This window comes from Alligator mississippiensis, chromosome 1 (assembly GCF_030867095.1).
Source record: "Alligator mississippiensis isolate rAllMis1 chromosome 1, rAllMis1, whole genome shotgun sequence".
Taxonomy (NCBI): Eukaryota; Metazoa; Chordata; order Crocodylia; family Alligatoridae; genus Alligator; species Alligator mississippiensis.
The window spans coordinates 89,053,873-89,342,230 of NC_081824.1; the positions used below are offsets into that span (position 1 = coordinate 89,053,873).

Here is a 288,358-nt window from a genome sequence, read left to right on the forward strand (position 1 = left end):
GACGCGCCCCCGGTAGGAAAGGCTGGGCAGGCGCCAGCGCCACCGCTGCAGGCGGGCCTCCACTCCCTCCTCGAGGCCGTCCCAGTTGCGCGCCATGAAGGTCGTCGGCCCCAGGAACACGCCCAAGACCTTGAGGCCCTCGCGGCGCCAGGCGAGGCCCCCCGGCAACTCCGGCGGAGGCCTGCCAGTCCATGCGCCAAGCAGCAGAGTGTCACTCTTGCCCCAGTTGATGCGGGCGGAGGAGGCGCGCTCGTAGGCCCGCTGGCAATCTGCCAGAGCCCGCACGTCTTCCCGGGTGGCGAGGAAGACGGTGACGTCGTCCGCATAGGCCGACAGCCGGAGACGAGGCCCAGCGGACGGGCCCGTGGCCGATGGCAGGGCCACCCCACTCAGGCGGCGGCGCAGCGCGTGTAACAGCGGCTCGATGGCCAGGGCGTAGAGCATGCCCGACAGCGGACAGCCCTGGCGAATGCCCCTGCGCGCGGGGAACGGAGCGCAAAGCACCCCGTTCACCTTGAGCAGGCTGGAAATGTCCCGGTACAAGACCCGGAGGGCCCCGGTGAAGAGGGGCCCAAAGCCAAAGGCCTCCAGCGTGCGGAAGAGGTAGGCGTGGCCCACGCGGTCAAAGGCCTTCTCCTGGTCGAGAGAGAGGAGGCCGACGTCGAGGCCGAAGAGCTCGCTAGCCGTGAGCAGGTCCCGCAGCAGGAACAGGTTGTCTTGTATGGTCCTGCCCGGCACGCAGTAGCTCTGCTCGGGCCCGGTGAGAGAGGCCATGACCGCGCGGAGGCGGGTGGCCAGCGCTTTGGCCAGAATCTTGTAGTCCGCGCACAGCAGGGAGACCGGCCGCCAGTTCTTCATGTAGCCCAGGTCTCCCTTCTTGGGCAGCAGGGTCAGCACCGCTCGGCGGCAGCTGATCGGCAAGACCTTGTCGGCGAGGCTCTCCTGGAAAACGCGCAGGAGGCTGGGGCCGAGGAGAGGCCAGAAGGTCTTGTAGAACTCGGCAGGCAGCCCGTCGAGGCCCGGGGCTTTGCCGGAGGCGAGGCCGGCCGTGGCGGCCGCCAGCTCTTCCAGGGACAAGTCCCGCTCCAGCTCGCCGGCCTCCAGGGCATCGAGACGCGGTAGGCCCTCGTGGAGTTCCCGCGTGGCCTCGGGGCACGACGGCTCGGCCGCGAACAGGTCGCGATAGAAGGCGACGGCACGTTCGCGGACTTCGCCCGGCTCTGTAATGACCCGGCCCTCAGGAGTCTTGACATGGTCCAAGGCTTTGCTCGCTGCCCGCCGCCGCTCCAGGTCGAAAAAGAAGCGGGTCGGGGCGTCGGTTTCCACCAGCTCCTGGCAGCGGGCGCGGATCCTCGCGCCGCGGGCCGCGCTCTCCGCCAAGTCGCGCAGGCATTTCCTGCGGAGCCGGAGGCTCTCGCTCAGTGCCGCGTCGCTGCCGGCGGCCAGCAGAGCAGCCTCGAGCTCCGCCACGTCCTCCTCCAACTCCCGGATACGGCGGCGCGTCTCGTTCGCGGCCAGCTGGGTGTACTGCTGGCAGAAGGCTCGGGTCTGGACCTTGCCCACGTCCCACCACAGCTTCCAGGAGGAGTGGCTCGGTCTCGCAGCCTCCCACCTCCGCCAAAAGTGGGCAAAGCAGTCCCGGAAATAAGAGTCCTGGAGCAGACTAATGTTCAAACACCAATACGGTGCCCGTGCACAGGCTCTCCCCGGCAGGCTCAGTTCGCTGAAGGCCAGGCCATGATCTGATAGACCCGAGGGAGCGATGCGGCTGCTGCGCAGGAGTGGCAGGTGGTGCCTGGTGATATAAAGGCGGTCGAGGCGAGCCATGGTGAGACCGCCGGCACTCGTCTTGGCCCAGGTGTACTGGCGCGCATCGGGATGCAGGGCTCGCCAGACGTCCACGAGGTCTGCCCCCTCCAGGGCAGCTTGCAGCTTGCGAGCGGAGGGCAGGTGGGGCTCAGGCCCTGTGCGGTCGAGGCGCGGGGCAGTGGTGCAATTGAAATCGCCCCCGAGGAGGAGCAGGTCATCATCCTCGCTAGCGTCGCGCAGGAGGGCAGCCAAGCTTTCAAAGAAAGCGACCCTCTCCTGGCCATCGGAGGGCGCGTAGATGTTGACGAGCAGCAGACGGTGTTGCGCGAGGGTGACGCGGACGGTCAGCAGGCGGCCGGGGACGACCTCCCGCGGCACCGCCGCGTCAAGCTGCAGCTGCGGCGATAAGAGTGTCGCGACCCCCGCGCGGAGGCTGGTGCCGTGGCTCAGGAACACCTGTCCTCGCCAGGCAGCCCGCCAGGCCGCCTGGTTGAACCTGTCAGAGTGGGTCTCTTGTAGGAAGGCGATGGCCAGCCTCTTCTGCCGCAGGAGCTCCAGGACGGCCTCGCGCTTCACCGCGTCTCGACAGCCGTTGACGTTGAAGGTGCCAATGGTTGTGGCTGCCATGGGGGTGGGTGTGGGAGAGGAGGAGCAAAGCAGAGTGCGGGTGGAAGAGCGAGCACCCAAGAGCAGAGCAAGGCAATACAGACAGGTCAGGGAAGGCCTACCGTGCCCTACTCTAGTCGAGGGACCCGCCCAGGCCCCACTCCACTCTCACCCTCTGGGCAAGCTTGTCCAGACGGTAGGCCATCTGACGTGTGCCCCGATCTTGCTTCATGAGCTTGACTGCCGCCCTGGCAGCCTTGACAAACACTTTGGGGTCCGTACACCACTGGGTGATGTGCCCCGCTACATTTTTCTGCCCCTTGGTTAGCTTCAGCAAGGACAGGAGTCCCCCATAGTCAGGAGAGACCCAGGGGGGCTCCGCCAGCTTGGGGTGGATGTTGCCTACGGAAGAGCGGCGAGGCCGCACCCCCGGCGGGAGCTCGCCCACAACTGCAGCGTCGACCCCCTCGATGTCCAGGCACATCAGCCGCCTCTCGTCGTCCGAGTCGAGGACCGGCTCCGCGAGGACATTCCCTGTCTTCTTGGGGGGGGAGGGGCCATCCCGCTCACGACGTCTCTTGCGAGACTCCGAGAGCTGGATCTCCATCTCGCTAACGTCCTCATCTGCTCCGGTAGGCTGGGGCGTGACCAAAGGGGCAGCGGGCTCTCCCGCCACCCCCGGGGCCAGGCCACCGGAAGAGAGACATTCGCCACTATCCCTGCTGCCGCCTGACTCCGGAGGCTGGGGGACAGGCGAGGGGAGGGGGACCCCTGAAGGCCCCTCCCCCCCACCCGCTAAGTCTGCCTCGTCGGTGGCTACATCCGACGGGGCGGGTGGTGTGGCAGCCGGAACGGGGTCTGGCTCTGTAGTGGGCGGGCCCTCGGCACTGGCCGAGGAGGGGTCTGTCAGGGATGGGGTGTCCTGAGAGGCCCCCCTCATCTCCCTCTCTTTTTCGGGTGGTTGGGAGGATGCCCGAGCCCCATCATCCGATGAGGCTCCAGCACCGCAGTCCCCGGACACCCCAGCCACTTCGGCCAGGGCAGGCAGGGGGCAAGGGGAGGCGTCCGCCTCTCCACCCAGTGGGGCTGCCGCACCGAGGGCAGGGGGCGCCACAGACGGGGGAGGGGGCGGTCTGGCCATGGTAGTAGCACCAGCCCCTCGGCTGGACGATGGCTTCCCACTGGAGACCCCGGTCCCCTGAGATGGAATGGGGGGGGAAGGAGGTCGGGAGGAAGAGCTCCCAGCCTCCCTGGGCCTGCCGCGTGCCCCAGAGGTCGACGCGCCGTCTTTCGGCGCTGCCGCAGGCGGCGATGGTCCGGCCGCCTTGCTCCGAGGGCACTGCGCGGCCAGGTGGGAGGAGCCCCCGCACTTGAAGCACGTGGTCTCTCCCACAGATAGATAGATAATAAACCGCCGCCCCTCGAGCGTGAGGCTCAGGGAGCGAGGCAGCGACTGGGGGCCCTCCTTGAGGAGCATGAAGACCTGCCTCCGAAAGGACAGGACGTGCTTGCCCTGAGGGTTCTTGTTTCCCATCAGCAGGCGGCGAAAAGGACTCGCAGGAACCCCATAGGCCTCGAGTCCCCTGGCCAGCTCCCGATTGGAAACGTGCGGTGGGACGTTGGAAATCACCACCCTCACTGCCTGAGTCTCTAGGGGCGTGACAGGGTAGTGGATGCCCGCAATGTCCAGGCCCTCCGCACACACCCTGTCAACCAAGGCGGGCTTGCTCAAATAGATCATCGGGAGTGTGTTCACGCGCCCCGCGTAGCGGATGGTACGCCATCCCAGGAGGGCGGCCAGAGCCTCCACGCAAGCCTCGAGCCCCACATGGAGAGGGGCATGAACCCTCAGGCCATGAGACAGTGGGAGGTCCTGAGAGACATCCTCATGCCAGCTGCCAGGCGTAGGAGCCGCCATTCCTCGCCAGGACAGGGTTAAACTGCGAAGCGCAGCAAAAAAAAAAAAAAAAAAAAAAAGCCTCAGGCTGACACGGGGGACTGGGACTGGGAGGGGGCTGGAAACGCCCCAAAATCGGCCTGAGGGGGGGCAGAGCAACCCCGCAGGGGCTCAGGGCAAGCCCCAAGGCAGGGGCAGATGGCAGGGACCAAGGGAAGGGGCCCTGGGGAGGGAGGCAGCAGAAATCAAAGGGACAACTCAGGCGGGGGTGGGGGAGGGGCAGAGGCAAACGAGGCTGCCAGCGCCCAGGGGAAAAAGGCTCAGAAAGTGGGGGGAAGGGGCAGGGAGGGGGTCCCCAGGGACAGGGTGGGGAGAGGCAGGGTTTTTTTGGGGGGGGGACAGGAAAAGGGGGGCAGGGAGTGCGAGGCAACAAGCTGAAGGCACCTGAGCTGGAGGAGCTTAGAAGGGCTTCAGCTGTCGGCGGCCATCTTGAAAGAAAGAAAGAAAGAAAGAAAGAAAGAAAGAAAACCCTGGGCCATGTAAACCAGACCGACTAAAAAGTGTTAGATAAGCAGTAACGCTGCTAAAGTAAAATTATATCTGAGTTGGATTCTCTTTAATGTGATATTAGTACTTAATTGATGTAAACAAGTAGCAACAGTCATGCAAATAGCAAGTTCATTATAGATTCATAGATGTTAGGGTCGGAAGGGACCTCAATAGATCATCGAGTCCGACCCCCTGCTTAAGCAGGAAAGAGTGCTGGGTCTAGATGACCCCAGCTAGATACTCATCTAACCTCCTCTTGAAGACCCCCAGGGTAGGGGAGAGCACCACCTCCCTTGGGAGCCCGTTCCAGACCTTGGCCACTCGAACTGTGAAGAAGTTCTTCCTAATGTCCAATCTAAATCTGCTCTCTGCTAGCTTGTGGCAATTATTTCTTGTAACCCCCGGGGGTGCCTTGGTGAATAAATCCTCACCAATTCCCTTCTGTGCCCCCGTGATGAACTTATAGGCAGCCACAAGGTCGCCTCTCAACCTTCTCTTGCGGAGGCTGAAAAGGTCCAGGTTCTCTAGTCTCTCCTCGTAGGGCTTGGTCTGCAGGCCCTTATTATGGATGTAAGTTTGAATATGGATAAATAAAGAACATTGTTAATCTAAACAATTTAAGACTGTGATTTCAACTTGATGGTCAGCATTAGTTATCCTACACAAGAATTACCAGAAAATAAAGAATAACTCAAGAAGATCCGCTTCCCCACTACAGATTGTCAGATTTTTGCTGCGGTAGATAACAAATAACACCTCCTGATTTATAACATTGTATACTAATCAAGACATGGCAGGTAAGAGTTGGGAAATACCGTTATTATTCTAGACAATGCAATCTGAGAAAAGACCTCCTCACACTTGTATAAACAAGTACTTGTATAAACAAGTATTAAATGATTGCACAGTAAAGACTCTGCAGTCAGTGTCTCATGTAGATACGGTCACTGTCTAACAGAAGACTGAGGGATCTAGGAATTTGGAGATAGTCTCTTAGTTAGGAAAACCAATAGGGAGTGGAAAAGGTCTTCAGAGGTTGCCTACTGATCCATAACTAAAGCCTGTTGCTTAGTTCTTCTCATTCATTGTCTGCCTATATTTACTGAACCGAATAATCACTACATCTACTACAGAAACACCAGAGCTGTGCCATGAAGAACTTTTCTGAACTAAAATCATCTTTAAAAAACATTAGCTTCAGGAGTTTCAGCAGAACAATAACTAATCTTCTGGTAATAAATAGTTAAGAAACTATTCAGTACTGTACAAGTATATATCCTTCCCATAATATGATACTTGATGGACAATGTACATTTTAAGAAAAATATAAGATACTGAATATATATATAAAGCAAAAAAAAGCTAAATCATAGGTTTCCTCCACCTCTAATTTCTATTTTCTTAATCATTATATGTCTCAAAATTATTGATTATTCATTGTGCAATATTCCAGTGTATTCTCTTTCATCCCTGAAATATAACATTAATCAGTTCAAACAATGGGAAGCACCATGTCATACTCATATTTAGTACATTCAACATCAAACTGAGAAATTTAAGTGTGAAAGCTCAATCCTGCAGTGAATATCAGGTTGGCAAATCTGTGCTCTAGGAATGATCAGGGACTAAATCCCTTAATCCCATAAATGGATCCACGGGGGTGGTCTCTTGCAGTTACGGAGAAGCTAATGGGTTCTTTGTAGACACAGGGGGTCAGGCTTTGTAAATCTGATTAATTAAAAGAAGCACAAGGAATGGTAGACAAAAGGAACTGACAGAACAAGAAGGTACAAAATAAAAGGTAAGAATAAATATTCTTCATTTTACATCCCATTTTCTCTTCACTAGTAACATTTCTAACACTCAACGAAGGTCAAGTCAGAGCACTGTCACATGGGATATGTTAGTATGTGGTATTAAACTTAGAACATGTTCTGAGCAGTCTCATGGTAATGTTTACTAAGAACCCTCAATTGACAGCCTATGCTCTACTGCTGGAGGGCCAGTGAGCAGGCCTCCAAAAGTGCCATAATGGAGTAACATTTTTCCATATTTCTGACACCAGCTGAAAACAGCCAAGTGAAGATGAAAGTGCCAATTGGATGAGCTGAGATAAGGACATGAATTCCATTCCCACCTGGACATACCATGTCAGCTGGTATCAGATCTCCAGGATGAAAAAGGATGAGTGGTGGAACTGAGCAAATCCTTGCCATGACCATTGTAATCCACAAGCACTCTGTGCTTTGCTGGCATAAGCACCTGAGCCTGGTGAGGCACTACTTTGGAGACCATGATGCTTCCATAGGCATCATGATGGCCCACCTGCAGAAGTCATAACATGATGCCATGCAAACCAAGGTGCTGAGGTCCTGTATCAGATGCCACCTCCCATATCAAATATCACTGGGCATTAAAAGTGAGCTTGGACTGTTGGGAGTGGTTTGTGTTCAGCATATGGGATGATGAACAGTAGTGGCAAAACTTTAGGGGGCCCCATAACACATCCATGGACATTACACTTATCTGCCCCCCCGCCCCCCACCCCCCGCTCCAGTGCCAGGGAGTTGGACTTCAGTGCCCCCCATACATTAACAGTTGCATGACTCTGGTGATTCAGAAAGTGGCAAATACCAACAGACTCTGTCCCATCATCAATCAGATCATGTAGGACATATGACATAAATGACAGCCACACATGGAGGTGTAACACCATATTTGAGGAGTTGGAGCCTCAGTTTATCTTGGAGAACCACAGGATGGTATGATGAGGTGTGAACAGATGGGCTTCCCCTACTTCATGGGTCCCATGAACGGGACCCACAAACCTCTTCTGTGCCCCTTTCTCTACACCATTAAGGGAGGAATATGAGGTGCTTCACTGACATCAATGTTGTATAGTTGGACTGGGTACATGATGCCCATGTAATCATGAACTCATTTCCCAGAGATGATTGAGCGAGAGAAGTTTGCCTCTGGTGCTCCCACCATGGGTTTTGGTGGGCTGACTGTTCTCCCAATAGATCACCAGGGACCTATTGGTCTCTCTGCTGACTGGGAAGGTCCCTGGGGTGTTGTAGCATGGAAGCATTTCCTCCACCCGCCTTCCCCCCACACACACACAGTCTAAGCTGAATGACTCCAAGGAGCTCAATAGTTGCATCTCCATGGATGGTTCCAACACTCCACTCCACATCTGGGGAGATGGGTGGGAGTATATAGCACCGGATCATATTCTTCTGTGTCATTACCTAAGTTCAGGTATATTTTTGTAGTACTGCCCCTTTGCTGCTGGGTTGCAGGCATCAGGAAGAGAGTGGCATTTCCCATGAGTGTAGGGAAGGGCCACCACTGACATGGTGTTCAGTGGACCTACCACTGAGACCTTCACTCCCTACTTGGTGTCCAGCCACATTGAGAATATGCAAAGCTTCAGGCAGCAAGAGCACCAGGAGAATGGGAATGCATGTACATGCACCTGGTCAGCCTTACTTTGTTCTCACTGGCTATCTGATGGTGGTTGCTTGCTGAGGAAGAGGTGAGGTGAGGGAAGGGTATGAGGCAGACAGTCTTCATGGTAGCCTGAGATGGAATGGATAGATGCCATTGCCTCTGGTCAGGTATGGGGAGGTCGACAGTTACAGGTGTCTGCTGCCTCACTGTTGTGGCATGGACATAGTTCTCCACAGTGGTAGTCACCCTGTCCAGGAAGGATTTACATGACTCTGAAATGGATTGGAGGAACAGCTGGATATGGAAAGCCAATTCCTGGACTCTCTCTGAGCCCCTTACCAGGCCCTGCACTGGTTCCAGGAACTGGAAATCCTGACTCACTGAAGTCTACTGAAGAGTTTTTAGCAGGTCCTCTGACCAGTCCTGCTGGTGCTTTCTGCAGTGAGCTAGCTCTCAATAGTGTTCAGCTGGCATGTGGAGGACTCTTACAAGGTTCTCCAGAATCTGATCTCACTCTTCCTGCTGTCATTTTAAGCTATGGGACATCCTCTGAGTAGGAGTACCCCTTTGTGTCCTTGGGGAAGCATGAGCACTGGAGCCTCCTGAGATATCATGGGCTGACCCTAATTCTGATCAGTAAACATAGTAGAAACTATCTTGAGCATGTTTCCATGGTTAGCAGATAATGTATGTCAGTTCTGGAATCTCATAAATACTCTTACATATATATAATTTATTCACTATATGAAATGTGCATTAATAGCCTCTTTTGCTTTTTTATATATATATTTTTTCCTCCTCAGAGAGGGGGAAGGTACATAACATTTCAGCCACAGTTGTTCCCATGGAAAAGATGAGAGCATTTACCTGATATGACTGTTCTTTCTGAAAAGCCTGAAACCATCTGGAATGGCTCACACCTTATGATTCAGCAAATCCAGCTGCCTGCATTCCCAGTCAAACTTTTCCAGCAGAGCCATCTGTCTTATGGCCTCCATAGCTGCACTGGGCTTTCAGCTTGTCTCCTCCCTGCTGCAATGTGTGCAATCTCTCCCTGACTCTGTCTGTACTCTGGCAATTTGGAGCTCTTCTTTCTAACATTTTCCTTTTATTTCCCTAGAAAGAGGGATCAGGCCTACTTCTGACACCATAAGTGAGACAGAGACACATGCAGCCATATTGTGAGTTGTAATCTGACTCCTGCCAGGCAGTGTCCAGTCCTTATTACACTGCCCAAAATACAGCTTGTCTAGTAGGTTTAGAGGATCAGGAAACTGTGATCATTCCACAGAAGGGAATAACATCTCATGGATGGCTTCTTGAAAAAGGTGGCAATTCCAAGGAACATACATGAGGCTTTGGAAATCATCCTCTACCTGTATTATAACTTCATAGCTCTGTTAGTTCTCTTAGCACTCAAAACAATACTTGATCATGTCCTGAACTAGGATCTCCACACCTTCCATCCTACAACCTGTCCCCTGAAGAATGATATCCTGTCCCATGGTCTTAGCCTACTGTGACCTGGAATCCTGAAGGCTGACAGCCTTAACTGTCACTAAAAAAGACTGAGCCTGATATCTACAGGGTGATGGAGGTGGCTGTAATGGTGGGACTTGAATGATGACAGCACTAGACCCTAGTGCTAGATCCATATGTATCTGGCTCACATATGGGGCTGCCACTGGCCACACCAGCAGTGCCTCTGGGGAAGGGGGAGGGGAGGGGCACAGATGCAGGGCTTTGTCTGCTCTGCCACCTCTCTGCTCCCATTCAGGTACATCTAAATAAAAACATTTGAGTGTGTGTGTGTATTTTGATTCTGCAAAAGCTGTCCAAGGTGCTGAACCCAAGTCATGTGAGTAGGAAGTCTGCTGAGTCCACCCCTCGGTAATGGCATGTGGAATTCAACCCATAGTAACTGATACCTATGGGCCAAGACTTTATAAAGTACCCCAGTGCATAAAGGATATTCAGAAAGGGAGGGCGGAGGGAGTGGGGTATAAGTTGGGGGTGAGCAGGGCAGGCTCTGAACTACCATTGCTAGGCAGGGCAGTCTGGGTGTGGGGCAGCATGGATGGACTAGGTTTCCACTAATTGCTTCACATGAATACATTAATCCTTACAGTGAACTCCCATATAGTTAACTCCCACTGGCCCAACCACTGAATGCTTTACCTGATCCATCATACCTGTACACAATTGCCATGGTCCAAGCACGGGTTTATCACCAATTTTCATGTCCTTTGCATTACATGGAACACAGTGCCCCCTCTCTTCTGATGAATCTCAGAGGCATGGGAAAAGTTATACTTCTTGCTACCTCTATACCTAGACATTTCACTGATCCATGTGTCACCCCTTAGCACTTGCCAGGTGTGTGTGTGTGGGGGGGGGGGGGGTCAGTGCCCCCTAGCACCTGCATTAAGACAGTAGCCCTGCTATGGTTTGCTAAACTGACCTAAATTCCTTCCTTGCCATGGCTTGGATATTTCCGTTTCTTTGTATCTTAGGAAACTGACTTCAGAAAGGGAGTTAGAACTTGATCATCACCAGGCTACTGGTATTGCCTGGTGTTTTGCGCTCAGGACTCTTCATTCATTCCTATAGGCTTCAGGCCCTTTCCTCTTACATTTTTCTTTCCTGAGCTACAGGCCTGTCTAAACAGTCCTTCAGGCTTTGGACCCTCTCTCACTCACTGTCTTCCTGGTTGTGGACCTGTTTACACACTCCTTTGGACTTAACGAGCTCTACCACTTTCTGCCCTCCTGGGCTCTGGACATGCTGCAGACCCTGATCCCCAGTTTGCAGTGCCCCTGTCTTCACTACCCACACAGTGGCAGTACCTCCCTAGATGTCCTGTGGTCTCCAAACCTCCCCTCACAGACAATCCTGGTCTTCCAGATTTACACAATAATACAAAATAAACACAACATTAATGGCTTAACTTCATTGTGTGGCATTGCTGAGTTTCCTTCAGCCCCTACAGACTGAAGGAGTGTGGTGGCTCAGCCATCCTGAGCCTCAGCAAAGGTTCTGGCCTTCTAAAGACTGCAAACACACCTTGCCCATCCTCCCCACACAGTCTCTTGACCCCATCAGGTCTGTCAATCATTGCCACTCTCAATCAGAGCCTGTGCTCCAGGCTCTGATTGCATTTTCTGTACCTGGGGTGAGCAGCTGTCTTTTTGTTTTCTTTCCTAAGGGCCTTTTAAGTCTTAGCAGTTCTTACACAGACCCAGAGCCAGCCTGTTGTTCCCTGTCCTCTCCTCTTCAATAATGGAGTAGGGGCCCCATTACAATGTGGCACACCCAGAGTGAGCCCTGAGTCACTCCCAAATGTAGGGACCTCCCTAAATTGTAGCAGAAGTGCACTGCACAGCAGTTCCTTTAATCTTGATCTTTTTGCTATACGCCCTCCTAACTCCTGATTGGTAGAGGAGCCCCATCGGCCTTGCTGCTTTCCACTTGTTATAGATCAGCTGGGAAGCAAAAAACCGTCCTGTGGTTTTTTTTCTGCCTGGCCTATCAGCAGAGAGTGGTCTGGCCACCAGGATCCCTTGAGTAATCAGCAGCACAAGGAAAAACAGTTGCATATTTAAAACTGTGGTTTTTGCCTCCCAGTCTCAGTCAATCAGCAGTCCTGCCAGGGCCCCTCCACCTATCAGGGGTGGAGAGGGGGGAAACATGTGGCAAAAAGGACAAGATTAAAGGAAGTGATGCACAGTACTCTTCTACCACAATTTAAATAAGTCTCTAGCTATGATATACCCCAGAGTCCTGAGTTACCCCACCCATCACCCTTCCCCACAAATTCTGAAACTTACCAGCCACTGTCAACCTGTTTGATGAGGGTCTTGTCTGAGCTGTCCCTGTCTTGGAGTCTGGGTCTGGGTCTGTGCCTGGGTCTGGGTCAGGCTAACACTTAGCAGGCATACTCATGTTCCTCCATGGCTGCTTTGGTAGCAGACAGCAGTAAAAAAACCTCCCATCATCATTTTTATTATTGTTGTCATACTGTACGACATCCAAAAGTAAGCAGTTCATGGTGTGATGGGAAGTGACAGCATTGTCTTCATTAAGGATTCTTGACAGCTCTTTGTGGTAGAAGACCATAGTCCTTGGTGGTGACCTTGTTCTAAATATACTTGACTTCATGCACTTGATTTTAGTGTGGAAATTCTATTGTTCTCACTGGTGGCCTCAAGCCACCATCCGGGTGGCAATGCACTTGTAGATTGTTTTGTCAGCTGTCCTCCCCACCCTTGATGGTGGTGGTGACAGTTTTCTCCTCACCCCAGATTGCAATGAGATCCAGCACCAACCCAGTTAATGCATCTCCTGGAGGAGTCCAATGAGGACATTTTCTTTGTTTGGTTTAGTTTGGCATTAAACAGCCAATCTGCAGGGGTCCAAAGAAGATAGTTGCATGTTTGGTTTGGTTCACAACACTTGGTTTTCCTGTTTCTGCCTGAGAACTGAGCAAAAGTGGCATTCCTTGATAAACCTTGAGGCTTGCAATGGGTGTTTGGGGTGATGCCATGTAGGTCTCCCCCCATCCCCACCCCTGGGATGAGTGAAGGTGTAGCCTTGATGCTGGTACCAGTTTCTCTGGCCAGCTGAATATACTGAATAGAGTTTAGGCAGCAAAATAGACTTTTCTTGGGAGTGGGAGTAGGAATGGGGGTGGGGTGCATCCTGGGATGGTGAAGGACCATTTTTTTTTTTTTATTCTCTCCATGGAGCAGGGTGACTGTAACTAAATACATATTAGGACAACCTATAGATACTCCTTGTGCAAAAAGTCATGTTTGCTCAATATGAGTGCACTTAGCCCTCATTTTTCTACTTGAATGTACGGATGCTCACATTTTAAGTACATTTAACATATGCTAAGGGTCGCATGTGACATGGCCTCAGTGTAAATATTATTTTATGATTATACACTTTTTCTAACAAACTCATGCTTAGTATACGTCAATATTCTATTACTGCTGAATTTGATCATCTGTTTCTGATTACTGTTCACCAGATTTCAGATGCAATTTGTCCAGGTTAATATAATCAAAAACAACAGTCATGTGTATCTAGAAGTTATACCTTGTTTTGTTTGTAAATATGTATTTTATTCTGTATGATTCTTTCATTATCTGAACACTGGATGTGCATGTCTTAGAGGAGGAATTCATGATTAAATTGTAACTCTTACAGGTATGTTTATTCTGTATTCAGTATTTTAAATTGATTGCAGCAGAAAAATTAGTTCTCATTATGCCAGCTATTTCAGTCATGGAACTATGAAGATCAGCACCATATTTGCCTTATTTCTATTTCTCTGGTAATACTTGAAGGGCTACTGTTCACTAAAGAGTTTTTGAAGTTGACTCATTCATACCTTTTGATATATTACACTTTAACTGGTATGTTCTGATTTTTTTAAAATAAATATGGAAGCAAATAACCTCTATTATTTCCTTTGATCTCTTTCTGATGATTAGAAGATCTTTTGGTCAGAGCCAAGAAAAATATTATATATATAGGCTTATGTTATATATATACACTCATATACCTAAGCCTATTTGTTCCTACATTCATTCTCCTTTGGTCAAGCACATGCTTCCTACTGCCTCTTCCACTTCACTTTCAATTTTGTTTTCTGGTGTTCCCACTGAACACCTCTTGTACAACTCCAAAGTGCACTCAATGTCACTGCACAGCCAGCCCTCACCTCAAATATTGTGTGTAAAATGACATTGTAATGCTAGTTATAAAAGACAGGAAGAGCAACTGGCTATGTACAAAGTTGTATCAAATGCACAGTATACTGTCAAATACATGATGTACTGTCAAAAGCACAAAGCAAATAAATTGACAAGAGAAACATCTTCCCCCTTAAGTTATAGTTATACTTGCAAGAATAGTACCTTAAAATGTTGAATGAAATATGGTTTTCAACATCACAACTTTTCTTTAAATATTTATATTCTCCAAGAAATGCAGTATGAAAAATATAGAACTGTTAAATAAAAAAAGTTGGGCTTATTGGTTTACAGGTGGGCGTTTGAGTTAGATATATTTAACAGACACAAAACCAAGTGGCTGATTCCTTTGCAAATTATTTTATTATAAATCAGTGTTACATGCATAATTTTAAATCTTAGATACTGTCACATAACTAGCATGCATTAATTTATAAAATACTGTACTAAACACATTCACAACTAATTTGGGAGGAGAGAAAAAGAGATTGGTACTACCAAGAAAAGAAGAAATATTCAATAGACTTCACAAGCAGATGCCAAAGACAGAATTCTTAAAAAACATAAATAACTAAGAAATTATGCCTTCTAATATTTGTTTGAATAGCTTGGCTTATACTGATCCATTATATAACTCACATCTGTGTGTCTATGGGACTTGCATTTGAGGTGGACATCTGGCATCATCCATGGGGGTAGGAAGAGAATGGTTAAGACCATCTGTACAGGAGAGAGCAGCTGGCCCATTGGTAAGGGCAGAGAGTATGAGCAGCTGATACCATATAAGAGGAGGAAAGTGAGAGTGAAAACCTTTGTCACTCATGAGGAACCATAGCTTAAGAGTTTTCCTACTTTGAAGCTTTATTGTGGCTAATCATAGTAAACTTTCCTGAGTATGCTAAAATATGCAAAAAACAGTAACTCTTTGAATGACAAAAAACTTTACCTGGGTGTTTAAACTCTACAGGACTCAAGGAATCTGCATTCTTTTTCTAAGCATGGAAGCACCACCTGTTTCCTACTTGAGAAGATAAATATCAAACAGAAGGTACGGTTTTAGACTCCTATGTGCAAATCCAGTCCCCACTCCTGTTGGTGCTTAGGTGTCACTGGCAAAGAATTGTCATGATTCTGTCATCTGAGGAGTGTGCTTCAGATAGTAGGTAACTAGACAAAAGGGACACAGTGGGTGAGTCTACATGTGCACATTTAAAGTGCAGTAACCAAAACTGTGCAATAACTATGGCAACTTACTCTGACTATGGCATCATGCAGGTATCAAATTTATGTCCGATTAGTTACTGTGCAGTAACACACATGTAGACTCATTACTGCACAGCAGCACAGTATGTGCGACTGGCTTGGGACTAACCAAGTCAATCCACACACAGCGTTAATGCTCTTTAATGCCTGCACATTTGTAGACTCCAGCCTATTCCCGCTTACTGTGCAGTAATTTACTTAGCAGTACATATAAATCAGTGTAAATGCATGTGTAGATATGCCCAATCTGTATTATAGATCTGCAGTCCATGGAGGCTATGTAGTATGTAAAGGGGCGCGACAGGGACTAGCTGATGCTGGAGGACTGAGGGCAGGTTTGAAATGTTTTCAGTTGTGCAGCTCCTCTTGTCTTGCTTACATTTCTCAAGAAAGGGCACAATGAAGTTCTTACTGGTTAACTATTCTCAGGTATGATTCCAAAGTCATTTCACAGCTGGAAATGGTGCTCCCCAGAGACCTAAGTGTGCAACTCTTTCATCCAAAGCAAGAGGAGACTGGATACAACCTTACATAAAATCAGCAGATCTCTGAAGTGAAGCTCCCCTTTAACATTATGAAGTCTCAAGAAGAGAAAATGAAAAGTCCATATGCACCATCTAAGCTGTGATCTCTGATCACAGTGTGACCTTTTAAATACACAGGCCCAGGGATTCCTGGTAACATAAGCCCCATAACTTGTGGTTGAGTTAAAGTAGTTTTTAGAAAATAATCTAATATCGATTTAAAGAGCTTGCTTAATGAAGAACGAGTCATGTTTCCAAGTAAACAGTTTCAGTTGCTTAAAATTTTGCCTTTGATAATTTCTGATTAGCACACCTCAGCTTTCCGCCATACAATATCAACAGACCTTTAATTTTCTAGACTAAGCAGCCCTCTACCACCACACATCTTTTCTATATTTATAAACCTATAAACTTGGGTAGGTCATCTAACCCTTTTCATGAATAAACAAAATAGATTGAATTTCTTTAGTCTGCTACTTTGTCTGAACTCTTTGTCAAAATGCTTTTTAAAGCTCAGACCAGCTACAACTAGGTAGAAGCATGTCCACAAAGTAGAACACTTAACAGAGAGACTCAGGGTGGGAACAGACATCACCTATGTGCTACCATAAAAAAAATTATGAAAGCACAAAGGGCAAGCTAGCAGCCATCTATGCCTCTCTCAAACACATTGCCAAAATTTGTGACTGCAACATTGTTGGTATGAATTTTTTGTCTCTATCTTGTGGCAAATATCTGTTTGCTTTCAGGTGAGACAGCGTGGGAATCCCACACTCTTCAACCACCCCAGGCATGTACTCCTGCACCTTCAGGGGCCCAATTCTGCATGCCAAGGGAACTCCCACTCCTTGGACACACAAGATCAGACCCCAAAAGCCCCAGAACCACCTGCTTATATATTTTTTTTTCTGTTTACAGAGATGCTCTCCAAGTTGGATTCCTTGAGTGTGCATCTCTGAAAACAGGGAAACCAAGGGTTACTCCATTTGTAGACATGCACCCCAAGTGTTGTCCTGTAGGATTGAACCCCATGCACTCCCAAGAGCAGTAGAGGCCTGACACTGCAGGACAACAGATGACCTTTGTTTCGCCCAGTGATCCTCTGTGCTGTGACACATCACAGCACAGCTGATCCAGTTCTTTTGGCAACACATGTTTATACCAATAGAGAATCGCATAAGAAGATCCCATGGTCCAGTGAAAAGGACATTAAGCTTGAGGACAGAACACCAGTGCTTGCTCGAAACTGTAATGATCATGAGTTCAGTAAACATATACATACATAAATAACAAAACGTAAATTGGGGAGCAGGAAGCAACCTCTGCAGACCTTTTGTCTGTAACTAACTAGGTGCTGTCTATATGAGAGTCCATCTCCCAATTCAAAACTCTTCTAAATTAGGAAGCATATCTAACTTCTAAATTTTGATCACTACACAAATAACATTTACATGTCTTATATAAAGTGCAATGGTATCAACAAGAAGCAATGAGAACATCTTTCCCCAAAATATACTAGGATAGAACATGCTTATTTGAGATATGGGTTTACATATTTGTTAGCAGAGCAATACTTCAACCTGATTTCCCTAACTACTTGCCAGTCATATAAAATGGGAATTGCTGCTGGTATTTTGAGAACAGCATCTAACTCTAACCCTTCATTCCAAGTTGTTAAAAGGAGTCAAAATGGAATTTAATGGTTTTTGTTTCATATTGAACTCAATGTTTTATCTGTTATAATTCTGTTCTGTTTTGTTTTTCATTTTCATTTTAGTTCAAATTAAATAGATTTTTAAATTGTTCTGTTTAGTGGCTGAAAATGCAAAATTAATAATTTGTGTTTTCTTAAGCACATCTTTCATGTCCAGTAATTCATATTGTTCATGAACATATATGTCAACAATAAACCAGATTTTCCTGTTGTAACTCCATTAATTTTAGAATCAGGGATGGCTCGCATATAAATTTGGAGACTACTACTTTTGAATAGCTAGTAAAAGACATTATGTTGCTGTATTTACATACTTGCTTACCTTTTATATACAAACCTGAAGGAATTTGTAGTATAGATATAAAAGAACCTGTTTTACAGATTGTACCTGTAAAGTCTATACCCTCTTATTCACAATCTACAGACTATACCCTGTAAAGCCTATTCACAATCTCCATTTAAAATATGGCAAATAAAGGCAGTATCACTGTACCAGTAAAGAATCCCCTTGTCTACATAAGTTACCAAGGCTCATTGCACAGTCATGGCCTTATCCAAAGAATACTTGAAAGGGGAGAATTCATGATGTCTATGAACATTTGATGGATATATAAATTATATATATTTATAGGAGTATTAAATCTAAAATAAACACGCACATATTAAAACCTTTCTTCATGCAAATCATGATTACTTTGTAGATGTAATGACATTTAAAGGATGTTATTAAAGATATATTTTGATTATTATAGATTCCCAGAAGTCAAACTCAATGACAACAACATGAAGAAAAAAGCAAAGACCCAGTGAACTTATGTGTAATGACAAAAATCAGGAAACAAGATAATTATATGCAACATGAATTAATACCTATTTACATTCAAATTATTTTCTGTTTGCTTCAGATTACTTATATCTTAAACTGATAATAACTGAAAATAACAGGACACAACATTTTACTTTGTATTATATATGATATATGATAATGCATGATGTTATTGTAGATCATGGATGAAATCCTGCCCAGTGAATTCAAAGGAAACTTTTCCATTGATTTCAATGGAACTAAGCTTTCACTACATACTTGTTATAAGAGATCTGAGGGTTTGAATGAAATATTATTTTCCCACTTATCCAAGAATATTGTATCTTTTCTAAATAATGTTCTAAAGAGGTCATATGATAGGAATAATTTAGGGGTTTTGTCTATTGTACCTGATACAGTGAGACTTGTAATATTGCTTTTTTGTTTAAAAATTAAGATAGAAATTGGTCAAAATAATTGTTTCCTCTCCCTCCAAAATATTAACTTTTTGTCACTACCCCAATCTAAAATACATTTTGAGTAAAACAAAACACCTGTTTTTGGGCAGGGGGAAGATCGAGGTAATTTTATTGGTTTTTGTGTTTCCAATGCAGGGCAAAATATTGAAGAAAGCCCTTTCCAGGAAGTAGTCAAAATGTTTTACAAAGCATTTATATATTCTATTCCTTCTTTCTTTCATTGAATCTTCCTTGATTCTATGTATTTTATTGCTATCCCAACTTCCCCTTTCTCTGTCACTTTTCTGAAATAACAAAACTATTCATCTCATTTATAACTAAAATCTGGATATCATCTTCAGCTTAGCTCCCCCTATCTCATATCTCAACTCAGAATATGCCTAAATCTTGGCGATGATATGTATACAGCATTTCTAAGACTTAGATTTTCCTTCTCATCCACTAAGGTGAAGTGGGCCTGGATGTGAGATTTGTATTGCAGTTTGATTCCCTCATTTCTCTTCCTCCTCTTCATTCACAATCTGCATTTAAAATAATGTCCCTTTGACTCCATCTAAAATGCTGCTTCAGTAGTAATATTTCTTCCTCAAGTTGCTTCAATCACATCACACTTAAAACTTTTATGGATCCTTTAGAATCATAGAGAAGTAGGAACCGAAGGAACCTCCATAGATCATCTAGTCCAGTGGCCACCAACCAGTGGATCTCGATCCACCGGTAGATCTTGGAGCTTCTTGAGATAGATCTTAGAGCCTCTTGGAGTTGATCCAAGGCTGGGGTGGGGGGGCTGAGTGCCTATGTTCATGCACTCATGTGCCCCAGCCCAGCAGGTCAGTCCATCAGGGTGGGAAGGGGCAGGGGCTAGATTGTGGCCCTTGTGTGAGGGATAGTATAGCAGAAGCAGGAGCAGGGTAAGCTGAGTGAGGCCCTGGCTGGGTGGGACTTACCTGCTGGGGAGGTGCACCCAAATGAATTTTACTCCCTCTGCCCCAATCTGAGCCCCCCTCCTTCCCTTCCCACAGACTTACCTGCTGGGTGGGGGGAGGGGAGTGGTGGCAGCAGCACATGTTAGATCTTGGGTTGCTTTTAAATGCCAAAGGTAATCTCCTACTTAAAAAGGTTGGAGACCACTAATCTATTCAACCCCCTGCCTGAGGCAATATTATCCCAGTCCAAATCCATTGTCTAACCTATTAGCAAAATCTTCACAGTCAACCCTGAGACAATCGCAAGACTCTGCAACCTAACTAGCCACAGGTAAATTAGAGGGAACACAGCAACCAACATCCTGCTGTTAGAAAAGGTTGTTAAAATATACTCAAGGGGTGTGTCCAGAGGAGTGGGGACATGCACTGTGCAGCACTGAGCACCTGTCTACAGCGCTGTGCATGACACACACCACAGATGCAGGCATTCCCCACACTACTACATCACTGTTCACGGTGAGAGGGGTTTGACCCCGGGAGATCCAGGAACCAAAAAACCCATACCTAAAAAGCAGGCCAGCTCATGTGGCGGTAGTGCTCACCACCCAAAACCAGTGCCTGGCTAGCTAGAGCCATGCTCCAGATTCTGGCAAGGCTCCCTGCTACAGGATCACCATGGCTGTAGCTTCCAGAAGCCCTCAGGACCCCAGGTAAGGCTTCTGCAGCCATCACTGCTCCCCTACACCACCTAGGGCAACATGCTGCACACCAGAGCAAGTGTGGCATAAGGCATTCCCCAGAAACAAGTAGCAGTGGCACACATTGTGTGCCACTGCTACTTGTCCCTGGGGAAACATGATCCCATTCATGGGGTCATGTCCAAGAGATCCAAGGAAGAGATCCATGCTCCCTGCCACAGAGAAAGGCAAAAAAACTCCACAGTCCATAGCAATCTGGCCAAGGGGTAAAATTCCTTCCTGACCTCAAATATGGAAATTTGTCTGACCCTGACCAGGAATCTCCACGTGTTAGTCTCAGCAGCCTTGGTACATCCCAGTCAAAATTCCTAGCTCTGGCTGCAGCCAACATCCAATGTGTCTGAGGAAGGCAAAATAACAATAAAAAGCAAACAAAAAATGCCCAAACCAAACCAAAACAACCAAAAAAACCAAACAAACCCAAAAACCCCAACAACAACAACAACAACAAACACCTAGCATATTTAGCAGCAGGAAGGGGGGAAAAGTCCTTCCTGGCCCCATGTGACAACCAGCAAAGCCTAAGATCAAAGAAAAAACCCATACCAGAAAATAGATATAGCCCATATCATAGCTTACCAATTTTTGTCCAACTTCTTCTGGAATACCTCCTTCTAACAGAGAAGACTCCTTCACTCCCCACCCCAATATCCAATTTAAACCTTTGCTGCAACTCCAGTCTATTGGTCCATGGTTTACTTTTTTCAGCAAGAAATATAATATGCTTTCCCTCATGTTTATAGCAGTCATTCAGGTATTTGTAGACTGCTATTATGTCCCTTCTGAAGTGACTTTTCCACAAGATGAACATGCCTATTTCCTTCAGCCTCTGCTTATATCACTTGCCTTCCAAACCCTTCATTGTTTTGTCATCTACCTCTGGGCTGGGCATCTTTGTGTTTCAATATTATGCACTTTTGAATGGTTATAGTTGTTAATTCTTCAAGAATTAGAGGGAGACAAGAGGTAAAAAGAAATATATTAAAAAAGGATGTGGAGAAGCTTGAGAGAGTCCAGAGAAGAGCCGCACGCATGATCAGAGGTCAGGAAAACAGACCTTACGACGACAGGCTGAGAGCTATGGGGCTCTATAGCCTGAAAAAGTGCAGGCTCAGGGCTGATCTGATGGCAACCTATAAATTTATCGGGGTGACCACCAGTATCTGGGGGGACATTTGTTCACTAGAGCACCCCAAGGGATGATGAGGTCAACTACTGCAAGACCATTTCAATCTGGACATCAGGAAGAATTTCTTTACTGTCCGAGCCCCCAAGGTCTGGAACAACCTGCCATCAGAGGTGGTTCAAGCACCTACATTGAACACCTTCAAGAGAAAATTGGATGCTTATCTTGCTGGGATCCTATGACCCCAGCTGACTTCCTGCCCTTCGGGCGGGGGCTGGACTTGATGATCTTCCGAGGTTCCTTCCAGCCCTAATGTCTATGAAATCTATGAAAACTATGAAAATATGCTTGCCACCTTATTATTTTTCTGCTAATTTTCTATTTTTATGCTAAGTTTCAAAACTAATTCTCCATTTTTATTTAATTAAAAATATACCATGTTTGCCAAGTGGATTTCCCTAAGATTTCCCAGTTCTAATTCAAATATTATACACCATCATATCTCCATCAAATTTCAAATATGTTTCAGTAATTTCAATTTATTATTATAGAATCTTAATAGCAACATTAGAGTTATGGATGAGATATCTCTAAGTCCTTGTTTTCAGATACAACTTACTAGAAAAAAGTTACCCTCAGAGCTGAAATTTTATAGTTGTACCTAATTTGGAAGTTCATTCACATTCTCAAGTTTTGGAAAAATTCCATTTGGGTTGGTATTTAAATTTGCCAGGTATGTAAAAATGTGCTGACTTTTTCATGCTTTCAAAGAGTGAGAACCAACCTTTTCAGCAGGAGTGCCAAAAATTAGCCACACATCCTCCCAAAGTACCCTTCCTATCTTCATCATCTGCCCAAGCTATTGTCCTGTTTTCTGTTCCCTGCCCTATCTTCTGCTGTGCTGCCTATTCCTTCCTAGATCTGTTGCATACCATGCACAGAGGCTGTCTATGTCAATTCTGTTACATGCACTTCAGGTTGCCCACCCCTGCTTTAAAACATTATGTAAATGCTCTGCAGTTGCTAGAGATATTCACAGCTTTATTCACATGGGCGTTGGCTTGGAATAAAGTAGCCCACACAAATTTAAATCACAATAAATAGGCTATACTAACTCATTCTGTGGATATTCTTATCATATACTAAAAAAGCTCCTTTGCAGTTTAGGTTCATTGATTTTTTTTGTTGGAAATGTCAAAACTGTTAGCATTGAAAAATGCTAGCTTTTGAAAATACAATAAAAATAGAAAATAAGTTATGAATGAATGAAAATAGAATCATAAATGTTGTGATTTGGGTTCAGAAAGTCACAAAAGTCATTCAAAATGGAAAAAAAAAATACTTTATACTTGGACACTTGATGTCAGTCTGCTTATTCCCTAGTTTGTTAACAGTAAGATTAGCAGGTGATGTCATTAGAGTGTGTAAGTGCTTTTTGGAGAGAAAATACCAATTACTAGTAGAGAAAGCACAACAAAAACCAATAGGTAGAACAGGGGTGGCTGAAGTCCAGCTTACGGGCCAGATCAGGCCCGTGGGAAACTCCATTTCCCAGCAGCCCCTGCCTGCATCACTGTAGCCAGTTTCCATGGAGATTGCAGGAATGGTGGGACCATGACAGCATGGGGCCAAGGTTTCAATGAAGATCAGTCCAAGCAATGCTGTGGGGCACAGGGCTGAGCTGGGAGCTGCTCTGGGGTTGGGACCAGGACCTGGTAGCAGTGACAGTGTGGCCCAGAACCAGGGCAGAGATGCAATCTGCTGCCTGCACAGGTATATGTAGGCAGCAGTTCTGTCCTGGCTCTGGACTATGCTGTCACTGCTGCAAAATTCCAGCCCCGGAGCAGCTCCCTGCCCAGCCGTGTGACCTGATAGCACTGCTGAGGTTGGTCTGCATGAACACCCTGGCCCCATGGTGTCATGGCCCTGCCACTCTTGGGGTCTCCATGGAAACTGGCTACAGTAATGTGGACAGGGGCTGCTGGGAAATGGAGTTTGGCCGCTGGCCACGTCTTCCATTTTGCCCACCCCTGAGCTAGAAGCTAAAGCCAAACAAATTCAAATGAGAAATAAGAAACATTTTTAAAGCATCTTTTTTATTTTAATTTTTACATTAAGGGTGATTAAATGCCAGAACAAACTGCCAAGGGAAGTGGTAGACTCTGGAGCTCTTGATGTCTTTAAATCTCTGGATGCCTTTCTCCAACATATGTTGTAGTCAAACAAGGCAATTAAGCCCAAAGGAGCACAACCCTGTGCAAACAGCCTGCAGAGCACATTTCAGCTAGCCACGTTGCAGGTCATGGCTAGGTCCAAAAGTAGCTTGCAGGTGTGTGTGCGGGAGTTGTGTGTGGGGGGGAACAAGGTAAGTGGCTGAATTAGGTCTTCGTGAGTTGGGGCTTCCTTTCTGGGGCAGGGTCAGCAGCTCCCTCAAAAGCACCTTTCCTCACTGCTCCCACATCCAAGCCATCCCAGGAAGCATGACCAGCACTCCCCACATCCCAATCCTAGTCCCAATTTATTAAAACATGAGATCTTTAATTTACTTCTTTATTTCTTTTTCTTTTTTTTTTTTTTATCCTTCAGTGGCTGACTTCTTTCATTTCTCCCATCCCAGTTTCCTTCCTACCTCCCATTTCATTACCCACCCCCATCTCATTAACCCTCCATCTCTCAACTTTGTGTTCTTGCCCCCCAACCCCACCCCTCTCTCTTACAGCTGCACCTAGAGCAAAGATAGAAGCCTGTGGTGGCTCACCAGTCCTGTAGTGACAACCCACAGCTGTAGTTGCTAGTTAGGCCCCTGCTTGCCAGTCCTTTAGTGGCAAGTCACAGTTGTGTAGGCAGGGAACAGCCAGGGAAGGATTTTAGCCTTAAAGTGTGACTGCTGAAAACTCCAGCTAGCACAAACACCAATCAACATTTGAGCAGCTCAAAGTGCAACATGTAACAAGGTCCTAAGGTGCCAAGGAAGTCAGGCTCCTGTGCACCAACCCTGCCTTCTAAAGTTGTAAATTGTATGTAACCTTTCTGCCAGGTATTAGATGGAAGTAGCAAAGGCTGCGTTCATCTTAGGGGTTTTACACAAATTGATTAGCTTGACTCCAAGGTTTCAGGGTTGAGGCTCAAACTGAGATAATCAATTTGTGCAAAAACTCTAAATTGAACCTAGCTCTTCTTACTTCTATCTGGCGCCTGGCAGAAGCGTTACAGAAGCATTGGTAAAGGTTCTGAACTTTGGGGTGCCAACTGCATCCAACCTCCATTTCTTAAGGCAGATTGTGTTTAAAGGATTTAAAGAAGGGACACCAGTGGAGCTCTAGAAGAAAGGAGTAGATTCCTCCCTATATTTCTTCAAAAATCAGCTTTAATTCATGAGCTACATGCTTAGATATATGGCAGATTACACTAGTACAAAGATTGTTTGAGACTGGGTGGGCTGAGGGACACATCACTATGCCTTATAACTGAAAGTGGATAGCTAGGCATAGAGTCCTCATGAAATGATACTTACCCAGTTATAAAGACAAATAAAGTCCCTGGTCTGCTTATGCTAATGAATGTATTTCTCATGGGGTACTTAGAATCGTGAAGCACTGGGCACTTAATTCTGACCTGCCACAAAGTAGTGCTGTGGAAGTGTGAACATAGAAAAAAGTAGGGTTTCATGGTTTCTCATAAGATTGATCCACCCTCACTTCTAAAATAATGAGCATGCTTCTCAGTTTTAATGTGGAGCATACCTCTGCAAGTTCTACAAGGTTAAAAGGCTTATAAACAACAGCGCATTAGCTTTTAACAGAACCCCTGATGGTTTTATACTCATGACTACAGTACTCACTAGCTCAGCAAGTCACATGAACAATAATGCTTCTAATGTTTCTGCCTTATACCCCTGGAAAATTCTCTATTTTATTACCATAAATTACACCAATCTTAAAAATCATGGTTGTGAAATGAACTACCAGAATAAAACAGATTTCATCAACAAAGAAAGCATTAAGCAAAGAGGAAAATAAATAAATAAAGCATTAAATGGGAGGCTTTCAAAGTTCATTTTCTTGTGCCTAATCAAAGCTAGAATCATACATGTTATCCTTAATAACAACAGACCTGAATTTTATTTTTCAGTGCAGAATTTTTTATTCACACATGAATCCAGTGATTACTTGGACTTCAGAAATAAATTTCAGCTGCTGAAATCAGTGCTATATCATGACAGCTTTATACCAAGGCTGGCTTCTGTTGAAATTTCTAAATGTAGCATACATCAGTGTCCATTACTTAGAGCAATGTCATTGTGTTCTACAAAAAAATCACCAGCTAATCAATCTTTGTAATAAGTAAATTAGGCTAAAAGTCATTTTGTGTCACTTTGACTTTTAACTATCTTCACACTGCAATATTAGGGATTCTACTTTTGCTGCAGGGAATGTTTCTCTTTTTATTTCCCATCTAAGGCTCACATTTTCCAATTTAGATTAGGCAAAAGAAAAGTCAGAGATAGAAAAGTATAATTGACTTAATTTGGTTTAATTAACTGCATAAGAAAAAAGCCAATTAATTAATGCATCTTAATGAATTGAATTATGAAATGCATTGGTCCCGATGGGAACAAATGATCCATGTAATGGGAGAAATGGGATAAAAAAGAAATAAAATATATTTTTTCTGGAATTTTAGGGTGACCAATTTAAAGCATCTGGAACGGCAGGTACTTTATATAAGCAGTCCAAAAGCTTGCAGATAAAATGTATTTGGCAAGTTAAGAGTTAATTCTAGCTCTTAAGATTCTCCAATAGGCCTCATCTACCAATCATTTCTGGTAATGATTGGCAGCCTTAATCCAGTTCTCAACCTATCTTTGGCAGTGGTTGTAAAAAGGTGGGCTTCAAAAACTAACTGAAATAAAGGAAGAAGGGACAGATACACATCTGTACATAAACCCCATTTCAGGAACGATAAGCATTGTACAGGTAAACCAACTTAGATATTATAGTAGATATACCTGATTATAAAGTAAGAGTATACATATACAGATTATGTACCATTACAACCCAAAAATCATATTCTCAAAAAATAAATAAATAAAAAAAGTGTTACCAATCTTTTAATTGTAATGCTTCATATTTTCTAGGGGCAATCAATTGAAGAGCTCAAATCACTCTAAGTTCAATGCAAACTTAAATAACAAGTTTCCTTCAAAACTCCTATGTGGTTCAGTGTATCAGTAGTAAAAGGAGATCTGTTCAGTTTTGGAATATAAATGAATTACCTTAGTGTTATTCTCTATTGTTCTTTGTTCACATAATCGTAGTCTACAAAAAATGTGGTTATGTTGATATCACATTTTCCATTTATTTTTCACTGCAACTTAATGTATTTTATTCATTTAACCCAGCAGAAATGATATGTTCACAGCATTCCCTCACTAACTTGATAAGAAATGCATTACTGGAAAATTACAAATCTTGCATTAACTCAGTTGTAAATATTAAACTTAATTGTTACTGGTAGCTAATAAAATTCATTTTGCCGCCACCATCATTTTCCTCAACATGGGGCTTTATGATTTAAAAATCTGCATCATATTGAAAGTTTAAAGGCTTTATTCCTAAGCAGTTTAGGGCTCTTAATGCTCAATTTTTGTGTAATTTCCATGTGAAAATTGTATTATACCTATAATACTATGTAAATGAAATGAAGCTGGTATTCAAGTACTTGGGTTGCATAGTGCTTGATGGAAGAGGGTGCACAAAATGAAAACAAGATTAAGAAACTGAATCAGCACATATACAGAATTGCTAATTCAGAGGTTGAGGGAAACTCAGAAAATCTCTAAAATGCTGGGTAAAATAAACACATGCCAGATAGAAACCTCTTATAAGACTAGAAGACAGAAATATTTAATATTTACAAGACAGACATGGGCAGTGCACAGAGTATAATGCTCCTAAGCAGACCATCCCCATAATTAATACTATAACTGCAACCCAACCTGTTCACCAAGAATAATAGGGCTTGAAAATAGGTTCATATAGACAATACAATCTATGAACTTCCCCCTGAAATGAGCTGAGATTTTTAAAAATACTTTCAGCTATGTGCCCATAATAAGAAACAAGTTTAACGTAGTTTCTCTGAAACTAGATGATAGAAGCAGTAGAGGATAAATGGATATAAAATCTTTAAAACTTTGCTTGCACAACATATTCCAGTCCCCTAGATTCTTTTTGAAATATTTATTGTTCCTCAATACTAAAACTGTATCAATGAAAAAGTGAAAAAGAAAAAAACATTTTGTTTTAAAGTGACAGTTCAGATGCAAGTCTGATCTGTGATGCTTGAGAGAATATCAGTGGCAGCCTGCATTGCTAGTTCTGACAAGAACAGCATCCCACTACCCATCAAGAAGTACACATACCAGAACTTAGTAACAGTGTGATCCTTTTACTGTGTACAGCTTGTCTTCCATACATCCTCCCGCTTGTTACTAATACACATGCTGTCACATCCAAAATTAGACAGTAGACTTTTCAGAGAAAGGACCAGTTCTTCGCTTTTGTTCTGTAAGGTTCCTTGGCATTGGGAAAGGGACCAAAAATAATGATTTGCCAACTATTTCTAGGATTTTTTTTAGTTAAAGGTTAGAATAAAATAGAGCTCTTAGCTTGATTGTTCTCATACTCTGCTTAAAGCAAAATAAAATATTTTAGATGCTAATAGTAATTAAAACAAATCACAGGAGATCCATTCTTTTTGTAGATTTGCTAGTCATTGAAAGAATTGAACAGCTCCTGGGCACTGAAGGGGCAGCTTTTTAAGGTACAGGTGGGAGGTAGGCACCAGTGAAAAATCTTCCGTACATGCCAAAAATAAGACAGTAAGTCTTAAAGGCCAGTTGGAGTTTCCCAAGCAAGGCTCTACAGTAGATGAAGAAGGCACATTCATATCATCACAAATATTTTATATGTGTTTATATGACAATTAAAGTAATTGCAGCTTGAAGGGATTGAGTATAGATGGTAAGAAGAGAAATTAGACCCTTTAAAGGGAGGATTTAGACCAGTTGGGGAGGATTGTGTTTTGGATTGAAAACTGGCAGCTTGCATCTGATGTTGATTAGACCTAATGAACCAGATTCGGACTGACTGGGGAGCTGGAGGTCGGAGACCATAAACATGGCTTTTAAGCACCTGGGGCCTATGCACCCCAAAGAACAGCTTATCTTTGACAAGACCCCGCTGAGTTTTGGGCAGCCTTCCAATCAATTCTAAAACATCAGCTATGCAATGGCAAGCAAGTGGGAGATACCGCTCAGGGGACACAAGGCAGGAGGAATCAAGGGAAGGCACTATCTCACCACTTGACCCAGACCTGTCATGGTGAGGAAAAACAAGCTCACTATTTTATAAAATAAAAATTTTAAACGTATGTCAGTAACATATTTTTTCAACCTATCCTGTTACAAAGTTTTGGCCGAATAAATCCCAAATGTGATAGAAGCCAGCCCAACTGATACTCTGATGACAGACTAGAAGGAAGGATATAAAAAAAAAAAAATCAACATGATAAAATACCTCTTCTGCCTGACATTTCCTACCATGTTGATGCACTGGAGTATTTTTTTAAGGAAAAAATAAAACACACTTTTTTTAATGTTTGAAGAAAACAACTCACTATTATTTTCAATAGCCATATTTCAGCCTTTTCTTCCTGTTCTGGGCCCAATCAATGACCTTTGTAGTGGATGACTGTCAACTTATCTGAATACCTGTAAAATTCATTGGTTTGTACTTCCTCTTTAATAAAAGAAAACTGACCAAGTCTAAAACACCTAGGTCCCTCTTAAAGCTAGCAACCATCAGTAGCTGGATTCTGCACCTCAAATTTTTAGAATCACTAAAAATAGTTCTCTGATCACACTTAATAGGCAACAATTTCTGACTGGCAATCACCAAGTCTGTGTAAGAAATATTGGAAAGTCAATTGGAAGCAGAAGGAACTCAACATCCGGAACTCAGCTGGATCCAGCTAACTATAGGCCCATCAGCCTGACTTCTATCCTGGGGAAGATCTTAGAAAAGTTTATTAAAGAGGCCATCCTTAATGGACTGGCTGACGCCAACATCTTAAGGGATAGCCAGCACGGGTTTGTTGCGGGTAGGTCTTGCTTGACCAATCTCATTTCCTTCTATGACCAGGTGACCTATCACCTGGACAAGGGAGAAGAGATTGATGTCATATATCTTTACTTCAAAAAAGCCTTCGATCTGGTTTCCCATGATCGCCTCTTGGAGAAACTGGCCAATTGTTGCCTTGGGTCCTCCATGATCCACTGGCTGGAAAATTGGCTCCATGGTCAGACCCAGAGGGTAGTGATTGATGGAAGTCACTCATCATGGTGTCCTGTGACCAGTGGGGTCCCCCAAGGCTCTGTCCTTGGACCCATACTGTTCAACATCTTCATTAACGATGTGGACACTGGAGTCAGAAGCGGACTGGCCAAGTTGGCTGATGACACCAAACTTTGGGGCAAAGCATCCACACCAGAAGACAGGCGGGTGATCCAGGCTGACCTGGACAGGCTCAGCAAGTGGGCGGATGAGAATCTGATGGTGTTCAACGCCAATAAATGCAAGGTTCTCCACCTTGGGAAGAAAAACCCTCAGCATCCTTATAGGCTCGGCAGTGCTATATTGGCTAACACTATGCAAGAAAGAGACTTGGGGGTCATCATTGACCACAAGATGAACATAAGCCTGCAGTGCGATGCTGTGGCTAGTAAAGCGACCAAAACGCTGGCTTGCATCCATAGATACTTCTCAAGCAAATCCCGGGATGTCATTCTCCCCTTGTACTCGGCCTTAGTGAGGCCGCAGCTGGAGTACTGCGTCCAGTTTTGGGCTCCACAATTCAAAAAGGATGTGGAGAAGCTTGAGAGAGTCCAGAGAAGAGCCACGCACATGATCAGAGGTCAGGGAAGCAGACCCTACGATGACAGGCTGAGAGCCCTGGGGATTTTTAGCCTGGAAAAGCGCAGGCTCAGGGGTGATCTGATGGCCACCTACAAGTTTATCAGGGGTGATCACCAGTATCTGGGGGAACGTTTGTTCACCAGAGCGCCCCAAGGGATGACGAGGTCGAATGGTCACAAACTACTACAAGATCATTTCAGGCTGGACATAAGGAAGAACTTCTTTACTGTCCGAACCCCCAAGGTCTGGAACAGCCTGCCACCGGAGGTGGTTCAAGCGCCTTCATTGAACACCTTCAAGATGAAACTGGATGCTTATCTTGCTGGGATCCTATGACCCCAGCTGACTTCCTGCCCTTTGGGCAGGGGGCTGGACTCGATGATCTTTCGAGGTCCCTTGCAGCCCTAATATCTATGAAAAACATATACTTGGAAAAACACAGCAACAATGTTTCTATAGCAGTGATTTTCAACTAGGGTGTCATGGCGCTCTGGGGTACTGTGAGATACTTTGAATGGTGCTACTAAGTATGAGGAGATGAAGAGAATCAATCTTGTTACTTCTTGGCCAATACCCTATCCCCACTGCCCACTCCCTCTGAAAAAAAAGGATGCAGTGAAATATATAAATTAGTTTTGAAATTGAGTGTCACAAAAGTTATGGAGGGATTCCTCAAGCCAATGAGAAGTGTCTTGAGTCCAAAAAAATGAGAATGATTAACTATATGAATGATAAATAAAATATCAGGATATTTGCAATTGCCTGTTAACTCAGCTCTCCGCTTCGTATGAATATCTAACAAGCAAATGTCCTTTCATCTTTCTGCAATACCCATGATTTGGTGTTAGTGGCAATGTAGTCCCAGAATCCTAAGATGAACTAAGGTAAACCCAGTCCAATCCTTTTGGAAGTACTTTCTGACCTGGTCATGAGGTTCCAATACCAAACCCAGCCATGATGATTTCAGCTTTATTTAGTGGTTGGGAGGAAATAATAATTATAAGTAAAAAACAAACAAACTTCACACTAGTTGATTTAGTCTTACTGCTGTTCTCTACAGATTCAACAAAAAGGAAACCAGAAGTACATAAGATTCTTTGCTAGTCAGTTTGCACTTATGCAAATTAATCAGTTTTGCAATTAAGGTCACTTGAAAATGGTCAAGTACAGAATTCTGGATACTTCTGCCTGTAAATAAATAGATGGCGCCAGAAAGGCCCTTCCCTTCTGTAGCACAGAGAAAATGTCTTATGCAAATCAACTACATGGCTGTTCTCCCTCTACTTACCAATAGATAGAAGTTGAAAGCTCTTTATTGCTCCAGGTCAAGTGATTTACACTTCTTGATGCAGAACTTTTTTAAAACCATATTTTGTTTCTGTATGGTTCTAGTTCTTATTGCTTTTTAGATCAAATAAGATTTCCATTGAGACTGCTACAGTGGTGTCATTACCAAATATCTGTCTAGCCCCTCTGAAACCATCCACAAGTACTTTTGTAAGTTTGGTGAATCTACAGCATTGCTTGTTGTATTAACTGCATTGCATATAATTTGTAATGCATATAAATCAAATTGTTATCAAGATCCATGCTGTACCAAATACAAAATTTGACAGGCTTATGTTAGTTAGATTGTGGTATACTGGTATACAGCTCTAGCCAAACTGTATTCAATTCAAAACTTACGTGAGAAGTGGAAAAATGTGGGAATCCTTACCTTCCACTTGATCTTGAGACCAGGTCAATCTCATGGCATGTTATAATATTTCAGAGGCTACTTAAGATAGTTCTGGTTGCTTATATCCTTCAGCTTCCATTATGCTACACTTGTTTGGTGCACCTTACTTTCATTATGTACCTTATGTTGGGAGGTGTTGTACAGAAGTTGAATAAAGCCAGCTAAATCAGCATCCATGCTACCAAGAAATTCCTTCATTTCAAGGTATTCTTCATGTGATGACAGTCACTGCTGGTCTCTGAGATAAGTGCTTATGTGAATCCACAACTACCAAAGCTCTTTCTCAGTTCCTCACTTATAAAGGAATTTGTGAACTAGTAGACTGAACTATCAGCTACTGGGGATGTGCCTTTTATTTACCCCACTGCTTAATTTGGGAGGGATGAGTGTCCTCAATGTAGAAGCAGGCGAGATTCTTCAAGTAGATGTAACATCTTTCATTAAACTGCCTGCCTATGTCTTTAGACCAACATCGATACAAAAAAACCCTTCAATATATAATGCTTTTTAGAAAATCTTGAACATATCACTATGTTTTTTCCTCACTAGTGTGTGCAGCTTTATAGCAATCATCTCTTGAAAACACATTTATTATCTTTAGTAACTAGTCACTAATAGATATGAAGTACACACAGATTAAACTAAATGAGACTGATGGACAGCATTAAAGATAGACAAAGACCACTAGTCATCTTGACAGTATTCACACATACCACCACCTTCTTTTTAGATACTTAGGCATGTAATGTCTATAGCTTAGAAAATAATGCTATCCAGACAACTGTAATGTATTGTGACTAATCAGATATATTTAGTGATCATGTCTGCGTTAGGGCAATTTCGATGCCTGCCACTTTAAGGGGCTTGAGCAGGCGGTGGAGCAGCCGGTATATGTGGCCCAATTAGATGTTCACATGACTGAAAGGGGGTCACTGGATTGGAGGAAGGCTGGGCAGCCTCCGTATAAATACAGGCCCTAGCACCAGAGCTGGCAGTTACATCTAGGGAGCCAGAGGAACAACACTCATCCTGCAGCTCCCAGAACACATGGAAGTTAGGGTAGGAACTATGGGGATGGAGGAGGTTCCTGGTCCTGGGTACGAGCTGAAACTGAACCCTGCTGGGGCTGGATGGTGTGGTGGGGCTGCATATGGTGGGGCAGTCTCCAGGAAATGCCACACCCGTGCCTCCCCAGTGAAAGGTGAGGATGAGGTGCTGGAAAGCCTCAGCCCCCACAGCCTGATGGGTAGCCCCATAGAGGGGAAAAGCTTGGGGCCCAGGCACATCAACAGATACCTGAGGCCTGAGTGGACCACAGGTTGAGTTTGAGAAACCCAAGACCAGAGAGGGCCAGGGGTCAGAATCAGCATCGAATATGGGATGGTAGACCCGATGTCCATTTGTAGAGTAGGGTCTGAATTGGGCAGCCTGAAGGTCTGTGAGGAGTCAGGACCAAGAGTGAAAGAGATGAAGCCTTGTGGACTGTATAGAGTAGGGAGCCTGGGTGATCCAGAAGGGCTATACAGAGTAGGGCAGTGAGACTGAGGCCTGAGAAAGGGGCAGAGTGAGTGTGGCTCTGCTAGGGGTAGTATGAGAAGCTCAGCATGGGACTGAGTTGAACCCAGTAAGGGGCCAAGAGAATTGTCACCAATATAATTGTCACCAGTATGTGATGCCATCTGTGAGGCATGGGACATGGTGTAGGAGTGGTTTGGAGCCATGTATTATGCCGTTGGCATTGGGGCATTAAATGGGCAGCCTCCTGCCTATGAACTGCTTTTTAGGTACAACAAAGATGTGGCAGGTGAATCAGGTGGATGAACTGCCCTAGACAGATGGGTGGGCGGATGTGACTGGCCTCAAGATGGCCCCCCTGTCACAATGTCATTCTTCTTAACATTAGCAGATCTCTTGCTTAGTAATACATCATCCAGGTGTTTTTGACCTTACCCACAATATCATGACTTTTCTACCATGACTCAGATACATCAACTTTCTATAACCTCACCATGCTAAACGGATGTTGAGTTCTTGCTTTCCCATATTTTTGGTATTTCATAACCAGAACAAGGCATAGGAGAAAACTGATTTTAAAACCAAATGAATCTATGTGTATATTTATCATTTCAACAGTATTAGCATGCCATAAAAATGGCCTAGGTCATCTAAACTTCATGACACCCTAGCCAGGTCCTGTGTCTGTACGAGTCTCTCTCTTTGCTTCTTTCAACTTTCTTGCAAGATGTATATCCTTTAATTTATCACACGTTTACCCCCTATCTTTCTCAGTTATTTAAAACCGTATTTAGGTGCTGCTTCACCACAAGTCGAAGCTGAATAGGTTGGTGTGCTACTCTGGGCTGCATCCACATAAGCAGGGGCATGTGTTTGCAGCAGAACAAATAGTAATGGCACACATTTGTGCCACTACTTTATGCTGCATATGGTTTGCAGCAGGACACATTGTCATGCTGTTCCTCTTCCCTAGCCTAAGTCTGCCTGCTCCCCTGTCTCCATGCTCTATGAAGCCCATGTGCTGAGTCATCCTGTGCCCCAGTCAGCCACTCCCCAGTTGGCTGTGGTGCAGTGTGCATCAAGATAGGGGAGCAGGAAACCCTGGGCTAGCTGCTTCCTTGTCTCTGTGTGCCTCAATATGAGGGCTCTACTGCAGAGTCCCCACGTTGAAGTATGCAGAGACAGGGAAGCAGCCAGTCCAGAGCTGCCTTCTCTTGCATATCGAGTCACATTGTACCCCTAGGCTGCCAGTGCAAGCTCCCCTTTCTCTGCATTTGTCCCAGCAGATGGCACTCTGACATTCTTTGTGCTACATTTTTCTTTCTATTTGCTACCAGAAAATCAGCTCATAGTTTCACGTGCAACACTGCTCATGGTTTAACATGCATGGCTTAAACATCACATGGTTGAACATGCAAAACATGCAGTTTGTGGCTCCAAAAAAACATTTGCATAGCCACAAATCTCACATGCTTGTACATCTGGATCCGGGCCCAAAGAGCAAGCCAGAGTAATTAAGTCTAAAATAATCTGCTATTATTTTTAATGATCTTTTAATGTTTAAAAAGTCACTACTAGCCTGTTATTAGAATATATTTCCTCCTTCCAAACTTAGGGAGGCAGGCTGGGCTACTCAAACTAACTGGAAAATAACAAAGTTCAGTTGAAGCCTAGAGAGCCCAACAGGCTGTTTAAAGTATACCAGTTTCTTATAGCCAACAGCACAGAAGGAGCATTTCATCCAGCCACCTTTGACTTCCTAGCACAAACAGCCAGGTACCTACTTATTGCTCTACAACTGCATGCCCAAAGCAAATTGCACCTCTAGAGCAGTAATGAAATGTGTAAATCTGTGTGCTACCAAACTCCTCGGGTGAAATATAAATCCCCATAAACCATGCAGAAACACAGTTCTTGTGATAGATCCAGATTCAGTCTAAGCTGAAAGAACCATTCAGAAAAGTACATATGCCTTCTATTTGCAAAGAAAACTGTCTTTAATGTTATTATATACAGGTAAGAAATTTTTCAGAACCACGTGGTAAGAATAATTAGAGAGCAAACAAATAGAACCAATGTTTGCGCTAAAGAAAATTGAGTGACTACATTGTACACTTTTGCTCAAATACCAAAATGATCTTGAAGTTTTGTGACTAACTCCACAGGCTGGTGAAAAGTAGAACAAAAATCATCATATTCCTGTGCAAGAAAAGTACTTTGTGCCTCTGATTCAGTTTTGAGGTCTTCTCAATAGGTTACCTACATATACAGTAGCTCAAGTAATTCAATTATCAGTGCCTTGCATGGCTCATGCAATTCATGGATACTGTGCTGAAAAACAGACCAGCATTCGCTATATTCCAAGGACATATCATCAAAAGAAAGGCACAAGCTATGATATGGCCATATTCCCTAATGAATTAGGAATCATTAACTCTACTCATGTAGCTATTGTGTCAGCTGTAGACAATGAAGAAATCTGTTGAAACAGAAACTATTTTCATAACATGAATATGCAAATGCAAAAATATTATAACAAAAGAAGTTTCAAATTACCTGGGTTCTAGCTACAATCTTTTTATTGCCACAAGTTAGAAGTGAGACAGCATCATAAATATTGGTAACAGATATTCCATAAGGTGTTTACTTAGAAATTCCAGCACTTGGCGAAGTCTGAGAGTTGTTCTCTTGAGGCTTGCCTATACAGAGAAATAAAGTAGAATGAGGTGTTCTGCAAAAGTTTATTCTCAAATAAAATGTGGCCATGTCTAGGGCACAACCTGAATGTGCCTGATAGTGGTGCACTGCGCTACCCCATATGTGCTACCTCCAGGTCCCCAAATCACAAGAATAGCCATATCTACATGATAAGAGAGTAAGTTATTTAGTTCTGCTGAATGACAGTGCCAATTAGTCTACCCCAAGCATTACAAGACATAGACAACACCATAGGTAGAATAATTCATTTTTTCTTCTGTTTCAATAGAAAAAGAAAACCTGAGTGGGTTGGTAGATTTTCTCAAAAGGGAAGAGACATTTACCTTGAGACATCCATATTGTTTTATTTATAGACCTCATGTCTTCAGTTGTGCCTAATTATGTGAGAGACTCCTAAGGGTGATTATGAGCTGTTTGGAGCTGCAACTATCAGTTTGCTGATGATATTGAACTATAGTAGGTCAAACTCAACCCTATCATAAGTGGTTACAACCCTGTAACAGCAGAGTTACACTAAGGCAAAATAAGTTTATTTTTCTTCTTAGACGCAAAGGTGAAACAGGGTGAATACTTGTACCTACAGCAAACAAAGTCATGCCTAAGTTCTGGGAATCTTAGTACATTTGCAATGCATTCAGTTGCTCAACAACTTGTGCCCATTTTTTTTGTTTGTTTGTTTAACAGGATCTAATTCAGCAGAATGTAAATCTAGAGGAGCTCCCCTTAACTGCACCATAACCTAAATTAATCTTTTGTCCATATAGTTATTTTTTTTTTCATTTAGATCCTAGTTGGAGAAAGGCACATCTCTCAGAGTTACTGTCCTTCTCAAAGAAAAAAAAAATATTCTGAAAACTCTCAGTGGGCAATAGGTAATAGACTCCTTGATCTGAAATACAACAGAGGAGAAGGAAGAAAATTTGGGCTGGTTTCCTCTTAATGCTCAATTCCAGTCCCATTCAGTACTCTTTAACTTTCCTCTTTAACTTTAACTTCTCTTTGACTTTCCTCTGGTCACTATGGACAATATATAGAAAGTGAGTTCCTGTGATTAACATTATTTAGAACTTCTGTAGACAATGTATGAACATCTATTGAAGAATAAACTGTAAAGAGCAGAAATAGTTTCCTTAAAAGTCTCTAAAGAAAGAGAAAATCTGATGACATCATTTGATTTTGTCATCAAAGCTATTCTGAGTAATTTCATGAATGAAATCTATGTTCAGTGCACTTACAAAAAAAGCTAGACCTTTAATTACTCTAGATTATGACAAGTAGAGCATAGAAATATGATGAGCATCAATAAAAAAATGACTTTCTTGTCCTTGTTCCATTTGCTTTCCTGGAAATTACATCTCTTGAGATTTGTGTTGGGAAATCAAGACTATGAGTGATTAGACACTATAGAATAGGTTCTGGGTATGTGACAGAGAGTGGATCTGCATTTGGCATTAAAAAGCTATTGGATAAAATTCATAAACAGAAGCACCAAGATCAGGAGCCATAATGCAGGCCTCATTCCATGTCAGGGAAGTGCTCTTTTCACTGGGCTACATAATGAAGATCCTTCTTCCGTATTACTCCTCTTTTGGGCCTACACTCATACACTCACGGCTACCCAGTAGGTCATTTTCTACAAGAGGGATGGAAGTTACTTTCAGTCCAACCCATTGTTTGGTGCTTAGGATAACTTTTTTTCCTGGGAAGTAGGATTCCACGTTTTTTGCTTATTAGCTCCATTTTCCTAAAATCTATCATCAAAATTCTCTATGAAAATTTAGTTATTGCAGTAACAATAATATTGCTTTGTTTTTCTCAGGGAGTAAATTCAAGCTTTACCTTGAATTCCTAAGTAGAGTTAGCAGTGTTGCTTAGTCCTGCTTCTATTAGTATCATAACACACACACATATACCCCAAATAATTTAGCTCAACAGTGAATCTGTATTCAGCAGAAGCACAGAGGACAGCGACAACATTTCTCATGAACTCTAAAGGGGCTGATCCCCGAAGGTCAACACTGCAGTTCCAAGTTTTACAATGTAGACTCTGACAAACTCATACTTTTATTTTTTTTTTTTGGCACATTGTTATTTTATTAAGCCCACGGGATCAATTTTGGCTCATGGCTACACAAGGCAATGTGCCATAGAATTGACTGAGTAAAGTAAGGTTTTCACTTTATGTATACTGGGTTATATTTTAGCTCTTAATCTTTACTAATTGACTTAATCTCATTCCCTTTACCTTGTGAAAGAAATAATACATGAATTTCATTGTAACAATAATAATTACTTGTACAACAAAATAAATTTCCACATAATATGGTTATTCTGACAACAAGAAAGAGGCATTTTTACTAGTAATTACTTGGAAATATATATATATATATATATATATATATACATATATATATATTCTTAATTTTCAAGATTCTTATTTTTTTCACTCTAATAGTCTTTTATGAGTTTTAGGTTCCGCTTTCCAACAGTACATTGATTAGGGTTTTATATTTAATTAAAAAGTGCCTGATGTTTATGTCAGATTACATTGACTGGCTTCATCAAACCTATTTTAGTCGTTAGTGGTGTCTCATTTTAAGTCAGCTTAATGCTTGACTTTTTAAATAAGGGCACTAATCAACTCTCCTGGAGAAACAAGATGTTAGCTGATTCAATTTTTTCAGCTTTCAAAACAGAGTAAATATGAGCCTGAAATGATCTATTCTAGTAGCAAATTATGCTGGCAATTTCCCTTGAGAGACAGCTGACAGGTGCCAATCAGATCTGCAAAATGTTGTTTTTGTTTGGCTGCTCAGGATTGTATCTCTTGGGAATTCACAACAACTAGAGAGAACATTAACTTTGACACATCAAATTACTAATTTTCCTCTACTTTACAGCAAAGATTTTACAAAAAAAAACAAAAAACAAAACAAAAAAAAAAACAGAAAAGAAAAGAGAGAACAATACCAAACAAGTAGTGTTTCAAAGAATTAAACATTTTCCAATATCCTGTTAGGATGCAATGGCTTTGTTTGTACTTAATTCTAGAGCACTGATAGTTTAGGTTGAGACAGAATGAAAAATATTATGGGCAGATATATATTTTATATTTGGTAAACCCACACTGCAATTTATATTTAGCTTTATTGACATCTGGGATAACACAATTAAAAAAAACAAAGATGGAAAAAGAAAAGGTTCACTTCTTTTGTCTACTGTTCTACCAAAAAAGAAAAAAAAAGTGTTAGTGGGAAGTAAACTTATTCAGGAAAATGAAATATTATAAGTATTCTGTAATATCGATTTTGAGGGTGGAAACATTCATCCTGAGAACAGGTCATGCTCAGTTAAAATAACACACATTACTGTGATAATCAGAGTTCTTGTACTGTTTACTGCTGTGGCCATGTTCTACCATCTTTACATTAAGTGGGACACTGTGCTGAGGTCCATTATTTTGGCAGGACACATCTGAAATAAGGCAATATACATTTTGAGTAAAGATGTGTGATCAGGCACTGGATCAGTAACACTTCAGTACCAACACTTGATATAATCTTTATAGGATCATCTAACAAATGCCTGCTTTCTCTTCCTTTGAGCCCTCCCTTCTTCTTCATTATTAATATTCTTTGCTTTCTCCTGCTCTTGGATTGTCATCCTCTGGTTTTGCTCATATTTGTTTTATTTCAGCTCCTCAGGATAGGAACTGTGTCTTTGTTTCCATACAGCACCATTTAAAAATAATAGAAAATAAAGGGAATGATATTCAAAGATTCAGACTTTTATTGATGTTTATTTGGGATTAAATGCCTACCTAATATTTGAAAATCTCCCTCATATGTATTGTAGTAGTTATATCCAATCCTAACCAACCTGCTTGCTGCAATTTCAGAAAATGTGTGAATAATAGGGTTTTTTTTTACCTTGTTCTTTTACCTTCTTTTTGTGTTGTGTGTTCAGTTCACTGAGTCAGGAGCCACTTTAATGAAGTGGTTTCTTTATACCAACAGCACTCAGCCATGAGAATCCTTTCCCCACTCTCTTTAAAACACCACCCATCTCTGGCTATATGTAAAAGGGGTATCCTGAAGGGCAGCTGAGTTACAGCCTACCCCTTAAAGATATACAATCCTCACATAGTGACAGTGGAAATACATCAAGGGATAACACTCTTTCAGTAGCAGCTTTACAGTGTCATTCTGTGGTTGCTGAACATTGGCTCTTCACATGGGGTGGGACAGAACCTTGCACCTACTGAATGACCATATCAGACTAAATGCAGTATATTATGATCCCTAGGTTCACTGAAATGGCACTAAGATCATGATATCTCCTAATCTCACAATATAAAGAGGAAGGGCATTTCTCCTTGCCTAGGTGACATTTAGTCATCTGAGGAAAATTGTAAAGGGGCTATATTGTCAGAAACCATTTTATATATCACTGTGCCAGACCCTCATCTGAGTGTGGAAGAAGCAAGGAGCATCATGACTCATAAAACTAAGGGGGGGACGGGGGGAGATAATTCATCTCAATCACACCGTAAAATCAATAGACAGGAACTGAAAACTTGTCCCCACTCTGTTTTAAATATTATATCTACATTTAATTGTTTTAAATATTATATCTACATTTCCAGATGTTGTATGAATTGCATAAGAGATTCAACAAGGCTTGAAGACTATATTGTCCCAGTGGAGTGAAAGAGTGACCTACAAAGTAGGAATAATGAAAATAAAGCACAGAACTCATCCAGATATTCCCATCTTCATACTCCAGCTGTGATACAGGTACTCACTGAATCAAACTGTATACATTTTACCATCAGACATCAGACTGATGTTTCTTGTGCCTGTGTTTGTGAACAGAACCCATGTCACTCTGAGGTTTAGGTAAAACAAACAACTGTATGCATTTTCTGCTGCATAGTGACACATCAATATAATTTTCTAATTTAGGGGAAAATCAAATAGTAGGTGTCGGGAGATAACAAAACCAAACACTTCAACAATATGAGAATGAGCAGAAAGTCCCAAAGAAAGAAGTTTCTGTACATTCCCTTTTTATTCCAACTTCAGTTATAGAATTAATAAGTAAAGCATATTATCTGAAAGGAGACATTAACCTTTCCCTTTTACCTTGCCAAATGAAAACATACTTATCAAGAAACACTCTCTAATCCTTCATACCTGATACCCTTATGTGCTGCATACAGGCTTTCATTGAACTCTGTATCTTTTTAGCCATATCATCATTCCTGAACTTGAAAATTCTTGGCATAAATCATTGAAAGGATGACATTATTTACATCTGTGCTGACATCTTTGAAGAGGCTACTTAACAAGTGGACTTTGACTTGCTTTTCAATCTAACTTCTGGGGTGTTTTATAAGAATGCAAAGTGACTTTCATCTTGAGATAAGTGAAACAAGTAAATGCCACATGACCATTGATATTACAACTAAATATGTTTGGTGTTTTAGAGAAGGCCACAGCACTTAAATGCTATACAAGGTAGACATGAATGTCTGAACAGTAAACTGAAGATATTGAAAACAGCTGTGCCTTGAAATCAGGTTAGGCAACTAAAATATTTAACATAGCTTCAAGAGGAAAAGGTTCAGTGATTGATTCCACATACAACATGGAAAGTTTGAGCTGACACTACAAGGTTCCCAGCCAAGCTTGCCATTAGGCTCCAACCTCCTCACTTTCACTTTCAGGATCTCTGGGTCCTGCCCCCTCACCGCTATCTTGTCTGCCATGACTTGACATTATAGGTTCTTCAGGAGGCTGCCCCAGGAAGCAGTTGCAGGCTTTGGGGTAGGTCCCTGTCTGAACTCAGGCCCTTCAGGGTTTGGCTCACTTTTACTCTGTCTGGGTCCTGCAGCCTGTGGTCCACCACACAAGGACCCTAAATTATTGAATCCTAGCTCAAGCTGAGTCCTCTGTGGGCTGTGGGCCATTTAGCGCCTAGGTCCCCTTTGCTGGAGTGGAGTTTACATTCCCCCACAGTCTTGCTACCAGATACTCAGTCCCCTGACATGCCTCAGTCTTCCCTGTTGCAATGTATTTGGGCTTGTGCCCACATGTAACACCCCAGAGTGCAAGCCCCCTAGGAGTGCTCTAAACTGAATGCCTCTGTTGATCCCTATTGGCCCCCAATCCAGCCCTTAGAGCCATTCCAGTCCTTCAGTTCAAACATAAATCAAAGTATGAGTATCTTGTCCCAAGCACAAGGCTTTTCAATCACAATCTTCCCTCTCAGGGTTAATTCTCATCCCAGGGTAACACAAATGCAAAAAGGTACAAATTATGTATCAAATGTCACTTGCAGTATAGGGTCTCTTCAGCCCTTCTGTGGTGCACAGTCCTTTCCTTCAGACATTCCTTGCCTCTAGGCTGTCCTTTCTTTCATGCAGTCCAGACTGGCTTTCCCCCAGAGCTCTGCCTCTGGCAGTTCATACAGTCAGACTGCCTCTTCTGGGCTAAGCTTTTGAGCTTCTCTCTGGGTTACCTGACCCTCAACTTCTGCCCCAGGCCTACCATTCACTTTCTATATACTGTCTGTGGTAGGTGGCCATCTAATTTAGGTCCCTGTTACCATTAAGTCTGCTCAAAGAGGCTGGGCTGGCCAGTGGGCCCTGGGCTCCCTCCCCCTTCTAAATAATGAGGCAGGGTCCCTATTACTGTACATAGCAATGTTTCCTTTTGAACTACAGTGTGTCTATTGACACATTAACAATATGCTTAGTAGGATTCCACAAGCATTATGATTTTTTTAAGTGTGATCTTTTGACTAAAAATAGATAGGGTTCAACTGGTGCTGCAGGAGAGATCAAATAATTTTGTAAGCAGTAAATGTTACAAGTAGGCAAGCCTTATTCACGTTTTTGTAATACTTAAGATCTCTTGAAGTTAAAGTTCTACAGGAACTAGGAAGATGTAGTGGCAAACTGAGACATGGTGTAACTTTACATATTGAGAAGCAGTTTTGTAAATAAAAGCCTACAGTGGTAAGAAAGACGGTATGGTATACAGCAAAACCTAACACTTGAACTTACATTGATTTAAATGTAATCTAGGCCAAAAGATACACCATTGTCTGTATTTGTCTCTTGCTTTATACAACACTGAACATCTTCCTGGTGTTCACAAAATAATAATTTTACAAGTAAATAAACATGATATAGCTTATTTATTTTGCACTTATTGATTGCTCTATCATAAAGGACACCATCTTTTCAATTAAGGTAAGTATAAGCATTCCATAAGTTAGGGACATGTAAATGTCCCAGTGTGCAAGTGTTCACAGGGTTTAGGTCATCATAAAAAATGACAAGCCTGATCAAAAGTTAGTTCATGTCAGAGATTAACTCACTTTAGATTGGCTAGGGGTTGACCTGATCTAGTAAGAGTTAACCCAGGCTAGTGAACACTTGCACATATTCACAACAGCCCCAGCACTTAGATAGCTCAGGTGTTTTACCCAACCCTGACACTCTCTGACCCTAACTGGGCTATTTTTACCCCTCTTATTTCTCCTGCCCCCATACTGGATAGCCCCTCTCTCCAGAAACATCCCTCCCACCTAATTCTACCAAGAACATTTACTTGCCTTTGGTGGCTCTCCCCTGCTTTACTTGCCTTTGGATGCCTGAACCTCCTCCTGGCAATCAGTGAATACTTGCATACAGGGATCCCAACTCAGGTCTTTGCTGCCTAAACTAAGCTGCCTAAACCTGAGCCAGGTCCCAGGATGCTTGTCATCACACTGAGTCTGCAGATTTTAGCATGTAAATGTTGTAGTATATTCAATGCTACCATTTTCATTGGTAGCACAGAACACTATATGGGTTGACTAGAAAGTAAAATTAACCTCCAAGTTGTGCAGTGTATGAATGCCTTCAGTGACTTGCTCAAGATCCTACAGAAAGCCTGTTCCAGAACTGGGACTTGCATATGTCTCCGGCATATGTCTTCATCTCATACTAGATAACCATCTCTCTCCATAAAAGCCAGACAATGACTCTAAAGGTCATACCAACTCAAGAGGATGAGGATACTCAACAAGGAGTAGTTCCTGAAACAAGTATGCCTCTGATGACAAAATAAAGAGAGAGAAGGTATGTTGAGAGTATTGGAAGGAAAATTTTAAGGAATTGGAACAGCTAAATATTCAGTAATACAGCCTAGGTCTTCCCCAATCTACTGTTCAGAGTGAAAAAAGAGTCGGGTACTTCCTCTTCCCTGACCCTTCTGAAATAAGTACTGCATTTACATAAATCCAAGACAACTTCAATTTTAAAACAACTAGACAATAATATAAAAATACATGATAAAAACATATATATCATTTTCCATGTATAGAATATAAGTATTAGGGGGTTGTCTTAAATTCATCCTCCAGAGCAGGGCTGGAGCTGGTGCCATGATAGAAGGTAAGCAACAATAGGCGGGGGAGGAAAGGGGCAAAGGGGAGGTTGCAGGGGGGGGGCAGGTGACAAGGGAGGTAGTTGGGTGAGACTGACTCTAACACTGAGCCCAGGTTGGGGCAGGAGCCAAATCTGCAGCAGCTACCTCCCCCTGTCCCACTTGTGCTTGAATCTAAGACTATGGACCCCCAATGTTGAGGGGGGGGTGGAGAATCTTGTCTTTGATTTATGTAAATACTGTACTTCTGATGTAGGTGCTAAACTGACTCCCACGTATTTAAGGGAAAATGAGCAACAGTTCTATTTGACTCTTGTCATAAAACACACAGGGAGGAAGGTCTCTTATGCTTTTCCTACTTCACCAAGCATTTTCTAAGTGTTGAATATGTTCATACATGACATGTTGTAAATTGGATTCCAAAGAAAATAAAAGTAGCAGATTTAGAAAAGGGTATTTCTAACTAGAGCAGTAAAATTGGGCTCTAGGTCAGTGCTGTATTCTAGAGTGGCCACAGTTACTAGTCTTGAAAGGATGAGAGTAGTTAAATAGAAAGGGTATGTTTTTTTTGTCAGTGCAAAAGTGCCCCAGAGAGATGTACCTTCCTTTAAAAAAGGCTCATAATCACAATGTTTACCCAAATCCAAGATGACTTTGAATTTAAGACAACATGTCAATAATGAAATTATATACATGGAAAATTATAAACGTATTACAACTATCCATATATAGAAACTATTTAGTGGAAGATTATCTTAAATTCATCCCCTCATTGCTGTGGTGGGAAAAGCAGCAGCGGGAATTGAGGGGCCAGACCCCCATCCCTTGTCTCTTGCTACTTGCCCCCTTTAAGCCTATCACTTCCCCGCTGCCCGCTGTGACTGTGCCTGTCTCCCCCTAAAGTGTCATAATATGGCTCTAGTTTTGAGAATTTCCCAATAATTCAAAACAGATGAATTTAGAGGGGGGAGAGGGAGAATTTGTGATTAGGAATGCTTTAAATGCAGCTAAACATATGATAAATTCTCTAATAATGAAATTAAGAAAGAAAAAGCCCTCTAAATATCCTCTGCCCAGGGAAATCACAGACATCTTTAATTTAAGAAGGAAAATTAGCATATGTAGAGAATTTTGATATTATAGTTGTAGTAGAAAAGATTTTTTTAAATCAAGAGATTATAATGGGTACCAATGCTTAAGCTTCAGGGTAAAGCCTATCCCTTAATTAATGGGATCAGCAAGAAAATTTTTGTGATTTTTTTTTCATAATTGCTGGATGTTTATTTTTAATACTTTTAAAATAAAACCTCTGGTACTGTTCACTAGGGCTGTGTAAAATACCTGTGTTTCATTTTGGTTACGGATTTGGCATTTCAATGGGACAGTAATTCAAATTGCTGTTTCATTTTGTTTCAGATGAAACTGTTTCAAGTTTTGATGCTGTTTCAACTCTGTTTCGGTGTTTCAGCCATAGGCTATAATAGGGAATAACTAAAATGACTATAACTTTGTCATTTCTTGCCTGCTTCTGAAGAACATTGCAGACGTGGTAGCTCCTGTTGAGGCCATGAAACCTGCCAAGTTTCAAGGAGATAGGTTCAGGGGTTTCTGGAAAAGTGCACCTCAGGGTGCTGACAAGCAAAACTAATGATGTGTGACTTTGTGTGTGTGTGTGTTAAGGTGGAGCAGGGTGAAAACAGCAGGCATGGTAGCCCCTGCTGAGGCCATGAAGTCTTCCAAGGTTCAAAGAGATAGGTTCAGGGGAAACTGCACTTTGTCACAGAGTAGGGTACCTAGAGATGGCTGCGATACCACTACGGCCCTGTGGCTGTGCCTCCTCTGCCCTGTGGGCACCTTCTCTTCTCTCCTGCCACCACACCTTGTTGGAAAAGATATTAGATAGGGAGACTGCCTTTGGGCTTCGTCTCAGTCATGGTCCTGATGGACCCCACTAAACCCTGTAGATTATTGGACCCCTTGCTGGGACCCACTCTAAGTAGGTGCCTCAAGGGAACACACTAAGCCTTATGGACTAGATTTGTGGTTCCAACTACCCCTTACCATTCCCCATGCCTCACAGATAGTATGTCGATATTGTCCCTGTAATGGGGTCTTGGTCTCACACTACCTTCTATTTTTGCTGGGTTCTCTATGCCCCTGTCACTGAGCCCTCACTGGCACTGGGGCCTCTACATGGCACGGTAGTGTGCCCCAATGAGGCCTCCTTCTCTACAGCCTCAGGGTGGTCCACCACTTTAAATAACAAAAAGTAAGCAGCACAGTAGCACTAACATCTCAGGCAGCCAAACTATCACAGAGCCTTTCTTTCCTTTCATATAGGAGCTTCTTCTCCAGCAGCTGCCAGAGAACTCTCCCTGCCAGACCCAGCCCTGGGGCTTAGATGTGCCTAGGACCCTGCCTCCTTCTGGTCAGCTGACTGGGGCAGGTGCTAGGGGTGTAGGTTGTAGCCGTGTTGGTCTAAGGACATGGCAGACAATGTTCTTTGGGTCAATCTGATATCTTTTAGTAAACCAATTGAATAGTTGGAGAAATATATCTTAGCAAGCTTTCGAGTTGAAAACCCTTTGTCAGGCTGAAGAAGCACCTGCAGTTGATGTAGTGCTCTTACTGGATGAAGGAAATACTAAAGAAGCCAGAGGCTGGCATGCAATGCAGGCAAGAAAGACAGCCAGTGAAAATGGAAATGGAGGCATCAGGAGGTGAGAGACAGGCTGAGGTAGGGGGGAGGGGGATATAGCAGGTAAAAGTGGAGAGGTACTTGGGGAGTCAGACGTCTGGCAGGTTGTAGTGTGTCATAATTACAATGTCTATATCGCGTCCATGCGTTTCTGTACCTAGGAGGTTGATGAACTGCATTTCATAGGCTCATCTGTGCCAAGTGGTTTGTAAATTCAAACAAGCACTGAACCTCTCTAATCTCATCACCAGAAGCCAACTTCCTACAACCCAAAACACACCGAATGGATCCAGACCATGCCATAACAAGACATGCAAAACCTGCCAACAATATCTACAGTATGGAGATATCTTCACAATACATATCTCCATCAGGGCACCAAATGCCCTGATGGAAAATATGTAGGAGACACCAAGCAACAACTGTGCACCAGAATGAGCTCACACTGAAAATCTATCAAAGACAAGAACACCCAACTAACTACCTGTCTCTAATCTCTCAGGGATGATCCTCAAAGGGAATTTACAAATTTAATCTGCCTCCCCCCAAACCCAGGAAGTCATAAAAAAAAAGACTGAAAGAAATTTACCTGCCTGCTGAGGCAGCTGTAATCCTGGCTGCACAGGGTATGAGTGTGCACAACCCTCCCCACCCGAAGCAACATCCTGCAGCTGGGCTGTCCTCCATTCATACCTGGTGCTCTGCATTTGGGAGGGCTGAGCCCCGTTAGCTCCCCCCTTCCACCACCTATGGGTAGGGGGCTGTGGGTCAGGAGTGAGAGGTATTAGCAGGGACAGGGGAGCTGTGTGTTGGGAATGAGGGGCACCAGCATGATCTGGGGGGTAGGTAGTGTGAATCAAGAGTGTGGGGCAGCAGCAGGGCGGGGGGTGGGGGTGGGCTGTGGATTGGGAGTGAGGGGCAGGGGCAGGTCATTGGCATATCACTGCCTCCCCCCATCCACAGTCATATACCACTCTCCCCCTACACCTCCTTCCCTTGCACAGGTGTCCTCATTTTTTTAACTGAAAATATGGTAACCCTACCAAGTACAACCTGCCCTTCCCCCAGAGAATGTTTGCAGCATGGTTCCTGTCACTGGAGAAAGTCTGCACAATTCCGGACCTATTCTATGATCACGTGACTTAAAACAAACAGCATGAAGACTGATCAAGTTCCATGAATGTGCACGTGCCCACAGTGGAGAGTTTTTCTCTATCCTCTTCATAAGCATCCTTCATCTATTTGAAGACTATTATCAGATCCCCTCTCAGTCCAGCAGTGTAACTAAGATAGGACAACCAGGACAACAGCCCTGGACACTGACTTGGGGTGGTAGAAAAATAACAGTTGCCACTGCAGCCACATGACAGCACTGGCTGTGAGTTGCCACTGCCCTGGGTGTCCAGCTTCCCTGTTATATCTCTGTCCCAGTCTTCTCTTTACCTGTCCCTGTCTTCTGGGCTCTGTGTCAGCAGCTGGTGCACACACCTCTGGGCAGACAGAAAGGAGGAGGCCAGGGACAGTGCAATCCCTCCTCTGCCATGCACCTGGAGGTGCACAGATAGAAACCCAGCCAAGGGCTCAGTGGCTCAGTCCAGCTGTTTGGAGCCACCTGACTGCCTGCCACAGTCAGTCTGGGCTCTGGGCAGCTATAGCAGGTTGCCAGCAAGTTGAAAAAAACAGCTGGACCAGGCTCCAGCACCATCTTTTTGGTAGTGGCAGCTGCCCAGACTGCGGTATGTTGAGCAAATGACTTCATGTGCCATGCTTTGGCATGCATGCTAGGGGTTGTAAACCTCTGTCCTAGTGTGGTATTGGATTTTTTTGTGTAACAAAAACACACTGTTACCTCATATTCAGCTTATGGTCCACTAGAATTCCTATGTCTTTTTCTGTAGTTCTCCAATTTAATCAAGTCATTCTGCAACCTGTATTGTGATGCAGTTGTTCAATCCCAGGTCCAGGAACTACAAATGTTCATTTGTTCATACCCTTTCTCTCTTCCTCTTAGCAAAACTTAAGTTCCTCTGAGCAGTTGTCAAGGACTAGAGACCCTGGTTTCCGCAAAGCTTCATGTAAGGCTTTAGTTGGACCTGTTTTCCTCCATAAGCAGAGCCAGATCCACAGGGAGTCAGGTTCCAATTAGTGTCATGGGTGGCCATTTTAGAGACAATTTCACCTGTATCATTAGCCAGATTTCTGGACTGGCATCTCTGCTTAAACTCAAGGGTGGGTCTACATGAGATGCTTTATTGAACAGTAGATTAATCTACTGCATAGTGAAAAATCACTGTCTTTATGTGCATGGCATTTACTGTGTAGTAAACTAGTCTACTGTGCAGTTAGCTAGTACCTATAAATACAGATATTATATTAACTGTGCAGTAGTTACACAGTAGCACTTGTGTAGACACTGATTGGGAGCAAATTTGCTCCTGGTCAGCCACAACAGCAGGGGACCTCAGGTGGGGGAGTTCTCTGTCCCTGCTCCTGGCACCGCTCAGCTCCCAGACCCCCACAGGAGCTGGAAGCCAAAGAGTGCTGGGACTGGGGAACTCTATGCTTCCCCACTCAGCAGCACTTGTGGGGCAGCTGCTGGTGAGTCCCCTGCAGGGCAAGGATTCCACACCTAACAGGGGGCTGACTGGGACCTGTCCTGCTCCTGAGGCCAGGAGTGGGACAGCTCCCAGTGAGCCCCCTGCTGGGTGGGGAAGCCCCACTTGCTAGCACCTGTGTGTCCTGATTCTGAAGCTGGCGGAGCTCTCCTGGCCCCCTGTGTATTAGGAGCAGCCCTGTGCCCTTTGCCAGTTCCCGGGCTAGCACCCTAGTGAAGCCTACATCTCTCCCTGGCAGCTGTAGGTTATGAATGAGCAGGGGAAAAATGAATACATGTGGCAGAGAAAGTAAGGGTAGAAAATAAAGTGGAAAGCTAGAAAAATGGAAGGAAAATAGGGCAAGGCTAAAGCACAAAGGAAAGAGAAAGGAAACGGAAAAAAAAAAGACATACTAGTGCAGGAGTCCCTGAAGCCCTACAGAATAATCTCCTCCCTCTATCTATCATTCTTCATGGGTCTCCAAAGTGTTACCTTCTTAATTGTGACTTCCCTAATTATAGTAGTATTCATATCCATGTGATTTCAGTCACACAGTCAATGATGCACATTTGATCTCAGTCACACCAATGTAAATCCAGAATGACTCCATTGAAAGAATGAAATGATGTGCTCTAAATCAGTAGATTCATTCCAATTTTACAGCAGAGCAACAGAACCCACAGTTTTGCTAAGTACAGTCACTGGATAAGGAAAATCTGCTAATTATACAAGTCTATTGGAATATCAGGCCACCAGCTGTCATGAAACAGCTGTTTGGGGTGATCACATGTTTCTTTGGTTCCAAGGAGGATGAAAAAAAAGAAAGTTAAGATTTGTAAACTGTGCTTAATTTCTATATTCTCACATTAAAACAGTTAGTTAATAGAATATAATTGCTTTTTGTTTGATGTGCATGTTCTGTTTTTGTCACTAAATTATACAAATGCAAGCTAGTTCCTCATGATTCACATCCATTTCCTTTATACGATAAAACAAGCACCTGTATTTTATGAAATAATTGTATATGAATAGTCATTAGTACATATAATTCTAAACATGTCTTACACATGACAATCAGAGATAGTACTTATGGTACATGCCTGAACTTGGTTACACCTTTTTGCTCTGCCTCAGACCTGTTTTCTTTTTTGTGATTGTCTCTAAACATGCAGGTCACATCAGCTGAATAAAGACTAAGATGTTTCTCTCTATATCAATCACTAGACTTGTTGGAATTGAGTATTAGAATTTTCTCAGAAAGTGACGTGGCTCTACTGAAATAAGATGTTTGACTAAAGGGTAAGTCCAAGATTTGTCTGGTAAATCGTTTAGATACATAAATAAATAGCATGATTTTCAAATGTGCTGAGCATTTAATAGCACCCAGTATTAAAGTCAATAAAGTAGGTACCTACCACTTTTGAAAAAAAAATCTATTTATTTAACGGGGCCGGGGGATGGACTCAATGATCTTGTGAGTTCCCTTCCAGCCCGAAAGTCTATGAAATCTATGAACAGTCTAACGTGAGTCACCTGATTTACCTTGAAAAGGGCTGTAAATGACACAACATATCAGGCTCAATACAGCAATAAGTGATTGACCCCTCTAAGGTCATAGACATGATTTCCCCCTCCCTTTCTGGCCTTAACATTTCTAGATATATAATCAGGTAACTTTACTGATACACTGATTACACTTAATAATCTTCAATATTCATGTTTAACTTAAAGATTTTGCAAAATATTATAAATGTGAGTGCTCCATAAGTTGAAAGACTCCAGAAGCCTTTTCCTTTATCATATAACGTAGCCAAATGGAGCACATGAAATGCTCAAAAACAGCAGAAGCTGAACTTGGATATTTCTGCAGAAATAAATTAAATACAACTTCTTACCTTGAGAACAGTAGCAGTCTAGTCCAAACCTGTTTGGTATGCATTCAGAATAGACTATAGAATAGTATATAGCTTCAGGGAAAGCAAATGTTGTCTATAGAAAAAAAGACAATAAGCAAGTAAGCCATAGTTTATGCAACTCAAAGTTTATGAGCCTTTTTTACTGAACACACCCCTTGATTCAGTTGTAATAAAGTATCCAGCTAATGGATACTATATTAATGCTTAAAGACTAATACTGAAAAACTGGAAGAGTTGTTTCCAGACAAAACTTAGTAGCAGATGCAATTTACTTTCATAGACATGGAAGAAGCCCAGACTCAATTTCTTTCCCTGTCTGAAAGGATTTGAACAACACCTTCCCCATCCAGATTACTCTAAGCACCAGTTTATAGGGTCTTCGGGATGGTATCTTTTTAATTCCTCCTACTGAAGTAGTCCATATTGCATGGTATATATTAATATAAATTGGATGAGAAAGTGGAAGAAAATACATGCATAATTTTTTAACAATGTTTTGGGCACTTACTTAAAAGAACAGAGACCTGGCTTTCAGCTGCTTCTTCAAAGATTGTTTTACCTAATGACTGTTCAGTGAGCTGCAATTCTTAGAGTCCTTTTGCAGAACAAACTCAGGTTTATATAGGAAACCTATGGTAGAGTTGGAAACTGGAACTTTGCCTCTAGGGATCTTGGCATCTAGAGTCCTAGATTCACTGACTATGGGTACCCTGATTCTCTGCAGTGTAAATTAGCTTATGTTGAAGTGGTGCAACCAGATTTCTACTAGCACCAAAAGTAGCTAGTTTAAAACTACACTACAATGAAGGGCCTGCACTATAGACATAGTCTGTTATTTGTAAGTAGAAGAGTCAAAGAGGGGGATTGCACATCATCCGCTTGAGTGATTTTTTGTATGAGTTAGGCTCTACTGTAATTGACAGCTACAAATTCAAAACCTTCCATGACGAAGAGGGATCTAAATCTTACTGCCCTCCCTCCCTAGTGGCTTAAGTAGAACTATTCCTGTAAAAGTGAACCTTCAGGATATTGTTCATAGCGTGCAGCAGTTTAAAGTGTTCTGTTTGATTGTCTCATCCTGTACATATTGCTTTAACTTTTTTCAATATCTTGTTTCAACTTAGCAGCATATGGAGAGACTCTAGTGCATCAGAGAAGGAATAAGAGGGAGGTAAGAAATGAAAGAAGCAGGTCCCCAGAAAATGGAGAGAACATCTTCAAATCCAAACAAAGGCCTGGCTAAATTAAGAGCAACTCTGCTATAGTCAGTGGAGTAACATGGGTGTAAAACTAGCATAAAGCAGAATCAGAACCTCTTTTAAAAAATGAATACAAATTCTTAAAATATCCTGCAGAAATGTTTCAGTACTTGGTTTGAAATGAAACTGTAGCCTGCCTGTGCACTTTGCCACTTAGTTCCTCTAACCCCAACAGTCTGAGTCACTGTTTTTGACTGCAAGCAGGTACCATTAGTATCACTGGCTGGCAGACAGCACCAGTAGCAGCATGATTTCCCTCCCAATCAGTAGCATAACATGAGAAGCAAGTGGAGCACTAGCCCTGGTCACTGACTATGAGGAGGGTGCCAGACTATTTCCCCACTCCCCGCTTTCACCCAGAGTTTTTGCAATGGCAGGGACAGCACTGCACTACCTGGCTATAGGAGCTGGATAGGCTCAGGACCACAACCTGCACTGTATCTGGAATGGGGCTAGGGAGGAAGGGGCAAGTGGGGCAAATGGAATGGTTTTCCCCCTACCCCAAGGAGTCTTTGACACAGCAGGCTCAGATCTGCACCCAAAAGTATATTTGGAGTGGTAGTGGAGAGAACAAAGTAAAAGGGGTGGTTTACAGGGAGTCTGCTCCATGGGGCTGCTACTGCCTGAGCTGACACTACTACAGCAGCAGCAGCAAGAGCAACAGCAGTAGTTGTCTTCACTGTGGTAGGGCTGGAAGATTTCCCTTCCCCTCACTCTCCCTCCACTCTACAACAATCAGCATACCCTCCTTCTCCTATCCCCTGGCACTCAAGGAACTTGTTATGCCTCAATGGAATATTTATATGGAGTATTTCAATGGAATATTTCTGCAACAAATATGTATTAATTTTAAGGATGTTCCCTCAAGTCTGGCATACTACTTTCTCATATGCTCAAGATATGAGAAAGTATGTTCAGCACAATTATGTTCAGCATAATTGTTCAATGGGATCCATAATTTTATACATATCTATATCATATATACCTATTTGGGTTGAGATGCACATACAAGTGCTGAAGTAGAAAAAAGCCTGCATGCCTTGGCTGTATGAGTTCGGAGGTTTTTTTTATTAAAAAGTTCTACTGACTTTAGTGATTGTTCTGCACACAAATGGATCAGTCTCTGTATGTCTCTAGATAGATAGTATAGCTATGCAAAATGTTGCCAGCTGTTTCATTTTAACACTGTTTCGACTCATTTTGAGCTCAAAACAGCAAAATCAAAATGAAATGAAGGGCTTCAAAACAGCCTCAAAACAAAATGAGGCTAGCTGAAATGTTTCAAAAGTTTTGAAATGTTTTGAGTTCTGAAGCAGCCAGCAGTCAGGTGGTAAGAGACAGGGGAGAACCAGGGATGTGCTCCTAGTGGCTCCAGGCTCAGCCAGGCAGGAAGCACAGCTCTGGCTCTCCTCGCCTCCTGCCAGGGAAGCCAATCACAACTCAGGGGAAGGAAACTGAGCCCGGGCTCAGTTCCCCTTCCCAGCATTGCAACTGGGCTGGAGAAGGGAACTGAGCCATATCACTCAGTTTCCCTCCCTAGCCCTACGATTGGGCTGGGGAAGGTAACTTAGCCCAGTTGGGCTGAATTCCCAGCCCCAGCATGACCATGTGCTGGGGAGGGACTCAGACCAGCTGGGCTGAGTTTGTTTCCTCAGCATGATCATTGCATTGGGGTTGGGAACTCAGCCTAGCTGAGCTGACTTCCTTTCTCCAGCCTGAGGAGGGAAACTGAACAATTGGGCTCAGATCCATTCCCCAGTCCTAGACAGCAGCACCAGCTTCCCTCCATCATCTGGCAGGCAGATTGGGGACCTCAGCCCTAGGAGGACTGGCACAGCCCCAGGAGCCCTCCCAGGGTTGGGCCCTGGTCTCCCTGCTGATGAGAGAGGCTGTTTTGAGCTTCCTCATTATAGCCAATGGACAAAACGTTGAAATAGTATCAAAACAGCCTCACTGTTTTGACAAAGCAAAATCAAACAGCTGTTTCAACTCAAAATGAAATTTGAAACAAAATACTGTTCTGTCTAGACCTCGAAACTCAAGTCAAAATGGAACAGTGCCATTTCACACAACCCTAATAGATAGATAGATAGAATCATTTTTTTTCTATAGTTGAAAACTCTTACATTTTATGATGATGGATTCAGTATATTTATAAAAGAGGTAATCATGCTTTGTATATAATTCATAATAAAATTCCCAGTAGAAGATATCTGGAAATAGAAGATACCTACAAATATCAGCGTGGCCTTACCTTTCCAGGGCTTACAGGCACTCTTCTATACAGCTGGGAGCCTGGAAACTTCAGAAATCTCAGCCTAACAAGTATGGTGCTAATACTGATCTTATACACATTTTAAGGATGTAATATTACATTGCTGTTACTCTTCTTTATGTCATGTATACCAATGACTACCTTTCTGTGGTCAGCTTCAAGATGATAACTAAGCATCTTCATACATATCTATCTATCTATCTATCTATCTATCTATCTATCTATCTATCTATCTATCTATCTATCTATCTATCTATCTATCTCAATAGGATTTATTTAAGCTGAAGCATGGATACTAGTGATTGTTACATGCCTCTTATCATATAACAAATGTATCATAATCATCAAACAGTCACCAACTTATTTGGATAATCTTTCAAATTTAGGGTATGTACAAGTGTTACATTTAGATCACCCTAACCAAGGTTAGGTCAATCTAAATTCCTCATCATGCAGACATTTACAGGTCTTAAATCACCCTAAACTGGCAAGCCTGATCTAAAGTTAGTTTACTTCAGAGGTGAACTAATTTTAGACTGACTTGGGTTAACCAGATCTAAAATGCCTGTATATGCTGGGTTAACCCAGTCTAGTGAACGACTGTATATGTTCACAGCACAGCCCCAGGGCTGAGAAAGCCCAGCCACTCACAACAGCCCTGGGGCTGTGCTGTTCCTACCCCTTACCCTATTTGGGCTATTTTTAGCCCCCATTTATCACTCCTGGATTGGGCAACCTTCCCTTCCCCTCTCCCTTGTGGACCCACCAACCCGCTCCCCAAACCTGCCAGCCTCTCCTGAACCCACTAATACCCCCTGAATTTGCCAACCCTCTCCCCATGGACCTGCTAGCCTCCTTAAATCCTGCCAGTCCCCCTGTCTGGCCTAAGTAACTTACCTTGGGCTACCTACACCATTCCTGGCAGTGGTGAATGCCTACAGGAACTCTTCTGGTTTAGAGTTAGGTGGTAAGCAGCCTAAACTTATACTGGGTTCTCCAAATGCTTGTTTACATCCATAGATGCCAAGTTTAATTGCATAGCAAAGTAACTCCAGTTCCTCTAGACTCCTCTTTAGAACACTCAGTCAAAAATGTGTATTCTGCAGCAACTTCTTTGAGATGATTTTTTAGATTTCGTTGAGAGCGGCAAAGTTAATATTATACTGCTATAATTCCTATCAGTCAGTGCAGTATTCCTTTTGCATCTACTTTTTTGGCATAGTATCTTGGAGTACTCTTGCTTTCCAAACTGCTGTATTTAAAAGTCTCATTCTCTTATTATTTCAGTCACAGCTACTGGTTCCACTGAATTGATACCTGCTGCTAAGCTATCATCACAGGCCTTGGATTCTAACAATAGTGCACAAATTGGATTTTAGTGAAGAAGATTTGCATAAAGCCAACTTTACTCTTTTGACTTCCCTCCTCTGAACCTGGTTGCAGGACAAAATCAGAATATCTGGAAAAGTCACCAGAAGTGGACAGTGTTGCCAAATGCACCCATAACTATTACTTCATCTTTTCCTGTAGCTTGGAGAGATTTACATAGCCTTTGTTCTTTCTTGTCTTGATGAATTGCTTTTGCTAAAATACTTGACTATCTGCTTCCGATATTTGTATCTGGAACAGGTGATTTTCTATCAATCAAGGATTAGTTGTCAGAGAAAGAAAAAATCTTTTGTAAGTAAAGAAGGCAAATATATTATTCTACTTTTTTCTAGGATTTTGATTATAATTAAACTCTCATATAAATCATAATTTGGGAAACTTTCTTATTTAAAAAAAAAAATTTACTTAAATTAAATTAAACCTACTCACATTTGGCTTCCACAAATGCTCATATCATTTAGATATATAGGGCACATAAAGACATTACACTTAGATCCAGTTTAAGTGAACATAGATAGATCTAAATCCATAACTATACAGAAGTTCAGTGCACAGAGACTGGTCTAAAAATGTCATAAGTAATCTAGAGTAGACTGATTCCGATCAGATTGATGTATCAAACTTCTGTACTGTTCCACTATCAATTCAAATTAGATAGCTATCCTCTTGTATCCCATCCTGTTTTACATCCTTCCCTAACTGTCCCTCACAGTGTGGCATGCTAGCACTCAGCTTATGCTCAGCTGTTGTGGCTGAGCACCCAGTAGGTCCCACACCTGGGCTGCACAGCCTCTCTCCCTAGACCTGTTTCGAGCCTCCAGCCACATCAGCACTGTTGCCCTCCCACATCTGATCCAATCTCTGAGGCAAGTCTGTGGGAGCGAGGCAACTCTGAATCTCACAGCACAGGCTGTCTCACAATCAAGGCCTCATCCCAGTCCCAGACAGTGCTGCCCCCCACACAATTGCTGAAAGATAAGCAACCCCTACCTCCATCCCTCCTGGTGCATTTAAAGCAGAAGAACAGTGCTGGAAAGCCAAGGCTAGCTGGGTGTGGGGAACTTCGCTTGTTCAGGTCACAATAAGTTAAGCATCATGTCAATATTTGTAGTGATCACAAATTTATCTGTGGGTATCATATCAGCACAGCAGAGACACAGGTAGTATGAGAGCTGATCTCCCATATTGAATGGCAACTCACGTTTCCCTGCATGTGTTCAAAACAGACAGCTTCCATCCGGATGTCAAACACTGCCCAGTGTTCTATGTCCTGAAGAAGGAGCAGAGTGTATTGGCTGGTGTTCCCCCAGCAATAATGGTAACGCTTATCCTTCTGGGCTCAGTTGACTTACCAAGGATATGTTGGGAGTGATGAATGGATACAGTGCTGAACCATCTCTCATGTAAGAGAAGGAGGGGGGGAGGGGAATGTTTCAGTCCCTGCCCACTCTGGAGAAGGTCTGAGTCCCAGTAGGACCCCAGATGCCTGGACCCTCTAATGGTGCAGAGCATGTGTACACTGCAGTTCCTGGACAGAGACCCAGGTACTTCCTCCCCAGAAGTCCATCCCAGCACCACTGCATGGCCTGCTGCTCACCTGCAGCACAGCCAGGACCCCAGTCTTTGTTGTGCCAGGTGGAGAGTAGCAGTGTGGTTCCCATTCCCATGGCTGGGAAAGGACAAAGATAGTTAAGTTATCATAACTACCTTGCTGTTTCCATGAGTGCCCAAGTGAGTACTGGAAGGGTCCAAAACACTTCCAGGAGCATGGGGAACAAGCAGAAGGAACTTGTACTCCTGCTTGCAAGCAATAACTTTGACTTGGTTGGACTAACTGAAACCTGGTGGGACCCTACTCATGATTGGGCAGTAGGCATTGAGGGTTTCAGGTTGTACAGATGGGACAGAGTGGGGGAAAAAGCTGGGGTGGGGGGATGTTAATCTCTGTGTTAAGGAACAATATGCATCCTCTATAATCAAGATGGGATCTGAGGAGGGCCAAACTGAGGTATTGTGGGTCAGAATACAAGGGGGTCGGGGGGAAAGGGACTTTGTAGTTGGGGGTCTACTATAGGCTGCCACACCAGGAGGATGAGCTAGACCTGGAATTCTCCAGTCAGTTCTCAGAGGCCATATGGTCAAGAGGTATGGTTGTCATGGGTGACCTAAACTACCTTGACATCTGCTGGGAGGAGCAGTCAGTCAAATCTAACTGCTCATGTAGGTTCTTAACCTGTTTACAGGACCTCTACCTAATCCAGGAGGTATACAATCCCACTAGGGGAAATGCTTTCCTGCACTTGGTGTTAGCTACAGGGTATGACCTGGTGGTGAATGTACAGGTACAAGGTAACCTAGGGGATAGTATCCATCACTTAATTAAATTCACTATCCAATGAAGGTTGGGTAAACTAACCAGCAGGGCTGAAGTGCTAGACTTCAGAAAGTCTAACTTCAGTGTGCTCATGAAATTATCTAGTGAGGCATTAAAGCTCAAGAGCACTGGCAAAATGGGGGTTCAGAAAGGGTGGTCATTCCTCAATGGAATGATCCTATGGGTGCAGAAGGAGACAATCCCATTGTGCATAAAAGGGAGCAAAGGGGGCAAGAAGCCCTCTTGGATGAACAGGGAAATCCAGGAAAGCCTAAGGGCAAAAAAAGAGGTATACAGGCTGTGGAAACAGGGTGTAGCTACCAAGGAGGAGTATACCTCCCTGGCTTGCATTTGCAGGGAATCAGATAGGGAGGCCAAAGCAGGATTAGAACTTAGGCTGGCAAAAAAAAAATTATGGACAACAAAAATGACTTTTTCAGGTGTATAGGGAGCAAAAGGAAGGCACAGCGTTGCATAGGACACCTACAGGACAAACTAGGGCAATTGGTGACAGAGAGGGGGAACAAAGCTGAATTCTTTAATGAGTTCTTTGCATCTGTATTCCTAGAAACACACCAAGACAAATCTCCCAGTTGGATCATAGATAGACACAGGAGGAACACAGGCCCACCAACTGTTAGCGCAGACTTAGTGAAAGGGCACTTGGAAGGGCTGAATGTGTTCAAATCAGTGGGCTGGATGAACTTCATCCAAGGATGCTGAAGGAATTGGCCAGTGTCATAGCAGAGCCACTGGCACAGCTGTTCGAACACTCATGGTGCTCTGGTCAGCTCCCAGAGGACTGGAAAAGGGCTTATGTGGTCCCTATTTTCAAGAAGGGGAGGAGGGAGGAACCGAAAAACTATAGACCAGTAAGTCTCACCACTATCCTTGAGAAACCTGTGGAAAAAAATCATTAAGGATCACATTTGTGGGAGCCCAGCAGGGGAAATAATGCTGAAAGGAAATCAGCATGGATTCATTGCAGGTAGATCCTGCCTGACTAACCTTGTTTCTTTTTTATGACCAGGTCACAAAATGCTTAGATACAGGAGTCAAGGGAAATGTCATCTGCTTAGACTTTAAAAAGGCCTTCGATATGCTATCTCATTCTGTTCTTGTATATAAACTGACAGGCTGTGATGTCAATGATTACACAGGTGGAAGGCAAATTGGTTTAGGGGTCGCACCCAGAGAGTGGTGGTAGATGGGTTGATATCAACCGGGAAAGATATGGGCAGTGGAGTCCCACAAGCCTTGGTCCTTGGACTGGTGCTATTCAATGTCTTCATCAGTGACTTGGATAAGGGTTTGGGGAGCACCCTGTCCAAATTCATAGATGATACCCAATTATGGGGCAAAGTTAACACCCCAGAGGGTAGGACACAGATCCAGGGAGATCTGGATAGGTTGGAAAAATGGGCAGAATGAAATAGGATGCAATTCAACAAAGATAAGTGCAAAGTGCTGCACCAAGGCAAAAAGGACCACTTACAGACTGGGGAATGACCTCAGCACAGCTGACTCTAGAAGATGAGGGAGACTTCAGATGTAAAGGGGAGACATCCTCAGGCTGGGAGATGCCTAGACCCATGCTGGTGAAGTGCAGGAATGGGGGGGTCAAGATGGCTACCTGATGTTTTAAGAGGCAAACTGCACCTTGGTGGAGCTGGCAGAATCCCAGTGCCAGAAGGGGGAGTTCATGGACCCATTTGTGAACCATTTTTGGCCACCTACAACACACCTGACTGGTGACAGCTCTGCCTCCTTCAAAGTCCATAACCCCTTGTGCCAGGAATGGTAAGAGAGGTTGCTACACAGCCCCCTGATGCCATGCCTTGCCTCGGTCCAGGGAGTCTTCCCAAGGGGTGACATGAATTGGGGCCCTGTGGGAAGGATTCCTAGTGTACCCTACATGCCAAGGTGTCGGGCGGTTGGGGTGGGGGGGGAGATGTCCTCACTATTAGCTGACTGGGAGCAAGTAGAGTGAGAGACAGAACCCAGATATGAGGAGTGGGGCTATAGACCTGGTCACCCATGGTCCAGGGAAGCTAAAAGGCCCCTAGCAGAGCCTACTCTAGTGTGAAGTGGTGGGAGAAAGAGAAGAGACTAGTGTGCCTTTGTCCCAAGGCCAGGGCCATCCAAGACACTTCTCCCTGCCCCAATCTTCATCTCCCCCCCCCCTCCCGAGTCCTGGCACTGGCCCCATCTATGCAGGCCCCTCAAGTTGTTCCAGGACAATCTCAGAAGAACACAGGGACACTTGGAACAGTGGAAGAGTGCAGCCCATCTGCCCACCATGCCAGGTAGTTGCTGGGCCAGCAGTTGGCACTGGAACCTGCCTGCCTCACCTCATTTACCTGCCAGGTGGGAATCCAAATGGAGAGCTTTTCTGGTTACTGCAACCATTCCCCTAGCTTGGATCCCATAACAGAGGGGTACCCCAGCCATGATGGGGATGGTAGCCCCTGGACTCTTTCTTACCATGTGAGGTGAGCCCCAGGTGTGACCAAGGGTCACAGGGTCTGAGGCTCTACAGAGGGTGACTGGGACCTGGGAGCAGGGGGCAATGGTGTGGAGATCCCATGAGGGAGCACCAGGAGTCCACAGCCCCTGCTATGGTGATGCCTTCTGCTCTACAGCCATCTGCTCCACCCATTCTGTAGCCCTATAACAATGATGCTTCCACACAAGATGCTTGACTCAAAATTAGAGCAAATTACTGTGCAGTAACTGTCACTGTCTCCACATGCATATGCTTACTGTGCAATAATTTGCTCTAATCATGAGTAAATTTGTTACTGTTAGGGTGACAATATTTGGATCTTGGGGAGCACTGGATTTGCAGCTGAATAAAAGGCATGATCTGTGGCCTATCAGAGCTAACCACAAGGCAGAATGATATCTAAAGCAGCCATTTGCTTATGGTAAGTAACCATCTTAAATGTCAACCATTTTCAAGTGAGTCTGTGTGCTGGGAATGAGGTGAAGTTTTACGAATGTGGAACATGGTACAAACTGAGACAGAAAAACAGTGGAATGTGAAAAACAACACATAATTGGTAACAGAATCCAAGATGAACATATGCAAAAAAGGTGAATGGTGATTGGTGAAGAAGCCTCCAGAAGCTTTCAGATTTTGGTTAAAGTCTACCCATTGACTGAAGAAGAGAAGTCAAGATCTTAGACATGCACTCATAATAAAAAGACATGTAACTGAATAAGATGCATAGGCAGTTCCATGCTAATGAAGCAAACAGTAAAAAGAGGCAGAGCTTGAGATGGGAGGAGAAATGGGTGGAATAAAATGAGGGACAGAGGTGCAATAAATGTTAATGAGTATAAACCAAACTGTATACATGTGGAAAAACTATTGTTCAATGCGGCTTCCCTGTTTGTTTGTTTTTTGGGAGCTAGTCTGAAGCTGTCTTCATTCTGAATAAAGCTGTTGTGAGCAATATGTGCTGGTGTTTTCTCCCTTCTTGCTCTGGCTAATGAGTAACAGGATCCATGAGCGATTGGATTGTTGTCTCCCTAGTCTTTGGGCACCACATGGAGTCAGGGTCTAACAGTTACCTGTAGCAAATTTACTCCCAATTACTTGCTGCTCAGTAATGCATGTGTAGAGGGTTGAGTAAGAGCAAATGTGCTCTCTGTCAGCTGGGCCCCAGGGGGCAGGAGATTGCTTCCTTCCCCCAGGAGCTGCCTCTGCTGGGGCAGACTCCACAACCAGAGCTTGGGCAGGGAGGATGTCCTCCTACCCCAGCAGCATGGAGCTCCCAGTCCCTGCTTTGAAATCACAATAAGAATCTCTCATCCCCGGTCCTGTGATGATGAAGTGGGGGCTGAGAGTGCCCTGCTGCTGGGGCTGGGGGACATTGTCCCTGCCCAGGTTCTGGTGGCAGGGCCTGCCCTGGTAGCAGGCAGCTCCTGGGAGCAATATCCTGGCTGTTGCAGGGGGCTGGTACAGGGCATGAGGGGATGGGAACAGACTGCTGCCATAAGCAGTAAATTACTCTACAGTAAACCCACCCCAGAGCATTTGCACATGTAGATGCACCCAGTGGGTTCATAATCACCAATCTGTCCAGCTCCTACCTAGAGAAGTTCCTGGTTTTCAATTCTGAGTCTGGAAATTAGTGTGCAAGATCTAAAGCCCCCTTCCCCATGTTTCCACTCCAAGTATCTGTGTTGAGTTCTGCTCCTACAGCATTCCCTTGATCCCAAACCCCTACCCACTCCCTATCTTAACTGCCCCTCCAGGTTATTTTGTCCCTTTAACACACTCCGCATGTTTCAGCAGCAGGGCTCCGGTGCTGGTGAGTAAGGGGTCGGGGGGCTGAAGGAGGGTGGAGGGGACCATGGCAGGGACCTCTGATGGCCCCTCCCACTCCCCCAGCCCCCCCAACCACTGCCACAGCTGGCCCCTCCCCCCACCAGCCCCCCAGAAGCCCCCTCCCACTGCTGCAGCCAACCCCTCCCTCCACCAGCCCCCCTGAGGCCCCTGACCCCTGCCGCAGCTGGCCCCTCCCCCTGCCAGCCCCACCAAGGTCCCCAACCCCTGCCCTGTCTGGCCTCATCCCCCCAAGGCCCCCCAATCCCTGCTCCCCCACCCCATAGTTAAAAAAAAACAAAACAAAACAGAACTTACGGGCAGAAGGTGATGTCTAGCTCACTGGGGCCCCGCAGACTGATAGCCCCAGTGGCCCCAGCCCAGGCCCTCCTGCCCACCCCACTCTCCTGTGCTGCCCAGGGGGGCTCTTCCAGGAACCCCTGGAGCCCCCACCCCTGCTTCTAAGGTAAGCAGAGGCTTTTTTCCCCATTTTTTTTCTGTTCTTTTTCTGTTTTGTTTTTTTTTTAAGTGATGGTGCCTAGAGTTGTGGGGGTAGCCTTGGGGGCCTGGGGGTGCAAGTTGGTGGGTGAGGCTGGGTGGGCAGCTATTTGGGAGTGTGGGAGAGCAGGGGTGGGGCTGGGTGAGGCAGCCATTGGGGGGCTGCAGCAGCTGGTGGGGGTGGGGCTGGGTGGGGCAGCAATTGGGGGGCTGGGGTGAGACATGTGGTCCTTGCAGCGGGGTGGTAGCCCCTGCAGGGGCCATTTGGCCCCCATTGGGGGCTGTAACACTTGTGTGGGAGCCAAACCCCCTGTTGGGGGGCTGTAGCCCTTGTGTGGGGGAAGAATCCCCTGTTGGGGGGGGCAAACCCCTTGTGTGGGGGCCATTGCACTGTAGGAGGGCATTGTCCAACTGATTGCTGTCTGTGTCTCACTCTCTCTCTCTCTCTCTCTTTATAGTGGTCTTTTGTTTTACTTGTGGAGGAACATGGATTTGGGGGTATTTTACAGAGTGACTTTGGGATTTTTTTTATCAGGAATTTTTCAGTTTTCCAATAGGGAACACCAGAATTCCTGCTAGGGAAGCCAGTGGCAGGACCCTGCCTGCTCAGAGCTGGCATCTTGGACCCATCTGGTTGTGGATGACCTCCTGGGCAAATGGGGCCAGGAGGACATGCTTTGACAGTTCAAAGCAGGCCACCACATCCAGAACATCTTCTGGGCAATAGCTGCCCAGATGGCCAGGCAGGGGGCACATGTGGAGGCACACTAGGCCAACCCTGCAACCACAGTCCACTGTCAGCTGGCCCAGAGGAGCAGATGCCTCTACTGGCTGTGCAGTCCCCATCCGGGTCTGGCAGGTGCACAGCAGGTCACAGCCAGGCAGCAGCCCCCACTGCCAGACTGCTGCAGTGGGTAGAGCGGGCAGGGAACTTTCAGGGCTGCTTCAGCAGTCCATCTGGCACAAGGGGTAGTGTCCCCAGGTACCAATTGGCCTGGCCTCAGAAGCTCCTGAGAGCTAGTAGCCCTGAGCTACTTGCCAGGATCATTTTTTTATATTGCTGATTCCAGGACAGGGCAACTTTTTATATTGCTGGGGACAGCACAGGTGCTGGCCCCAGGCTCTAGCTCCCCCTGGCTGCAGATCCAGGAGGAGCCGGGCAGGGTTATTTTGCCACAAGTGGCACAATTTGCTTTACACCAAAGTGCATGTCCAAGCACGTGCACTGAAGCAAAAAGCCCCGGCTCAAATTTTCACCACTTCTATTTGACCTGCTGCAAGCGCACGTGCTTACATGTGTGGATGTGCCCTAAAGGTGCTTCTTCCTCAGTTGTAGATTTAGAGGTGGCAACAGAATGGTGGCCCCCCCAGGAAATCCATGCTCCCCCAGACTCCTAAATGGCTGCCCAAACATGCTAAAGGCATGTGGAGATCCCTCAAGGCAGCAGCCCAACCCTGCCATGGGAATCCACACAGCCTCTTTGTGCAGTATTATATTTGACATATTTGATTCAGGGCATAAATACAACTCAAGAGAACAATTAGTATTAATCATGTATAGTTTAGGCTTGAAATCCTGTAGCATTATTTCTTGATTTGGTACTGGTGACTAGTATGGGCATACTGCCCTTTGTGAATGTAATACATATTTGGTTTTCAAATTTCATGTTTTCTTCCAAAATCCAGAGGTTTGGGTTCCAGTCCAAGTTCAGTAACAGATTTCCTGGATTCTCCTTTTCAAAACATTATCCTTTTTGTTCTAAGTTTCCTTCTCTTTCTAATGGAGACAATGATTCCTGCCTCTTCCATACATATATGGAATACAAATGAAGAAGACTTATACCAAAATAGCTTGTTTCATACTGTACTATCAGCACTGTTTAGTAATGTACCTTGTTTCAAAGACACACCTGACAACACTAGTGCTGTTTGCTAATTTTGTTTATTTTATATATGTACAGTGTATTTTAACATAAAGTTGAGGGGTTTTTTTTTCCCCCAAAGAAACCCAAATGTGCTAAAGAATGCAGGAAGCAACACTATATAATAACTTTACATCTCGGCCAACTAAAGCAAAGAGATGCTGTTCATTTCCTCAAAACACACAGTAGTTTTCCCAGCAATTCAGATAAATTTCTGTGTTCTTATTCACTAGTATCTTTACAGTTTATAAGAGAATTTACATGAATAAATAATAATCAATAGCCCACAACTTTTCTTCAAGTTACACAAAAACAAAAATGTTGTTGGTATTTGTGTATCTGTATGTGCACATATGTAAGAGAGAGAGAGAGAGAGGGAGAGAAAGAGAGAGTGCCATTCCAGCGTATGAGTAACTCTGAGATAATTCCTTTTTAGTTTGTTAGCAAGTGGATCATAAATTATTGGCCTCAAATTATATTTAGCCCAGGATAGCAGTATTACTTCATAACACTAGAAATCCTTTCTAGATAACAGTTATAAATAACTCACTACCTAGTAAAGTTCTCTGCAGTGCTTTAACCTGATTTCATTAGTTCCTCCCAGAGGAACTATTTATTTCCATGCACTGAATCACATTTTCTGTTTGTTAGATAAAGAAACATTAGTCTGGTCATTTAAATTCTTTTTGAACTTAAATATTGCTGGCAATCCCACCATATATAAAATGAATAAAAAATTGGAATTTGGTCCCTGATATCTGGAATACTGCTCATAATTTATCATCACATTAATTAATAATATTGAATTATTCAAAAAATAAACTAATTCCTAGGATGAAGGAATTCCATTAATAGTTCCTTTGAATTATCCTTTAAATTTCAAATTCTTGAGCTTATTTTCGGAGCAATATAAAATTTTTTCCAGTTATTTCATACTGGGAGTAATGTTCCTTAGAGGTTAAAATTTGAATGGGGAATAAATTAATCTAATTTATGAGATATCTTTGACCCTCCATCCTCAGGGAATTACAAAAATGGTTAGATGAAATTTAAAATACATTAACTTTGTTTTATCAAGATGTTTTTTAATGTTCATGCATTTGATATTTTGACCAGTATAAACCAATAACAGAAATTACTCCTATTACTTCTAACTGAAGTAATTTTAAAGTGTGAAATAAGGTGCATCAGGATTTCCAGAATTCCCCTATCCCACATCCTATCATTTCTGAAGTGAAAACATTTGCTAAATTTGACCTGAATTTGAAAATATTTGAAACTGTTCCTTCAAAAACAGTTTTCATATAATTTATAGTTCCAGTTTGAATTTACAATTTATAACTGCATTAATTTACAAGTGCTGTCAGGGCTCTACCTTCTAAGAGGGATGTAGAGAAGCTGGAGGGGGTCCAGAGGCAGGCAAATAAAATGATGGAAGGTTTTGAAAGAAAGTCAAAGAAGGAAAGGTTGAAAGGTCTAGGTATGTTTAGTTTGGAGAAAAGGAGACTGGTGAGGAAGGAAATGAACATGGGACCACTTTTCACGTTTTTGAATGACTACCATAAAGAAGAGAGTGAACAACTTATTTCCTTTGTCCCAGAAGGCAGGACAAAAGGCAATGGCTTCAGATTGCAGCATATCAAATTAGATCTCAGGAAAAAAAACAAAAAAACTTCATTACTTTAGAACAATAGGACATAAACAGCCCCCCTCCTACCCCTCAAATTGTAGAATCTACTTAATATGAAGTTTTCAAGAAGTAGGAGGGTGAATATTTGATTGAGTTAGTTTAGGAATAGCATGTATTTGTGCATGAAGTTGGACCTCATGATCCTTCAGGTCCCTTTTATTCCTATATGTCTGTGAGAATCATTTAGCTGTACTTCCAAATAGCTTTTTAGCTTTTATTTTTTATATATAAAAAAACATAAAATCACATCTGTATATTAGACAGTTATTTTGTTGTGCAGTTCAACATGGTGATCAAACAGTTCACAAACATCTCGTGCAACATTTCACCAAAAGTTACATTTCCATTTCTATTAGCACTTCCCAAGCTCCTCTGCTCACCATGCCCCATCCAATTCTCCAACCCACAGTTCCACCCAACCCAAAACCCACCCCTCACCTTTCCCTTCCTAGTCCACATTCATGGTGCAGCACAGACACTTTCTCTTCTCATCTCTTCATATCCCATTTCTTGCTCTTCCATGTCTCTTCTGCCTCTCTCTCCACTTCACCTTTCTCCATTCTTAAGAAGTACAGCTTAGGTTGTTCAACTTCAGTTGTAAACAGGCCTCTACTGGAATGCTTGTATCCTCATACAGCAGGAAGTGCCTAATTTTCCACAGACGATTTTTGAAGTAGAAAACAAACTAATTAAATTGGACCATTGAGATCCCCTATTTTTTTTTTTTTTTTTTTGTCAGAGGGTCAAACAACATGGTCTCCCTGGTTGGGTTCATCACCCCTGTCACCAGGCAGAGGAGCCTACTGACTTTCTTCCAGAACTTTCTGGCATATGCACAGTTGTAGAGCAAGTGGTCAGTCATTTCTGGCCCTGGAAAGTTCTCACTGGGGCATGTTGGGAGCCCCCAAACTCTCTCCATGATGCACTGTTAGCATTGAGAGTACTCAGTGGACTATCTGCCAGTTGAAGTCCATATGTTCTTTCTGTAGGCCCTTGTTAAAGATCCTTTCCCACACAGCCTTGGAGATGTTGCTGGGAAGCGCACACAGTGGTGATAATCTCCTTCACCCTCACTACTACTTGCAGCTTGCCGTAGTTCATGAGGGTCACTGGGGCCTCATTTTTCATCTTGTAGCAGTTGTAGAACTTCTCCAAGCTCTGGCAGTTCCCAAGCCCATGGGAGTCTTCTGGGTGCCCTGAAAATATGGAACAAAACATGTCACTTTGGACCATCAAGTATTTTTTCCCAGGTAAACAACAGCACACCTAGAAATTCCTATTTGAGTCAGTTTTGTCTTGTACAGGGTAGTTCTAGTCAGTTTTTGGGTTTTTTTTTTCCATCTGGAGCCCCCAAAGAAGATACACATGTCCCTTTGGAACCTGCAGATGGTCTGCCATGAGGGTAGGAAGACCAGTGTTGTGGAAGAAGCCTTGCCTTCATGAGAAACACACACTTACTGACAAGTGCTGTGAACTCTACAGTCCTAGCCTGTGCTTGATTGTGGTCTTGGTCTTGTCCCAAGTCTCTGGTCTGACAGCTGCGGGTCAAAGTCCAGTCCTAAGATTTTTATCCCCCGCAAGGCAATTACGTTCCTAATTTCTACTAACACCAGGGAGGTTTTCTTGCTCACATTCAGTTTTACCCCTGCTATTGCCCCATACGCCTGTGTGGATAGCTTTGTGCTGAAATGGAAAATTCTAAGAGCACACATAAAGTTAGTTTTAACTCAAGTTTTTAATCAGGACATTTTCTAAGATACCTTTTCAGTTTCATCAAGTTTTAATACAAGCTCCCGTTCTGTTTAAGAAAGTCAAAACTATCTTACTTTTCATATAAAGGTGTTCCTGCTCTCAGAATAGTCTTTTTAAACTCGATTAATTCTTAAAGGGCATCTTTAAACTTAAATAGTCATAAAAGAAGCCATTGTCCTTTTTTTCTTACCAACCTTTAAAAAGGTGGATCTCACATTACAGAGATATGTAGGAAAGATAAGCATTGCCAGAGAGCTGGTTTCACTGTTACTATATCTATTGTATACTCAGATGGCTGGTTTCATTAGCCAGTCTAGCAAGGTCATTTGATTTAATTATATAGCATTGATATTAGGAAGTTAGTACAATACAAGCTTTGCATTTAGAGAAACTATTTGCAAATACACATTAAAAGAAGCAGTGCTACTTCAAGCATTTAAGGAGCAACAGAAGTTTGCACCATCAGGAAGTACCGTGATTTGAAGAGAGGTAATATTATCTATAGTGAGCATCTTTCAACCATCAATATGTTTCTTGGAATGTTTTATGACGTTGATAGAAGGAAAAAAAAACCTTTTAGTGAGAAAATCTTTACCACCTTTTGAGTAGGTTTAGGAGAAAAAATTCTTTTTTAAATAAAAAGGGATGAAAGGAGGTCCACTATGAAGCATAGATTAGGACTTTAATAACTTATTCTTATACTCTTTTTTTTTCCCACTTAAGAGAACATTCTTACTTAAAAAAAACCTTCCCCCGCTTTTCTTTATAAAACATAAATATTTCAAATTTTACTTGAAATGATATCATACTAGCAACTAACTGATGTTTTGTAGAAGCAACAGATATGCTCTCCTTTTAAAAGATAGTTTATTGGTGGTCTGCTTTTTGACCAAATGGCTCTTGGTTTTCTAATCTGCCATTTGTGGTTTATTATTATTGCAACTAGAGGGTTTTATTAAATATTTTACACAATCATGAATCCCAATAACCAAACCTTCTACACATTTCCCAATATAAGACATACAGGGGAGGACTATAAAAAGTTAAAGATAGATGGATATTATAAAAACTACTTTAGAGTCCACATAAACATATTTGGGTGCTTTATGGCTGACTGGGTTATAGACTATGACACTTGAGGCTTGTCCTTGTTTTGCAGAATGCAAAAAATCCTGGAACACCTAAATGATCTTAAACATGTCAGTTAATAAAATAATCATTCAAATATATGCAAGGGTTATATTCTCAAAATGTGCATATGCAATACATTATTTTGATTTTATTAATAAACTTTTGATATCACTAATGACTTTTGTCTCTGAATTGTTTTTTTGTTTTTTTTTTGGGGGGGGGGGGGGAATGCTTCCATTCTCCCACCTGGCCAGTTGGAGGCAGGAATCCAACAGCATGCAGGATCTGAGATTCATCACCCATAAGCAATTAAAATTGAAGTAGTCAACATATCCCCCAGAATTAAACATTGGAACCAATAACTCCATCAGCTAATCTCTTCATCCACAAACCAGGTTCCTTGCAGCAACCACCCATGTGTGTATCCAAGTCTCTTGCCATCTCTCCAATAATTTTAGTAGAATGATGAATCACATCCATTTTATCTGTTCTCTTTTTTTTATTTATTTTTTACTCCAGCAGTAGGTTATGAGTGGCAAGAAGCTAAAACCCACATAATATATTTTATAATATTATATATCACAAAATAGTATGTCTTAAATCAGTCAGTAATTGTTAAAAGGGAGAAACCATATTATATGACAATAGCATGTGAATGAGAAAAGTGGCCGGTATATACATATAGCCACCTTTACCAAAGAACAAGGTACCCCTTTGACCCCTTTGCAGGTATGTCATCCAGGGGAGGCCGTATGCACAAACTAAGAATTAGGCTCAGAAACACACCTCAGATACTTTAACAAGAGCTAACCACTCTGCTAACCTCAGTTACGGCAACTCAGTACGGATAAAACAGCTCTTCCAAAACCTAATATATCAATATATTAAACAGCCTTGCTGTCTAAATGAACTTTCATGCATACAGTTACATGAATTATGACTTATATATTTATTCCTAAAATATATATCTTAAATTTATCATTTGGATATTAAATATAACAAGCTATATCATCTTAAATTATGTTGAAATATTGCACTGTAATCTTACATTTGTCTGGTGGAGACAGAAATGCTTAGTTATCAACTCAACAGTCCTTTGAGCAGACCTTCTGAATTAGTGTCACAAAGGCAATGGCAACCTAAGCTTAAACCTCGGTCTGATTTTGCTATCCCTGGATTAGCTGTTTGTCTGGAAATGTAATATATCTTAGCACTGCAATTGATCATGCCCTCTGGGGACTACTGCCTTCCCAATAAATTGTTGACTTGATATGATTAAATCACTTGACTAATTACGTTAATTTGATAACTTGCTATTAATCAGTTTTCTTTTGATCTGATTTCTTTGGGTATATTTGATGCTTCTGTTTAATTTGTTTTGTTAATAAAATATACAAGCTTGTAGGTATGCAGAAGTTTGTATGCTTCCTTCCCAGAGGTCAAATTCTAAACATGAAGAGCCCGCAAAGTAACAGAATGGTTCAAAACCTTCCCTTTTAGTTCTCATACAACTGGTGCTTGAACTGGAATTCTGTTGTTGGGTTGTTTTTTTTTTGGTGAGGGGCGTGGGTCTGGAAGAGAGAGAGAGAAACAGAGGGGACATTTTTCAATTCTTTCAGTAAACAACTTGGTTTCTAAAATCTTTTAATGACTTGCCATAGTGAACAGGAACTGATCAAAGTAAAAGTTGATACCACAATAAGTCTATACTTTTAACTTTCTTCTTTACAGGGAAGTTCATTCATCCACACTTCTAATTCCAATTTCCAGAAAGCTCACTCCTGTTATAACAGAAGGAGTGGGCTGATTTATTTGGTTGAATCAAGAAACCTGTAGGTCACCCTTTTCAGTAGTCTTCTGATGAATTATCCACACAAATTGTAAGGGTTACCTTAGGTTTAGAAGCCTGTGTTCCATGTAGTACTAGAATATCTGCTTCATTACAACAAAAGTATCAATCCTTGTGTAAAATGTATGAGGGTTTTCAAACTTCCAAACACCAAAGTGCAATAAATATCTCCCCTGCCAAGCCCCCATTAAATATATATATATACCCTGTATTTAAATACAATATTTAGAAAATAGTTGGATTTGGGTGGGAAAATTATTGAACATTCTCAACCCTGAAGAATGTGAATTGGAGTTCATTTAAAAAAAATGTAAAAGCTTTCTTAGAGGGATAAAGTATTTGTTTGTTTGTTTGTTTCCTGAATCCTTATACAATAATATGGCTGTACCCCAGTCAAACACATTTCTTCAGCAAAGCATGGAAAACAGATTTGTGAAGAATGTATAGTGAATGTATAAAACTTGCTAGATAGGACAGTTTCCATTAAATTATAACAAAACCTCATGATCTGCAAGAGTTAAGCTGCTTAAGTTAATTTGTAGCTTGTCCTAAAACATCTGGATCACAAAATAAAAAGTGAGATTTATATTTAAAAAGTGACAGTATTATTTGTTCAAAAAATGCAAAAGACAGTTGCAGTTATTTACAGCTAATATTAATGTGGATTTGCACATATCCATCAGAGAACTCTACTCAGGATGGAATTGTGTATAAATATTCAGTCTTAAAAGTTAAGAGATGTAAGAAAGAAAAGAGGCAGCAAAGGTAAAGCTTTAACTGCTCCAGTTTTTTTACAATTTTGGAGATACCCATTATACTATATGTACAATTTAAAGATGTCTACTTCACAGTCAAATCATTCTGTAATCTCATCATTGTTTGAATCCTGCACAGATAACTGCCAGCTATCATCTGGCATATGGGATTACTATTGCAGTCCATATGCTTTGTAACAGTTGGTGCTCAAATGAGAATTTGCAAAGTCAAATAAGACTGTGGCCCAGGAAACAGAGCCTAATTATTAGCAGCTATAACAAGCTGTAGGTTCTCATTCAAAATATTTTCTTGTTAGTATTTTTAAGTGAATTTTATTGCCCTGCTGTCCAGCTTCAAAATGTGCTAAGAGGACAGCCCTACGTGGGTGCAATATGCTTTTGACGCAGGTAAGATTGAGTTGGTATTCTATACATCAGGTTTTTTATCTAACCCATGTTTTATAATGTTAATTGTACACACTTTCAGTGTATACGATGTGTTCATGAATCTGTCGCCCAGTTTTCAAAGTACTGAGCACCCAGAGTTCTCACCAAAGTCAGTGGGTATAAGATGATCAATATTACAATCCAGTCCACTACAACCATTTATAATTATTAGTAATTAGCAAGCAGAGCCAAGCACCTGGAGTCTCACATCCTGCCAGGTAAACTCCTTCTGGGTAGTCTGCTTATTTTCTGCAGTTTGGGATCTTTATGGCACACACTCACACACATTTCTTCTCCAGCATCATGCTTTTCAAAGTTTGATGCTATCAGTTTTTGATACCTTCTGAGAATCCAGTTGCTTGCACGCATTCCCCCCACTTCACCCACTCTACATTCCTAGTTTAATCACTTTGGGAACAAGAAAAGGAAAAAAAATAATGAACTTGGCAAAGGCATTTCTTAGCCACCAGAACTTTATCCTTAATATATTCAAGAGTTACAGAGCTTTGACAAAACTGAAATCTTGATGTGCACCCCCTGTTCATCATGTTTGATCCAACCCCTTCTTACAAACCTGAGGTTTTTCAGGTTTAGCACAACCTTCTGAAATATCTCCTACATGTACTGATAATGGGTGCCCTAGTCAGAGCAACAGCCCACTTAATGATTTTCTATACCGTGTGCTCCTACCTGTTATGTTTCACTGCCCCCTATTACCCACCTTTTCGTACAACTCCACATCTGGGGATTAAAATGTGTATATGTCACCAACTTGAAGAATATTACAGCTGCATAGTTAAATTGAAATATGATTTTAAAAAATATTCTATCAGCTAAGCCTGAAACAGAGAAGCCTATCAGCATGATCTTATTTTTTTAAAGAAAATATCTCAAACGATATATTTCAAGAGACAACCATAGTTGAGGGCCAGATTGCAGTCTTCACAGCTTCTCAATAATAGTCCTTCCATTAAGCACTTTTTTTTTGGGTAGGAAATGTCTTTTGAACAAATTATAATAGGCTTGTCTCAGACACACATAACTTGATATTGACATATCCCACTGGCACTCCTCTTCCAATCAGAAAATCTTACCATTAAGCTTTAAAGTGAACTCCCCTATGCCTATTGCTACAAATGAATGTTTTAACTGTGACAGCAGGATCAGGTCACTAATCCTTGAAGGAACAGAACATAATGGCTAGGGAAAAATATATCTGTTATCTTCTGTTTTCTTCAAAGAACCAGCTGGCATGATTTGGAGTGTTATAATACCATGTCAGAAAAAAAAAAAAATAAGCAAGAGGCTTTAAAGCTTCCTAAGTAAAACAAGCAGCAACTGAATTGACAGTTACACTCTGATAAAAGGTTTTACATGAACAGTTTGATGGAAAAAGAATTCAAAGTCGGCACCACCTGCATCAGCCATCATTTCCCTTTGCTCCCATGGTAGCCAGAATACAGCCTTGAAGCTCAGGTACTAAAAGAGCACGGCCAACAGTTGCCCAAAAAGATCTGTTCTAACATGCAATGCGAAAGACCAACTGAACAAAAAAGGATTGGATAGAAATCTGATTGATCAAGATGGTACGTTCCACAATGAAACCTACAAACCTTCTTTTTTTTTTAAATAGGAGAGTTACATTTTGTTCCATATTGTTTAGATGTAGATCTTAATCCTCTGGCATGTTATTGGAGTGGTTGAGGCACAGGCATAATGATGTGGCTGTGTTCCTGACACAGTAACCACACACAGGGGTAATGGTGACTTCTGGTTGCCACGAGAGGTGGCATGATCATGCAGCTGCAGCAGCAACCATTTTTTTCTGTCCTGCCTACCCTCCAGTGCCTAGGGGGGTTTCCCTGGTCACTCCACCTTAGTTACCCCACTGCATTCTAGCTTAGGAAGAAAAACAGTTATCACTGGTATAATTAAACTGGTATTTGGTGAAATATATTCACCTATCTAATGATGCCTCTGTTTTCATCTTCATCTGCAAATGTCACCATATTTGTAATATTAAGTTTATAATTTCTCAGAACTTTCCCTAATGTTTCTTGTGAGACTTATTTTCTGGGAAATAGACATAGGATCCTGATAAAAGCTCTCAGATGCAAGGAATCAGCCGGGACATAAACTGCATTGCCTCATCCAGAGGTTACTCCAGGTAGTAGATTTGCAAAGCTTTTCCCCTATCTGTGTGTAGGCATGACCCATTAAAAAGTTAGGTCCTAACTTCAAAAATATAACATCTACATAATTGGATTAAACAGTGAAAACTGGAATAGCTAAATCTGAAACAGAGAAGCCAGTCACCATGGAATTTTTCTTAAGAAATGTCTCAAACTTTATATGCGGTGGACCAATGACAGGAGAAGAATGTGGCCTAGGGACATGTAAATATCTCCACATGTCACTTTTCAGTAAGCCTGCAGGCTAAATGACAATACCAGGCACCTGGAGTTGTGTCGATAGGTTTCTGACAGAAATAAAACATGGCAATGTACATATCTCCTCTGTGTCTTCTCTGTCAGAAGTCCAGTATGTCACTCTGCAAAGGTTGGGGAAGGAAAGCTTTAAATAAGTACCAGCACCACCAACAGCTTTTAAATATGTTCTCTGAAGAATACTCTGAGCAATAATGAAAACAACATGCTTGATTTCTAATGGTTTTATGTTGGCTAGGAACAATTACACTGTAGACTGCATTTATTTGAATGGGATGTATTTTTCTTATGGCAGAAGGGTAGCTCAACTATTTAATGGCAGTCATTTATTCAGTGTCCAGTATTCTAGTCTCAGTGCAACAGCAACCTCATCAATATTTTTAGACAATCATTTCTTTAGTAACATGCAACACCAAATGGATTCCTAAGATTCTACCATTCCCGAAATCAAGAAAGAGAAATGACGAAATCTCTGGAGAAACAGTTCCCTAGTAATGAACACGACTGGGTTTCAGCTTGCTAGCTTTCCAAGTTCTGGTATTAAAGAAAAGAAAATATTATCATTCTGTTTGTTCTGAGGGGCTGCTGGAGAATAAAAACATCAGCTGAGTCACAAAGAATGAGAGTCTGTATTTTTTTACTACAGATGGTAAAACAGTTAACATTGTGTTTTGGTATTATTTTGTAGAATAGTTGCATATACTGGTAGGCCTGCTCTCTATTTATATATATTTGGTATGAAAGATTGGATTTCACAGTCCTTACATACTCCTTTAGCCAAATGTTTACATAGCTTTTAAATTTCTTTTTTGAAGAAGTTTCTTCAATCTTCTGGACCCAATTTCCCCCAAATGCCTTCCCTGTTAGTTTCTTCACCTGCCCCTTTGTCTCCCCAGTACTTTTTGACAAGGGCTAGACTTTAACCAAGGAAGCCCTGATTGGTAATTGCCAATAAAACATGTTTAACTTCATTTGTGTTGCCTGATCTTTATCAGAAGTGTGGGTCCCATAGTTACTTCGGAAACTTGTCTTTACATACCATTAGGTGGTAACTACATCAACAAACAAAGCCAAATCGATGTTTGTTTGTTGATGTAGTTATGTAACATAATAAATGTTGATGCATGTATGTAACAAAGCTATGTTGATGATAATTTTGATGATGTATATACATAAATTCTAATAATAATATATATTATTCAATGTTCTCTTCTTAAACCTGTAAGTTACTGTAAGTTATGTGATTTTCCGAGCTGAGGATCTTTGGTATTATATTTATTAGTTTGTAGAATGTAGATCGATTCTATAGTGCTTACCCAGTTTTCAATAAAATAAATCATTCTTGCTGGGAAAGAAAGATATAAATTCTACATCTCTGCACCAGTATATCCTACTATGTTCTGGATTTAAATCAGCTTTAATTTTCTCTATCAAGTGCACACAAGAGTGCAAGTAAAATGCACTGAATAGAATGACCTTTTGCTGCTTTAGCCACATCCACTCCCCAACCAGTCTATCCACTGTTATAGCAGAAAGATTTCCCGCTAGCTTCACGCTGACATGGCCTCACTTCTCAGGAGACCTTTTGCCCAAGGTTAAATGGGCAGAAGCTTGGATAAATCTTGGCTTTATTCAGGCAAAAACCATTTATATACAAATGTAGTTGTATATGAGCAAGGACTTATCTAATGTGATTAAGTGTTGTATATTGTTTATAACTCTTTTATTATTGTGCAATAAACATCTGATTTAGAGCTCTTAAATATTAAAAGCAGGAGAACAATCTATCCTCATACTTCAGGATATAAACTGTATACTGATTAGGAAGAGGCAATTTTTCCCAATGGTACAGCACTAGGTGATTTACAAGGCATATAATTTAGATGGGTTTTGCTTTCCCTCAAAATAATAACCTGTTATTTTTATAACAATAGAGACCAAAATAAAATGATGGGCAATGTACACATGTGGAAAACATAGGCACTTATTCAAAACTACACCAGAAAAACAAATGGAGATGGTAGGAAAGGAATGCAGGAACTAAATGGCCAGGGTTTGTTCCAAGGGTAACTGATCCATCAGGCTAGAGCAGTGGTCACCAACCGGTCAATCATGGCTGACCAATCAATTGTGATCAACTGGTCAATCATGGAATCTCTTGGAGTCTATCTAAAGCTAGGCTGAGAACACATGTGCATCCATGCATGCACCCTACCCCCAGCCTAGCAGGTCAATCTTTGGAGGAGGGAAGGGGCAGGGGGCAGATCAAGGCACCCACAGTGAGGGACAGAGTGCCACAGAGGCAGGAGCAGGGGTAAGGTAAGTGGGGTACTGCCCAGGTGGGTCATGGGAGGATTAAGCCTGGATAGCTGGTCCAGGGGGCACAGGGGGAAGGGGCATTCCCATCACTGTGTGCAACCTACTGGAGGCCCCTGGAGGCATGTGCCCTGCCATCTGTTTGCAGTGGAGGCAGTTGCCATTGCAGGCTGAGCTTTGTGCCCCATGCCCCATTGCAGCTGACCCAGGAGTGGCCTGGCATCACATACAGGATGTATGGAGATGGTAGGAAAGGATCACATATAGGATCTGGAAAGGATCACATACAGGATCTGGAACCAACTTCCAAGTGAAGTGGTGATGGCTCCTACCCTGGGGGTCTTTAAGAAGCGGTTCGATGCCTACCTGGCTGGGGTCATTTGAGACCAGTTTTCCTCCTGCCTGGGCAGGGGGTCAGACTTGAAGATCTACAAGGTCCCTTCTGGCCCTACTTCTATGATTTTATGATTTTATGATACATCCAGCCTCCAGGCAGACAGGGGATGAGGCTCAGCCCAGCGGTGGGACACATGTGGCATTAAGCCACTCCCAGACCAGCTACAATGAGACTTGGGGTGCAAACCCCAGCCCACAATGGCAGACACTGCTGGCATGCACAGATATGCACATGCCCCCCCCCCCCCAAAAAAAAATGCCTAGAGCATGAGTGGCTGCAGCAGCTGTTGGGGAGGAAGAGGGGATGGCATAGGGGCAGGCTCTGCACAGCTGGGGCAGGGCAGAGCATGGGACAGAGCTGTGAGCAGCTCATCCAGGTGTCATGAGTGCATGCCCCCACATCCCTATACCCCCTGGGTGAGCCACTCTTGGCGCTGTCCCATGCCCGACCCATCCCTGGCTGTGCAGGGCCTGCCCCTGCCCTATCCCCACTCCCTCCCACACTGCTGTGGGGTGGGAATAGATCGAGGCCCCAGTGGTGAGGAGGGAGCAGGGCACAGGCAGGAGCAGGGGATGGGGGTAGTGGAGGACAAGCAGAAAGTCAGGGGGCATGTGGCCCCCAGGTCTCTGGTGGCCACTCCCTACTCACCACTAGGGAATCGATCTGCCCCCGCCATGGGCCTTTCCTCTTCCCCTACCCATTCCCCAACAGACTTACCTGCTGGGGGCAGGTGCACCCCAAATATTTTTTTCTCCCTCTGCCTTGATCTCCTCTCCCCTTCCCTCCCCACAGACTGACCTGTGAGGGTGGGGTCAGGGGAAGACAGTGGCACAGGGTAGCTCTTGGGTTACTTTTTAATACAACAAGCGATCTCCTACTTAAAAAGGTTAGAGACCACTGGACTAGAGTGATAGATCTTGATTGAACTGATTTGCAAATGGTTCTCTCTGCTGTAATCACCCTCAGAAAAATGTTTGGTTTTGTTGAAAAACTGGAAAATTTCAACCCAATATCACAAGCTTCTGTTGGAAAAACCTAAAGAAAACAATTCAGTTTGTTAAACCAAATCCAAAACTTTTAGTTTGGAATCAGTTTGAGGTTATAATATGTTTGTCTACATTAGTAGAGTCCAACCTGGGGGTATGTCTCAGGTTTTTATTATCCTGTTCAGTTTTATGAGCTAGGCATTCTGGCCATATTACATTTTCTGTGTCTACTTCTTAGGAGAAGTAGATCTGTAAGCCATTAATTTTGAGATTGTACATATACTTAAATCTCCATGAATACATTTTATATAGATAAAGTGGAGGGCAGGAAGAACAGAACCATGTGGCCATGGTCCAAAGGCCAAGTATTTGGCCCATGGGCCATTGTGCTTAAGTAAGACATATCAGTTTCTGTAGCCAACTACACACACGGAAGTAATATGGTTAGCATTATGTCCACCTACCTTTGACTCAGAAGCTTGGATGACCAGATGACAAACTTGACCATTCTTAAAAACCTGGGGTGCCCCCGTATAAAGCAGAGGAAAAGGAAGAAGACCTGTCCAAAGGGATGCAGAAAGACTGATCCAAATTATATGAAGAGAACAAGGAGCACAGAGAATCCAAAGAAAAAAAAATGAACATAGTGCCAAGAAGAGTGAAGATGGATTAGACTCCCTGAGATCGATATAGTAGAGTGTCACTAGGAACCTAATTTGTATAGCTCAGTGCTGGTGGCTTCATGCCAAGTGACATGGACAACTGAGGTTTTGCCCTAAAGTAATATGTGAGCTCCCCTCCCAGGTCTGCACATGCTCCTACTTCCAACTGTGTTTTACAATGATGCTGGAGCTTATTAGCATCCCAGCCCTCATTTGAAAATAGTCTTGGAATCTAGATAGCCAGTAAGTCTATAGTAACAAAATAGGAATTTTCCAGATAACCTGCATTTAGTAAAAAAGGATTAATAGGTTATTTATAGCAGATGCACGTAGTGCAGTATGCAATGCTTGCATGCACGTTATTTGTTATGTCAGCTATTCTGTACTAATGCATATGACATTGCATGATAAACTAATTTTCTTCCTTTGAATGAACGCTAGAGAATGTGGATAAAAAAAAAAAATGCATTCTGTATCAATCTTGAATGCTATAGCTATGTTAATCACATTTTATTCTTCTAAGCATTAATGAGCAAATGTATAAACATAACTCCCTATTTTACTGATATGCTTAAATTAAGCTTTAACAGGAAGCAAAAGACTTCCAAATTCCATCAACAAATGCAGTTTAGTACCCCTAATTAAAATGCATATGCTATAAGGAAATTAGCCTGAACATATACATATACACACAATCATATTTTGAAGCTCCTTCAATATAATTAACTCTTAAATCTCTATTAGCAGCAGTAGGCAACTCTGAACTACTTAATGATTCAGTTACTTCACTCTGATCAATCTTGAATAGTACTCTACTTTGGGGGCAGTTCTATTATTAAATCTGCTTCTACAATGCCCTTCCACCCTTTTCCCACTGGTTATTTGCCTCTTCACCTCTCAAGCATGTTCTGTAAACTAACTCTCTTGGATAAAAGTAGTTTATACATCACCTACTGTACTGTTCCCTTTGGGCTGCAACATGCTATTAAAATACAAAGTGAGATTTCACTCAGAGTACTTGAAAGGTAAAAAAAAAGTTGTAAATGAGTAATAGTAAAAGATTTTATTTCTTTGAATAAGCATTGGCAGTTGGGTTTTATTCCTCCAACCATAATTACCTTTTAGAACACTCATCAGCTCCACCCCTGCCTATTTCCAAGTGGTCTCCTTTCAAGCTAAAGAAGTCTAATTCACGGGACATTCTGCTCCAGCAAAGAAGGACCACCACTCATCTGTCTGCTCCTAATAATTCATCATTGGTAATCCTTCACCATTGATGATGACTGTCATCCATGATTGTCTTATCTGTGGGTCAAAGATGGCTGACAAGGCCTATCTGGGATCAACAAACTCTGTTGCAGCTGGGGTACATATTTCTGTGGGGGGTGGGTGGGTTTGAGTTCTTGGTTTGGTCTGTGATACGTTTTTTCTGCCGCTCCAATTTTTCCATCTCTTGTAGTTGTTGTAAGGTTTTAAAGTACTGAGATCCTTGCAGAAGACTCTTCCTCCATTGGGAGTGGTCCTGGATGATAGACTCTCACAAGTAAATGTTAGTGTCACAATATTGGGATCTTAGAGAGCACTGGATTTGCAGCTGAATACAAGGCACGACCTGTGGCCTAGCAGAGCTGCTGATCACAAGGCAGATTGATAGCAAAGCCAGCCATTTTCTTATGCTAAGTAACCATCTTAACTTTGTCAACCATTTTTCTGGAAAAAGCAGCAGTTAAGCCTGTGTGCTGTGAACCAGCTACAGCAAAGAATGAGATAAGATACAGGGGCCCAAAAAAGGGTGGAACATGAGACAGAAAAACAGTTTGGAATGTGGAAAAGAACACGTAATTGGTAACAGAATCCTAGATGAACATATGCAAAAAAGTGAATGGTGATTGGTGAAGTAGCCTCCAGAAGCTTCCAGGTTTTGGTCAAAGTCCGTCTATTGACTGAAGAGCAGGAGTCAAGGTTTTACACATGTGCTGACAGCAAAAAGACATGTAAATGAATTAAATGCATAGGCAATTCCATGCTAATGAAGCAAGCAGTAAACAGAGGTGGAGCTTGAGATAGGAGGAGAAATGGGTGGAACATAGGAGGGGCAAGGGTAGAATAAATGTTAATGAGTATAAACCAAAGTGTATAAATGTGGAATTAAACTATTGTTCACTGCTGCTCCCTGCGTTCATAAACTGGGTGTCTATGAGGGAGCTTGCCCGAAGCTGTCTCCATTCTAAATAAAGCTGTTGCAAGTAATGTGTGCTGGTGTTTGCTCCCTGCTCTCCTCTGCCTAATGAGTGTCAGGATCCATGAGCAATTGGACCCTCATCTCCCTGGTTGTTGGACACTGCAAGGAGTCAGGGTCTAACAGTAAATATCAATGTTGCATTTTTTTAAGTTTGCCTTGAAGATGTCCTTGAAGCACTTTCTCTGTCCTGCTCTTGAGTGTATGCCTTAACTGAGCAGGAAGAATAAAACTTGCTTCAGGAGTCTGGAGTCATGGCCGGCCCAGTGAAGCTAATGTTGGATGATCTTTGCCTCAGTGTTCATGGTGTTTGCTTACTACAGGATGTTAATGTTGGTGCATCTACCAACATACAGCAGACACTGCAAGTCACTAGAGAAATATCATCTATGTTGCCATCAGAAGATCCTTTGAATCATCATGACTATACACTAAGCAATAGTCTATGAGTAAATCAACTCTGAAATCCTAGGACAAAGAGATTACTTTCCTGGAATTTTTGAGGTGTTCAAGATCTTTGCACTCTCTTGTTACCATACAGGCTTCTCTGGGGCCCACAGTTTTGGCCTCACTCCCTGCATGACACTATACTACCCCACAATTCCTAAAGCCAATTCATTCAGATTGATTTGCTCCCAGTAGCTTCTAATTTGCCCACATTTATCTACATTGCCTTTTCAAGAGTCTACTCCTGACTGTTCAAAGTGAGGGTCCACAGACCTCTAATTGATTGAGATATTTCTGTCTTTCAGCACTGGGCAGACCAGTCATCCCCACCTCTCTTGTCTTACCCTTTCTGGAATGCAGCTGAACCTCCAAACATCCTGTGGCCTTGGGCAGTTAGCAGCCCATCTTCCATTCTGTGTGAACTTAAAACTGCCTCATTCACACCTCCTTGCCCTTTTTATCTCTCAGGACCATGCTCAACTAGTGGAAGAAGCACTGGTGATAAAACAGCCTCACTTCAACCTACAGTTTCCCTTGAACTGATGTGAAGGCACTAAAAGAGTTTACTAAGCTCTGCAGGCAAAGAGTAAAAAACAGGTACAATTGATGACACTTTGCAGCCCAACCCAGTTAGCAGTGCCAAGTGGCAGAGAGGACACTGTTACAGTACAGCAGGAATGAAAAAAAATCCCCCTTGCCAAACAACCTCTCTCCCTTTCTCCCAGTCCAAGGAAGGCATGGATTTGATGCCAGGCATTTCAAGTGGGAACTGTTTCATAGCTTCATAGTTTCATAGTTGGTAGAGTCGGAAGGGACCTGAGCAGATCATCAAGTCCGACCCCCTGCCATGGCAGGAAAGAATACTGGGTTGAAAAGACCCTGGCCAGATGTTCATCCAACCTTCTTTTAAAGACCCCCAGGGTAGGAGCCAGCACCACTTCTTTTGGAAGTTGGTTCCAGATCCTAGCTGCCCTGACAGTGAAGTAGTGCTTCCTGATATCTAGCCTGAATCTACCCTCTGCTAGCTTGTGACTGTTATTTCTTGTCACTCCTGGGAGTGCTTGGGGGAACAGGGACTCCCCCAATGCCTGCTAGTCCACCTGACTAGTTTGGAAATAGCCACTATATCCCGCCTCAGCCTTCTCTTGTGGAGGCTGAACAGGTTCAGGTCCCTTAGGCTCTCCTCATAGGGTCTGCCCTGCTGCCCCCTGATCATGTGGGTGGCCCTCCTCTGGACCCTCTTAATGCTGTCCACATCCCTCCTGAAGTGCGGTGCCCAGAACTGGATGCAGTACTCCAACTGCGGCCTGACCAGTGTCGCATAGAGGGGGAGGATCACCTCCTTGGACCTGCTTGAGATGCATCTGTGGATGCATGACAAGGTATGGTTGGCCTTCCTGACCACATCCCTACACTGTTGGCCCATGTTCATATTGGCCTCAATCATGACTGCAAGATCCTTCTCTGCCTCTGTACTGACAACAAGGGAATTCCCCAGAGTTTAGGTGTGCTGCTGGTTCTTCCTCCCCAGGTGCAGTACCCTACACTCGTCAGTGTTGAAACCCACCCTGTTGTCATCCACCCACCCTATAGCCTGTCCAGATCTGATTGCAGCCTATTCTTTCCTTCTAGTGTGCCCACTTCACCCCACATCTTAGTGTCATCTGCAAATTTGAACAGGGTGCATTTTACCCCTTTGTCCAAGTCGCTGATGAAGATGTTGAACGGTGCGGGCCCAAGGATCAAGCCCTCTGGAACCCTACTGCCCACATCCCTACAGGTGTCAAATAAGACCCATCCACCACTACTCTCTGGGTGCAGCCCTCTAGCCAGTTAGTGACCCATCTGACTGTGTAGGCATCGACACCACAGTCTCCTAGTTTTTTTTTTTAATGAGAATGGGGTGAGAGACTGTGTCGAAGGCCTTCCTGAAGTCCGGAAAGACTATATCCACTGTGACACCTGCATCCAGGGATTTGGTGACCTGGTCATAGAAGGCCACCAGGTTGGTCTGACAGGACCTGCCTCTAATGAAGCCATGTTGGTTTCCCCTAAGCACAGAATCCCTTGCTGGCCCCTTGTGGACATGCGCCAGGATAATTTTCTCAAAAAGCTTCCCCAGGACCAAGGTAAGACTAACAGGCCTATAGTTTCCTGGGTCCTCCTTCCTCCCTTTTTTGAAAATGGGAACCACATTGGCCCTTTTCCAGTCCTCCGGCATATCGCCAGAGCACCATGAGTGCTCGTAAACCCATTGCAGAGGTCCCGCAATAACCTCTGCTAGTTCCCTCAGCACTCTGGGGTGGAGATCATCAGGACCTGCTGATTTAAATATGTCCAGTCCCTCCAGAAGTTCTCTGAATAGGTCCTTGCTGACCCTAGGCCTGGGTGTGCCTCCCATGGGACCTATGGGGGTCCCAGTGAGGGGGATAACCAGGTCCCTACTCAGAAAAATAGAGGCAAATAAACTGTTGAATAGGTTAGCTTTGCTGCCTGGTGCGATGACCAGATTTCCTAGCATGTCCTGCAGAGGCCCCATGTTACCCAGTACCTTCTTTTTACCCGCTATGTATTTAAAAAAGGACTTCTTGTTGTCCTTGATCTGAGTAGCTAGTCCCAGTTCCATCTCTGCCTTGGCCATCCTGACTGCCCCCCCTACAGTCCTGAGCAGCAGAGGTATAGTTCTCTCTGGTGATGGTCCCTCCCTTCCAATGGGTGTATGCCTTCTTTTTAGCTTGGAAACATGCCAGGACGCTTTTGGTGAGCCATGGGGGCCTTTACACCCTCTTTCCCCCCTTGATCCATGTATGGATTACCTCCCTTTGGGCTTTTAGGATCATCTCCTTGGACAACAACCACTGTCCTTGGACACCCAACTCTCCTACTCTCCGGGACCTCAGTGTCTTTCCCACTAATCTCCTTACCTCATTGAAATCCACCCTCCTGAAGTCCAGGGCTAATACCTTGCTGCAGGCCTTCATCACTTGAGCTGGATGGTGAATTCCAGTAGGCGATGATTGCTGTTGCCCAGGTGGTCAAGCACCTGCAGTCCCCTCACCAGGTCGTCGCCCATGGCCAAGACCGGATCCAACAAGGCAACTCCCCTGGTGGGGCTGTGCACCTCCTGGGTTAGATGGAGGTCCTGTATCTCAGCTAGGAACCTACGTGAGCAGTCAGACCTGGCTGACTGCTCCTCCCAGCAGATGTCTGGAAAGTTTAGGTCACCCATGATGACCACATCCTTTGACTTAACTGCCTCCATGAGCTGACTTAAGAATTCCTGGTCTAGCTCTTCTCCTTGGTTGGGTGGTCTGTAGTAGACTGCCACCATTAAGTTCCTTTCTCCCTGACCTCCTTGTATTCTAAGCCAGAACATTTCGGTCTGCCCCTCCTCTGACCCAGTGCTACTCACTGGGGATGTGTATTGCTCCTTGACATAGAGCGCCACACCCCCACCATTCCTCCCTGTCTTATCTCTCCTGTACAGCCTATATCCCTTGATGTTCACCACCCAGTCATGCATTGGGTCCCACCACATTTCGGTGAGCTCCACTATGTCTGGGTTGGTGTTAGCTAGCAGGAGGGCAAGTTCCTCCTGCTTGTTCCCCATTCTGAAAGCATTAGTGTAGAGGCATTTGAGGCCTACTGAAGATGCATGCACTGCCCCCCTAATCCCAGTACTACCCAGGCCCCTGTTACTTATGTGGGTATTTGTTCTGCTCATCATCGGTCTAGGCTGGGCTGCTTTTGCAGGTGACGCTTGGTTTGGTGGTCCAAGGCTTCTTCCGCCCTCATCTTCCCCCTCCCCCAATCAGCCTAGTTTAAAGCCTGTTGGAGAAGATCAGCCAACCTAGAAGAGAACACATGCTTACCTTTGGGGGAAAAGTGAAGCCCATCCCATCCGAGCATGTCTCTCATCCTGATGTGTGAGTCATTGTCTAAGAAGCCAAAGCCCACCTTGAGACACCATTTCTGAAGCCTCAAGTTGACCTCTCTGATGCAGATCTCATGTCATCTTCCATGTCCACTCACTGGTAGGACAGAAGAGAATACCACCTGTGCCTCTATCTCCTTCAGCATGCCCTCCAGAGCGTGGTAGTCCATCATCAGGTGATTGGGGCTTCTCCTAGCCATGCCATTAGTGCCCACATGGATTAGGACCATGGGGTAGTAATTAGTGGGGCGGATAATGGCCAGGATCACCCCCATCACATCCTGGATCTTTGCTCCGGGCAACAGTAGACCTCACATATCAAGGGGTCCTGGTGACATATGGGACCTCTGTACTTCTCAGGATGGAGCCACGTATGATGATCACTCAAGATTCTTCCTCCGGGTCTGCTTAGCTCCTTCAGCCTGTTCAGAGTGTGGAGAATGTGGAGTGGCCTGCTCTCCAGAGGTTTCTTCCTCTCCTTCCTTCCCCTGCAGTGTCTCCAGGGCCTCGTACCTGTTCTCCAGCTGGACTGGGGGACCTGGTATTGCTCTGCTGTGAGCAGCCCTGGCTCTGGAGGGGACCATCTTCCACTCTGTTGCGGACAGCACCTCCCAGAGTGCTTCTCCCTTGGACGCATGGCCCTACAGGGAGAGAAAATATCCATCAATTTCATCCTCTGCCTCTCTGATTCCCCTCAGCCTACTAACCTCCTCCTGGAGCTCCCTCACCTGTGCCTCTAGGGCCCTAAGACAGGTGCCTGCAGGACAGGTGTGGGGGCCTCCATTCCCTGCCCCCCCAACCCTGATGGGCTTCCCCCACAGGCCAGGGAGGGAGGGAAATGCCAGCCCTCCCATGGGCTCTGTCTGGGTGGAGGCCTGAGACAAGCCCCGGGTAGGCGGTGCCCCCCGGGCAGGGGCCCTAGCAGTACTCCATGTTGACACCATTATATAAATTGCTATTATTTATATTTCTGTGTGGTGCCTTCGCCCTACCCTTGTTGGAGTCTCCCGTCTGGCCCTTCCTGCTTGCCTGCCTGTGCAAATGCCAGCACAAATGCTGGTGTGCTCTGTTCGCATGCAGGTTGGGAGCACGACTCAGTAAAAAGAGACCCAGGGGGCTTCCCCACTGGATCTGGCTCCGCTGCACCAGTTCCCTCCACCCCCACTTACCTTAGGATGATCAGCTGCTGCTGCCCTCGCTGCTGCCTTCGCTGCTGCTGCCTCTGATCAGGTGAGGGGTCACACATGCGTGTCGGGACCCAGGTGTGCCTGGTCCCTGCTCAGCTCCTGGCCCCTGTTATCTCAGGTGATCCAGTCCCACTTCCAGATGGACTCCTGAGTCATGTATCTGGAGAGGCTTGCAAGTGCCACTCCAGCATTCTTACCCCTCCACATCTGATCTAATCCCTGGGGAAAGTCCATGGGAGCCAAAAGACTCCAAATCTCATGGCACAGGCAGTCACTGGATCAACCCCTCAAGGCAACCCCACCACTCTCTCCCACAATGGTGACTCCATCCTAGTCCCAGACAGTGCTTGCTCCTCCACACCTCAACCCCTGAAAGTATGAACATTGCGTGCCTCCTGAGGCTGGGAGGGGCATGGAGACCACCCTCAGGTGGCAGCGGTGGTGGCAGCAGCATGGTGATGATGAGCAGGGAGCTTCCACAAGTGGCCACAGTAGTGTTGGTGGTGAGGGTGGGGCAGTGAGCACTGACCGACGACCACCTGCAAATACTGCCAAAATGTCAGGAGTGATGCACTGCTCTTGCATGGACACAATGCTGAAACATCTCTCATGTTGGAAAGGACAGGTGAGAGAGGGGGTTTAAGAGCTCTGCCAACATTTCCCAGAGTGGTCAGTCCCTGGCAACTCTAGGGGTAGTCCAAGTCTCCAGGCCCTCTGATGGAATGGAGCAGTTCCTGGGCAGCGACCAGCCCATCCCTCTCCAGAAATGTATCCCAGCACCACTTCAGGGTTTGCTGCCCACTCATAGCACAGCTGGGACCCTAGTCTCTCTTGTGATGGATGCAGAGTAGTAGCACAGTTTCCAGCCCTAGGGGTGTAAAGGGCCAAGACAGAGGACTTACCATAACTACCTTGCTGTGAATGCCCAGGCAAGTGGGGCAGGGGGGGGGGGTTCAAAATGTTTGTCCATATACTTCATATTATCAGTAAAAGTTGCAACATCGCACTATCAAACTGCAGAAACAATACCTGTGTGAGGGAGGACAGTGTATGGAGGATGTGATGGTGGCTCAAGGACAGGGGGAAACACAGCTGCTAAGCACATGAGGGATGCCCATAAGAGGCATTGAAGAACCAAGGAGAAGATGCTGCAGACCTTGATCACTGCTTCTGAGCACAGTTCATGCACAGATGACTCCTGGTACCAAATATAACTCCATATCTGGAGAGGGACATACTCAGGATGGAGAATACCTACACCCAGGCTGATGAGGTTCAGGAATGGGGGCTTCACATAGCCACCCACTGTTTTCATGAAGAAGCAACCTGTGCCTCTGCAGAGCTGGCAGAGTCACAGAGCCAGGAGAGGAAGTTCATGAGCAGGGCCATGGACCACTTTGCTGCCACCTATAGCACCCTTGACTTGTGCCAGTGCTGCCTCCTGAAGAGAGTGCACCTCCTGAACAAGGCTTTAAGCCAGGGGTGCCAGTGTTGGCTTAGAAACAGCATTTAAAGGCCTGTTTTCTGGGAATTGGCTTATAGTTATATGCATTATAAGGGTTCAAGATGGGCAGCAGGGGTTAATTGATTTGTAAGAGCCTGGTTTCACACAGCTTCTCATGGCCCTGAAAGCAGATCAGCTGTCTAGCATGACAAGGTCAACAAATGGACACAGCCTGAAAATTAAGGGGGGCATACCATACACGAGATCATAGCTTTCAAAACAGACACGTTTTCTAACACAACAAGAACACACAGCCTGGGAACCTAAAAAGTATGTACCATATTGTCCCATAATATAACATAAACTAAGTGACACCAGCTACAAGGTCCCAAAGCAGTAGAACGGCTTGAGTCTCAGTTTTGGGGGAATAGACCAAATTAGAAAAGGCCCATAAGGCTACGTGAATGTGTAACCAGAAAAAGACAACCAACCAAAAATAGCCATGGATGAAGAGTCATCAGGAGTCAAAGAGAAAGGAAAATACAAAAGCAGAGACTTCAAATTAACAAAGGGTCCCTCACATGTCCCTCCCCATTTTGTTCCCTAAAAGGGGTCCCCATCCTCATCACCCAGGAAGAATCCACGGAGCCACCACGAACCAAGAACATACCAGCAGCCCGTCTCATGCAACCCACTGAAGAGGGGCTGTAGGTCCCAGCATCCCACCTCCAGACTGCTGACACCTAAGAGAAAAAGCCTCAAAGTAAAACCTGCATCCTAACCAGATGTACTTTGACTCTGATAACAGCCCTAACATTGGTAAATATAAAATTGTTTAACTTTTTGTATTGTTGCTTTTCTGTTATTACTGTGTATCAATAAACTCACCTATTATCAACTGGCAGGTGTTGTAGTTGGTGTAAGGGCTGTGCCTGCCTGAAACAAAGACATAAGGGCTGGGTTCCTAAAATCCAGTGTCAACACCAGGAGAGGCTGCTGCCCAGCCCCAAGTGGCATGAGGTGCTTCACTCCATGGAGTTTTCCCAGGGGTGACAGGAATGGGGGTCTTGTGGGAGGTACCCCTGTATACTGAGTGGAGGAAAATGGCCTCCAATTTGCCCTGACTGAGAGCAAAAGAAGTGCTAGGCAGACCCAGATAGAGAGAGTGGAGCAATAGAGCTAGTGATCCCTGATCTGGGGAAACAGAAAAGCCCCTGGCAGGGCCTGCTCCAACAAGCAGTGGTGACTCAAGAGGGTGAGACTGGGTGCCTGGGGCTGAAGAGCCAGGGCCATGGATGGCCCTGTCCTCCAAGAGCTGATCTGTGCAGTTTCAGGACAGTACCCCCTAACCTCTCCCTTGGACAGGAGCACAGGGCAGGAGATCCATTGCCCAATGCCAGGGCACAGGAACTTGGGGACTGTATGTCCTCTAGCCCTAGTCATCTGGATAATTCCCCCAGTCTTCACTGGCCAGAAGGACAGCTAGGGCTTTGCAGACCCTGGCTCCCTTTCTGGTGTGCAGGGTCTCTGCTTTCAACATCAGTGGGGTGCTCACTCTTCCCAGCCTCCCTGCACCACACATGCTCAGCACGCCATGTCTGGTATGTGTACCATGCCTCGTCTACCTATAATTTCACTGATGTTGTAAAGGATTCATGAAGTGATGATGAGGTACAGCAGGTATTCCTCCTCCACCTCAGGGAACATGCTGAAAGCTTGCCAATGTACCCTGAAGTGGCTGATGATGCACTCCATAGTCATGCATCACCTCTTCAGGTAGTAGTTGAAGTGCTCCTTGCAGTGGTCCTGTAGCCTCATGTAAGGCTTCAGAAGTCAGGGTGGATGGGGTAAGTCAGGTACCTGATGACAATGGAAGGGATAAGAATGGTGCTAATGATGCAACTGGGGACTCTTGGAGCATAGCACCCATCCTCTATCTTCTGGAAGAGGAGGCAGGGGATAGCTGCAGAATATGTGGGCATTATGGGCACTGCCTGCTGATCCATGAAAGGTGAAGTAGCCTCGGTGGTCAACAACACCCTACAGGATAATGGAGAAGTAGCCCTTGCAATTGATTAATGCCCAGACAGGGTGGGACAAGGAGAGAATAGGTATGTTCATTCCGTCCATGTCCCCCACACATTTGGGAAAGTCCATGCAGCAGAATTTGGCTGCTACCTTCTGCAAGTTGACAAGGGAGATGAAGCGGTTGACCAGGATGTTTTGGATGACCAGACGTCTCCTGGATGGCCTGTCTGGTTGTGGACTTGCCCATGCTGAATTGATTGGCCAGATAGTGGAGGCTGCCAGGGCTGGCCAGCTTCAAGATAGTGAGGGCCACTCCATTCTCTGGAGTGAGTGTGGTTGCCTGGTGATGTTCTGGAACATGATGTGGGGGACCACCTTGGCAACGATGTCTGTGATGGTGGGTCAGAACATGCAGAAGGTCTAAAGCCACTGTTCAGTGTCCCAGATGTCCAAGATGATTCACTCCCTCCAGTCACTGGTTATGGCACAAGCCCAAAACTGGTGCTTGGCAGAGTAGAGATGGTGCCTGGATGGCCTCATACTTGTTGGCCATGTGGAAGTCAGCCACTTAATCCAGGATGCTTGGGTGGTGCAGAGTGTGGTAACCCAGTTAGAAGCAATGTCCCCCATTTTTATAATTTGCTTTATCTAACTGTTATCTAATTGTTTTATATATTTGGTTTTTTTCTAATTTGTTTTATCCAGTAACTTTGAAATAAGCAGACTCATCAATAACACACCAGTCTCCTTTAATGAATGACTTGTCAGGAATTGGTATGACTACTTCCTTGGCCTAAAATTCTTTTGTTTCAGGCCACAGACTCTTTAGTTATTAGGCTTTGGATCCAAGTCCTTGGTCACCTCTGCCTGTTGAGTCATTTGATATTCTATCATAGTCTGAAATGGCTTGGAGTTAAGATATCAATTTTCAGTGACTTTGGTTTTATTTTTCATCCTTCTGACATTTGGTTGTCACTTGCTGATTTTTTCTAGGAAAAGAAATAAATACTGTGGGATATATTACTGCATTCAAATAAGGAAGTAATAACTTTCTGGATGGAATCCCATATTGTACTTTCGGAGTGGTGGTATGCCCAATGCATGTCTGTGATACAGTTATGGTCTAGTTATTCTTGTGATTTATCATCTATTTCTGAATTGATGTTGTGCAGCCAGGTATCAGGTGATACTTGAAGATACTCCGGTCTTCATACCAAATGGCAAGTAGCTTGGTTTAACTGGAAAGCTGTAAGAATATGTATGTGCATCGATCTGTCATAGGAAAGAACCCAGTTAATATATGACTTACTGACAGATGGGCCTGCAGAGCCTGGGAGTAGTTGGCTTTGAAGGAGAAAGGAGAAGAGGAAAGGGGCTTGCCTTGTTTCCCAAACATTTGGCCTGTTAAATGTAATCTTATAGGATGGAGACCTGCAGAAGGACCTATGTTAAGGACATACAATTTTGGAAAAATAAATTGAATCCCCAAAAGAAAAGAGTGTGAACCCTATGGCTAGATAGTGTTCTCTGAGATATGGGCTATTATGTTTTCCCACTGACTTACAATGGACATTCATGATGAATGACTTCAGCAGATTGATCCTGTTTTGATTGTCTCCCAATTTGGGTCGCTTTGATTAACCATTTGTCTTGCACCAAAGACTATTTATTCTTTCCTACATTATTTTCTACCCTGCTGATATTTGCATGTATATTTTGCTTGACAGAATGTAAAGTCAGTGTTTTTTAATAGTCAGTTTGATACATCTGGTGATACATGTTTTCAACTGGAATGAATGTCCAGTTTTGAGGCTACCATTTCAACAGCACTTTTACCTTGCTACATATGTAGGTTTCTTCTCCATTGTCTCCATATTTTTTATTATTCAACTTATATATTAAAACATGAGACAAGCAGGTGAAATATTTAAAAGAATTTCATTAACTTCCTCCTCTAATATTTTTTAAGCATGAGGACATTTTTTATCATATGATTTAACTATTTTGTGGTTCCACATAGGCATATTATTTCAAAAAAGAAAACAAAACAAAATGAAAACAATAGCATCTGTGACAAGGACAAGTATTTTCATACCATTATGAGAGAAATCAATCTGTCCATTGAGTTGTATAGGTTTCCATCTTCCCAACTTGATTATTACAAATGTATTAAAACATTGCCTGTCTGGATCAGAACTGAGGCTCAGCAATGTATCTATCCTACTTGTGACAATAGCAAATAACAAACTGGTGTAACTTCAGAGAGAGACTAACATAAGAATCTTGAAGTAGGCCAATGTATGGTAAGCTGTCCTCACCCAAGCAGAAACTTGGACAAACTACCAGGGAGGAGTATAAGAGTATTGCTCAGGCATGCAGGGATGAAATCAGAAAGGCCAAAGTGTATTTGGAGTTACAGGTAGCAAGGGACATGAAGGGTAATAAGGGTTTTTACAAATTAGCAACAAGAGGAAAGTCAGGAAAAGTGTGGGTCCCTTACTGACTGGGGGATGCAACCAAGTGACAGATGATGTGGAAAAGGGTGAAGTACTCAATGCCTTTTTTACCTCAGACTTCACAGGCAAGGTCAGCTCCCAAACCTGCTGCACCTGGTAACACAGTTTGGGGAGGAGGGGAGCAGCCAACCACAGTGAAAGAGTAGGTCAGGGACTATTTGGAAAAGCAGGACATGTGCATGTCCATGGTGCCAGATGCAATGCACCCATGGGTGCAGAGGGAGTTGGCTGATATGATTGATTGTAGAGCCATTGGCCATTGTCTTTGAAAATCCATGGCAATTGAGAGAGGCCCCTCCCCACAAAACAGTGCATATCCATAATGGCACTTATTTGCAAAGAAGGGGAAAAAAAACAACTTGCTACCAAAATAAAATGCTAAAGCTTACTCTGTGTCTTAGCTTACTCTATGTCTTAGCTATAGGGAATAGAGAGGGAGAGAAAAAGTCTGAAATAGTTTGGGAAGGGAAGGGAAGGGAATGCAGCTAGATAGATATAGATATCTTCTATGCATCTATATCTATCTATCTATCTATCTATCTATCTATCTATCTATCTATCTATCTATCTATCTATCTATCTATCTAGCTGCATTCTTTTCCCTTCCCAAACTATTTCTGACTTTTTCTCTCCCTCTCTATTCCCTATAAGTAAGACACAGAGTAAGCTTTAGCATTTTATTTTGGTAACAAGTTTTTTTTTTTTTTTTCTCTCTTCTTCTTTGCAAATAAGTGCCCTGTTATGGAACTTATATCTATCTATCTAGCTAAAAGAAAAAATGGGGGTTATGTTACACTAGCTTTCTCTCCCAGCTCTGCTCTTTGATTTTGCCACCATCTTACAGCTCCTGGCTTCTTCTAGCTCCAACCTCCACTCCCAACCTGTTTCCTACTCTCCCAGCTCCCAGCTCCACTCCTTGCTCTGCTCCTGGAATTTCTCTCTCTCTCTTTCCTAGTCACCAAGCATCCCAAGCACCCCCAAACATTAACAAACTGTTATCTGATTGTGTGTGTGTGTGTGTGTGTGTGTGTGTGTGTGTGAGAGAGAGAGAGAGAGAGAAAAAATCGGTATTTTTTGTATGTGCGTTGTGTGTGTGTGTGCATTGCATATAATTTTGTGTCATGGCCTCCTGCCTAACAGGATACTGAGATCCCAAGCATTGATCTTGATTGTCAAGTCAACAGTTTTGGGCTCCCCACTACAGAAAGGATGTAGACAAATTGGAGAGAGTCCAGTGGAAGGCAGCAAAATGGTTAGGGGGCTGGGGCACATGACTTAAGAGAAATGAAGACTGAGGGGGATATAATAGCATCCTTCAACTCCCTTAAGGGGGGTTCCAAAGAGGATGGAGTTAGACTGTTCTCAGTCATGGCAAATGACAGAACAAGGGATGATGGTCTCAAGTTAAAGCAAGGAAAGTTTAGGCTAGATATTAGGAAAAATGCTCTCACTATGAGGGTAGTAAAACACTGGAGTGGGATATTCAGAGAGGTGGCAGAATCTCCATCCTTGGAGGTTTTTTTAACATCTGGGTAGACAAAACCTTGGCTGGGATAATCTAGTTGGGGATGGTCCTTCTTTCAGCAGAGGGTTGGTTCAGATGATCTCCTGAAATCTCTTATGACCATAATTTTCTCTGATTCTACAATTTTGTGTGTCCCTTTATATCACTTCCTATTTTATAAGCATTAACCATAACTCAGAATATTCTTCTTGTAGAAAAAATCCAGATTCTGCTCAGACCCTTGTAAGAACTTGTTCTTAACCTCTTCATGTGGCCACAAGATTCAATTTCATTTTACATTGTCTGAAATTTTACATTTAAAAAGATTTAATCACATTTGAATTTTTCACCATTCACTTTAATTATGTACCTCCTCCTTTTAATCCTCCTCTTCTGCCTACTACTACTTTTTTCAGTCCATTAGTTTGGACATGAGACATGATTTCCTTTTATGGAAATCATGCTGCTTGGACAACATCTTATCATGTTCCTCCAACTGCTTTATATTCCGTTTCTCTAATTATTTACTTACTAATTGTTTAGGAATGAGGCCACAAGCCCTGAAGAAGTTCCAGCTTCCATTAGTTTGGAATGATAGAGAAGCCCATCTGTTTAGCAACAAAGGTCATCATGAATGCATCACTGGAACTCTCTCTTGTACTGGAACCCTACTGTAGTGAGCATGTTCGTTATTACCCCAAAATAACATAGTTTTCTGATAGCATATTGTTAAGTTAACAATAATTTAGATTATTAAGAAGTATTAGCTTTACAGCTGAATACAAGGCATGACCTGTGGCCTAGCAAAGTTGCTGACCACAAGGCAGAATGATAGCTAAGCCTTTGCTTATGTTAAGTAATCATTTTAACTGTGTTAACCATTTTCTGAGTAAAATGCAGCAAGTGAATCTGTGTGTGTGTGCTGTAAAATCAGCTACAGCAAGAAACAAGATAAGACAAAGAAGCCATTGTTCTAAGTACAGTGATCATGTCCTTAAGAAGTATCTACCACTGTGCAAGTTTTTGCTAACGTATCGTAATGTTACTGTTACTTAACTTTTAGCTTTTAGAAAGTGCTAGTTCAGCTTAATAGAAATATGCTGTTATGAAGATCTGTGAAGCACCTCCCAAATATTGTTTTTTTGTTAACCGTGTAGTCTTGCCTTGTTGTAAAAAGTATAAAAGAATGCCCCACCCTTTAGGGGGGACCATTTTGCCTTTGTTGGCTTAATGGTCATTGCTCGAGCAAATAAACTGCAGTCACTTCTTTATCCGCGTTGCCTCGTCCCTATGCAGCTAGACAACGAACTCCAGGGAGTTTTCTCCCACCACACTACTAAATACAGAATCCATCTCTAAGACTATACCAAAGTCTAAGTTCTTAAATTATATTCACATCCCTGTATGGGGCTGGTCATAGGTTCATGAGAGATGCCTCACCCTACCTTACCATGATTTGTAACTAAAATAATGAAAGCAGAGATACTTGCAACTGCAGAACCAAGAACATAGGTGTAATTATGCATCTGGGTACCTAGGGCAGCTGCCACACATGGGGCCAGTGGCAATTTTTGGTAGCCTTCATGCTATCATTGTGATGTGTGGCTATGGCAACAGCCATTCCCCTCTCTTCACCAAAACCAGCACCCAAAGCAGCTACCTTGGTCACCCCATCCTATTTATAATATTGACAAAGAAATAGAACATTACCAAAAGTACAGCTGGTTGGGAATTATATACAAGAAAAGAGATTTTTTTTTTTCCAGAAGATTTTAAATTTTTTATCAGCCCATCTGTTTAGCCCAGGGGCAGACAAAATACATCCCACATGGCTGGATCCAGCCTGCCAGGCAACTCCATCTGGCCCATGGGCTCCCACCACACAGCCCCTGCACTGTACTAACACCTGGTGCACAGAAGGGCCCCTGTCAAGCTAGCAACCAACTCCTGGGTGGGCCTGCTGCCACTGATGCAGCTGCCAGAGGACCTGCTTGGCTTTCCCAGTGTCCAGCAACTCCTCCTCATCTTCCTGCTTCAGTGCTTACTCCGGGCAGCAGCTAGGGAAGTAGCAGGGGTGGAGGGAGGGGAGCTGCAGCTCGGCAGGGGCAGGGTGCATGAGGCTGGGGCTGTCAGAAGTGCAGATCTTGTGCCCAGCGGAGCAGCAGGAGCAAGGAGCATGGAACTGGTTGGGGGGAAGCAGGGAGTGGCTGCGAAGGAGGGTGGGGGTAGTGGGGATGCCACACACTTCCCACCATGGTGCACAGCCTTTTACAGTTCACCAAAACTCATTAAGTGGCCCTCCAACTGAAATAATTTCCCACACCTGGTTTAGCCTATCTGTAACTACTAGAACTGATCAACACTCATAACTTCTGAAACTTCATGAAAGTGGTATGGTGAAATGTTTTTGTTTTTTTTCCAATCATAATAAAACAGAAAATATTTGAAATTGTTGACAATTCTAATCCTAATTTCATAAAAAAACCCTCAAAGTATATTTTAAAATGGAATTTGTTTCAAAATTTAATTTTTCTTAATACTTTTCATGGCATGCAATAATAATATGTATTTTCAGATAATGTTATACAATGAAACATATTTAGATTATATTTTTTGTATATGTTAGGGAAGATACTACAGAAGACTGATTGAAACATCTTGTATTCCTGCACAAAAAGGCTCTGATCTGTTTTGTAATGAAAGTTTGATGCCTTGACACTTTAAAAACAACTTCCCTTAATTAGTACATTCAGTGCTTATCTTATTTTCTAGATCAAAATGTCAAGGTGTCAAGCTGTTACAACACAAGACACTTTGAACTGGAAAATAAGGGCCCTCAAGGTTTTTAGGAGGGGTGTGTGTGTGTGTGTGTGTGTGTGTGTGTGTGTGTGTGTGTGTGTGTAAAAACTTTAATTATCTTTCCATATGGCATCATGCTATGACATTATGCAATACTGTTGATATGTCAAAGGATAAAGTAAAAATATATATAACAAAATAAATAAAATTGCAAAATATTTATGAACACCACTTTTGGATTTTTTTTTTTTTATTCCAAGTTGATTTTAAGAACTTTTGTTGAAATGTATACAGCTTCGGGAAACAACCAACCAAAAATATTGGTTTTCTCTGTAACTACGTATTACAAACTTAAATGTGTTTGCTTGTGTTTTTTATTTATTTATTTACTAATTGTTAAGTATTTGGTCTTAAAATACTTTACAATTATATTTATGTTTGAGAATACTATTAAACTGCTTGGTTAGTGAAATGGGAAAAAAAAAAACCAAGAGTATATTACAGCCTATGTATTTTGAGGAATTCCAGATATATGTATTTAAAAACTAATACCTTGAAACTTCCTGTCTCTGGCTGAGTTTCATAATCATATAATTCACCATTCATTGACATATATATGATATATAATATTAATGAATGACATTATATGCATTCATAATATAAAATTGAATGTTATATTATATATGATTATATATGATGCAATGCGTGTTAGCATGATATAATGTAATATAGCATAATATATTTCATAGATTTCATAAACATTAGGGCTGGAAGGGACCTCGGAAGATCATCTAGTCCAGACCCCTGCCCAAAGGGCAGGAAGTCAGCTGGGTTCATAGGATCCCAGCAAGATGAGCATCCAGTTTGCTCTTGAAGGTGTTCAATGTAGGCGCTTGAACCACCTCTGGTGGCAGGCTATTCCAGACCTTGGGGGCTCGGACAGTAAAGAAATTCTTCCTTATGTCCAGCCTGAAACGGTCTTGTAGTAGTTTATGACCATTCAACCTAGTCGTCATCCTTTGAAGCGCTCTGGTGAACAAACGTTCCCCCAGATACTAGTGGTCACCCCTGATAAACTTATAGGTGGCCATCAGATCACCTCTGAGCCTGCGCTTTTCCAGGCTAAAGAGCCCCAGGGCTCTCAGCCTGTCATCGTAGAGTCTGCTTCCCTGACCTCTGATCATGTGTGTGGCTCTTCTCTGGACTCTCTCAAGCTTCTCCACATCCTTTTTGAATTGTGGAGCCCAAAACTGAATGCAGTACTCCAGCTGCGGCCTCACTAAGGCCGAATACAAGGGGAGAATGACATCCCGGGATTTGCTTGAGAAGCATCTATGGATGCAAGCCAGCGTTTTGGTCGCTTTACTAGCCGCAGCATCGCACTGCAGGCTCATGTTCATCTTGTGGTCAATGATGACCCCCAAGTCTCTTTCTTGCATAGCGCTAGCCAACAAAGCACTGCCGAGCCTATAAGGATACTGCAGGTTTTTCTTCCCAAGGTGGAGAACCTTGCATTTATCGGCGTTGAACACCATCAGATTCTCGTCCGCCCACTCGCTGAGCCTGTCCAGGTCAGCCTGGATCACCCGCCTGTCTTCTGGTGTGGATGCTTTTCCCCAAAGTTTGGTGTCATCAGCGAACTTGGCCAGTCCGCTTCTGACTCCAGTGTCCACATCATTAATGAAGATGTTGAACAGTATGGGTCCAAGGACAGAGCCTTGGGGGACCCCACTGGTCACAGGACACCACAATGAGTGACTTCCATCAATTACTACCCTCTGGGTCCGACCCCGGAGCCAGTTTTCCAGCCAGTGGATCGTGGGGGACCCAAGGCGACAATTGGCCAGTTTCTCTAAGAGGTGATTATGGGAAACCAGGTCAAAGGCTTTTTTGAAGTCAAGATATATGACATGAATCTCTTCTCCCTTGTCCAGGTGATAGGTCACCTGGTCGTAGAAGGAAATGAGATTGGTCAAGCAAGACCTACCCGCAACAAACCCGTGCTGGCTATCCCTTAAGATGTTGGCGTCGGCCAGCCCATTCAGGATGGCCTCTTCAATAAACTTTTCTAAGATCTTCCCCGGGATAGAAGTCAGGCTAATGGGCCTATAGTTAGCCGGATCCACGTTCCTCCCTTTCTTGAAGATAGTCACCACATTGGCCTTCTTCCAGTCTTCGGGCACTACACCAGAGTGCCAAGAGTTTTCAAAGATCAGTGCTAGAGGCTGGACTATGATGCTCGCCAGCTCCTTGAGTACCCTGGGGTGAAGATTGTCAGGGCTGGCTAACTTGAAGGTATCCAGCTTCTCAAGATGTTCCTTCACAAAGTCAGCATCAATGGAGGGCAAGGGATCACCCTCACCCAGACTTCCCTGTCCCGTAGCAGGCATGGGCGTCCCATGGGACTGATGAAAGACCGACACAAAGTACCTATTTAATAGGTTGGCTTTTTCCTGGGTGTCAGTTGTCAGTTGCCCCATCTGGTTCAGCAGGGGTCCAACGTTGCCCCTGCTTTTCCTCTGGCTCCCCACATATCTGAAAAAGGACTTTTTATTGTCCTTGATGCTCAAAGCTAGTTGGAGTTCAGTTGCAGCCTTGGCTTTCCTGGTCTGCTCCCTACAGGACTGGACCAGTGCAGAATAATCCTCCTTGGAGGTGACTCCCATCCTCCATCCTTTGTAGGCCTTTCTTTTTAGCCTCAGGAGGTCTGCTAGGTCCCTGGAGAGCCAGGGGCGCTGCTGTGCCCTCTTGCTGCCTTTCCTCCGAGATGGAATAGACTTAGTTTGTGCATTAAGGATCACTCCCTTGAGGAACAACCACTCTTCTTGAACTCCCCTTTCTCCGTGGTCATGGTCCCTTAGGGCCTCACTGACAAGCCTCCTGAGCTTGTCAAAGTCGGCTTTCCTGAAGTCAAGGACTTCCGTGTTGCTGACTGACTTGCCAGCTTTTCGACGGATGGTGAAGGTGATCAGCTCATGGTCGCTGTCACCCAGCTTCCCATCGATCACTACGTCGCCGACTAGGTCATCCCCAGTAGCCAGCACCAGGTCGAGCAGCGCTTTGCCTCTCGTTGGCCAATAGACTTCTTGAGTCAGGTAGAGGTCATCCACGCACGAGAGGAAGCTCAGATTTTGCTGAGCGATCCTCCCATGAGATGTCTGGGTAATTGAAGTCACCCATGACAACCATGGTCCTGGAGCATGCGGCCTCAGCCAGTTCCCGGGCAAACTCCTGGTCAAGCTCAGGACTTTGGGTGGGAGGTCTGTAGTAGATTCCCACCATTGTGTCCCCTGTGCCGTGTTCCCCATGGATTTTAACCCAGAGGGTCTCCAGCCATCCACCCTGATCACCAATATTGGCTTGCAGGGATGTGTAGCTTTCCTTAACATAGAGAGCTACACCCCCGCCCCTTTTCTCTACACGATCCCTCCTGTACAGGGTATAGCCATCTATACCCATGGTCCAGTCATGGGCGGAGTCCCACCAGGTCTCCGTTATCCCTATGACATCATAATTATTTGCATTGAGCAGGAGGGTGAGTTCCTCCTGCTTATTCCCCAAGCTCCTGGCATTTGTGTACAGGCAAGCAAGTGCCCCCTGGGGGGCTCCTTCCTTGCCCACAGATTTTGCCAGGGCTGGGGCAGGGGTGGGCTCCCTTAAGTGCCTTGACCTGCTGGCTTTGCAAGGATTGCTCAGTGGGCCAGCAGTGGCGGTAGTGCCCCCGTCCCCCAGCGGGCTTAGTTTAAAGCCCGGTGGAGCAGGTCAGCCAGTCTGGCTGAGAAGAGCCTCCTCCCTAGAGGAGAGAGGTGGAGGCCATCTCTTCCCAGCAGCTCGCTGCCTCTCTCGCCAAAGAGCGGGCTGTGGTCATGAAAGCCAAAGCCTTCCCGACGACACCAGCGCCGCAGTCTTTGGTTGACCATGTGGATCCTCCTGTCCCTTCTCAGCCCATAGCCTGAGACTGGGAGGATCGACGAGAACACCACCTGTGCCCCCAGACTCTTTAGCCCCGCTCCCAAATCCCTGTAGCACCTCATGACCTGGCTGGGAGTGCTCCGAAGCATGTCATTGGTGCCCACGTGAATTAGGAGCATGGGATAGTGGTCTGTGGGTTTGAGGAGCTCTGGGATCCTCTCCGCAATGTCCTGGATGCGGGCCCCCGGGAAGCAGCAGACTTCCCAGGCTAAGGGGTCGGAGTGGCAGATTGCCCCCTCAGTCCCCCTCAGGAGAGAGTCTCCCACAACAAACACCCTATGTTTTGTATTGAGGAGAGCAGGGGCGGTAGCTGCAGTTGGGTCCATGTTACCTGCGGGAGCCGGCAACTCAGCAGGATCTGCTGGAGCGGCAAGAGGTGCATACCTGTTGCTCAGCTCTAGCGGGGCAGGGGCCTTGGTGCGGTGGGCCTTAGGGGCCTTGACCACCGTGGTCCATGCCCTTGGCTGGACAGAGCGGGAGGTCCCGGAGTCCTCCTTTGGCGTGGAGGGAGACTGTGGTCTACCCTCCGCCTCCCGGGGGAGAAGGGCCTGGCAGTAGGAGTCTATCTCCTGCTCGCAGTCCCTGATGGCACGCAGTCTCTGGACTGTGGCCTGGAGCTCCTCCAGTTGGTGCACCAGAGACCCCAAAAGGGAGCAGACCCCACAAGGGGAGGTCACCATGCTCCCAGGTCCCCGAGCCTGAAAAAGGGACAGGCAGCCCCTGCAGCCGAGAGCCAGGGGCTCCGTCTGCGTGGAGCCCAGAACCAGGGGCTCCATCTGGGTGGCAGTCTCTGAGGTGCCGGGGGGGGGGGGCCGCAGAGCCCGAAGGGATCCTCGGGGTGCGGCACGTGCCTATCCGTGTCATGCCTCTGGAGGCTGGCTACAGCTGGGACTGTCTACCCTGGGGGTATATTAGTACTAGCCAATTGCCCATCATGAATGATGGATTTCAAAGGAGTATTTACATGGCCAGTCCTGAAGAGTGGCCCTGCCTCTGCCCGTTGTGTTGCCCCTCGCTGCAAGAGGAGAGGATGGGAGGCTTCTGGCACTCCCTGCCTTGGGATGAGGCTGCCATACCACAGCCTGTCCATGGCCCCCTCCCTGTCCCACTCCTTCCTCTGCCCCTCTCCCTCCCAGCATCTCATGGATGCTCAGCCCCTGTGAGCACAGGCAACGGCCCCTGTGCTGCCCGCCTGGCCACAGAGTTCCCCACTGCCCTCAAAGCCCCCCCCTCCCTTTCCCCCACTGGAGAACAAGCAATCCTCCCCTCTCTCCTTCCCCCCACCCCGCGCTGTCACAGATGCAGCCCCCACTCCCCTGTCCTGACCAAATGTCTGGGTTTTTCTTTTGCTCCATGGTGGGGAGCAGGAAGAGGGTGATCGGAAGCAGCAGGGAGCAATGCATGGGTCTGCACACCTCTGCAGCTGCAGGCAGGTACGTGTGTGCTCCCGGCTGCCTCTGATCTCCTCCTCCTGCTCCCAGCAGTGGAGCTACGGAATATCCCAGACATTTGGTCAGATTTAAAAATCCTGCCCGGATGGAGAGCAGAGGGCTTAAAAAGTGGATGTGTCGGGGGAAACCCAGATGTATCCCTCCTATCTTGGTGGCACATTTGCACTTAATCAAAAGCATTAGAGACAGACAGACTAAGCCCTTTATGATATTAGAATTATGTATATGTTATATTATATTGATAATATAATCTATAATCTATATTCAGATATCTCATTATTTCCTTATGTTTCAAAATATATTTGAAAATTTGATAACAAAATACAAATCCAGTTTATGTATATTATTATTTAAAGGAATCAGCTATATCCATAATTGTAAATTATTAGAGCTGAAAGTCATTTAGTGCTAACTTTGATCCAGGAGAAACTACAAGAATCCCTAACCACTGTTTGAATACCCTCCACTGAAAATACTCACTGTTTCTTTTGATCAAGCAAGTGACAAAAACAACAACTTTGCAATTTAACTCAGGGTATATGATAGAGAAGCAATTACAAACCCTGACAGTTTTTGGCTCTAGATCTATGGTTTTCCTGCCAAGAATATAATCCCAAGAAACAGCATAATTATCCTCAAAATTTATATATGCCAATTGTATTTCCATATGAAAAGTGAATTCTTTGTTTCTTTTTCACTTGTTTAAACTAAGCAAAAACTCAGAATCTGTAGTAACTCAGATAAGGTAACCAAATTATTTATCCATCATATAGATCCTCAGACATCTGATATAGTCAGATGATGTTTATGAAAGTTTGGTTAAAAATACTGTGGATTTCTGAAAAATGAAATGGAAAGTCATTATTTACCTGATGAGGATTATTTACATTTAAAAGGATAATTTACTTTTTAACCATAACATATTTCTAAAGCAATTTACATAAATAGTCATAGCATGATACCAAATGAAAAAGTAAATGAAGGTTTCTTTTTATATATTTTATTCTTAAAATCCTTAAACACCAGACATTTCCTTCAAGGTCATGTAAAGTCTTTTCTTCAAAATATTCATATATTGCAACATATAAATAGGTCAGTAGTTCTCAGCCTTCTTAGACTCAAGACCTTCTTTGTTAAGCTCACAAAACCTCTCATTAACTCAAAGCACTCCTCAGAAAATGCCAGCTCTTAATTTCCACTTGTTTTGTTTCTGGGTTTTTTTACTATGGAAAAATAATAGAGAATTTTTTCTATTGCAAAGAGCTCAGAAAGACAACAATAGGTCAGAAAGTTTTTGACACAATGGATTCCTATTTGAAATGTCTGGGTTTATCTTGTGAATGGTGTAAGTGTTGCATACCTTTAAAGGATCCTTAAAAGGATCTTGTGGCACTCCAGGGATTCTGGCTGGGAATCACTGAAATGGATGTCTCCCTGCAACTTCCCTAGGCACTCTATTCCAGTGTCTCATTGCTATAATAGGTGTAGGCCTCCATCATTTTACTTATCTGACTCTCATAATATCTAACCCCCTCTTCAGGGGGGGGTTTAGATAGTATGGTCATGTCTGGTTTCCTGGGTTTGGATGGTTTGTGGGAGTGCTATCAAGATACCATCTGTGATGCCATGTCCCTTAACAAGCTTGTTATTCCCAGAAAGAGACCACAGGCTTCAGTTCTTAGTAACAAAAGCTCAGTCAGGCTTACTGTCCACAGACAAGCCTAAACACTAGCAACCATGGGCAAGTGATACATGGTGCTAGGCAGTTTATTTGCAGCCATGGTGCACACATGAGCATAACCCCAAAGCCCATTATTCTAAGTTTTCATGCCCCTTTGTGTAGCATGAACTGAACTAATATAGCTAACATTAACATAAAGTGTAATAATAGTAAAATATAACCATGTTAGTCTTGTCCTGCAAGCAACTTGAAAACTGAAAACTCCATTTTGTATCCTTCTGCTTGACATAAGTGAATGAACTCTGCATAGCCTTTATGTATGACTGTGTGTAAAAGGGTGAATGGTGAGAGAATGGCATAGAGATGGGAGAAGATTTAACTGTTTATGTAAGCAACAAAGCGCTAAATGTAAGTTACCAGTCAGTAAACTAATTAATGAATGGCTGAAGAATCCCTTTGAAGCTGGAGGGCACAAACAAAATAACAGAAGAAGAAATTCTGCCAGATGGGCAACAAGAATACTCCAAGTCTAAGATAAACTGAAGACAAAAGAAGAACAACGGTGAAAACAGAAACTGGGTATGGAAGAACCCCAAAGCACTGTGTGAACAGGAGGGAGGTCAGGGTCGCCGTACTCTCCCCTGCTGCCTCCTTTACCGTGTCAAGCTGCCGAATGGCACCCTCCAATTCTCGCCCGCCACGACTTTGATCTTATAGATATATTTTATAGGGAGGCTGCCTTTCGTCTTCTGGTCCACGGTTCTCCTGTTATCTCTAGTTTCTATACGGTAGTGAGTGTTCCTGTATACTCCATCCTTATGTGCTATGCGTGGCTCTAACCACCCCTGTACCACACCCCAAGCCTCATAGATGTAACTGACGTTGTTAGGTCTCTTTCTCACTGTGCCCTCGCTAGCACTTGGGCTCTCCGCAGCCTCGTCTTTCTCTCTGTGCCCTCTCTCCGGGGCCTTCTCCGTAATGCCGCCCTCTCTCCGGGGCCTTCTCAAGCGCTGTCCCCTTCCCTGGGACTCACCACAATGCTGCCCCCTTCTCCAGGGCTCACCGCAATGCTGCCCCCTTCTCCAGGGCTCACCATGTCCGCACTGGGGTTTCTCAGCAATGCCCCCTTCTCTGGGGCTTCTTAACTGCCCCTCTCTGGGGCTGGGGTCTGTGCACCCCAAATGCTGCACCCTTGCTGGCGTTGGGGTTCCCACCCTGCTGTGAGTCCCCTGTGAGGCCTCCTCCAACCCCTATTAGCCTTACCCAGACCACCGGTAACAAACAGCAACACAAACACAAGCTCCTGGGCTATAACACAAACAGAAGCCGCCCGGCTATAATCACTCAAGCCTACCGGGGTTTCTTCATCTCGCAGCAGTGTCAGACGTTGCTCCTGCCTCCGTCTTCTCCTCTCTTCCATGACCGAGAGCTCCTTCCTCCTTGGCTGCTGGTAGGTAACTGCCTCCTGGCCTCCTGCCTGTGATTTATATAGGAGCCAGGCCCTGCCCAATCTTGTCAGTTGGCTACACAGGTGTGGATCATTAGTTCCCTCTAGTTGCCTCAGCAACCGGCACCTGAGGAGTTATCCTGGCTCTCCAAGTAGCAGGCACCTTAGTGCCCTGCTACACACTGAAACAAAGGATGCCAATCCCTATAAAAGAACACTTTAAAAATGCCAAGTTGGGTGAGTCATTTTCTCTACTTCTGTTTCATCGGAGCACAGATGCATCTGTTCACCCTGTTCCAGCTGTTATCTCTAAATCTGCTATCTTCAAATCATCACCATCTACTCAGGAAGCCCGGGTTGGCCACCCTAGGCTGATATTGAGCAACTATTGCTGGTAAAAATATCTGGTGTATGTTTGGATTAAATGGTTGTTTTGTGTATGTGTATGCCTGTTTGAAATGATGTGTATGATGATTTGTATGTTTTTATATGGTGTGCCTGAACCTCTATGTCTAACTCATTTAATCAATAAACATGCCACCTTGCCTTATCCTCCTTTATGAAGTCTCACTCATGATTTGAGCAATTGGCAATTTGTGTAACATTAGTATACAATCATAAACAATGTCATGTTTACAGCATATTACCAATTACTAAAACAGCTTTAGGTAACATCAGCTGCATTGTATTTCTCACCAACTGGTATAAACTTCCCACTAGATACAGGCATCTATGGCCAGGTCACTGATCTTTGTTTTGGTGTTCTGGGCTGGTGCTACCAATTCACTCTTTATCAGTTAGCCTTGAAGGCCTCTCTAAAACCAATGAGCCATTTTCCCAGCACATATGTATAAGCCATATATGGTATGCCTAGTTCTATTCTAACAAGGCCTACTTCATTTGATGTTAGTAGGGCCTCTGTATGGTTTCTATATGCACCAGTCATTAATTATATTAATTCATACTGTAGCTACCAAAGACTACATTAGGATGATGTTGTGAGATGTAAGATCTGGAAACTTTAAAACATTACCTTACTTTCATAAATGTCAATAAATAGAAAACTTCAGTGTGAGGGTTGTGAAGATTAGGTGTATAGGGCTGAAATTTTTAAAAAAGTCCCTTTTAGTTGCAATGTAAACATACTTGCTAGCTTCTTCTTTGCCTTGAAAGTTCTCTGGGAGTTTAGTAATCTGCTTTAGAGTGTACCTAGTTCTTGGAGAATGATCCCAAAACCTCCACCAAGAGCTAGCCAATCACAAACATTAAGCATTGAGGTATGTCTCCAACTCTCTCCCAAACATAAAGCACCTGTGTCAGGGTTGTAAAGAGACACCTCATTTCACTTGGTGTCCATAAATTGCAGTCTGTTGCTGCAGAATTCTGTAACAGGTTGTCCTCCCCTGCAGCATTTTTGTGGCCTATGAGGGGCACCCTTGAAGTCCCTTAATGTTTCACTTCTATCTTTTGTCTTGTATCCCACCTTTGCTTACCTGCCACGTCTTTTTGTAAATATTATTTAGGTGCTCTTACAAGTGGGAGACTGCCTATTGTACTTCTATGTTAGGGTTCTCAGCCACCACGGGCCTTGCCCCCCACATCTTTCTTTAGCTAGGCCTACCAATCTAAACCCACCAGGTAGGGTTTGACTCTGAGGCTCTAGCTCCTTAATCGTCTCTGGGCCTGTGGCCCTCCTTTTGCTTTCACTATGGAGCCAGGCCTTCTGGCCCCCCCTCACCCCATGCCCCCTGGACACCAAGTTGTTGTGTCTTCTGCCTCAGGCTTGGCCCTTTCTTATACTAGAAAAGATCACCCCACTGGGACCCAGCTTCAAAGTCCTGCAGCCAGTTCTGGGCTATTGGGCCTATACGGCTGTACCCACTAATGCACTAGGCCCTTTGGCCTTTTATGACTTCCCCCCAAGGTGCTAATGAGGCCTCCTCTTCCTCTATAGCCTTGACCACAAACCACCGGTCTATCAGTCAAAATACAAAAAGTAACTCCATTGGCTATAACCACACACACACACACACACACACACACACACACACACAGAAAAAAAATTTAAAGAAGGCAGTATTCCAGCTTACATTTTTTTATGGCTCTGTGCTCCTGCTTCCCACCATCTTTTATGCTCCACCTTGTGCGGCTTCCGCAGCTTCTCTGGGAGTCATCAGGAGTTCTCCCTACAGCAGCTGGACAGGCAGTCAAGCATCTCTGTGGAGCTCTTATGCCCAAACTCCTTCTCCCTTGGCTGCTGCCTCCAAACTGCTTCCAAACCCAGGATTTTTATAGTTCTGGCCTACTCCCTTCTGGTGACCTGACTAGCTGGCAAGGCTCAGTGTTTAACCCTTACCCTGCCAGCAGGCAGTGGCTGGAAAGTTCTGGTCTTAAAGGGACTGGCCTGCTTTCTGGTAACAGGGCTAGTGTTCCCTGTTAAAGGTTCACTCTTTCTTTCCACCTCAACTTTCATCAAATACAGTTATTAGGTTAATGCATATGTTATAAGTTGGGTGCAGATATTGATATTTTATGAACACAAAACATCTAACACCTGTGAATTACAATACCTACTCCAAACTGCATTTGGAAGGTCATCAACCAGGAAATATATTCTATATCAACAATTTTTATAATAGTTGACAAGTACTTTGCTAAAACGGAATCTATCTTTAAAAGGAATCATCGTAATCAGTTACCTGCCTTAAATATAGCTACTGATGTTCTTGCAACACCAACACAAAATTATTCTAACCAGATTATTTCTCCAACCCTGTCTCATTTGTAGACAGCTTTAAATTATATATAAAAATGATCTTCAGTTGCCTACAAGAAATAGATAAAAATATGAAAGCCTGAAAAAGTCCTGTCCTTGGTAAATGATGAGCTAAGTATTATTTTGTGATGTTCAACCGAAGAAAAGTAAAAACTAATATAAAGAAACTAATATAAAGATATTTCTTGATATAAGAAATGTATCAAATGAATAGCTGGACAGCTTATTTTGTGTTAAGGTTTACATTGGTTGCACTAATTAACTCAGTGGTTATCCTCTTAATATTGCTAGATCTTTAATTTAAGCTGCATTTTAACATTTAAATCTAAAGAATTACTCTAGCTTGACTATGAAAAAATATTCAAATAAATTGATGTATAGGCAAGCAGGTAAGATAAAAAATAGCATTTTAGCTTTGCCTCATAAAATTGATTTATTTAAATTTACATAATTTAGTGTAATAATTTAGTGTAATTAAAAATAAAATATGACCTGCTAGTCATAAAATGGTGTTCCATAGGACACAAACATCTATTCTCTTTTTTATCACATTAAATAGCAGGAGGGAATGTAACTGAAAACTTTTGACCTTTGCTGGCTCATAGTATTTCACATGGGAAAAAATCTGCTTCAAAATAGGAAAAAAAAAAGTTAAAAACAGCTTTCCAAGATGATAAATGTAATTAAATTTGCAACAGGTAGTCAAGAGCACATCAATAAGATGTTCCATGTATTTTTAAATTCCACCTACACCCCTGTGGTACTTCAGGATTTTATCACAACCATTAATGAAAGATCAATAAATGAAGTTTTGTGCTTCTCTCAAGACAACAGTTCTCTTAAGGGTTCTCCAAAAAACACTAACAAAAGTTCAGTTGGTGGACTATTTGCTATTTAGAGAAATCCCTGATTATCACAGAGATGCTGTCACATTTACCACAGCATATCTGCTACCTTCTTCTACATAGGAAATAACTCAGGATGAAAAAAAAAAAAATATGCATCTGGAAATTTCCCTTTACTCTGGACATGGTTTCCTGGACAGACTCAGAATAACTGGGATGACATATAGCAACTCAAATTTATACTAAGCCTTAGGGCCTTGTTCCACAGTAATTTTGAGGAGCTCTTGGAGCTCTTAACCTCCAGATTGTCCATGCATTAATACCTTAAAGTGGTTTTAAGTACTTGTTATTCAGTTCTCCAGTTACACCTCTCCAGGACAGAATTGTCTTTGATCAACACTACCGAATTCCTATTGGCCACTCCCCACAGATGTGCCACTCATATTGAAGTCCTCCAGTATCCCAAGATCTCCCACACTCCCAGCCACAGAGCAGAGATAGAAGCCTGTCCTGGCTTACCTGCCCTCTAGTGGCAAGTCACAGCTGTGCAGGTGGGTGGCAGTTAGAGAAACTAAGGGTGTGACTGCTCCAAACACCAAGATAGCACTAACACCAACCAACATTTGTGGGGCTTACAACGTAAGATATAACATGGGCCTTAGAGATCAGGATAGTAGCTTATAATAGCTTAAAGCAATCTTTGTACCCCTCTCTTCAATTCACTGAGCACAGCTTACTGCAGTGCAGGATCTGTTCCAGGAATAGCTTCATATTTATACTATTGTAACTGAGATAAGTACTGGGCTCTATCAATCAGCTATTCTTTCAAATAATAATGTATTATTCTAAGACATTACTCTGAAATGCAATGAAGTCTGAAAACTTGCAGGCAATTCACTTCTAGCTACCAGCAATATTCTGCTCCACGACCAGTTCATACAATGAGCTGAATAACTTGAGGGAAGAATCTGGCTATGTCTATAAGATAAATGAACCAAACTTTGAAAAGAGTAAGATTACACACAATAAAAAAGCTGTATGTAAGAAATTATCAAAGGAAATAAAGTGTTTCTATCGTTTAAGGTTCCCTGTAATTAGTTGGGTATGCCTACAGTTTGTTCAAGTTGCAATCTCACCAAGGTAAGATAGTGTGGGCTAAGTTTCATGTTACAGAATCTATACTGCTACTGGCTGCTGAATTGATTAGTTTAAAGAAGTTTTGATATCTCTTCACTCCACTGCAATCTGCTTAGTCTGTTGAGAACCCTCCATGACAGAGCAGAGCAGGAAAGATAAGTGGGATGGAATAGTTGGTCGGCCATAGGATTTATGAATGAACAAATCCTGACCTGGTACAGTACAGGCTACTGGCATTCTGTCTCTTTGTAGTTGCTTACTATATTCAAGATGCTTGATGGATATGTTTTTGCCTCTCTCCGAGCATATCATCTCTATGTATGATCAACAATAGAAAATGTTGTTCCTACATTCATACTATCTCTAACATTGTATCTCATTTCTTCTGTGTGTCATTAAAAGACACCTCAAATTTCCTCCCAGATACACTGACTATAGTCAAAACATTTAAATTATCTAGCATTTCAGACATTTAAGTGTATGTGATGTATTACCAAAAATAGCACCAATGTATCAGACAGAGCTGGCTGGAAAATATACAGCTCAGTATTCTAAGTACTCTCGGTTCTAAATGTTGAGTAATATTTTGTGAATAGGGCTGCCCCCTAGAAACCCAGCCCCATGTCTGGCATCTGCTATTCATTGCATGACTGCTTCTGTTTTATTATACAGTATTCTGAAGTGATTGCATTATGGTTGCTATGTGAAATTAAGTGATTGTCTGACTGATTCTGCCCAGCTCTACTAGACAAAATCAGGCTATGTTAATGATATAGTTGCCAAAGTGAATTCTTTCCAGATTCTAAAAAGGACCTGTTTAATTGAGAAACCCCCACATGATAATTTAAAATTAATGTATTATTTCTGGATGGACAAATTATTTTACTATTTACTACTAATTAATGGGTTTTAGGGGAGGATTTCAGATGAAGATTAAAAACTAAACGGGAACTATTAATATTACTTGAATATAGCATGGGTAGGTGTTTGAAATTTAACAGATCTCTTGACAGCCTGTCATCTGTCAGTTTTGTAGGATGAGGCCACAGGAATAAGATGAAAGGAGAAACTTTGAATAAAATATTGATTATAAACTTCACAGAAGCAATAGATAAACAATTCAGGTTGAGAAAAAGAATGTTCTTATCCTGTTCCAAGCACTTTTTATGTTACTTATAATGCCATAATCTGTACTTTCTTACAGTGATTATTCTATGAGACAGAAGAGCATTTGCGCCTTGGATTAGTATTGCAGACTACACTTATCTTCTGAAGAAAATAAAAAAAAGGTGAACAAGGAGATCTCAGGAAGTTATGTAAATTAATTTCAGGAAAGTGAAATGCTCAGCATCTTTAAGAAGGGGTCTTTCATTACCAACAGTGTCAAATATAGCTCTAAAGATGCAGCCAGAATACATAATCAATAAAGAGCAACTCAAGAACAGAATAATAATATCTGGCAAAATCATACAGAGATGCCTGGTTTTTCTCCCCAATAAATTATGTTTAAGGGGGGAGAAACTTATTTGGAACTATTCCCCAAAAATGTTGGCTCCATTTAATGAAGAGATTGCAATCACTGAGATTAGACTTCATTGTGGTTTTCATATATATAAATAATTCCTCTTTAGGGAAATATTCCTGACTTTTTCACATGTCCATTGGTCAAGTGTGGTTGTCAGTGCAGTAAGCCATGGTGGGTCACTTAAATGGAACTTTACATTAAATCAAGGTATTTCAATATTCCTAGGAAGAGGACATTTTTTTCTCTTTATATCATGTGCACAAAAGAACCAGGGACAAGCATGGTTTCAAAATGAGTATCTCTTAAACTGGTTACCATTAAAACAACAACAACAACCCACACACAACTAGCACTCCTAGCTTGTTTAATAGTCAAATTGGAGAAAACAACATTGTATGTACTGTGTCAAAAATGTTATTTTCTAAAAATGGTAGCAAAGTGAAGTGCCTATGTTTTGTTTTGTTTTGTTTTGTCTGTTTGTCTTATGGCATCCTGTAACATATATTTAGATATGTAACAGTTTTTTGACATTTTACTTTTAAAGTAGGGCTGCTGCCAATTTTTTTCCTGTAATATTGTGTTGCTCAAGCAGATTAGATTACACCATCTAATGGATAAATTGCTCTTATTTCTTGACACTATTTTATGGCTGAAAAAAAAATGGGCTTTTTGGTGTAGAATCAGATATACTTCACTCACACCAGAGGGTTATTTTGGAGTGATAAAAAACAAAGCCTTGCATTGTTAATATCAGTTTCTCATAGTTTTCCTCAATGAACTCGAAGGGTAATAAATCAGCTAACAGTTTCTTTGTTACAGAAATGTGCAAACAAAAATATTACCCCTCCCTTGAACCTATATTGAAAATCCTAAAACAATTGCAATCCATACTAGAAGAGGACACAATTCTTATGGAGATCTTCCCAGAACCACCCATCTTAGTCTTCAAACAAGCACCAAACCTCACTAACCTCATGACCAGAAACAAACTTTCTACAGCCCCAAACACACTGAATGGATCCAGACCATACCATGACAACAAATGTAAAACCTCCCAACATATCTCCACCACCCCCACAATTACAACACCCCACAATACAACCATCAGCATTCCTACATCTAACAGCTGCATCTCCAGAAATGTAATATATCTCATTCAATGCACCAAATGCCCTGATGGAAAATACACAGGAGAGATCAAACAACAACTGCGTACCAGAATGAATGCATACTGGAAATCCATCAAAGACAAGAATACCCAATTACCTGTGGGGGCACATTTCTCACAAGAAAACCACTCTCTCTCCAATCTCTCAGTCCTGATCCTCAAAGGGAATTTACAGAACACTTTTCACAGACGAGCCTATGAACTTCACTTCATCAACCTCCTGGATTAAAAAAAAACAATGGACTAAATATAGACACTGGATTTATGGCGTATTATAACCTGCCTAACATCTGACTTCTCAGAGTCAGGTACCTCTCCATGATTTACCAGCTACATTCACCGCACCCCTGCTTCAATCCTGTCTCTTACCCACTGACTCCTCAATTTACATCTTCACTGACTGGCTTTATGCATGTATACCAGATTCTGGCTTTTTTACTATGCATTCCATCCAGGAAGAGCACACAGCAACTGTAGATGCTTCCTCAGCCTGAGGAAGGGTATTTATACCCAAAAGTTTGCTAAGAAGATTTTTTCCAACTATTTGATTTTGTCTAATAAAAGATATCAGATTTACCAAAAAAACCTTGTCTGCCTTAAATTAACACAGGCATAAAGTAATTATAATTATAACAATCTGCTAAATTAAGCACCTTCAAGCTAACTCTAAACTTAATTAAAACACATTCTATACAAATTATCATTTTTTTTGACAAATTTCAAAGTTATAAGTATAGATACAGATTAACCAAAAGAACAATTTCTAACAATTTCTAACATGAAAATGTCACTGTATGGCAACAACATAACCACAGTGAAGTAATTAGAAATTTCATATTCATTTTCTGTCTCTTCATCTGGCATAGAATAAACAAAGCTCTGAGTCCTACATAATTTATAACATTTTGCAATAAAACACCTGAATAATGACACTATATAAAACAATTCCTGATGCTAAACAGAATGATGAATATGTAGCAAGATATCAATCAATACCACATTTCTGAGTGCCCAGCACTGGGGTGAGATATTTATGTATAAATCCTTAGTACTATGAAAAGTTTCTTTAGATTCAGCTATGATGAACACTGTTGAATTGTCCCACTACTGAGGGATCAAAGACATTTCCATTACAATACTTTTCCCTGTAGTTACCTACTCAGAAATGTTGCCAAATATTCAGGTCTTTTCATTGTATTTCCATCTGTCTCCCCCTTTCCCCTCTTATTTTACCATGAATTAGTGAGTACTGAGGAACATTCACTGAAGCACTGAAACTATTTTTGTCCTTTAGCATATATGGGATTTTGAAGATAAATTTATCACTAAAATAAGTTCCTTTGACACTGCTTTTTTTCCTTACAGTTTTAGATCTTTGAAGCACACTTTCTTTAAGAAGCAACTTTGTGCACTCACTTTTATCATAATGCATTCAAAATGTAGTCATTTCAGTTATGCTTTCTTTAAAAAAAAATGATTACATGCATGATATGTCATTACTGTATTGATCTGCAGTAGCTTCATCCAGTCATGGGAAACAGTAACTTGGATCTGCTTTTATCTGTCTTCTGCCTCAGGTGACATGCATAGGAGGTTGTTTCTCAGACCATTGTGGTAACATTCCGAAAGGGAAGCTAGCTAAATCTGAATTATTACTGAAATATCAACTTCCAGTTTTTTCTGAAGAATTCTAATTGTATAGGATGCCTATGTCTAAAATAAGCATCCTATCCAATGGCAACCCTTTAAGCTAGTGGCTTTCAAATTGTGTTCCGTGGAATCCTGGGGTTCCACAATAGATCCTCAGGGGTTCCACAAAGAGACTAGGGGTAATGATGGAGCTGGCTGGGAGTGCTTCTATGGTTCACCTGGCCCCATGTCCATCTTAAGGATAGTGGTAGGGGTTCCAGAAATAGTGGCAGGGGACAGAAATTACATGTAATGGTTCTCTGTATCTTTAGAACCTTGAAAGCCACCACTTTCAGGGCTCCTATCAACACTTCATAACAGTTTAGTTCTGGAGAATACCCAACTGAAACTTCAGGGGTGGAGAATTAAGCAAAATATAGTTATCCAACTGGAATATAGCCAAACACTAAGATTAAAACTTTAGCTTTAAGTGTCATTAAAACTTTAAAAGACCTCACATATGAACTGAGCTTCACATCTCAGGGGATAAGCAGCACCTCCAGAAGCAGGGGAAACTTTAGTATCCTGTTTAGATGTGTTTCATACCAGTTCTAAAGAAAAAGAACCACACGACAATCAACAAATTGTGACTATGTTCAATTTAGGTGCTCACCCTGTACTGAATTTCTTTGCCTATCACATTAGTACATGTAACCTAGGTGGTATACAGAAGATACCCCCTCTCCAATCGAAGAGATGTCAGCAGATATGTGTATAGTGTGGGGAGTGTGGCTGCCTAGCTGTAGGCCAGCTTGTAAACAGTATGAGTCCTGGCCTGGTCGTGACATGGTCATGCATGCATACGATGGCTAGAGGTTGGAAATCTCTGGAACACATAAACTTCTGACCTTGATGATGCTATGACCTACTTAGAAGGATTGAGCATGTGCAGTTTGGAGCAAGTTATGTAACCACAGAGAGGGAACTTTATGTTAATAAGTTATGATGTGATAATGGATGTGAATGGTCTATGAAAGTGATACTGTTGAGTGGCATTGATTGATTGAGATGTACAAACAGTGATTCGGCCATGAAATGATTGGCAGGTGGTGTAATGTGGCCACTATAAAAACCAATGTGAGGCACCATCTCGGCGCATGCATGCATGCACGCCTGTAGAATGAGTGTCATAACTGGGAGTCTATATGCGACTGGTCTGCACGCGTGCATGGGTGTACACATGCTTTACTAAGTCTGCATCATGACTGGGAATCTGAATTGGTATTTGTTCAGTAACTGTGTGTAGTGTAGAATCTGCTAGAGCATGTTGAAAGTGAGGTATACCTGTGTGACTAAGGAGAGTAAGAGTTGTTTGTGTAGTGTGTTCAGGGATCAACCCAATGGAATTCCCCTCCACCAGTGTTATACTCAGAGACTTACCTGAACTCACCTGCCTCATCCCAACAGGAGGGTAATCTATCACCCACCCTCTTTATGGTGCTGAGTACTCTCTACATGTGAGGAAAAGTTAGAAATCCTCAGGGTGTTAGGGGCTCTACAGCAGGCCTTTCCACCTGCCAGTCCTAGAGTGCAAGGGATCAGAGTGATCCTGCCTGTATAAGTGATGTGAGCACGCGGTAGGTAGCTAGGGTACCTGAGGCCCAAGGAGGGGTCTCCATATTTATTAGATTTCATTGTACAGTTTTCCTTGGTTATTGGTTTTAGGTACAAAGACTTGGGATGCACATACAGTCATTGTTGGTTTGAATGGTTTGAGCGAGACTCACTGTTGTGTAAATGTCAAGGCAGTCTGAGAGATCAGGCATGGACAGTGTAGCAGAACAAGCTGAAACTCCTTCTGTGAACACGGTACAAACATTTGAAGAGTGGCTAGAGCCACAGCTATGGCAAAAGCATGCTTGGTCATTTTTGGCCCAGGAAGTCATGCTCTGGAAAGATACAGACTTATGCGACACAGAATTGGCATATGAAAATTTGTGTAACCACTGGGCTACATGGATGGCAGAGAAAAAGCATGTCAAGAAAGCATGCAAGAAACCAGTGCTGTTGGGCATGTTTGCTGGTGTGAAGAACTTGTCAGTAAAGGTGAACAAAGAGGTAGTGGCTAAGGAAAGTTTAAGTCAGTGACTGATAACCTTGGAAGCTGATAAGGCCACAAAGGTTGAGTGCTTGCAAGGCAAGATTAGTGCTTTGCAAGGGAGTGTGCTAAAGGGTATACAGGAAATTGTTAATTTGAAAAATGAACTGAAGGCCACCCAGAAACAGCTACAATTGGAAGTGAGCAATAGGAAAATGTGGAAGAGAGAGTCTGCTGGGCTGGAAGCAGCATTCAAAGTTATGAGGAAGCAGCACCTCTCAGAAACATGAGAGATGGAAACTTTGACCGTGCAACAGAATGAGTGTCATCTTGAGTGTGAGAAGCAGATTAGTGAGTTAAAGGCTCAAATTAGATCATTGAGTGAGTGTACTAAGGTGGTCAGTAGCCCAATAAGGTACAAGAGTTCTGAGAGCTTGAAGTCTTTGTGCAGCAGCACATTTAGTTTTAAGACAGAAACGAACGGTGAGAAGGCATTGAACAGGTCAAGGCAGCCCACTGCCCCACCTGAGGAGCCAGCACTCATGGCTCCAATGCAGGTAAAGGAGGTCTTTTGGACAGATCCACAAGGGGATCACCAACTAGGGTCAATAGAAATGGCTATAGTTCCCTTAATTGCAGAGCAAGTGAGAGCTGTAGGGAAACAGATAGGATTGTTAAAGAAAGAGACTGCCATTGCTTGGTTAGCTCAGTTAGCCATTCTCAGAGAGAATATAAGATATGCAATTTCAGATTTAATTGTCATAGTCCAAGAGTGTATAGACAGTTAAAATGTCACGGCTATGTCAATGTACATTAAAAATAAGAGAGCACAAAATGCAGCTGTAATCAGGGATGAAGTGCTAAAGCTATTTTCCCTTCAGAGCCAGTTGTAGTGCTATTTCACAAGGAGCGGCAGGCTCACGGGGAAAGACCAGAAGCTTACACAGAACGCAAAAAGCTGTTGTTATATCAGCAGCCCTTGCATGGCAAAGGAACAGCTATTGTGATTTTAATGTACCAGATTTTAAACAACTCTTAATTTGCAGGCTTATTCCCCGGTGGAAGCATCATGGGTGCTATGCCAGATGAGATCCTCCACTGGGCCAAGAGTGGCCACAAACTGGATATGAATAAGAATTTGGATAATAAAAAGGGGGAAACCTCTGTAATCTCTCCCAAGGATACGAGTGCCAAGGAGGAGACCTTAAGACAGCACAGGAGGAACACACAGAGAGCAGTCAATTTTGAAAGCAACAGTACTGAGAGTGACTGGAAGGCCTGGCATGGAGATCAAAAAGCGCAAGTATATGCAGGACTTTATGCATCAAAGGAGGACACTAAAGTTAGTGATAGAGAGAGAAGTAAACCTGTTAGACAACAGACATGGAGTAATATGATAAAGATATGAGGGACCCTAGAGCCTCAAAAATTGAATAAAGAGACTCCATTTGGAAGGAGCTGCTAAGATACACCTCTACAGAGGGGCCCATAACCAGGAAACTACTCTTAATAAACAGGGGCCCTAGATTCCTCTCTATGTCCAAGGGAGAATTGTCCCCCCTTCCTCAGGGGCTTCCCAGTGATTGCCCGCAATGGGGGAAGGCCCCTCCTCCTATGTGGGAATCCTCTTCCCGGGTAACTCATGACTCCCAGAAGCTTTTGGAGGGCTGGGCCCATCTCTACCAGTGGTTTGGAGGTGGGGCATCCTCCCTTGCTGAGGTGGTCATCCCTCCAGTTGCCACACGTGGCAGCAAGGCCTGAGCTACATCATGCAGCCACTGGGGCCTGTCAGCCCTCTCTTGCCCCATGTACCACCCTGTGCACTGAAGGGGTGCCTGCCTCATGCACAGAAGGGGACCCATGCTGACCCATCAGCTCCACTCAGCTCTCAGCCCTGTGCATCATCCTGTGCACTGAAGGGGCTCCTGCCTGAGCCTGGGACTATTGAAAAGTCTCAGTTTGCCATAGGGATCTTGGGGCCATCCCGGTCGGATGGCCGATGGCGGTTCCGGCGTCCGGCTGGTGGCCGGACAGATGACGTTCACAGACAAAAAAATTCTTCGGGGGCCGCCACTCTTACAATTGGGCGGCTGGGCTCCCGAAAGTTACACCCTGCCTGGGCCTGGGGCAGGAATGGAAACCCACACTACCTCATACAGCTGTGGTGTCCCATCATCTCTATGGCCCTGTACACTGATCTGTGCACCAGTAGTCCTGTTCCTGCTTCATGCAGGGTTGGGGACCCATGCTACCTCATGCAGCCATGGCATCCCATCAGCTTTACAGCCCTGTGCATGCTCCATGAACCAAGGGCCTTGCTCCTGCCTCATGCAGAATTGGGGACCTGCACTGCCTCGTGCAGCTACTGCAGTCCCTTTCAGCTCTACCAGCCCCTTGCACTGATCCATGCATTGTGGGACCTCTACTGCATGCAGATTCTGGGACCTAAGATGCCTTGTGCAATCCTAGGGTCCTGTCAGTTCTCCAGCCCTGTGCACTGATCTGTGCAGCAAGGGTTTCTGCTTCGTGCAGGGTTGGGGACCTGCACTGCCTCATGCACCTATGGTGGTCCCTCCAGCTCCACAGGCTCTGTGCACCTATCCATGCAACAAAGGCTCCTGCCTCATGCAGGGTGGGGGGCCTGTGCTGCCACGTGCATCCGCCAAGGTCCCGTCCACTCCTGGACCCTCCATGCACTGTTCTGTGCACTGGCACCACAGCTCCCTCCACAGCAGGGCTGGGAGCTACTTGCTGCTACCCATTCAGTGGAGGCATCTCCTAGGCACTTTTGGGGCAACTGTTCTGCTCCACTGGTCAGCTATATCAGTGCTTCTCAAGCCCCATCTTCATCATTCCTCACCTAAAGCTGCCTGTGTCCTTGGTGCACAGGTTTTTATTCCCTCCGGAGGGTCCATCCCAGGTTGGGAATGGACCAATGAGGAAGCCCGAGGGGTTAGATCCCTCTCAGGTCCTCTCTTTTACCTTGCCCCTGGGTCAGGGTGAGGTTGCCTTTCTTTGGTCTTCTCCTGACTGGTGGGGAAGGAAACTGTCACCACCAATGGAGCCCGAGTCCTTTGGGCTTAAGCTAACAGTCTGGGGCTGCCAGTGAGCCCACCGCCCAGCCTGCCACATATGTAAGGTGGTGTAGCTACTGTGATAAAACTGTGTTAAATAAACATATGTATCCGTTTACTGTGTCTTGGTTTTCATTGGCTACTAAACTATAAAACCAGTGTCATTTTTGCATTAAATCACAGAGGCCATAGAACTACCCTGAATTCATTCAAATTTTAAGTAGAACATTGTTTTTCAAACTGAAGAACACATACCCCTCGGGGTGCATGGTATTTTGCCAAGGAGTACATGCCAAAATTTTGAAATGACAATGAAGCTTTTGATTGGTCAGCACAGAATAAGTAATGGTATTTCTGAGTGCTGACATTGGTGTCAACATTCTTCCTAAGGAATGAACATGCAAGAATGTGTTTGGTGTAGGGGTATAAGACATAATATGTCATAGTTTCATGGTATGGTCAGAAGGAACCTAGGTAGATCATCCAGTTTGACCCCCTGCCATGGGCAGGAAAGGATGCTGGGGTCAAACGGCCCCGGCTAAGTGATTGTCTAGCCTCCTTTTGAAGACCCCCAGGGTAGAGGTGAGCACCACTTCCCTTGGAAGTTGATTCCAGCTCCTAGCCACCCTCACTGTGAAGTAGTGCCTCCTGATGCCCAGCCTGAACCTACTCTCAGTCAATTTATAGCCATTATTCCTTGTTACTCCTGGTAGTGCTAGGGGGAACAGAGACTCTTCCAATGCCTGCTGGTCTCCCTTGGCCAGTATATAGACAGCCATCAGATACCCCCTTAGCCTTTTCTTGTGGAGGCTGAATAGGTTCAGGTCCCATAGCCTCTCCTCATACGGCCTACCCTGCTCCCCCGATCATGCGAGTGGCCCTCCTCTGGACCCTCTCGATGCTATCCACATCCCTCCTGAAGTGCGGCGCCCAGAACTGGACACAGTACTCCAACTACTGCCTGACCAATGTCGCACAGAGGGGGAGGATCACCTCCTTGGACCTGCTTGTGATGCACCTATGGATGCATGACAAGGTGCGGTGAGCCTTCCTGACCACGTCCCCACATTAGCAGCCCATGTTCATCTTGGAATCAATAGTGACTCCAAGATCATTTTCTGCCTCTGTGCTGACAAGAAGAGAGTTCCCCAGCCTGTAAGTATGCTTCTGCTTCTTCCTCCTGAGGTGCAACACCTTGCACTTGTCCGTATTGAAACCCATCCTATTCTCATCCACCCACCTCTGTAACCTGTCGAGATCTAGTTGTAGCCTGTCCCTCTCTTCTAGCGTGCTCACTTCTCCCCACATCTTAGTGTCCTCTACGAACTTGAACAAGGTGCTTTTCACCCCCTTGTCCAAGTCACTGATGAAGATGTTGAACAGTGCGGGCCCAAGGACCAAGCCCTGCGGAAGCCCACTACCCACATTCCTCCAGGTCGAATAAGACCCAGCCACCACCACTCTCTGGGTGCAGCTCTCTAGCCAGTTAGTGACTCATCTGAGTGTGTAGGCATGGACACCACAGTCTCCTAGTTTTTTAAAGAGAATGGGGTGAGAGACCATGTCGAAGGTCTTCCTAAAGTCCAGAAAGACTATATCCACTGCAACACCTGCATCCAAGGTTTTTGAGACATGGTTGTAGAAGGCCTCCAGGTTGGTCTGACAGGACCTGCCTCTAATGAACCCATGGTGATTACCCCTAAGCATAATCTCCCCTGCTGCTCTCTTGCAGATATGCTCCTGGATAAATTTCTCAAAGAGCTTCCTCAGGACTGAGGGAAAACTAATAGGCCTGTAGTTTCCTGGGTCCTCTATCCTCCCTTTTTTGAAAATGGGGACCACATTGGCCCTTTTCCAGTTCTCTGGCACCTCACCAGAGCACCACAAGTGCTCGTAAAGCTGTGCCAGGGGTCCCGCAATGACCTCTGCCAATTCCCTCAGCACTCTGGGGTGGGGATCATTAGGACCTGCTGATTTGAACATGTCTAGTCCCTCTAGAAGTTCCCTCACTAGGTAGATAAAGGCATACATGGGCAAAAAAAGTTTGAAAACCACCGAAACAAAGCATATCTTTTCAGAGGAAAAATCCATTCTTTTTTTAAAGGGTGCCACTGATAGAGAATCCACCTTGGTAAATTGTTCCAGTGGTTAATTATCTTTACCATAAACAATTTGTGACTTACTATTAACTTATTTCTAGCCTGGTTTGTGTATCTTTGTGTTTTAAATCATTCATCCAGCCCTACCAGAGGGTGAGGGCACTTTAGCAGAAAGTATTGTGAATCCTGTTGGGGAAAATCAATCACAGAAATCAGGGGATTGGATCAGATGACCTTGTGAAGTCCTTTCCAGCCCTACTTTCTTATAATCCTTTGATTAAGGGCTAGAGATAAAGCATGTTCAGTTCAGGGGATCTGCCTATACTATGCTCTTGTGCAAAAGGTCCAATGAATCTAAAATTTAATTTCCTTTTTGATAATTTTCCCATATCTTCTTCATTTCTTAATTTTTTTTTCCCATCATATTCCTCGCTCTTTTCCTCTGTCCCTTAAGGCAACCCTACCCCTTTTTATAGCTAAAAAAGGACCAAGGCTTCATGATGTCACTTAAAAAATTTGCTGTCATCAATCTTTTTTACATGGAAGGAATTCATATACTAGAGGGGTATGCAGCAGTACAAACCTTGAAATATATTGAGGACCAATAACTATTTCATTCTTAGTCAATGAAAATAATGCATGGACCAACTTAGAAAATATGATTTCTGTTACTTTCAGTTAGCTTTCATTCTAGGATTTGAGCAAGTTCCAGCTTTGATTAAAGAGTTATTGTAATGTGATAATTTAGCATTCATTGTGATTTATAAATACTGAGACTAGGGACTAAAATACCTCCTATAGAACAATGTGCATTCCATGACTACTTTTTACCTTTAGAAAACTGACAGAGCTGTACTACCTGTAACATAAATTATGCAATGCAGGGGTTCAAGTTACATTAGACCATGTCATTTCAGACTGTCTGACATATGTAGTAATGTGTACTGGTTTGACATTTGGATTAAAATCAAAAAGGTTATTCTTGCTGTACAAAAAGCCCAATGGATAGAGTGAATTACATTCATCCTGTTAGAAAATCTCTCTAATGTGAAGTTGCTTTTCTTTTAAAGTACACTGAAAGCTGCATGCCATTTTCCTTGGTACTTTATAAAAATAGCTTTTCTTTAACCAAGATAATACTGCCATGCTATCCTGGAATACTCATATATTTTTTTAATATTTGATATAAGGCTCTTCCATTAGATGTAATATATCCCCCCCCCCATTTTTAAAACAGATTTCAAATGAGAACTCTGGCCCTAAAATCAAAATTAAATATATACATAACTTCAAATTACATGCAGTCCCAAATAGAAACTACAGGTTAATAGGGGCCAGTCTTTCAGTGGATTTCAAAAAATATCCTGGGAGAGTTGAATATGTGTCCATATGCATGCATAAATCTGTCAGCTTCCTACACTATTTGAACTCATGGCTATCTTGTTTATTGTAGCTGAAACATAAACTAAGGCAGCTCAGAGTGATGCCAGTTCATAGATTCATAGATTGTTAGGGGCTGGAAGGGACCTTATAGATCATCAGGTCCAGTCCCCCTGCATTAGGCAAGAAAAGACAACTGGGGTCAAGTGATCCCAGCAAGGTGACTGTACAGTCTCCTTTTGAAGATTTCTAGGGTAAGTGACTGCACCATCGCTGGAAGTCTTGGGACAAGATGTATCTGTACAAGTGTATGTATTAATCTTGGGAAGAAAAAAATATATTCTAACAAGTTCAACTAAGTTAACCTGTTCCATGTGGTAGATAGGTTGATCCATCCATGCTTCATGTGTGTATTAAGAAAGCTAAATTTTGTTTAAAACAACCTTTCTTTTATCTTCATGGATAGAATTGCTAAGAGATAAGCTAAGCTTTCATTACCCCTGAGTACAGAACTGTGTCTAGATAAGACGTGTTTGGCCTGTCATGATGGCAGAGAAACTGGAAAAGGAACTAACGTTGTCCAGTGGCCACATCCAGATAAGGGCAGATGTTTGGTTCCCTGGAGACAAGTAGCAGTGGTGCACCTTGTGCCACAGCTACTTGTCCCCAGGGAATACCTGTGCCATGAGTGCTTTGGCATGCAGCAAGTTATCCTGGGGGGTGGTAGTAGAGGCTGGGGCTCTACTCTACTCTATGTGCTGGCCCCAGAAGCCTTACCTGGGGTCCTGGGGGCTTCCCAGGGCTGCAGCAGTGGTGATTCTGCCACATGGAGTCTGGCTGGAAGCTGCAGCACAACTTTGGGCAGCCTGGCTCCACTTTTTAGTGGACAAGTCCTGCCATCCTGAAGCATTGGGGGGTGGAGGGAGTGTTCCCTTGCATTGTGGAGAACACCTGACCATACAATATGTGGCACTGTAGATATTTTTGCAGCGCTACATACTGCATGGCTGTGCTCATCTGGGAGCCCAGTGTGTTCTATGGGGAAACAGGAGTGAGTAGGAAAAGACATCATGTTGAAAAAATGACACTTAAAACTCACCAGCAAGCTATAAAATACATATAATTAGGAATCTACCAAATTCGGGATGGCTGCCCTTTGATTTTGCAATCCAAGCATGGTGCCTAGTGCCATTTTTGCACTCAAGTGCTATGCCCCTCCCCCGACACCTTTGATTGGTCAAGGGGACCTGGAACTCCCACCCCTTTCCAAAGATTGACAGATGATGGAACTTTTGGGGCCACTCTGTCAATCAGAGGCATGGGGAGGGGCCACTGGACTTCACGGCAAAAATCCCTCCCCCAGTCCCGCTCCCACGCTCCCAATGCTTCAGGATGGCAGGGCTCCTTTTCTGGTTTTACATGTCTCTCTTTTTTCCCCCCCTACCTGCTCACTACCAATATTTTGTCTTTTCACAGTCCCTGCACTTTTTTGTGGGGACCAGGCTTTTTCCCAGAGACCAACCAAAGGTATGATTTCTGTAAAAATCACAAAATTGTGAATTCAGTAGGTCCCCACAAATAATATGGATATTGCAAGACTAGTTTTACTAGTCTTCAGCTGAAGTCAGTATAAATATGTGAGTGGAACCTGTGACAAACAAAAATAAATAATTTCTGTTTTAAAGATTCAGATGAGGGCTTCAGTAGCTTGAAAATGCTGTGCCTGCAAATAAAGGGAAACCTTTTTAGTGGCCTATTGAAAGATATCATGTTTGGAAATTGTTTCTGTTAGCTTTTTCTATGGTGACATAATAAACATATCTTTAACAAAAAAAGCCTCTCAAACCATCTTATAGATAGAGAAATTGGAGCCTAACTTGATTTTGTTTGATTATCTTAGAACTGTCAGCAGAAAATAGAATGAGGTATAAATGAAGTGCCTTTGGTTCTTGATGATACTGTTCCCCCTGGAATAAACAGCTCTATCGATTGACATTTTCACTCTGATCTCAATTTAGCCATTCCTGCTAATGACAGGCTCCCCTACCTGCACCTGATACCTTTCTGAATGCATTTATTCCACACCTTTGTGAAGATCCCTAAGTTGTCTGAAACAAATTTCACCAAAACATTTGCAACTAGTCTCCCCCGGACTGCCAGGAAAACCAAAACAAAGTACATAATAACAACGAAAACGCAGCTACTGGACTGCTTTCATATGAACTGCTTTTATAAAAAGCATTTCTGACAACCTCCATTCTCATGTGTTCCATCAGAGTGTTCAGATGACTATAAAATCCATTAGGTAAATTTGTTAGCAAAACACAGTGAAGACTGGAGACACAGTTCATGTTAACATAATAAATGCCACACAACTAATCCAGCAAATACCAGCAAATATGGTTTTAAAAGATACCAGCTACATAATGCAGTGTTTCTATAGCACAAGCTGGCAATGTAGTATCTTTCAGCATATGCAATAAAGTGAAAGGACATTTCATTTGTAACCTTTACTCATTTTTTTTCTCAGAAAAAGCTCTGTTTCCCAGAGAGGTTATTTTAAGTGGCTTCTGAAATTGTTGTATATGAATCAGTCATTGGTTTTACATAATCTACAACAAAGATCTAACCAGCTTGGGCTGCCATGCTGATCTAGCAAATTGCTGTGAAGAAAAATAGCCAAGAGTCTCTCTCATTTTTTCAGTGTCTGTAGTATAAAGGTTCAGGCAGACCAATAAAACTGGTGGCATTTGCTTTCACCAGGCTGCACACAAAGAAGTGAATATACCATCATTCGTTCTGAACTCCTAGCTTGTGGAAAGGAAGGAAAAAAGTGATTTTTTTTCTATAGAATAGTCAAATTGTTGAGTCAATTGTGACAAATTGGTATTGCCATGTTGATTGAAACTCTTTGTTTAAATGGGTATTTCAATTCCCTTGTCTCTTCAAAATAATTCCCTTTGGAGGATATTTGAGTAAGTATCTGACTCAAAAATTACTGAAGGTAATGGAAATATTATTATTGATTTCAATGAATTGTGGAAAAGGATTCAGACTTAAAATTCTATTAAGTCCTTATTAAACCGTGTTTTTATTACTCTATGAATGTGAATTGTTGGAATGGAAAGTGCATTGTCATATCTATGTATATTTTACTGTTATTCCCTATTGTTCAGCTATCTGTTCCTCCCCTTAAAGAAGTGACATTTTAAAATCTCTATCTTGATTTGCTATCTGTGTATCAGATTAATGAGCCATATGATGCAGGGAAGGTAGTGTATCATTTCATAATCAGTCCATAAAACAGAGAAAAGGAGAAGAATGCAAGAGAAGCACATTTGGAAAATTTATGGTACTGGGCAGTGAACTAGAAATGGGAAGAGAAACTACCCAGTCAAAGACAAGGTGTTAACTCACCTGTAGTAGACTATTATTAGTTATACCCATGAATAGCAAGACAAAAAATGTTACAGGGTACTGCTGATGATTATTTAAAATTATTTAATGCCTACACTGTGTTAGGCAATTGATAGAGCAAGTAAGGTATATTTTCACATCTCAAAGAGCTTAAAATATTTTATCTACAGTTCAACCCCTTTTTTTCCTCCTTTTTCTAGTTACAAGTCATAAAAAAGAAGGGGGAGAAAGTACATTGTGTCCCAAAACAGCTGGTATAAAGACCAGAAAATGGGTATGGTGCAGAGGTTGTACTTCAAGTTATTTGAAGTAACAAGTATCTAACTAAGCTTGTTACATAAAATCATTTATAAAAAATAAAGACAAAAAATAAATTAGTCCAAAAAACTAATCAGCCTATCAATCAAACAAAAAACTAAAACTACTGAAGGACTGAGACTATGTATAACAAACATATAGAGGATTGGATCAAAAAACGATGAACTATAATGGCTATGTCAGAAATTAGGCCCAAATGATGAATAGAATAATGAGAAGATGTGATATTTCACAGATCATTTATTAATGGGGCCTGTAATATGATGCTGATGCCAGGGAATGGGCAGACTGAAAGGAGAAAGGGAAGCTTTACCACCCTTTATGATACTCCCGCCATACACTGGGACCTCATCATCCATAGTGACACTAATAGGTTTGTCTTTATTACTGTGAGACTGCTCTGGACTCCTCTACACCTCTTGAGTCTCAGTCCCTGGCAAGCTGGAGGGAAGGCACTGGGGATAAGCCCAGATACCTTGTTAACCTGTTGAGGCTAAATCATGCACACAGACTCAGGTGAGTAGGGCATACCTGACACTACAGCTGCCAGGAGCTACTGCTGCACTGGTGTGGAGATGTCCATTGTGACTTTATTAACCTAATCCTAAGACATGATCTCATCAGACTGTACAAGAAAAAGATTCAGATGACATCACCACGTCCCCTGACTTTGGCTTAGTACTGAACACCCCCTTAAAATAGTAAATTGATATTCCTGTCACCACTCCCATCCTTGTCTGTCCTTTACTTTTCCCACCTTATTTCATTTCTTTCTGCCTGTCTCTCTCTCTCTTTCTCTCTCTCTCTATCCCTTTGCCTTGTCAGGACTGTATATTTTGCATCACTGCTATGGGCCTGTGATCAGAGAGCCAGGTCTTGGAAGTGTCTGATAGACCTGTATAGGACATGTTATTCTCCAGCAATTAAGCTATATACAAGAATCACCAGCAGAGACAGAAACTATATTATCTCTCTCAGCTGTTTTTTTTTTTTCCTCTCCCTTTTTGTATACCTTTTATTTTGTTTTATGTTCAAGAAAGGAGGGTCAAATTTTAAGAAAAGCAATGAAAAATATAGTTCATAACTCTTCTTCCCCTACAAAAACAGTTTATCCCATCTTTAATAGGGTAAGATTGTCAGCCAGAAGGGTTTTCCTACTGTGGTTGAAGGGAAAGGGCTAAGGGTGAAGTTATACATTACACTTAGATAATATCAAGGGAATTTAAAATGTGACATCTGTATGTTAACTTGTGCTAAGTGCCCTCTTAGCATCTCAAAGTTATGCCACTTCAGACATGCGTTAATGCTGAACTGTATTACCTAGCTCACGTTGGGGTAACTTTAGTCAGCTTCATGGAGATAAAATGAACAGTTTGTAGTCCTGCAGCATCCCTACATGCACCTCTCCCAGCTCCTCTGCACCCAGAGAAGGAACAGAACCTAGGGGTGTGTCCAGATAAGTGTGCACATGCAAGTCCCTGGGAACAAATAGCAGTGGTATATAGTTGTGCCACTGCTACTTGTCCACAGGGAATGCCCATGCACACATGCTCTAGTGCATGGTAAGTTGCCCCAGGTGGGGTAGGGGAGACTGAGGCCAGCACCTGGACTGGGCCCAGAAGCTTTCCCTGGGGTCCTCGAGGTCTCCTGGGACTCTCACAATGGCAATCTGGGCATACAGAGCCTGGCTGGCACCCAGAGTGTAGCTCTGGCTGGCCAGGCAATGTTTTCAGATAACTCATGTTGCTGCCATGTCTACCACCCCACTTTTTTTTGCTGAGTATTTTTTTACACTGGAATCTCCCAGTGCAAAAAAACCCAAAAAACAACCCTCTGTGCTGCAAATTAGCAGCATGGCAAACACCTGCATTTGTGGCATGTGTGGTTTGTGGTGCCATAGATAGGTCTGTGGCACTGCAAACTGCATGTGCACACCCATCTGGATGTGCCCGATGTGTCCTGGCTCCTAGCCATGCTCCTTCTTGCCAGCCCTCTAGTGGCTCATCAGAGCTGTGCAGGCTAGAAATGGTATTAACTCCTTAATGTGTGACTGTTCACAGCACATTCTAAAGTTCACAGCAGTTAACATTCCACAGACGTAGTGTGGTCTAAGCCTAACATGTAACTTCATCCTAACGGATGTCATTAACATGAAAAACTACAAGTTCTATATTTCAGATGCTTAAAGTGATCCCTCCCTTATTTCTCTATACCCTTAATAAAAGGTTAAATTATTTTTAATAGTGATTGTTTGCCCTGGTACTAAGCCATGTGTTTATACTCAAAACCCTGAATTCTATGGTACGGAAGAATTGGGATCAGGGTGGTGAGGGAGGAGGGTAGGAGAAAAAGCTACAGTATCTCCCTGGTATTATCATATTATTCACATTGTAGGTTATTTAGTACTTAAATATTCACAAAGAAGCCAGATCATTAATGCATTTGAAAGTGGCAGTCCTGTTCATTACCTTCTCCTTAAGATTTATGTGGCTATATACTGAATGTGTTAACAATGTTATAAACCATTTGTTAGTGTTGGTACTCCAAAAGCTTTGTTTGCAAATATGTTTAATTAATTAGATTGATACAATAATTTTCCCCAGGTTAATAAAATGGCTTAATCTGGCAGTATTTCTTTACTGCCATACCAAAAGGTGTATGTACCCAGATTTTCTCTTTTAAATACAGGTTTAAAAAATAAAAAGACGCAATTGTTGTCTGGTGATTCTTAAGTTGTTGGGCTTTTTGAGGGGTAAGACTTAAGTCTTCATTGGGTTAATTTCAGTGTCATTATAATAGCTGTTTTAATTTCATCAAAATATTTGATAAACAAAATAGTGCAATAAATGTAATAATCACCATTATTAGAGTTTGCTTGACTATGAATGTAACAGGCTGCATGATTAACCTGTTATGGCCTTAGTGCTACATATGTTTACTGCAAATACACATATACTATTTTACAGGAGTGTTCAATAGCTCATGAGAGGCTTACATGCAAGACTGGAAGGGTGTATTTTCAGAAGCATTGAACTATTTCTGCTGAAAAGCAAGGCCAGTGTTTTTGAGACTTTCACCCTAACTAGTGCAGGTTTGCAGTTTTTTATTTGTATGTTTTACTTTTTGTTTTTGTAGAAGATTTATGCTAGAGCTGGGAAAACAGTTAACAATGAACAGTCTGTTTACTAAAATTAGCCCTTTTTTCTCTTCAGAAGATATCTGAACAGACTACTCATCTGTCTGCTGTTCAGAATTGTTTTAGAGTTTGTGCAAACAAAATTCAGACTATGGTTTGCTCTCAGTGCCTGCTCCTAATATTTGGTATTTCAAATATATCAAATATTGCAAGTATTTAACATTTACAAATAGGTAGTCAATTCATATTATTTACCCCAAATATGCATTAATCTTGAGTAGATCATTTGTATTTCTAATGAAAAGAACCCAAATGCCCCAAAAGCACCATTGCTTTAAACAAAAAGAAAAGGAAGACATGATACTATCAAAAGAATTAACAGTCTAAAAAAGGTAAGACATTCTAGTATTGACCCTGGACTTAATTAGGGCTAATTAAGCACCCAGTCAGCAGCTGTCAGTGAGTCCAGGCCAACAAGGGGTGGGTTTTGACCCTGGGTTGGTTAACAAGTTAATCGGGGCATATCTGATCACCGCCTAGTTAACCCAGCAATTAGTGAGCTATGATTAATTAAAACTCTCACACAGGATGTAAACTTACATGAATAGAATGGTTTATTAAATCACAACAAACAACAGGTAACTGAACCACACACACACACACAGACACAGACACGGTCCCCACAATGACCCTTAGCAATATAACAATATAATTCCTATCTTATGCTGATCCTATCTAAACCTTAATAACTCTAATCAACAACAATATAATATTCCCTAAAGGATGGGGTAGACTTTATTGAGGGAAAGGGGAAACTTTATTAGGCTCATGTCCTTGTCTCTGGTCTTCATAGCGTGGTCTGCTCCCCAGGCAACGGCTTGGTAGGGCTTACCTTCCCCTCACAAACAAGGACAAGAGTGAGGGAGAAAAGGAATGGGTAATACAATGGGAAGTAGCAGGCCATTGCTTTATGTGATACACATACCCGGAGGGAAAGAAACCCGGGGATCCAACCCTATCTACCTCCAGCAAAAATTCACCACAATGGAGGTATGAGATTGATGGAGCCTCACAGGTCAGAGGAATCCAGCACGGCGTGCCTCCGTGGTACACCATCCAGTAAAACCAGTCACTCTATTCTAACTCTCACTCCATTTTCTCACCCTAGCAACACAATCACCAATTCCCTCACCAAGCAATCATCTCCAATCTCTCAGAGCCTCTCCACACCACAAAACACACACAGACCTCTCAGTCAAGCTCTCAGTCTTGTCACACCTACACCATACACCCACAGTCTCACACACACGCCGACCTGTCAGTCAGAGCCACCTTTTATATGGGTAGTGCACCCCATTCACTCAGGCTCTGCAGCATGTGGGTGTGTGCATGGCACTCTAGGGCCTTTGCAGTAGCTTCCATCACTCTGCAGAGGGTGGGTTAGGTAGAAGTCATCTGCTGACCTACATAGCCTAGGGTGCCATGATCTAGACCTGAATTTGCTCTCAACACTAGAACATTGCAAGCAAAGGATACTGACAACTACCTTATAACTATATCCAACAACATCTCAACTAGAGCTATTAGAAGTATGATTATCTTAAAAAAAATGGAAAATTGGATTTTGAAATACATGCTTCTGTGTGAACATGTGAAATATGTCAATACATGCTTCTATGTGAAATACATGCTTCTTTCTATTCATGTACATTTGCGTGCATTTGTATGGAATATGCTTCCTTAGAGGGGAGGAGGGAAATTCCTTCAAAACTTAAAAATCAAAACCCTAGAATCTTTAGATGTTGGCTGAAAATGGAAGTTTTCAGGATATTTTTTTCTAATGAAACATCAGCATTTTAAGGGGGTGGGGGTAGAGAAGAGGGGAACAGCAGGGGATGTGGAACTAAATAGGATCACACCTATCTTTATTATAGAGTTAAATCACTTGGATAATTAACTTTAAAAGTTGTGGAAAAATAAGTCCTTGGAATTTTATGGAGGAGATGAGTCTAGTAAAGCTAATGGAGTTATTTGTGGGGACAGCAAAGAAAAAAACCAAATAGGGGGTGAGAAAAATGAAAAAATCTAGTGTCATTCACAGAATGAAAAATATGGTGGGTAGGAAGGTAGATATATATTAAGGGCCAAAAACAAATAATAAATTATCAAGGAACCCTGAAACAGCAAATGTCCATGAAGGTTTGAGGAAAGAGCTGACTCTATTGATCTAATAGAAATAAAAGGAGTTAGTTGAGACATTGGGGTTCTGATCTAATTCCCTTCTAAGTTAATAGAGAAGTTAATGGATGTAACCATTAAAATCTTCAAGATTTGCAAGTATTGTTATTTTAACTTTTGTACTGTGCCTCAGACTGATAAGCACAACAAAACTGAATCTGAATGAATAACATCAATAGATAATGATACTACTAAATAACCTGATCCAAATCCCAGTGAAGTAATTAAAAGGCTTGCTATTAATTATAATGGGATTAGTGTATGCTTACTCGGAAGCAGACCTTCAGGCATTCGTCAACGTCTTTACCGAGGCATACGAGAAATTGGGACAGACACAACATTCAGAAGACTAAGGGCCTCCATCAACAAGCTCCTAATGAACAGTCCCCAGCTCTGGTAAGCCAGATCCATGATGAGACTCTGGTGAATGTTGAGTATTTCCTGTACCTTAGATGCCATCTCTCACAGAAGGTTGACATAGATGAAAAAAAATCAACATTGTCTCAAATGCAAGTCTGCTTCAGGGATCTGAATACTTTGAAATTTCACTGTACCCGCCTCCGCTCTAGTAGATGTTCCCGCGCCGCCTTCGCCCGAGCCCTAGATCTTGTGGGCCCCGGGCTTACGGGTGGACCACGAGGGCTACCCCTGGTGAAGTAAGGAGGACCCCTGAACTCTCCTGACACGACTTTGAAAATAACTTCAGTGGGGGGTCCTTCCTTGGGGTAGCTCCTAGAGTTGGCGCGGTCCCCTGCGGGTAGTCTTGGGGCTCCGTCCTCCCCTACACCCCGGCCACTCGCCACCTATAGCTCTGCCTCTTCTTGGCTTCCACAGTGTCCTAGGCCTGCCACTGTCTTACCCCCAACCTGCCGGGCATCCGTAAATGTCCTTGGCTCAATGGGCTGTCTGCCGGGGTCGCCAGCCCAGACCTTCTGCCTCGGCTCCTTCTTTAATCCGGCTGCTGATTTCTTCACTGGCTCTGCTGCTTACCAAGCGGCCGGTTCCTTCACTGGCTCTGCTGCCTGAAATGCAGCCGGCTCCCTCGCTGGCCCTTCTGCCTACAGCGCAGCCGGCTCCTCCACCGGCTCTGCTGCTCAGGATGCCACCGGTTCTCTCTCCGGCTCTGCTGCCTGCAATGCAGCCAGTTCCCTCCCTGGCTCTGCTACTCCAGACGCTGCAGGTGCCTCCACCGGCTCTGCTGTTTGCAGCGTAGTCAGTTTCACCCCCGGCTCTGCTGCTCCCGACGCTGCCGGCTCCTCCACCAGCTCTGTTGCTTATAACGCAGCCGGCTCCTTCACCGGTTCTGCCGACAATGTCAGAGCCGGTTCCACCGCCAGCACGGCTCCCGGTTGTGCTGCCAGCTTTCTTGGAGCCCGCTCTAGCTCCACCCCTTGCACTCGCTGCAGCTGGGTGCAGCGTCTGATCTGCTCCCCGCAGGAGCTCACTCCCCTCGTCTCTCATCAGCCTCCCCACTGCCTCAGCGGGGCCGCTTTTTGTTTCTTCCTGGAGGCGTCCTTCGCCCCCGCTGCTCTGCCGCAGCCGGATAAACACCCAGCTGATCACCCGCACCGGCGTCCTCAGCGTATGCGCCTCCTCCGGCTCTGCGGGAGGTAAGCATGACTCCTTGCTGCCCTGGGGTTCCTTTGGTGCCCCAGCTCCCCTGGGACTTTCACAACAACAACAGAAAATGGAAAAGCAGGAGTGGTAGAAACAGCATGTCATGGACCAAATCAAGAATCCCGCACTGACCACCCCAGAAAAAACAAATGTCTGAGCAGCAATAGAGTCTGATGATCCTGGATAGGCCTCCTCAGCCACAGGTAAGATAGTCATGGAGACAACCATCCTCAACTGTGATGGATTGCCAAAAAAGAAGAGGGTATTAATTACTTGCAAACACAGTCACTGTGATACAAGAGAAGGATACATCTAGCATACAAAATTTTGATCTTAATGCCAGACACCTGCAAATATCAGGGTTGCTTGGACCCCATGATTTAACTCTGTTCCACTTGAAACATAAATGTGCTTATGGAGACTGCACCAAAAGGGGCAGGTAGCTTACACTGCACACTCAGAATTCTGGCTGAGATGAATGGGAATTCTGTCTGTGTATAGACTGCCAGATCAAGTCCCTAATCTGTATATTTGACCTCTAATGTGATCATTAAATAATACCAAAGCATTAAGCCCTAAATTTTAATGCATACACTGATTTGCTCATGGATTTTTATCACTTAGAACATTAAGAAGTGAAAGGATAATTCATCTTGAAGGACAAAGCATATGTCTTTTAACAAAGTGTTATCTTGGGACAAAAAGACTTACTAACAGATGGATTTGTTCATTGTGCACTAAATCTAAAAGGTATTGAGCCACATGATATGGACTCTTCTACATATGTGAGCTTATCTCAAGGTCACATGTGAATAATAAGAATTTATCTCTCACTATCCTGTTCTGAAAAATTAATACAGTTGATAGTAGAGAAACTATTCTAATTTTAAAATAAACATTCTTAAAAATCTTAAAAATTAAGTAGACTTAATTACTTAAGTATGATCCTACTCCATCCTACTGAAATCCCCCAAATAGTGTTAACAACCCTATTTTTGAAACTTTCTTTACCTTGGCTTCAAAGTTAAGTTAAAAAATGCAATAAGAAAGACAAAGACCCATCCACTTTTTGTGCTAAGTGTTTTCTAGTACTTAACCAGGTAGAATACAATGTTATGTGGGCACTAAATAGGTGGATAGGATGTAATCAAAAGGATTGTGGGCAGTTAGATACTGAAGTCTTATTTAAATCATTAAGTCTTGAGGGCTGTATCCACACAAGTGTGGAAGTTTGTTTCCCTGGGGACAAGAAGCAGCAGCACACATGTCCCTGGGGAATATATGTGCCACGCACCCTCTGTAGCATAGCAGATTACCCCAGGTGGGGTAGGGGAGGCTGGGACCAGCACTGGGCTGGTCCCAGCAGCCTTACCTGCAGCCAGAGCGATCCTGCCACTCAGTCTGTCAGGCAGCTGGAATGTGGCTCCAGCTGACGAGGCTCCAGATTTGGGTGGTACATGCTGCCCTTGCATATGCTACCCCACTGTTTTGTGTATGCAGTGTGGAGAACATACGTGCATTTAAGCACAACTAAATGTAATGCACATTAAGCTAAGGTGCATTAAGAGATTTTTAGCAGGTGTCTATGTATGCAGAGGCTTGGCACTAAAGTTAATGCACTTGGCACTTAAGTTAGTGCCAAATTCCTGTAGCCCTGCCATGTTCCCTTTGTGCCTGGGCAGACCTGACACTAAAGTTAGTGTCAGGTCATGTTGACATGTTTTTTAATGCACTTTAACTAACTGTGCTTAAATCTGATACCCACATTTGCAGGTGTCAAATTTAGGTGTGATTAGCCTAATTTTACTGTTGTTAATATGCATTAAGGGCACACACATGTAGCACCTGTAATGTACATTAAATTAGGATAATTCATGTTAATGTGTCTTGTTTAGACACATTCAAAGTGTGGTGTGTGGCACTGCAGATGTGTCTGTGGTGAGTGACACATACCACATGGCTGCACTCATCCAGATGCAGCCAAGGGGTATATCTTCACATACACTTTACTGTGGAGCTGACTAATTACCTCTGCAGTAAAGCATCACCTGTATTAGGGTACAATAAATTAATTAACTCTGCTGTAGGATAGTAACTGTTCAGGACAAGTACTATTCTAAAGTGGTGTAGTTACATGCACTGAAACACATGTATAGATGTTGACTGGGGCTGCTGGCTAGCCCCAGCTGGCTGCCTGCTGGCTACCCCAGCACTGTGGCATCCTCACACTCGCCAAGCCCCTCCACAGCATACTCAGCAAGGGTGCAGCATCCCTGGGCTGGCAGGCTGACCTCCCAGGCCCTCTGCAATCCTGGGGCTGTTCTGCCCTGGCTCAATGTGCTGCAGTCTCAAACGCACATGTAAATACTGTGCCCAGGAGAAATAAACTCCAGCATAAACTGTACCAGAGTTTATTGCTACATGCTAATTGCACGTGTAGATGCACCTTTATGCATCTACATAGCAATTTCTGAGTCACCTAAGTGGCATTTTTGCTACTTAGGTGAAGGTTACAATTTTATTGCCCCCAAAGAGTATTGTGTAATCACGTGCACATAGATTTGGAATGCAGAGTCAACTGTGTACTGTCAGCTACCTTATGTGGCAAGTACCTTAGCATAAGTTCTAGAAAAAGTAGTAGAGTAGTCTGTCCTGTTCAGCCCAGGAAGCTGGAGAATTAGATTACAGTGATACTTTTGAGGCATAGCCACTGTTCCTTGCATTTGATAAAATAGATAAAGAATAGTGTAGAGGAATCATGCCGGAAACTACTCTAGGGAAGGGACTGTATAAAGCCTAATCTGTGATTAAAAGACCACTATGCTGGGTAATTAGAGACAGATTCAAAAATTTCTCTGGGCAAGTGGGAGGTGTGTATGATCCTAACATGCCTCTCTCTCCCATCACTAAACTCACACCAGGCTTGTCCACAACTTCCACTCCTTTAGCAGAACACTACAAGAACACATTATTACCAGGTGGACTTCCTTTACTACTCTTTTTTTTTTTTTTTTAAAGTAGTTCACTTCTCTCTTCTAGCTAAACAAGTACTTTTGCAATCTCATGCATAGTTCAATTGTGTACGTTGCCTACAGTATCAGATCAGATCTGGCTGCCCTTTCATAAAGTTCAGCCACATCCACTTACTTAGAAATAATAATAATTTTTAAAATGCCCACAGCTCCTGTTTCCTTTTTGCTATCTTTATTCAAATCTTGAGACATTGACCCATTCTCCCTGGTGTCTCTAGCCTTATTGAACACATCATTTGTAATCACTGCTTGGAGTTTATTTCCTCCAGTTATATCCTATACTCTGTCTTCTGGTGTTGAACACAAAATCTATAATGACCTCTTCCAAGTCAGATCATAGAATCAGTATTGCATTCTCATTCTCATTGACCTGTCAGCTACCTTAAACATCATCATCATCTTCAAATTTGGTCTTTCTATGGCTTCTCTGACTCTACAGTTTTTTGGCTGTCCTCCTACCACCCTAATTTCTCCCTCAGATAGTTCTTTGGATGATCCCCCTTGTTTTCTCCCAGTTTACTGACTGAGTTCCACCGGACTCTGCCTTGCATTGACTTTTCCTGTTATGTACAGTTTATCTTAACTTACTTATCCTACCTGCAAATCCACACTCAACTATCTATGTTGATGACTCAGATATACCCCTCTGATTCCTTTCTGTTCAAATTAAAATCTCAGGCTTTCTCTTTGATCTACCTTTATGAATGTCTTACCATCAGCTCAAGCTCAACATGACTAAAACAGGGATCTTCATCTCAACCCACCCTCTGCAGCAGAGACCTCCCTACTATCTCCTTTCTCAAGCACTGTGCACAAGAGTATCATGTATCATCCAGGGCTTTAACCTAAGCATCATCTTGCATTCAACATCTTGACATCATGGCACAGTAAGTCTTGCAATTATTTTCCACATAAAAACTCCAAGATATGTCCTGTTGTATTCCACCACACAACTTAGCTCTTCCCTTCCCATATCCTTTTATTCACCACTGGAAAGAAAATCTTCTTTGTCCTAATATCTGAAAAAAAGCTTGAAAATAGCTAGGCCTCTGCTGTACTGAGCCAAATGCTTATCATTTTGACTAAGAATGCCTCACTGCTCCCTTGTATTCCTCCTATCTGAATCAGTTCGTTGACTTTTATTTTCTACTTAGATTTTACGCTATTTGGTCCACTTAGGCCATTTCTACACAGCACAATAAGCTCATTCAGAGATACCTCAGGTCCTGGAAGCAATATAGCCACACTGGAGGGGCCCTCCATCCTGAAAGAGATATTCTGCTTCTCAGAGATTCAGAGTTAGCTTAGTTATCTCTGCATGGGCTACATTGTACCATGCAGACATACCTTCACTGTCTTTTTGTTCTGTGTTTGTACAGTGCCTAAGCTAAGCACAGTAGTGCCCAGTCTTTGTCAAGGCTCCTAAGGAGTACAGTATTGCAAATAATAAATAAAACCACAGAACAAAAGAAGAGCCTTAATTTGCAACATCTAACACTGCAAAAAATAGCTCTTCCTTTTTATTTGTAAGATGAGCAATCTTATTTTTCAAGTATTTGAAAGGAAGAAGTATAAAGCAAAACACAACCACATAAAGCAGGAAATATTTCCAGGATAATTTTTGGAGCTAAATTTTTCAGTGACTTGACTAAAAGTACAAAGAGATAGTGGTATACCCATGTATACCACTAAATATTGTGTGAAAGAAACACTTCTATTATTAATCTCTTAATGAATATAGACCCATAATTAATATGTTCCAAATAGTTAATATAAAGCTTTCTCTAAAGAGGCCACTCTGTCAATACCTATTTTTTCTCTAATTTATATTCAACTCTTTTATAGAATAATGTAACACATTCACTCAAGAAGAGAGGAATATTATTTTCTGAGTCATGGGAGTAAGAAGGTGATAAATTGTGAATAATTTGAGAATAAAATAGAAAGGAGGATCAAATGAGAGAGTTTTGGAAATAAGATATGAAATAAGATGGAAGAAGGGGAGAGGAAAAGATCTAGGATGCCTGCCAATAGGAAAGGTATCAATTATATAATACTTTAAAAATGAATCATGAATTACAGATTGCAGTATTGTGCTTATTGAACATAGCTCCAATCCAAAATCTGGGAAAGGCTATTAAGTAGCAAATCTTATAAATACAGAAGATTCAGAAAAGATAGGCACTGGAGGAACATGTTTGTGCATTTGACATTTATCTGAATATATGTTACATATGTTACATATATTCAGATAAATGTCAAATGCACAAACATGTTCCTCCAGTGCCTATCTTTTCTGAATCTTCTGTATTTATAAGATTTGCTACTTAATAGCCTTTCCCAGATTTTGGATTGGAGCTATGTTCAATAAGCACAATACTGCAATCTGTAATTCATGATTCATTTTTAAAGTATTATATAATTGATACCTTTCCTATGTGTGTGTGTGTGTGTGTGTGTGTGTGTGTGTGTGTATACACACACACACACACACACACACATGCATACATATACATATACTTATACATATACATATATATAACAATTCTCTCTTCCTGGGCCATACTCTGCCACATAATGTTTATACCATGCCTAAGCTAAGCATAATAGTACTGTTAAATACATACACTCATAGAACAGAATCAGAAGTGCACCTGGTGGAAAATTTAACCTAAAATGAAAAAATAAACCTAAAAGGCTAGGGGGAGGGAGGGAGGCTTCAGATAGGAAAAATAACATTTTAAGATATACTTTGGTTCATTTGAACCTACTTATCTCCTAAATTCACACGGAAACAAGTAGAAAAGTAGGAAAATGAACATAGATTTGTGACCTTAACCAGAACCTTAGATAGTATTACTCCTGGGGTGTTTGAAATGGAGTTCTCATACTTAATTTTCTAGCTTCTATCCCTCTCTACAGTTAACTAAAATTCATAGAAGGCCATTAATCTTTTTTCCCCAAACAACATAGTTGTGTGGCTTATGACTTTTGACTTTTAGCAAATTCTTGTTTAGAGAATAATCCATCTACTTTTGCTAAGAGTTTAAAAAATGATATTTTACCATGTTTAGAGTTATAGATTATTTTATTTCATAAAACCCTCATATGTTTCTAGTAGGGCATTTTCAGGTGCTCAAAAATGAGCACCGATGCTAGACTGTCTCAAATGGTATCATTTGACATACTTGTGAGTCTCATTAGTCATACGATGATTCACTTTGTTTTTAAGAACATGATATTTTAATAGCAAAAATACAGAAAAAAATGATTTGCACCATTTGCTTTGTGATAGGTTGTTGGAGAAAGCCATTAATTTAGAATGTAACATTAATAGGAGAGATTATATTTTAAAATAATAAATGAGTTTAAGATTCAAACTAGTCTCAGGACAATATTCTTCAGTAACACTCATTAAGGATCTTTAATATGGAGCTTCAGTGAGACATTCGCCAGAGATTTGAACATTTAAATGTTTATTTTTTCTTAGAGATTTCTCCATTGACATTAATTAAGTTCTCCCTTGACTCGGAAACTTTGGAGCATTATTAAAAGAGCATGCTGGCCAGATGGAGTTTTCCATACTCTTTGAATTTTAACCCCCTGTATACTCTATCAAGTATGCATTTAATGGCCACGCATTCTCCACATATAATAGATTAATTAAATAGAACACAAATATGTTGGGACAAATTTTCAAAATCCTTTAAGGAAATTAGATACAAACTCTCACTGATTTTTAACAGTGAGATTCCTTTTTCAAAGTTTTTTCCTTTCAATTTTCAACAGAAGATTCCTTAAACTCTTTCAAAGTATCTATGAGGCCTGAATTAAGTATATTTAAGGGAAAAATAGAGTTATATAATATCAGTAGAGGAATAGCTCAATAGAAAACTAAAAACAAATTTATATTTACACCTATAAATCAGTATTGTTTATAGAAAACATTTAAAATCAAATTTTCCTTCTAATTCCTGTCTCAATCTGAACTCTTATGTTTTGGAAAGATATGAAACCAAAAACCAAACGTATACAAGATGGTAAATAAAGAATTTAAATAAGAAAATTCCATTTTGCTTATGTGTTCCTATGAAAACAAAAGCAATGAATTTTAAGTGACAAACTACATTTCCTCTTTGTCCTTAGTTATTTTCAACCTTAGAACATTTTCAGCTGTTCCCCAACACTGCTCCATCTGCAGATTAAAGGCTCTGTAATACTAAAAAATATTTTGTTACCCAGTGAGAGAAACAAGCAGTGGATTTCCTCCTAATACTAATATCAAGTCCATATTGTATAATCTATGAAGAGAAAGGAAAGAGAGGCTTTTCAATAAAGATAAGGACTGCATTACCATAAAAACATAGCCTTCTGTGTTTCCTCTGAAAGTGTAGCCAAAATATTTTTACAAAAGCTGATTTACCCTACAGAGCTCACAGTGAGATAATGGTGGGCAGAAAAGCTGGTCAGAAAGTAGGGTTTTCTGTATATAATTACAACTTTTATTCAAAACCACCAAAATATGAACTTTTAGACAAAAGCTAAACATATGCATTGTGAAAAAATTAAAACCAAACCATTTCAGTTTGACAAACTTAATTTAAATGTTTAATTTTGTCTCAAAAAAACAAACACCTTTTTCAGTATTTCATAGGATGACCACTTCACTGATGATGAAATACAGTAGGTCAGGAAGAAGATAACCATGGAAAACATAACGTGGACAGGTATCCTAAAATGGAGGGGGAAACAGACACTTAAACCAAAATTCCTATAAAGTATTGTGACAGCCCAAGAGGAGGTCATTTCATGTCTTGCTTAGACAATATAAAGTGGTTTGGAACATGATGAGATGCTTCTATTGGTAACATCAGAATAGAATGTTCCCACATATGCAAAATGAAATATTCAGGTTGGATCTGGGGGAAAAAATGGCTTATAGGTATTTTATTTTTCCACCTACCCAGTGTATACACATCAGGATACGTTTCTAGGATACATAAAGCATGTATACCTAATAGACCCAAAATAACTCAATTTCTTTTATATTCAACTCCTTACTGGAATTTCAGTTACAACTTGGTTCTTACAGATTGTAATCACTATAAGAATAGGTTTGTGGTGTGTGGTGGGAAAAATTGTCTATTCTTCCTCAAGTCCTGCATAATAGGGATTCCAGGACATTGACATATTTAGTTGAGACTCTTCCAGATCAAACATAAGAGGACATGGAATTTCCCCTGCTCATAAGGGAAAATAAAATTCTTCCTCACTGCTATTGGTGACAGCAATAGCTCAGAGCATGATGCCTTCTCCACTACAATCACTACCTTTATAGAGAGATAAAGATATACAAGTGGTCCCTCCTCAACAAAGGAACCATATGGCTCCATCTGAAACACATTTTATTGAGCCAGATTCCCCATCCTTCCATATTATCTCTTTCATAAAAATAGTTAGTTCAGTCTTAGAGATGTTGATTTTCTTACCCCAACTTCTTTGCTTGGAAGACCATTTCAAATCCTTGCTCCTCTGATATTTACAAATCTTCAATTCACTATTTAAATTTATCCACAGCCAATTTCCAGACATTTGATCTTGTTTAGTGTTGTTTTTCAGGCTAAAAAGCCCTTAACTTTCCTAATATTCATTCCATGGTTGTATTTGTAAAGACTGATCATATGCTGTCTCCATCTCTGTTTTAATAAATTTAACAAATGCAGCTCCTTTATCTTCTTTCGTAAGAAAATGTCTCTGTTCTTTTTACCATCTGAATGGGCCTCCTTTGAATTTCAATTTAAGTTCATCCGTTGCAGACTGGTGACTGAAACTACATATCCATGTCTTTTACAATGAAATTAGTATTACATATACCCAACCTAAGCTACCATATATTTTCATTAGCCTTTTTTCATAGTGCATCACACCAGTTATTCATGGTCAGCCAATGATCAGCTAATAATCCCAGGCTCCTGTCTTCCTCAGGTGTCTTATGACTGTGCATTTCCATTTTATAGCTGATATCCTTCTTATGGCTATATTATGCCCCTCTTGTGTTTTCTTTACTACTGGATGGCTTTGTCTTCTAAACTCCTGGATGTGAAATGTTGGCACTGTTGCAGTGTTACTTGGATGGAGTAGACATGTTTAAGTTGGCAGGCCTGGATAAGCTGCATTTGAGAGTACTGGTGTCATAGCAGAACCACTGTCATGGCTATTTGAGTGCTCATGGCACTCGGGTCAGGTCCCAGAGGACTGGAAAAGGGCCAATGTGGTCCCTATTTTCAAGAAGGGGAGGAATGAGGATCCAAGTAATTATAGGCCAGTCTGCCTCACGTCCATCCTTCGAAGAGTCTTTGAAAAGATTATTAAGGATCATATTTGTGGGAGTCCAGCAAGAAAAATAATGCAGGAGGGCAACCAGCATGGATTCATAGCAGGTAGATTATGCCTGATTAATATGGTTTCATTTTATGACTAGATCACAAAATACTTAGATGCAAGAGTAGAAGTGGATGTCGTTTTCCTGGATTTGAGGAAGGCCTTTCATACGGTATCTCATTCCATTCTCATAAATAAATTAAGAGGCTGTTACTTAGCTGTTTATGTGGTCCAGTGGGTGGCAAATTGGCTTGGGGGTCACACCCAGAGAGTGGTAGTAGACTGATTGGTATTGACCTGGAAGGAGGTGGGCAGTGGGGTCCCGCAGGTCTCAGTCCTTGGACTTGTATTCTTCAATATCTTCATCGGTGACTTGGCTGTGGATGTGATGTGTACTCTGTCCAAGTTTGCAGATGATACTAAATTGTAGGGTGACATGAACACTCCACTGGGTAGGAAGCGATTGCAGGTGGACCTGGACAGGTTGAAAAAGTGGGGAGAACACAATAGGATGCAGTACAACAAGGATAAGAGTGCTGCACCTAGGGCACAAAAATATCCAGCACACCTACTGGCTAAGAAGTGACCCTCTCAAGAGCACAGAAGCGGAAAGGGATCTCGAAATCATAGTGGACTCCAAGATGAACATGAGTCATCAGTGTGATGAAATCATCAGGAAAGCTAACTGCACTTTATCATGCATCAGCAGATGCATGACAAATAGAACTAAGGAGGTGCTACTTCCCCTTTATGAGGCATTGGCCAGACCACAGTTGGAATACTGCATCCAGTTTTGGTCACTGTACTTTAAGAAGGGTGCAGATAGCTTCAAGAGGGACCAGAGGAGGGCCACTTGTATGGTTAAGGATTTATAGGCCAAGCCCTATAAGGAGAGACTAAGGGCCCTGGACCTCTTCAGCCTCTGCAAGACAAGGCTGAGAGGTGATCTTGTGGCTGCCTACAAATTCATTAGTGGGGTGCAGCAAGGTACTTGAGATGCTCTATTCACCAGGGCGCCTCTTGGGATAAACAAGGAACAATGGTCACAAACTGACAGAGAGCAGATTTAGGCTAGATGTCAGGAAAAACTTCTTCACAGTGAAGGCAGCCAAAATTTGGAATGGGCTTCCAAGGGAGGTGATTTTGTTCCCTACCTTGGACGTCTTAAAAAGAAGGCTGGATAGGCATCTGGTTGGGGTCATGTGACCCTAGCACTCTTTTCTGCTCAGGCAGGAGGTTGGACTTGATGATCTGTTGAGGTCCCTTCCAACCCTAGCGTCTATGAATCTATAAAATTTTGGCTTATCCAAGACAAAGTCATCTAGGAAAAAGAAAGAGAGGAATTCTACCCCTCCCCCATACCAACTTTAGCCTGCAACAATACAGTTTGCAAACTTTGGTTTTATAGAATTTTTCAAAATGCATATATTTCTCTATTATGCAGCTCTTTCTACTAGTGATGGAAGTGTATAGGCATATACAAATGATATATGCACACACAGATTTATACATTTAGATATACACATATACCTGTATACACACACATACTCCAAACTCTCTGGCAGACACCACAGGTGGTGGCTAAAGGGAGGGTTGGACCTCAGATTTCTCAGTCTTGTTTCCTTTTTTTTCCATTTCTGGCATTTTTCTTCCTCCAAGGTGAAAAGGTTTTCCCAAAAAGAAAGAGGTATCTTCTCTCACAAGGCATTTCCATGTAGCCCTGTCTTTGGCTAGTGTTTTTCCAATGTGATGTTAATGCCACACTTCTTAATATTTGTCTTGAGCGTCTCCTTGAAGCATTTTCTTTGGCCCCATGTGTCCTTTGCCTTTGTCTGGGTTGGGAGCATAGAAGTTGTTTTGGTATATGTACATCAGGACTATTCACACAACACCCTGTTCACTGCAAATTATGTGGAACAACCAACACTTCCATACTGGTGGTGTAAGTGTCAGTGAGGACACTGGTATTTGTGTGATGATCCTTTCACTTTATATCAAAGATCTTTTGGACTTTGTTCAAGTCCTGATATCATGAATATTGAACATATGATGATTCAGTGTTCCAAAGGGAGAGTGGGCACATTAGATCCTATACTAGATCTCCTCAATGGTGTTGACCACCTTTGAAAGGTGGCTGCCAAGGTATGCAATGTTTTCAACACTCTCCAGCTCCTGTCCATTGATGAGGATCTTTGTTGGGGGGGCGGGGGGAGGAGAGATGTTGATTGGCCCAGACCAGGTTGGTGGAACACCTTTATTTTTCCAATGTTAAGGGTCTGGTCCAGGCACTGGTATGCTGGAGAGAAGCAGTCATGGGCTGTTTGTAGGTCCTCCTTAGTATGTGCAATGACAGCACAACCATTGGCATGCTGAAGTTCCACAACTGAGGCCAAAATAACTTTGGGTGTCTTTGCACATGCTTTTGGGTGTCTTGGGAAGTCTTAATTAGAGAGGCTCTCCTGAGTTGCTGAAATTAAAACACCTGCAGCAACTTGTGTATCCAGTATCCCACACTTCAAAATGTTGAAGCTTGTGTATTCAGCATCCCACACTTCCCATCCATGCATACTTTATGCCAATGTCATGTGGCAGATGGTCGTGGATGAGCATCTTGATGACCACAAGAAAGATGGAAAACAAAACTGGAGTGATCACAAAGCCCTGCTTGATGCCAATTCAAATGGGAAAGGGCTTCATCCACTGCATAGGATGGAGGCAGTCATCTGGACATGAAGGAGTCTTAGGATGGTGATAAATTACCCTGGGCAGTCAAACTTTGATAAAATCTTCCATAAGCCTTCACAGTTAATAAAGTTAAAGTCAAAGGTTTTGGTCAAATCAATAAAAGCCATATACATTTCCTGGTGCTGCTCTTGGCATTTTCCCTGGATCTGCTGGGCTGCAAAAATCACGTCCATGGTGCTTTTCAGTAGTCTGAAGCCACACTGTGACTTGGGAAGGATTTTCTCAGCAAGAGGGAGCAGTCAGTTCAGCAAAATTTGAGCAAGGATCTTCCCTACAATGGAGAGGAAGGAATACCTTGATTGTTTCCACAATCAGGCTCATCTTCCTTTTTAAAATTAGTGACAATATTGGCATTCTTTAGGTCAGTGGGAATTTCCTCGGTGTTCCAGATTTTGAGAAACTGTGTATAGAGCTTGTTAGTTTAGAGTTTCCAGACCAAGTTTGAAGACAGAGTTTCATATACATGTCATATACATATTATATAAGCACACACAGATTTATACATCTAGGGTGCGGACAGATGTGGTGGGCAAAGAGGGGGAAGCAGCACTATACCAGAAGAGGAGTCACATCAGTTTGACTTGGCTCCCCAGCATCTGTATAGATAGTGTGCTTCAGTGGGGCTTTTTGGCACTTCAATCGAATAACCAATTCAGTAATAATTATTTGTCATCCTTATAGTCTAAAAGGCTTGAACATTATGAAAAAGATATGGTATAGAACTGTATCTAAACCTCTAAGATATACTGGCTTTTAATGTCTAAAGAAAGATTTCTTTTTTCCATATTTTCCTCATGTCTCCCCAGTTTATCTATGCAGACAAGCCTCTTTATGAGAAACGAAGCAATTTCTGCAAAATTTTCCATCCCATAGCTTTGTTGTTATGCCCAAGAACTGTTTGTTTCTGCAAGATATATTTCTCTTCTTCTCAAAGAAATTGCTTTTCCAATTACAAAAAACCCAAAAATAAACAAACAAAAACTTTTAAAATTAGGCACCTAAATCTGTAATTTAGTTTCTAAATGAGTAATCTACTAATATCAGAAACATTAGAACATAACATATTTCATTAACTTCTACAAAATTATCATGTTCAAAAGTCAGATGACTTTTTCCACAGCTACATTTTCAGGTGGTGTTACAGGTTGGTTACCTTTAAACAATCATAAAAGACTCTTAAAACAGGAGCCAGGAAGAGGCATTTTTAGGTCTTGCCTTACTATCTACAACAACAGCACAATCAATTGGTGCATTGAAGTTCCACAATCAAGGCCAACATAACTTTAATTTTGGCACGGAAACAGGAAAGATTGAAATGGTTCCCATCCATCCTGTATTTGATGCCAATGCCATGTGGAAGATTGTCATGGATGAGCTTCTTGATGACTGTAAGAAGGATGGAAAACAAAACTGGTGCAATCACACAGCCTTGCTTGATGCCAGTTTGAATGGGAAAAGACTCTGTGGCAGAGTCACTGAATGAAGGAGTCTTAGGATGATGTGAATTTCCCCGGGCAGTCAATCTTTAATAAGATGTTGCATAGACATTCACACTTAACAACTGAAGGCTTTAGTCAAATCAATAAAGGCCATATACAGTTTCTGGTGTTGTTCTCAGCATTTTTTTCTAGATCTGCTGGGCCACAAAAATCATGTTCATGGTGCCTTTCGATGGTCTGAAGCCACATTGAGCCTCAGGAAGGATTCAAGTGAGGATCTTCCCAGAGATGACATTTAAAGGCACTTAAAACAGGAACATTCACCCATGAAAGGATGCTAACTCATACTAATTACCTTCTAAATGTTTTAAAATGATGCCACTACAGATGAGGGTTATCTTTGATATATTTTATTCAGGTCATTCCAGGGTATTGTTAGTCTGTTCTGGGGGAGAGAAAACATTTTCTTTTCATTCCTTTAGCATCCAGGGGGCACCATTCCCAGGCCTTCTCACACCTTTGCTTCATAGGCAAACAAACTCAACCCTTCTGAATTCTACTTCATGGAGTGTGAAGGGATTTGCTGGCCCCAAGCTCCAGGGTTGCAATCCTGACCACTCTGAGCATACAGGTGTAGCTCACCAGTTTGCTACCTGCTCTAGCACCCAAGTGCAAACAGCAACAGCAATCCTACTACCTACCTTCATGAAGAGAACAAGGCAAAGAATTGAAACCATTCTAAGGTGGGTCTCAGCCCTGACCTGATGTGACATGCATGCAGTAAACCTACTGTCTTGCAGCTCCACTCTGGTGTGAGTAGTAATGCAACCCCTGCCCCTGACCCCCTTGAATCCAAATCCAAATTCAGTGAGACACATATGAGATTTTAGTCATGTATTTCTTTTTCATTTCTTTATGTGTACTTCTTTTTACTGCTTTCCCCTGCTTGTTCACCATTTTGTTTTTGTTCCCCTCCCCCACCCCCCCAAGACTTTTCCTTTCCCACCTGTGGCTTCAGCTGGTTCCTGGTGACAGTGCTTCCCCCGGTGGCCAAACGGTCACTGCCTTAACCTGATTCTAGGTCGCCTCCCCCCTGCTTTCTCCTGCCACACCTTGATGTCATTGTTAAATTGTGAAAGAAAAGATAGCTTTTAGTCCTATAACTAGTTCTTATCCTTCCTTTGCCAGTAGATCCCCTTTTGGACCCCACTAGCATGAACCAGGTTGATCCATAGTTGGGCCTGCCTGGCTCATATATGCCTCAAGGCACCTGTTGCCTCAAGGCTTAATAAGAGGCTCCAAACTGCCCCTTACATCACGCGCATGCTTTGCAGGTGTTATTTGTCCAATCAGTTCTTTGTAGGGTTCACAGGCCTCCACCCATTTTCTTTTCCTGGGCTGCTTACCTTAGGTTCCACTGGGCTAGAACTGACTTCTGGGCTCCATCGTTAGCCTTACCCTATTGGGTTCTGGCTTAGCCACTCTTGGGCTTTGGGCCCCTGGCCCTATCACTGCCCTGCTCTGGGTGTTTAGTAGGGCTGTGGAAGGCTTCAGGTGGTGATTAGATTCGAAGGAGATTCGGCCCAATTCAGTGGCCAAATCTCCGAATCCAAATCGTAGCAGGGGACCAATTTAAAGTTCTGAATTGATTCAAAGATCTCCAAATTTTCAGAAAAGATTTGGAGAGCTTTGATGATTCGAGCAGCCTTTTAGACTATAAGGATGATTCAGGTAGTCCCCAGTGGCTGCAGCAGAGAGCTGCAGCTGACTCTGAGCTGGTAAGTACTGGGGGGGAAGCGGGGCTGGGGGAGGGGGGAGAGGACCATGGGGGGACCCCTGACAGCCCCCCTGACCTAGCCTCCACTCCCCCAGCCCCTGCATGGGTGCTCCTGCCCACCCCAGCTTGGTGCTTTAAAAAAAAAGCCCCAGTGCTCACCAGGTGCTGCTCCATTAGGGAACTAATGGGACCGCCAAAAACCACCCCTTACAGTCCCACCCAGACAACGAGTGTGAACTATAAGTTACATTCTGCTGCCTTGCAGCAAGACTTCTCTTACTGAGGTGTAGCAGGACCAGTATCATTCAGAGAGTCATGAGAGAAGCTCTGGGGTCAGCTGGGTGCTTTTCTGTAGCCCTCCTGGATAGGATCTCTTCATCTGGCTGCCTGCAGGGCTAGGATCCCTGGCTTAGCTCAACCCTAGGCTTCTATGCCATCTCCAGGTATAGCATGTTCACAGTCTATCTTCAGCAGGCAGCCCCCCCCCCCCCCCCCAAGCAGGGCTGCTTTTCCTTCTACTTCCAGAGACAGACTGTTGGCTCTGGCTCTGGCCAGGACTCGTATGCCCAGAGCTCTCCCCACTTCTGGTCATATGCCTTATCAGCTGACCTGCCTGCAAGGCTGCTTGAAAACCCCAGCCTGGCTGGCTGCCTTTGTCCAGATTACAAAAACCTTTCCCTTAAAGGGGCCATTCTGTTTTTCTGTCACAGGGGCAATGATCTTTAAAAAAGTCATTATGACAGCGTGCTCTGTTAACAGAATAGTGTTAAACAAAAAGGGTGAACACACTTCTTTGAGGCAATGCTGTTTAAGCACGACTATGAATTCTGTTCATGGGTCAAAAACACAAATGTAAGAAAAAATGAAAACAACATAGACACAGGTACATGCAATCCCTTAAAATGAGCACCACAATTCATTTGTAAGAAATATGAGTGAGAATCTAAATGAAGCTAGCTATATCAGCAGAAATACTATGACATTTGAATTTTCTAGTTTATCCTTAACTGGAAATATTAAAAATACAATGGTGCACATTGTCTTTAGTATTGAAACTTCTGTTTAATTTCATAGACACAACTCTTGAGGGGAACCTGTTCATCTAAGGAGAAGGGGGAAAGATTAAGGTGAGGAAAAAGAGATATTCTCAGTGTGTTCAATACAAATTGATATTTCAAAAGTGAACAACATTGTGTGAAGAATATAAGAGCCAATATAAGTATCAGATTTCATGAACAATTCTGATAGTATGTAATCTGAATGACCATGCAATTGATTTGTAATCAACCTTATTTATTTCCCCCAAGCTTGGCTTCCTTTTGTTTTAGCATTCTTATGGACAGGTTACTTGTGGAATAACCCGTTTGCTTTTTAAAAAATCAGTATTGAAATTCTGTCATAGCACATAGGTTTAAATGTGAAACACGCTGCAAATATAGCAGGTTTTGCCCAGTAAATTAATTGAATAAGCAAATGGACAATTCTATAAGACTCTAGCCATGGTAAGCAAGACAAGAATTCTGTAGTGAAAAGTTTTAGTGAGCAGATTAATTGCTAGAAAGGTGTTCCTATAGTCTGTCATATCACTGATGCATGTATTTATGACTTTGTGCATATGCAAATAAATAATGGAAAGCAATGAATATTAGAGAGTGATTACAGGATATTCTGTTAATAATACATGGATTAAGGATCTCCAGTATGATACACTGACATAGCTGATGGTAATAGCTCAGTAAGGGGCATTACACTCCATGAGATGTTGTCAATGTTTTGTAGATTAAGCACAGGGAACTGTCTCATATATTTTCATTGGGATCTTTGAAAAATACTATTTTAACCAACAGCCACCTTTTGCCATACCCACACATAAAAGAAAATTAAAAAATAAATATATGCATTGGGAATTGCCTGCCACAGGAGTGTAAGAAGAGTGCCTCACCTATTCTACAAACTGCAGAATATACACAAGTTACTAATGCAGTGAGAATCTATTAATCATGCCTTTCTTTGATGTTTTTAGATTCAAGTTAAAAATTACTTTTGTTTAATGAATATTATTGTATGTGTAGTACAGGAATAACACATACAAAATGGTTACCTTTTAAAACTAATTAAATTTTCTTTTAACTTAAGTAGTTCCAGCCAAAACTGCTATAAACTCTACAAAGACTTAGTGTGCTGACAGAAGTGATATTTTTCATGTGATTGGCTCCTTGAATGTGCTCTACAATGTGTCTGACAGAAGTGCATGGCTACAGAGCCCTTTAAAAGTGATTAATTATGTGTCAAATAAAACCTCATTTAATGAGGTTCAGATGAAGGTGCTCCTAAGCAGAGTGCCTTCATTAACTTCTGTCTGATTGGGACTGGGCTGATGCAGCCCAGTTCCACCACCAGTGCTATCTGCAGGATGGGAGAGGAAAAAGGAGCTCCAGGCTGGGGTTTGGCAGGGTGGATTGGAGCCTTCACGGCCGGGGGGGGGGGGTGCCAATACACCCACACCCACTCAAGCACAGACTTGGAAAATCCCAGCCCAGAGCACCTTTGCCCCACTTCTCCCCTGCCATCCTGCAGACAGCACCAGAGTTTGAAGGAGGGGCTAAGGGAGAGAGGCTAAAGACATGCAGCTCTCCAAAGGGGAGCTTGATCCCCCACCCTCCCCAAAACCAACAGTGAATATTTGCAGGGCTGTGATGGTGGGGGTGGTCTCTGTAACTCATGGCACTTTCTGTGAAGTGCCATGAGTTACAGTAAGAGTTGCACTTCTGTCAGTGCCCTTAGTAAGAAAGCTCCTGTTCCAAAGAGCTTAGAATGTAAAGCCTTGGACAATGTCACTTTTGTAGCACTACAGAGTCCAGAGAGTTTTGTAATGGTACAAAAACGTATGTGTCCATAAATACAAATGCCTACACAGTTCCAAAGTCTCCTTAAAAGTATGTTCTACAGCCAGGGGACAGTAGAGAGGCTGGTTTTCAGCTCCCTTTTACCCCACACCAGAAAAGGGGATCACTGAAGCAATATAGAGCTGGATGTGGCAGCTGTAACAGAGATTCTCTACCAAACATCTGATCAGCTGCCAAACATCTGTTTCACTGAGTGGCTCTGTAACAGCTGCCAGTTAGGGCTGCCTTGAAGGGGAGAGCAGAACACTCCGGGATGCTGGATTCTGAGGGTGGAAACAAATGTTGCCTGACATCCCATTTATGTCACCTTAAACATTTTTAAGGTGGTACAAATGCTGAGAAAATAGGTGTCCTTCCCCTTTGTTGGGCCACAGGACAGGAAAATCAGTGGCACAGCAAAAGGTACTTATAGACTGCCACTTTAATGTGGTAGATATGTATTACCTTGTACTTTCCCTGCTCAGCCAGCCCTAGGGGGCTGGCTGGGAGGAAAGAACCCTGCTTTCTCCACTGCCCCACATCTGTGCTCTGGGTCTGGGAAAGGAAGGAAAGCAAGACAATTACATCATCCCTTCTCCTGTACCATCAAAGGTGGGACAAGGAATGATGTGTTTTGCCCAGTGAGGTGGATCAGCTGTGCCAGAACACATTATAGCACAGCTGAATCCCTTCATTCATGAACATCTGTTTCTAGCCTGAGAGAACACTAAAGATAGCATAAGATGTAGTTGTTGACAGGTTATATGTGCTACATTTTGTAGTGCTACAAAGAAGTACCTTTTTGAAACAGGAACTCTTTATGGTGGATCTAGCATCTTTATGGTATATCTGCCATCTTTCTAGTGCTACAAACAGCCTGAATAAGTGGGCACATTTTGTAGCATTATAAGGGCCTATATAGTGGTAAGGTAATGTGTGTCCAAAGCCTTAGTGAACAGAAATTTATGGCATTCACATTTAGAAACAGGGAATTGAAACAGTGGCCACATCTACATGTGCATTAAGGCACTTTTTCTAATGCACATTAAATGTAGTACCTTCAATGTGAGGTACTACAGAAATGTGCATTAGCATAATAGCCCTTTTTTATGAGATGCTTTTATACATAGTAAAATAAGCTACTGTGCATTAAAGCACATGTGAAGATGTGTCCAGTGAAAAGTTAAGAAATCTGCCAAAGTTCATACCTGCAGTTTCTGGTAAAATTCCATTTCAATGCCTTAATTACAAGAACATCTAGTAAATATTTCTTTTAAATACTATAGGCACATCTACACATGGAAATAATGTGGGAGCAGTTTACCCTTGTGCAAACTACTCTAGAATAAACTGTCCCAGGCGGTATTTATCTTTTTATATTTATCTTTTTATCTCCCAACCCCAGCCCTGAGGTCATGGGGCCTGAGCCTGGGAGATTTTTATTTCCTTATAAGAATCTTCCAGTACTGGTCATGTGACTATGGAGCCAGTGCTAGGAGATAAGAATTTCCCAGCACAGGCCCCATGACCACAGAGTTTGGACTGGGAAATAAGAATCTCCCAGCATAGGCCCTGTGACCATGGAGCTTGGACCAGGAGATAATAATCTCCCAACCTGGACCTTGCAATGGTGGGGCTCAGGCTGGGATATAAGAATTTCCCAGTCCCTGCTTTCCAATCAGGAAAGCAGGGACTGGTGCTGGGGTATGGGGACATTGTTCCTGCCCAGGCTCTGGTGACAGAGTCCATCCCAGGAACAGACAGCTTCCAGGGTCAGGGAGCAAGTTCCCACCCCCTGCTGTCCAGCTGACTGGGAGCACATTTGCTTCCAATCACCTGTTTACATGTGCTATACTGTACAATAAGTAATCAAGCAAAAATTTGCTACTTGTATTTAAAAGTAGCAAATTTGTTCACAATTAGAGCAAATTACTGTGCAGTAAGCATCTGTATGTGTAGATGGTGACACTTACTATAGAGTAACTAGCTCTAATCTTAAAGCATCTCGTGTAGACGTGTCCAGTGTATGTGTAGTATGAACCTGGGGAAAACTACATACAAGATTATAGATATTTAATCTGCATCCTGTACACTGTTTTTGGAGCATAGTCTTTTAAACCTATGTACATATGAAAAGAGATACGTTAACTTAGTTTAATTCATGTACTGATTACAGCAACATTTTTTCTGTGGTTAAGGAGGAGAATTTATTTGTGAGCTTTGAATACAGAAAGGGTCTTCCACATTTTGTGAAAACAAAAGCAATGAAAAATAAAAAATCCCACATCATTAATCACAAAGCTGGCTTATAACCATGAATGAAGTACAAAGACTGACTTCCTAGAATCTAGTGAACCAAGTCAATTCTGCCTCCAAACACAAACAAACAAAAATGAGAACTGCTCTGGGATGCCCCTGCTCATACCAAGCATTACTCCTGTCTCTCGCCTTGAACTTTTTAACGTTTCCTTTATCGGGGAAGCTTACAAACTCAGTGGATGTCATAGGCAGGCCAGGTAAAGTTAATATCATGATTCTTGAATGGCAATTGCACCAATCAGAAAAAAAAATGTTCTTTAGCCAAAAACAAGCAAACAAACAAAAACCCAAGCCAAATGCACAAGAGACAAGTTGTATTGCATACACAGAATGCTACAATGCCAAGGCATCAAAGTACAAACACAAATCTAAGCTTCCAGAAATCACTTAGAGTATTCCTGATGCACAAAAAATGCAGAGGTAACAACCACAAATCCTTCACCTGAAAATATTGCTGAACAACAAACAGTAAGAGAGAAAAGCAAAGGTTTGTTTGTTTTTTTCAGCATGTTAAAGCTGGATCTTTGTTTACTCTAAAAAAGCAATGATGTAAAAATAATGCCTTCTTACCCAGACCTGGGTCTAGTCAGACTTATATCTGCTTTTCTTGGAAATAAGGGTATGAAGTGAAAAAACAATGTCATGCAGGCAGAAATGCCAGATCTCTGAGTGTGGAATACATATGTTTTGTGGCCTCAACATCAGCAATACAATTGTTAACTATGAGTTCCACTTGGAGGACTATTTTCAACTCCATTATTTTCTCCATTTTGTCCTCAGTTACACTTATGCAATCCCACTGAAAGCAATCAAGTTACACAAATGCATCTGATGGCAATACTTGACCTGAAGAATCTTTACTATTGGTGATATACAAGTCCAGACAGTGGATGACTAAACTTCCAGATCTTAGCCTGAATTTGTAGATCTGGCAGTTAGGAAAATTATTTCTGGTTTTAAACTGTATACATTTGATTGGCAAATTATCGAGAATAAATAACCATTAAATAGGATGTTGAATCATTGAACAAGATTATTTTTTTCATCAGTTTTCAGAATATCGCTGCACTTAAAGAATCAATCACATCTTGCTATATATTCCATATTTTGAACCAAAATGTTCCTGTTTTATATTTCACAATTGGTTGCTATAGAAATATAATCAGGTCACAAAAAGGGATTATTCTTTCAGGTAAGGAGCAAGAAGCAGATGCAAATGAACCCTTAACAAAGATGTATGTATATATATCACTGACACTTGAAAATATATACACAAATACATTAAATATAAATAAATATATATAAATATATATTTTATATATAAAAATATATTTATTTATATTTAATGTATTTGTGTATATATTTTCAAGTGTCAGTGATAATAGATGCAAAGAAAAAAAAGGGGGACAAATCTGGTATTTTTTATATAGAGCTTATTATTAAATTCTGATAAAATTGCATTCCTTTTAGAAGTAAATAAAAACATTTGTACATATAGGGTAACTTCTACATTTTAAGACCCGAGTGGTGCAAACACTGTGAACAGTTAGGGTCTGTGCACATTTTACAGTGCTGTAATTTAGACTTTTTATAGCACCATAAGGTTATAGTACTCATACATGACAGAAGTGCAGTGTTTGGTGGGGGTGGGCCTCTGAGCCTCCCTGAACTTTCCAGGCTAGGAGGTACGGGGTGCTCCACAGCCTTCTGGGTCTCCTTCACCAGTCAGACATTAGATCAAGGTACAGATGTTTTTTAAAGTGCTATAGGTTGCTAAAGCATTGTAAAATTCAGCATTTCAAATTTAATATCTCATTTAACAAGGGTTAATTTAAAGCACTGCACCCATTTATTTTTAAAGTGCTGTAAAGCCATGCACTTCTGTTAAGTCATGGCAATAAAACACTTTAAATGGCAAAAAAAAGCAACTTCTGTACCCACCCTGAGTTGTCTTTCAACGTTAATGGAATACTCATAGGGATGGCAGCTATTTTTCCCCTCAAGGTATCAGCATACAACATAGCTATTACTGGGTGCATCTACATGTGCCTGCTAAGGCTAAGCAATGAACTCTGGAGCTTATCATTCTAGAGTTTATTGCTGCCAAGCACGGTGTCTTCCTGTGCACCTGGGATCACAGAACATTGAGCCGGGTCAGAGCAGCCCCAACTGGCGGAGGACCCAGAGGTCTCCAGAGCCAGCCTGGGGTTGCTCTCCCTGGCTCAGTGTGCCGTGGAGGGACTGGCTGAGGCATAAGGGTACTACAGCAGAAGGCTAGTCAACAGGCAACCCCCACACAAAAGCACCCTCATGCCCCAGCCAGCCTGGTCCCTGTCTACATATGTGCTACTGCGTGCTAAAAAAACTGCCACAGGATAGTATTTGTATTTACAAGTACTAATCTGTGGCAGAGTTAATTAGTTTTGGGTGCCCTAATAGGGCCACAAGTGTAGACACCGAGACATTTACTGCAGAGCTAATTAGGCAGCTCTACAGTAAACATATTGTGCAGACACACCCACTATTTTTATCTAGGCCTACTTCATAGTGAATTTATCCCATAGGAAGCAGTAGACATACAACAAGTTATCCTAAGCTGGTTTGCTACAGCAGGCACTGGTCATTAGGTAGCAGGTGAACTGGACAGCAATGAGCCAAATCTAGGATGAAACTGACTACAACTGTGGTCATGTGATCCATATTCATGAGTCCTACACTGGTTATGTACATTGCTTATACCAGTCAGTTTCACCTCACTTTCCAAGAGGTAACTATGCTCCAGAATTGAGTGATTTACACCAGTGCATGTATGTGTTGTGCATCCACTCTATTTTAACTAAGGAGTAAAATCAGCTTATGCTGTAATTAAGGTGTCATGTGTTGGCACCTTGAGGTATGTAAAGTACTCATGCTACATTTAGGGTATTCCTGTGGTTATCTCTCTTGGACACAAGCCATGTACTTTACCTTCTTTGCACATGCCAAAATCTGAAATGCAGCAGTAATACCACTCCAAAATGTTTCCCACAGCTAGTCATAGGCATGGCAGAGGCAGAGATTATGAATGTCCTAGGGAAACCCCTGAAGCAGCTTCACTGCTGTATTTGTGAGTTTAACATCTGGATGAATGAGGAGAGCATCCTTGAGAGTAGCCTCCTGCCCCCAGCTTTACCAAAGATATAGCATAGACTACTCTTGTGCCACCAGATGCATACACATTTAGTATAATCACATGTTACCCTCCCTGAGGCTCTGAACTGTATTTCTCTAGGTAGAGGATATTATGCATTGGCATCTCAGGGTATGGACATCCAGCACATTTACTAAGTACTTCTGACTCTATGCACTGGCCTACAATATAGTAAATCATTTGATTCCAGGATAAAGTTAATCTTTGCAAAATATGTAATAACTTTACAACATTGATAAGTTAGTACATGGAACATCATGTGTCTTCCCCCTAATCAGTTTCATTCTAGGATAGTCATCTGCTTAATGAAAATCAGCACCCCCACCACCTAATGGCTAGGAAATGTAACAGTGCTTATTACAGGCACATAGCTTGGGAAATCTGTCCAGGTACCTGCTCCTTACTTTGGAATACATTTACAATGTTTAATATTATTCTGTAATAATGATGGCATATGTTCATACTTATAGGCATTTTAATGAACAGTTCTTATGCAATATAACCTCTTAGGTATGCAGGTTGGCCAATTGTTGTATAAAACTCATAAACATATGTAGAACTCACCAGGAGGACTTTACTGCAACAACCAACAGCAAGCTTGCTGCACATGCTCCTGTGTCATGAGAAAGGGCATAGTCACCTAGTTATAGCTGGGAGACAAATGGGATTTTTGTGGCTGGCAAGGGTGATTGAACCCCTGTAAGAGATTCCTGTGAGTTGAGTCAGGAACTGAGTCAGAGAGGATTTGGAAATGGTACTATCCTTGTTTGTGGGAAGTTGCATTTTTACCACATCAAGCAGAGCAAGTTAGAGCCATTGGGCCAGACCTAAAGTATGTGAGCATTCTGAGCCTGTGTGGATGAACCTACATCCCCCTATGTTAGCTTATGCCCAAGCCTCTCAGTCCCCTTTGTGCCACATTTCAAGATTATCTAGAGACCACAAACTTTGTGCTTTGCACATACCAGCCCAGACAAGTTCAGCACTGCTCCTGTTTTGTTTTGTTGTTTTTTTTTTAATTCTATCAGGTTGCAACCCAGTTTCCAGAGACCACTTAGACCTTGGCCTACACAGTCCTCAGCCAAATCCTAGATGCCTTCATCTGTCACACGGGAGAATATATAACCTTCTTCCATGACCCATATATCTGATTCCTCAGACTCCAAAGAATATTTATTTGAAATTTCAGAACATTACACACATCCCTGGTTTCCTAATGTGAAGGACTGCACCTAGTTACCATTTGTCATTTGCTTCAGAGGTTGCTTGAGTTCTAGAAAGAAACTGATGGTGTTCAGGCCTCCTGACAGCCAAAACAGTTGGCATTCTACTCTGTACCAGACTATAAACAAGTCTTGTTGAAGGGCCTTAGATGCTGACATTTTTATGTTTTATGTCTGTTGATATGACTTGAACATGCCTTTCACACATACAAAAAAAGTTAAATGCCAACAAAAACCCTAAGAAGAATTATTTGGATGAGTAGGGGGGACAACCTGAGGGATGAGATAATAAAGGGAACAGTCAAAGAACTTTTGATGGTTCTGAATGAATTCCAATCAGCATGGTCTGATGAACTTCATTTCAGGGTTTTGAAGCAACTAGCAAAAGAGTGGTAATATGGTAATATGATGATAATATTTACAAAGTACCAGCCTGGAAAGATCCAACATAGTGCCCCTCTTTAAAAAATGCAAAAAAGGAGGGCCTGGGGAACTATAGACCAATTAGCCTTGTTACCAAATTTGCCCATTACTTTGGGGTGTGCTCATTTATTAGGGATATGTTTCTAGGGTCTTGGTGATTCTGTCAATGAGCTGCTTGTGTTACTATACGGAGCTGTATCTCTCCCTTCTGGAAGCCCTCACCCCCAGTGGAGCTATCTTGCAGGACTCAGTCTCAATGGGACTGGGTTCCTCCAGTTACCAAATCAGTCATACACACAAAGACACACAAATTAACGTGACACGCCTGACCTGGCCGGGCTGATCAGCATGGACAGGCTGACACCCTCATATGCCACGAATCAGTTCATAAGAGCAACAATAAAAAGCAGTCAAACACAAGCACACAGGTGAACAGAATCCCTCTGAATCTGGCTGGGTGTCCAGCTGACACCCTCATGGGCCAGCATTCAGTTCATAAGGGCACGTCTGAGTCAAACTGGGTCAATCAGCCTGTACAAGCTGATCCCCTTATGTGTTTCAAACTCAGCACGTCCCAATCTTTGGCCTCTTGATGAGCAGACCCCACAATATTTTTGGGCTTCACAGGGATCTTTAGCTTAGGTAAAAGAAGCATTGCTGCAGAGCATGGGAGGAAAGAGAAGCAGAGAAGGAAAAATATACCCAGTTACTACCAGTTTGACTATAAAAGTTTTTTATTGCTAAGCATATGAAATATATAATGGTACTAGTAGTAATAGATATGCAAAAAGAAAAACAAACACAAACAATTACAGTACTACCCTGGTTTCACTAAGTATTTGGGGAAACTTAGCTCAAGCTTAACTGATACAGTTCAGATTCAGAAGTTTAAGCCTAGAGAGAAAAGAGAGAGAGAGAGTGCTGGGATCTCACCAGTCTGAGGCACTCAGGCTGCAGAGCTGACAGGCACAGTCCTTGAAGGGAGATGATCTGTTCTTCCAGCGTCCCAAGAACAACAGGGGATGGTGTCAGCACAGGAGTTTCCTTCCTTTCTTCCTTCTTCTTCTTCTTCTTGAAGCGCACACACTTTTTACAGATTTTTATACCCTCAGTTCAGCTGCTTCGAAGCACACTCAGTAGTGTAAATCATTGTCTTTTCTCTTGACTGTTGGGAGCCGAGGGCAGTCTAAGGCTATGGCCAGTAGCCCAGACCGTCAGGTGGGGTTTTTCCACAATGGAATAGAGTTAGGCACGGAAGCGTATTGGTTGTATAAAGAAAGCTTTACTTACACTGCCGATGGTCACAGTGCAGGAAGAAAACTTGCTTAAATTACAGTTGCACACAAACACACAGGGGTGAGATCTCTCTTCGAACCGAACCGAGATGAGTCATCAGTGTAGGACTCCACGAGCGCTTCATACGGGGGTACGTCGATATTTCTATGATGACAGGGAGTGGTTAGAGTCTGATCAGGTCCCTAAGTTCTCCTCCAAGACACACGCGGAGTTTGCTAGGCTCCACAGCGCGCTTAGAGTTCCCCACAAGATGGTTGGGGGGTCCTCCAACTTGGGCGGAAACTGCTCTAGCCTTTTATACGGCTAGCAAACCAATCGTTAGCTGCCAGGTAGGAATAATTTAGAATTGACCAATAGTGGGACACAAATTTGCATACGTGTGGCGGGAACTCTTTTACGCCGGGGTTTTTTCTCTGCAGCTGAGAAATCCACCGTGCAAAGAAAGCTCCATGTGGCAGGAAAATTCCAATGTGCTGAGGCACTAAAAATCATTGGGTTATGACATTGACAAGGGGTTATCTGGTTTGGAACATCTCAAGAAACTGATTGATAATCAGGAAATGCATAAGATTAGGGAGTAACCAAATACTTGGGAGCCAGCTTGAGATTCCTATGGATGGCAGATATACTGATGGGATATCTCATGGTTTCTTCAGAAACAATAGATAGCTTGCAGCATCAGGATTTTGGATTTTTACTTGTTGTGAACAAGCCTCAGCTTAGCATGACTTTTCCAGATCTTACTATAGTCTTTTAACAGACTTAAAGCAATTATTGGGGTGCTCATAACCTTTTGTGGAGAGGACTCCCACCAGTCATCTCGAGAAAGGTATGACAACACCTGTGATTAGGGTTCCAATGGGCTGGACGTTGTGATGAACCCTTAACCATTGTTCAAATGTTGCCCATACCCCCTCTGACTCGGTCTCTTGCCTCAGCATTCCCTAACCCGGCAACCGAGTTTTAGTCAATCAAGTTTAAATAGGCCTCCCATAGTGGGACCGGGGAATGTACGGCCCGAGATGCCTATTAAATTTGGGGGGGCGGGGAAGTCCTTAGTAAATCCACATTAGAACTGGTCTGATAAATGCTGAGCTGGGTGTGTGTGAACATGGGTTGATTAGCATTTGGAGCACAGATTCCCCATCATGCAGTGCTCCCCTGCTTCTCTGGTCCCAGAATTCACTGCAGTCTCTGCTTCAGGCTTTCTGTTCTCCATCTCTCATGTAAATGAATGGTCATCTGGTTCCATCCTGGATGCAAATGAGACCTAGGGCAGTTGGTTCACTCTTGTCACCCTTATCTGGAGGGTCTTAGGTGCGTCTCTCACTGCATCTTAATCAGTTTCGTTTAGGTAGAGGAGGGGAGGGAGGGGGGGTGAGTCCTTTGTGAGTCAGACAGACTGCATCCTGTGCCAGGGTTGCCCAAGAACACACAGCTGAGACGAAACAGCCTCGCCTCCCTACCCAGGAACTTACTAGAGCGTAGCACAAGGAGGTTTGCTTGCAGGCATCTGGATTAGAAAAGGCTGATCACATGCAGCCAGCATGGATTTACTAAGAACAAATCATGCCAAAAAGATGAATCTTCTTCTTCACCAAGATAACTAGTTGGGTTGATGAAGGGGATACACCTGAGTAGTATATTTTAGGCCTCTGCGAACCAGCTAGTATTTGCTTAGGATTTGAATTCGGCCGACTCAGGGGACAGTGATTCTATTTGCTGATTTGAATCGGTGCCCCAAATTGATTCAGCTGAATCTGGTTCAGAGATTTGAATCTGGTTCAGCTGACGCTGAATTGGCTGAATCTCCAAATCGGACAGGCACCATCCCCCACTAGCTCTTCCAGCCCCTAAAAAAAAAAAAAGCCTGGCACTCACTGGTTGCTGCCAGGTGGGGACGAGGGGCAATCCCCACTGCCCCCAACTTCCCAGCACTATGTGGGGGGCTCTGTCACAAACCCCCACTCTCCCAGCTGCCCTGCCTGGCCCCAGTTTCCAGCTCTTTAAAAAAAAGCCCCCATTCAATGGATCCCCACTGCCTCATGGTGCATGGGGGGGGGGGGTCTGTCATGAGCACCCAGAAGCCCCGATGGCTGCTGGTGAGTGCAGGGGTTTGTTTGTTTGTTTTTAAGAACTGAGAGCTGGAGCTGGGCAGGGTAGCCATGGGGAGGGGGCTGGGAGAGTGGGTGGGGTTGAGAGGATGCTCAGGAGGGCTGGGGGAGCAGGCAGGGGATAGGGCCTAGTGGGGGTCCCCCCATGGTCCTCTTCCTCTCTCCTCCAGGCCCCCCTCCCCCACCCCCTACTTACGAGCACAGAGTCTGGGTCCAGCTCCTTGAGGCAGTTAGCTGGGAATGCCCAAATCTCTGAAGCTTTCCAAATCTTTTCCAAATTGATTTGGAGAGCTTCAAATTGATTCAGGCTTTTTATTTATTTATTTATTTTTTGGTCTCCTGATTCAATTCTGATTCAGAGATTCGGCCACAAATCACGCCAAATCTCCTCCCTATTGAATCAGCACCCAGAAGCTTTGCACAGCCTTAGTATATTTGTCTTAAGCAAGGTTTTTGCAAAATCTCATGAGCTTCTGATTAACAAATTAGAGAAATGTGGGCTAGACAAAACGTCTATAAGATGGAGAGAAAACTGGCTCAATAGCCACAAGCAGAGTGGCAGGAAATTTCAAGTGGAAGACCATTGTCCTGGGCCTGGTGCTGTTCAATACATTTATTAATGATGCTGATGCTTGAAAGAGAGCTTCTTGAACACATGTTCAGATAACATGAAACTGGGAAGGAGGACAGGACTGCAATTCAGAATGATCTCAACAGATTGGAAAGCTGGGTTGGAGCTAACAATATGAAGTTCAATGCAGTCAAATGTAAGGTGCTACACCTTGGAAAGAATAATCAAAAACACATATAAAAAATGGGTGACACCTGACTAGATGGCAACACTAACAAGAAGAATCTAGGACTCTTGGTAGCTCACAGAATCAATATAAGTCTGCAATGTGATGTAGCCATACAAAAGACAAATGCAGTTTTGGGCTGCATCAATAGAAGCATGAGGTGATAGTGTTCCTTTGAGTAGGCCTAGTCTAAAATACTGTGTGTAGTTCTGGGCTCCACATAATTAAAAGGAAATGAACAAGGTTGAGAGAGTTCAGAGGTGGGTGACAATAATGATAGAGGGCTTGGAAGGTAGTTTGTATGAGGAGTGGTTGAAGAAAATAGGGATGTTCAGCTTGCAAAAAAGATGCTTAAGAGGAGACATGATAGCAGTCTTCAAATATCTGAAGGGTTTCCTTGAAGGAGAAAGAGAACACATTTTCTCTCACTTCAGAGAACAGGCTGCAGACCTATGGGTTAAACTTGCAGCCAAGTAGGTTTAGATTGGATACTTTTCTTCACTGTTGTTATAACAGTAAAACAGCGGAATAGAGTGCCCTGGGAAACTGTTGAATCTGCATCATTAGAGGTGTTCAATTAGATGGTTGATTTAAGAGTGATTATGCCTATGTTCTACTATGGGTATATACCATGCTTCTGGACTTGCTGGTTGCAAGATAGAGCTGGGAAGGGGTCCTCCCCCACAACCCTTCCTGTTGCTACATGGGTCTGGGTTTATTTTTTCTTAATCTTTCCCAGAAGTATTGGGTGTTTGACTGCAGCCAAGTCTGGGGATTTTGATTGGGATCAGCCAATATTCCTGCTAGGACAAAAATCTTGGAGGTTCCTAGCTAGAGGGTCAAGGTCAGTTGGCAGTCTGTGCTCATTTCCATAATGGAAACTTCTTTCACGTTGTATGCTTCCTAATGTCCCTACAATTTCCTGAGAGTATCAGGTATTAGCTGACCAGGTCAACTGGGGAGAGAACCACAGGCATTCTGAAGATGAAGTATTAGTGCTTCCATCAATCTGGTGTCTCAAGAGAGTAAATAGGATTTTTATGACTTGCTTCTTTCTGCACAATATAACTATACAAAATGGAATATCTTCACTTGTGGGGGTAATGATATTGGGATGTTTGGTGAAGGGAGGGCGAGAAAGAGTTGGGTAGAGAAGACAGAGGGCTCAGTTGCACAGAAAGCAATACATAAAGAGGAGGATGAGCATATGACACCCCATGAGTTTGGGCATTTGTGGAGCAGAGGGATTTGGAAGGAAACAGAGTCCAGATTACACTGATTCTGAATATTTTAACTTAGCTATGGAACACTGCACACATTGCCTACCCCACAGATGCTTAACCGCGTGAACTCTGTAGGCTTGATAGTCAAACTGGTTGTGACTTTCCTCCATGAATATCTGTTACCTGTGCTGGGCACAAAGATGCATGTCCCTTCTTTTCCTTCAAATTGATTTAATATCCATTCCTCCCCAACTTCATTCACAGCCTTCTGAAGGTGTGCCCAGAGGCAATCCCATTTGGACAGCTGCTACCACTCAGAACCCACTGAGATCCTAGAATAAATTTGGATTGTAGCATGAACCTTCGCTTTTCTGGGATAGCGAGGACAGTTTGGGTAGGCTTATTACATGAGTACTTTATAGTAAGTGTTTGAATTGCCAACACAGGGGAATCAGCAAAGACAGCTTCTTAAATATTTCTTGAATGAGTCCCAGAGCTGTGACTTCTTGAGGTCAGATGTATGCTTTTGAGTGCTTACCAATCACAGTACAGGTTGGGAATTGTGACTCAGCATGTAGCGGTGATGCATCTCAGTGCAACAGGACATGCCCCTGGGCATAAATGTAAGGTCTGCCTGTTGCGCATGACATTGTAACTTCCAGACACTTAGGACAGTGTTTGGCTTAATGCCCAGAACTGTCTTGGCTGAAATTGCCCAAGGGGGAAGTTGTGAATGTGTTTTCAGTAATTTCTCCTTATCATTGCCTGTTTGCTTTGTCAGACAATGCGTGTCTCCTTTTTGCCACCTGTAGTCAGCAGTTTAACAAAAATGCTGCATATTTACCCATGCCTCTGAGTGTGTGACCTTCTTCCATCTCCTCCCAGTGCCACAAGGGTATAAACACTTGTTCCTTATACCCATCTGAGAAATGCTGTTGGTCCCTAAAGTCTCTGTGCATGTGCAAAGCTTAATCTATCTCTGGCAATTCTAGTCCTGGCATTTTTTTAAGTTTTATGAGCACAAGTTTCTGTATTGGCTATGTTTATGCTTGTAGACACTAGGGTGTGGAGCCTGGACAGCCAATAATGATTGAACAGTATTTGAAACTGACTGCCCTTCTGCAAAGCCTGTTAACTTCCTTAAGCAAGTGACCTACTCCTCCCTGTTACTACTGTGCCATCAGAATGACCACACGTGCCTGTTTTGAGTCCAGTTGTTTGGGGCCTGGAGGGATTTGGTTTCTTTGTTTTTTTTTTCTTTAGGGGGTGGGCTTTTTGGGAAGGGGTTCATTTTGCTTCTTCTTTTTTTTTTATTTACCATGATGTCTTGGAACAGCCATACACCAGTGAAATCTGTTGCACAGTCCACAAAGATGCTGTCAGGAGAGCGCTTTGGGATTCCTTAAATGGAGGAACAGCTTGCCCCGGTGTCCTTCAGTTACGATTATCCTTCCACTACAATATGTGCTAATATTATTTAATATTTCCATACATGATTTTGATGACATGCATGCTTAGTAAATTTCTGAATGGCACCACATTGGGTGAAGTTGCAGACACTCTGGAGGGGAGGGCTACAATTCAGAATGACCTGACCAGACTGAAAAAAATAGTCCTCAATCAAAGACATTCAACAAGGACAAATGCAGACTAGGGAATGACTGGGTAAGTTGCAGTACTGAAGAGAAGGATGAGGGGGGTTACAGTAGACCGTATGGTGAATATGAGCCAACAATGTGCTCCTGTACCAAAGAAGTCCAATAGTATACTGTGTTGTACCAACTGGAATGTCACTTGCAAATCAAGAGAAGTAATTATTCAATTCTATTCATCACTGGTGAGGCTGCACTTGATGTACTGTGTCCAGTTTTGGGCTTCACACTTCAAGAAAGATGTTTGCACACTGGAAAGAGTCTTTTATGTGTATGCTTAGGGTGAGTGGCAACTAAGTCTAAAATGCCTGAAAAGCAAAATAAGATCTCATCCATAAAAGGTCAAATTAATCAGCACATCTAAACCTTTACCACATTGGGCCTTACTGATATCAAATGGATGAAACTTTATTCCTCCTTATCCTGTCCTTCCCAAAGTAAAAAACATGAAAAGTTTTCCTCACAATTAGGCATAGTATTCAATGATTTTTAATCGGAGTAGAAATCTTGGAATATAACACAAGTCACTTAGGATCACATTACTCCACCTTTTAGGTGCCAAGTGTATTTAGGTACCTAAATATGATCCTATTCTACTCTGCTTGAGTCTGAAAAACGCTTTATACAAAAGGTGAATGGGTCCCCTTCTTTTTTTTTTACAACTTAGTTTAATGCTAAGATGACTGTACATTGCAAAAATAGATGTGTTAATGGATTTTAAGGGACTGGAGCAGGGTGGAATACATTGAATTTTAGGGCCTAAGTTCTTAAAAGGCACATACTATGGGGAGTAAGATCTAGTCCTTAATATTCCCCAAGCAGAATAATAACTAGCTCCTATATAGCATTTTTCATCACATTTCTTCTGAGTATCAATCTGCTGCTCTATCAGCTGTATAATATTGCCTGCCTACATTTATACAATCAAGGTATGCTAACACCGTGGCTTCCAAACGTTTCCATACCCTACGCCAGTGATTCTCCCACTGCACCTTTGGGTGGCTTTGAGAGCCTTTCAAGGGTGCCATGGGGTGCAACACAACATTAGTAGTTAGTTGTGCAAACATGAATCATAAAATAAACCCAGGCATTTCTAATATGAATCCAGAGTCAAACCATTCTGGCCTGTTGAGGTATTTCTGAGTTCTTTACAACAGAACATTTGTTCTGTTATTTTTCCACAGTCAAAAAAAGTGAAAACTAAGAGCTGGTTTTTCCAAAGTGTGCCTTGAGACTAGTCAGGTATGCCTTGAGATTACAAAGTCAAAAACCACTTCCCTAAGCTATATATTTAAACAAAAATGCAAAAGTAACAGCAACTCCGAGTTTGAAACCCCCCATACTAACAGTTCCACAAATAAATGCCCTCCTTCTGTGTCCCTGACTCTTAAATGCACTTTTGGCTGTCCAGTTGACCAAACACCATCCAGAGATGGTCTAGAGGGTGCTCTCTACTATGCCTAGCTTATAATATGTGGTTAGGACACTTTCCTGGGAAGTGGAAGAGGCAAGTTCCAAGTTCTTCTGGTTAAAAACTTAGGATCTATGTCCTCCACTTCCTAGGAAATTATCTTATCCCTAAGGCTCTTGGACAACACATGGTTAGGTCCCCCTCCTCTAACAAGTTTCACCTTCATGATTAACTCTATGCAACATTCATCTCACAGTAGAAATACCTAGCTTTGGATCACTGAGAATATCGTAAATGCCATGGTTGGCCTAAAAACAGCATGCTGGCTGTTGTGAATCCCAGTGAAAAGGTATTCAGTGGTGTTCATTTCAGGAACTAAGAATATAATATATTTTATTTTTAATTCTACTTATCGATCTATACAGTTAAAATTTAGGTGAGACAATACATAGAGTTTTCCCATTACTAGGTGATTTCTGAAGTCCTGACTTAGGCACTTAAAAGTTAAGGACTGCAGTGCTCAACACTGTGGCACTTCCTTTTAGGTCTACCCTTAGAACCACAATACTTTGCAACCCCCTAGAAGTTAAGCATTTCATAGACTCAGGAATGTAACGGTTTAGAAAAGCACTTGATTACCCATTGTGCAAAAACATAATAAAGATCCTGCTACATTGCTCAAACACTTTAACCTACATATAATCTCTATTTCATGATTTTTGGTTTTTTCTTTTTTAAATCATCACCTCAAATTCATTTTATAATGATTTCCCTATAGGGCCACTAATATTTTCTTTGTAACTTTCTAAGAAGACAAGGAGCAAATATGAAACATGTTTTCATGATTTACTCACATTTTAATGTTGTCATTAGCTGTTTATATTGAGTTGCATCATTGATGCATCCATGTATCCACTTTCGAATCCATTCAGTTGTGTTTAAATTATACTGTAGTTAATTTTCACTATTAATTTTGCAGCTTACTTCAGAAAATAAGACAATCAAAACATGAATGATTTAAAAGGGAGAAACTTTCCTTCTTTGGAAAGTTAGTGGGCTCTTCTGCATGTGCAGGTGCTCCAGGGTAGGTTTGCTCTAAAGTTATTTACTCTGGAGTTAACCCATCCCAGGCAGGCATCTACACATGTGGAGACAGGAGCAAATTTCCTGCTTATAGCAGCAGTCTGCTTCTGCCGCCACTGGCCCTGTAATGACACCCTGCAGCAGCCAGTGAAAGCTCTAGGCTCCCTCTGGGTGCTAGCCAAGGGGCTGGCAGGGAGTACAGGGCCAGGAGACAGTTGTCTGCTAGCAGGGACTAGGATATTGCTCCCTGCCCCTGGGAACTGCCTGCTGCCAGGGCGGGCTCTGCCACCAGAGCCTGGGTGGGGACAATGTACCCTTGCTCCAGCAGCAGGGAGCCCTCATCCCTTACTTCCAAACTGTGGAGCTGGGACTGGAAATAATCATCTCCCAGCCCCTGTTCCATGATTGCAGAGTTGGGGCTGGGAGTTCCCTGATGCCAGGACAGGGGGACATTGTCTCTACCCTGGCTCTTGTGGCAGAGCCTGCCCCAGCAGCAGGCAGCTCCCAAGGCCAGGGAGGAATCTCCCACCCCTCTTGCCCGGTCAGCCATCTACATATGCCATATTGTGCATTATTTACTCAAGAGTAAACATGCTACTTGTATCTACAGGAAGCAAATTTACTCACAATTAGAGCAAATTACTGTGTTATTAACATCTGCAAATGTAGACAGTGATGCTTACCACTCAGTAATTTGCTCTAATCTTGAGTAAAGTGTCTTATGCCCCCTGAATATCAAATTAAACAGGGCTAAAAATGTTTCATATTATCTGTCAGAATGAAGTTGGATAGCGTTGACACTGGATTTATGACCCAGATACCTTGTTCTGGACAGACCCAAACCCTCAGACAGACCACGACTTTTCCATTTGATAATAAGGAAATTATATTGATACACAGTGATAGCAGGTAAGAATAATACAAGCAATTCTATATCTACCAATCCTAGGGCTGTCATCAGAGTCAAGGTATGTCTGGTCAGCACATGAGCTTCACTCTGAGGTTCTCTCTTGAATGCTAGATGTCAGCAGCCTGGAGGTTGGAGGCTGAGGCCCATTCCCACCAATGGGTTAGATGAGATGGGTTGGTGGTATGTCCTCTGTCCATGGTGCCTTGGGTTCCCTTCTTGGGGACCTTTTGTTGCTCTGAAATCCCTTCTTTTGTATTCTTTTCCCCTCATGGTGACTCTTCATCTGAGGGTATCACTGATTGTTCTTTTTGTGGTTCCATATTCTGTCCTGTCAGCATATTCCTTTGTTTCACAAGCCTTTCACATGGACACATCTTAATTTGGGCTTTCCTGGTTTTCTCCTAATTTGGTCTGTTCCCCAATACCAGAAAGCCCAAAGGCTCTGCTGTTGGGCATTGTGACCTGGCACCAACTTATCCCATGTTAGGGGACAGTGTGGAACATGCCTACAATTTCCTAGCCTGTGTGTCTATCCCTATCTGCCTCAAAGGTGGTGAAATTGTGTGACAATCAGAATTGTAGAAATCAGTAAACCCTTGCTGTTTCCCTGGACCATTATTCTAATGCATATGTACTTTACTTATACGCCAATTCCCAAAAACAAACCTCTAAATCCCATTTTCTAGCCATCAGGTAGTACAGCTCCATAAATACGCATTAGAAATACCCATTCCAATATTTGCTACAAGATAGTAACTGCCCCACATTATATAGCATGATAAACTAAATAGTATTTTAAGAGATAAGTCAGACTCAGCAGTACCTCAGTCAAACAAGATGCTCATTAATTGCTAGAAAATTTCCTGCAGCTTGTTTGCTGATACTTACATGTGTTTTGGTCACTTCAGATCCATAGCCTGTGCAAGACATTCATACAACTCCTTCTCTCTGAGATACTCTATAGTTTCAATTAATGGTGTGAACCATTAATTAGCAAAGCTCTGCTTGTACAGATTTCTACAACTCTTCCCTTTTAAACTCATTCCAGTCCCCAAGTATCTCCTTGGTACAGGAATGTATTGTGCTGCCTTACAAAATATCTTGTGAAAATCTTATCTAGGATGAGGAGAAACTTACTGGCTTGGTGAAGCAACATAGGGCTACGTACTTAAGTGTATTTTTCAGCCACAAAGATTATTGCTTCCATTATTGAAATAACTAAGTACTTGATATGGCTTTACCAAATGATCATAGTGAAAATGTAAGGCTCTTTCAATAGTTCAAATTGATATTTAAAAGCAGATTATGCCATACCCTCATCTGTATAGCTCTGTGGATTGCAAAGATTTAGATATGCATGTTCAATTAAAAATATATTAGGACAATTCTACAGGAGTTCACAAAACTTCTTCCAAGAGTTTTACACATGAAAGTATGCCTTCAGTTTCCAAGGATTGGGGTTTTTAAAAATGTATTTAAAGCTTTGTCATTTGACCTTCTGTGTTAAGAAACAATCCAGGTTTGCTATCATATAACGTTAAAGAAAAGTTGTATGTTATAAGGAAGAGACCAGGAACAGACATTACCTCAAATTGTAAGTAATTAAGGGTGCCTGTAGACATATGGGGATGCTACTCCACCGTGGTGTAATTATAGTGCGTCAAAGCCAACACAATTAATGGAGTCTGCTGGAGCATGCTAATTAGCATGCTCTAGCAGCCTCCATGTTTCATGTATTCAGTGTCCGCACACTTCAAAATGGTAATGGGGGCACTTTAACTAAAGCTCATCAAACAAGCTTTAGTTAAAATGCCCCCACTGTCATTTTGAAGCATGGGATGCTGAATACATGAGACGCTATAAAATGCCCTCCCCTACCCCGAAGCATGTGTAAAGATGCCCTAAGAAAATAATGTCCCTGTTGTCAAAATGTATAAAATGTTTTAAATGTTTATCAAAACATCATTCTCCAATAAGTGTTATAGGGCTCTTGTAAGGGATATATTTTTGCATGTATAATGTATAAAGCATTAAAATTCTCAGCCTAAATTTTTGTATGTTAAATGTGTACTTATAAGACTAAGCTTCACACACTGTAATTTGCTTCTCATTTTGAACTACAAATTGAACCTTTTGTATTACTGTTCTGTATCCTGTGCATGACATTCTGTGAGGCTCTATTAGTTTAGATTGGTTTCCATGGAAATGGGGAAGAGCAAATGTGCCTGTGTTTAACCTAAGTGATTTGTGCCTCCTTCCTTAATTTTTTTAAAGAAAAACTCAATGAGAGCCTACAAAAGTAAAGACAAAAATATTATCTGTGTGGAGGGGTTATAGTACAGAATAGAATTTGTGGAATGTAGAGTGTTTTTAGTGTTCACGAAAGGAGTCGCATCTACACTAAAGGCTTTCATTTATACGAAATACAGTATAAATGAAACACTTGCTACAAGAGCCTAAGCTTGTCCAGACTGTAATCAATAGACCTTAGTAAAAGATGAGTCTGAACGTCTCTCTGCCAGTGCTGCCAAATTGCGTTGCATGGCACTATATCACAAAATATATGTAAGTTGCTGAAATACGACCAACAACTCATTTTCCATAGGCTCTCAGACACCTCTCTGACATTTGGCCTTTACCAACTTAAGTTAGATTTGAACTAGTGATGAAAGGTCTTACATATTTGCCAATTTCACAACAATAACATACATTTCTAATGTTATAGAAATCTTGGTGGCCTCTAGGCTATTTCCTTTGTTATGGACCAAATAGAAGCTTTCTCTGATTACTTTTAAGGGGACATTTTGTGCACATAATTTAATGTCAAACAAAAGATTAGGCAGAAATTTAGCAGTGAAAATGGCATCCTAATTGCTTGTGGTAAACTGGGAGACACATTGGTCAGAACTGTAAGCTTTGTTTTTGTAGAAAGTAACAAAGGAAGTGTATGGAAGAATGCCTGCTCCTCATTTCATCAAGCCAAACAACAGATTTCTCAGTTGGGATTTGATTGGATTCTGGGATGATTGAATTTCTGCTATAGTTTTTTAAATAACATTGTGATCATCACAGCACATGGTAAAACAGGCAAGGAGCAGAAATAGTCCAAAATTATGCAAGAAAACTAAAGCCTGGATACTTTTATAAATGTCTAAGTGTCACTCAGATGGATTTTAGACATCTAAGTGTCTGTGGCTAGGAACAGACATTGTATGTGTCCCTGGACAAGTTGTATCTGAATTTGTCCCAGAAATCCTGTGGTTTTAGCAAATAGCTGAATGCACTGCCGCTTTGTGCCATTAATTCCATGTTTCAGTCCTGGAAGAACTTTTCAGACATGCCGCAACATCCGAGGACACACTACAAGTCTCATGAAACTTTTGAGGGTTGGTCCTGGGACAATGGACATGGGCATTTGCATTTGATCTCACTGGTTTCTCCCACAACAAATGTGATGGCTGTTTGTAGCCAATGTGTAAACTGACCTCATGCTGCTTGTGTGTCTGGAAAATCATTAGCATTCTTTCATCTTAGAATTAAGGGGCATGCCCTAATGAGGGCACACATACAGTTTGTGGAAGAACTGCAACATTCCAGAAAAACTTCATATCCCATGAACCTTGAGGGTTGGTCCTGGGACAATGGACATGGACATTTACATCTTATCACATTGGTTTCTCCAAGAACAAAGCAGACTGAAGCACCTGAAAATAGTTTGAAGCCTTGCAAACTGCATGCAGTGCATATGCACCCATTCACTGAACTACTAATTTGCAGTGAGGCAGGTTTTTTGAATGGATAAGTGGGAGCAAGAAGCAGAACCCAGGACTCCATCCTTTCTAGTATTGCATCTGAGCATGCCCACATGTGTCTCAATTTTGACAATACTAATTAACTTGGCAGCTAGTTCATTTTTAAGTTCCACAAGAATCCATAAAGCAAATGGAGGAACACATATCCTATCTGCAGGGTCTGAGTTGGGTGACATTCTTAGATTGCACTCACTGAATTCTGGCCTTCCCCAGAAGACAAACAGAGAATAGTATGTCCCCAGTTTTATTATAAATTTGCATTGTCTCTGTCTCTCTCTCTCACACACACTCACGCACGCACACACACACAAACAAACTCCCCTGTATGAATTGTCTTATGGCTGATATGGTTCACTTGACAGTCCAAACCACATCTTTACAGTTGCACCATTCTCATTTCCATTACAATAAGTGCACTGTTCACCCATGCTCCTGTGTATACACACACACACACACACACACACACACACACACACACACAAATTGTGTTATGCAAAAAAAAAAAAATGTACATGGCAGGGGAGATACCACAATCTCAGCCTTTTAGCTAAGATCAAACAAGACTGGGGCATCTGAACCTCCAGGCCTCTAGGCCTGGGGCTTACATGAAGGATATCTGCCTGGATTTGGGGAGTATCCGAAGCCCCAGACTATAAGTCAGAGAGGGAGGATACTTGTCTGGTAGTAGGGCCACACAGACTAAGTGATTGAGCTCAGTCAAATCTTGGAACTTGACTATTGGGCTTTTCCCAATTGAATCTGGAACTTATTTGTCCCTTGGGGAGGAAGAAAAAAAAAATATATATATATATATAAAAATGTCTGTACTAGACTGTGAAAGTGCTGCTTAAAATTGTTTTTATGAAATACCCATGTTAAAAATTACAGCAGTTTAAAAAAAAATAACATGCCTGTTATCAGTTCTGAATGAGCTAAGTCTATGGGTACTATATGCAAATTGCTACAATAACCACGTTTAATTTCAAGGTTATTGTTTTCACATTTGCTCCTCACTTCCATGTGCTCAGGAAGATCAGGGTCTTACAGTAAGGATAGTGGGAAGGGGCTGCCAGGGGAAAAAGTTGGTGGGAAGCAGAGAGCAAAGGGCTACCTGATCCTCCAGATTTATTTTCCCTTCTCTAGCAGTAGGAGAGGGACAAATTCAAGGCAAATGTCCAATTTTTCTTCTTTCATATGACTGACTTGGGGCAACAATTATAAGTCCAGTTTAAGGTTAGTTAACCAATCTAATGCTCTTGAGGAAAGGGATTGTATCTCTAAAATGTCACCATCAAATTTCTATACAGGGCAGAGTGTTGTTTTGTGGCCCACAGTTTGATCAGGATTGCTACAGTCACATTTTGCACCACTCCTAATACACCATTTCTGTATTAAGTGACTACAGCTGCCATGCCCAGTTTGGATCTGATTTAGAGTTTGGATCCAATTTAGAGCCTTCTGTGTTGTTCATGGAAGGTCAAAACCAGGAGGCTTTATTGTTGGGTTGGAAATTTGATGTTTATTCTGAATGGTAGTTTCATTCCACATCTTCTTCCAAGCTGCTGCATTATTGTGTCCTACAAGGGCTTGTACATGTGTCCACAGAGGTTTCCAGGAGACCAGGAGGTGTGCTGAGAGGTTCTTTAAATCTATATGGATATGGATGCCTGGGTTGCCATTCATGTAGACAACCTCTCTGTATGTAGATTCATTGTGGTGAATGTCTACAGGAGCAATAATGGCCAGCACCAGTAACCATTGAACTGATGTAGTTTTCAGGGTTCCATTGATAGCATGCATTGCAGAATTTAACTAGAAATTCATGCATTTGATATGAGTGCTAGCAGCCCAGAGAGGTGCACAGTGCTCAGCTGTTGAGAAGACCAGTGCCATAGCAGAGATGTGGAGTACTCTCATGGTGGCACCCTAGCTTGTTCTGGACAGCTTTCACACTATGTTCACCCAACTCTTAATCTTCTCAGCTATTTTCTGAAGATGAGTATGAAAGGTTAAGGTACAGCTGAATGTCACACCTAGGTAGGACTGAGTTGGATCATGTTGTAATTTTTCTCCACAAAAAGTCAAGTTGTGATGAGCATGTGGTTTGTGGTTGTTGAGGTGAAACATAGAGATAACATACTTAGTTGGATTTAGTGGCAGACTCCACTTGCAAAAATATTCTGCCACTATTGACAGGTCTAATAGCAGCATGTCTTCAGTCTCTTTGAAGGTCTTTGCCTGTGTAGTTACTGCCAGATCATTGGCATATGCAAATTTCCTTAAAGAGGTAGCAGGCATATCACTTACATAAATGTTGGAGAGAGTTGGGGCAAGAACACTTCTGTACAGGAGACCATTATTTAGAGTCCTTGGTCTGCTCACTTTGTCCCAGAGGTAGACATCCATTCATTGATTGCCCAGAAATGTCCACAAAAGATGGATCACATGGGAGAAGGCAGGACAAGTTTAGCAACAGACCATACTTATAAATCAGGGGCGGGCAAAATGCGGCCCGCGAGCCAGATACGGCCCACCAGGCCATTCTATTCAGCCCACGGGGCCCCTAAAAAAATTAGAAAATTAATATTTATCTGCCCCTGGCTGCCTGTCATGCGGCCCTTAATGACTTGCCAAAACTCAATAAGCAGCCCTCTGCCCGAAATAATTGCCTGCCCCTGCTGCCCGCCCCTGTTCTAAACAGTATCATATGCTGTGGAAAGGTGAAATCAAATCTATCATCCAATAATTAGATTCTATACCTGGAAAACTGTAACAAATGTTTAAATTTTCCATATATAGAATCTAATTATGGGGTGGGGAGGTCATTTTATAATTACAATCATCCTCTATTCAAGTAAATAAGGTAGTATCCTACACACCATTAGACTAGATAGTCATGCTTGCTCTTTGTCTGGCCTGATGAATTTTAGTTTTTCCATACAAAGTAAGATAGCTTCAACAAGTAGATTTGAGAGTGCTCCTCCTCCAGCATATGCTACAGACATCTTGGTATAATTACTCATCTAGATGTGCAAGTTCAAATCCCTCAGGTGCAATAGGGAATGTGAATGACTGCTCTAATCAATGACCGATTGGATAAAAACCACTTGCCACTTGTTCTACTATTTGTAAGCGAAAACTTATATGGGCTTGGGGCTCTCAATTGGAAATAGGCACCCCTCGAGACCAGAGTAAATCACCAAAGTCCCAAAGGGGGACTTAAAGGATTTAAAGCAGTCCCCCATCCTTTATGCTTCCCACTGAACTTGCAATTTGTTTTACATTTTGGGCACCTAACTTTTCTTAGGCATCTTATAGGAAGTTTAGCTGCTTAACTGTGGCTTGTAGATTCCTTTAGGTGCCTAGTCAACCAGAAGTTATGTTTGGCAATGCCTCTGTGTAAAACACCCAAGGCTTTTCACAGATTTAGTCTTTTGATCTTGCACATACTTACAGAATGACTCTTGTTAACTACAGACATATTGCAGGAGCAGGGTCTTAATTAAATGATAAAAACCTACTGGTGAAACACTGGTTCCATTAAAATAAATAGCCATATTTTCATTACTTCAATAGTCAAGAATCACCCTATATGTATGACTCATTTTCAAATTATTTAGCAGAGATATCTAGTCAGCCATCTGTGTACAATATTTAAGTACTTTAGGTTACCGGGTTAAGAGGAGATTTTTAATTATTTATCCTCAAGGTATAGACTGATACCTGTACAAACATACAAACAAACAAAGTCTACTTATGTTAAATGATAGTTTGGTGGTGGAGAATTTGGTAAAATCAAAGGATACAAGTTAGAGAAATTATGAAAAAATATTTTATTCAAAGCAAAAAAAAATCCAATAAGAGAAACAACTTGACTGTCCTGGCACTTACTAAAGTGAAAAGAACCTTGAAATTATATTTAATAATAAAAGTCCTCTTTCTGTTCCAGTTAGGTGATGTGTATCATCTACAAATCGTTTCACAAACGCTGTATGCATCAGTAAGAAACATTTTAATTTAAAAGGATGCAAAATGGTCACAATGCAAATGGAGACACTGAAAGGATGATTAAGCTATTGAAAACTGTCCAAGTGCTGCATTTTAGAATGGCAAAATGTATGAAAAATCATTATGCAAGGATGACAGTTGAGCAAGACTGAATCTAATGCCCAGTGTAGTTACTGTTATTATCTTTAAATTTCACTTTAAAACCACAAGACTTACAATTCTCACTTATTCGGGTAAATTACTTTGATATTCAAACATATATTTGGGATAAATCTCTCTTTCTACTACCCAAGGCAAGCATTTTTTTTTTTTTATTTCAGCTCAATCATTCTGACATCACTGAGATCATATCAATTTTCAACACCAAGGAACATTAAGAACACTCAAACCATTTTGTGACTATACAGAGTTTTCGATTTCTGTCACCCTTCCAGATTTGGAGACAATACTGCTTCTGATTACATGATGTTTGCCTATAGAAATTTCCTGCAGTGTCTCATTTTTCTCAAGAACTGCAAATGGAATATTCTTGCACTAATAAAAGCTTTTAATGGGGGGAAGGGGGCGGAGGTATCCTATAGAAGTTCTGCTGGAAGCTATTGGTGTGATTATGTTGTGAGAACAGTTTGAATTATACCATTCTGGAGAAGAAAAAAAAAAAAAAAAAGGAAAATATTCAGTAGAGAAAGTGCCAAAAAGAACATGCATTTTCCTAAGTAATTTGACCTTGCCTCACATGTCTGTAAAAAACACTATTTTTAGTAAAGAAAGTGTTATTATCTTATGTTTTAATGATGTGTGTGTGAAATCTGTCCACCCTTTTTGTGTGAGAATGAGTCATTCAAGTACAGAATTTGAGCTAAAAGTCTTGGGTTTTAGATTTTGGTTAGTAACAAACTGTTCTCCGTGGGAAACCAGCTCAAGCAATTTAGTCCTAAAAGAGCTCAGATTTGTTGACCTTCAATTTCTGGTCTGCAGGCTTTTTACTCAGGCATTTAATAAGCAATAAGGATGAACTGGTATGTTATTAGAGACTGAGGGATGAGGAAGTGGTTCAGAAGGCATGATATTATCTTAGATTTATTTTTTATAAAGTACTTTTTTATTTATGAACTATACATTTACCCAGAGTTCAATGAAGGTGTATTAAATAAAATAGAAAAAGCAAGCCAAAAAAAAATATTACCATCCAAGTTAGGCAAGTTTCTTTGAGTAGATGTGATATATTTTATTAGAACAACTGAGGTATCATTTAAGTTGCTGTAGGTCTCTTTGTTTAGTTCTATTCCTCACACCCAAGATTTCTTGCTTTTAATGCTCCCAAAACACCAGTTGTTCATGACATTCACTAATATACCATTTAGAAAGAAATCTGTAACAGGAAACACGGGTTGTGGATGTGAACCAAAGCTACTTTCATTCTCTATTATAGTCTTATACACCAATAATATATAACACATAGCATAATGGATTCCCTTGCTACTTATATTGGAAGAATTTATACTATAGATTGTATGGCACGGACATTTGTACACATGCACATGCCGTAACGGTGGGTGGTTTGAAAAATGTCCAGTGCTGTGGCGCATGCAGTTGTATAAGTGGTGAAATGTGTGTCCACACTAAGAAAATAGCATCAGTGTGCTTTTGAGCTAAAACAAATCAGAGGTGCTTTAGCTCAAAAGCGCGCCACCACCATTTTCTGCGTGCTGACATGCATTTCGTCGCTTATACAACTGTACACGCCACAGCGTAGTTCATATCACCTTGCATGAAGTAGCAGATACCCAGCACATTGCAGAATGAAATGGTATGTGTATAAATGCCTTATATGTCTATTACATAAGTGCATAAGTGACTTACTTGTTTAACATAGTGGTAATCCCAATTTGTCACTTATTGCTTACAGTGCTCATCTACACTATGGTGCTGTAGTGTCCATTGGCAAAAGCTTTGACATCATTGCAGCAATGCACTTCCTCATTATAGTGCAGTGCTATGGTGACATAGTGGCTAAAAATAACAATTTGGGGCCAGCACAATGCAGTACAGCCTGTTACGGCGCTACCTTTTAGTACTTCCAAAAGGAAGGCTACATGACAGCACAGTAACAAAGGTGCTATACGGCCATGTGTAGATGTGCCCATATTGTAACAAATGTCTTAAATATGAGTGATTAGGAACTCTTGATTACCCCCTTTGTACCATGAAGCTAACAGTACTTTGCATTAGATCCCCAACTCCATGCAGGGCCCAACGACTAGGGAGATGACGGTCCAATTGCTCATGGATCCTGGTACTTATTAGGCAGAGCAAGCAGGGAGCAAACACAAGCACACATTGCTTACAACAGCTTTATTCAGAATGGAGACAGCTTCAGGCGAGCTCCCTCACAGACACACAGCCCATGAAACCAGGGGAGCAGCCTTGCACATTAGTTCTTTTCACATTTTATATACCTTGATTCATTCATATTAACATTCGCTCTGCCTTTGTCCCTCCTTCAGTTCCACCCATTTTTCCTCCCATCTCAAGCTCTACCTCTGTTTACTGTTTGCATCATTAGCATGGTATTACCTATGGATTTCATTCAATTACATGCCTCTCTGCTAAGAGTACAAGTGTAAGACTTTGACACTTATCTTCTTTCAGTCATGTGCACTTTCTCGCTGGTTCTTTCTAGTTTTCTTGCTGACTTCAGCACCATCTCCAAACATATTTCTGTTTTGTCTCCTGATGATAGCTGCAGCCTATTTTTACCCAGCACACATATACTATGTACCCTATGCTTTTCTTAAGAATCCAGTTACTTAAGCATTAGCAAAGTTAGTTGCTTTTAATATATCATCCGGCCTTGTGACTAGTGGCTTTTCTGAGACACAGGAAAAATAACTTTTATTCAGGTGCACACCCAGCACTCCCCAAAATCTAGATTATTACCCTAAATACTTTGGTTAAGGTCATAATGTGTCAAAGTGCCAGGGAGCCCTTGTAAAGCACCCTTGAAATTACTAGGGAAAAATCTGGCCTGACTGAAATCAAATGGAATTTTTTCATTGATAGGCCGAAATTTCATCCATAACATTTAAATTATCCCAATTTAGTTAGATTAAATTGGACATACCTAAATGCTGGCAAGAACAAGCCCTGGAGAAGACAAAAGATACTTTTCTTCCTGTTTGGTTGATACATTATTTCTGTAATCCCATTAAAATTGATAGGCCCATGCATCTTTATCTCACTTCTTTCAGTTTCTGCAATCTGGTAAAAATATTGCACTCTGTTTCAGTAAAGTATAAGTCACAGTTTTGGGGGGGGGGGGGTTCCATTTATACATCGTGTCTGTATGCTTTGGACACTTTTCATTCATTTAATTGAGCTTTGTAACATATAGGTGCAGGAATAATTTCATAATGGATACAAATAATTTTAAAAAATCCCTCCCTCATGACAAGGACTTCAAAGTAGGGAGAGTATTACATAGCCTTTGGAGTCATGTAAATTAAGATGAAAGATCACATCTAAAATTGGCATTAACTATTGTGCTCGAATCCAATTTTGTATATTCTATTAGGGTGGCAGTGCATATTAGATCCCTTAAGGTCACTTTTATCCATCTTCTTTAAACATTGTTTGGGATTCCGGTGGCAATCAGTAAACCCAGTAAGCCAACATCTAATAAATTACCTCATGAAATCAATGGTCCTCAACCATGGTAGGATTAAAGTAATAAATATTCCTACAATTACAAGCTAACTTGTGACTTTGTCATAAGCCCTGTAGCCTATGATACCACCTAAAGAATCTTAGCAGGGGAGGAGGAAGAGAAGGGGTAGGAAAATGAGACATGTATGAGCACTCCTTGGACCCTAAACATAATGCAACATACATACCTATATATTGGCCTGCTATGCCACTGAGCACATTGTGGGAAGCATGGTTTCAAAACTTCATAAACTTACCAGATATGAAAGGGCTGGTGGTTCTGAGAAGTCTACTTCCCAATGCCTAACATAATTTCCCTCCCATCTTGCTTCCCTTTTCCTTTCCATCTTGTTTCCCTTCTCTTTCATGGATATACAATATGGACCACAAACTGTCTTGATTCTTGTCAGGGTAGGTTAAGCAAATGAAGTAAATGAGCTGCATTAACTGGTACCTGCCTCCACATTCTCAGGAATCTACATTTTTGCATATGTACGCAAAAATATAATTTCCCCGACTCCTTACATGTCTGTGCATGTACATACATGAGCCTGCACAGGTATTATTTCTCTACTCCAAAAACTAGAACTTTTCCATCAGGAAAATTCTGACTAAAAACAATGAATAACAAATAATCATTTTTATGGATGAATTCTTTTGCTGGCATACAAATCCTTATATACATACACACACACAAGAATATATATTGTATATAGTCTTTTCTGTTCTTTTGTGAGGAAGATTATATATATAGGTATGCACAGCAGATAGTCTTGCACACAAAAGAACCCTGATATACATTTTTACAAATAAGAAATAGGGAAAATGAATATGGTCAAAGCAATAAGCTGTTTAGAATTAAAATTTATGTCTGGGGCACTGAATTTTCAGGGGTCAGTTGAGCACTTCATTCAAAATTACTATTATAAATCTACCCAGTAGTCAGTTGTGAAATAGTAAGCTGGGAGGAGGTTATTTGTTTTGTTTGCTTTGTATCTCAGGACAGTTCTCTAGACTATACACAATGAATGTATGAGTTCTGTCTACTTCCTGTTCGATGGTGACTACTGCAAAAAGTCACCGTTGCAACTGAAACTCCATATGCATTCTAATTTATAGCAGGTGGACAAAGGGCTGAACCATCCAATGGACAGCTTCTCCAGTACAGGCATGCAAGGTGCAGTGGTGTGGAGAAATTTATTCTGTCATTTCACATACTTTGTTCCTTTTGCAAATACAGACCTTTAAGGTCAAATATCTGGGTTAGCACTTTAAAAAGGTCCGCACAGAAGTTAAGTACCCAATTATCAATTCAAAGCCCTTTACAAATCCCAGACCTGGTATATTTACTAAACACTTTTAAAATATCATTTCTGAAAAAAGGCTGGAGTGAATCGGAAAAGTAATTTAATTTGAATGTCAAGCATAATTAGTGCTGATATATTTTTTTTCACAATACAATAAACATTCATAAATATTTTATATGGATAACAAATACTATTCTTTCTTAGGAACAGCTTTCCAGAATGCTAAGCTTGTTGAAGTAAATACAGCTATAGGTCCTGGGAAAGACCATGTCTAATAAAGTGCACCATATACAGAGTTCATCATCTAAGTATGAGGGACAAATATTAGGTATTATAATGTTTAGCTAGTGGTGATTTGGTTACCATGTTTACAACAAAAAGAAGGCCAAATTCCACACACTACTGGCAAAAGTTGAGCCACAACTAAAATTCATCTGAGAATAAAATCTTTTTTTTTTTTTTGTTCCCCTCTCTCTTTCTTAATAGTGATTAGACTGGTAGATTATCCACTCTGGGATTTTTCAGCCAGCAGTAACAGATGGCTAAGTTAGTGATAAATCACTAAGGGGGCTGAAGAGTTGATTAGCAGGACTGACTGAATACATACATCTACAAACTGGCAGAATGCCTAGTAAAGCAGTGACCCATCACTATCCTGAGTCTTTAAAATATTAAACAGACAGTTCTCTGCTAAAGAAAAAGGATGTTTACTCAGCTTATTGTTTGCAGAATGTTTTGATGAGTTAAAAATGGTGTGATCCACTTTTTCTTTACTTTTAGCATACTTTTTCTTGATCCTTATATCATCCTAAAGTCTGCTTTAAATATACCAAAAGGATAGAATTTGATTTCATTAGAAATAAATTTAAAAGTAAAAATACCCTCACAAATCTTGTCTTCAGTTGTGATGACATGAGGTTGCTTTAATCATCTTAAGAGAAGGAGACTGGCATTGTTTGTTTTCAATATTGATTTCAATGAAGCATTTGACAACTTGTTTATCTTTAGAAAGTGCTGTTCTCAATATAAAGTAAAAATGCCACAAGCTGATAAAGAGGTATTCCATAGTTTAAATGGGAAAGGAGGGCTTAGATCACTGGAGTGGTATGATCACCTACTCCTTTAGGTCAGATTCTGCCACCCATACTCATGTGAGCAGTACTTATGGTATATTTACAGGCTCATTAATTTCACATCATAATGTACTACTAAGTTTGAGGCTGGCAGCGTTATATCTTTTGAAAACTGTAATACTTCCTCTTCCTAGAAGAGTTATTTCTGTGGGGACAGGTGATGCGACAGATCTTCAAATGAAGTAAATTGAATCTGCTCAATGGCTTCATGTCTTTGTGATGTTGTGTCATGCAAAGTAGATACAATACACAGTATACAAGTGTTATATAGCAGCAAAAATGTGCAATTTGATTGTCCTCTCATTGGAGTTTTGCCATTGCATAGTGTTCAACACATTAATTAAAGTAGTATATAATGGGTGTGCATTGATTTTGTTGATGTATCAATCACCACATAGATTTTTTACATCTATTGCTATTTTGGGTTTTCATATACATACATTAGAAATACAAGCACATTATATGACTGACCTCATGGTAATTACAAGGAACAAATTTTATATTAACTGATCAGGGCTGATGATTTTACCTAATACAGAAGTACCTTAATATTTGCATGTAGCCTTAGTACTTACTCTCTTGTACTTGGGTTATAAGGATGGGATAAAAGGAGCTGTGCCTATTGAGCTCAATTTTGATTAGGAGGTGGTGGGAATAAAATGATCTGTGAGACTATTCTGTTCTCAAGTCATAAATTATTGAACAATTAAGCAATACCAATATTTAGGCAAATTATCAAACTATCAAGATATTAAAAAACCTTTAATGGTACATGAAGCTATTCTTATGTAAGCTTTTTGAACAATGCACAATGATTCAGCTAGCCAGGCATCATCATGGCACCTGGGGTCATGGTTCCATCCAGCATGGTCTCTTCTTGCTTCGTGACAGCTTCCCAAACTTAAAGGGGTAGGTGAGATATCATGTGAAAAATACAGTCTAAAATTATAGTTCAGGAAAGACTAATTCAAACTGAAAGAGATGCACAGATCTGCTAAAACACTTGGGATTGGAGAGCCTATCATGAGGAGAAACTAAAAGAGCTTGGCTTGTTCAGCCTAGCAACGACTAAGAGGGAATCTAATTGCTATCTATAAGTACATCAGGGAGACATACCAGGGAGGAAAAATAACTGTTCAAGTTCAAGGGCAATGTTGACACAAGAACAGATATATATAAACTGGCCAATAATAAATTTATCATTATCTGGAAATTAAAAGAAAGTTCCTAACTACCAGAATCACTATTTTTTTTTTACTACAGATAGTCATTTCCATTATCATGGGGAAGAATTAATGGGTTTTTTACTATTCCTACTTGGCTCCAGCTTTTGCTGATGAAAATGCCAGCCCCAACATCTCCAGTGAAATGTAAATTCAATTCTAACATTCAATTGGCTCTTTGAAAAAAAACTGAAACAGCTATTTTTACTGCTGTATTGCTCTTTGGCACTGAACCTTTAAAGCAGTGGTTCTCAAGTTTTTTAGACTTGAGGCATCCCTGGATAATCTTGAGGTACGCTTGGATAGACTTAAGGCACCCCTCAGATAATATCAGCTATTCACTTTCACTTTTTAATTTTTTTTTCCACTACAGAAAAATGATGGAGCAAATATTTTGTTGCAAAGAACTCAGAAAAGCCATGGCAGGTCAGAATGTTTTTAACACTATGAATTCCTGTTTGAAATCTCTGGATATATCATGTGAATCATGTGTGCACATCTAATAGAACTAATCTTGTGTGGCATTCCACAGCACCCTTGAACGGATCTCAAGGCTCTCCCTGGTTGAGAATCACTGCTTTAGAAGAATAGGATCATGGGAAACTGTGCACTTAGTCTAAGACAATAACTTAGGGTGTGTGTAGATTAAATGAGTCTCTAAATTGAAGCATTGGGTTTTTAAAAACACCACTTTAATTTAAGGCCAATTAAACCCCTGTGTCATGCACACATCCTGCTAACTTACCTGCCTCTCCAGCGGTGGTGAGGGGAGGGAAAGCTGCCAGCGGGCAGAGCAGTCCCTGAGCTACTTCCCTCCATGGCAGTGGCACACCTCCCACCTCCCACCCCCCCTGCCCCCCTGGTGGCACCTGCCTGCAGGCACCTAGCTCAGGCGGTCCCAGGAAACACCAGGCTCCGTGCAGCTCAGGCAGGCAGGCTGTGGGGGATGGAGGGGAATCAAGCCCACTGCTTTTCTTGGACAGAGTCTGCTTTCCTGGGCTGCTGCTAAGCTCCCTGCAGGGCTTCCTGAAGAGTCATGGACCTGCATGGAGCCCCATGCTTCTCTCTGCAGCTGTAGGGGCAGCAAACTAAAACTCATAATGAAGAGTAGCAAACTGAAATCTGAAAGTGCATTGGGAACTGCAACAGGCAAGGTGCCTGGGATTGTCATTATGCTTTTAGTGACTGCCCCTATGCTGTGAGGCTCCCTGTCCAGTCTCCCAGGGTCTCACCCTGCTTTCTTTCCTGCCATGCCTTGTTATTAAAGTAATGAGGGGAGACCATCATCAGATGATGGAGAGCCAAGGTGCTGTCTTTCTCCATCCATCTCAATATTCATTCTCTCCAGGTCTATGTGTCCAAAAGGCTAAATTCACGACCTTCAGCTACCCCATACCCAAGCCCAAGCCTTGCAGATGTTATACCAAGCCACTTCATGCCTCTACACCTTTGTCAGTGTCTCAGTCTTCCAGGCCTCTGCCCCTTTCCTTTAGCTGGCCCCTTTCCATCTAGACCCCTTTCCGTCTAGGCCAGGCTCCTGGGTTCAAGCACTGGTCTCACCTTTTCAGGTTCTGATTCTGTCCTCTTGGGTTTTGGGCCCCTGGCCCTGATTCCCACCTTCTTGGGTTTCTTTCCCTTGTCTGGGCATTTGGCTCTTGGCTTTGGTTCTTCCCTTCTCTGGCTTCTTACCCTCTTGGGATATAGACCATTGGACCTGGTTCCACCCTTCTTGGGCTTTTGCTCTGTCCCTCTTGGCCTCAGGTCAGCTACTGCCCTCTTAGGTTCTGTGCCTTGCCCCTGGCAGGTTCCAGACCTCAAGTGCTTGTCAGGCACTAAATTGCAGTGGGCCCCTCAGGTGCCCCATGACTGCCTAATCATCACCCCTTTTTCTAGCCATGGCCAGTCCACTGGTATAAAACTCTAACCCAGAAATAAGTCCTCTGGCTATAACACAGCTTCCCAACTAGGTCTTAGCACAAACCTCAGCTCCTTGGCTATATCTCCCCTACCCTGGGTTCTATTCCTCCTACAGGTCAGCAGCATTCTACTTGTGTTACTGCCAGGATACCACTGGTCCTTCCCACAGGCAACAACCTGGTGAGGGGTATGCGGGTACTCAACCACCTGGGCGACAGTGATCATCGACTGATGGAATTTACTATCCAACGCAGGGTGGTGAAAGCAAGCAGCAAGGCAGAGGTCCTCATCTCCAGAAGGGCTGACTTCTGTAAGCTAAGAAGGTTAGTAGAAGAGGCATTGAGGTCTCAGAGTTTCAATGAAATGAGAGTCTAAGATGGGTGGTTGTTCCTCAAGGAGATGATCCTCTGCACTCAAAGGGAGTCAGTCCCAATGTGCACCAAGAGAGTCAGGAGTGCCAAGAAGCTCCCATGGCTTGGTAAAGGCATTCTGGGATGCCCAAGGCCAAAAAAGGAGGTGTACAAATAGTGGAAGCAAGGGGCTACCACCATGGAGGATTACATTGCCATTGCTCAGGAATGCAGGGAGGTTTCCCACCACATTCTCTTAAAAAAAAACCTAGGTGACTGCAGCATTGATGACCACACAGTCAGATTGGTGGCAAATTGGCTAGATGGTCGCACCCAGAGAACGGTGGTGGATGGGTCACTTTAGACCTGGAGGGATGTGGGCAGTGGAGTCTCCCAGGGCTTGGTCCTGGGGCCTGTACTGTTCAACATCTTTACAAGCAATCTGGATTTGGGTGTGGAATGCATGCTGTCCAAATTTGCTGATGACACCAAGTGTCCCAGTCACCTGTGGAGGGTTCGGGATTGAGAGTATGGTCGGGGGTAGAAAGTTAAGAAAGGTTTATTAACTTAACAAAAACACAACTACACGTAGTACAAGACAAACAATGGCAGACGAGAAGAATTCACATCGACAACTTATCGGCAGTCCCCTCTGATGCCTGATGTACAACAAGTTTCTCTTTCCACAAAGTTCAGCCAAGTCAGGCATCCCCGATCAGCACTGTTTGAGAGGTACTGGGAAGGACCCTGGAATTCAGTCCTTGGGCTCCTCAAGGTGCATGGGCCCACTGATCCAAGTCAACAGCTAACTAATCCTTTTCACAGAGCTGTATCTTCCTTCTGAATGATTTCTGGATATTCCAGCTAATTTATAGCTTCTGAATGGTACTGCTAATGTACAACCACTCAGATTCTTTTTACTTCAACTGTCCTTAGACTGACCAATAGCAGTACAAGCCTTGCATTCCTTTGATAAGGTAATTTTAACTGCACCATAGAGCCTTACTATTTCAAGGCTTTGCTAATTTTACTAGGCTTTACTTTATACAAGGCCTCATTACATTTTAAACTTTAATTAGGCTTTTAGCAACAACTTATAACAATATCTAAACAAATACAGAAAAAAAAAACCACTCAATCTAATCTTCATAGAGCCTTCAGCAAGCACCTTTATCACACAGACATAATTCAGCTGTCACACCAAGTTGTGGGGTGAGGTGGGTATGCTGGAGGGGAGGGACAGAATCCAGCTAGATCTAGACAAATTACAAAGGTGGGCAGATGAAAATAGGATGGAATTCAATGCAGACAAGTGCAAGGTACTGCATCTAGGGAGAAGGAACCAGAAACACACCTATAGGCTGGGGAACACCCTTCTTGTTATCATGGTAGCAGAAAGGGATCTTGGAGTCATTGTTGACTCCTGGATGAACATGAGCTGCCAATGCAAGGAAGCAGTCAGTAAGGTTAACCACACCTTGTTGTGCATCTACACATGCATCACAAGCAGGTCCAGGGAGGTGATTCTTCCCCTCTATGTAGAATTGGTCAGGCCACAGTTGGAGTACTGAATCCAGTTCTGGGTCCTGCACTTCAAGAGGGATGTGGCTAGCATTGAGGGGGTCCAGAGGAGGGCCACTTGCATGGTCAAGGGGCAGCAGGCCAGGCCCTACGAAGAGAGGCTAAAGGGCTTGAACCTATTCAGCCTCCACAAGAGAAGGTTGAGAGGGGACCTGGTGGCTGTTTACAAACTCGCCAGGGGGGCCCAGCAGGAATTGGAGGAGGCTCTGTTCCCCTGGGCACCATCCGAGGTTACTAGGAATAATGGCCATGAATTGTTAGAGAGAAGGTTCAGGCTGGACATCAGGAGACATTACTTTACAGTTAGGGCTGCGAGGCTCTGGAATGGTCTCCCAAGTGAGGTGGTACTCTCTCCTACCTTGGGGGTCTTTAAGAGAAGGCTGGGCAGATATTTGTCTGGGGTGATACGATCCCGGCACCAGTTCCTGCCTGGGGTAGCCTGACTCCCTGCAGCCACAGCCAGCTGAGCCTGCTGGGTCTTCTTAAAGGGGCAAGAGCCTCCTGGCTCCCTGCCACAGTTCCCTCTCCTCCCCCTCCCTTACTCTCCAAATAAAAGCGTCTAGATTTTCTGTTACAGATCCAAAGGGGAACCTTGTTCCTAATCTCTTCATCATGTTTACTACAAATAAAAAAAAGAAAAGGATTCAAGAACTGTCTAACATTCATCAAATATTCCATTGCTTGATTTCCCATAACTAGTAAATTGGGGCTAGCTCTAAGCAAGGCAGAAAATGACACAAACAAAATACCCATCCTAAATATATCCCCTGTACAGTGAAATTGAGAATGGCTAAGATTGAAGTGTATGCAAAGTAATTTTCTCACATGCTTCTGTCTAGCTAGCAGCAGTTGAGCTGAGTAGAGATGCACACTTTTGTATCTAATAAAATCTATAGCCAAGCCAGCATAGTGAGGTGAAGATGAGAGCAACCAAAGAACAAGAGATAGTTTTCTAGACAGTCAAGATTTCTAGACATGCCTTATCTTCCTACATGAAGGTAATAACTCAAGTGATCTTCTCTAATACCTTTTAGAACACCTCTTCAACAAGCAAGTCTGTCAAATCTATTATCCTCAAGAGGACTTATTTTTTCTTTTTTAATGTATCTTGCAGTGTAATGAAAACTATGGGCTTTGAGGCTAGGAATCATTCTAAGCCTTTATATGGTATTTTTACACATGATCCTTTTGCTTGACAGGGTTAGTCCACAAAAGTACCTTTCTGACCTTGCACATCTGCTAAAGAGGCTAACATTATAACAGGAATGTTCCAGTGTCTAGACAGGGAGCATCTGAATAATTCCTCACTGTATCAAAGTGTAGTGACCCCATAGCAGCTGTGTGCTACATGCCTACCAAATATTTTTAATTTCCATGTTTGTGTTTCCATAAGTTCCAACATTTGGTCTCAGTTGTGGTCCAAACATAGAATTGTCACTTGCTAAAATCAGGTCTTGCTTGCTGAAGAGTCTATCACTCAGCACAAAAGGAATTAAAGCAGATGAGCCAGAATCATACATTCAAATCCTGATCAGCATGGGGCCATTTCCTTCCTATACATACTGAATTAATCAATCAAGTTTCCTCTAAATGGCTCATGCCATAGCTGTAAATGTGTTGAGGGACTGGCAGATTAATCTGCTGTATTCTGACCAGACCAAGTTTCTTGCCAAAATTCTTCAAGCAGTTTTCCTCCTTCCCCAGATGCAAAAGTATTTTTTGGCTTCAATTATTTCTACTAGCTTTGAGAAGATGCACTGTTACTGAAACAGTCACTCCTGGTTAAGCCAGTCTTACTCAATTATACAGTAATTGGCACACTCCAAATGATATCCACATCCCCTAAGCTATGTACAAAGGTTTAGGCAACTGGTCAGGAAGGAACTCTAAGCATGGTGCTTTACACAAAGTGCCATGAGTTAGAGCACCATTTAACCCAACAGGCATTCACTTGTTGGTGGGGGAGGGTTGGAACCCTCCTGCACTGGCCAAGGCCAGCAGGCAGGAGCATACCAGCAGCCTCCCAGGAAGCTTCTGGATCTCCTGCTCCCCAGTTCCAGTCATGCTGCCAGCTGGCAACTGTTAGCAGCAGCTGGGAGGGAAAGGGAGGATGGAGCCCTGCAACAGTACAGTGGATAGAGCACCCCCACGGTACATTCCCCCTCCCAAATACCACTGCTGCAGTCTTGGGCAATTGAGCCAGGTGTGTGCAGTAGAGGGGGGGCTTCTAAGTGTCTTGACACTATTCCTCTTGTGGCTGTTACACCCAGACCCGGGGTAGGGGGTGGGGCAAAATGGCCTCCCCAATGCACGGACTCAGTTTTGATCATCTCGATACCCCAACAAGGGTATACAGGCCAGGCCCATGATGCAGGGGGTCTCCTTCTTTCCCCCACCCCACTGCCCCAGCTCTGGGTGTGACAGCCATGAGGCTGCCATTATCAAAAGCCTCAGGCAGAGGAAGGAATAGAGCCCTCCCACCACACAGGCCAGGCCCATCTACCCATGTTGGGGTCTTGAAAGAAGCTGCATTGGGCCTGTGAGGTAAGAAACTTCTGTTTCCACCTCCACCTCAGCTCCAGGTGTAGCAGCCACTAGGCTGCTGCTGTTAAGATGCAAGCACAGGGTATGGGGAGGCAGGTGGGGAATGGAATCCCTCCATTGCACAGATCCAGCCTGGCTTCCCCGAGACCCCAAGAGAGATAGCTGGGAGGGCACTCAGGGAACAGGGGGCTCCCTTACCTAACCTCCCCTCCCCCCCAACATAGCTGTGCAGGATAGAGACAGAAGTTTTCTGTCTCCTCTCAGTGAGAATCCCAGGGGCAGGGCTGGGGCAGTGGTTGCCTGCATGAGCACCAGCCCAGCCCTGCAAAGCCACATGGGATGTGGGTGGAATGGCTCAAAATTAATCCTTGTAGGGAACCTGTACATAGGTTCCCTAAGTTGTTCTGCCCTAGAGCTACATCAGACTAGGGCAAAATTTTTTGCATGATTGACCATTTTAAAAGCTCTCTGCAGCCATGAATGTTTCTTGTGTTACAACTACAGAGCACTTTTGAGGGCCTCATCACACAAAAAATGTAACTGCTGCAGTCCTCCCCTCCCCCATCTGGGAAGACACAATTTAGGGGTTCCTCTCCCCCCACAGGTAGGAGGTAGTCACTCATGGTGGGTGGGGCTGGACAGCCTGGCCCAGCCACTCAGGAGGGAAACTCCCAAGGTGTAGTGCTTTTCTCCTGATGAGTAGACCCCAACTTGGGGGGAGACTAGTTCCTGGGTGGGGAGATATGTGCCTTCCTACCCCTTCCCCATGACCAGGGAGCTGGGGAGAGATTATTAGGGGTGTCTTAAATGGGCCCTATTCAATTTGGATTCAGAATTGGCCTGAAACAGGGACAGTGATTCAATTAATTGATTTGGCTCAGTGTCCCTGATTCAATTAAGCCAAATCCAAATCTGAAGATTTGATGCTGATTCAGAGACTCAGTAATTTGGACATAGACACACCTTTAAATTATTTTTCTACATACCTTGAGGTACCAGGCCCAGCTTGTGACTAATGCAATGCTGGTGCAAATGGAACATCCCACATGAGCATGGTGGGGGCCCCTGTACACACAGCGGTGAACCTGGAGTGAACCAGAAGTCTGCCAGGTAGTGCACTGGGGGGCACCTCTGCACCCCCTCATCACAGCAATCAGCCACAGGGTGGCCCCATATGCCTCTCGCAAACCCAGAAGGAACCAGTCACTGAGCCAGGGGGCATGGGGTGGGCCCTGCACGCTCTCTGACAGACCCAGAAGTGGACCGGAAGTCAGCTGCCAAGCACACTGGGGAGCCTCCCTGCACCCTTGTGGGATCATCCATGTGCCCCAGCATCATAGTATTCACGAGCCGCTTGCTACCTAGAGATACGTAGAAAAAAAAATTAAAGATGTGTCTATGTCCAAATTGCTGAAACTTTCTGAATCAATTCAGAGGGCTCTGATTTGATTCAGAGAGATTAAAGTGTCCTCTGATTTGATTTGGAGATTCAGCCACCAAATTGGGCCAAATCTCTACCAGATCAAATCAGGGACTAAAGCTTCGCACAGCCCTAGTAATAATGTAATAGGTCCCCACTCCCTGCAGCTGACAACAGAGGGTTTTGGGCAAGTGCCAGACAGCCAGTCAGGGATGACCCCACTTGACTGGCCTTGGCTGCCCTAGGTAATGGCCAGCAAGCTGGGAGGTGTGGAGGAGTGTCCTCAGGATTCTGACCTTGGCCAATGCAGGCATATGCTTGCCTTCCCCAACTGAAGAGTGAATTTGAGTTTTGTTCATTAATGGTACAATCTACACAGCTTAGAGAAACCTGTGAAGATTGGATTAATTCCCCCTTGGGCTTTTTAACTGTCTGTACTGAGCCTGTATGGGTATTGTTTTGGTTATTGGCTACTACACCCCAATAAATTCATAATTCTATCCCAGTAGGGCAATGCACTTACCAGCACTATATAAAGCCCACATTTCAGGCTCAGACTAGGTTCCGAAGAATCTAAAAAAAAAAAAAAAAAAAAATGCAGAACTTCCCCCAAACCTTTGACCTTTGGAAGAGAAAAGAAGTCCCAGATCCTCTTTCCAGAAAACAAGCAAACAAAAAACCAAAACAAATAAACAAACAAAAAACTTTAAGGGAATCGGAGCTTTTGGCCAAAGTGTTCTCTGAAACACAACCATATATGACGCACTTTTCCCACACAAGAGATCAAATGACCATTGTGTCACATTCCTTATACTCTAACCAAAGTTTATTAATCAACACTACATAAGGAGGAAACTCACTTAGGGAAAACACCCACAATTGCTACCCTCCTCCACTTCTACGCAGGGCAAATAAGGTTCACATCACCTGCTGCCCTGTAAAGGAAAAGCTTGCCAGACTTGCATGTTAGGGTTCACCCCCTGGAGTATATGCTGACATATACCCGCTATAGCTGACTTGACTTCCAATACTTTGTCTGTAGAAATGATTTTACTGCATACCTACCACTGTTCTGCTTGTGTTTCCTAGAACCTTCCAGCCCAATGGGGCCTTCTCTTCTATCTGTCTTGGTGCAACCTTCATTCCTAGGACAGATATGACCTCCTCCTTGGTACTCAGGAATCAATATATTTATGTAATCCTAAATCTGATGAGTTATTAATATTAAAACTGCTTATAGTGTATTTTTTTAAACCTTTTTGTAAAAAAAAAAAAAAATGTTTACATCTTGACAACATGCATCAGTATTTTTGTACTTGTGAAATTATATTTTCCAGTTTCTCCTATTACTGGAAAATGCAGTAAGATCATTTCTGGAAGGTTACTTTGAAAAGAATTGATAATGAATGTGTCTAGTGATTCAGATTTAATAAAGATCTTAGTCTAAATCTTCACACATACTAGGAACAGCAGCTGCAAATTAAATTACACGGTGGACAGACACATGCAGTGTTACTGAGGGTTGCTTATGTTTTATAGATCAAAATGCCTTGGACCTTTCCACAGAATTACTCACTCAATTCTTGTGCATACCCAGAAGTCTCTTACTCAAGTTAATCAGGGCTTTAACTCAACCTAGCAGGCCTGGCAGGTTAACAGTAGGTTGAGCCTTGTGTGCCACCAAGGATATTAGCATGCAAGGAGGAATCTGCTGTCAGTGCGCACACTGAGCTGCTTGAATTATTTCTCAGTGTGACCACTTTCACCCAAGTGAGGCTAATTGTAGAAGAGTTAACCTGAGGGGCAATAACTGGGTAACTCAAACTAAGAGAAGGCAAGCACAGAACTTGGTCAAACTGTTTAGGTAGCATGGTCCTAAGCTAATCTGAGGTCTGCAGTATAATTAAGACAGGTGTTGAGCCCTCAGAATTTCTACAATGCTTTGTGCTGCACACTCATTGCCAATTATTGACATGCTCCTGCCACATATGCCCTAGGCCTTTATATTGAGACATGTGAAGGAGTCCTTGAGATGCACTTTTACAACATTTTTCTTCTCATTTTTCCATTTGAAGGAAAAATCTTGCAACAAGAACTACAGATTGTTATGGTTAGAATGCTGTTGAGGGTTTTTAGTCACTCTAAAAATGTAATGAAGTGATTCAAAGTTATTTTTGGCTGAAGTCAGGCAAAAGGCAGGGCAGGGTGACATCTTAGGGACTAACTCATTCAGAGAGCATCTACATGAGATGCTATGTTGCTTTAGTGACGCGCTACAGTAACGTAGCTCATCACTATGGTGACGTAGCATCGCAGACACTAATTGTGACACCATCACTACTACACAGCAGCAATGAAAATTATTTGTGCACCATCAGGACTGCTCAGTACCCAGGCAGGAGCATGTGTAGATGCACCCACAGAGACATAAACTATTGCAGTCTGTCAGCAATGAAAGTTTATGCCTCTCTGAACAAGTTTGTCCCTAAGATGCCACCCTCTCTTGTCTTATTTAAGTATGTGGACAAATAGACAACAGAAACTGTATTTAAATATTACCATATTATATGTCAATGGAAAACTACAGTAAATGTAAATGAGCCAGAAAATCATTTCAAAGTGCAGTGCATGCAAAAATGGCTATTGTTTCAATGGTGGCTAGCATTACCATATGTGGAACTGGCTTTTTAACTACTGCAAATGAATAAGTCTAATTAATATGAGAGTAAAAGCTTTATATTCTTTTGTAAAACTGATTGTCACACTCAGACTCAGGTCTATGTTAGTGTTAGAGTCTCATCTTCCTATGATTTCTCAATCCTAGAAAATAAAAGAAACTCTAATCTGACCCAAACCTTGCATTTCTAATTTCAGATCTGTAGCAAGTGAATACTTTGATTGGGACTCCAGAATGCTCTTGCCTTCTTGGGATGACATCCTTCTTCTTGTAAACTCTGTAGCTGTACTTCTTCTCTATTGAAATCCTTGGGGTACAGCTAAATTGTTGGCCATTCTGCTTAACTATGGATCCTAGATTCTTTCGGTTTAAAACAATGCTAAAGTAAACTTGGAGTAGTTCAAAACTAGAAAAGAGATAACAGTAGCATCTGTTTCTTTGAGTGGAAGTTAAAAACTAGGGATACAAGAAGGGTGAGCATAGCCTCCACAGAGGAAGAAGTATAGCTGAGTTGCATTTGATGATAAGCTCTAGCCAATGTGGTTACTGTCTACTGCTATCCATGGCTTCATTTCATTTTCTGCTCATATTATGCCCTACTTAGAGGCCTAAATCTGAAATTATCCTCATGAAAAGCTTTCATTTTTCTTAGTGAGAAATGACATTTCTATGTATCTTGCTGCTGAATAATATTAACAACAATTTCATGCCTAAATGTTTAACCCATGTTCTAACTGGCTTCTGACTTCAGTGGGTCTTGAATGTGATCCTTAAACAATAGAAACTGATCAGAAAGGAAAAGAGAAGAATTCAAGAGGCACATTTTGGAAAGGCATGAGAAAGATTGTGCACAGTACTATAAAACATAAGGCGCAGTAGTAGATCATTTAAACATTTTCAACAATTATAATGGGTACTTAAATCTTTCAAGAAAATCATTCAAGTTAATTTGTTTTCTACCTAATTATTCATATTCATGATTTAAGCACCATTTAGTAATCTTTCAGACCCTTTGTTTTTGAACAGTGAACCTGAAATAATTCCATATGGTTCATGAAACTCAGTATGGGCTTGGGGGTATTATAACACAATTGAGTCAGGTACCTTTCCACATGGCATATACTTAATGAACGAATTGCACCTTTTTTGCTTAATTGGTGGGAAAATTAATGGATAGCTATTATTTTCCTTGCAAAATATGACATCTGTCACATAATAACCTAACATTTATGTTGTACCTCTGCATATTGTGAGTGTTCCCTCAGTTTACAGCAACCCCACATTTTGAATTGGAAGACAGCCCAACCATCAACAAAAGAAGGAGAAATATTTCAGGTCCCATATAATGACTTCTTTATTAATAATAATGGAAAATTCCCTTACAACACAAAAGCCAACTGGCTCTACTTTAATCGTAATTATCTTGATTGTAAATTACAAAGAAGTATGGTTTATTTGAATTTGGAAATGCTTAAGCTCATTTATTATTAATTAAATCAATTTCATTATAAATGATTGGAGCCATATGCATCATTTAAAAAAAGGAAATTAGATTAGTTTTAAATGCATCATAAGAGTCAGATTATAGACAGATGGCTGCAAGGTGATTTTCAATTTCTTTGTATTTTGTTGTAAAAAAAAAACAGGGTATGTGATGATGACAATAGTCTTTCAATACAACCATTTCCCAAAACCTCTGAGAGTATTGTATATTTATTTCATTGTAAATTAGTATAATATCTTCCAAATTTTACTAATAGCATGGTGCCCTTGATAGAGTCTCTTTCTCTAATACCTTTTAGGATCAAATATTACTTTTTATTGATTTTTAAATGAAACACAGAATTTGAAACACATATATATCTACAACATATATCAAAATGTCTGTCACAAACAATAAGCAATAAAGAGGAAAGAAGAGCAGACAAAAAGGTGTTGGTGAGGAAGGAGTGAAGAGGTAGGGATAGAAAATGAAAAGAAGCATGCAAGGAGTAAGAATTTAGTTATCAAAATATTCTAAAATATTATAAAAAGTATCTCCAGATTGTAACAGAATTCTCAAAGCAGTTATGCCTGCAAAACATAATTTAAGGATTAGCCAGTTATTTGCAAACAAGTATTTAAAAATATTTAAGTTAGGTATCAGGAAAAAAAGTATCAGTCTTATTACAAAGGCAGCCCATGATCTTGTAGTGAACCTAGCTTCATCCGAACAAACCTCTGTCCAGATGTACTGTGGTCTAGACCTTCACAGAAGTTGACCTTCATAGAGCTATCTCAAGTACTGATGTGTCTCCCATTATCAGAGTGCCTCAGCATGTAGTTTCCTTACAACATTTCTGTGATGTAGAGATATACAATTTTTCCCATTTTACAGCAGAGAACTGAAGCAAGAGTGACAGTTGAGGTCACAGGTCACAAAAAATCTGCAGCATAGCAGGGAACCCTAACCCATCACCCTTCCTCTCATGCAGCACTGGGGTCATAGGCAAAAAAACAAGATTCTGGATACTCCTACATGTAAAATTTGCCCATAAGAGTTTAAAGTTTGCTAGTGCAGACTCATACACTGCTACAGCCATTTGAGCATCTAAATATCCTCACTTAAAATAAAGAAGGCACTCATCTGCTCAAGGTTGGGCATAAGCCTAAATACCTCAATGGACGGAGGGCTAAAACTTTCAACTTTTTTTTTTTTTGAATTATAGGTGTAAAAAGCTTCTATAGACTATAAATGATAAAACAAGGACCTAGAAAAGCCATGTTCATTACTGAACCCAATACCTGCATCCACTGAGCTTCTTTGAATATTAGACTTTACATTTGCCTTACAAGCTCTTTAATGTCATGGCAGTGCACTTGATTTTCCATTAGTTAGAAATTTTATTACTGCTAATTCACTAATTTTAGTAGGTTACTGTATGTTCCTGGGTCTGGGGTATGATGTTAAACTTGACTGAAGGGCTTAGTGGCAATGTAGTGGGGTTACTCATAGTGGGGTAGCTCCTATTAAATACCACAATGTTGCAACTTTCAGTGTAAGGCAAAGAGATGGCACCTCAAGACCCTAGCCCCCACTGCCTTGTAGGTACTTCTTGGTTGGAGAAAGGCTAAGGGACATAACCCTGACAGAAACAGGCCTTCACAGAGGCATTAGGCAGTCAGCAGCAGAAGCTACAACCATTAAGATGCTGAATGTTTAAACTCAGTCTGGCCTTTGGATTCTGTCTCAATGGTCTTGGTTGGGGGGGGAGAGGGTGGTAGGTCTCCACTTCCCCATACACTTGCCTAGGGATACGCATCAAAGGTCTTGGTGACTAGACCTCTTCCACATACACCATAATCCAGAAAATCAATGGTTGCCTGCTACTACATATTCCTGCATTTTCCAGTCCAAGATATTGAATGATTTACTAACTAATAAGAAATGTCTTCACCTTCACTTAAAGTACATACCACATAATCTGTGTCTTAAACTCTGTACATATAACATATATTCTGTACTTGTTTTATATAAGAAACCTCTAGTGAGTGATGCCAGTCAATGTGACACAAGAATATCCTATGAAAGGTAAGAGAATTGCAGTTTGCATTGATGAGAAATGTTCAGATTACTGACTTTATATACATTTTATTTAACCCATGAATCCTAGTTTTAGAGTGGCCACAGCTCACCCTCCACAATTTTCCTTGCACTGTTCCATATAAAAGAATTATATATGCGGAATTTAGATTTGCATGTGCATACAGTGTACCAAGCTGCAACCATCTGCCCTATGTGTACAAACAGAGACAAAAACACCCACAAATTCCGTTTTTTAATGCAGTAAACGTGTGGTAAAATTCTGATTCCATATCATTGACTTTCAACCATATACTGCAGTGTTATAAGACAGCACTTTAAAAAGTGTTTTTGAAACTTCAATAAAATTCCAACAATGTACAAGACTTATAACTGTTAAAGAGTAAGTGAAAATTAATTTAAATAGTATTTGGATTTTTAAATTAATTCTACAACACTGGGATTATCACATACGTTATTTATACATCAAAATGAATAAATACTGCTTATATACAAAGGCATATTCCAGTTATTCTATCAAATATCAGTCTAATAGCTTCAATTCTTTCTTAAAACAGTCAACTTTGTGAGCTGCACTCAGAGATGGAGATGGTCTTCAGATGATTTTCCTTTGCTACTGTCATTACAGCCAAAGGAATGATGTGTCAGCCCATGCAGAATCTTGATAGATAGATAGATAGATAGATAGATAGATAGATAGATAGATAGATAGATAGATAGATAGATAGATAGATAGATAGATAGATTCCATGCCATTTTCAGGTATTAATGAACATGGCCCCCATGGCTAACCAAAAGTATCTGGGAATGTCTCCAAACAAAAAAAGGAGGCGTACACCCGTTGGAAGGGAGGGGCCATCACAAGAGAGGACTATACCTTGGTAGCTTGAGAATGTAGTGGGGCGGTCAGGAAGACCAAGGTGGAAACTAAACTGGGACTAGCGACCCAGATCAAGGACAACAAGAAGTCTTTTTTCAAAAACATAGCGGGGCAAAAGAAGGTACCAAGTAATTTGGAGCCTCTGTAGGACATGCTAGGAAATCTGGTCATCTCACCCGACAGTAAAGCTGACATGTTCAACAATTTCTTTGCCTCTGTATTTCTGAGGAGGGACCTGGATATCTCCCCTAATGCCCCCCCCCCCCCGAGGGTCCTGTGGGTGGCACAGCTAGGCCTAGGGTTAATAAGGACCTTGTCAGGGAAATTCTGGAGGGACTAGATGTATTTAAATCCTCAGGTCCTGATGATCTCCACCCCAGAGTGCTGAAGAAACTAGCAGGGGTCATTGTGGGACCTCTGGCACAGCTCTAGGAGCACTCATGGCACTCAGGCAATATGCCAGAGGACTAGAAAAGGGCCAATGTGGTCACCATCTTCAAAAAAGGGAGGAAGGAGGACCCAGGAAACTATAGGCCTGTGAGTCTTACCAGTACTGGGGAAGCTTTTCAAAAGAATTATCCTGGCACATGTCCAGGAAGGGCCAGCAGGGGAAGTAAAGCTCAGGGGAAACCAGCATGGGTTCTTTAGGGGCAAGTCTTGTCAAACCAATCTGGTGGCCTTCTATGACCAGGTCACCAAGTCCTTGGATGCAGGTGTCGCAGTGGATATAGTCTTTCTGGACTTCAGGAAAGCCTTTGACACGGTCTCTCACCCCATTCTCAGTAAGAAACTAGGAGACAGTGGGTGTTGATGCCTACATGGTCAGATGGGTCACTAACTGGCTGGAGGGCCACACCCAGAGGGTGGTGGTGGATGGGTCTTATTTGAACTAGAGGGATGTGGGCAGTGGGGTTCCCCAGGGCTCAGTCCTCAGGCCCGCACTATTCAACATCTTCATCAGTGACTTGGGCGAGGGGGTAGAAATCACCCTGTTCAAGTTTGCAGATGACACTAAGATGTGGGGGGAAGTGGGTACACTAGTAGGAAGGAACAGGCTGCAAGCAGATCTAGACAGGTTACAGGGGTTGGCCGAAGAGAACAGGATGGGGTTCAACACTGACAAGTGCAGGGTAATGCACCTGGGGAGGAAGAACCAGCAGCACACCTACAGGCTGGGGAACTCCCTTCTCACCAGTGTTGAGACAGAAAAGGATCTTGGAGTCATCATGGATGCCACAATGAACATGGGCCAACAGTGTGGAGATGCGGTCAGGAAGGCCAACCATACCTTGTCGTGCATCCACAGATGCATCTCAAGCAGGTCCAAGGAGGTGATCCTCCCCCTCTACGTGACACTGGTCAGGCTGCAGCTGGAGTACAGCATCCAGTTCTGGGTACCACACTTTAGGAGGGATGTGGCCAGAATGGAGAGGGTCCAAAGGAGGGCCACCTACATGATCAGGGGTCAGCAGGGCAGGCCCTACGAGGAGAGGCTGAGGGACGTGAACCTGTTCAGCCTTCAAAAGAGAAGGCTGAGAGGTGATCTAGTGGCATTCTACAAACTAGTCAAGGGGGACCAGCAGGCACTGGGAGAGTCCCTGTTCCCCCGAGCAATCCCGAGAGTTACAAGAAACAACGGACACAAGCTAGCGTAGGGTAGTTTCAGGCTAGACATTAGGAAGTGCTATTTCACTGTCAGGGTGGCTAGGACCTGGAACCAACTTCCAAAAGAAGTGGTGTTGGCTCCTACCCTGGGGGTCTTTAAAAGGAGGCTGGATAAACATCTGGCTGGGGTCGTTTGACCCCAGTACTCTTTCCTGCCATGGCAGGGGGTCAGACTAGAGGAGCTCCTCAGGTCCCTTCCAACCCTACCAACTATGAAACTATGAAACATCTGTGGTATGAAATGGACTGAAGAATTACACACTGACTCTAAAACCAAAGATCACCCAATGGTTTATGTTTGTTTGCACAAAGACAAGAGATACTTTTGCAAAATACTTGGAGGATGTTGTCCACCTGTGTGCCTTGAATAAGTATGAACAAATATATATACATACACAAATGTATGCATGCATATATATATATTATATATATATATATATTATATATATATATATATATATTATATATATAGTGTGTAAGTATACACACACCCATATATTCATGCATATGTATACATACACATACACTTGATAAACAGTATATGCAACTTATGTGTATTATCTATATTGATATCAATATCAATATTGATATAATATCCTTAAACTATACACACACACACACACACACACTAGTATACAGTTTAAAGTAATTTAAAGGAAGATAGATGAATAGATAGAAAATAATTATATGATTGTCTGATAACCTGCAATAAGAGATGTATCAAATTCCCTTTCATCAGGAATAAAAAAAATAAAGGTTTTAAAAAAACAAAACAGAAGGGAAGGCACAATTTGAAGTATGCAAACGGGCCATGGTACTATTCACATTACCTGGTACTTTCAGCCAAGGTAAAAAAGTTAATTATTGCAGTGTACTATTTCATTGCAGCCACAGTCTGAGCTAGATGGACCAGGTCCTTTATTATACAGCATGAAAGAAAACATTGCTCAATTTTGGAAACTTTGGCAGTTACAACATAGGGTCTAATCAACCTTTTCTAGGATACTTTTCTAGTATCATAGAATGTTCTTAGAGTTATTATTAAGTCTGAATGCAGGATCAATCAGAAAACACTGTGGGGGTTTACAATTACTTTGTATTTTCAAGCTGCATTTTGTAACACGGAAGGGCCAAAACTTCTAATTTGCTAGACTAGTTATGAATGATGTGTTTCACAGTAATACAGAACCAGTATTCTAGCCAAACTAAGAAAAAGCCTAACAGCAGGTGAAAGGCATCCTTTAACTAAGACACATTGCCACAGGAAGCCCCCTTTTCTACATGATGGTCTGTGAAGACCTTATTTCAAGATTTTCATTTCAAGAACTAAGGATTCCACCTCAAACATTTGTATTCCAGATCTGTACAGTTGCCCCATGGTTTTCTTGCTATAGTAGTCTGAAATGATTATTGTGGCTCACCTTAGAGGTATGATCTTAGCTGTTTCAGAAAGAAACATGCACGGTTTTTTTGCTCCTACACAAGGCTAAACATCATAGGAACAAAACTGTCAATTTTTCATAATGGTTGGAATTATTACAACAAACAGTAAAGGAATACTTTTTGTATTAACAGAGGGTGTGCCATCATGTGGAGAACATGAAAATATAGTAGTATTAGTTTGTCAAATATCAAGGCACTGAGTCTAAAAATATAGACATTCACAGGTAGTGAGTACTTTATGATGGTGATGAGTCAAGCTGCTGTTTTATTCTATCTATGGAAAGTTTCATGGCAGTCAAAACTATTAGAATTGAGAAATTTTAAATTTGTAACCTAGCAACATTCCTAATCAATTCAGAAAAGATTTGGAGAGCTCTGGAGATTCGGGCAGCCTCCAGTGGCTGCTGCAGAGAGCTGAACACAGATTCCATGCTGGTAAGTAGGGGGCAGGGAGGGCAGAGGAGTGGGGAGTGAACCATGGGGGGACGCCAGCCAAGCCCCATCCCCTGCTTGCTCTCCAAGACCCTCTGAGCACCCTCCAACCTCCACCTCATAGATTCATAGATTCATAGACGTTAGGGTTGGAAGGGACCTCAATAGATCATCGAGTCCAACCCCCTGCATAGGCAGGAAAGAGTGCTGGGCTTAGATGACCCCAGCTAGATACTCATCTAACCTCCTCTTGAAGACCCCCAGGATAGGGGAGAGCACCACCTCCCTTGGGAGCCCATTTCAGATCTTGGCCACTCTAACTGTGAAGAAGCTCTTCCTAATGTCTAGTCTAAATCTGCTCTCTGCTAGCTTGTGGCCATTATTTCTTGTAACCCCCGGGGGCGCCTTGGTGAATAAAACCTCACCAATCCCCTTCTGTGCACCCGTGATGAACTTACAGGCAGCCACAAGGTCGCCTCTCAACCTTCTCTTGCGGAGGCTGAAGAGGTCCAGGTTCTCTAGTCTCTCCTTGTAGGGCTTGGCTTGCAAGCCCGTAACCATATGAGTGGCCCTTCTCTGGACCCTCTCCAGGTTATCCACATTTCTCTTGAAGTGTGGCGCCCAGAATTGCACGCAGTACTCCAACTGTGGTCTGACCAGCGCCCGATAGAGGAGAAGTATCACCTCCTTGGACCTATTCGTCATGCATCTGCTGATGCACGATAAAGTGCCGTTAGCTTTTCTGATGGCTTCGTCACACTGCCGACTCATGTTCATCTTGGAGTCCACTAGGACTCCAAGATCCCTTTCCACTTCCATGCCACCAAGCTGGTCATTTCCTAGGCAGTAGGTATGCTGAACATTTTTCCTCCCTAGGTGCAGCACTTTGCATTTCTCCTTGTTGAATTGCATTCTGTTTTCTGCCCATTTGTCCAACCTGTCCAGGTCTGCTTGTAGCTGTTCCCTGCCCTCCGGCGTGTCCACTTCTCCCCACAGTTTTGTGTCATCTGCAAACCTGGACAGAGTACACTTCACTCCCTCGTCCAAGTCGCTGATGAAGACATTGAAGAGTATCGGTCCAAGGACCGAGCCCTGCAGGACTCCACTGCCCACACCCTTCCAGGTTGAAACCAACACATCCACTATGACTCCCTGGGTGCGACCCTCTAGCCAATTTGCCACACACCAGACTGTGTAGTCGTCCAAGTCACAGCCTTTTAACTTGTTCACCAGTATGGGGTGCGATACCATATCGAAGGCCTTCCTGAAGTCTAAGTATACGACATCCACCCCTACTCCTGCATCCAGGCATTTGGTAACCTGGTCATAAAAAGAGACTAGATTAGTCAGGCATGATCTACCTGCTACGAACCCATGCTGGTTCGAACCTATGCTGGGTTCGAACCCGTGCCAGGCTCTCGCAAATGTGAGCCTTGATAATTTTTTCAAAGACTTTGCCAAGGATGGAGGTGAGACTGACTGGCCTATAGTTGCCCGGGTCCTCCTTCCTCCCCTTCTTGAAAATGGTGACCACATTGGTCCTTTTCCAGTCCTCCGGGACTTGGCCCATGTGCCACGAGCATTCGAATATTCCTGCCAGTGGCTGTGCAATGACATCAGCCAGTGCGTTCAATACCCTCAGATGGAGCTCATCCAGGCCTGCCAACTTAAAGGCATCCAGTTCCTCCAAGTGACTCTGCACCATCTCAGGGTCTATGCATGGTAGTCTGATGCCTTGCTGCTGCCTCTCTACAATCCCAGTGAGAGACTTGTCTTGCCCCTCACTTAGGAATACTGAGGCAAAGAACTCATTGAGGAGTTCAGCCTTGTCCCCCCTGTCCATCACCAATTGCTTCTGCCCATTTAGTAGGGGTCCTATTCCTCCCTGGGCCTTCCTTTTACTCCCTATATATCTAAAAAACAATTTTTTGTTATCCTTATCTTGGGATGCCATCCTCAGCTCCATGGTAGCTTTGGCCCATCTAAGTGCCTCCCTACAAGTGCAAGCAGAAGAGGTATACTCCTCTTTGGTAATCTCTCCCTGTTTCCACTTTTTATGTGCCCCCCTTTTGGCCCATAGGCTGCCCTGGATTTCTCTGGTCAGCCAAGGAAGCCTCGTGGCCCCTTTCCCTCTGTTTCCTTGCATTGGAATCGTCTCCCTCTGTGCCCGAAGGATCTTTTCTTTAAGGCACAGCCACCCTTCGTGGGCTCCCATCCCTTCAAAACTCCTACTCTGCAGTGCATCCTTGACTAATCGCCTGAGTTCATTGAAATCAGCTTTCCTAAAGTCTAGCACTTTCACCCTACTAGTTACCTTACCCACTTGACGTCTTATAAAGAATTCTATTATTTGGTGATCACTGTCCCCCAGATGACCACCAATCTGTAGGTCCCCTACCATATCATCCCCCGTTGCCAATACCAGGTCCAGTAAGGCATTCCCCCTAGTGGGACCGTGTACCTCCTGCGTCAGGTGGAGGTCCTGTACACAGGATAGGAACCTGCGTGAACGGTGGGACTTTGCTGTCTGCGTCTCCCAGCAGATGTCTAGGTAGTTTAGGTCCCCCATGACTACCGCCTCCTTAGTTTTTATGGTCTCTGAGAGTTGCCTCAGGAGCTCAGAATCTAGTTCCTCCCCTTGGTGTGGGGGTCTGTAGCAGACCGCTACTTTCAAATCCCTTTCTCCTTGCCCCTCATGTAACCTAACCCACAATCCTTCTACTTTCTCATCCTTCGATTCCGTCTTGATGAGGTTCGATGTATATTGCTCATTGACATAGAGCGCAACCCCTCCCCCTTTCTTCCTCACCCTGTCCTTTCTGTACAGCCTATAACTCTCAATATGTACCACCCAGTTGTGGGATGAATCCCACCATGTTTCTGTTAGCCCTGCTAAGTCGTAGGTGTTTTCTGCAAGCAGGAGCGCTAGTTCATCCTGCTTGTTCCCCATGCTCCTAGCATTAGTATATAGGCACTTGAGCTCTGTGACTGGTACCTTTGCTGCCCCCCAGCTCCGATTCCCAAGGGGCCCCTTATTTCTTACCTGCTTATTGCTTACCTGTGCTGTACTGCTGGCTGCCCCATGGCTTGTAGGTTCCCAATGTTCTCCTTCTTCAGGCTGGGCTGTCCTTGTGGGTGCCACATGGTTTGGTGGTCCACAGCTTCCCCCGCCCTCATCTTCCCCTCCCCCCGATGAGCCTAGTTTAAAGCCCACAGGAGGAGATCTGCCAATCTAGAAGAGAACACACACTTGATCTCCCAGCCCCCCTATAGCTGCCCGCGCAGCCCCAGCTCCCGGTTCTTAAAAAAAAAATAAAAAATCCTGTACTCACCAGCTCCTACCAGGTGGGGGCGATCCCCAATGCCCCTCACTGCCCTGTGCTGTGCAGGGGGGCTCTGCCATGAGCCTCCATCCCATTGTCACTCTCCCAGCCCCATCAATAGCTGCCCCGCCTGACCCCAGCTCCCAGTTCTTTAAAACAAAAAAAAAAGAAGCAGCCCCACACTCAGCGGCTGCTGCAGCAGCTGCCGAGGCTTCTGGGGCCTCATGGCAGAGCCACCCATGCAGCATGGGGTGGTGGGGGGCAGCAGAAATCACCCCCCCCATCTGGCAGGAGCCAGTGAGTGCAGGGCTTTTTTGTTTGTTTATTTAAAGAGCCAATGATTTTTTGTTCAATGAATTTCTCTGCATGTGAAAGGCCCCTGGATGTGTAGCTGGGAGGCATCCCAGGTGTGTGTAGGGGAGGCGGGGCACTCAATAAAGTTCTTAACTGTTTCCCATCCCCCTGCATACTGTGGGGGGAACTCTGAGGGTCAAGGAGGAGCTCAGCCAGGGAGGGTGGGGAAGAGGGACAGGGGCAGGAAGGGGAGGGCCCTGCCCCCATGCAGGGTCCAGGTGTGGAGCCTCGGGGTGGGCAGGAGAGCTGGCATGGGCCTGGGTGGCCATATTGCCACCTCCCCCCCACCGGCCCTGACCCTTCTTCCTTTGCAGGGCTTACTGGATGGACATGGAAGGTATTCTTGGCAGCCTAAGTCTTTTCCTGCAGATCGCAAGGAGGTGAAGTTCCTTCCAGTATCCCAGGGTTTAGAGGCACAGTGCCTAGCTGCCTGGGCAGTGGTGCTCTTTGGGGAGGAGCTGGAGCTCATCACGGAAACTGGTGCCACCCCCAAGCTTTACGCCTGGGTGGGGCTGGCCTGGGCTCCTGGAACTGATGGATGAGGCTGGGGGTAGGGAGCATTCCAGGACCTGTGCTTGGTGTCTCAACAGGCTCTCCCTCACAGAGGAATCATCATTGCCAGGCTGCAACAGAGGATCTTGCAGGATGCCTGTGCTGGAGAACATGGAGCAGCTCCATCCACAGTCCCAGAGATCAAGGATGTGATCTGGCTGCTGCCTAAAGGGAATCGTCTTGTGGGCAGCCCCAGAGCAGAGGTTGTAGTTGGTGACATGTACCCACTATGCCCACAGGGCCTTGAACTTTATGCAGAACTGCCATGCTCACCACTGGTGTCTGTGCTATGCATCTCAGCATCACCCCATAGTGATTGGGGCCACAGTCTCTTTTCTCCCCAGGACCAGTTGGAGCCCTGAGACACTGTGGTGTCAGGGAGGACAGGACTCCCCCTGGGACAATGGGTGCTTGTTTCTTGGCACTTGCGTGCAGCACAAGAGCAGAGCACATGGGAGGCAGCCAGGTGGTGGGGCTTGCAGGTAAACTAACCGCACAGTAGACTAATTTACTGTGCAGAAACTGCCTGCATATGTAGATGGTGACATTTTACAGTGGACTTAATTAGTCTACTGCACAATAAAGCATCTTGTGAGGACGCACCCAGCATGATACATTTTCTTCTGGTTACAGATTCAATGTTCTTGGTGTCCAATGTGCATATAATTACTTCTTTCTAATAATATACTTATTTTATAGTTATTCTCTGTTTAGCTGGCGACCATTATTAGCTCTTCTTGTTTATCATAAACTAAATGTGCAAATCACTTTATTCTAATTGGCTTTTATACTAACACATTTTAAGCAGGTTACCAATCAGAGAACCCTGCCCTCATTTTTCTCACTCCCCTTTGATACATCAGAAGAATTCATCGTTATCCATAATAGAGGGAAACACTTTTGCTCATTCCCTGAAGCCTTCTACCAATCATACCTTACAAATGCTTACATGTTATTATGTTTTTGTCCCCAGAGTAATTGTAATATATTTATATTACATTAGGAGAATTTCAGCCATTTTCTTACTCCCAGAAAACAGTAATACCTTTTTCCTTAAATTATATTTCCAAATAGGAAAAAAATATATTACTGTTTTCTGGGTGTAAGGATTTCATTATGCTCTCTGTTACAAATGTGTTAAAGTAGCATGCAACAGCCCCAATTGAGATTGTATCTCCACATTGAAAACTCTGTACAAATTCATTTAAAACTCTTTGGAACAGAACTGTATCCAATGATCTAAGTCAGTGTTTCTTAAACTTTTCAGCTTCATTGCACCCTTCCGTAAGTAACTTTTTGGACTTTAACAGCACCCCATTAAGAATCATTTAGTTAAAATTTAGCTGGTATAGTGCCAGTGAAGGTGGCAGGAGAGGCCCTCACCCCACTTCACCTTGCATTTTCTAGTTTGACCCCTTCCCTCCCTTGGTCCATACCTGAAAGAGAAAACATAGTCTCTGCCACTATAGCAGCTCCTCCAGAGAGTGATATGCTGATGACTGGAGCCATGTACACCTGCAGCCCCAGGAGCATGGGAGCAGCAGGGGGATGGGCCAGGCTGAAAATCGCAGCACTGCATCTAAAGATCCACAGGTGCATACAGCAGAGCATGCTCCTGGGAGCACAGAGGCAGCTGGGGTGGGGGCTGCTGTGGAATGGAGAGCAGCTGTGGTCACTACTTCTCAGCAGTGTGCTGGGGCACTTAGTGCTAGACAGAAGGAGAAGCAATTGCTTTCCTCCTAACACAGGAACCAATCACTGTGGCTCACTTGGAAGGGTTCAACAGCACCCTGGGGTGCCATGCCAACTGAGAATTACTGATGTAAACAGACAAGATTCATTGTAAGGAGTGCAGACAAGAAACTTTGGCCTGTTGTACAGACAGACAGATCCAACCTCTGCCTGGGACTTTGAACCCTGAATGAAATCTGCAAAGGAGTATTTCCATCTACTTGGGTTAGAGATCCTGGAATTCTCTGCTAAGAGCAGATACTTACCATTTGGGAGTCATTTGTTTTGTTTCTCCTATTGAACAACTGAGAAAGGTCTCATGCTGTGTTTTATTTCTAAACACTACAGTAGTTGACAATGAAATTTTTCTATATAAAAAATGGATGATTAGAGTTCTCAGCCAGGAGAAGGGAAACCAAGTACAATACCTTTCTTTACCAGAGGAGGCTCAAAACCCCACCTCACAGAAGTAAACCCAGAATCCCAGGCTGTCTGGATTCTTGGAGCTAACACACATCAACAGGTTGAAGTTGATGAATGCAGTTCTGCATCTCTTGGCCCCCCTTTGTCTAGAACCACCACAGGGAGATGAGGATGTGCCTCTATTTAACAAAGATCACAAGATATAGGGGGCCAGAGAAAGAGCTAATCAAAGGAAGTATGACTTTTATCCAGTGGTTAGGGCATTCATCAAGAGAGGGAGTCCTAGGTTCTGAGTTCCACTCTTACGCTTGTTTTCATAGTTTACACTCAATAGTTAGTGGATAAAATATATAAGCATTCCTTAGAGCAATGTTCTCCCATGAATTGTGCAGCTTCAAAAACAGGGATTCAGAACATCTTCAGGACACTTGTTAGACATGGGAGTTGGAAATTCTTCAGGCTGGATAGATATTGAATGTGGACTTCTCACTTTTTTGTGAGTGTTCCATCTACTAGGTCAGTGGTCTCCAACCTTTTAAAGTCAGACACAACTTTTAGAATTTAAAAGAAATGCAAGATGTACCCTGTGTTGCCACCCCGCCTCCCTTAGCAGGTAAATCTGTGGGAAGGGAAGGGGTTGAGGGAGAGATCAAGGCAGAGGGAGAAAAAATTACTTGGGGGCAAGCCTCCCCAGCAGGTAAGTCTGTGGGGAAAGAGGTGGGGGTCCATGGAAAGGACTGGGGGGAGGGGGGCAGGACAGATCGAGGCCTCAGCCCTAGCCTCAATCCCCCTCTCATTGCTGGGACCTTGATCTGCCTCCTCCCCAATGGCAGTGAGGGAGAGATCTGGGATGGAGCAAGGGCAGATCCTTTACAGCTGGGGCAGGGTGGGACAGAGCCATGAGTGGCTTGTCTGGGGGCGCATGGAGGGGGGGGGCACACAGCCCAGGAGGGCACAGGGAGGCATGTGCCCTCGAATTTCATGGGGTGGGGTGAGCTGCAGCTGCCAGCTGGGGCCAGGCTGTTCCTGGCAAAGGCTGGGGCTGCACTGGTGTTGTCGGGGTGTTGGGAGCAGGGGTTAGGGGGGCTACAGTGAATTTTTGGGTGGCTGCAGCCCCCCGTGGCCCAGCTCCCAACACCACCACCTAGCCTGGCCTGGCCTGAGTGCTGCATGGCCCCAGGCTTTGCTGGGAACAGCCTGGCCCCACCCAGCAGCTGCAGCCTACCCTACCCCACTCCACCTCGCCCAACTCCAGGGCCACGCACCCAACCCATGCCCTCCTGGGTTGTGTGCCCCCCCCTCTGTGCCCCCCGGATGACTTGCTCATGTCTCTATCCTGGACATGCTTTGGCAGTGCAGGGCCTGGCCCTGCTCCAGCCCCACTCGTTCCCTCACTGCCAGTGGAGGGGCAGATAAATGCCCTGCAGTGAAGGACAGAGTGCAGGAGCAGCCCGGTAAGTGGGGCTCTGGCCAAGTGGGTGGTGGGAGGTTCGAGCCTGGGTGGCTCATCTGGGGTAGCAGGGGGCTCTCACCACTGTGTGCACCCTGGCGGAGGCCCTAGGGGGGCACATGCCCCCCATCTGTGTCCAGTGGATGCAGCTCCCACTGTGGGCTGGGTTTTGTGCCCTGAGCCCCACTGCAGCTGGCCTGGGGGTGGCCTGATGCCACATGCGTCCAGCCACTTCCAGGTTGTCTGCAGTGTGGCTTGGGGTGCGACGCCCAGCGTGCAGAGGGAGCCACCTCCACCAGACACAGATCATGGGGTACCATGCCCCCACCAAACACAGAGCAGCACAGGTGGCTGCAGCAGTGGTGAGAGGGAGCTGGGCTGGAGCAGGGGCAGGTCATGCACAGCCGGGACAGGGCAGGATGGAGCCATAAGCAGCTCATCCAGGGGTGCAGGGAGGCAGGGCACGCAGCCTGGGAGGGCATGGGCAGGGTGCATGCCCCTGGAATTGTGCGGGGTGGCGTAGGCTCTCTAGGTAATCTGTTTAAGTGCTTTCACAACCTCTCTAGATACTCTGCTCTAGTGCTTAACCATACAGATATATATAGTTTATTTTCCTAAATGTTCACCCTAAATCTCCGTTGTTACAATTTAAGCCCAGTGTTCCTTGTTCTATCAGGTGAGGACATATAAAGGAGGGTGATCAGATATCTTATAAAAACATGTTTGTATTTGAAAAGGTTTATCAAGTACTTCCTGGTTCTTCTCTTCCATAAAATAAGTAACTCCAGTTTTTCTAACCTATCTTTTTATGCCATTTTTCTTAGACTTTTAATCACTTTTTTGTTCTCCCTTGAACTCTTTCAAATTTGTTCATATTTTTCTTGAGGTATGCTGCCTAAAACCAAACAATACTCTAGGCAAGGCCTTACCAATGCTGAACAGAATGGCAGAATCAGTTCTTGTAACTTTCATTCATCACTCTTATTAATACATCACAGTATGCTAGTAGCTTGTTTTGCAACAATATTCTTGACTCAGATTCAGTTTGTGGTCCACTATAATTCCCGGGTCATTTTCTGTAGTACTACAGCTTAGTCAATTATTCTCTAATTTGTATTTGTGCCTTTGACTGTTCCATCCTAAGTGTAGTACCTTCTAGCTGATCTTATAGAATTTCATTGGATTTATTTCACACTATTTTTTCCAAAGTATCTTCAAACCCTAATCCTGGCATCAAAATGGCTTTCCAATCACATGTTTGGTTTTGGGGTGCAAGTGGGATCTGGCAAAAAGGAGTGTGCTCACAAAAGCAGCCCTCTTTAAGGACCATGGAAGTCAGACTATAGACATTACTTCAAAGTCCCATTCCAGGTTTCTCCTGTAGATGCCTGCACCTTTCCTATTCCAGGTGTGATGGCACTGGTGCTCCCTGCACAGGTATAGATGGGCACTTACACACATGCAGGGAGGCTGCTCTGATGTTCTGTAAATCTATTTTAATTGATTAATTGAGTCTGCTTGAACGTGGAAATTAACGTTCTTCAGCAGCCTCCAGCATCATGTGTATCAGAGTCCCTACACTGAAAAATTGCGGTGGGGTGCTTTCAACTAAAGCTTGTTGAATAAGCTTTAGTTTAAAACACCCTTCTTCCACTTTTTCAGTATGGGGTTGATGAGCCACATGACTCTTGGATGTTTTTAATTAGCTTGGCTCACTAATTAAGGCCCTCCCCCAACACCTCCTGGAGCATGTCTATAAACACCCGATGATATTTCCCCACAGGTGTCCTTCCTTGTCTCATCTGCCAAGTCTTCTCCATACTCAATGCACAAGTCTTCAGTGAAAGATAGTCCAATTATCAGAGTTTTTTTGGGCCTCCCAGAATGGTGCTACTTCTGTTTGAACTATCTGCTTTTGTTTCCATTGCATGTGTCTACATGAGTCGCTGAATGCCCATTGGACTAATTCTATTGTGCATTAGTGTGGCTGGCAAAAACCATGATAATGCACTAATGTGCAGTAGATTAGTCCAATGAGCATTAAGCATCACAGAAAAGTATTAATTTGCGCTCATGCACAGTAGTATTGGTTAGGGCGCATTAAGTTAATACCTATTATTACAGCACAGTAATGAACATATAGATGCACCCATTCAGTCATGTTTAGTCCTTTTGGACTTATTTCTGCCTGCTAAGTCCTATAGTTCTTTAACCTCAGTCCAATGCTCTCTTCTTTATGCTTCTTAATCCTTTTGAATAGACCCAGCACCATGCTGGCCTTCCTTGCACCCTGTTAGGCCTCACTCAGTTTTCCCCACAAGCTTACCCAAAATCAGTTTCCATGTGTCTCTATTTTTTAGGCAGGAAATCTATACCCAGTCAGATCCCTTCTGCCCCTATGCTGCTGGGACCTTTCCTTTATATTTCTCTCAAGGATATGACCTCCACCCTGTCTTGTTCCTCTTAACATGCTCTGTCCCCTTTTCCCTGTCATGGCGGTTGAAGGGGCCATGTTATATAAGGCCACTCATCCTTCGTTGCCTTTTAGGGAGCAACGGAAGATAAAGCAAAGAATAATGATGATAAAAATGAAGAAAGGAAAATGAGACAGACAAAATAGATAGGAGAAATGGGCTTTAGCAGAAAAAGCAATACCAGTTAAGTTTATTTTTTCCCTTTAGCAATTTACCTTTCAGCAGTTTGACATCACTTTGTTTTTCGTTTTTCTTTATTTGTTTAAAATTTGATATTTATTTAAAAGCTCAGTAAAATAATAACTTTGTCATGTTAGCTTGCTAATAGGCATATCCTAATAAACTCGTTTGCCTTCAGCGTCAATGACTAGTCATTCCAGGTTATGGTTATTACATTATAAGCAGCGTGCACCCTCTGGTTATAATTATAGAAATACCATGAATAACTATGTTAGATCATAACTTGAACAGAAAATTTTCTGCAACCAAATGATACAGAAGTCTGAACAACTACATTTAAAGTTCTGGTTCTCAACTGATTCAAAAGGCAGAATTAAAAACACCTCTTTCTGATTTTCAGATTCCCTCCAAACACACATTGGTCTATTTATTGTCAAGTCCCTGAACTCCATTTAAAACAATCAGATGTATTTACTAATGATCACAAAAAAAATCATCAATAAAGTTCTGCAGGACACCAGTCAGAAAAGTTAACAAAGGAATCTCTCTGTGACTGCGTCAGTGGGAGCACGGGTCTTTCTGGGCATGTACAAGCAAGATATATAACTATGACTGATTTCCATTTTAGATGACTGCTTATTTTCATAGTCACCTGTACATAAATGTTCATGGAATGATGAGTGTATTAAGATATTGAGATTAATAAAGCAGATAGTTCTACATTGGTACGGTCTGTTAAAAGCAGCTGGATTCATTTACTGGTCATAAAATCTTACCATCACCAAAAGGCTAAATTTAACCAGCTTCCCCCCTGCCCCTTCTGCATTCTGCTGTTCCTCTCCAGAGAAAAGCTGTCAAACTTCAAGAAGTAATATTTGCAACAGTTTGGTTTACTGCATTCCAAAGACTTTGGGAAGATCTAGTCAAACCAGCATTTTGACATTAAAAGGGGAAAACATAATGCTTTCATTATCCTCAGAATCAGAAATTGATTTTATGGCAACAACAGTAAACTTATCAGCATGAGTGTATGTGCAAACTGTGCAGTAGTGAGCACAATGCAGTCAGCTGTGTTCCCAGCTTCATTTCTAATTGAAGGAATTTAATAGTGTAAAACCTAGTGCATGCCCACAGGTAAGTTGGAAGGTTATTTAATAATTTTAGTGACAGCATCTGTATGCTATAGATAAGAAAGGAAAAAGAAACTTACCACAGAACTTGAAGATGAGATGGTCAGATAGCTTTGCCCCCAGAGGATGGGCTACAAGGCTCCAGCCTTACTGAGAAGAATCACACCTGAGGCTAGAAAAGGACTCAAGCATTCAGGAGTGTTGAGCAGTGCCATCCTAGACTCCTTCCCACTAAAGTATGTCCATAACTATTTGTCTTTTTTAATCAGACTGAGGAGCTAGGAGCTGTCTCCTCTTAGACATTTGCACTGTGTCCAGCTTTATGGGTTTGCAGTCCCAGCTGGAACCTGTGAGTACCAACAGAGTTCAAATTAAAATAGAAATATAAACTGATATGCACCATTAAAGAACTGCTATTAGGATCTTGCCTCATGGATAAAGGCTTTAATAGTTGCCGCCAGCAAGCAATTAAGTGAAAAACAATCACTTGATTATATAATGGAATATTTTGTGTGATGAAAACTGTACTTATTCACATATACAAATATTCTCAAACATATCTCGTGGGAATGTAGCATATAAATATAAGAGATTGCCAAGTGACATAACACTGGACTAGGATAGTCTTCAGGTTTAATTAATATGAGGAGGGATTGAGCAGCTCTATCATAACCAATTGGTTGTGCTGATAGCAATAGAATATTTGAACCAGTGAACTACTGTGTCAAAGAGGTCAACAGAGAATATTCAAGGTTGTCTGGAGGACTTATAGGGTCAGTTATGGTTAATGCTGCTGTGAGATCTAAAATCAAAAGCAATTATGGTTAGCAGTATCTAAAGTGAGTGGTAGATTGCTGTCAATTTTAGCCACTGCAGTTCTAGCTATATGAAAGAGTCAGAATTGAAATTGAACTATTTGAAACCTGTTATCAGGGAGTGCAGTCTAAAATTGCAAAGCACCAATTTATTTCCAATTGTTTTAGAGTTTGATTTTTTAAAGATATAACACAAAAAAATTATTCAACATATCTGCTGTATATTAGTTCTGAAAAAGGAACATGCATTACCCACTGGAGATAATGACAGTGCAATAGTTATCTATAGACATTATTAGAACTGAGTGTTAATTAATCCTGCAATAAATTGCTGACAAAGTACTGAATACACAGTTCTGTGGGCCTAGGTACATGATCAATTTAAAGTCAGTAGCAATTGAAGGAATTCAGTAAAACCAATGTAACTAATGTAGAAGCACAGGGATAGCAGGATTAGGGGCATCAGACTACTAAACTTGTATGCCATGGGAGCCATTTCTAAGGAATCCTTCTATGTATTACTCCCATTAGCAGCAAAGCAAATTAAACACAAATGTCTTTGGGAGGCCACCAGACCATCAAGAACTAAATTCTTCTGTAAGGTATTTACACTGGATAGCAAAGTTAAACAAAGATAAGAGCACCTCCTGAACCTTCTGGGGCTTTTGGGGCTGCAGCAGTGACAATCCTGCTAAGCAGAGTCTGGCCAGCAACAAAGAGCAGCTCTGGCTGGCCAGGCTCTGGCTTTGGGTGGTGCATGCTGCCACTGCATGCACCACTCTGCCTTTTTTCTGCTGTTTTTTTTTAAACAAAAAAACCCTCCATGCTACTTCCTTGTAGTGTGAACAACTGAACATGCAGTATGTGGCACTGCAGACATGTCTATAGTGCCACATAGCACACAGCTGCACTCATCTGGATGTGACCTCTGAGTATGTCTACATGAGACACTACAAGTACAGTAGACTAATTCTACTGTGCATTATCATGTCATGGTGAAAGCCGTGCTAATGTGTTAATGCACAGTAGAATTAGTCTACTGCACATTACCGTCACATAAAAGATGTACATTGGTGCTATTACACGGTAGCACCGATTACGCAGCAATAAATTAGTACCTGTTATTACAGGTACTAAATTTAATCTGCTATAAGCACATGTAGATGTCCCCTCTTGCAGTAAAACTTTAGGAAGGAAGACAAAGGCCTAGGGAAGTCCTTAATATTTAATTTATGAACATTCCTTTTAATGTTTTATTTTAAGAGAAGGAGCAGTTTGAGATCTACAAAAGAGGAAGAATATACCCTGAATATAGCAATTCACCCTACCTACATGAATTCAAAGAAGAATTCACTTGTATAACCGGGGTCTGCAGGTATGAGATATGGAAAGCTAAAGCAGGCATGGGATCAAACTGGCATCCAAAATAAAGGACAACAGAAAGTCTTTCTTTAGGTAAATGGGGAGCAAGAAAAAAAATCGAGCTCCACTGTGGGACCCCTATTGAATATGGAGGGGCAGCCCACAGTGGATCTCCATGAAAAGGCAAAACTCCTAAATGAATACTTCACAGTGGTGTTCCAGAAGGCTAATAGGAGCTGTTCACACATCCAGATGCCCAGAGAACACAGGAAAGCCTACAGAAAACATTAAATCAGTCCTGAACAGGTGAGGATCCTCTTAGAACAATTGGACATTATCAAATACTCTGAGCCAGATAACTTACATCCAAGATCCCTGAAAGAACCAGCTGAACTCATAGGAGGACCCTTGGTGAAGCTATTCAAACAGTTGTTGGACTCGGGAGTGGTCCCAGAGAACTGGAAGAGGGCCAAAGTGGTGTCCATCTTTAAGAAAGGGAGGAGGGATGACCCTGCAAACTGCAGACCGGTCAGTTTGACATGGTCCATGGAAAATACTTTTGAAAAAAAGGGTAAAGAGTCTATCAATCACAAGCTTGTTACTGACAGAGTATTAAGAAACAAGAAGCATGGCTTTGTGGAGGGCAGATCATGCTTGACAAATCTGGTGTCCTTTGGTCCATGGAAAATGAAGGCACACCAGGGGATAGGGTAAAGATCCAGGATGACCTTGACAGATTGGTTCTATGGGCTGATTAGAAACAGATGAGGTTCAACAGAGAAAAGTGCTGGGTCCTTCATTTGGGTAGGAAGAACCTTCACTACAACTATAGGATAGGTGGTTGCCCACACTGACTGGCATGGCATCTGAACAGGACCTGAGGGTCCAATCAACCAGAAGATGAATATGAGCCAACAGTGTGAGGAAGTCATTAGCAGGGCAAACAGAACTCTGGCATGCATCAGCCAATGTGTTACCAGCAGATCCAAGGAGGTGTTTCTCTCTCTCTACTCAGTATTGGTGAGGCTCCGACTGGAGTATTATGCCCAGTTTTGTGCACCACACTTCAAGAAGGATGAGGATAAACTTGAGAAGGTGCAGAGAAGGGCCACCCACATGATTAGGAGCCTGAAGGACAGGTCCTATGAGGAGAGACTCCAGGAGCTGGGCTTCTTCAGTCTGGGTAAGAGGAGGCTGTGAGGTGACTTGATACCTGCCTACAAATATGTTAGGGGGAAACACCAGTATCTGGGAGAGTAACTCTTCAGGAAGGCATCCTTTGGGAGAATGAGGACCAATGGTCACAAACTAATAGAGGGAATATCTAGGCTGGATGTAAGGAAGAACTTCTCCATAAGGGTAACTAGAACCTGGAACACACTCCTGGCAGAGGTGGTGCAGTCGCCAAACTTGGAGGTGTTCAAGAGGAGGCTGGATAAGCACCTTGTTGAGCTAGTTTGAACTCTTTAACCTCCTGCCTATGGCAGGGGACTGGACTTCATGATTTTACAAGTTCCTTCTGGTCCACTGACTCCATGACTCCATGCCTGTATAGTTTAGATCCATCTTTTAACTTAATGTGGTAAATTTCCAAATAATGTTTCCACATTTATTTTTGGCCATTTTATGTTCCTTGACTTAATGCCATTTTATTAGCACCATTTTTTACCTTTTGCTTTAAATCTGGGTTGGTCTGCAAATCTTTCAGTCATGCATTTACCCTATATTAAGTCCTGGAAGCTTTAGAAAACCTTTTTCCAACCAGTTCTTTCAAATGAACATTTGACCTTTCAGTATGAATGATGAATTTCCCCAGATACATGCTTCAGAACACCTTCTTGAATTTGATTTTAATTTGTGATGCTTTTTACAAGGTTTTTTTGTTTGTTTGTTTGTTTTGCAAAGGAAGACCTGGGGAGTATTCCACATTTTCTGAAGGAAATCTCACAAATAAAAAAGTGATGATGTGTATTTTGTGATTGTCAATGTCATGATTGAGACATGAGACCTAAGAACACCTATTTGTCACAGATAGTTCTGGTAACATTGTCTCTTTCCCAGATTGCCTGATGGTTTAGTTGCTTATATGTATGCCAGTCTTTAACTACTTAGATTGAAACTTTACATAAAAGGCTTCCTTTGAAATATTTTCAGAAAATTTAAGTGATTCATTTTTGTGACAGTAAGACTATGGAATATATATTTTGTCATTTTAAATGTATGGTGAGATATTATTTAGGAAGCTCTGATACCACTCATATTTAGGAAAAAGGATTATCTATACATGTGCTCCTGAGGTGGTGGTGGGGCATTTTAATTAGAGATACTCCCAATCTTCTGCATTCAGTGTTGCATATTTCAAAATGGCAGGAGGGGTGCTTTAACTAAACTTGTTCAATGAGATTTCATTTAAACACCCCCAAAACCATTTAAAAATGTGGAATGCTGAATACACAAGACAATGCAGAATGCTGGAGCATGCTTATTAGAACATCACTGACCTACATCAACCTACATCACTGGCACAGAAGAGGCACACCCCGAGAAGGTGATGTAAAGTTTTGGTCATCAGGGACTCCATACTGAGAGGGACTGATGGGCCAATCTGTTGCTCGGAGCCCTGGTCACGGCAGGTCTGCTGCATGCCCGGAGCGAGGATTTGCAACATCACAGAGACCATCCCTAAAATCATCAAGCCTTCTGACTACTACCCACTGGTTGTGATCCATGTGGGTACAAATGATGCATCCAAGAGAAAGCTGGATAACATCATGGAGGACTACAGGGCCTTGGAACACCAACTGAAGAAGATGGGAGCCCAGTTGGTATTTTCCTCCATTCTCCCAGTACATGGACGGGGTAGGCATCATAAGGCCTGCATTGACGTGGTTAACTGGTGGCTCTGGAGCTGGTGCCATGAGGCAGGCTTCAGGTTTTTTGACAACGACTCATGTTTTTGTATGGAGGGCATGCTGGGGTGGGATGGGCTTCACCTCTCCCCTAAGGGCAGACGTATCTTTTCCTCTAGGTTGGCTGATCTTATACGGCAGGCTTTAAACTAGCTTTGCTGGGGGAAGGGGCTGCTTTGAGCAGAGAGGATGCTTCACCAGCACACAGGATGACAAGAAGAAGGGAAGCCCAGATAAGCATCAACGTCATGGGAGTAGGGGGCCACAACTGTCCTGGGTGTGATAGGAAGGAACATGCACCCTCAAGAGGCCTGGGAATAGGGGGCCACAACTGTCCTAGGAGTGGGAGGGAGGCACATGCACCCTCAGGAGGCCTCAAGTGCCTCAACACTAATGCTCATAGTATGGGGAGTGAGCAGGAGGAACTGTGCCTCTTGATTGCAAGTAAGAACCCAGGCTTAGTAGGGTTCACAGAAACCTGGTGAGACCCTGCTTATGACTGGGCAGCAGGCATTTGGGGATACACCCTATATAGAAGAGACAGGACAGGGAGGAAAGGTGGGGAGGTTGCGCTCTATGTCAAAGAGCACCTCACATCATCAAGGATTAGCTTCAGGGCAGAGGAGGGTTGGGCAGAGACACTTTGGGTCAATCTACAAGGGGGGCATGGTGAAAGGGACCTTACAGTGGGTGTCTACTACAGACCACCCAACCAGGGGGAAGAGCTGGACCAGGACTTCTTCAGTCAGCTTATGGAGGTGGTTAGGTCAAGGAATGTTATTGTCATGGGTGACCTAAACTACCCAGACATTTGCTGGGAAGAGCAGACAGCCAGGTCTGACCACTCGCATAGGTTCCTGGCTGTATTACAGGACCTTCACCTTATCCAGGAGGTGCACAGCCCCACTAGGCGTAACGCCTTGCTGGACCTGTTCCTGTTAGGCCCCAGCCCAAGTCTGGGTTCGTGCCCGGTATGCAAAGGCCAATAAAGATACCAGGGGTGAAAGTATAAAAATGATTTATTGCTAGCAATAAAAGGTGCAAGCGGAATAATCTCCCAAGACAAGCACAAGCACATTCAATACTGAGCCCCTTATATACCAGAGGTTGAATCTTCATAAGCATCCTTGTTTGCTAATTGGTTATAAAGGAGTGACGCAAGGAGTTCTTTACTGAGCATGTCTCTATACCTGTGTTTTAGCTATGTATCTCATTAACGTACATATATGTTCCATTAGCATATATCTTCCCCGCCTCAGGGTGTGATTTTTAGTATTTTAATGAGCTCTTTGCTCCAGTACCTCTGATTCTGTTTTTTGTTTTCAAGCTTCCTCTATCTAAGACTGTCTGCCCCTTATCATTGCAGATGGGCATTCGACACACAACATTCACTTTTGCTTAGGCTTTGCATAGTAGTTTCTAGGTCAAACCTTACATTTCCCTCATCTGGAGCATTTATAATTATTATTAATTATGATTGGTCCATTCAATTTGACTTAACACAAATCTAGTATTCTCAGCTTTCTTTTTTTGCAAAATCATTTGATTTACCTTAGGCCTGAAGATAGATGCGATACAAACCGGTATACAATGGATACAGAAACAGATCATAATCCCTATAAAGCAAAACAGAATAACCATACAAAACAACTGCTTCAACCATCCAAAATTGGGAAGCCAGGAAGTTAACCAGGAAAAGTCTAAGCCAGATGTTTCTTTCAATGTCTGTGTCAATCGTTGTAAGGCACCAATTTTGTCTTCAATTAGCACAGAATTATCAGTGAGGTTGAAGCAGCACATTCCTTTTAAGGTTTCACACCCCAGATTGTGTCGTAACAAGAGATAATCAATAGCGGCTCTATTCTCTAAGACAGCGTCCCTTAGTTGTTTTTGTTCAGCATTCAAGGCTGAGAGCGCTCGAGATGTAGCATTTAGTCCTTTTGCTAAAACACAGGCTACTGCATTAAGATTTCTGCTATTACTTACAGCAAGACCCGGAACCCCCACCATAGATGCAGCTAATGCTATGTATTCTGCCTTAGATAATAGTCCAGGGGAATCATTCTCATCACAATCAGCAGTGAGAGTAGTGTATGCTCGTTTAAACCTCCCACCAAGAGGGGTTTGTTCAGTGTGCATTAGGTCAGACTTCCTTGGAAGAGCTGCAGTTACCCGGGCAATGGTGCATGGTCCCCCAGTAGCATTTGCTGGAAAGTATGAATATAACATTCTCCCGCAGGCCAGAAACCATCCTTGAGGAAGGATGGTATGTGTATATACATAGGATATTTGACTGGTCTTATTACAGAAGATTTTTCTACCTTGGTTCAATTTAAAGCAATTACTGGTACAATTCACTATTAAGAAACATTCAGAAGCATTAGCTGTTGCCTGAACCCGTACGGAAAACATGTCTCTGCTTTTCTCTTTTACAATAGTCCCCCACTTATATATATCCTGATATGTATTTTCCTTCTTTACATCTTTCAGCATAGTATAATTCTGTAAAATTTTCAAAGGGGTAGGTACTGCAATTAAGCATGAGGTAAAAACCAGATGAGCATTGATCCCTCCTGCCAAGCAGAAGTCTGTTCTATTTAATATTTCCCGGGCCAGATAAATCCAGACATTTTCCTGAGGGTCAAATTCTTGTGGTAAAAGATTTTCCCCTCCTATAAGTAGGAGTGGACAAATTAGGGTGCCCCACACTAAAACCTTGAACAATTTCATAATAAGGCTTGTAAAACTTGATCAAAGATTGACAAATTATTCAAAGTTCCTTTCTTTTGAATAGGAATTTTAAGTCCCTTATTGGCTCCACCTTCCACTGTTCTCTGCCTCCGGTCCCGGAGTTTGCAGGAGTTTCTTCTTGTTCTGGTTCAGCCACCGGCTTTAGGCGACTGGAATGTATCCAAGTCTTGATTCCTTTTGAGCTTTGCTGCCGTTGGGGTCGTTAAAAGTACTCTATACGGGCCCTTCCATCTGGCTCGAAGTGGTTCCTCATTCCAATCTTTCACAAGAGCGTAACTTCCAGGTAATAATCAATTTTCCGGGGTAGGAGACTGGTTCTGTGTCTGCAGCACGTCCCGTACCTGCTGATGAATGGAAGACAAAACAGAAACCAAAGACCATACATATTCTCTAATCATTCCCTCTCCTAAAACATGTAACTGTTGTTCAGTACTCATGGGCAGACTCAGAGGGTAAGGCTTACCATACATTATTTCAAATGGGCTTAATCCCAATTTAGAATGTGGTGCGACCCTTACTCGCAACAGGGCCAAGGGTAGGGCCTCTGGCCATTTGAGTCGATCTTCTTGGCAAATCTTTGCAAGGTGTCTTTTTAAGGTCTGATTCATACGTTCCACTTTTCCACTGGACTGGGGTCTCCAAGGGGTGTGTAAATGCCAGCTGATTCCCAGGAACTCAGAAACCTTTTGAGTAATTTGTGCAATGAAATGTGGGCCATTGTCTGACCCTATTCCTTTTGGAAGTCCGAAGCGAGGTATGATTTCTCGTAGGAGTGCCTTGACCACCTCTCGGGCTTGGGCAGTCTGACATGGGAAGCACTCAACCCAATTAGAGAAAGTGTCCACAAAGACAAGGAGATATCTCATCCCCTGTTGCCGGGGTAACTCAGTAAAATCCACCTGCCATTCTTCTCCTGGCCCATTGCCTATTCTCTGATGTCCTGAAGTTTCTTTTCTCCCTCCTTTTGGGTTATTTCTCTGGCAGACCTCACATGTCTCTGATACCTTCTTGGCAGGCTCTCTTAATCCCACTCCAGTTACATAGTGACTGATCCACCTTATCAGGGCCCTGGGTCCATAGTGGGTGCCATGATGAGCTCTCTTCACTACCACATGAACCCAGGCAGCTGGGATGATAATGCGGCCATCCTTTGCTACTAGCCACCCGTGCTCCCCCTTCTTTGCTTGAAACTCTCTTATCAATTGTTTGTCTCTTTCCCCGTACTGTGGTGTCACAGGCTGGTATAGGTCTGGGAGGAGAGGTAACAGATTACTTACTTCGGGCAGCAAGTCTGTCTGAGGTTTTTTAGCTGCTTTCTTTGCTGTAGCATCAGCAAATCAATTATCTTTTGTGGATGAATCATCATTTTTCTTTTGATGAGCTTTGCAGTGCATTATCGCTACTTCTTTTGGTTCCCAGACTGCCTTAAGGAGGGCTTTTATCTGCTTGCTATGTTTAATGCCTGTTCCTTTTGAATCAAGTAGACCTCGCTCTTTCCATAGCGCTCCGTGAGCATGTAAAACAAGGAAAACATATTTAGAGTCAGTATAAATATTGACAGTTTTGTTGGCCGCCAATTGCAAAGCCCGAGTCATAGCAATGAGTTCAGCCTTTTGAGCTGAAACAGATGGGTTTAAAGGTCCTGCTTCTATCACATTCTGTGCAGTCACGATAGTGTATCCGGATTTTCGAATTCCATTCTCTATACTCGAGCTGCCATCAGTGTAAAACTCCAGGTCAGCTTTTTCCAGAGGTCTGTCTCTCAAATTTGGTCTTGAAGAATAAACAGTTTCCAATGTTTGCAAACAGTCATGCACAAGATCTGGTGTGTCACCCATAGATGGCAACAGTGTTGCTGGATTTACATTGTGAGAAATGGCTAATTTTATTTCAGGCTTATCTAGGAGGATGGCCTGATATCGAGCCATTCGTCCCGGAGTTAACCAGTTCCCTCCTTTCTGTTCCAAGACTGTAACTACCGCATGAGGAATATATACAATCATTTCATGGCCTAGGGTTAATTTTTCAGCTTCTTGTATTAGCAGACAGGTAGCAGCAACAGCCCGGAGACAAGCAGGCCATCCACATGACACAAAGTCTAATTTTTTTGAAAAATATGCCACTGGTCGTTGCCAGCTACCCAATTTCTGTGTTAAGACTCCCACGGCTACCCCACCTCAGTCATGCACAAAAAGGGAAAAAGGCTTACTCATGTCCGGTAGTCCTAAGGCGGGTGCTTCAATGAGAGCCTGCTTTAACTGGCAGAATGCTTGCTCACACTCTTCAGTCCATTCGAGCACCTTTTCATCTCCGTGTGTTGCCTCATATAGAGGTTTTGCAATAACCCCAAAATTTGGAATCCAAATCCTGCAAAAACCTACTGTACCTAAAAATCCTCGTAGTTGTTTCTTTGTTATTGGGGGTGCCAGCCGGCATATAGCTTCTTTTCTTTCAGGCAACAGGGCTCTCTGACCAGGCTGTAATTCAAATCCCAAACATGTGACCTTCTGGGATATGGGCTGCATCTTTTTCCTGGAAACGCGATACCCTTGTTGACCCAGAAAATTAAGGAGGCAAATTGTTCCTTCCAGGCAGCTTGCTTCAGTGGTGGCTGTTAAAAGCAAGTCATCTACATATTGCAAAAGAGCACAGGACAGTGGCAATTCTAGCCTGTGTAAATCCTTGCTTAATGCATTGCCAAATAAGGTTGGGCTGTTTTTAAATCCTTGGGGTAAAACAGTCCAGCACAACTGAGTCTTAATGCTAGTATCTGGGTCTTCCCATTCAAATGCAAATATTTCCTGAGATCCCTTCTCTACCAGTATACAGAAGAAGGCATCTTTTAAATCAATAACCGTAAACCAATTATGATCTGGGTTCAAAGCAGATAGCAAGGTGTACGGATTAGGCACGGCCGGGTATATACTCACAACCACTTTATTTACAGCTCTCAAGTCTTGGACGAAACGATATTCATTACTCTTAGGCTTCTTCACAGGCAAGATGGGTGTGTTAAAAGCTGATGTACATTCACGGAGAAGGCCATACTCCAGGAACCGTTCAACTAACGGCTTCAGTCCTTTCCTGGCTTCCATCCGCATTGGATATTGTTTCACACATGGAGGCTGGGCCCCTGGCAAAAGTTGAATCTTCACAGGGTCAGCATTTTTAGCCTTCCCAGGTCGGTGACCTGCCCATACCCATGGAACAACAGCATCGAGCAGGGGTTGAGGAATATCCGGTGTACTCTCCTCTTGGAGAAGGCCGAGAAGGCAAGCCTGTAAATGCCACCCCTTTTCAGGAGGCACTGTTAAAAACATTTGCCCATCCTGGAACGACAACGTAGCTTGCAGTTTACAGAGGAGGTCTCTCCCTAAAAGGGGAACGGGGCAGTTTGGCATGTACAAGAATTGATGGGTAACTTCGGCCTGCCCAATATTACAGGTCATTGGCTGTAGGAAGGATCGTGTTACTGCCTTCCCTGTAACCCCTACCACCGGCACAGTCTTTTTACTTAAAGGTTTCAGTTTTTGAGTTAAAACAGAATGGGCAGCACCTGTATCTACGAGAAAATCTACCAATTCATCTCTGTCCCCTAGTTGCATTTTAACCAGAGGCTCGTCAGGGGACACTGGGATCTGGGTTATCTTTCCCTCCCGGGCCTCCGGTCCCCTTCAATCTGAATCCCTTCCAAAAGCGAACAATCCACTGCTCTCCTCTTTCTTCTTTTCACCTTCCCCAACTTTTCGATAAGGGCATTCCCGGTTCCAATGTCCTTTTCGTTTGCAAAAGGCACATTGATCTTTCTCTAACGGACCCCGTCTCTGCGGCTGTCTCCAGGATCCCTCATCTCTAGGTTTTCTCGTGATTGCAGCTGCCACTAGGGCTGCCTGCATTTTTATCTTTCTCTCCTCTTTCTTGTCCTGTTTCTTTTCCTGAACACTTTCTCGGTTAGTAAATACCTGGTAAGCAATGTCTACTAGTTGGGAAATAGGTATACCTGTTGCTCCGTCTGCTTTCTGCAACTTCTTTCTAATGTCTGGTGCACTCTGAGCCATAAAGATCATATTTACCATGCGAGCGTTCGATGCATCCTCTGGATCTTCACGAGTATATTGTCTGAAAGTATTGTAAATTCTTTCCAAAAAAGCACTCGGGGTCTCATTAGCCTCCTGTCGAATCTCATACACCTTACTGAGATTTTGAGGTTTTTTCACAGCATCTCTCAATCCTCGGAGGATATATTCTTGATAGGCACGGATGGAGGTCATATCTTGGTCTGGTTTCCAATCTGGCTCCTGGATGGGGACATGATCGTCTCTATTTCCTTGCAGGTTCCCTGCAATTATTTCCTTTTCCACATACTCACGAGCTTTGTTCACTACCATTCTCCTTTCCTCTGGTGTCAACAAGATATCTAGAAGAGACTGAACATCTGCCCAAGTTGGGTTATGGGTTTTGAAAATCGTTTTAAACTGGTTCTGTACCTTTTCAGGATTCTCTCTCAAGCTGGGGTTATTGTTCTTCCAATTATACAAATCTGAGGTATTAAAAGGAATGTGCACAAAGGTTCGACGGTAGGTTGGCTCACCGTCATCTTCGAGAGGCCCAGGTACTTGTTCTCTTAGGGGAAATACCCCATTTCCCTTCCCACGGCCAGAATCAGATTCCCTGTGATATTTTCCCTTAACCCCAGAGTCTGCTTCTAACTGTACTCTCCATCCTCCTCCCGGGCTTATATCAAGAGAAGTCGGGGAGTTTGGAGATTGCCAAACACCTGACGGCCATGGTTGGCGCTGTTCCAGATCCCTATGTCGGGGGGTATTTACAACTTCTGCCTCAGGGGGGGAAGAAGCAGGAAGAGCAGATGCCAATGAGGAATCAGATGAATCAGGAGGAGGAGGAGGAAGAGGATAAGGTAAAGGCAACACAGGGGGAAGAGCCTCCGGCTCCGGACAGTCCAGGACAGGATTTGCAGCTGGTCGAGCCACAGCCATCTCACAGATCCCAACCCCCTCCCCCAATCCACATTCCTCCAAAACTTTTTTATCTCTACAAAGAGACAAAAACGCTTGCGCATACATCAATTCCTCCCATTTACCATTCTGCCGGCAGAACAAAATCAATTGTAAGATGGTATTATAGTTAACACTTCCCTCCCGAGGCCAATATTCTTTATCATCTAGCTGATAGCATGGCCATGCAGTTTCACAGAAGAATTTAGCTTTCTTCTTAGTCATAGCATCCTCACCAAACTCTGCCCAATGTCTCAATACACAAGAGAGGGGGGTACATTTGCTAACCTTACTGTTAATAGTACCCATTTCAGGACTGCCTTCCCGGTTCTGACCGTCCGACTTACCTGGGATCCAGGGATCTGTTTTTAGTCCTTGTCCTCACAGGGGAAAAATCACTGGTCTTGGACTCGGGCCAGACAGAATACTTACAGAGATAATCCCAGGCAGACGTACTGACGGTAGGCCTTATGCCCTTTCTACCCTCTCACCCAGGTGCCTGTTACTGATACTTTCACTCTATGGTGTTGCACCGTTAGGCTACTGCCGCCTCAGCGATCCAGCTTCTCCTGAAACAAAAGTCTCACCGGGAAAAGAAATCCCGGGGCGCGCTAGACTTTTGATAAGAAAAAGCAGATAAACCGGTCGTCAGTTAGTCCGGGCAAAGCTTATCTACGGCAGTCCCATCTGGGTCGCCAAAAACTGTTAGGCCCCAGCCCAAGTCTGGGTTCATGCCCGGTATGCAAAGGCCAATAAAGATACCAGGGGTGAAAGTATAAAAATGATTTATTGCTAGCAATAAAAGGTGCAAGCGGAATAATCTCCCAAGACAAGCACAAGCACATTCAATACTGAGCCCCTTATATACCAGAGGTTGAATCTTCATAAGCATCCTTGTTTACTAATTGGTTATAAAGGAGTGACGCAAGGAGTTCTTTACTGAGCATGTCTCTATACCTGTGTTTTAGCTATGTATCTCATTAATGTACATATATGTTCCATTAGCATATATCTTTCCCGCCTTGGGGTGTGATTTTTAGTATTTTAATGAGCTCTTTGCTCCAGTACCTCTGATTCTGTTTTTTGTTTTCAAGCTTCCTCTATCTAAGACTGTCTGCCCCTTATCATTGCAGATGGGCATTCGACACACAACATTCACTTTTGCTTAGGCTTTGCATAGTAGTTTCTAGGTCAAACCTTACAGTCCTGGCCATGGGGGATGACTTGGTGAGGGGACTGCAGGTCCTCGACCACCTGGGCAGTAGTGATCATCACCTGCTGGATTTTACTACCCAACGCAGGGTGTCAAGGGCTTACACCAAGGCTAATTCCCTTGACTTCAGCAGGGACAACTTCAATGAGCTTAGGAGACTAGTGGGGGAGGAACTGAGGGCCCAGAAGGTAGAGAAGATGGGAATCCATGAGGGATGGTCTTACCTTAAGGGGGCTATCCTCCAGGCCCAAAGGATAACAGTCCCTGAGAAAAGCAAGGGGGGTAAGAGTGCTCAGAAACCTCCTTGGTTCAGCAAGGGCATTCATCAATGCCTGAAGACTAAAAGGGGGGCATACAACCAGTGGAAGGGAGGAGCTATCACCAAGGAGGAGTACTCCTCAGCCCGTGAGTGTAGGAGGGCTATTAGGAAGGCCAAGGCAGAGATGGAACTCAGGCTAGTGTCCAGGATTAAGGACCACAAAAAGTCCTTTCTCAAGTACATTGGGAGCAAGAAGAGGGCACCAGGCAATGTAGGGCCCCTGCAAGATGCAAACACAAGAAAGCTGGTATTTTTAACAGTTTCTTTGCCTCTGTTTTCTTGAACAGGGACCGGGATATCCCACCTACCAGAGGTAGGGACAATCTTGGGGATAGCTCGGTCAGGCCTTCAGTCAGTGTAGATGTAGTTAGGGATCTTCTCGAAGGGCTAGACATTTTTAAATCTGCAGGTCCAGATGCCCTCCACCCAAGGGTGTTGAAGGAGCTGGCAAGGGTCATCACGGAGCCTTTGGCCCGGCTGTATGAGCATTCATGGTCATCTGGACAGGTGCCGGGGGATTGGAAACTGGCTAATGTGGTCCCAATATTCAAGAAAGGGAGGAGGGAAGACCCAGGTAACTATAGGCCTGTAAGCCTCACCTTAGTGCTCAGGAAGATCTGGGAGAGAATCATCAAGGAGCTCATCTGGGGGGGCCTGCAGGGGAGATTATGCTCAGGGGCAATCAGTATGGGTTCATCAAAGGCAGGTCCTGCCTGACCAACCTGAGTGCCTTTTATAACCAGGTGACTAAATGCTTGGATGATGGTGTCACCATGGATGTAGTCTTTCTAGACTTTAAGGAGGCCTTTGACACTGTCTCTTACCCCATCCTCATCAATAAATTAAGCAACTGTGGCATTGATGCCTACACAGTTGAATGGGTAAAAAATTGGCTGATGGGGCGCACCCAGAGAGTAGTGGTGGATGGGTTGTACTCAACCTGGCAAGATGTGAGCTGTGGGGTACCCCAGGGCTCAGTCCTTGGGCCTGCACTGTTTAACATCTTCATCAGCAACTTGGACGAGTGTGTGGAAAGCACGCTGTCCAAGTTCGCTGATGACACTAAGATGTGGGGCGAGGTGGGCACACTTGAAGGGAGAGAGAGGCTGCAACTAGATTTAGACAGACTACAAAAATGGACAGATGAGAATAGGATGGGGTTCAATGTAGACAAATGCACGGTGCTGCACCTTGGGAGAAGGAATCCACAGCATACATACAGGCTTGAAAGTACAGACACGGAACAGGATCTTGGAGTCATTATTCACTCCAAGATGAACATGAGCTGCCAATACCAGACTGCAGCCAGCAAAGCCAGCCATGCCTTGTTATGAATCCAAAGATGCACCACAAGCTAGTCCAGAGAGGTGATACTCCCCGTCTATGCAACATTGGTCAAGCTGCAGTTGGAGTACTGCGTCCAGTACTGGGCGCCACACTTTAAAAAGCATGTGGCCAGACTGGAAAGAGTTCAGAGGAGGGCCACCCATTTGGTGAGAGGGCAGCAGCACAGGCCCTCTGAGGAGAGACTGAAGGACTGAACCTGTTCAGCCTCGGCAAGAGGAGGTTGAAGGGGGACCTGGTGGCTGCCTACAAACTCATCAGGGGAGATCAACAGCAAATAGGTAGAGCCCTATTCTCCCCAGCTCCACCTGGGATGATGAGGAACAATGGTCATAAGCTGATGGAGAATAAGTTTAAGTTAGAGATCAGAAGGCAATATTTTACAGTTAGGGTAGCCAAAATCTGGAACCAACTTCCCAGGGAAGTGATCCTCGTCCCTACCTTTGGCAAATTCAAGAGGAGGTTAGATGATCACCTGTCTGGGGTCTTGTGAACCCAGCATTCATTCCTGCCTGTGGCAGGGGGTCAGGCTAGATGACCTGTTCAGGTCCCTCCTGACCCTAGCTACTATGAAACTATGGAACTATGAAACTATGAAACACTTCAGCAGACTTGATTAATTGAGTCTGCTTTGAGGCATTCTAATAATAACCTGTAGGAGCACATGCAAAAGTGCCCAAAGACTAGAAATGTGGCTGGGAGAGGCCTGTGCACAGTATGCCTTTTTGCTGTTCTATAAAAATGCCCAGTCTTTGAAAAAAGCTCAGATAAAAGAGAAAAAAAATTCAGATTAACTGTAAAATATCAGAGGATGATGTCCTCCTTAGAATGATCCAACCTGCCGTAGTCCTAATACTGACCAGAGTGCAAATGGGCCATTCTCAGAAAGCATCATAGCATGGTGCATCTCCTCCTGCCTACAATTGAAATATAGAAGGGGATAATTATTTTAATAGTAAATTTCGTGAAAATGCAGTCCCCAAATGATTCTTGAATTCAGGATGAATTTGTCATGTAGTTTGGCTAACAAAACTGGAAACATTGAAATATTGTGCACTGTATTTTCAAAATGAGACAGTGAAATGCTATTTAGAAATGCATGTAAAACTGTAAGCAAAAAAGACAGCAGTGAAGGGATAGGGGTAAGAATGGGTATAACAGTTAAGATTTTTTTAATTTTTTTTTTTTAGTTAACCTGAAATGAAGTTTATTTCTTGATAATTTTTTTTTTTTGACCAGACAGCAAACTGAAAAATCTGAGTGGACTGAGCGTGTACCATCCCCGCAGAGACAATGAGCTTGGTGTTTTCCCAGGCTTCATACCCTGATTGCTTCAGGCCACAGTAGAGTGAGGTACTATAATTGAACTGAGTTCCACAGACTCTTCTGAACTGCCAGTGACTTCACTGCCATTGCCCAGGCAGTCTCATAGCAAAAACCTACTGACTCAAATGCATAAGGACTGGTGGGGAAATAAAGGAATAGATGGAGACAAAATGCAACTGAAATACTGAAAAGACAGAAATTAGGAGTGTGCATTGGTGTGTATGTAGGGAGAGGAGACTAGGGCCAGGAAGTGGTAAGGATAATGGGAGTTAGATAGCAGAGTGGATTTGAAGCCATTCAGTGGAAGGAGGGTCAACTGCAACTGGGTATATTGAAAAAATGAGGCTAGAGAGGAAGAATGGGTGTGGGAAGCCATTATATGTTTGTGGGGCTGGGCGGAGAGGGGGCAAGGGAATATTTGCAAAGGGATTGGGGTAGGAATCCAGAGAGGGAGAGAAGCTGGGACAAAAAAGCCAGTGGGAGGAAAAAACAATATCAATGGGTATAGAAGAGAATCAACAAAGGAAAGATGGGGCTGCTGAATTAACAGATTTAGGACAAGGAATTAGGATTGTGGAGTATGACTACCTGGACAAATAGGGACCAGAATAAGGACCCAGGTAGAGGCTACAGAGAAGACTACAACATAAATCAGACAAAGGGGGTGGGCAGAAGCTGAACAATTAAGATGAAAGAATCTGTGAGAACTAGAGTACACTTTTAGGATGGGACCCAAGATACTCGGGTTTTAACTTTTTTCTGCTGTTATCAAATATCTGTAATCCCTACTATCAAAATATTTGTCTAATTTCCTTTTTGCTCTGGTCCACACAGAGCATAAGAAATTACAAATGCTATCTTTTCCTGTGTTATTGAAAATAACTGAGGGTAATGAAGTACTTGAGAGGCTTCCACTGTTACTCATAGCCCATGTGAGTATCACTACGGTGCTGCATGGCATTTCTACCTTCCTTCCTTCTGGCCACCAGATTCGCCACTGGCCCACCTGGCTTGGCACACATTGTATAATCCGCCAACTACCAAGGAGACTGGCGACCTGAAGTGGCGGTTGCTGCACAGCATCCTAGCCACTGGTACATTTGTGTCCCACTTGGACCCAGCTGCTTCAATGGCCTGCTCCTTCTGCCCCGGGGCCATTGAGGAGAACCTCTTTCATGCCTTCCTCGACTGTCCCTGCCTGCGGCAGCTCTTTCTCACCCTTAACCCACCACTGCGAGCGCTGGGCAGGAAACTCTTGGAGACCACCTAAGTGTGCTTCTACCTGTACCAAGCAGCTGAGCAAGGTACTGCCTGCCTGGCCAACTTTCTATTCGATGAGGCCAAGATGGCTGTCCTCAAGAGCCACCGCAACTGGCTTGCTGGGACTGGCTCAGACGATGCCCTGTGGCTTTTTGACCTCCTGGTATGGGCATGCCTCTCACTGGAGTTCGAGCATGATGTACTCCAGTGGATGGTGACTGCCTTTGAGGCATTCTGCACCCTTGAGGGAATGCCGTACCACATGGAGGATGGCCATCTTCAATACATGCTCTGATGTCATGACCGGTCTGGGCAACCTGGCAGGCTCAGTGTCGGACTACAACTCCCAGCTCATGCTGCATCCTGGGCCCTCACCAGGCTGCTTTTTGTTTGTTTGTTTTTTTTTTTTGTGTGGGAAGTTGAAGGGTTTCTCATGTTTATGTTTGAATAGAGCAGGTAGGAATCATTTGTTTATAGAGGGCTTTGGTCTATACGACCATGTGGCCAGTGTCCCGACTGCATAACAGCATGTTAGGCACAACATGTAATACAGCAAATGTGTCTGTCACGGTGTGATGTTATGAAAATAATGTCATGGTGCTCTTGGTTTAATTGGTAATTTGTTTGTCTTTGCTTTGTATATTGGACCCTGGAGGGGCCAACTTTTTGTTTTGTGAAACCCTGAATAAAGTTGTTAAAAAGTCAAAGTCTTCCTTCCTTCCTCTTTGATTTTTTTTTTTTTTAACCAAGGTAGCTATATTGAGGAAAACAAAGCAAAACAAAACAAAACAAAATCCTCTGTTAAGATTGCAAGGTCAAAAATCATTGTAATATTGTTAATTGCATAATACCATAAATTTCTTTCCTCCAAATCTTTCCTACACTGAGGCCCATTCCTTGCAGATAGCATCCATGATTATAACTGCTCCGGCCAAAAACTGGACCCAATTCTCCCCCATGTTGGGCCTCTTCCACTCACTGAATCATACTGCCTCTCTCACCAGGACTCACTCGCTCCGCCCTCTTTCTTAGGGACTCTTTCATTCCTCTCCTTTTTTGGGCCTTTTCCACTCTGCCATGCTCCCCAAGAGTGGCCTTCAGGCCATTAGGCTTACTCACGTACACTCTGGGTGATCAATCAGGCAGTGCTCTGGGTGCCTCTTGGAACCCAACCGAAGAGTGACAGTCCATGCCTAACCCTAGGCCAAATCTAGTCACCAGCCCATTCCTAGGCACTCAGCTCTTTTTGCCCCCTCTTGGGGCCACTCTCCACCCCTCCTTAGCGTCACCTTTATGCCCCTCCTGGGCTCCACACTACCCACTGTGTAGGGCTCCACACTGCCTCCTCTCAAGGGCTTACTCTATGCCCCTTCATGGGGTTGGGGTTTTACACTTCCACAGGCTCAGGCACCTTTCCTTTAGCATTCTTGGTCCCATAGTTTGTATATTCACTGTGTAGTGGGAGCTGAGGTTTTAAGGTGCCCCTACTTGCCTTTAACTGGGGAGGCAACTGGCCTGGCTTTTTCTGGGGGCTTCCACTCAACCAGAAGCCCCTCCAGGCCACCCTTCCCCAGCAGGGTACAGTTTCAAGTCATACAAGGTCAGGAGCCTCCAAACCATTCCCTGTAGCTCCTACCCTTACCTCCAAGGTGTTCCGGGAGCAGCCCACCCTGACGTTGCCTCCTTGGCTGCTAAACCCCAGACTCCTGCCTTTCTAAACTAAGTTTGAAAAGGGCCACTGTAATCAGCCACCTGGCAGCTCCCTGATCCAGTCCTTAAAGTGGCAGGCACCAAAGGTGCTGTCACACTAACCCCCTGCCAGCCACAGCTGCTCCAACCTGGTTCAACATGCTGCGGTCCCAGGCACATGTGTAAAGGTGGCACCTTGGAGCAATAAATTCCAGCACAATAAACATGGGGGTTTATTGTTTCACATTACACCCATGATAGCTCAAATCCTAAAATTGTCTTTCTTACCTAGTTCAGACTTCTGACTTCTACACTTAGGCAGATGGAACTCTTTGCAACACTTTAAAGAACACCGTGCTTAGAGACAGGCACATTTATCACAATTATTAATTTATGACTATTTTATTATAATGTAAAACAAAACAGAACAAAAGCAATTAGTAATAGGAGCTTAAATAGCAATGCCTTCCTTGTTTCTTTTTTAAAAGAGTTACTCCAGAAATAATGACTTCAAGAGTGCATCTACCCTTGGCAGGGTTCAATGTTGCTTATCTTCTAAATTAGTAAAGCATTTGTTTGGTGTGTCATTCATTAAAGGACTGATTAATTATGTTGATGAAACATGGGTAACATAAACCATTTATAAATAGGAAAATGTTAATAATCTTAAATCAGATGAAACCCAAGGAATCATTTCAATCATTTAAGTTACTTAAAATAAGCCATTCAAGAAGTTGTCTTGAGATAGGAAAATGAATGCACATCAGGAGTGTTAAATCTGAAATTTAAAAAAAAAAATCCACTTTTTTTTCCTTATTCAAATGTTGGAAGTCCTGGAAAAGTTTTGAATAGGAGATTGCTTCCCCTTGATGTTTTTCTGGGGGTTATTTTGTTTTATTTTTCTGTTCTTTATTTTCTTGTTTTTCTTTTCTTAGCTGTTGGGTTGTTGCTTGCTTGCAGAAATACTCATTAATATTTGAAACACAATATTTCCCATGTCTTGAAAATCATTCAGCTTAATATAAAATATATCAAGATATCCAGGTATGAGCCATGTGTTTTTAGTAACCTCATATGCATTTATCCCTTTTTTACCATTTACTACTGTGTCTTTAGTTATTCCTTTATATAAATTGTATTTTAAGAATTCTGTACTATTAAAGATCAAAATAATGTCTTTGTAGTTGCCTGGATTATTTTTTCTCTGCCTTCTTAAATATATATATATAGAGAGAGAGAGAGAGAGAGAGAGAGAGAGGAGAGAGAGAGAGAGAGAAAGAGAGAGACAGACAGAGAGTATATATGTGAATTGTAATCTACTGCCTTTTTAAAAATATGTTTAAGACGACAGAAATATATATATATATATATATTTAATAGTACAGAATTCTTAAAACTAATTTTATATAAAGGAATAGCTTTATATTTTATATAAAGGAATACAAATATATATGTATACATATATATGTATACAAATATATATGTGTATATATATAATATACACACACATCTATACATGTATATATATACGTATACATACATATGTATGTATGTATGTGTATATATAATTTAAAATTGAAAAAAAATCCCCTACCATTTAATGAAATAATGATCCATTTACTCATTCTCTCCTTCATCTACTCATTGAAAGGGAACAAAATCTGTGCTGTACAATACCAATTCTATGTGGATACCTAACTGGACCTATTCTCTATTCTATGGATGTGTACATCTAATTCTATTATTATTAAAAAGAATAATACATGCATTCTGTCAATGTGAGAAAAGGCATGATAACAGTTCTTTAACCAGAAGTGCAGAAAAGACTGTTTCCATTTCTAACCACGTGATTTCTTGTTTTCCCTCATAAAACCCACCCCTAAAGTAAAAATCATTTTCCTCTGCTTTCTAAGGTATGGTATAACATAATCTAACATTAACTTAACACCTTGTTCCTATGATTAAGTGCAACAGTTAAAAATACCACCTGGGAAGTTTTTTTCAGTTGACTCAGTTGGTGTTTATTTGTTAGCTACATATTTCCCGTGTTATTGTTTAATGCAAGTTAATTTTATTTCATTAGTCAAAATAGATTTTCCTTCCCACCTCCATTTTCCTTCTCTTTATCTCCATACTTTTTTGTATTTGAAAGAAGGATAATAAAGGATATATTTTAATATCTATGTCTACAATAAATATTCAGGAAAAAAACATTCTGTATATTTATTCAGCAAAGATAAATATATATTGACTAGGATGATATATTTGGGGCTAGTCCTGCTTTGAACAGGGGGTTGAACTGGACAACCTCTTGAGTTTCCTTCCAACACTAATTATCTATAATTCTATGACTATGATTCACAGAAATAAATATATAATGTTTATTATTATATTTTTGTGCCCCTAACAAATGATTTAACCCAGAATTTTTTGTACATAGAAAATCTATAAATGTATACATTTGTTATAATTTGCCAGTTATAGAATCTAATTATCAGACAGTTGTCTGAAATTCAGAGTCATCTTAGATTTGAGTAAATATGGTAGGGAAGGCAGCTGGCTGGGGGAATCAGGAGACCTCTTTCCTTGTGCCTCCCCATTTCTTCCCCCTGCAGGCTTCCTGTGCCCCTGCTACCTACACCCCCCATTTCCAGCTCCCCACAATTTCTGCTCCTCCCCTCACCCTCCACATTTTCTGCCCCTCCCTCCATATTCCCCATAGTCTTTGCCTCTTCCCCCTGCCTACTGTCATATTCTGTTCCGGCTCTGTTTCCTTCTGGGTAACTGAGTGCAGCACCTGCACTTTTAATGATCTCTCTATCTACCCCTAAGGCACTGGCCTCATCTGTGAAGTTATCCTAAAACCAAAATTGTACATGACATATTTCTAATTCTTCCAGCCTCACAAAGACATTACAATTCACATTTCAAAACTTTTGGGAGGAATTAAGTTGTGGGATAAGTACCCCAACTTCCCACCAGGACATTCACATGTTGTCCTCATTCAAGTACTGTGCAGCTCTTGAGACAAAGAGGATGTGCAAAATATAAAATCAAAGCAAATGTCAATACATAAGTAAACAGGGAAAGAAATATTCAATCAGGTTATTTAGCCAAATTGATAATATGGAATTTCAATTGACATGAAACATTAAACCTATATTAAAAATAAATCTTCTCTCAGGGTGTGGGGGCACATGCATTTCAAAAACCATTTCAAAATAAGAAAAGTTGCAAAAAGGAGTTACTGATTTGAAGCGACTAGCAGCTGCTACATTCTAATATTAACATGTGGAAAAGCCAGAAATTATTCAAACACAGCCAAATTGCTCCAGATTTAACCCTGGAGGAGGAAGTAAAGGTAGGTAAGTAACTGGCTAAAGGGAGAAAAGAGTTGTGTTGAAATTGTACTGGACTAAAGTTATTGATACATTTTTTTAGAAACCAATCCTATTCAATATTCTCCATGTAATCATGGCAAAAAGGTGGGACTGTACTAAGGAACTGTGCTGATGACAGACATTTGGGAGATATTGTAACATAAGGTGCTTCTACACAAGATGTATTAATGTGCATTAGCCTAATTTATAGATCAGAACAGACATGCATCTACAGATGCACACCCTTACTGTGCAATAAAAATGGCTAATCACGACTAAATCTGATACCTGTAAATACACATGTGTAGATGCAATCCAGCACTAAATTTAGTGCCAGGTCTGCTCAGCCACTGGAAGCCTTGCTTAATCCTAGACCCAGGGCTCCTGGCTGGGAGCTTTTCCTGCCCCAGGGATCGGCTGCTCTGTGGCAGCCCCTAGCTGTAAGCTATTAAAAGCCAGCCACCATTTTGTACCCTGGGACACACACACCAGGGACCCTGAAGAAGCCTATACACTCCAGAGGAGCACTGCATGCCCTCCCCCCCCGGATAGGACACAGGCTACCTCTGCCTGCTTTGCCTGTTAGCCAGAGCTACTTCCTGGCCACAGAGGTACCAAAGCACCTCCATCAGGCCAGCTGGGTGCTGAAAAGAGCTCCTGCCTGATACATCCTCTGGCCAGCTCTGGTAGCTCCTCAAGGCTGCTTGCTGGCTGCCTTTAGAAGCAGAGCCAACACCATATCCCTGCTGCTCACCACCGGCAGCCAGACCTGCACCTGCACATGCTGTGGGGCATAGCTACATCGTTCTCAGTCCTTTGCCATGCCCCTGAGCTGGGTACTCCTGGTCATTGTCCAAGGTCAGCAACACAGGGAGAGCCACAGAGGGCCCCAGAGAGCCAGTGCAGGCCACCATGTTATCCTCATACTTACCATTGAGGCCAAGCCACACACACGTATGCACACCTGTGCCATCTATCCAGGGCCTCAATTGGTGCCAGAAGGAAACTCGGGACTTCATGGTACTCTGGGGCAGAGGTCCAGAGGCAGTTTGAATGGGGTGGGTTCTCAAGCATCCACATTTATGAGGCCCTGTTGGAACATGCCAATGCTGGTGGCAATGTCCTCCTCAGTAGCGGGGGGAAGTGATATGTAGAGATGCAATGGGTAGCCCTCCAGCTAGTGGCAGAGGTTACAGAGCAGTTAGGGCTTGCCCCCCTCACTGTTGTAGGATCCCAAACCAGAAGAACAGGTGTTCCTAGGGCAACATGAGGCTCAACAACAGCAAGTTGTAGTGGCTCAGGCACCCCTCAGCCTACACAAACAGCTCATCATTTACCACCTGGGACACATGCAGCAGGGGCACACTGGGGGCACAGGGGTGGTGCATGGGGAGAGACAGCCCCAGGACACTTCCCCAGAGAGGCCCCTTGTAGGGAGGGCAGGGGAAGGGCTATTCTCTTACCCCAGTTGTCCAGGAGCCCCACACACCTTGAGCTTGGGTGCCACGGCCTGGACACCAGGGCAGCAAACCAATTGGACTGCAGGGGGAGAGGGGCGAGTGGGGTCCAGAGTCACAGTAGCAGATGTTGCTAGAAGCCTGTCATGTGATGCCCTGAGAAGGGGGCGGGGGAGGAAGGCTTCCTGGACCCAGCACCTAGTGGGCCACCAACCCCAGGGGAGTGTGCAGGATGGGGGTTCAGTCAGTGCCCACCTGGGCTTGCTCAGCCCAAGTTGGTCCCTGGGCACCTGTGCATGGCTGACTCATGATCTGAAGTCAGGCAGTGCACAGCCCCTGGTGCAGAGCATCTTATTTCTGAAACGTTGCCTACTCTCATAAAAGGCTTCTGTCTCTTGCCTCTGCAGAGCCAACATCTGGGTGCAGGGGAGAGACTGCAGGTCACAGAGGAGATGTTAGCTTAGGACCAATGACAACCAGACCCTGAACACCATCCTGGGCCTGGTGGTCATGTTCATGTCCCCCACTGTTGGGCCCCCATCCCTGGCCCCACAGGGCTCCTGGAACCACCCTCTCTGCCTCAACATCCCCCTGCCTGGGCCTGGGAGGAGGTCCTCTAATGCCTTCTGCCCACAGGAGCTCCTGGCCTACCCTGCCCCAGATCTGCCACCACCCTCCTTGGCCCAGCCGCACCACTCACATTGGCACTACACAGCTGAGGACCTAGAGGCACCAGGAGTAGCACCACAATGTGATTCTGGCCCTGGTGGTCCTGGACTTAGACAGTTGGAAGGGAGCCACCCATCTTGGAGGAATACTGGCTGCATTCACTCCAGGATGAACCTGCCACCTGCTGTGGTTGCTGTGGCACCCAGACACACAGGGGAATGGCCGGAGACCAGGGTGCTGGGCACCTGTCCCCGTCCCCCCCCGGCTCTGCTTCCTAGGTGCCTCCATCCCATGGTCCCTGACTCCAGGAAACTAAAAGACTGAAACTGTTGTAAATAGTTTTCACATTGGGAAGACGATTTTTTTTTTATTGTTGGTGGGTGGGGAGGATGGTGGAGGGGTTCTGTTTGCCGGGAAGGGTGTTGGGAAGGAAGTGATTGTGTGTTATGAGGGGAACAGATTTCTTGTTTCAACATGTACCTGGCATTAGAGTGGTTCTGGGGGTGGGGAGGGGGGAGGGGATGTGTGGGTGACAGGGTAGGTAGTTGTTGGCAGGGAGGGCCACATGATGCCAATGTCCTGATGCAGCAGGTGGTGCCAGAGCTAGTGAAGCAGGTTGGGGAAGGTGCCCCAGGTCATGCAAAAGGCATCAGCCCACTTCTTATCATCCCAGTCATGCTACACCAGGTGCTGCCACCAGTGTTGGTTGGCATGGTGGGCCCAGAGGCAGTGGGGCTGGAGGGCCAGGAGGGCAATGGTGGGTCCAGTGATGGCCTCCTACAATCCCTTCTCAGTGTGTCTGGAAGCAGCAGCTGCACAGTAGCTGCACAGAAGCAGGGGCCCTGGTAGGGCATGCTGTGGGCAGGAAGGTGCTTGCAGCATGTGGGGGAGCGAGGCAGAGCAAAATGGCCATGGACCAGGTGATGGTGAACGTGGTAGCCCAGCAGGGCAACTGAAGTAGCCCGCAGGATCGGGCAACACTGTCCCTTGCTGCTAGGTGCTGGGGCAGCCATAGCACAGGAATGCAGAACTGTTATGAACAGAGCTTCCATGTGCTGTCTCTGTGCATGCCACACTGCTCGTCTGAGCACTGGAACTGGCTGCCCAGACAGCACCAAGCAGGGCTGTATTTTAAAGATGGCTGCCAAGTGCTGGTAGGCAGGTTTTGGCTTCAGTCAAGGCCCCCAAATGCTGGCAGCTGGGGCCAGAGGCTGGATCACTTCCTATCCCCCCTCCCCCCCCCCCCCGCAACCAGTGCCAGGTCCTTGCATGTGTAGACACCTGCCCAAAATCACTTACTGAGCATTAAGCTAATGCGCAGTAAATCTAGTCACAATTAATTGCACGTGTAGATGCACCTACAGAGAAGGATAAGATTATAATTCAAGAAAAAATAGATGAATTACATTTCTATCATACGTGACTTGTCCATGCATAAGTGTTAGAATGAAATAGTAGCTGCATGGTTCAAAGCATGTGTTTGAAGTGGCTCTAAATATATGTATGTCCATGCCCTCAGTAAACCATATTCTTTTATATGACTCAGTTCCTATGATTTGTAAGGTAAACAATTCTGTTGTTAATAGGAATACAAAATATATTTGGGTATCATGAAAAAAAAAAAGGTTCCTATTACCAATACATTTGAGGACCATAAGTGTATACAAATATCTATTTTTAATATTTAATAGTATGCTTTTTATATTTCTCCTAAGAGTATAACTCAATTAATTCAAATAAAATAAGAATGAAAAAAAAATCTTCCATTGTTGTTGTCTTTTTTGGGGAAGGGGAAGTAAATATTTTACTCATTTGCTTTCTGTTTTGCTGAAGTATTTTGGTTGTCTTAAAGGTGTTTCTAGAAACAGAAGTGACTGAGATATTCAAGGGAAAGATTCTTTTTATAAGATTTATTGTCCATCTTTGAAAACTCATGTGTTCTGTAAAATTAAAATGAGATGACATTTAGCGTATAAATTTTACTTATCAGGATTTTATTCTACTGACCTAGACTTCAACAGAGTATGTATTGCAGCACTGACCTTTTATGCATGGAAAAGTTCAATTTGTTTATATACAGGAAATATGTAATTAAAAGTATTTTACCTATCTCGAGGTATATTTACATTTTTCTCTACTTGGAAACAAAGAGGTGGTTTCCATCAGTATTTATCAGACAACAATAGAACTGCTTAATGAAAGGGAAGCAGTGCTCTTCAAATTGGTCACCCAAGATGGTGGCACGTCTTTCAGTTCCAGACACAATTACTTCTACATACATGGTGAAATTCTTATCCCCATTCCAACTTACTGGGTGCATCTACATGACATGTTTACTGCATAGCTGCCTAATGAGCTCTGCAGTAAATGTCTTCACATCTATATGTGCACCCCAATTAGGGCATATGAAACTAATAAACTCCAGAGCAGGCTAGTACTTGTGCTGACCCACTCCAGATTTTTTTTGTGTTCAGCAGCCCACATGTAGATGCTGCATGGCTGGCTGGGGCACAAGGGTGTCTCAGTGTCTGCTTACAACCCCCACACTGAAGCACCCTTATGCTCCAGCCAGTGCTTCCCCTCTCCTCCCACCCACCAATACATCGAGTTTGGTAGGAGCAGCCTGGGCTGTGCCCAGCCAGGGCTGCTCTGACTGGGCTGAATATACTGCACACAAATAAACTCCAGAGCAATATACTCTATAGCAATAAGTTCTGGAGTGTATTTGTGCACATTAATTGCACATGTAGACATGCCCACTGATTCCAAATTAAAAATCAGAACAATATAACATGACTCTTAGTGTCATAGACACAGACTGTAAAATATTTTCCCAGGAGAGGAAAGTTCTTCCAAAGTTCTGTTTGCAAGTCCTCGTATTAGGAAGACATGGGATCTACAGCCTGTACCATTTTCCAGATTCAAAGCAGGCAATGAATTAGACAGCTCAAGACAAGCTACACTACATTAGAAAGTTCCCCACAATTGTTATAGTTTAACTGGTGACACCTCCAGTCCCCAGAGCAGCCCAGAACTCCACAGATGCAAGCATAATTTAAGTCAAGTTTGTTTCTATTTCCATTTTATGCTGTTGCACCTTTTAAAGTTATGATGCAACATCTTACCTCCTTGCTTTGGCCACCACTTTTCAGAAAAAAGACAGTGACATAGCCTAGATCTGTTGTTTCAATACATGAAAAATCTACTTTTAACGTGCTAGATGATACCACAAAATGGTGGGAAAAATTCACATATATTAGAGGTTCTGTTGAAATTTAATCTCACAGTTTAGTCTTACACATGCAGTAAACATGCAGAACATGAGTATAATGATAATTTAACCAAGAACAGATTGTGGTAATAAGACTTGTGGGAAGATGGAAATATTTCAAGAATCAGCTGAGCTGCCAATTTATCTTTCTATCATTAGTGCCATTCCTGCATTTGTCAATATAGCATAAAACCTCTGGCCATGTTTAAACTGCATATTTCCTGGGCATGTCACCCTACCAACAAGCTCATTGCTATGGTGACATAGGGTCAAAAAGACCCATGCACTGCTGGGACTGCACAGACATTTAAAACAGTAAAAATAGTACCAACTGTGCAGTTGGGGGTACATGTAGACTCATAGATTCATAGATGTTAGGGTCGGAAGGGACCTCAATAGATAATCGAGTCCGACCCCCTGCATAAGCAGGAAAGAGTGCTGGGTTTAGATGACCCCAGCTAGATGCCTATCTAACCTCCTCTTGAAGACCCCCAGGGTAGGGGAGAGCACCACCTCCCTTGGGAGCCCGTTCCAGACCTTGGCCACTCGAACTGTGAAGTTAAGAAGTTCTTCCTAATGTCCAATCTAAATCTGCTCTCTGCTAGCTTGTGGCCATTATTTCTTGTAACCCCCGGGGGCGCCTTGGTGAATAAAACCTCACCAATTCCCTTCTGTGCCCCCGTGATGAACTTATAGGCAGCCACAAGGTCGCCTCTCAACCTTCTCTTGAGGAGGCTGAAAAGGTCCAGTTTCTCTAGTCTCTCCTCGTAGGGCTTGGTCTGTAGGCCCTTAACTATACTAGTGGCCCTTCTCTGGACCCTCTCCAGGTTATCCGCATCCTTCTTGAAGTGTGGCACCCAGAATTGCACGCAGTACTCCAACTGCGGTCTGACCAGTGCCCGATAGAGGGGAAGTATCACTTCCTTGAACCTATTCATCATGCATCTGCTGATGCACAATAAAGTGCCATTGGCTTTTCTGATGGCTTCGTCACACTGCCGACTCATGTTCATCTTGGAGTCCACTACGACTCCAAGATCCCTTTCCACTTCTGTGCCACCCAGCAGGTCATTCCCTAGGCAGTAGGTGTGCTGGACATTTTTCCTCCCTAGGTGCAGCACTTTGCATTTCTCCTTGTTGAACTGCATTCTGTTGTTTTCTGCCCGCTTGTACAACCTGTCCAGGTCTGCTTGTAGCTGTTCCCTGCCCTCCAGCGTGTCCACTTCTCCCCATAGCTTTGTGTCATCTGCAAACTTGGACAGAGTACATTTCACTCCCTCGTCCAAGTCACTGATGAAGACATTAAAGAGTATCGGTCCAAGGACCGAGCCCTGCGGGACCCCACTGCCCACACCCTTCCAGGTCAAAACTGACCCATCCACCACCACTCTCTGGGTGTGACCCTCCAGCCAATTCACCACCCACCAGACTGTGTAGTCATCCAAGCCACAGACTCTTAACTTGTTCACCAGTATGGGGTGGGATACCATATCGAAGGCCTTCCTGAAGTTTAAGTATACGACATCCACCCCTCCTCCTGTGTCCAGGCGTTTCGTAACCTGGTCATAAAAAGAGACTAGATTGGTCAGGCACGATCTGCCTGCCACGAACCCATGCTGGTTTCCCCTCAGCATAATTTGTCCTGCCGGGCTCTCACAAATGTGAGCCTTGATAATTTTTTCAAAGACTTTACCAAGGATGGAGGTGAGACTGACTGGCCTATAGTTGCCCGGGTCCTCCTTCCTCCCCTTCTTGAAAATGGGGACCACATTGGCCCTTTTCCAGTCCTCCGGGACTTGGCCCGTGTGCCACCAGTGTTCAAATATTCCCGTTAGTGGCTCTGCAATGATGTTGGCCAGTGCCTTCAGCACCCTCGGATGGAGCTCATCCGGTCCTGCCAACTTAAAGGCATCCAGTTCTTCCAAGTGACTCTGCACCATTTCAGGGTCTACGCATGGAAGTCTGGCACCTTCCTGCTGCCTCTCTACAACCCCAGTGAGAGACTTGTCGTGCCCCTCACTTAGGAACACTGAGGCAAAGAACTCTTTAAGGAGTTCAGCCTTGTCCCCCCTGTCCATCACCAATTGTTTCTGCCCATTTAGTAGGGGTCCTCTTCCTCCCTGGGCCTTCCTTTTACTCCCTATATGTCTAAAAAACAATTTCTTGTTGTCTTTTACTTGGGTTGCCATCCTCAGCTCCATGGTATCTTTGGCCCATTGTGGGTTGGGAGGGCTGGAGACATGCCCATTGTGTCTAAAAGTAGCATCTTCAAATACACTATGCTCTTCTGCATACTCTACCCCTTTTAAGCAGTACCTTTACATGGGGTGCATCTACATGGGCAGCTGACCATGCAGTAGCCTACTAATACTGCACAGTAGAGTGTCACAGCACAGAAAGTGCTAATATGGTACTGTGCAGTGGTGTCACTTAAAAGACATCCGCCGGTGCTACCACACAGTAAATCTGGTTATTACACATTTATTTAGTATTTGCTTATACAAGTACTACATAAATGTGCAGTAACCACTGGGCAGTAGTGTCTTATGTGGACGCACTCACTGGGCATGTCCACACGAGTGCACACATGCCTCTTGCCCCGCCTCAAATCCCTTTGAGGTGAGGCAACAGGCACATGCAGGAAGAAAACTTGCAGCGTGGGGAGAAAATTAGACCCCTGGATATCCAGGGGTCTAAAAAAATCAATGTTTAATACAGTGGGGTAACCTGAGGCTGGGGACTCCATGGAGATGTTCAGGCTACCAAAACATCTCTATGGTTGGCCCCTCACCCTGGTGCTGAAACATGCAGCTGGCCAGGCCACATGTTTCAGCACCAGGGCTCCGATGCCAGGGAGTAAGGGGTTGGGAGGGCTGGAGGAGAGGGGAGGGGACCATGGGGGAACCCCTGATGGCCCTTCCCACTCCCCCAGCCCCCCAACTCCCACCTGCCCCCCCAAGGCCCCTGACCACTGCCAGGGCTGGCCCCTCCCCCCACCAGTCCCCCTGAGCAACCCGACCCCTACTGGGGCTGGCCCCTCCCCCACCAGCCCCCTAAGGCCCCTGATCCCTTTCCTGGCTGGCTTCCAACCCCCTTGACCAAGTCACTGATGAAGATGTTAAACAGTGCTAGCCCGAGGACCAAGCCATGGGGTACCCCACTGCTCACATCTCACCAGGTTGAGTACAACCCATCCACCACTACTCTCTGGGTGTGCCCCATCAGCCAAATGTTTTACCCATCCAAATGTGTAGGCATGAATGCCACAGTCGCTTAATTTATTAATGAGAATGGGGTGAGAGATGTCATGACCCAAAGGTCTGATTTTTTTGTGTGTGCGCTTCGGCACTAAGAATTATCCCCGTGGGCTTACAGCTTCATTGCACGGTGGAGTTCTGCTGCACAGAGCACCCACGTGCAAAGGAGAGAGTTCCCGCCACTTTGCAGTTGTCTTTGCAGGGTGCATTTCCCTTTGCAACACAGAAATGCACGGTGCAAAGGAGTTCCTGCTCTTCGCATGCAAATTCATGCCCCGCAATTGGCTAGTGCTAAATTATTCACACGTGGCGACTAGCGATTGGCCTGCTAGCTGTATAAGAGGCTTGAGCAGTTTCCGCCCAAGCCGAAGAGGACTCCGCATCCATCTCGTGGGGACTCTGGGTGTGCGCGGCAGGGTAATAGAAACCCTGTGTGTTGCTCAGAGGAGTTTGGCGGCCTGATCCACAGCCCACCTCTTCCCGTCTTCGAACGGAACCTTCTATAAGACGTATCGACGAGTTTTATGCGCGCTTGTCCTGGACATCTGGAGTTCTGTCTGCGTGGAGCCTAGCAAACTCCACGTGATTGTTCGTGTTTTCTGTTTGTAACCGCAACTCAAGCAAGTTCTCAGCCTGCACCGCGACCATCTCGGTGTAAGTAAACAATCTTAAAATCAACCATTACATGTCTGTGCCTAATTCTAGCTCGGCGCCCGCCCTCTCCGACCCGGCCTGCCCGGGCTGCTGGCCACAGCCCGCGTGCAGAGCGACGAAAAGGGCCCGGGGTCTGACCCGGCCCGCATATGGCGATGAGGATGGGATCTAGAGAGGGCTCGCTAGAGTTAGAATTAGTTGAGAACTGCCCTTGGAGAAGTGGGAGACGCAGCGTAGCAAGCGTCGCAGAACTGGAGGCTCTCATCGCGTACCACGAGGCGGGTGGAACAGGCAAGAGATGTATTCGGGGACACCTTTCGCTAAAGGGAGAAGAAGGAGCTCCAGAAGTCGGAGCCCTAGAAGGGAAAGAAGTATATTTTCACCCCGCGGCGTTTGGTTGTATCATGGGTGACGAGCGGGTCCTGTACAGGCCCCTCGATGCTGTAACCCTTGCCGAAGTTGACCCGGCGAGCGCAGTAAGCCTGACCCCCACCTGGGAGTGTGTCCATTGCTCACAGTGTGCCCGGGAGATGGGAGAGCCGATGCCGATCGGCTGGTTCTCCCCTTGCATGGTGGTGCCTAGACTGAGGAGTTGAGAGCATCCGTCCGAGCTCCACGAAAACCCGGAGACGGAGGACCGCACCGTAGATGAGAGAGTGGTCCTATGGTGCGACAAGGGGGGAGAACTAAATGCAACTTTTCAGACTATGACTGATCTGATGAATAAAACTTTAGGCTTGAAAACCCAGCTGCGCATGGCCGTTCGGGCGGTCAGAGAAGCGGCTGAGAGAGGGGATCTTAAACTGCCCCAACAAGATGGCGCCGAGCAGAGGGAAGACCGCGTGGAGAAGCCGGAAGAGAGGGATGGAGCTTCAGAAGAGCCCGTGAGGGTTCGGCCGGTAATTCTGCCCAGCGACGCAACGTCGATTCTGCCGACCACGCCCCTCTGCCGAAGGGAGGGGGAGTCAAGCAGAGGAGTGCATCCGCCCCTCCCGCCTGAAACAACAACAACCCCCACTGTAACAATGACTACAGCTCCGACAGAAACAGCAACAACAATGACAACTCGCAAAGAAATTGATCAGCCTGCAGTATCAAGCAGCCCAGTCATCGGTGCACAGAGTGCAGTTCATGCTACCACCTATTACGCTCGTTCCAGAGCCGAACTGCAGAATGTGTGTAGAGAATCCAGGATCCAATCCGAAGAAACTCTGGCTGTGTGGTTAGGACGTCTGGTCGTGGAACTTGGGTCCGACCTCCTGGACCAGGAAGAAGCAAGCTTCTTGGTGAGACAAGCTTCATGGAGTAGGGGACATGTCACTGACATCGACATGGTGGCGTTTAGCGTCCACTGGCCTATTCTGATTCCAGCACTTGTGGCAGGAGTGATCAAACAGAAGGCCCACGCATGGCACGACGAATGACCAGAGCACATCGGTGCAGAACAGCTTGTACTGGCTATTATCGGAGTTTCGTATTGCGCCTGGAACCCAAGAGAATGCACGTTGGGACTAACACCACTCCAACGAATGCAACCATGGCCTCATCGTCACCTGCGAGACCCTGGAACTGTTCCAGTGACTCTCGACAGCATAGATAGTTGTCTTAAACTCTACAGGCAAAGAAACATCGTGGCTTTGCGAATTGTGCTTAACCCAATGGTTGATCATCCAGTGAGTAGTCTCCTTCATCAGTTGTCAAGACTGCGCGTCCTAATGGAGCCAAGGCTGTTCAGCGATCGGGAATGTCAACGCCTGACTGAGGCTCAGAACACGAAACACCACGAATCTGAACGTCCACTATTACGCCAGAGAACGCAAGAGGAGCGATACATGTTTGGATTCCTCCTGCAGCACTCTGGACTTAATAAGCGACAGCTTCGGATTTTGGGAGACGCAGGACAATGGCAGCTAGCCTACTAGTTAGGTTTTCACTATCTAGAAGAAGACAATGATGACTCCTCGACAATTTCGTCGAGTTGCTGAGTGTGAAGAAAAAGAGCTGTCCAGTATAGAATCGTGTTTACATATTTGTATTTAATAGTGATGATAAGTTTAATTGACTGCATTATCGTGTGGTCCTGTGTGATTTTGTAAATAGTAGTAAATAACCATTTTAAGAGAGTTCTTTTACAGATCAGGGATTCGGAGTACGTGGTGGAGAGAGGCCCCGAGAGGGACAACATCACCGAAAGGAACGAAGGCCTGACGCGCAATTCCACCATGACGTCTACTGAAATCATGATCGTCCAGTTTTTTGTTATGAATGTGATTTTATGTATATGTGTGTGTGCCGGCTATTATTTGATTCGATCCCTTGAGGACGAACTTTTATTGTTGACTGATTTTGTTTTTGCTCGTTTAGTTTCGCGAACCATTGACAGAGCTGTTAATAACCCGGATGATAGGTTTGAAGTATAATTCTATTGTGCCTTCAGAAAGGGGGGATGTCATGACCCAAAGGTCTGATTTTTTTGTGTGTGTGCTTCGGCACTAAGAATTATCCCCGTGGGCTTACAACTTCATTGCACGGTGGAGTTCTGCTGCACAGAGAACCTGCGTGCAAAGGAGAGAGTTCCCGCCACTTTGCAGTTGTCTTTGCAGGGTGCATTTCCCTTTGCAACACAGAAATGCACGGTGCAAAGGAGTTCCCGCTCTTCGCATGCAAATTTGTGCCCCGCAATTGGCTAGTGCTAAATTATTCACACGTGGCGACTAGCGATTGGCCTGCTAGCTGTATAAGAGGCTTGAGCAGTTTCCGCCCAAGCCGAAGAGGACTCCGCATCCATCTCGTGGGGACTCTGGGTGTGCGCGGCAGGGTAATAGAAACCCTGTGTGTTGCTCAGAGGAGTTTGGCGGCCTGATCCACCGCCCACCTCTTCCCGTCTTCAAATGGAACCTTCTATAAGACGTATCGACGAGTTTTATGCGCGCTTGTCCTGGACATCCGGAGTTCTGTCTGCGTGGAGCCTAGCAAACTCCACGTGATTGTTCGTGTTTTCTGTTTGTAACCGCAACTCAAGCAAGTTCTCAGCCTGCACCGCGACCATCTCGGTGTAAGTAAACAATCTTAAAATCAACCGTTACGTGTCTGTGCCTAATTCTAGCTTGGCGCCCGCCTTCTCCGACCCGGCCTGCCTGGGCTGCCGGCCACAGCCTGCGTGCAGAGCGACGAAAAGGGCCCGGGGTCTGACCCGGCCCGCACAAGAGACAGTGTCAAAGGCCCTCTTAAAGTCTAGAAAGACTACATCCATGGTGACACCATCATCCAAGGATTTATTTACTTGGTCATAAAAGGCACTCAGGTTGGTCAGGCAGGACCTGCCTTTGATGAAGTCATGCTGATTGCCACTTGCAGTATGCAGTTATTAGGATGAAATGGAAATCAAGCATCTGAAGAAGCACTCTTGCTCCCATTTTCAGGCCCATAACATCTCAGAATGGTAAAGCAACAATTCCCATTCTTTTGGAAAGAGAAGTCAGAACACTTTGTATGATTCCCTTGACACTAACCACTTTAGAAGTGTGTAACTTTTATTTTACATAAGCACACAGTATGTGTCCAACCATTAGATTTGCATCAACAGAATCATGGTTAGTTTGTATGAAATGTAGGTTTACAAGAATTCACAAAGCTTAGTCTGGTGTAAAAATTGTTCAGCAGGGAATTTAACCCTCACCTGATATTTAAGTTTAATCTAAAAAGGGTTAAATTGGTTTAGTGAGTGTTTGTATGGTTCCCTTAGTTCCCCACTGACCTCTAGCATCCTTGTGTGAATCACTTCTGCTTCCTGCCACTCCCCTTCAGAGAGAAACTCTGGCACTTGGGCTGCACTCTACTGCTCCAGGTGAGCATGAAAGAATTCCTTTCTCCTGCTATCTCAGGGCAAAAAAAGCTTATCCCCTTTCTAGCCCCATCTTGTATTCTGGACTTCAGGGAGATGGGGGGGCCCAAGGCATATGTGTTCCTTGCTCACAGTCCAGACTACCAGATATCCAAAACCCTGAGCCCCACACCCACAAGACTGTGTCCTGAAGCATACCAAGCCCCACATGAAAACCTGAAGATACAGACAATCCACCTCCCCAGACCCAAAGATCCAGAACTCCAGGACTTGGACAAAGACCCAAAACCCCACAACCAAAGAAGCAGGCCTAAACACCCAAACCCTGGCATCTACCCATCCCTAGCATGAAGACTCCAGTTCTGCTGCTTCAGGTATGGGACAGGAAGTGGATGGATGGAAATGGGCCATCAAGGAGACAAATTCAGGGCTTAAGAAATTGTGACCAAACCAGCAACTGCTAAAAGATACCTGAACTATGTTATATTTCATAGATTCATAGATGTTAGGGTTGGAAGGGACCTCAATAGATCATTGAGTCCGACCCCCTGCATTGGCAGGAAAGAGTGCTGGGTTTAGATGACCCCAGCTAGATGCCTATCTAACCTCCTCTTGAAGACCCCCAGGGTAGGGGAGAGCACCACCTCCCTTGGAAGCCCATTCCAGACCTTGGCCACTCTAACTGTGAAGAAGTTCTTCCTAATGTCCAATCTAAATCTGCTCTCTGCTAGCTTATGGCCATTATTTCTTTTAACCAACAGGGGCACCTTGGTGAGTAAAGCCTCACCAATTCCCTTCTGTGCCCCCATGATGAACTTGTAGGCAGCCACAAGGTCGCCTCTCAACCTTCTCTTGAGGAGGCTGAAGAGGTCCAGGTGCCCTAGTCTCACCTCATAGGGCTTGGCCTGCAAGCCCTTAACCATACGAGTGGCCTTTCTCTGGACCCTCTCCAGGTTATCCACATCCCTCTTGAAGTGTGGTGCCCAAAATTGCACGCAGTATTCCAACTGCAGTCTGACCAGCGCCTGATAGAGGGGAAGTATCACCTCCTTGGTTCTGTTCGTCATGCATCTGCTGATGCACGATAAAGCACCGTTAGCTTTTCTGATGACTTCGTCACACTGACAATTCATGTTCATCTTGGAGTCCACTAGGATCCCTTTCCACTTCCATGCCTCCAAGCAGGTCATTTCCTAGGCAGTAGGTATGCTGGACATTTTTCCTCCTACACATTTTTCCTCCCACACATCTTGGTGCATGTGTGTATATTGCTGGCACAGGTGTTGGCATGAGGTGGATGCCCCTGGAAAATTCACGGCTTGGTGGGTATGACCAACCAAACTGGGACCAGCAGGTGGATAGCTCGGGAAAGTTTGGGGCTTCAGGGAATGTAGCCATTCTGCTATGGTCATTCTACACATGGGGATACATCTGACCAAACCAAGTTAGGATGAGAGGAAGTCATGGTCCAAGACCCAAACTCATGCTCCGCAATTTACACCCTCTTAGCTAGATCCTCACCTACCTGAAAATAACCAAAGTCCCCCAAAACAAAAATGCCATGTTTTTTAATGACAAAGGGGTTTTCTTTTTTGTTTTTGTTTTGTTTTTCTAAAAGACAAGCCAAAGGTTGGGTTACCATTTGATTGGTTTTCTACCAGTTTTTCACATTTTTTTCACAGAACTAGAAAATGTCTATTCTTTGCCTACCTGAAGTATGGCATTTGGTGAGAAAATGGTGATGAATTTGACTGAACAATTCTGACCGAAGTATTCTGCAACCACAAAAGAAACATTCCTGTAATATATACTCCAATTGATGCTGCTTTCAATTTGGTTAGAAAGCTGTGTCAATCCTTAATAAAATACCATGCTGTCACACAAAATTGTTAAAAAATGAAATTGAAAAATGTTGGTATGAAATCATTCTTCAACTTCTGCTCCAAAATCAAGAAAATATTACTTTATAAGACTGCTTCTCTAGGTCCACCAAATCTGATTCATCCTTTCAACTTTCTTGAAGATATTTAATAGGCTTAATCCTTCAAAATTAAAAGCACTATATAGTAATTTACAAACTCTGATAACAGATCTCTGTTGGCCTGCTTAAGCTTCCGTTCAGCTCCTGGTCTGCTCAGGTGAAATTACTCTTGATGACTGGGTATCTTGACTTATTTTAAATTACATGTTTTTACATTAATCCTCAAATGATTTGGTGCTATAAACAATGATGTAAGGAGAGCAATATAATGACTAATAATATATTTATTATCATACCAATTATCTTAAAAACCTAAACTGCCAGAGTTTGAAGAAACCTTTTTTTTTTACTCTATTCATTGAATACTCTGACAGCATATTGAACATTTGCAGGAGATTAAAGTAAAGCTATATTGTAGCACCCTGAACTAACCTCTCACTAATTAGTTTTGCTGACCTCCGTGACATCCATATAAAGACTAAAAGCAAAAGTATGTGAATTAGAATACATTTTCTCTGTTTATAGGACATCATACTTATTTTCTCTGCTTCTCATTTTCTGAGTTACAAGTATTGGCTGCTTTTATAAATTAAATATAACATGAAACATAACAACATAAAATGATTGCATTAGGATATAATTATTACTTTGAACACAATAAAAATGAACAACCTTATGATTTTAAAGTGTTACTTTAATACATTTGATCTTATGTCAAACCATGGGGGGAAAAATCTAATAATTTAAAAGGCTTTGAAGGCCTCTTATAGAGTGCACAGCAGAAATGATGACCCTGCTCTGCTGTTGTTACCAGCTAAATTTAAATCCCACATGTAAACAAACAGAAGGAGTGAGAGAAAAAGCCTTTATGGAACCACTTAAATCCCAAAGTGTTGGCAGTTGGCAGTATGATTTGAGCAGCAATGCTTTCAGAGCTGGAAAATCTTTCCTCCTGATGTGATTGTATTTATTGAAACTGAATTCTTTATACCCAGCAGATTGTCATATGAAACATATAAAATATACATAGCAGCAGAAAAAGCAAATAAAGTCAGTAAGAATCTGGGTTCCCCTAGTCAAAAGGTTTACCTGATGTGGGGTCTCATTCTTTCAGGCTTGGTCATGATGGAAAATGAACATGTTGGATAACTTTATTTCCTTACTCCATGTAGCCTTTCTGAGTCAGATTCTGGCCACTGATACAATTAGTTTGAAATGCTTGGAAATAAAAACAAATACTTATAAAGATAACACCAAGAGCAACAGAGGTTACCATTCTGTGAGAATTCTCTATCTGGTGAAGAACTGGATCTATTCAATCCTTCCCAAAGATGTTGGGAAGGAACATGTAAGCATAAGATGTAAAAGGAGTGGAGTCCAGCTGAATTTGAAGATAAGGTTTATGACTATTTTAAAATAATAAGTGCCTGAATCACAAATAAATTGGGTCTGATTTTCCAGAATAAAAGAAATATTTGCAAAGTGTTTTGAAAATATGCATTGCTTTTATAATTGTCACTGGTTGTGTCTACACATGCCCCTATGGCACTGTTGTTACTGTGCCATCATTTAGTACTTCCTTTTGGACATACCACTTAGTACAGGTGTTGGCAACCCCCAGCACATGTGCCGAGCATGGCATGGAAGGCCATTTTGCTCAGCATGCCACGGCCAGCCTCAGCTCTGTGTAGCTGCTGCCAGCAACAGAGCCCGGGTTGCTCCCAGCAGGCCTTGCAGCATCCCAGCTGCCTGGTGGGAGCAGCCCGGGCTCCCGGCTGGCAGCAGCTACCCAGAGCTGGGGCCAGCTGCAGGTGGGAGGCTCCAAAAAGCTGTGTCAGGCTCCGGGATCTGGCATCAGCTCTTTACCGGCACATGCACCCGTGCCTCAGAGTGGGCAGTGGCAGAAGCCTGAAGCAGCGCAGCCCCAGTCTCTCCCCTGCTCCCAGCACAGAGCTGGTGACTGGGCTTCAGAGCCCAGAGCAGCTGTTTGTAGCCAGCCTGGGCTCTGGGCAGCTGCAGCAAGCAGTGGGCAGGCTGCAAACAGCTGTGCTGGGTTCCACAGCTCTGGCATCAGCTCCATGCTGGGATTGGGGGAGAGACCAGGGCTACCAAATTTTAGTACTTCCTTCTGGTGGCACATGGCTATTTTTAGCCACTACTTTGCCATAGTAATGCACATTAATGAGGGAGAGCATTGCAACAGAGATGTAGTGGCAGCATCACTGTTTTTGCCCATGGACAGTAGGTCACCATAGTGCGTTGCTATGGTGACATAGCACCACATGTAGGCGCCCCCATTGTGTATTTTGATTCAGACAACTTAGCATCCCATTTGATTAAGCTCTCTATTGATGAGAATATGGTAACTGCAGTCTGTCTCAACTGAGCATGTATAAATTGAGTGTCACAGAGCAAGATCTCCAGGGATGGCTGTGATGCCCCTGGAGGTTCTGCAACCATGCAAGATCTGCCTCGAGGGTGCCCTCTTATCTCACCTGCCACATCTTTGATGTAAAAAAATAACTCGGGAGACTGCCCATGAGCCTTTGCTTAGACCTAGTTTGCTAAACCTTACTCAACCTTTCCGATCTGTAGGCCCTTTGCCAGACCTCTCTTCAGTATGGTGCTGCATGAGTTACTTCAGGCCTTATGGGCCAATTGTGTGGCTCCAACAGCCCTTTTACCATGCCCCATGCCTCATGGGCATTGCATTGCAGTTATGCTTTGTTGGGGCCTCAGTCTACTCAGACTATGCCCCTCTGATATAGCTAGGTCTTCTAGCCTAGACCCAATGTGTTGGGCCTGGTTTTGAGCCCACAAACTCCTCTTATTACTGGGCCCCTGGCCCTTGCAGCTTATGCTCCTCTGGCACTGGACTCTTCGTCCCCTTGTAGCTCACACCCCTCTAGCACTGGGCTCTCCACAGCCCCTAAGACTGCACCCCTCTAGTGCTGGGGAGCTACACAATTGTGTGCCCCTGGTGAGACCTCCTGCTCCCCTGTTAGCCTCTTTCTGGTTCACTGGTCCTAACAATAACACAAACCTAAGCCCCTGGGCTACAACATAACATTAACAATAAAGGCAGCACTCTGCCCCTTTAAGAGGGAAAACTCCCATCTTTAAAACACCAGACCTCTTAGCTCTGGGCACCTTGCGAGCCCCTAGAATTAATTGTGTTTGGAGGTAGCAAAGCAGGCAGCCAGATGCACTGGGCCTTTCCCTTGTGCAGAAGCTTCTTCTCCTAGCAGTTGCCAAAGAGAAAGTGACCATGGTCAGCCCCAGCCCTGAGCTTATATGTGCCCAGGGCTCTGACTCCTGCCAGTCAGCTGACCATCTTCAGGTGTCAGCTAATTAACTTGTTAGCCTGTTACTCAGGCAACCTGCAGCTGTGGAGCTCTGTACATCCTACCAGGCTCCTTTCCTAAGCTGTTTCTGCCCTTAAAGGCTCAGGCACCCCTTGGTGCCCTGAGACACTGAGATTTTACCAAAGCCTCAAAACTAGGCATGAAATGTAATAATGCAAGGTATAAAGGCATTCATTTGAAGATTAATAAAACAAGTTATAGACTATGAAACCATCAAATTCCATTCCCTTAATCTAAAGCCCAAGGCATGAAATGATTCCAGCCCTGGCAATAGCCAGGCGCACAGTGTAGTAGCACAGGACACACAGTGCAGCTCCAACTCTGACTGTATTCCCTCTGACAAAGCCACAACTGTCATTGTCAACATGTGCCTCATGCCACTGGCACAGCTATAGTATTGGCTCTTATTTGCCCTCCTTCCACTGACTGCCATGCCCAATAGAGCTACAAGGTCCTGGATTCTGTAGAAGGCCACTTACCTCCCTGCCATGCCAACAACTTCTAGTGGCCTAGAGCCTGGATTGGCTGGTTCCTTGAGCCAGATTCAGCCTGAAGACCATGCTTCACACCCCTGGTACAAAACATGTGGGCCCTAGTGCTTCACAAAGTAAATGTTACAATTGGTTTGCTGTTAACATGAACAAAACAATAAAACATTCCCACATTTGTTCTAAGTATTGAAGTAAATTCTTTGAACCTGAAATACTTTTAGTTAAAATTTGGCAAAGTCAAATTTGAAGCAAAGTGGGAAAAGATTGGGTAATTTTGACAATGGGTGTTGCTACTTATGCCACTCACTTCTGCTCTACTTACATTTATAGGAAGTTTTACTATGGAACTAGTTAATACAAGAAATGTAGTAATCTCTTATTTCCTCCATGACTGAATACAGAGAAACTTTTGGAAAACTCTAATGTTTAAGTATAAAATCCTCCCTGGATGCACCTACTTCTTTTGAGTGGCCTGAAATAAGAATGCATTCCACTCACCTTGTTTGTATCAGAGAAAAATTAAGTGACATTAGATAATGAATATTTTCTGCTTGTAGACCCAATGCTGAGACTCTTTTCTATCTAATCACACTAGTTGCTATAATTTGGGGGGATTTAGTCCTTTAGCCCTTTTTATTTATCTAAATTCCCAGTGCTTTCACTGAATTTATCAATCTCTTATTTTGCAACTATGGGCCTAATTGAGACTCATGAGACCAAGACAGTTCTGGTGACATAACTAATGGAACTGCCTGAGCAGAATGCCAGGCAGCACCTACCCACAGGCACCCAGCTTGGGCAGCTTCAGGGGGCACCACAGCCATGGAGGGAAGCACTGGGCCCCCATGCAGCTCAGGCAGGCAAGCAGCCTCCTGCGGGGTAGGGAGGAGGGGGACTGTCCCAGGGGAGCTGGGGTTGCAGGAGGGCCCCAGGCCAAAGGAGACCCCCACTTACCTCCCACACAGCCCAAAGAGCCGGAGGAGATGTGCGCGGTGAAACCGCCATCGCGGATGATTAGCCGTGTGTATATTCAGCTGTGGCCGAGCAGCGTGGGTGGGAGACGCCGCCCGGCAGAGATAAAAAGCTGCCCCGAGGATGCGGCAGGGCGGCAGACTAGCAGAGGCTTGAGGGGAGAGCCCTCACCCGGAGGGGCTCAGCTGCCACGTCCGGCAGCATGGAGAGTCAGGGGCGGAGTTTGGAGAGGCCCCGACAGTGGAGCCAACAAAGTCAGCAACAATGCCGACAACATAGCCGGCAGGAAAGCCGGGAGTTACACCGGCGGAGGAGCCGGCAGAGACGTTGGCTACAGGGGTCGAGACAAAGCCAAGAGGGAGGTCAGTGGCAACGCAGGCAGAGGCCACAGAGGCAACACCCATGGCAGAACCGACAGCAGCACCAGCGGAGAGGCCGGTAGCAGACATAGGTAGAGAGCAGTGTCGGGGCACGCCGGTGCTGGGAGCAAAGAGGGAACCACCATCAAAGCTTGGGAGAGGAGGTAACTGGGGGCATGGCCAACGGTGCCCCATCAGGTCGCACTAGAGGGCAGCCAAAGACCCAAGGAGGGACTGGACCAGTGACCTAAGGGGCCCACTGCAGCCCTAGGAAAAGGCTGGGACTCAATACCCGAGTGGGGTGAGCCGCCAGGGCTGTGGAACCCAGGGCCCAGGGGAATCCATGAGGCCCATAGACCAGAGGCACCCTTTGTGGCCTCCTGGCCCAGCAGCTTGGTGCATCAGTTGTCAAGGTGGTGGGATTGGCACGTCACATCACAGGGTGATTGGTATAGGGTGGTAGGGAGTCGGATTGGAGGGACCAGGTCCGAGGACTTCAAGGACCATACACCAAGGCCCGAAGACTCAGGCACGTAGCTGGCAAGCCGTGGGTAGCGACTGGGGAAAGCTGAGAATGCCTAAGGGGCCCAAAGATCAGCAACCCAAGGTGGCAAGTGGCCAGGGTATAGGGAAGGCTGGAGCCCTGTGAGTGCCCGCCGGGAGGCACGATGACCCTGGAGACTGCCCTGAAGGGGAACCCCTCCACTGAAGTAACATTCCAAGTCATGGCAGACGAGTTAAGGGGATCCCCTGACATCAGCAGGGGTAGCCTGTGGGGTCCAACCACGAGCCCAGGACAAGCACAGTCCACAGTCAGGGCTAAGGCCGCTCGGGAGTGCCTAATCGAACAGAGGCGGGCACAGGGACGCAGGGAAAGATCAGGCTCACTGCTTTTGGTTTTTTTTTCCTTCTGTGGAGCCTGCCTTCCCAGACTGTTTCTGGGCTGCCTGCATGAGCTTCCTGCAAAACCCCAGAGCCACACAGAGCCTGGTGCTTCCCTGGTGTAGGGTAGGAAACTAATATTCCTCTGTGGTGTTTTAGTTTGCAGTGCCCCAAAGTCATTTAAGGAACATTACTCCACCGAATGTGCTACAGCGCCTGGAATTAATGTGCAATACACTGCCAAATGTACAACAGCAGTGCCATTAAAGCAGTGCAAGATGCATTTAACCCACTTTAAACCCACTAAAAAGTATTGTCTGCAAACGCTGTTAGGTCTCTAATGGCCCTGATAAAATTACATTAGTTTAACGTCTTAACATAGGCAAAAAGTACAACTCGGGAATAGTTTGAGTCTTGTAAAAACATAGGAACAGATTTAGTATATGTTAGGTGCATAACTGGGACTTAAGCAGGTGTTGGTCACCTAAGTCTTGAGGAGCTATCCAAATTGTACAGGCAGAAGCACCCTAAAATGCAGTATAAGTCTCCATTTGGGACTCCAGTAGTTAGTCAAATGCTCTTACTAGAAGTTAATTTTAATGCCATATTTGAAATAATTTTTGATAATTAAGTAATTTAAAATATTTATTCAAAATGGGAATTATATTTCTATGGCTTTCTTCAAAATACTTTTTAAAGAAATATGATAAAGGGGGCTGTTCTGTTTATACGTTTCTGAATATTCTGGTTAGAATTTCTGAAAAATCTGGAAAACATCTAATATGAAATTGTCCATTGTGAATGAAGAAGGCTTTTTAATTTTTTTTTTTTTTAATAAAGGTCTAATAACAAAGATTATAAGGCAAACAACATCTTGGTCATGAAAAAAAAAATATTCTGTTTAATTTTATATGCCTGTCTCCTGCGATTATGCCATTTTCCATCGTGTTCAGAAACTGAAAGGATTTGTTTGTCTTCCTTCATGATGGTCTGACTCCTTTTTCAGTTTATAGCTATAGCCAGAATGCTGTTTCAGGAACAAAAGCACCTAATATTGTACTTGCTATAATTCTATTTCATGTAGGCCTGGATCATTTACATTTTTTTCTTAATAGGAGTTACTGTATATACATTAATTATCTATAGTCCTTGTTTAAGTTATATATAGGGACCTACAAAATTCACAGTTCCACAGATTTCATAGATTCCATGAAACCCAGGCAATGCCCACAGATTCTGTGCCATCCACAGAAAAAAACAAACCTTAAAAAAAAAACTGCTGGCTCCTCAGAAAAAGCCATGCCCAGTGTGCTGTGGCAGCCTGGTGGCTTAGGGAACTGGGAAAAGAGGACTGAAGGCAAGATGGCTGCTGCTTCCACCCCTCACTGCTGATTGGCTGCAAGGTCTACTCATCATGTGGCCCTGCCCCACTCCACCAATCAGTGGTGAGCAGTGGGGCTGCATGAAGGACATCCCTTACAGCCAAACAGAGGCAAGGGATGGGACCACATGTCAGGTAGCCCCCACAGCCATCAGAAACAAGAGGTGGGGCTAATGGGGTCCCTCAGCCAATCAGAGGCATGGGAGGGGACCCACTACACTCTGCCCTGAAAATGGCTTCCCGGAGCCACGTTCTGCCCATGAAATTGGGGGGCAGCCCCCGCAAATTAGATAAATCCCCAGTTATATATGAGGTTTTCCTGTTCACAGATGTTCACTAAGTCAGTTTCTGTGCACTGTGAATCACTTTAGCATCATCATCAACAACGTAAATCCAAATATTCTTTCAGAATGTTTTGGAAAAAGCTATAAGAAGCAAAAAACCCACAGATTCCTAGTGCTGATGTATTATCTAATTGAATATCCTTAATTCTGAAATGTTAGGTTTCATGTTTCATGTCATGTTCAGCAGATACTCCAGGACTCAAACAAACCCATTTCTAGGTACAAACAGACATCACCAAATGAAGCAGATCAGCTGTTCTGGGGTGTGTCCCAGCACAGCTGATCTGCTTCATTGGGTGCAACAGATGTCACCCATTTCCTTTCAGGGTCAGTCTCCTGCCACTCCCAGGAGCAGCTGCAGCCTGATCCTTCCAGACAATACACAGGCATCCCTCTGCAGGTGAGGGAACCCCACATTTGCCTGTTGGCAAAGAAGTACCAGGGCACTCCTCTTGCAGCAGAGAACCCTAAAGTTTCTCTGTTTGTAGAGCTGCTCCCCCATAGTCTTGAACTCACTCTGCTGTGGTCCCAGGGCTGAGACTGCCAATCAGCTGATTGTTGCCCCCCCTGTACCTGTCTTGACCCAGCTCCAGTGTGGGATCAACAGCTGAGATGAACAATCAGCTGATCAGTGGTCTCTGCTTTGGGACCAAGAATGGGACTGCTAGTGCTCTCCTGCCTTAAAGCAGACAGACATCAGCTGCAAAATAGCAGCACACAATCATACCATCTACAGTATGGCCACAAATATTGTGCATTTCTGGCATGACAAGGGGCATGAACATCTGTTTGTTTGGCCTTTGTGCCACCAGAATAATTGTCATGGTGCCACAAAGGCAACATCTGTTTATACCCTTAGTGTGCTTCCAACTATTTTTCTGTCTTCTTGTAAGCTACATTCTTCTACCTGCTTTTCACAAAGTTTAGTGACTAGCTCTGCAGTCTCCTTGTGACCTTCTAAATAATCCTGAATTATTTTATTGCAAATTGGGCCTGTACCATTGGGTAATTGCGATGTTAAAATCTGGGGAAGAATTAGCTCTGCTCCTTGCAAACTACATGGAGCTTAGCAACTGAACTGGCATCTTTTGTAATATTATACTGCCCAAACATAGGCTGTTTTATTTGCTGTATACAAGCAAGGATATTATTAACATAAGTCTCCTCAATTTTAACTTGCCTATTGTGTGCATTTGCTTTCTCTAAATATTTGTTTGCATTTTTTCAAGGTGAATCTCATTGATATTGTTATATTCAATAAGTTTTAACTATTGTTACTACCTCCCTGTGAATCTAAAATGTGGGGCTTTAGAAAGCTGGCCAAGTTGGAGATTGTCCAAAATACTTATTTTGGAAGATTCTTGAAGCTTTCACATTTCCCTATAGATGTGCCAAAATGAGATTGTTTATAATGAAAACCAAATAACTGTTTTTGATTGATTACACATGGGTTGAATATATTGTCTATCTAATCTTACTAAGATTGGCTCAGCTGAACCTATTTATCACAGGCTTCTTTTTATAGCTTTTGTTAAATTTTTATGGCTTTTGTTCTCTGGCTTCGATTATCTTTGGCTCAAAAAGGCAATACTAGTTTATAAAGCAGGGCATAAAGCTACATTTAGATATATGGGCTGCTTGCAGATTTAAAAAAAACAAACAAACTGGTGCAATACTTTAAATTCAGCGTGTTCCCACGTGGAGCCCAGCGCATGTCCAGAAGAGGCACAGTGTTTTTTGGACCCCACTCACCCAATGTCTGTATAGATTGGGAACTTTAGTGGGGCTTTTTTGTCAACTTTATCTAATAGCTGGTTAATAAGCTTTTGATAAAAGCTCCAAAAAGCCCCACTGAAGCGCCTGGTCTATACAGACAGTGCAGAGCCCGGTCAAAATAATGTGCTGCTTCTTCTGGTAAAGTATTTTGTTGTTGTTGTTGTTGTTTTAATGTCTGCAAGCAGCCTTGGGTAATGCTTTAAAGATAAGGATGGGTTCATATTCTCACACTCACAAAGAAGTGGGTTATACATTATCCAGTTCTGGCTTATAGGTAAATGATTTGTACTTAAAGTTAAGTGCATTCTGCTTCTTAATTTACATTGGGTGCTTCTATATGATACTTTTACTATGGAATAGACTAATTGGCTCCACAGTAAATGTCTCAGAATCTACACATACAGGGCTATTAGACTGGAGTACACTAATAAACTATGCAGCAAGGTAGTACTTGTCCCCCCGGCTGGCTGGGACATGGAGGTGTTTCAGTGTGGGGGCTGCATGCTGGCTAGCCCCACACTGGCGCCTGCTCATACCCAGCCATCCCTTCTGCAACAAGTTCAGCTGGGCTGTAGAAACCTCAGGCTGACAGACTGACCCCCAAAACCCCCTGCCAGCCAGGGATGCTCCAACCCAGCACAACGTGCTGTGGTCCTAGGTGCACATGTAAATGTGATGCCCAGGAGCAATAAACTCCAGCATGATAAGCATTAATAAGCATGTGTAGATATTCCCACTGAGATGAGTCTTAATTAAGAACATTAAAATGCTGTCCTGAACTTTTATGAACTTAGGTCTCTAAATGTGTTAGCTTTATTACAAAACATTTGTACTACAGCAGCACCCAGAGGCCCCAGTAAGGATTGGGACTTAGTATGGTATCATCTGTGCAGACTGACAATTTAATTCCTAGCTAACTTATAAATGGAAATTAGAATGGGCCAGATCCAAATAGACTTTCTAGGTGCCTCTGCTTAGTCACTGCAGTTTTTAACATTTGATCACACTGCCCCAAGTAGGTGATCTAAATTTTCTAGAGTGCTCAATCATTGTCCAATCAATCAGTAGGGAAGCACCTACAGCTAGCCAAATAGGCATGCTATGTGCCTAAAGTTTTCAGGTTTTGGGTTACATATTAGAGGCCAAGTCCTAAATGGCACACATGTAGTCAGATACCTGCAGTTTTTGTCACTTACGCATAGTTTGTGATACAGTTTGCCCAAGCAAGCCTCTACAGGCTTACTAAGCATTCTTATAGGACTGTACTCTACCTGGACAGCAAAAAATAGAATTGCCTAGATACATACATAAAGTTGAGTATGTCCCAAAATTTAAGTTACAGAAGAAAATACAACTAGTAAGTGTTAGATGCCAAGGAGGGAGGGGTGGGGGAAAAGGCTACCCATTCAGCCCAAAAGCCTAGGGGTTTGGGAACTTGCCCAAGCAGTATAAGACCTAGGTTATAGCCCATCCCGTTCCCTTCCCCTGCTTTTTACCCTTTTTTCGGAGGGCCTAGAACTCAGGTTTCCTGTTCCCTGAGCAATCATTCTAATTACTAGACTATTGGACTAAAAGTTGGAGTGACTCTCCTTGTCCAGCAGGGCAATTCTATATCATCACAGGGGGGAACTGAATTGCCAACTGTGCATAAATTCCAGAATCTGCAGTTACGTCTGTCTACACTTGACATCTGCATGAAAAAAAAGAAAGAGGAGCATTGCTTTCACTATAAAAACTTCATGTTCCCTTTTGCCCAACAGCCTAGAGGTTAGAGTATTCACCCAAGGAGTGAAAGACCTGCATTCTAGCTCTTCTAAAATCTACTTATCCCAGTTTGTGGGAAACAGCCATAGTCACCAGTCTTCTATAAGATTTTCTGTAGGGCTCTGTCCCTCTAACCTGTTGAAGTGAAACCATTGGGTACCCAGGAGCAAGCAGCAGAAAGGCTTGAAAGTATAGCCAGATGCTGTCAGCACTTCCTGGCAAGGAGGACGGGGGAGAACTTTTGTTATGTTCCTAGGACTGTTTTAATGTAAAGGGGTGGGGGGGGGGGCATTATTAAAACACAAACAAATCTTGGGACATAATGAGTATCCATAAATATATATATATAAAAAAGGGAACATTCCCCATTTATAAGAATATTTATTTCAGAAATTAAAAATTAAAAAGGTAGATATTCACTTTAAACAGAGATCAATAAAAAAAACAAGTATAATAATGTAAATGATATTTGCTTCCATCAAACAAGATAATACTTTTGTTCTTATATATGGCATGACACCATAGTTTAACAGTTTGGTATGGCTTCTTGTTATGTTTTGTTTTATAGATTATATTTTAGTTAGATAACCTTCCCATAACTTTGTAGATCTTTCCCTGGACTCAACTTCAATAGGTTGTACTTATGCATATCACTCCTTTAATGCTATTGTGTAATTCCAGGTTGCCCATCTATTACACATTTTTATTACTGTAGAATAAAGAATACAGATATCTTTTACTATCCTGTTTGGATCTGCAAGTCTTCACACTTAAAAGACTCACATGTATTTTATTTTTCATTCCCCCTTATAGACCCAAATTAAAACCTGCCACTTGGGATAATTCATTTCTGCATAAAGATCAATTAATAGTTTTCCTTCACTCACTCGCATCTATGGCAGAGGTGACATTGTGTGTGTCATTTGCATATATGACAGAGAAAATACAAAACAAAGTGATTGAAAATAAATTAAATGAACTGTCCATTTTGGACTCTTGGGTAATTAGGAAACATTGTTTTTGATATTTATATACTATGCTTGCACATGTAATGAATTTCAATAGCAGTTCTATTCTGTTAACCATTTTAACTCTAAGTTATTTAAAGCTTGTTTATAAGGTATACAATGAATGGTACAATGCAATAGTGTATTGCATTGACATGAGCTACTCAATTACACTTAAGAAGGAAAAACAGATCCCTTGCCACATACAAATGTTAATGTTCCTGTCTAATCCTTTTTTCAAATGTAGCTCTTGTAAAATCTGACATAATTATAGTAAACTATTACAGAGCTGTATTCAGCATACTATATAGTGTTACTGATTTTTCATAGGATTTGCCAGACTATTTCCCAAATAGAAAATCATTGTTGGAGGTCCTTTTTATGGTTACTTCACTTCTCTAAGCATCAGCTCATTGCTGAGACTAATGTTCTAATCATCCAATATCCCTCATGAAATAAAAACTCAGAACAAAACTATCAATCAGTTTGTTACCCTGAGGAAAAAAAAAATGTTATTATTCCTAAAGACGGTTGAAGAATTTACATAAAATGAAAAACGTATGGGGAGATGTGTCATGCAGATTGAAGAGGCAAATGGAGCCGTGTAATTTGTGGCTCAGAGCAGTAGGTGAAACCTAGTGAAAACTTGGCATGAAGGTATTAATCACCCTATACAAATTTCTTCCCATAACAGGATTTGCTACTATAGTTATTTACACTATTTTGTTTTACAAATATGGCAGGAATCATTCATAACCAAATTACACTATAGCATTGTTTTTCATTGTGTCCCATTAGTTCAATACATGCAACTGACAATACATAAAATAAAGCAGGGAAATAATAATTTCTAAGTGTGGAAAGATACTCTCTGAAAATACTCTCTGAAGAGGATGATAGTAATTTGCAAAGGAACAAGATTTTAAATCAATATTAAAATAGTATAGGTTCCTGCACCATAAGAAACAGAGTGGTCTAGTCAAAGGTTTGGTTTAATTAAAGTTGGCAAAATGATAGGTTGTTCAGTAATATTGTTGTTCAGTGAGAAAACATATGAGGGGGAAGTGGGGAGAAGAAAAGTAGATGACATTTAAAAAATCCCCATTTAAAACTAAATACATATTTGGCTTCAATTTGTTTTGTCAACAATTTGAAAAGTGTCCAAGTAATTTCCCCACCCCCCAAAAATATATATTTAAAGAGGCAGTTATTATCAATTTTACCAGTTTTGAAAATGTGGGACAATGAAAAGTATCTGGCACTTAAGTGTACTGTATGAAATCCTTAAGCCTGAAAAACTAATTTAAATTGTATACGAGCAGCTTCTTGCCATTTTTTGACATTTCACCTGCAACACCTCACAAGTATCAGGACCAAACTTGCCATTCATGTCTGATGGTAGTGTAAGAGTTATGCTCCAGAAATTATATGAGAAGCAAAGATTTTTGTATTAGAGTGATATCCTTTATTGGACCAACTATGTACTTGTGATATACTTAAGACAGACAAGCTTTTGAATGTAAGACATTATAAGTTTGGGGCCTAAAGCCAGCAGTATAACAATATTAAAGTATATGCTCTTGAGTACTCAATTTATTTCATATGGGATGGAGTAGCATAACTGAGTGGGGTGCCAGTACAAGAGTGCAGGGTGCTGCCTTTGTTGTGGGGAAAGACGGGACACAGAAATAACTGCTGCTGCCACTGGGACCAAGGCAGACCAAGACAGCCAGCACTGATTCATGTGTTACAGTTTCCCTAGGCACAGACAGAGCTGCTCTGCTATACCTCTGGGATGTTGCCTGCTCATTAGCAAAGGAAGAAACATCAAATATAATTAAATGACTCAAACAGAAATCTAGCTTTATTCCTTATGGCTAGGATCATGGACACACATAAGGTATCAGAAATAATTAAAGGGTTTTTTTTTTTTTCCTCCAGGTAATTTAGTTTCTCTAGAAATGATACTTAAAGCCAATCATATATAATCTAAAAAAGCAGAAGCTTTAAAATTCTTCATCCTTCTGAAATTTCCTAAACTAATTTAAGTTCTGTTTAGTATCACTTCAAGATTACCTTTTTTTCCTAACTGTTTAGAAAAAGGAATAGCCACCATTGATAAAAAATAAAAAAGCACAATTCAGATGTTGAATACTTGGGACTGAATAGGACTGATCAAAATAGGTATTAGTTTTCACAAATTGAACATTTTACCTATTCCTGATCTTTGCATAGATATTTGGGCTGTGCGAAGCTTTGGTCCCTGATTCAATTTAGTGGCGGTTCAGCCTGATTCGGTGGCTGAATCTCCAAATTCGAATCTAGTCAGAGGACCTTTGAATATCTCTGAATTGAATCAGAACCCTCTGAATCGATTTGGAAAGATTCGGCAATTCAGACATAGACGCAGCTTTAACGGTTTTTTTCTTCATACCTCTAGGTAGCAGGCAGTTGGTGAACGGTGTGATGCTGGGGCACATGGAGCATCCCACAGAGGGCACGGGTATGGGGACCCTCTGCATGCTCCTGGGTGGACCCGGAAGTGGACCGGAAGTACTTCAGTCCACTTCTGGGCTTACCACTGAGCATGTGGAGGGCCCCCCTGAACTCCTGTATGATGGTTCATCCACCCCAGCATCAGTGTTCACAAGCCGCGCTTGGTACCTTGAGGTATGTAGAAAAAACTTTTAAAGCTGTGTCTATGTCCAAATCAGTGATTCTCCAAATCAGAATCAAATCTTTAGATTCGGTCAAATTAAATCAGGGACAGTGATCCAAATCAACAAGTCAAATCACTGTGCCTGATTTGGGCCGAATCTGAATCCAAAATGAATAGGGCTCACTTTGCATACCCATAATACATATTCTAAAAAACCCAGAAAAGCAGAAAGAAAAATACAGATTTTTCTCTGTGAAGAAAGCTTCAGAATTATCTGCTCATCTTTACATTTCTACCTGAAAGTCATTTCTTTACACAAAATCCTTAGGAAACAATCTCTGAAGCACAGAATCATAGAAAATGAGGTCTGGAAGGGACCTTAGGAAGTAATCTAGTCCAAAATAGGACCTTTGAAAACAGGACCATCCCCAACTAGATCATCCCAGTCAAGACTTTTCTAGCCTGCTCTTTAAAACCTCCAAGTATGGAAATCCCGCCACCTTTCTGGGCAACCTGTTCCAGTGTTTTACTACCCTCCTAGTGAGAAAGTTCTTCTTAATATCTAACCTAAACTTAACTTCTTGCAACTTAAAACCATTGTTCCTTGTTCTGTCACCTGTCAGTGCTGAGAACAGTCTAGCTCCATCCTCTCTGTAACCCTCCTTTATGAACTTGAAGGCTGTTATTAAATACCCCCTCAATCTTCTCTTCTCCAGACTAAATAAGACTCATTTTAATTCCTAGCCAAATTATAAATGGAAAATAGAATGGGCCAAATCCCAATCAAATTTCTAGGTGCCTCTGCTTAGTCATTGCAATGTTTAACTTTCCTCATAAGTCATGTCCCCCATCCCGTAACCATTTTTGTTGCCCTCCACTGGATTCTGTCCAATTTGGCCACATCCTTTCTATAGTGAGGAGACCAAAAATGAACACAGTACTTCAGATGTAGCCTCACTAGTGCTGAATATAGGGGAATCACTTCCCTCAATCTGCTAGCAATGCTTCCACTAATACAGCCAAGTATACTGCTAGCCTTCTTTGCAACAAGATCACAATGTTGGCTTATATTCAGCTTATTGTCCACTGTAGCCAGCAGGTCCTTTTCTGCAGACCTGCTGCTTAGCCAATTGGTTCCCAGCCTGCACCAGGACTTGATATTGTTCCATTTTAAGTGCAGGACTTTGCACTTCTCATTGTTGAACCTCATGAGATGTCTTTTGGTACAATCCTCCAATGTATCTAGGTCTCCTGAATCCTATCCCTACTCTCCAGTGTATCTACTCCCCCCAGTTTGGGGTCATCTGCAAATTTGCTGAGGATGCCCCCCATCCCATATTCCAGGTCGTTGATGGAGACATTAAACAAAACTAGCCCCAGGACTGATGTCTGCCAACTAGGCATCAAACCATTGATTACTACCCTTTAAGGCCAACAAACCAGCCAGTTATCTATTCACCTCACAGTCCATTAGTCCAACCTGAACTTCCTTAGGTTGTTTGCGAGACCGTTGTGGGAGACAGTATCCAAAGCCTTGCTAAATTCAAGGTATATCACTTTTTCTATTAGTGGGTTTTTTATGGGTTTTTATTATTATTATTATTATTATTATTATCCCATTCATAGGCAAAACAGATTACTGCAGGCAAGACATCATTAATAGATTATCCTTTTACATGTGCACACAGCCAACAGCTTAGCTAGTTTCTTCTACCTGCCCAGTACCAACCGCATTGATAATTATTGCTTTCTCTCCCTACCCCACATCTGCCTTTAGGTTTTCCACAGTATGGTCTCCAATAGCAACAAATAGCCAGCTGAGAGAACCAGTGCAGCACACACACAGCAACAGTGAAGGGGGACTGAGCAAGCTGTGGCTGGACTGGTGAGCTCTGTTGTAGATGTCAGTTCCAATTCTGGGGATGGAGACACAGAAGAGAAGTAAACCTTGGGAAGGGAACTATGAAAATTATTTGGAAGGTAGGTAGGTAGGCAGGCAGGCAGGCAGGCAAGAAGGGACAGGGTTAAAAGAGAACCAGATAACTTCCAGGAAAAAAAAAATGGAGAAACAGAACCATGGGTGGATTGAAGATTATGAAAGGGGGGGGGGGGTGCAGCTGATGTTGTGCAAAATGCAACATACTTTTTTTGAGGTAAAATGAAACTAGTTTTACTAACATTCTAGGGGCCTAGGGATATATTATAGGCCTGTGTGAATAGGCAAATAGGGAAGTATTTGATTCAGATTTGGAAGATTCAAAGGACAATGAATCAATTTGGTGATTCAAATCACTGTACCCATTAAATTTGGTGCTGATTCAGAAATTCAAATTGGATGTGGAGAGGGAGTAACAGCTGGGAGGCTGCAGATTCTTCTGCAGCTCCTTTGGTGGTGCCTGCCTCTCCCCAGGCAGTGGGAGCTGTGGGAGAAGCCCCCATGGTTGCCCTGCTTGGCTGCATCATCCACACAGGCCCAGCCTCCTGGCACTTAAATTTTTTTTTAAAAGTTCCACATTCACCAGCTGCAGCAGCATGGATCAGGGATTGTGGCAGAGTCCCCTGTGAGTCCTCAGAGGCCCTTATCACCACTGCCAGAGCTGGTGGCATATTTTTTTTTTAAGTGCCAGGGTGCTGGGGTCAGGCAGGTGAGCCATCAGGGGGCAGGGTGGGGGGGAGGAGATCAGGGAGTGGCAGCTGTGTGGGGGTCTCTGCTATGAGGTCCCAGAGCCCCCAGAGCCTCTGATAGATTCATAGATTCAAAGATGCTGGGGTTGGAAGGGACCTCAATAGATCATTGAGTATAACCCCCTGCATAGGCAGGAAAGAGTGCTGGGTCTACATGCAGATGCAGATCCAGCTAGATGCATATCTAACCTCCTCTTGAAGACCCCCAGGGTAGGGGAGAGCACCACCACCCTTGGGAGCCCGTTCCAGACCTTGACCACTCTAACTCTGAAGAAGTTCTTCCTAATGTCCAGTCTAAATCTGCTCTCTGCTAGCTTGTGGCCATTATTTCTTGTAACCCCCGGGGGCGCCTTGGTGAATAGAACCTCACCAATTCCCTTCTGTGCCCCCATGATGAACTTATAGGCAGCCACAAGGTCGCCTCTCAACCTTCTCTTGTAGAGGCCGAAAAGGTCCAGATTCTTTAGTCTTCCTCATAGGGCTTGGCCTGCAAGCCCTTAACCATATGAGTGGCCCTTCTCTGGACCCTCTCCAGGTTATCCACATCCCTCTTGAAGTGTGGTGCCCAGAATTGCACACAGTACTCCAACTGTGGTCTGACCAGTGCCCGATAGAGGGGAAGTATCACCTCTTTGGATCTATTCGTCATGCATCTGCTGATGCACGATAAAGTGCCATTAGCTTTTCTGATGGCTTCGTCACGCTGCCGGCTCATGCTCATCTTGAAGTACACTAGGACTCCAAGATCCCTTTCCACTTCCGTGCCACCCAGCAGGTCATTTCCTAGGCAGTAGGTATGCTGGACATTTTTCCTCCCTAGGTGCAGCACTTTGCATTTCTCCTTGTTGAATTGCATTCTGTTGTTTTCTGCCCACTTGTCCAACCTACCCAGGTCTGCTTGCAGCTGTTCCCTGCCCTCCGGTGTGTCCACTTGTCCCCACAGTTTTGTGTCATCCACAAACTTGGACAAAGTACACTTCACTCCCTCGTCCAAGTCGCTTATGAAGACAATAAAGAGTATTGGTCCAAGGACCGAGCTCTGCGGGACCCCACTGCCCACACCCTTCCAGGTCAAAACCGACCCATCCACCACAACTCTTTGGGTGTGACCCTCTAGCCAATTTGCCACCCACCAGACTGTGTAGTCATCCAAGTCACAGCCTTTTAACTTGTTCACCAGTATGGGGTGGGATACTGTATCGAAGGCCTTCCTGAAGTCTAAGTATACGACATCCACCCCTCCTCCTGTGTCCAGGCATTTCGTAACCTGGTCATAAAAAGAGACTAGATTATTCAGGCATCATCTGCCTGCTGTGAACCCGTGTTGGTTTCCCCTCAGCATAATTTGTCCTGCCGGGCTCTCGCAAGTGTGAGCCTTGTTAATTTTTTCAAAGACTTTGCCTAGGATGGAGGTGAGACTGACTGGTTTATAGTTGCCCGGGTCCTCCTTCCTCCCCTTCTTGAAAATGAGGACCACATTGGCCCTTTTCCAGTCCTCCGGGACCTGGCCAGTGTGCCACGAGTGTTCAAATATTCCCGTCAGTGGCTGTGCAATGATGTCGGCCAGTGCCTTCAGTACCATCGGATGGAGCTCATCTGGGCCTGCCGACTTAAAGGCATCCAGTTCCTCCAAATGACTCTGCACCGTCTCAGGGTCTACGCATGATAGTCTGGCGTCTTGCTGCTGCCGCTCTACAATCCCAGTGAGAGACTTGTCTTGCCCCTTTCTTAGGAACACTGAGGCAAAGAACTCATTGAAGAGTTCAGCCTTGTCCCCCCTGTCCATCACCAATTGTTTCTGCCCATTTAGTAGGGGTCCTCTTCCTCCCTGGGCCTTCCTTTTACTCCCTATATATCTAAAAAACAATTTCTTGTTATCCTTTTTTGGGATGTGATCCTCAACTCCATGGTAGCTTTGGCCCATCTAACTGCCTCCCTACAAGCACGAGCAGAGTAGGTATACTCCTCTTTGGTGATTTCTCCCTGTTTCCACTCTTTATGTGCCCCCCTTTTGGCCCGTAGGCTGCTCTGGATTTCTCTGGTCAGCCAAGGAAGCCTCCTGGCCCCTTTCCCTCTTTTTCCTCGCATAGGGATTGTTTCCCTTTGTGCCTGAAGGATCATTTCCTTAAGGCACAGTCACCCTTCTTGGGTCCCATCACTTCAAAACTCCTTCTCTGCAGTGCACCCTTGACAGCCAGTGAGTGCGGGGCTTTTGTTTTTTTTTTTTTTCAAATGTTCCAGGAGTTTGGGACCAGCCCAGAAAGCCATGGGCGCTTCTCCCACAGCTCCTCTGGATGTGCCTACCTCTGCCCTGGTGGAGGGAAGCTACAGGAGAAGCCCCCATGGCTGCCCTGCCTGGCCCCATGCCCTGCCTGGCCCAGCAGGGACTCTGTTCTGCTGCCATTTGCCAGCCAGATTAGAGTGGGGGGATGGGGCAGGCACTGTCGCTGGTTGCCAGCCGGTATGATAAAGTGCAGGATGTGGGTGTGGTAGTGCTGAGAGTGGGGGCTATACCCTGTTGCCCCTTGCCCCCTTCTGCCTGGAACAAGCTGTGCCCACATCCCACCCCACTCCCCCGCCCTGGCTAGGCAAGGAGCAGCAGGGCTGAGCCCCTTTTGCCAGCACTGTCATGCCTGCATCCTGCACCCCCCTCCTCCCTGAGCTGGGTAGCTTGTCCCAGCCCCAGCCCCAATCCCTCCCTTCCTCCCTCCCTCCATCCCCCACACTCTTTCCCTTCCCCCTCCCCCGATCTCAACAGACTTACCAGCTGGAGGCAGTTGTGTTAGCTGCCTGTTTAGTCTATGGCCAAATTTCCGACATGGCTGAATCTTTTCCGAAGTTTTTCCAAATTGATTTGGATGCTTCGAATCAATTTGGAGATTTTAACTGGTCTCCCAATTTGATTTGGTTTCAGAGATTTGGTTCCCAAATTGGGCTGAATCTCCTCCAAATTGAATTGGCTACTGAAGCTTTGCACACACCTAATATATTATTCAGTTTCAAGTTAAAGCAAAAATGAAAATAATTTTATATATTAAGATGTACATTTGCTTGATTATTTGATGTTTAAAACCCACAATAAACTAGGCAAAATAGCCAAAATATATTGTTCTTCACTCTGGCGGTCATTATAGTTAAATGTGCATCTTTTATTCAGAGTTATAAAACAAAATCTAGCCTTCTTCAGCTCCCAGTACTTCACTATATCCAGCACTTCACTGAGAGCCGTTTTCACACTTGAGTTAATGTTCACCTAAGTTAATGTTCCCACACTTGAGCTAAGGTTTTTAGCTAGAACTAAAAACAGTCTGCAAGACTGTGAAACAGAAAAGGGATATTACCAAGAATGTCCAACAAATACCAAAACTGCAGGAGAAAGGATAACATGATTAATGGAACATCAAGACCACAATAAAGAGAGAGAGAGTCACTAGCATGTGAGGTAAGCAGGAATTAGATACATTACATTGAGGTATGAAGTCAATTTATATCCTTAGCATTGCCTGAGAAGAAATGCTGCTGCTCTTCCCAGACATTTGGTTTTTAAGTTTAGGTGGAGCAGAAATCAAAGGTGTGTTACAATTATACCACTGCACTCCCCATGTACCCACCCCTGTACAGAATTACAGGATACAACCCCTCTCCCCCTCAAAAAAACAAAACAAAACAAAAAACCTACTAGTTTATTGTTCTGCATAACTACTGGTAAAATGTAGTGAAAAAATGGATAAGTGTGCGTGTGCGCGCATGTGTGGAGAAGGTTGCATTTGTAAGGGTAAAAAGTAAAGGAGAGGAAAAATTACATCCACATTGTAAGTAAAGTACTGTAGGAGAATGCCTTATAAAATGTGTGTCCAGTGTAGTCTGAATAGCACATGGACAAGCATTCTAAACCAAAGGTGGGGAAATGATACTAAGAAAGGATTTCTTTGGAACTCTTTCCCTTTAGTGCAGATAAAGGAACAGAGTTGTCAAAAGAAAGAGGAGAAGGTGCAGGGGGAAGGAAACTAAAAAGTGGACAGTAATTAATAAAAGGTCTGACACCAGAAAATCAATTGGATACATCTCCAAGGAAAAGCAGAAATGATAATGTTTATACATCCCATTCTATTTACAGCTATTCCTCATTGGGAAATCCACATGTAGGGTAGGAAAGGACCTATACCTGGAAAAATGTGTGAAGGCTGGAGATAAAAAAAACAAAACAATAAACGTTACAAATTTAGAGATGGAATGAAACAAAAGAACACAAAGCATGTAGTTATAAGAAAATAAAAGGGAAAAAGAGAGATCTCAGAAACCAGAGACATAATCTTCTCGTACCCTTCTACCGCAGTCACTGTTTCCACTTATCCCTATCTCCCAGTGCCACCAATTCCTGTGACCACTGGCAATGGGCAACACTACATTTGACAGCAACAGAAGCAGCAAAAGAAATAGAGATTCTGAATTAAGATCCGGGATGCTAGTCATACTGACATCACCCCTTGCAGCAGTAGAGTCTCTGATGGGTGGGAGGGAGGAGGGACTATGAGGGACCACAAGGCTGGGACTTCAGGGCTTTGACACTCATGAGCCCCAAATTGCCCCACTGGCTGCAAGTGACTCCTGCCTAAAGCCAGGGCTTTTAGCTGGCTTTGACTCCGACATGCCCAACCCTGATTCCTCCTAGGCACACTGCTGATAACTGTTGCCAGCAGCAATAAACAATGATGGAGTTGATGGTGACCCCTTTAAGCCAATTCTGTCATTCCATTATATTGGTGACTGGGGCTTGTATCTGAATTACCCACTCCTAGTTATGCTTCTAATAGAAAGAAAGATGGTTACTAAGTTTTAGCATCTTTATTAAATCACTGTTGGCCATTGTTTAGTGTAAGTTATGAATTGTGCCTTCACTTTATGCATAAAATGAACCTGACATTTTCCCCACAGGCTGTCATACACACTGACTAGCTAAGATGTCTAGAAATGAGCTCAAAGGTCTAAAAAAGAGTTGACAAGGTCACCTCATTCCCTCCCAGTCTACATAAATCATCTTCAAGGAAGCAGGCTGTACATTTATTCTAAAATTTACTTGCAATGGGAGACTAAATCGTGTTTATTGCATAGAAAGTTAATTTAGCCTATTTCTGTTAGACATTTTCATGCCCTCCCTTTATTCTCTAGTATATGTTCCAGCTCGTTTATATTATAACTGCACTGTGGGACCCCATCTCATATCCCTCCTTCATCAGTTTCAGAATACCACACTCACAACATTGCAACTAAAATCAGATAAAAAACTAGGAGTCCACTACTCTTCTAACGATGCTGTAAGGATCATAAGGGTTTGAAAAGGGTGTGGTGGATTTTAAGGGGATAAGAACACAACTTTTCTTAGAGATGTTTAATTCATGGGCAAAAGCAGAACTACAACATGTAGTTAAACTAAGGGGAAAATAGAGTAAAATATGAATTTTAGGAAGAAATATTAAATTTAGTTTTTAGGAATATAGATGAAACTGACTAGATATGAAGTGAGTTTTTATTAGTATTATATGATGCCATTATTATTATTCTCTTGCATGTTCTTGCTTGTATAAAATTGTCACCTTGCAATAAAAGCATTTATTTTCTGACACTCAATTCATGTTTCCTGGTTTTATTTTTGTTTCTGTAATAAAGATGGAACTAGGTTTGCAGAGGTTTGTGTGACATAGAAGAGAGTGAGATTTGTTCTATAAACTTAATCTAACTTGGGGAAGGGAACATATAGAAATATTATGAAATAGACCTCATATGGATGCAATATGGTGTGAATTAATTTAGAACACTACTATCAGACAGAGTCGTATTAGTCAGCTTGGATATTATAGTCAATGGTTGCGTTTTTTCATGTATTCTGAAAAGGGACTATACCTTTTAAAAATATGACTCTTAGTAATTTATAGGACTGCCTGTCTCCTATTGAAATCAATCAGAATGAGTTCCTGAAACACCTTAACAACATCTGGCTGTAAGAATGTATATGAGTCTTTTAAGTGTAATTTTTTACATAGGCAACATCACACATTTTCCTTTAAGAATACAGTGCATATTGGCAAGGTCATCTTTCCACTTCAAAATGTTTTCCCTATGTATTGGACTGATGGTGAAGGCCATATCCCCAGAGTGGGATACAAGTAATTCCTAAATACATGAGAGTTTTCAATTTAAAAAAAAAATCAAAGTTTTCAGTGTGTATGTTATAATCCTTTTTTGTATAGCAATGTTCACTGCTTTGTTAATAGCTCAGTTCTAGCATTAGGAAAGGCAAATTTGAAACTGAAGAGGGAGTCAGAAGTAGGTGACAGAGAAAACGAGGGCAGAGACAGAGACGTAGCAGAAGTCCCATCCAAAGGTCCTTCAAAATAACAACAGGAAAATGAGATAAATTATTTTTAATAAGAAAACAAAACAGTCTTTTCAGGCTAGTCTGCTACTTCTGATCAACACACCAACATGTATAATAAATACTGCAATAACCAAATGTGGTATAACTGGATAATCTGGTCACCTCATAATTCATTACATGCCATGTGGATCCTGACTTAATTAACATTGCTGTGGTATCAATGATTGCTATTAAGTCTGGATATATTCCACTATTTATATGCAGCACAAATAATACTTACTTTGATCAATTTTGAATTTCTTCAATGGCTTTAGGTCATATTGAATGCTTCTACAACACCTAGCTCAGATCATGCCCATTTGCAAGCAGCTTTTGATATGTGAAGGATATGCACAGTACTGCCACAAGGGTGCATGGGGTCACCCTTGCCAGCTCAGGGCAAGTGTGACCATGTACTGAGAGAGAAAAAAACCCGTGAAATGATTTCAGGCAGACTAGTTGGATATTGGGCAGATATATTAGGTGCAAAAATGGGGAGGTGGTTTGAGAAACAATGTCTATGGGGCAAAGGGACAGAGCTAGGGACACAGGTGGAATAGTCAGGATAAGGAAGGGTACCACAGGTTGCAGGCTGAAAGACATTTTGGAGAGCAAGTAGGTGGACTAGCAAAAGCTAGAAAGCAGGGAGGGACAACATCAATGGAATAGGTATCTGCAAGAACCACATGGAATTTATCTAAGTCCAAGGAAGGGTGATGTGAGCTGCCACTGTGTCAGTAGAACAGTGCCTATAAGCAAACTTGAGTGACCAAAGAAGTTGGGGGATCTGAAAATGTCACACATCCCTAAACCTAGTGGCCTCACAACCACTTCATGTAACTGGAACCATGAACCTATCCCTAGAAGTACCAACTTATTCCAATCTATCTTGGTTACAGTCTCTGTAAATTTCTCCACAATGACTTCAGACCTGGCTCCTTCACCAAGCTTGCCACCATCATAGTCATGCATAACAGCACTGTGTTGATCATCCCAACCTCAAGATTATTAAGCAGGTGGTGGTTGGATTTGGTAAGGCTTCAGCCTCCAAGTTATTGAAGCAGTTCATAGACGTCATCATTGCCTACACTTCAGAATTAAGTGACTTTCCCACCAATACAACTGGGTATTCCACCACATGGTACAGTTCCTAAAGATTTGGTGCACCTTTGGGAAATTGAAATGGAAGAGTATAGACTTTTGCTCTTCTTGTTAGATCTAAGAGGGTATCCAAGGAGTACAATGGCTGAAAATGTACTTGTATTAAGCCCCACCATAGTGGTTCATCAAGTAATATTGCAGGATTGTAACTATTTTTCAAGGGTATTGCAATATGGGTTCCAATCCTGTTGTGCAAGTTGTTTCCATTCAACTGATAAAGGAACTCAGGGGACATTAGACATTTCAATATATCCTCAGCACTGATGAGGGGATCTCTCCTAGCCAGGACATACGGGGTTGTTTACGATGTGCTCCAAGATGTACTTTGAGCATGGCCTCTATCAAAATATGTCAGGGATGGGATCTAGTGACCCAGTCTACCTGTGATGAAGGAAAAGAAAAGCCATACATGCATGATTCCTGACAAACTACAATGCCTACCCTGCTTCCCTTGGAGCCTTCCTTCTCTATTCTGCTCCTGAAACTGCTCCCCAACAGTCTACACCCTAAGAAATCTTTTGGTGATTGATTCAATGTATCAACCATGCTGCCTGTGTCATGGTCCAGAGTGACCAGCATTGGCTGCAGCACATCCATAGTGGAGGTGGAAGGTGAGCATGGTAGGTATCTCAGTAGATTCTATGCATTGTCTTCCCTATCCTTTCAGAAGATAAAGTGACTAGCCTTCCATTTTTATAGGGGGCAGCTCCTATATGCATTTTGGAGCTGTTGATGACCATGGGCATTTGTGTCTTAGACCGCAAATTTGTGGTCTAAGATTCCTGGGTATCATGCCTCACATGCCTCTCACTTGCTGCCTGCCTGCAGATACCTGGCTGCTCAGTGTCTGGAGTTTTTTAATTGCCTTCTGGAGGGTGATGGGTCCACTGTCTTTTTGGTGTAGTATAAATGTCATTTCTCAGGTGTCCTAGTGGAAACGTTTTTAGATCCTAAATACCTAACAGGGACAATTTGAGTCACATCCATGCCCAGATGAAGAATTAGACACATAGCCAACTCCTAGGTCAAAGCATATAGCGATGACAGTATAATCTCACTCTACAACTATAAAGATAAAACCAACATGGATAATACTTTTCCTTTTACTACTGGAAAATGGAATTGTAGAGTTCAGTTAAAAACAGCCTCCTTCTGTGAATGCATAATTATAAATAGCATAAGAGTTGGCTTGCTTGCTTATAGAGAAAATACTCAGATAATTAAGGAGTCTTTTCAAGGAGCCCAAGACAAACAAAAAACACTAAAATTATAAATATTGTGCCTGGCTAGCTAGAGTAAAAAGCAAAACCTTTTCCACTATCACAAGAGGTAGGCCTACAACTTGTTACAAATTTTACTTGCTATAAATTGTGGTGCACAACCTCAAAGTAGGAAGTCTTATTAGTTGGGATAACTATACAGTAAAAAAAAACAAAAAAAAAAAAACCCCACATTTCTCCCCCAATATCTGTGGCAATGTGTTTTCACTACTTGTGACAGAAAATTCCTTTAAGTCAAGGATGAGAGCAAAGGAGGAAGAAATGGTGATACATTAAAAGATGAATAAATAAAATTATCAACCAACGTGCACAATTTTATTTTTTGCAGGAAAAAAAGAACAGTTTAAGACAGAACTGAATTGAAAGCCAAACAAAAAATAAGTGGTAATAGCACACTTAGTAGTGATAAACTACTCTCATGAATAATGCTACACAGCAATAGAAGTGCCAGTCATACCAATATCCCACTGGCATGACTAATACAACATAACTTTAATCTACTTATAGTAAAGTAGGATGAAAAAGGAAGAGAGAAAGTCTCATGCATGTTCCTCTCCTATACCCACAGTTTTGAAAAGCACAAGATCTTTCTATATGCTCATAAGAATACTAGGGAGAGAGATGCTGCCCTGTGTTCAGGGTTCAAATTACACTTTGACTCCTTGGAGGGGAGGGGGTTGCAAAAAAAGAAAAAAAATCTGTTCATCAATTAACAAGTCTACCTAAGTGCAGAAGCAATCCAAACAAAGCCCCTCCTCCCCCCCCCCCCCCGCCCCGGTTATGATTTTCAAATCTTACAGGGGGGCTCTCATTACCTATGGGAGGGCTCAGCCCCCCAGAGCTCCCCTTTAATTCATACCCTGCCTATGCTGTATGCATTCAGATGGACAAAGTCTTTCATGAAGCTTTTGTCTATTCCCCTGAAAGCTGACTAATACATATGTTATCCTAAAGAAATAAGCACTAGCTGAGAATCACACTTTTCTGCTATAAAAATGAACTGTGTATACTCTAATCCATCTCTCCCTTCTAGCATGAGTCCTTCTTGCTATATCCTTATTGCAGAAAATATCTTTCCTGTAATCCTACCCTCAAGCAAAGCAGATTTAGGATACTTGAAGTATCCAGAGTGGAACCATATCACAACGTTAAGGATCAAGGCCTAAACTTTCATATCTCCTACGGATATTATTTTGCCCCATTCTAGTTCTCCCCAGACTTGTAAAATTCTAGAATAACTTTATTTCTTTCTGTGCTTTCCAAGTTCCTGGACAAATGTTGCATCTATTGTGCAGTTAATCACGCAATAAATTTAGACTGGCTATATAAGCAGAGTAATTATCATTTGATAAAAGTGGCCATCCAGCTATAAAAAGAGCTGACTAGGTAGAAAGTTAGTGCTTGAAAAAGGTATAATTTTTTTTTATAGCTCATTTCCATCCAGCTTTAATTTGAACAGGGAACATATCATCAGGTGATACCAATCTGCTGGGTCCCCCAGCTAGTCAGGGTGCACTATCCCCTTTCCCACTCAGTGGAACCTTATTTCAAAAAGCATCCTAGTTATGAACATGGACCTGGACAGTTTGAAACATACTCTGGTGTGGGGGGAAATACCTTCATGCTCACCTCTCATTTGGACAAAGCAGGAGAAAGCCCTCCTCAGGAACTAAGAATTCCCTCTACTAGCATTGGTTAAGGAGTGGGAAATAAACCACAGAACATGAGACAGCCATGGGGAATCTCCTTCCTCAGTCCAGAACACTGGTTCTTACATCAACCCCAATAGCACAAAGTAAAGGGGGGTGGTGGCAGGGAGTGAGGGGAGATCCTCTTCCCTGTCTCTGCATGCACCAGGCCAGTAGGGAAATTCTTGCCCCAGCACAGAGCTCAGCTCACTTATTCCAGCTGGGGGAGGGGGGTGATTTCCCCCATCATCACTTGTTTCATAGGGGGAAGGGAATGTCCCCTCTTACCCATGATGGAGCTCAGTATGAGTTTTCTTTCTTCCTTAGCTCCCTGCCTTTGAGTAATGTTCATCTGTTCCCACTACTTAGAAACCTCCCATTTGGCTTAGCATGGAGGGGAGCATTTCTTTGGTCCCTCTCTAGCTTCAGTAGAGGAAGAGGGAATTATATTTCTCCCTCTCCTCGGGGAGAGGATTCTTGACACCTTCTTCTGTATTTTCCAGTTCAGTTTCAACAAATTAAGACTCCCCCCCAACCACACTGGCACCCTGGGAGACACATCCCTACACTGGGTATCTCACCTTGGAAATTATATATAAGTGTAGTTCTAAAAGTACAGTTGGGGCTTGCAGGAGGAGCTGAGAGGAGCAAACCAGGCACACGTGGTTTGCCACACATACGTGTGCCCCCTAACCTTACTGGCAGTGGCAGAGGCAGCAGAGGCAGTGGCAGGGGCAACAGCAACTGATCACCTGAAGGTAAGTGCGGGGTAGAGGAACTGGTGCAGCTGAGGAGGATCTGGAGGGGGAGCCCCCGGATCCTTTTTGATTGAGCCAGCAGGGAGCTGTGTTTCTGAGCCATACGCATGAACAAAGCACGCAAACAGGCATGCTCTGTAAGGGTGCACTGATGTTTGCTCCGGCATTTGCATCAGCGGGCAAGAAGGAGGGCCAGGAGGAAGTCTTCAGCAAGGGAGAGAAGGAGGCACCACAAACTACAGTAATAGCAAGGATACGGTGTACTGCTAGGGACCCTGCCCAGGGGGCGCCGCCTACCCGGGGATTCTCTGAGACCACCACCCAGATGGAGCCCATGCGGGGGTTGGCGACACCCTGCCCCCCTGCTTGTGGGGGATGCCCTGCAGGGGAGGGGGGGCAGGGAGCGGGGGTCTCCCCACCTGTCCCACACGTGCCATTTGTCAGGGCTTAGAGAGGCAGGTGAGAGAGTTCCAGGCAGAGGTTAGCAGGCTGAGGGGGATCAGGGAGGTAGAGGATGAAATTGACGGGTATTTCTATTCTCTGCAGGGCCAAGCACCAAATGGAGAAGCACCCTGGGAGGTGCCCTCCACAGTGGAATGGCAGAAGGTTCCCTCCAGAGCCAGGGCTGCTCACAATGGAGCGGTATCAGCTACCCCAGTCCAGCTGAGGAACAGGTATGAGGCCCTGGCAACATTGGAGGAGGAAGAAGGGGAGGAGGAAACCCTTGGAGAGGAGGCCACTCCATGCACAACACAGACTGGAAGAGGCCAGAACACCCAAAGGAAGAAGAGACGCTGGGTGCTCGTCATAGGTGACTCCATCCTCAGAGGAACAGAGAGGCCCATCTGTTGACCTGATCCCATGACATGTGAGGTCTCCTATCTGCCCAGAGCTCAGATTCGGGATGTGACAGAGATGATCCCAGACCTTATCCTGCCCACCGATTATTACCCCATTGTCCTAATCCATGTGGGCAGTAACGATGCAGCCAGGAACAGTCCAGATCATCTCATGAAGGACTACAAGGCTCTGGGGGCCAAGGTGAAGGTGACAGGGGCACAGGTGGTTTTCTCATCTGTTCTCCCAGTGAGCAGACATGGACAATGCCGTGAGACCTACATCAAAGAGATCAATTTATGTCTTCAGAGCTGGTGTTATGAGATGGGCTTCGGCTTTTTGGACCACGGCCCATACTTCTGAACAAGAGACATGCTCAGGTGTGATGGGCTCATCTCTCCCCCAAAGGTAAGCGTGTGTTCTCTTTCAGTTTGGCTGATTTCCTCTGGTGGGCTTTAAACTAGGTTTGTCGGGGGAAGGGGAGGACGAGAATGGAACACTGAACTATGGGATACCCACAAGATCAGCCCAGGTAAGTATCAAAGAACCTATTAGACAGCAGTATAGGGGCATTCCAGGGGCAGCCACCAGGGGAATTAAGTGTATATATACAAATGCAAGGAGCATGAGAAGCAAGCAAGAGGATCTAGAACTCTTGCTTGTGAGCAATAACTTTGACCTACTGGGTCTAACTGAAACCTAGTGGGACTCTACTCATTACTGGGTGGTAGGAATAGAGGACTATAGGTTGTATAGGAAAGATAGAGAAGGGAAAAAAGGAGGGGGTGTTGCTCTCTATGTCAAGGAACAGTACACATCTTCCCTAATCAAATTGGAATCAGAGGATGGACAAGCAGAGACTCTGTGTGTTAGGATCCAAGTGGGTTGGGGGGAAAAGGACCTGGTGGTAGGGGTCTACTATAGGCCTCTCCACCAGGAGGACAAGGTAGATGGGAAATTTTCCAGGCAGCTGTCAGAGGCTGTATGGTCTAGAGACATGGTAGTCATGGGGGACCTTAACTACCCAGACATATGCTGGGAGGAACAGTCAGCTAGATCTAACTGCTCATGCAGGTTCTTAACCTGTACTTAGGACCTCCACCTAACACAGGAAGTAAGGAGTCACACCATGGGTAACGCCTTGTTTGACTTGGTGTTGGCCACAGGGGATGGCCTGGTGGGGGACCTGCAGATTCAAGGCAACTTAGGGGACATCAATCACCAAATAATAAAATTCACTATCCAGAGAAGGGTGGGCACTATACCTAGCAGGACACAGGCGCTAAACTTTAAAAAGGCTTACTTTAACAGGCTCAGGGGAATGGTTACCAGGGTACTAGGAAGCAAGAGCCTAAATGCGTTGGGGGTCTAGGAGGGATGGTCATTCCTCAAGGATACCATTCTGGTTCAGGGATCGTACTCAGAGGGTGGTGGTGGATGAGTCAGTGTCAACCTGGAAAGATGCAGTGGAGTCCCTCAGGACTCAGTTCTGGGCCCGGTGCTGTTCAACATCTTCATTAGTGATCTGGACGAGGGGGTGGGAAGCACCCTGTTCAAATTCATGGATGACACAAAAATATGGGGTGAAGCTAACACCCTAGAGAGGAGGAACCAGATCCAGGCTGCCCTCAACAGGTTGGGGAAGTGGGCAGAGAGCAACAGGATTCAATTCAATAAGGACAAGTGCAAGGTACTGCATATAGGAAGAAAAAACTGCCATTATACCTATAGGCTGGGGGGCAACCTTCTCAGCACCACTGAAGCAGAAAGAGATCTTGGAGTCACTGTTGACTCCAGGATGAACATGAGTCATCAATATAATGAAGTAGTCAGCAGAGCCAGACACCTTGTTGTGCATCCATAGGTGCTTCAGAAACAGGTTCAGGGAGGTGATTCTCTCTATGCAGTACTGGTCAGGCTTAAGCTGGAGTACTGTGTCCAGTTCTAGATGCCACAGTTTAAGTGGGATGCAGAGAACCTGGAGAGGGTCCAAAGAAGAGCCACTCATCTGATTGGAGGCCTGCAGGGAAGGCCCTACGAGGAAAGGCTAAGGGACCTTAACCTCTTCAGTCTCTCCATGAGAAGTCTAAGAGGAGACCTTGTGGTGGCGTAAAAATTCATAAGGGGAGGGCAACATGAAGTAGGTGATGATCTGTTTACCAGGGCACCCCCTGGAATAACAAGGAGCAATGGCCATAAACTACTGGAAAGTAGGTTTAGATTGGACACTAGAAAAAAGTTCTTCATGGTCAGGGTAGCAAGAATCTGGAATGGGCTTCCAAGGGAGGTAGTGCCACCTCCTTGGGGGTCTTCAAGAGGAGACTGCACAGGCACCTGTCTGGGATCACATGATCCCAGGTTTGGTGACCCTTTTCCTGCCTGCCAGGGGTGGGGGGTCAGACTAGAAGGCCCAATGAGGTCTCTTCTGACCCTCGGATCTATGAATCTAAGTAAGATTTTTTTTTTCTCCTGGTGCTATGCAGATTATAAAACATAAGTATAACCTTTTTAGCAATAATCATATCATTTTTTTTTAATCCATGTAAAGTATGAACGACTGAAATTGATCTAAAAATAGGAAAGTTTGACTAAGAATCCTGTCTGATTACCAAGAAAAAGTATGTGTTCACATATTCAGAAAAGCTAGGAGAAAAAACAACAAACAGTCTCAGTTATCAGTTCATTCTGGTTTTGGTCTCTCCTGCCCTAAGTGATTGTGATCTGAAAGCACTGTGCTTTTTATGATAAAGTGAAAAGTTATAGAAGACCTCTTCCTTTTCTGGCCACTGGAAAACCCATGACAAATGCCTCACACTAACAGATATGTCCTTGCAGCTGGAACCAATCTGTAGAATATGATACAACTTGATTTTTAAAAGAATCTTCTCTGGGGAAAAGCTCAGGTTAGCTGTTGTTTTACGATATATTCTGGCATAAGATTGAGCCAGTGATACAGTGTCCTAACATCAT

The 288,358-nt window shown here is 43.3% G+C and overlaps 1 protein-coding gene across 1 annotated transcript; it reads right to left on the reverse strand.

Annotated features, from left to right (window-relative positions):
- Positions 1-68,999: 68,999 nt before the first annotated feature.
- LOC132249314 (uncharacterized) lies at positions 69,000-228,642 on the reverse strand. The gene is made up of 3 exons (XM_059724070.1): positions 227,705-228,642; positions 69,647-69,701; positions 69,000-69,199 (listed from the first exon to the last, which is right to left on the reverse strand). The coding sequence occupies exons 1-3, from the start codon at positions 228,488-228,490 to the stop codon at positions 69,000-69,002; spliced, it is 1,041 nt and encodes a 346-aa protein (XP_059580053.1). The 5' UTR covers positions 228,491-228,642.
- Between the last annotated feature and the right edge of the window lie 59,716 nt (positions 228,643-288,358).

Bases quoted from the DNA above. Each gene is read 5' to 3' on its own strand.
- LOC132249314 (XM_059724070.1), bottom strand. From the start codon at position 228,490: ATGCAACTAGGGGACAGAGATGAATTGGTAGATTTTCTCGTAGATACA. The intron at 69,702-227,704 runs GTAGAGAAGGGA...GTGTGCTCTTAG, and splicing joins ATGCCTTCTTCTGTATACTG to AATTTTCCATTTCAGCACAA. The intron at 69,200-69,646 runs GTAAAACTGAAT...CCATATTTTCAG, and splicing joins CGTATGGGGCAATAGCAGGG to GGCACCCAGAAGACTCCCAT.